Raw genomic sequence first — 275645 nt, 5'->3', positions numbered from 1 at the left:
AAATACCCGGCCGGCCCGGGCAGGCCGAGGCGGGGGCTGACGGCCTGGGTTCGAAGCCCAGCGCTGCCCCTGCCCACTGGGCCTTTTTTCTCTTTCTTTTGGTCGGTCGTGGAGCTTGAACTCGGGGCCTGGGCGCTGCCCCTGCGCTCCAGCCACAGCGCCACTTCCGGTTTTCCGGTGGTGTATCGGAGATCAGAGTCTCGCGGACTGTTGTGCGGGCTGGCGGATCCTCGGATCTCAGCCTCCTGGAATGACAGGCGCGAACCCCGGCGCTCTGCGGTTCTTGGTGTTGGTTTTGGGGTCTCAATCCCGACCCCCCTCCCGCCACCCGATGAACCCTCCCGGGTCCTGCGTCCCCCCACCTTCCTGTGCGGGGAGCTGGTCGGTTCTACAGTCAGTCCACGACCCTCGTCACGGGGCGGGAGCTGGGACCCCGGCCCTCCGCGCCTGCTCCCCGTGACCGCGCGTGGGGGGCACGAAGAGCGGGGCACGGCGCCGAGAAGGGAGGTGCGAGGGTGCGGGTGCGGGTCTCTGCGCCCGGGCGTGGAGGGCGCGTGCGCGGCGACCCCCCAGAGCCCAGGGGCCCCGCCCCCCCCACCCGGCCGACCTCGCTCTAACCTTGACGGCATTCCGGGCCCGGCCACGGCGGCCCTGACTTCAGCGGAAAGGCACGGGGCCGGGGGGGGGGGGGGGGGCGGGGGCGCGGCGCCCTCACCTAGCGCCGGGGCCGCGGTTATTTTTAGCGCCCCGAGGTATTTATTGTCGGGCGGCGCGGCCAGGTGCCCGGCAGCGCGGTCGGCACCATGGTGAGCCCGCGGTCCCCACGGCCGCGCCCCGGCCCCGGCCGCACCGCAGCCGCACCGCACCCGGCCCCGCCGCGCCCCGGCCCCCGCCGCGCCCCGGCCCCCGCCTCCCCGGCCGCACCGCGCCCCGGCCCGGCACAGCTGGCGGCACGGCCGGGGCTCGAACGCGGGGCCTGCGCCGACCCCAGCTCTTCACTCAAGGCCGCAGCGCCGCGCGCAGCTTTTGGGGTTCACCGGGGCGAGTCCCCGGCTCCCGCCCGCCGGCTGCGGCAGGGACCTCGGGCTGGCGGCGGGGACGGAGGGGACGGCGGACGGCGGGCGGATGGCGGGCGGCGGACGGCGGGTGGACGGCGGGCGGACGGCGGGGACGGTGGGTGGACGGAGGGGACGGCAGGCGGCGGGGACGGAGTGGACGGCGGGCGGGCGGCGGGGACTGCGGGGACGGAGGGGACGGCGGGCGGCGGGGACGGCGGGGACGGCGGGTGGACGGAGGGGACGGCGGGGACGGCGGGTGGACGGAGGGGACGGCGGGCGGCGGGGACGGAGGGGACGGCGGGGACGGCGGGTGGACGGAGGGGACGGCGGGTGGACGGAGGGGACGGCGGGCGGCGGGGACGGAGGGGACGGCGGGTGGACGGAGGGGACGGCGGGCGGCGGGGACGGAGGGGACGGCGGGCGGCGGGGGCGGCGGGGACGGAGGGGACGGCGGGGACGGCGGGTGGACGGAGGGGACGGCGGGCGGCGGGGACGGAGGGGACGGCGGGGACGGCGGGTGGACGGAGGGAACGGCGGGCGGCGGGGACGGAGGGGACGGCGGGTGGACGGAGGGGACGGCGGGCGGCGGGGGACGGAGGGAACGGCGGGCGGCGGGTGGACGGAGGGGACGGCGGGCGGCGGGGGCGGCGGGGACGGAGGGGACGGCGGGGCGGGCGGCGGGGACGGCGGGGACGGCGGGGCGGGCGGCGGGGACGGGGGGGGGACGGAGGGGGCGGCGGGGACGGGGGGGGACGGAGGGAGCGGCGGGGACGGCGGGCGGGCGGGCGGGCGGCGGGGACGGCGGGCGGGCGGGCGGGCGGCGGGGACGGCGGGCGGGCGGGCGGGCGGCGGGGACGGCGGGCGGGCGGGCGGGCGGCGGGGACGGGGGGGGGGGGACAGAGGGGGCGGCGGGGACGGCGGGCGGAGGTCCGACCCCCCCCACGCCGCCTCGCGGCGGAGCCGCTGCAAACCGGGGCCCACGGGGGCGGCGGGGGGCCTGGGCCCCCATCTCCAGGCCTCGGCCGCGCCCCACGACCGCTTCTTCCCCAGGCCCCAAAGAAAGCCAAGAAGAGAGCAGAGGGCGCCAACTCCAACGTCTTCTCCATGTTCGAGCAGACGCAGATCCAGGAGTTCAAGGAGGTGGGGAGGGGGCGGGCGGGCACGGGGAGGGGGCGGGCGGGCACGGGGAGGGGACGGGCGGGCACGGGGAGGGGGGCAGGCGGGGGCGGGCAGGGGGGCGGGGATGGGTCAGGCGGGCACGGGGAGGGGGCGGGGGCGGGGAGGGGGCAGGCGGGCACGGGGAGGGGGGCAGGCGGGCACGGGGAGGGGGGCAGGAGGGGGCGGGCAGGGGGGCGGGGATGGGGCAGGTGGGCACGGGGAGGGGGCGGGGGCGGGGAGGGGACAGGCGGGCACGGGGAGGGGGGCAGGGGTGGGGGGGCAGACGGGCACGAGGAGGGGGGCAGCGGGTGGGAGGGGGGCAGGCGGTCACAGGGGGGGCAGGGGCGGGGAGGGGGGCAGGGTTGGGAGGGGGGCAGGGAGGGGACAGGCGGGCAGGGGGAGGGGGGCGGGGGCGAGGAGGGGGCAGGCTGGCACGGGGAGGGGGGCAGGGGTGGGGGGGAAGACGGGCACGAGGAGGGGGGCAGGGGGCGGGAGGGGGGGCAGGCGGGCACAGAGGAGGCAGGGGCGGGGAGGGGGGCAGGGATGGGAGGGGGCAGGGGAGGGGGCAGGTGGGCACAGGGAGGGGGCATTGGCAGGAGGGGGACAGGCGGGCACGGGGTGGGGGTGGGAGGGGGGCAGGGGCAGGAGGGGGCAGGCGGGCACGGGGGAGGGGGGCGGGGAGGGGGGGGCAGGGGCGGGAAGGGGCAGGCGGGCACGGGGGGGGGGGGGGCAGGGGGGGGGACTTTCCCTGGCTTCTCGGCCACCCCACTGTGTCTCCCGGCCAGGGTGCCAGGGGCAGAGATTATAGGCGTGAGCCACTATACTGCTTCCAATATCCCACCGTGCTCTGGAAGAGTCCAGAACAGCCCAGTCTGGGTCCTCGGCCCCCAGGCCCGGGGCTAGACGGTGACATGCCCCCCCCCCCCCCACACACACACAGGCCTTCACCATCATGGACCAGAACCGGGACGGCTTCATCGACAAGAACGACCTGAGGGACACGTTCGCCGCCCTGGGTGGGTCCCGACTGTCCTTGTGTGTGTGGGGGGGGGGCTGTGGGGGGGGGGGGCTGCGCGGGGGCAGAGCTGGGTCCCAGCCACCTCCCTCCCCTCCCCCCCTCCCCTGCGGCAGGCCGCGTGAACGTGCGGAGCGAGGAGATAGACGACATGATCAAGGAGGCGCCCGGCCCCATCAACTTCACCGTGTTCCTCACCATGTTCGGGGAGAAGCTCAAGGGTGAGGGGGGGCTGGGGGCATGGCCGCGGGCTGAGGCCTCTGCGCCTTGGGGAGCCCTGGCCCTCCCACACTCGTGACCCCCCTCCCATCCAGGGGCAGACCCCGAGGAGACCATCCTCAACGCGTTCAAGGTGTTCGACCCCGAGGGCAAGGGGGTGCTGAAGGCCGACTAGTGAGTAGCTGGGGGACTGGGAGCCCCACTGTCCCACCCCTACACGGATTGCAGCCCCCTCTCTTCCCCCCAGTGTCCGGGAGATGCTGACCACGCAGGCCGAGAGGTTCTCCAAGGAGGAGGTATGAGGCCGGTGCCCGCCAGGGCTCACACACGAGGAAACTGAGGCTAGGAAGTCAAGTCAGGGGTTGACAGGACGGGGGTGGTGGGGAGGCCCCGAAGTCCCCCTGGGCGCCGCGGCAGGGGCCGCAGGGCCAGGGAGTGCCCTGGGAATGCCCCCGGTGTCCGTGGAAAACACCCCCGTGGCCCGCACGGGCTCAGGTAAAAGCCGCCCCCACCTCCCACCAGACCTATGACTGCACGTGCTCCACTTGCCGTGCCTCAGTTTCCCCGTGTCCAGGCAGAGTCCTTGGAGGCTTCTACAAGCCAGGAGAGGGAGGGAGGGAGGGAGGGGTGGGTGCCCGCAACAGGCCAAGCCACCCACCCGCCCCCCCGCCCCCCCGGGCCTGGGCCACAGCCCCCTGCGCCTCCCTCCGCAGATCGACCAGATGTTCGCCGCCTTCCCCCCCGACGTGACAGGCAACCTGGACTACAAGAACCTGGTCCACATCATCACCCACGGCGAGGAGAAGGACTGAGCCCGGGCACCCCTAAACCCCCCTACACCCCCCCACCCTGTGACCCAGCCCCCACCCGCCGCCTGCATCCTCACCCTGTGCGGGGCTGATGCAAATAAACAAGGTCCGTGCGTGCGTGCGTGGCCGCCTTCACGCTGCTTCCTGTGCGGCTCACAGGCCGGCGCCGGCGCAGAGTCCGGAGGACTCTTCACTAGTGAGAGACCCTTGCTGCCACGCGGGGCGCTTTCCAACAAGGGCCCCACTTAACAGGACGGCTGGCTTCCTCGTAGTTTTCATCTCCCCCTTCTGGGGCTCGGGGTGAGGAGGGGACCCTCGCGCAAATGCTGCACTCACTAAGCAAACACTGAACCCCTGAAGCACAATTTAGGGAAAGCGGGTGCTGTATGTGCGCGTGTGTGTGCGTGTGTGAAGCTGGGTCAGGCCTTGGCTCCACTCTGACCAGAGCCGGCTACAGCGGCAAGATCCCAAGGAAAGCAAGGGCTAGCCTGCGGGTTGGGGGTGCTGCACCATCTGGGCTCCCCAGTTCTGCCTGCGCTCAGGGGGCGCCGCCCTTCTGTCCATGGGGGGGAGGGGCGCCTTGGCGTCAGAGATGCCCCCGGCCCCCAGGACAGCGCCACTCGCCCTTGTGCAGGAGCTGGGAAGGCGATGCCCCAAAGAGCAAGCAGGGAGGGGGCAGGGTCAGAGGACCCCAAACCCAAGGTTGGGGCACAGCCAAGGCCCAGGAGGGGAGGAGGGGAAGAGCCGGTGCCAGAGCACCCTCCCCCCCCAGCCCCCCCGCTCCGCCATGGCCAGCTGCTCCCGCGTGACTGCACACACGGAGCGCGTGAAAACACCGTGGGGTGGGTGCAGGTGGCTCACGCCTGGCATCCCAGCAACTCAGGAGGCTGAGATCTGAGGATCACGGTTCAAAGCCAGCCGGGCAGGAAAGCTGGCGAAACTCTTATCTTCAAAGACCCAGCAAAAAGCCAGAGGTGGTGCTGTGGCTCAAGTGGTAGAGCGCCCGCTTTGAATACAAAGGCTCAGGGACAGCTCCCAGGCCCGAGGGCACAGGAAGGAGGAGAAGAACGGGGTGGGTGGACCGAGTGTTTATTCCCAGCCTCAGAGGCCCCCCTTCTTGGCCTTGTCGTGGTCCCGCGTGTCCCGCCGGGCCTCGCGGCTGCTGCTGCTGTCCCGCATGCTGCCGCTGCTCTCCAGCACCAGCTGCCGCAGCGCACTGTGCTCCAGTGGCCGATCCGCTGCGGGGCAGGGTGGGCCGGGATGGCGCAAGTGAGCACCGGAGCTGGGCCTCCCCGGCACAGGCTGCCCAGCCGCATCTGCCAGGGCCTGGCCTACCAGGTTGGCCGGCCCTGGGTCTGGACACTGTGATGCTCCCACAGAGCACATTTGACCCGGGCGTCCTTTTTAGTGGCTGCATAATACTCCACCAGGTACATTGCATGGGTGAAGGTGACTATTATGGCCCACCATGAGGGGGCATCCTGTCTCTTGTCCCTGGCTGGGGCCCTTTGCTGCCTCTCTGACCCCTGAAAAGCTTTTTGGAAGGATCTCTTTCAAGCTACAAGTGGCCACATCTGACTCCCTCCCCTGAAAAGAGCAGGCCTTGAACCTCAGGGTCACGACTGAACAGCTTCCATTCTGGGCTTAGGGGTCACAAGCAGGGCGAGGCTCAGGCTGGGCACCCAGAGGAGCAGGAGGAGGGCTCACAGAACGGAGGAAGAGAGGCTCCAGGGCCTGGGGTGACAGCTTGGCTTGCTTGCTCACGGCTGGCTCTCTACCACTTGAGCCATGCCCCCAGTCTGGTGTTTTGCTGAAGTTCATTGGAGATAAGAGCCTCTCAGACTGTTTTTTTGGCCCAGGATTGGCATTGAACTGCGATCCTCCAGATCTCCGCCTCCCGAGTAGCTGGGATGCCAGGTTGCGCCACCGCACCTGTCATCTGACTTGCTCACGAGGGGGAGAGGGAGTTTCACACACCCCCGGGGACCTGTGCCCCCCATCATCAGTCCCCAGGCCACCACCACCCCCAGCCAGAGACTGTGCTGGAGGACACTGCCTGCACAGCAAGAGGGGAAACTGAGGCCCGGTGTGCTGCGGGATCGAGACCCAGCAGCCCACCTGGGTGGCAAGGAGGAGCAGCTCACCTTCGTCCAGCTTGTCTATGAGGGGGTCGAAGCCCATCGCCGGGGGGGTCACCTTCACGGGCTCGGGGGGCTTGAGCAGTGCCGAGCCACCCCAGAAGGGGTTCACGAAGCCCCCGGGGACGTCCGCCCTCGGGGCGTACTTCGCCCGCCGCTGTGCCTCGAGCAGCAGCAGCTCATTGGTTCTCTTCTCTATCATGGCTGTGGGAAGAGCAGCCCGCTGGGGAGAAGCAACACGGGCGGGGGACGCGCGGGGACGCACAGGCCCACGCACCATCCCCCCCCAGGCCTTGGCCTACAAGATCCCCACGCTTCTCCCTCCACCACTGCCAGGCGCCACCTGTGCTGTCTATTTTTCTAAAGCTTTCTGGGGTTTTTGGTCAGTATCAGCATTTGAACTCAGGGCCTCTTGCTTGTCCAACTTGCTGACACAACTGACACTCTACCACCTGAGCCACACCTGCAGCCCAGCTTTTTACTGCTTAGTTGGAAAGGGGAGTCTCGGGGACTTTGTCTGCCTGGGCTGGCTACAAGCCATAAATAACACTCGGTTGTCTCAGTGTCCTGGGTAGCCGGGATTATAGGCGTGAGCTACTGTGCTCAGATTTGAACCCAGGCCTTTCCCCCTGCCCCCGCCCTTCCCCCCCCTCCATTCCGGTGGCTGGCAGTGGGGTGCCGGGCTTGGAGGGGCTCACCTAAGTACTTGGGGAGGTTGAGGTCGGAGATGGTGCCCATCTCGCCCAGGTGGCCCTGGATCTCGGTGTTGTCGCAGCCAATCCTCTGGAAGAGCTTCTCCAGGGAGCCCTTGAGTTGGCTCAGCATGCCGCTCAGCTCCCCTTGCCGGGCCTCGCACAGTTCCGCCTTCTCCGTGGCCACCTTCACCTTCTCCTGCGGGTCACGGGTCCTGCCAGGTCAGCCAGGGGGAGGGGGGTCCCCACCAGGGGCTCCAGCACCCCAAGCTGCAGGAACACTCAATGCCTTTTACTTGGGAAGCAGGTCCCCCATGGGGGCCCTGGGGAGTGGGGTGCAGGGTGGGAAGAAAAAGGGATTCTCCTGCGTTGAGGCGTGCTTCAAACAGTACACACAATGACCCGGGTTCAAACCCAGAACCACCGGGGGGGAGAGCGCTTGCTGAGCATGCATGAAGCCCTGGGTTTGATTCCCCAGTGCCACATGAACAGAAAACGCTGGAAGTGTCGCTGTGGCTCAAGTGGTAGAGTGTGAGCCTTGAGCAAAAGAAGCTCAGGGACAGCGCCCAGGCCCTGAGTTCAGGCCCCAGGACTGGCGATCATCATCATCATCATCATCATAATCTGGAAGTGGAGCAGCAGCTCACGTGCTAGAGCACCAGCACTGAGTGGAAAAGCTCAGGGACAGCACCTAGGCCATGAGTTCAAGCCGCAGGCCTGGCGCACACATCACAGAAATACAAAGCAAAGACAAAGTCCACCGAGTATTTGTGGCACTTGGAAGGAAGCCCCACCCCATGGCAGTGCTGAGCCCCAGGGGTCCCCAGGCCTCAGGTCCCCCCCTGAGTCCTCCACCCCAACCCAGGGCAGCTGCCCCAGCACGGAGATGGGGGCAGGGAGAGGGGCCCCTGCGAGCTGAGCCCGTGAGGCCTGTGGGAAATTCCAGCTCCTGACCAGCTGGCTGTGGTGTTCTGCTGCTCCCTTGTGGCCAGATAGAGGTGGCACTGCATCCCCACTGTGATGCAGTAGAGGCTGTGGGCAGGGGATGGGGCAGCCAGACCCACAGACAGGCAGACAGACGGGTTGGTGGGCAGACAGGCAGGCAGACAGGCGGGCAGACAGACAGACAGGCAGGCAGGCAGACATGCAAATAGACAGGTAGGCAGGCAGACAGACAGACAGGTGGGCAGAAAGGCAGACAGGCAGGCAGGCAGGTGGGCAGACAGGCAGACAGATAAGAAAGCAGGCAGGCAAGCAGGCAGACAGGCAGATAGGTAGACAGGCAGGCAGGCAGACATGTAAACAGACAGGTAGGCAGGCAGACAGACAGACAGACAGACAGGCAGGCAGAAAGGCAGACAGACAGGCAGGCAGGTAGACAGACAGGCAGACAGATAAGAAAGCAGGCAGGCAAGCAGGCAGACAGGCAGATAGGTAGACAGGCAGGCAGGCAGACATGCAAATAGACAGGTATGCAGGCAGACAGACAGACAGACAGGTGGGCAGAAAGGCAGACAGGCAGGCAGGCAGACAGATAGACAGGCATACAGACAGGCAGGCAGGCAGACAGACAGACAGGCAGGCAGGCAGGCAGGCAGGCAGACATGCAAACAGTAGTCAGGCAGACAGGCAGGCAGGCAGACAGGCACACAGACAGGCAGACAGGTAGACAGACAAGCAGGCAGACAGACAGGCAGGCAGACAGGTAGACAGACAGATAGGCAGGCAGGCAGGCAGACAGGCACACAGACAGGCAGACAGGCAGGCAGGCAGACAGACAGGCAGGCAGACAGGCAGGCAGGCAGGCAGGCAGGCAGATGGGAGGGCGGGCAGACAGACAGGCAGACATACAGACAGACAAGACAGGCAGACAGGCAGGCAGACAGATGGGCACGCAGGCAGACAGGTAGACAGACAGGCAGGCAGACAGACAGACAGGCAGACAGACAGGCAGGCAGGCAGGCAGGCAAGCAGGCAGACAGGCAGGCAGACAGGTAGACAGACAAGCAGGCAGACAGACAGGCAGGCAGACAGGTAGACAGACAGATAGGCAGGCAGGCAGGCAGACAGGCACACAGACAGGCAGACAGGCAGGCAGGCAGACAGACAGGCAGGCAGACAGGCAGGCAGGCAGGCAGGCAGGCAGATGGGAGGGCAGGCAGACAGACAGGCAGACATACAGGCAGACAAGACAGACAGGCAGGCAGACAGATGGGCAGGCAGACAGACAGGCAGACATACAGACAGACAAGACAGACAGGCAGGCAGGCAGACAGATGGGCACGCAGGCAGACAGGTAGACAGACAGGCAGGCAGACAGACAGACAGGCAGGCAGGCAAGCAGGCAGACAGGCAGGCAGACAGGTAGACAGACAAGCAGGCAGACAGGTAGACGGACAGGCAGGCAGACAGGCAGGCAGATAGGCAGACAGACAGGCAGGCAGGCGGGTGGGCAGACAGGCAGGCAGACAGACAGACAGGCAAACAGGCAGACAGACAGACAGACAGACAGGCCGGCAGGCAGGCGGACAGACAGAGAGACCCAGCTCACCTCCATCTGCTTCAGCGCCAGCTGGCTGTCATCCTGGTCTATCTGCTGCTGAGACCGCAGTTGGATGATGGCGTCCTACCCGGGAGAGAATCTCAGGGTGAGAAACAGAGTGCTCCTTCCCCATCCCCCAACACCCCACCTGACACTCTGCCCGCCAGACCCTCCCCCACACCCTACCTGACACCTGGCCTGACAGACACCCTGCCTACACCTCACCAACTGACAACCCCTGACACCCCCTGCGGCCCCAGGGCCCTTTTGAGCAGCTCCAGGACCCTGGTCCCTGCTGGCCCATGGAGCTCCCGCGCTTCTTAATGAAAAGGGGGTGCTGGCACAGTGCGTGGCGACTGTCTAGAATGAGACGGTTGGCAGGACTTTCTAACCTTCTGCCTGCTCTAAGATTGGGTACTGCTCAGTCTGGGGACCTGCTGTGTCCTCGCCCCAACTCCTGTGGCCCCTGCCACCATGAGGCCTGGTGGAGTCTGGTCTTCCCGCCTTCCAGGTCCACACATCCTGCAATGCTACACATGGCCACCAGAGGGCAGCGGCTCAGCGCCTTGGCCTGAGGTGGCCAAGGGGACCTGGGAAAGAATCAAACTCAGGAGTTTGGGGTGAACTTGGAGCCCTTCTCCTCCAGAGAACCTCATGGCCCACGAGGAACATGAGATGCTGTTGGGTCTGATGTTCTGTGGGAGGACACGAGGTCTGATTTTCCCGTGGAACACCTGATGTCTCAATACTTGTGAATACTAAGGTAAAGCCAGTGTTAGAACCCTGCAGGCTTTTTTTTTTTTTTTTGGGTCCGGTCATGGGGCTTGAACTCTGGGCCTGGGCGCTGTCCCTCAGCTCTTCAGCTCAAGGCTAGCGCTCTACCACTTGAGCCACAGCGCCACTTCCGCCTTTTTTCTTTTTGCTTATGTGGTACTGAGGAATCGAACCCAGGGCCTCAGGCATGCAAGGCAAGCGCTCTACCACTGAGCCACCTTCCCAGCCCATCCCTGCAGGCTTTTAATTAATTAGTTTTTGCCTGTCCTGGGACTTGAACTCAGGGCCTGGGCACTGATCCTGGGCTTCTTTTGCTCAAGGCTAGCACTCTACCATTTGAGCCACAGCGCCACTTCCAGCTTTTTCTGTGTATGTGGTGCTGAGGAATCAAACCCAGGGCTTCATGCATGCTAGGCAAGTGCTCTACCACTGAGCCACATGCCTAGTCCAGGCTTTTAAATTGCAAACAATCCTTTCAAACCTGAGCCCTACTCTGAGCAGAGAGACTCGACGCCTCGTACCCCATTCCACCCCACCCCTCCTCCGTCTGCTGGTGCCTGTCAAGGATATCGGCCAGCCAGGAGCCATAGAACACAGAGGGGGCCCGACACGGGGAGGCCATGGTGAGACCTTGGGGAGAAAATGCTGTAATGAAGACTTCCCTGCTCCCCGGTGGCCTTGGCCCTGCAGACCAGACATTCTTATGGGGTGATCTTAGTACCCCAAGTTCAAAGATTAATCCTGGGGTCCTCAGCTTAGAGACAGACGCTGTCAATTTTAATAAATAGTTTTTCCAACTCCCTGGTTAACCAGGGGCAGGAGGAGCCTGGCATCTGGGCCTCTGTTTTGGGGCCTCTGTTTCATGTGTGTGCGGAGCTGTCCTCTCCACTGCACTTTGCAATGCCCTTGGGCCTCAGGAATGCCCTGGCGTCTCTGTGGCGGGGACTGACATTGCCCCTCAGGATCAGCGGTGCCCTGAGACCAGATTACCCCAAATGAGGCCCTGCAGTGTGCAGGCTACCTCGATGGGACCCGCGCCCCCCAGGAACCGGACTGCTCCCCTCGAGTGATGACGGCCATGACAACATCTCAGGGACCCCACCAACCAGAGCGAGGTGACCAGCCAGGCCGTCCTGTGCCTGGGACCCTCCAACTCTGCACACCTTTGCCCCGGCCCCTACTTCCCCTCTACTGTGTGCCGTGAAGATGGCGGAGGGTGACCTGGGGTGCCACCTTCCAAAGCCTCCAGCTCTCTCTGCCATACTTCCTTCCTATCACTCTCCCCAGGCTGCGTTTAGCCTGGCAGTGGAGGCCACTGGGAACCTCAAATGTCCTCATGGTGGACACAGGCTGCAGGGCTCAGGGAGGGGAGGTCAGTGGAAGGTCCAGGTCAGTCCTGTCTGGGAGCTCGTTTCCTGGCACCCCCTCTGTGGCCCTGGGCACTGGGCGTGCACAGGAGATGCGCCCAGGTGCCTGTTCTGCAGGCAGTGAAGAGCAGCGGGAGGGTCCCTGGAAGCCAGGCCCAAATCATTACCCAATCCACTGCTGCCCACCCACCTTGCCCTTATTGGATCCCATGTTGTGGACTCCAGCACAAACGGCCAATAGATGTCAGCTTCCATATTTGGTCCAGCCTATGGGGAGCTGCCTTGTGTTTGGCTTCTGCTGAAACACAGCCAATGGGAGGCACAGTCTGGAGACTGGCAGGTGGGAGAAGGCAGTACTTACTTTCCACCTGGCCTATTGCTATTGCTTGTTGCCCATCAATGGTTTTTCTCTAAATCTACCTGTTAGTTCTGTCATTCTGTGGGCCATGTCCAGGCCTTCCTACTATGCCTGTCACCTTCAGTGAGAGACGCCACTCCTTCCCTGGCTCTTGGCATTCACATTGGCCTTCCTGCTACTTATTAAAATGAGCTCACTGTACTTATGGAAGTAAACTTAAACATCCTGTGTTCTAGCTGTGCCTGTCTGCACACAGGAGATGGGGGACTGAGGTGACATCTGTGTGCGGTAAACAGGAAAGCCAGGACCGTGCAGGGGCGGGTGGGGCGGGGAGGGGTTCCACTGAGGTCTCAGTGGCCACAAGACCCAGGCGAATATGGGAGGGCTGATGCATGGCACTAAGGACTGTTTACGTCCTGGGGAGACTAAGGAGTTACGTCGAGAAATTATGGGCTGCACAAAGGCTAGCAGGTTTGTTTCTTGCAGTACTTGTGAGGACCCTTGCACTGCTCTCACGCACCAGGAGGACGGCCGCCAGGGAGCAGACATGGAGGCTTCACGTGCTTCTCTTGTACATTTCTCATCTTGTGGTGGCTCTCCCCCTTACCACCCTTTCAAAATACAAACAGCAATCCTTGGGCCCACCTGGATCTGCTGCGTCTTCTTCTGCACCATCTCCATGTCGTTGTTGAGCTCCGTGAGGTAAGTGAACCGAGCGAAGTTCTTCTCCTCCTTGGCCACGAAGTCCTCGATGAGCTGGTTGAGGTCGCCATTCGAGGTGAACTTGAGCAGGCGCAGGTGCGCCACCTCGTAGCTCTCGAAGCTCTCGCCCTTGCTCTGCTTGCCGTGCTTCTTGATCTTGAGAGCTGGGAAGGTCAGAGAGCGGCGTGGACGTGGACAGGGTGGACTGGGGGGCACAGGCGGGGCATGGGCGGGGCAAAGAGGCGGGTGCCCCCTGCTGCCTGATGGCCCAGCCTGGGCTGAAGCTGGATTTTCCCAGATCAAGTTTTCTGCTTTACCAAGACCCAACTCCACAGCTCCTGTGTGCCAGGCACCGGGCTGGGCTCGGTAGGCACCAGATCTCTGCCCGCAGAGGACCCAGGACAAGGACAGAAAGGAGGAAATCTTCCTCTCACCATGGTGGCCCGAAGGCACGCTGGGTGCTGGGGTGTGGCCTTAGCTGTGTGGCTGTGGTTGGGGACAGTGGTCAGGACAGGGCAGTGCGCACAGCTGAGGAAGGTGAAGGGCACACAGTTCTGGAGAAGGCCCAGCGCTCGGCCAGTTCAAGGCATCCCAACCAGAAAGTTCTCCTTGTTCTCTCTCTAGCCTAGAAACCTGAGGTCTCCCAGGTTCTTCTAAACCCAGTCTCATTCTCTTTGACTTGACCACCACAGGGCCATCAGAAGGAACGTTCTAGGTCCTTCCAGGCATAGCCATGGAACCCCCTTTATGTGTGTCACGGGTTCTCAGCACCACTCTGGGCTCCATGGGATGCCCATCTTGTGGCCTATAGGCCATACGGAAACCACAAGTGACGAACACTGACAACAGGCGGAGGAGGCTGAGGGGTGGCTGGCAGGCGGAAGGGCGGGTGGACCTATGGTTGAGCCGGTGGATGAGTGAGTGGGTGGATGGTTAGGTGGACTGACAAAGGGTCCAAAAGCTAGAAAAGCTTTGGTTGTTTCTTTGTTAATTTTTGTGGGGAAAACATAAGGTTTCTCAGAAACACTTGTAGCGATGCAGTCCCAAGTGAGAAGACAAGAAAAGGAGAAAGAAACCCAAAGAATCAGTGCTGGTGGCTCAAGCCTATGATCCTAGCTACTCAGGAGGCTGAGATCTGAGGATCATGGTTCAAATCCAGCCCGGGCAGAAAAGTCTGAGGGATTCTTTTTTTGTTTTTTTGTTGGTTTTTTTTTTTTGGGTCCGGTCGTGGGGTCTGAACTCTGGGCTTGGGCGCTGTCCCTCAGCTCTTCAGCTCAAGGCTAGTGCTCTACTACTTGAGCCACAGCGCCACTTCCAGCTTTTTTCTTTTTTCTTATGTGGTGCTGAGGAATTGAACCCAGGGTCTCAAGCATGCAAGGCAAGCGCTCTACCACTGAGCCACCTTCCCAGCCCAGTCTGAGGGATTCTTATCTCCAGTAAACCACCAGAAAACCAGAAATGGAGTTGTGGCTCAAGTGGTAGAGCACTAGCTTTGAGTGAAATAAACTCAGGGACAGCACAACAGGTCCCATGTTCAAGCCCCATAACCAACCAAAAACAAACAAAAATAAAATCTTCATAGATGTCTGAAGTGTGGCTCAGTGGTAGAATGGATAAAATGCAAAGCATGCACAAGGTTTGTTATTTTTGGTGTCTGTGGGGCTTGAACTCAAAGCCTGGGCACTGTGCCTAAGCTTTTTTGCTAGAGGCTGGTGCTCTACCCAGAGCTCCACTTCTGGTTTTTACAGCTCCACTTCTGTTTTTTTTTTTTTTTTTGGTGGCAAATTAGAGATAAGAGTCTCACGGATTTTCCTGCCTGGGCTGGCTTTGAACCACGATCCTCAGATCTCAGCCTCCTGAGTGGCTAGGATGACAGGCATGAGCCTCCAGAGCCAACCTCACCTTGGATTTTATCAGCTACCTTGGGTATTATTTGCTGATGGGAGGATCAGGGGAAGGAGGGGGTACCTTCCTCCTGTTTGGCCTGCTCCTCGAATTCAGAGCGGTCGTTGAGCTTGAAGAGCAGGAATGACTTGAGCTTGCTCTCGTGGTCGTACACGCGCTCCAGCTCTCGGATCTCCAGGTTGTACTGTGAGATGTCCTTCTGCTGGCGCTCCTTCATGGCGGTCGTCCGTGCCATCGCCTCCACCCTGCGGGGTCAGGCCTGTCCCGAAGTGTCCTCCCCTTCCTCTCTCCCTCTCCCAGCCAGTCAGGGGACTTCCTGCCTGGCCCGGCCATCCATTTTTAAGTATCAGAAGAAATACTGAACAACTAGAGCTGTGAGCTCCAGATTGCCCTGAGGGGGATTTTCCTATCCCCACTCTACCACCGTCATTACCACCAGGACTGCCAGTGACACCATCAGCAACATCTCCACCTCCACCACCACCATCGTCATCATCAGCACCACCATCATCATCGCCACCACCACTATAGTAACAGCATCACTACATCACCACCACCACCATCACTATCATCATCATCACTACCACCAGCACCATCACTATAGTAACAGCATCACTACACTACCATCACCATCATCACCATCACTATTGGAATCCCTACATCACCACCACCAGCATCACCACCAGCACCACCACCAGCACCACCACCACCGGTGCTAGTCACATGCTCCTATTTGGTGAGTCTTCCCACCGTGTGAAGAATGCCTATACTCCTGGAAGCCACAGTCGAACCCAGCCACGCATGGCGCTGCCGCTCGCTCTCTTCGGGGCAGACTAAGAAACCCCGGGGGCGGCAGCGCCTCCGCTGCACATCTGCCACTCACCGCGGCTCAGTGGCCATAGCAACTCTAAAGTGGGGTTCACCAAAATCTCTCGGGCAGTGGCAGGGTTGGGAGCCCGGAGTTGCTAGCTGCCCCAGGCTCCAGGCAGCAGTACAGGGGCTCCGGCTCCTAGCCAGCCCCCCCACCGCACCCCCACCATGCCCAGCCACGCTTCCCCTCCTACCCTCCTCCCTGCCTTCCCCCCCAGCCCACCTCTGTCTGTACGCCTGCGCAGATTGCTCGATGGCCATGTTCATGGTCTTCTTCTGTGTGAGCAAGCGCTTGTGCAGCTGCTGGTAGACGTTGTCATAGGCCGCCTTCTCAAAGCGAAGCGTGTCAATCTCCTCCCGGATCCTGGTGTTGGCGCTCATCATCTTGTCAAAGTGAACTGTGACCTGCAGAGAGGGCCCGTCCTGGGGTATGGTCCGCGGATGGGGGGCCATGTGATGGCCCGCAGCCTCGGGGTGACACTCCAAGGGCCTCCTGGGAGACAGTGTCCCTAGGGAGGCAAAACATCACCTCCTAGTAAGAGCGACTACCCCAGATTAAAGAAATGTAAAGTGGGCACTGGTGGCTCCCTCCTGTGATCCCAGCTACCGGGGAGGCTGAGAGATCAGAGGATCACAATTTGAAGCCAGCTGGGCAGAAAGGGTCTAAGAGACTCATCTCCAGTTAACCAGCAAAAAGCCAGAAGTAGAGCTATGGTTCAAATGATAAAGTGCCAACCTTGAGCAACAAAGCTACACAAGAGTGCAAGGTGCTGAGTTCAAGCCCCAGTACTGCCACAAGAGAAAGAGAGAGAAAAAGCAAGTCAGGAAGGAAAGAAGGGAGGGAAGGAGGGAGGGACTTAAGAGACCTAACAATTACATGAATTTTTATATAGATGTTGATTAAATCAACACTGGGTACCAGTGGCTCACACCTGTGATTCTAGCTACTCAGGAGGCCGAGATCTGAGGATCATGGTTCAAAGACAGACCAAGCAGGAAAGTCCCTAAGATTCTTTTTTGTTGTTGTTGTTGGTTTTTTGTCAGTCGTGGGGCTTGGGCTCTGTAGCTCAGCTCTTCAGCTCAAGGCGAGTGCTCTACCACTTGAGCCACAGCACTACTTCCGGTTTTCTGCTGGCTTATTGAAGATAAGTTTCACGGACTTTCCTACTACGGCTGGCTTTGAACCGCGATCCTCAGATCTCAGCCTCCTGAGTAGCTAGGATTACAGGCATGGGCCACTGGCACCCGGTCCATGAGATTCTTTTTTTTTTTTGCTTATGTGGTACTGAGGAATCGAACCCAGGGCCTCAGGTATTCAAGGCAAGCACTCTACCACTGAGCCACCTTCCCAGCCCTCCATGAGATTTTTTTTTTTTTTTGGTCCGGTCGTGGGGCCTGAACTCTGAGTCTGGGCGCTGTCCCTCAGCTCTTCAGCTCAAGGCTAGCACTCTACCACTTGAGCCACAGAGCCACTTCCGGCTTTTTCTTCTTGCTTATGTGGTGCTGAGGAATCGAACCCAGGGCCTCATGCATGCAAGGCAAGCGCTCTACCACTGAGCCACCTTCCCAGCCCCATCCATGAGATTTTTTGGGGGGGTGGGGGTCTGGTCGTGGAGCCTGAACTCTGGGCCTGGGCACTGTCCCTCAGCTGAAGAATCGAACTCAGGGCCTCAGGCATGCAAGGCAAGCGCTCTACCACTGAGCCACCTTCCCAGCCCCCCATCCATGAGATTCTTATATCCAGTTAACCACCAGAAAACCAGAAGTGGTGGTATGGGTCAAAGTGATAGAGTGCTAGCTAGCCTTAAGCAAGAAAAGCTTAGGCACAGTGCCCAGGCCCTAAATTCAAGCCCCATGACCAAAAAAAAAAAAATGTTTGATCAGAGAAACATCTGTAAAGATTGGGTGTTTTGTAATATTAAGGAAATACTCATTTCATTTGCTGCAATACTGGCATGAGGCTTATAAAAAAAGTGTTCAAAGGATGAACCTGTAGAATTTAGAGGTAAAATTGCATAATCCCTTATGTTAATTACTTTAATTAAGGTAAGTAATTTATCTTAAAATACTTCAGGGTAAAAGAGTCATGAAGCAATTAAAGTGAGATGTTAACGATCATTAAACCCAAGTGACAGGTACGTGGGTGTTTATTATTTTATTCCCCCTCTTTTTCTTAATACATTTCTTGGTTTCTTTGGTGTGTGTGTGTGTGTGTGTGTGTGTGTGTGTGTGTGTGTGTGTGTGTGTGTGTGTGTGTGTGTACTAGTCCTGGAACCTGAACTTCAGGCCTGGGCACTGTCTTAGCTTCTTTGGCTTAAGGCTAGTGTCCTACCACTTGAACCACACCTCCACTTGTGGCTTCTAGCTGGTTAGCTGGAGATTAGAATCTCACAGACGGGCTGGGAAGGTGGCTCAGTGTTAGAGCGCTTTGCCTTGCATGCCTGAGGCCCTGGGTTCGATTCCCCAGCACCACATAAGTAAAAAAAGAAAAAAGCCGGAAGTGGGGCTGTGGCTCAAGTGGTAGAGCACTAGCCTTGAGCTGAAGAGCTGAGTGACAGCGCCCAGGCCCAGAGTTCAGGCCACATGACCGGGCCCAAAAAAAAAAAAAAGAATCTCACAGACTCTGGCGGTGAACTGGGCTGGCTTCCAATCATGATCCTCAGATTTGGGTCTCCTGAGTAGCTGGGATTACAAGTGTGAGCCACGCCCCCAGTGCTTTCACGTTTTCCTGATGGGTTTGTGGATTGGTCCAGCCATGTGGAACAACAGCCCAGAGGCTGCGGGAGAGACAGACAGGGCCAAGTAGCTCCAGCCAGGCCTGGTGGTCAGGGTGTGAGGGAAGCGAGGGCTTTCTTCAGTGAGCCAGTGACAAGACCCTCTAAATCATCCACTTTCCCTCTCGCTGGCTTCTGTCCCCAGAGCTGCAGGTTTCCCAGCCTGAGGACTACGACTGCACCTGCCCCTCCGTTCCTTCTCCCTTCTTGCTTTTCCAGGGGCAGCCACCTCTCCCTCTCTTTTAGTCCACAGTTTGGCAGCGCTGTCCTGCCCTGGTGGAAGAACCAGTCAAGAGTGGTAATGTGACTCAGGTCCATTCTCCCATCCAATGATTGGTTCAGGGCTGAGCACGGCACCCAGGATGGTCCAATAGGAACCTGCCCTGGGACATGACAGGAGGCAGCTGGGGAAGGAATGCTGCCATCCAACTCCTATTGGCATCTGTTGGCGTGGAAGTGGGCGGGGCGGATAGCAGATTCTAAAAGGCTTCCTGGCCTGGGTGTCCACCATTAGCTGTCATTCAAGGAAGGGAGTGAGCTCTGTCAGTGGCCTGTCAGGCACTATTCTTTGCTCTGAGCACAGGGGAGGGGGCTGCAGAACACTCCTCACATACGTACGAAATTCAGACGCATTTCCAAAACTTGGATCTGTTTTTGCAGTTTCTGGGGGCTATTAGACTCTTGTATTTTCATGAAGATCTGTTTTTGGTTTGTGATTTTCTTTTCCATCTGAACAATCTAAAAGGGGGAGAGGGAGGGAGCGCAATTGTGTCCATATTTGCAAGGGTACAAATTTTACAGTTCACTCACCGAAGGGTCCCTGTCGGGGGAGTTTGCCTCAGCTCTTGGATGCCTGCCCCATTCCTCTCACTCTTTGCCACTCTGGGGTAAAGTGAAGCCACTGAGACTTTTGGCTCACGCCTAGGCATGTAAATTTGCCTTACCTCTGGCATAAATGTTCACACCTAAAGTCCTAACTACTCAGGAGGGTGAGATCTGAGCATCAGAGTTCAGAGCCAGACTCCGATCTCCAATTAACCAACAAAAAGAGCTAGAAGTAGTGGTGTGGCTCAAGTGGTAAAGCACCAGTCATGAACAACAACAAAGTCAATCAAGAGCCTGAGGCCCTGAGTTCAAGCCCCAGAATTGTTGTGTGTGCACACACACCTCTTAAAGCAGAGGCATTAGCTGTAACTTCAGTGTTTCTGCCCCTAGTCAGCCTGGTCCCAGAAAGAGAGAATCAACAAGGGCCCCTAACCAGAGCCAGGAAAGATGTAGCTTTAAGCCTCAGAAACTCGGGAAGGGGTGATGTTTGCTACTCACCTTCACTAGCTGATGCACCCATCTGTGCTGAGCTAGGAAGCAGCCTGGGGACCATGGGGTGTTAACGGAGCTGGCTAATCGCACTGCAGCCCAGAGGATGCAGGGAGGTGTCAACAACACCCAGAGTGCACCTGGAGGGCTCTCCCTGGGGAATCGGGCAGGCACTGCCGGCCTGGGGCATTCTGGGTGCCCTGGTCCTGACCTAGGGCGAACCCCCTGGGACATGCACCTTGTCGTCCAGTTCAGCCAGCAGCATCTTCATGGAGCTGATCAGGGTCTCATAGTCCTGCTTGGTCTGCATCAGGAAGCGCAGCTCCACGTAGTTTTTCTGGTTTAGGTGGACATTTTTCGAGGACTTGAGGAGACTCAGCACCAGCATGAGTTCCTCGTGTTCTGCTTTCAGACTCTGGATTTCCTTCCTGAGGGAGGGAGGGCTTAGTCAGCCTCTATATGCACCCTAAAATGATGCCTGCGGAGGCTCCCGTGCATTAGGAGTCTGAGATGAGAGCTACCCTGGGCCCCAAGTCCCAATCTCCCCAGGGGAAACTCTGGGCCGCACCTGTGAGAGAACGCGCCGTCTGCAGACAGGGGCCGGGACTGCCCGGCCTCAGCCCCTCCACGGCCCCTCGGCGTGTCTGCAGACAGGGGCCCGGACTGCCCGGCCTCAGCCCCTCCACGGCCCCTCGGCGTGTCTGCAGACAGGGGCCCGGACTGCCCGGCCTCAGCCCCTCCACGGCCCCTCGGCGTGTCTGCAGACAGGGGCCGGGACTGCCCGGCCTCAGCCCCTCCACAGCCCCTCGGCGTGTCTGCAGACAGGGGCCGGGACTGCCCGGCCTCAGCCCCTCCACGGCCCCTCGGCGCTCTGCTCACCGCACGCGCAAGCAGGCCCTCTCCAGTAACGAGCAAACGTGCCGGGTGGGATTTTCAGGTTTGCCTCCACACATCACTTCAACGGCATCCCAATTTCTTCCCCCTCCCCGCTTCCAGCCCTGGGTGTTGAACTCTGGCCTGGGCGCCGTCCCTCAGCTCTTCAGCTCAAGGCGAGCGCTCTACCACTTGAGCCACAGCGCCACTTCCGGCTTTTTCTGTCGTGCTGAGGAATCGAACCCAGGGCTTCGTGCATGCCAGGCAAGCACTCGACCGCTGAGCCACGTTCCTGGCCCCAGGACACCCCAATTTCAAGGGTTCTCAAAGGACACGCGGGCCCTGGGCGTCTCCAGCCTCCCGCGGGAATTCCCCGCTCTCCGGCGGGACCTGGCGGCGAACAGCCACGCCCACTCCATCACTAGGGCCCGCCCCGCCTGCAGCCGCAGCTGATTGGACCAGGAATAGACCCCTAAGCCAATCAGAGCCTCCTCCTCCGGGGAATTTGGGGTTGGGATGCAGTCGAGGCAAACTGTGGGGCTGGAGACGATCCTTGAACAGCTCACGAGGGGAGAGGCGCGAGAACCAGACAGGGCCTTACCAGAGACCCGCGGGCCCCGCCTGGGTCCTGGAGTAGCCTCCCCCCTCCCAAGTGGGCTTGTCGGGAAACAAGTCCTGGGGGGGGGAACGCCACGGCCCACCATCCTCCGTGAGAGGCCCTCACGGCTGGCTGCCCCCCCCCGTCACTCACGGCTGGCTGGCCCCCCCATCACTCACGGCTGGCTGCCCCCCCCCGTCACTCACGGCTGGCTGGCCCCCCCATCACTCACGGCTGGCTGCGCCCCTCCCCAGGTCACTCACGGCTGGATGCCCTCCCCCCCCCCCCGTCACCCACGGCTGGCTGGGCCCTCCCCTCTCCCCCCTCCTGCCCTCCCCACTGCCCCCGATCACTCACTGCTGACTGGCCACCTTCTGCTGGCTGCGGAAGTTGAAGGACTTTCGGCTCTGCACCATCTTCCGAAACTGCTGCCGCACCTTGCGGAGCTCCGTCTCGGCCATCTGCTCGCGCGCCCTCTCTGAGGGCTCCCCAGGGCCCTTCCACTCCTTCCTCCTGTACTTCTTAGACTGTGAGACGCGGGGGCCAAGGGTCAGGGGGCCGGGCAGGCCGCGTGGGGGGCGGGGGCAGCCGGACCCACCCTCCTCTGCCCGATGTCAGAAGTTGGGCCTCCCTCCCTGCCTCCCCTACAGTGGGCACAGGGAAGGGGCGTTCTCCGAAGGCCTGGGTTCGAGTCCAAGCGCTACCACTTGGTGAGTCTTTGAACATCACAATGCCTCCAGTCTATAAGATAACGCTCCGGGCGCGACAGGAGAGCAGAACGTGGGGACACTGTGCGGCCTGTCCCCAGGGCTGCCGCCACCTACCAGCATCATCGCCGGGGACTCGGGCTCTCCTTCCTCTCAGACACCGGACCCAGGGAGGCTGAAGCGGGTCGCGCCTCTGTCCCCCTCTGTCCCTCTGTCCTAATATCCTGTCCACAGAGGCAAAAGAGGGAGACTTTTGGGGCCACGCTGCGGGTGGCCAGGTCCCAGGGCGTCGCCCGATCCCAGGTGCACACAGCCCCTGGCTCTGCAGCAGATGGCGGGGTGCGGGAGGAGCCCCCACCCCCTCAAAGCCGCGTCTGTCGGGAACTTGTTCCTCTTCCAAGTTATTCTCAGGACTTGGGCAGCTGGGCAGGCATGCCATTTGCCCTGCTCCTCCCGAGCTCCCAAGGAAAGAGGGTAAGATGAGGGGACGCCCCCGGGGGGAAGACACGCGGCACCCGCACCCGCCAGCGGGAAGCATAGGTGTGCTGGGCGGGTGGGCACAGGATGGCGGAGGACAAGGCCCAAGGCGCCCGCAGAGCCCTGAATTTCCTGCGATAAGTCCCGCCCCTCAATCTGTCACTCAAGCCCGACCACACTCTACCCATTTCCTGATTGGAGCATAGGACTCTGGGTGAGCCAATCAGAATGCCAGTGTTCTGCCTAATCTGCATATGTTATTTTATTTTATCTCTCAGCCAGTAGTGGGGCTCGAACTCAGGGCCTAGGCGCCATCCCTGAGCTTTTTCCTCTCAAGGCTGGTGCTCTACCACTTGAGCCACAGCTGCACTTCTGGCTTTTAGGTGGTTCATTGGAAATAAGAGTCTCACAGGCTTGCCCAGGCTGGCTTTGAACCTCGATCCTTAGATTCCTGAGTGGCTGGGATGCCAGGCCTGAGCCGCCGGCGCCCGGCCTGATGGTATTCTTTATGGCACTTTCATCACACAGTTTGTTCATAGCGATTAAAAGCAACTTCCAGAATCGATGGCCTAAACACAATTCCCGAGCAGGCCAAGAGCACTGGCCGGGGACCTCTGACCCCCGTGCGGCCCCCAGTTCCTGGCCCATTAAAGGGCTGTACATCTCATGTAACGGAATGTGTCTGTGGAGGACACCTCTGCAGGCCGGGGGAATGCGGCCTGCGAGAATGGCGGCCCCTTCCCCTGGACTTCGGGCTCAGAAGTAATTATCCGGGACGGGAAACACCCCTCCCCTGTCAATTCAACAGGATCCGCTGTCCTGTGGACAGGCGGGCTGCCTAGGGGTGGCTTCCTCTCCGAGCTTCTGCTTAATGACGGAACGGAGCTAAGTTCTCAGAGCAGCCCTGCGGGCGCAGAGACCCGCACTCGGCTTCCAACCCCGGGGTTAGGAGAAGACGATGGACACCGAGCCCGGGATCGCCCCGCTGCGCCTCTGCCCGCGCCCAGCAGAGGGCGCCGCGGCGCCCGCTCCCCGCCGCCGCTCACCGGGCGCCGCCGCTCCCTCGCGGGTCTGGCTCGCGGCGCGCACGGCCCGCGCCCCTGGAACGCGCACGCGCCTTTGTGACTGCACAGCCCCCACCCCGCGTTCCCGCCGGAGCCCCGCCTCTGCGGCCCGGGGGACCCCCACCCGACCCCGGGGGACTCTCCCACCCGGCCCCGGGGGACTCTCCCACCCGGCCCCGGGGGACCCCCACCCGGCCCCGGGGGACTCCCACCCGGCCCCGGGTGCCACCTCCTCCCGGCTGTTCTGCAGATCTCCCCGCAGCTAGCCCTACCATCCTCCCCAGAGAAAGACGGACGGAAGGACAGACAGACAGCACATGGGGGGGGGGGCCCCAAACCAGTGCCGGGAACTGGGTGCCAGGCAGTCGTGGGCCTGGCCATCTCCAGGCCTCGAGGAGAAAGCGGGGTGCCCAGTGCCCACTCACAGGGACCTCAGCCCTGCAGACTGCAGTGTCTCACAGGCGGCTCAGTGTGTACCCCAATCCCAAAGGTGAATCTTGGGGTCCTCACCCCAGGGACAGGTGCTGGCTGTATTTGTGTTGTGCCTGTCTTGGGGTTTGAACTCAGGGTCTGGGCACTGTCTCTGAGCTTTTTTGCTCAAGGCTGGCCCTGTACCATTTGAGCCACAGCTCTATGTATGGCTTTTTGATGATTCACTAGAGTTGAGTCTCACAGAGCCGGGCGCCTGTGGCTCACACCTGTAATCCTAGCTACACAGGAGGCTGAGATCTGAGGATCAATGGTTCAAAGCCAGCCTGTTCAGGAAAGTCCATGAGACTTATTTCCAATGAACCACCAAAAAACCAGACATGGAACTGTGGCTCTTGGGAAAAGAGTGCCAGCCTTGAGTGGCAATGCTAAAGAACACCATGAGCCCAGGCTCTGAGTTCAAGCCCCAGTACCTGCACCCAAAAGTAAATAATCATATTCACTGGGGATTTGCATAGGACATGCATGGCATCTGAGTTGCTCTCACCCCACTTCCTTCTCTCCCAGCCCTGTGTGCCAGAATCCATGGTACAGGCCGAGGCACAGGCTGCCTTTGCTTCTGGCTTCCTGTAGGGTTTGACAATGGGAGGGACTAACAGGATACCAGGTGGGAGTTGTCCTTCTTCCACTGTGTCTGATGGTCTCCTCTCCCCAGAGCTGCGGCTTCTGTCGCTGGGGTCTCTCTCCCAGCACCAGCCTTCCGTCACTCCCCTCCCCCTCCAGGCTGGTTCTCTGTGCCTCAACCTCCCTTTCCTGTCCCCTCAGCCCTGCGCATGCTCCGACGCTTCTCTAAGCTCTTGACCCCTTGGGCTGCCACTTGGAGTCAGGGCTCTGTCCCGCCCTGGGCCAGCGGCTCGCAGCCAGCACTCACTCCAATTTGGCGTGGGGAGCGAAGCCAGGGGTGGGCTGGCGTGACCCCAGCCACACGTCAGACTGGTACAGGAGAAGAGCGGCCTGCAGGGGGCACCCCAGACCAAGGAGAGGGGCTGCCCTCCCCGCCTGCCTGGCAGCTTGCAGGCTGTGGAGAGGGGCCTGGTTCGCCCCAGAAGAGAAGCATAAGGAGGCTGGCGAGGGTGAAGGCATGCGGGCACGGGCACGCGCACAAGGTGGGGTGCTACCAACCCGGGGAACGCCCCAAGACCAGCACCCAGGGTGTGTGTGTGTGGCAGTCCTGGGGACTGAACTCAGGTCCCTGAGCTTTTGTTGCTCAAGGCTAGCGCTCTACCACTTGAGCCTCAGCTCCCTTTTTGGCCTTTTGGGGTTAATTGGAGTCAGAGTCCCATAGACTTTCTTGCCTGGGCTCCTTTGAATGGCAATCTTGGGAACTCAGCCCCCTGAGTAGCTAGAATTAGAGTTGGGGGTCAGTCTCCACTTTGTAAAGAGGAAAAATGCAAGCACCCAGCTCAGGACCCCTGACTGTTGCTAAGGCATAGCAGTTACACCCCTTGCAGCCAAGCAAGGACCCCATTTTACTTTGGTTTTATTTGGTTTTGTTTTGCCAGTCATGGGGCTTGAACTCAGGGCCTGGGCGCTGTCCCTGAGCTCCTTTTGCTTAAGGCTAGCACTCTACCACTTGAGCCACAGTATCATTTCAGGTTTTTTTCTGTGTATGTGATACTAAGGATTTGAACCCAGGACTTCATGCAAGCTGGGCAAGCACTCTGCCACTAAGCCACAGTCCCAGCCCAGCACCTTCCTTTGGAACATGCAGGGCTGTTTCCACCTCACTTGTGGACTTTCACCCCACCCAGCAAGAGCAGGTGCCCATTTCTTCCCAGGAACAGTCGCTGGTCTTGTGATGGCCTTTGACCCACGGAATGCTGAAGGGGCGGAGCTTCGTGACTGCAAGGTGGGTCTGAGCAGCCAGCATGCGGTTCATGGGGCTCAGCTGAGTGAACAGCCCCAAGGAAGGTCATATGGAACAGAAAACTGACCTGGCCACTGGCCATTAACAGGAATAAGAGAAAAGTTACAAATGACTTATTTTTAGCCCCTAAGTTGTAGCCATTTTTTTCTTCAAGACCCTGTGAGTGTTGCTGGTAATTATTATTTGGAATAATCTAATTACAAGTGCCATTTTCAGGTCTTTCCCAGGACATGTGGGCTTGGCCATCTGCACACACAGCCACCAACCAGGCCTAACCATGCTCACGAGCACTCACATGACATGCACACACACACACACACACACACACACACACACACACACACACACACACACACAGAGTCACTTCTAGAGAGATCGACAAGCCAAAGTATTGTTGGGCTTGTTCCCCATCACAGTGTCCTGGCTTCTGGGGCTGGGAGCGGAGGGAGTGCAGACCTGGGGTGCCAGCCAGTACCCCAGGCAGTACCCCCCTGCAGGCAACAGGGAAACACAGCACACCCCCCCCCCCCTTTGCAAACACAAGCCTCTGGCTCTGTGAGTCGCCCGGCATCAGGTCCCATGGTCCCCATTTTGAGGAGGCCTGCGTTCCCCAGGACGCCCAGCCCTGTCCACTGAATTTCCTTCTCTTTTGGGCCCCTGGGCATCCAGGCCAGGGTCCCCGAGTTCAACCTCTGAGTCTGGGAAGCGATCCCCTCCTCAGACCAGCTTAGCCCAATCCGCCTGCAGCCGGGGATGAGGGCACCGTGCAGGCTCAGGTGATCGGCCTTAGCTGGCCTGCTCCCCTCCGTGACCCCGAAATCCTCTCCTGAGATTCTGGCTGGATGGTCAGGCAGGGGTGCCCTGCGGGAGTGCCTTCCTTTCCTGGCACCTCAGCACTCCAACACGGGGGATGCCCAGCCCCACCCCACCCTGAATCTGGGTCACTCTAAAGCACCTCTGAATGCCACACGATTTAATCTCCCACAAAATAAAAGCTGATCAAATCAACGCTCATCCAATTAAAGAGCTGGAGAGCTGCTAGAATGTTCTGTTGGATTTTCCTTCTGTTTCTGGTCAGCAAACCCCAGTTCTCTTGGGCAGGCCACCCCTGGCCCTCCATCTACGCTGTCTGCAGCCAGCCTCCGACAGGGCGGAGCTCGGCTCACCCAGCTCCTGTCCATCTGGTTGTCATCAATTGGAAAAAAAATACTTAATTTAGCTGGGTGTCAGTGGCTCACGCCTGTAATCCTAGCCTTTCCACCTCGGCCTTTCCCATGATCAGTTCAACAGCACTTCCTATCTCTGGATTGCTGAGATGTTTTTCCTGCCCTCCTCCTCTTCCTCTTCCTTCTCTTCACCCTCCCTCCCTCCTCTTCCTCCTCCTTCTCTTCTCTCAACCTCCTCAAGAAATTAGTGATGAGAGAGTTGAGTCAAGGCACAGGCAGGCACAAGCCACCTGCAGGCGACAGTGCAAAAGTCCTGTGATAGCTACCCAAGGATGCCCGGGCAGAGCGGGAGGGAAGGCTTCCAGCTGGTGGCAGAGTGGCCATGCTGGCGGAAAGACAGCCTTGCTGGGAAAGAGACAGACAAACAAGCCGAATGTGGGTCCCCCAAGAAGTGGAGGACAAGAGAGGGCTTTCTGATGCAGCCTGGGGGTGTGGAGGGGGCAAGGCAGAGGGGCAGGTGGGGGGGACAGGTGGAGGGGGACAGGTGGAGGGGACCAGGGGGCAGAGTCTGGAGAGGCCGTCAGCAGCCCCCAGCATGGCCAAGGTTGCACTGCTGGCAAATGGCAGAGCCAGAATTAAAACCCAAGCCACACTGCTGGATGGCTGCCGGTGGCCAGGTATTAAGACGGCCTTGTTGACTGGGGACCCCTCCCCTCAAACACTGACGGGTCACAGCTTGCGTCATGGGGTGGGGCCTGGTTCCGTGGCTTCCATGGCTTTCCTGCCGGCCTTGGCGCACTCTGGCTGGGTCAGGGTTAAGCAAACAAACTCGGAATTCCAGTCCCCAGCCTGGCAGAGGGATGGAGTCACAGAAGCGAAAGGCCACAGGCGCCCCAAGACTCAGCCAGGTGAGGAAGAGCTCGGTCAGATTGACTTCTGACCAAATCAGACCCTTACAGGGACAAAAAAAAGCCCAAGTCAAAATTCCCCATCACGCCAGGCCGGACAATCCATTCTCCACCTAGCTGAAAGTGCCACCCTTGGCACTCCTGCCGCCAGTAACTACAGCCTAATTATTTTCAGTCCTTTCCTTGTTCAGACCCATGCAAGCTGGACCCCAAATCCAGTCCCTCACACGACCTCCATACCCTCCACAGGAAGGGTAGTGCCCCTCGCTGGCAATAAACAGTCCTAGCCTGCTGAGAACGGAGTCCCATCTATTCCTTTCCCGTTCTCCTCCCTTTCCCAACAGCTGAGACCAAGCAGCCAGAGCAGAAAGTCCCTGAGACTTATTTCCAATTAATCACCAAAGCCATGGAAGGAGATGTTGAGAGTTGGCCCTTCCCTCCCTTCCCATCCCTCCCCTCCCCTTCCATTTCCTGGCCACCATGAGATGAGCAGCTTCCTCCACCAGGAGCTTTCCCACAGGCCTGCAAACCAACCAACCAACCAAGCACTCTTAAAACTGAGCCAAAACAAACTTTCCATCTTTTTAAGTTCCTCTCTGTCATTTTGGGACATTCACAGTCAATGGACCGACCCAGAAGAGTGCATTTTACCAGGTGGATTGCCCGCGTGGACCAGAGGGGCTCCACGCTGTGGAGGAATGCGGGGCGGGGGGGGGGGGAGGGGGAACCACCCCATCTGAGGGACGGGGAGCTAGGATAGTTATCGTCCCTGAGGGGGGCTTCCTGGCACTTCTGATTCACCCCCGCACTTACTGAGCAGGCCTGGGGGGCAGAGCCTGCCCAGGGGCCAGCAGCAGGGACAGGCGGATGGGAAGGGAGGGAGGGAAGGGAGGGAATTTTATTCTTGGGCTGGGGGTGGGGTGGCACAGAAATCTGAGCCGCACACACTGACTGGCACAGAAAGCCAGCTGCAGCCTCTGACTCCCCGCTCCGCCCCCTCCCCCCAGCCATTTGCCTCACATCCCGGCTTTGCCTCCACATCTGTGAGCTGTGAGCGGGGATTAATTATAGGACTTCTTGTGAGGTCACGTCAGTGATTCACAGCAAAGGCTTAGGACAGAATTGGGCACAAATAAGCCTGCCTTCCACCCCGCTCCGAGCCTTCTGCAGCAAACTGATGATAGTCGAGAGTCAGCAAAGCAGGAGCACTTAATAGTTCAGAAAAGGAGCTGCGTGTCTGCGGCTCACACCTGAGACCCTGCTGCTCAGGAGGCTGAGATCTAAGGATCACGGTTTGAAGCCAGCCTGAGCAAGAAAGTCTATTAGATTCTTTTTTATTTTTTACCAGTCCTGGGACTCAAACTCAGAGCCTCTGCACTGTCCCTGAGCTTCTTTTGCTCAAGGCTAGCACTCTGCCACTTGAGCCAAAGCAGCACTTCAGGTTTGTTCTGTGTATGTGGTACTAAGGAATTGAACTCAGGACTTCTTGCATGCTAGGCAAGCACTCTACCACTAAGCCACATTCTCAGCCCCATTAGACTCTTAATTAGCCACCAAAAGGCCAAAAGTGGAGCTGTGGCTTGAACAGCAGAGTGCTAGCCTTGAGCAGAAACTCTAAGGGAGAGTGCCTAGGCCCTGAGTTCAAGTCCCAGGACCAGCACAAATTAAAAAAAAATTTTTTTTGGTCAGTTGTGGGGCTTGAATTCTGTGCTTGGGTGTTGTCCCTGCGCTCTTCAGCTCAAGGCAAGCACTCTACTGCTTGAGACACAGTGCCATTTCCAGTTTTCTAGTGTTCTATTGGAGATGAGAGTCTCATGGACTTTTCTGCATGGGCTGGCTTTGAACCGCGATCCTCAGATCTCAGCCTCCTGTGTAGCTAGGATTACAGGCGTGAGCCAGTGGCGCCCGGCACAAATAAAAACATTAAAAAAAAAGTTAATAATAATAATAATAGTAACTTTAGCCCTGTATCCTGACCCAAATCCCTGCTTTGTCCTCAGCAGGAGCTGCAGAGCTGCAAACTTGTCTGCAGAGTGCATGGAGCAAGCTCCTCTGCAAATACAAAGGAAGCAGGGAAGCAGAGGGAAAAGCTAGGGAGCCTTGATCTGACACCCCCGGGGTTCACCCACCTGCACTGAGCTGCCTGCCCACCCGAGAACTGCTTCAGTGTAAAAATACCCGGGGTGCGGGAACCTTGCTGCCAGATCCACTTCCCTGTCACACGCCCTCCGCCCTCCTCCTCCTCCTCCTCCTCCTCCTCCTCCTCCTCCTCCTCCTCCTCGCAGGGCATTAGTGACTCTGCGCTGTGCTGTCCAGAGGCCCCCGGAAGTCCCTGTACTTTACCAAGAATATCAGACCAGTGCTGGTGGCTCACGTCTGTCATCCTAGCTACTCAGGAGGCTGAGATCTGAGGATCGCAGTTCAACGCCAGCCCAGGCAGAAAAGTCTGTAAGACCCTTATCTCTAATGAACCTCCAGAAAGCCAAAAGCAGAGCTGTGTTTCCTCCAGTGGCAGAGCATCAGCCTTGAGTGGAAAAGCTCAGGAACAGTGCACAGACCTTTAGCTCAAGTCCCAATACTGGCACAAAATAAAATAGAGAAAGGAGCTTCCCCAGGCTGTCCCTTTTCAGGCGACCGCTGTTCACAAACACTGTTGAACCAGTCCTCACCTCACTCACAAGACGGCCCTTCGTTTTTGTTTTGTTTTTTATTTTTAATTATATATTTTCTTCATATATATTTATTTTTATCTTTATTTTGGTTGGTTGTGGGGCTTGAACTCTGGGCCTGGATGCTGTCCCTCAGCTCTTCAGCTCAAGGCGAGCACTCTACCCAGGCTGGTCCCTCTTTAAAGGGTGGGCTCCCTCCCCCCTTCCCTCCCCTGCCCTCCCCCCTTCCCTCCCCTCCCCTCTCCTCCACCGCACTGGGTGTCCTTCTATTCCCAGCAGACCTGCCCACTTCCTGGCCGGCCCTTCCCCTAAGCAGCTGGCCCTTTATATCCTGGAGGACACATTGCTTTTGGGCTGAAGACACCAGGGCAGAACTGCCAAAGCATTTTCAGAAATAATTTTCTGATGCAACTGAAGGACTCAGAGAAAACAGGCCAAAAAAATTGCCATCAAGTTCAACTGCCATCCACAGACTGGTGTCTCTACCCTCCAACCGCCTGAGGAGGTAAGACTTGATTTCCCTCAGGACGCCCCTCCTGCTACCACTGCTGCATTTGGCCAAGAAGATGTTACTTTCACATCCCCTGATCAAGGGGTCATGTGACTTGGCCTGACCAACCGGAACCTTGTAGGCCTCCGGCCACAAGGATTGACAACCAATAAGTCTGGCCTGAGGATCTTGTTCCATCTACTGGAGAGGAGAGGCTGCCATCCTCTCTTGCTGGTCCTGGGTTGTCGGCATGGGAAGAGTGCTGTGATGCTAGGTTGTAGGAGCTGAGGGCTCTGACACCCAGGCTCACTCAAGAGCTGGGACACAGCCAGGGACCGGTGGCTCACGCCTGTGATCCTAGCTACTCAGGAGGCTGAGATCTGAGGATCACAGTTCAAAGCCAGACCCGGTAGGAAAGTCCATGAGACCCTTATCTCCAATAAACCACTAGGAAACTGGAAGTGGCGCTGTGGCTCAAGTGGTAGAGCGCTCACCTTGAGCTGAAGAGCTGAGGGACAGCGCCCAGGCCCAGAGTTCAAGACCCACGACCAACAACAACAAGAGCTGGGACACTAGCAGGCACTGCCTGCTGCTGGGAGCTGAGGATCACAACAGTGGCCAAGTACCCCAGGGCTTACTGTGCCGCTGCTGGTTACAGCCTGTGTAACGTAGTCCCTGACTTCCAGAGCCTAAAGCAACAGACCCCTGGCTCTCAGCTTCCAGCTGTGTGCCTCTGGCTGTGCCAGCAGCCTCTCTCCTGCAGCACCCAAAAGCCCAGGACTTCTAACCCTGGTAGAGTTTCTCCTCTACCAGTAATTCCTGTCTGGGGAGAGCAGATGGGCCCTGGACAGCTGATTGGTAGTTGTGGGCGCAAGCAAGGAGATTTGTTTTAAATATTTATTTCCCTTGGTGATACCATGATGCTTACTTTGAGCTTTGGAATCTAAAAATCAATCAAGGGCCATCCATAGGTAGTGTGCAGTGGCTTAGACTTCTAATCCCAGCTTCTTGGAGGCAGAGATCAAGAGGATTGTGGTTGAAGACCAGCTCAGGCAAGACTAGCTCAACAAATCCTGAGCCTCTCATGAACGAGCCACCCACCGGCGCTCACTGTTACCAGGACCGCGCCTTCACAGACCCTCTTGGTGCACACAGTTGTGCCCACCATGGTAGAAGCACAATAGCTGGGGCACAGAGACGCTCACCTGTAACCCCCCAAAACACAGGTAAGCACACGTTAGGAGTGTCATAGCCCCAGGCCAGCCCAGACGAACACTGAGAACTTACACGGAAAATAATTGAAGCAAAAGAGGCTGGGGACAGGGCTCGGGGTAGAGCGCCTGCGCAGCAAGCTCACCTCCCAAGGTGAGTGGCAAAGGCTTTCTATGCCCAACATGGCAATGGACGTTTTCCTGAAGAAAAGGGCTGGCTGGTGCGGACAACATGGTTTCTGGGGACTCCAGTTTCTGTGCCCAGTGGCTGATGGGCAGCTGGTGTTGAGGGCAGCGTTGGGGGTTTTTCCACAGCACTGGCTGGCAGCCTGGACTTAGGGCTGTTTCATACCTAAGAAACAGCCAGTGGAGGGGAGAGCCATCAGGGGATGAACTTGGTTTTCTGTTTTGTTTGCTTGTTGTGAGGCTTGAACTCAGGTCCTGGGTGCTGTCCCTGAGCTCTTCAGCTCAAGGTGAGCACTCTACCACTTTGAGCCACAGCCCCACTTCCAGTTTTCTGGTGGTTAATTGGAGATAAGTCTTTCTTGCCCTGGCTGGCTTCAAACTATGATCCTTAGATCTCAGCCTCCTGAGTGGCTAGGATTACAGGCGTGTGAGCCACCAAAGCCTAGCTTCTCTGTTTTTAATTATCTCAAATTTTATGTTTTTTGTTTTTTGGTTTTTTTTGCCAGTCATGGGACCTGAACTCTGGGCCTGGGTGCTGTTCTTCAACTCTTCAGCTCAAGGCTAGCTCTCTACCATTTGAGCCACAGCGCCACTTCTGGCTTTTTCTGCTTATGTGGTGCTGAGGAATCGAACCCAGGGCCTCATGCATGCAAGGCAAGCACTCTACCACTGAGCCACCTTCCCAGCCCCAAATTTTATGCTTTTTAAAATAAACTTTGAGCATAAAAATGATAGACAATTCTCAAATTAGGAATCACCAAATGCCTACCAAAGGGTGAACAGATCCTTACCTCTCTATAGAAAAACACTACCCAGAAATAAAAAGAAAGCCAGGCACTGGTGGTTCACGCCTATAATCCTAGCTACTCAGGAGGCTGAGATCTGAGGATCACATTCAAAACCAGACCAAGTAGGAAAGCCCATGAGACTCTTTTTTTTTTTTTTTTTTTTTTGGGGTCCGGTCGTGGGGCCTGAACTCTGGGCCTGGGCACTGTCCCTCAGCTCTTCAGCTCAAGGCTAGCACTCTACCACTTGAGCCACAGCGCCACTTCTGGCTTTTTGCTTATGTGGTGCTGAGGAATCGAACCCAGGGCTTCATGCATGCAAGGCAAGTGCTCTACCACTGAGCCACTTTCCCAGCCCCAGCCCATGAGACTCTTATCTCCAATAAACCACTCAGAAAACCAGAAGTGCTGCTGTGGCTCAAGAGGTAGAGCTCTCGCCTTGAAGAGTGCGGGGACAGCGCACAAGCCCAGAGTTCAAGCCCCACAACTGACAAAAAAAAAAAAAAAAAGCAGCCGGTGCAATGACTCATGCCTATGATCCTAGCCATGTTGGAGGCAGAGAGTACAGGGAAATTTGAGGCCAGCCTGGGTGAAAACTCCTTGAGATCCTCATCTCAACCAATAAAAGTTGGGTGTGGTGACAGACACCTGTCATCCCCACTCTAGCAGGAAGCCAGCTAAGAAGGTCATAGTCCTGGCCTGCCCAGCCATAAACCACAAGACCTTATTCATAAAATACGTATAGCCAGGTGCTGGGGGCTCACAATTGTAATCCTAGCTACTTGGGAATCTGAGATCTGAAGACTGTGGTTTGAAGCCAGCCCAGGCAGGAAAGTCCATGAGACTCTTATCTCCAATTAACCATACACACACACACACACACACAAGTTGATGTGTGGACCAAATGGTAGAATGCCAGCCTTGAGCAAAAAAGCTAAGGGATGGTGCACAAAACCTGAGTTCAAGTCCCAGCACTGATACATAAATACACACACACACACACACACAGAGACACAGACACACGCCAATAGAAAGTTAGTTCTTTCCTTCTGCATTTCCTGGTTGGTTCCCTCTGTGGGTCAGACCCCTCTTGGCTGATCCCCACAGATGGACTATGGAGGGGAGAGCTGTCCAGGGGACAGAGGTTGTCCTGCCTCTCAGCTCCATCTGACATCCTTCTCTGGCTCTGGTGAAACGGACAGAGCTCAACATGCCCTCCATGTGGCGCACAGAGAAGCAGGCAACTGTGCGGATGGAGACTTGTGGGCCGTCCTCTGGGACGTGGGCCCTGGATGGAGCAGGTGCAGGGCTGAGCTTCAAGCTCTATGGAGTTCTCGCTCTGGCCCTGTAACATATGAGCTGTGGAGCTGTGTGATCTTCAGCAAGCACACCAACCTCTCTGTGTCAATCTTCATCTGGGAAGTATATCGGGGGAGGGGGGGAGAGGAGCAGCACCTAATTCCTAGGATTATTTTAGTGTTTCATGAGATCATTCTTGGCACACACTAAGCAAACGAGCACAGAGTATTTTTGTTTGCATCTCTGCTTATTGTTTGTCTGGCCCACTGGGTGATGTCACGAGAGAGAGGCCCCCATCTGCCCCCCACCTAGAGCAATGCTGGGCACAGAGAGGTGTTGAGTGACTGCTCTCCATTCTCCTGCCCCAAACGCCATCGTCCCTGGGAGGAGCCCAGGGTGACAGCCATCCTGACCTCACAGACAAAGTGTACAGCGCCACCAGCCTCCCCCCCCCCCCCCCCCCCCCCCCCGCTTCCGCCCAACATCAACTGGGCTCCGACTATGTGGACAAACACTTGAAAGACTCTGGTGGGTGGAGCCACAGCACCTGCAGGTGAACAAGGTAGAAGAACATGCTGAACCCCGTTGAGTAAGCCTTGAATCTCTACATGGGCCTGTGCCAGCAGCCTGGTGGCAGGGATTAGGACACGTGTACCCCAAGGCTGCAGCCTTCGCCCCCGGAAGGCAAACAAAGTGCGCCTGAAGACAGATGCCCAGGCCGGGCATCCGCCTGGCTGGCACATAGGGAAAGGGGCTCCGTGCGGCTGTCGGGCCTTGAGAAAGACAAACCAGAAGCTCCGGCTGCATTTCCACATATAGCTGTCACATGCAGCCACCAAGGTGGGTGGCACTCTTTGTTTTGGGAGGGGAGCTAGAGAAAGGTGCATATGGGGAAAATGGGAAGCCAGAGAGGCATGGGCCAATATTTCTTGGGGAGGCTGTGGAACCCATGCAGGGAATCTGCACATTTCTGGCTTGGGTCTGAGCTTCATGTGCATGCGTGCGGCCTGACAGAGGAGTTGGGGTAGGCGGTAGGGCTGTATAAGCAATTTTTTTTTTTGGTCGGTCATGGGGCTTGAACTCTGGGCCTAGGCGCTGTCCCTCAGCTCTTCAGCTCAAGGCTAGCATTCTACCACTTGAGCTATCCGGACTGGCTTTGAACCTTGATCCTCAGATCTCAGCCTCCTGAGTAGCTAGGATTATAGGTGTGAGCCACCTGTGCTCATGGCAAATATTTCAAGACTCAGGAGTCTGAATAAAGAAAAAGGGCATTAGTAGGGGAGGGTGGTTCACGCCTGTAATCCTAGCTGCTCAGGATCTGAGGATCTCGGTTCAAAGCCAGCCTGTGCAGGAAAGTTGGTGAGACTCCTATCTCCAATAAGCCACACAGAAAACCGGAAGTGGTGCTGTAGCTCAAGTGGTAGAGCGCTCGCCTTGAGCTGAAGAGCTGAGGGACGTGAAAAGCTGAGGGACAGCGTCCCGGCCCAGAGTTCAAGCCCCATGACTGACAGAAGAAAAAAAGAAAGAAAGAAAAAGGGTATTCAGATGAACTTAACAGATCAACAGGATTTACTCAGGATGAAAACTTGGGAAAGGCACCGTCTCCTTCAGCGGGGGTGAAAAGGACATAGCTAGGGATCCAGATGGAGCAAATGGAGGCCAGGGGTGGTTTGTTACACATGGAGAATGAGAACAGGGGAAAGAGGAAAGGGCTCTTTCTGCAAAAATGGAGGCTGAGTCAGGAAAGCAATCTTGTTTGTTTTTTTTTGGTCGGTCGTGGAGCTTGAACTCTGGGCTTGGGCGTTGTCCCTCAGCTCTTCAGCTCAAGGTGAGGGCTCTACCGCTTGAGCCACAGTGCCACTTCCAATTTTCTAGTGGTTTATTGGAGATAAGAGTTTCACGGGGTTGGGATGGTGGCTCAGTGGTAGAGCGCTTGCCTTGCATGCCTGAGACCCTGGGTTTGATTCCTCAGCACCACATAAGTAAAAAGAAAAAAAGCCAGAAGTGACGCTATAGCTCAAGTGGTAGAGCGCTAGCCTTGAGCTAAAGAGCTGAGGGACAGCGCCCAGGCCCAGAGTTCGGGCCGGAAGACTGGACCCCTCTCCCTCCAAAAAAAAAAAAAGTCTCACGGACTTTCCTGCTCAAGCTGAACCATGATCCTCAGATCTCAGCCTCCTGAGTAGCTAGGATTACAGGTGTGAGCCACCGGTGCCCCACTAGCAATCTTCTTGAGACACAGTATAGGGATTTTTTTTTTTTTTCGGTCAGTCGTGGGGCTTAAACTCTGGGCTTGGGCACTGTCCCTGAGCGATTCAGCTCAAGGCAAGCACTCTACCACTTGAGCCATAGCACCACTTCTGGTTTTCCAGTGGTTTATTGGAGATAAGAGTCTCTCAGACTTTCCTGCCTGGGCTGGCTTTGAACTGTCATCCTCAGATCTCAGTCTCCTGAGTAGCTAGGATTACAGGCGTGAGCCACCGGTGCCCGGATAGGATAGGGATTTTTTTGTTTGTTTTGTTGGTCCTGGGACTTGAACTCAGGGCCTGAGCACTGTCCCCTGAGCTAGCACTCTATCACTTGACCCATGGCACCAACGCTGGCCTTTTCTGTTTATGTGGTGCTGAGGAATTGAACCCAGGGCTTCACGCATGCTAGGCAAGCACTCTACCACTAAGCCATATTCCCAGCCCAGGATTATTATTATGATGATGACTATGGTTATTTAATCCATTGTGAGTTTGAACTCAGGGCCTAAGCACTGGCCCTGAGCTTTTTCACCCAGAGCTAGAGCTCTACCACTTTGAGCCACAGCTCCACTTCCAGTTTTCTGGTGGTCAATAGAAGAGCCTCACACTTTCCTGCTGGGGCTGGCTTTGATCCATGATCCTCAGATCTTAGCCTCCTGAGTAGCTAGGATTACAGGCATGAGCCTCCAGTGCCCAGCCAAGATAGGTTGTTTTAGTTGTTTTTTGAAACAGCATCTGTGTGGGGCTGGGAAGGTGGCTCAGTGGTAGAGCGCTTGCCTTGCATGCCTGAGGCCCTGGGTTTGATTCCTCAGCACCACATAAGCAAAAAGAAAAAAGGCGGAAGTGGCGCTGTGGCTCATGTGGTAGAGCCCTAGCCTTGAGCTGAAGAGCTGAGGGACAGTGCCCAGGCCCAGAGTTCAGGTCCCACGACCGGACCCGAAAAACAAAAACAAAAAAACAAAACAAAACCCCCCCAAAAAACAGCATCTGTGTTCAACCTAGATGTTGCCCTCTGTCACAGGCTCTCTTTTAAGAGTCACAGGCTATCTCTTTTAAAGCCACAGGGAGTAGATGTCAGGGGGAAGTGAGTATCTTTAGTTCCAATGATTGCCCATCAGGTTGGGGGGGGGGGGAAATCAGAGGATTATATAACTCCCCAAGTTCATGGAGAATAACCCCAAAATACGGATGACCTGGGGAAGGGGGGATTCCTCCCTCCAAAGTCAAGTCAAGAAGAGCTCACAGACAAAAATAATAGTAAAACACCAAAACCACACTCCCACCGTTCCGGTATTTTGGCTCATCTGTGTGTGTGTGTTTGGGGGGGAAGGTCCTCTTTCCCCTCCTAAGTCGTCAATTTAATCTTGCTCGCCAGTCCCCAGTCCCAGCAGAACTGCATCGAAACGAGGCCCTCTACCTGCCTCAGTTCCTCTCCGTCCCCAGCCCAGATCTATCGTCAGCGATTAAATTCCCGGACCTCCGGAGCCCCTGGAGGGCTCCCGCGTGGCCAGGTCTGCAAACCCGGGACTTCCGCGGACGGCACGCGGCGGAGGCTGCGGGTCCCAGGGCCGCACGGCCGCGCAGCCGCGCCGGCTGCGTGGGCCGACTCCCGCCGGCAACTTCGCAACTCTCGCTCGGGCCGGCGGCCTATTTGCTCCACTCGCTTGGCGGAAGGATCCCGCGCGCGGACGTGATGACGCCCCAGAGCCCCCGCCCCTTCCGCGCAGGGCCCCGCCCTCCGTCGAACTCAGGCCCCGCCCCCTCCCGCGCGCCTTTCGGCCCATAAAGAAGTCCCGGCCCGGCCGCCGCACTCCCCCGCGCGCATCCGTGCGCCGCCCGAGGCTGGCTGAGGGGTCGGCGGCCATTTTGTTCTTCTCGTGGTTCCAGTAGGGATCGAAGGAGGAAGCAGTGAGCGGGGCGGCTGGGGGGGGAACCCGCCGCGGCTGCTGCCACCGCCGCCACCACCGCCCCTGTGCTCGTGGCGTGGCGGAGGAGGCGTGAGTCCCGGGCGCGAGCCGGCGGCGGCGGCGCCGCTGCTGCGGGAGGGCCGGCGGCGGGAAGGCGATGGCGGATATCGACAAACTCAACATCGACAGCATCATCCAACGGCTGCTGGAAGGTGAGGGGCGGGGCGGGGGCTCGCGGGCGGGGGCGGGGGCGGTTGGGCCGCGGGGGCCGCGCGCCCGCCGCCGCCGCCGCCGTCGGGGCTCCGCTCATTCATTGCACGGGGCCGCGTCCTCCCCGCCGGCCCCGGCATTTGAAATCTCCTCTCCCGCCCTCCGCGCCGCCCCGCGGCCCCGCCGGCCCCGGGCTGGGCGGGCGGCCCGCTGCAGCCCCCGCCGCCCGGCGCGGCCCCTCGGGGTTCCGGCCCCGCCGCCTCCGTGTTTACGTTCGCGGCGGGTCGGGGACCCGTTTCCGGGCGACGAACGACGGCGTGTCCGCGGGAGCTGAACCCGGATCCTGCCGGGTCCCCGTCCCGCCGGCTCCCCGGTGCCGGGCTCTGCGTCCAGCGCTCGTGGCGCCGAGCCGGCCGGGTCCGGCGCGCCGCGCCCCGCAGCCCGGCGACGCGGTGCTGGTCCCGTGTAAGCCAGTCCGGTCTCAGGGCCCAAGGTCACACACCGGGTGACCCGCGGGCGCGAAAGCCGCCGGCCGGGAGCGCCCGCGCCGCCCCGTGTGGAAGGAAGGAACCGAGGGGCCCAGGGGCCGAGGCGATGAGCCGAGAGCGAGCGCTTGGCGGGGCAGCGGGCTCGGAGGAGAGTCTGGACGGGCGGCTCCGGGCTCGAGCGGGCTCCCGAGGCCTTCGGAAAGTGGGGGCGGCAGCCCCGGTCCGGACTTGGGCGCCTGGCGGGTATCCCTCCTGGACACAGCCCGTGAGCCGTCGTCATCGGAAGTAAGTCATTCCAGTGAAACTGAACGAGCGCGTCCTTTCCTCAGTTTCCCCCACTTAGACTGCCCCGAAGGGCCCCCCCCCCACTGCCAGTGAGGACCCCTGGGGCGCTCGTACAAAAATACCGCGGCTGCCTGCTGGGGTGGGAAGCCTGCGCTTCGCTCGGGGCCTGCTCGTTTTAGTTAATACTGGGCTTCGTCCGGGCAGCATCGCTCTGAGACTGACTCAAGCAGCTTGCCTGAGAGGAGACTGTGATTTAAACGCTGTGGTTCTAAAGTTAATTTGTTAACTTCATTAAATATGTTTGTTCTCTAAGTGTGCGTGCGTGCACAGGGCAGGAGAGGCTACACTAGAATCGGCCCGTTTCCCAGCGGGAACCTGAGGACCTGGGACTTAGACAGGGGACATAACAGCTCTCAGGTCACCAAGTCTTCTTAACTTGAGTTTCCTCTGCTGTATCACATCGCAGCTTTTGTTATTTTTAATCCTTACAATTGTGCTGAGAAGTCGACCTGCTAAACTTGGCGTGTCCATCATTTCCTACGGTTCCTCCTCACATGTGCTTGAACACCAGTCTTTTGTGTTTCATTTGGCACTGAAGTGGATGAATGAAGCCGCACTCTTACATCTTTGGGATGAGGCTCGCCACATGATACATGAACTCAGATCCTTTTTTAATGTGTTATAAGATTGTTCTTTTAAGCTTGAGGGCTGTGTGAGCCAGTTGCGGGGCTGCAGGCCAGTTGTGCATGGGCAGCTCCGAGGTGCGTTTTCTTGGGGAAGGCAGCACCCTGGCCCACCCAGGCAGGGACCGCGCCACCTTCATGTTTCATTCAGGCTCTGCTCCCTAATGACAAAAACTCCACGTATAGGTGTGAGCTGCACCGTGAAAGTGAGGAGATGTAGGCAAAAGTAAAGTTGGGCCGTCAGTGGTGTGAGCACCTGGAAATGTCTCAGCGAGTGGGGTCGGCTGCTTCATCTGTGCGGGGAGACGGCCACCGCAAGCCGTGTGGCCCTCTGAGAAGTTGCTGTGACCTGTGCAGCTGCCTCACCTGTGCCACTTTGCCCGCGGGTGATGAAGGCTGCTTTTGAAGGCGGTGTTGAGGAAGTCTGGCTTTCCAAAATGGTTTTGGCATTGTATTGGGCATGTTTGTGTCGAGTTTTGGAAAGCAGCAGTCCCTGCTGAGGACGCGGCCGAAGTCTGGAGTCTCTGGTTTATGCTACTGTCCCATCCAACAGTGTCACCCTGAAGCTGCGTGGCGACTTGCCTGTCAGTGCTGGGAGCAGGGCTGAAATGCTCACAGCATGCATTTGTGTCTGGGGAGAGGCACAAGAGTGAGACCCGCCGTCCTCAGACGTGGAATCAACATGGCCAATACTCAGCTGCCCAGCGGCAGGAGTCAGTGAAGAGGTTCTGTGACCTGTGATGACCTAGCCTGCAAAAGGCACCTGTAGAAGCTTCCATCTGGCGAGGGCTTCCTCATCCTTGTTACACAGCCCCGTGAACAGTGTGAAATGCTTCATAGATGAAACCCAAATGCCTTCCTCAAGACAGAAAAGGAAAGCCCGGCCCCAGTGGCTCAAGCTGAAGTCCTAGCTGCTCTGGAGGCTGAGATTTGAGGATCATGCATGGTTCCAGGCTTCCAAGCAGTCAGTGCAGGAATCTGTGAGACTTTTTTGTTTTTTTGTCAGTCATGAGGTTTGAACTCTGGGCCTGGTGCCGTCCCTCAGTTCTTTAGCTCAAGGCGAGTGCTCTGCCTCTTGAGCCATAGCGCCACTTCAGGTTTTCTGGTGGTTAGATAAGAGTCTCACAGACTTTCCTGCTCAGACTGGCTTTGAACCTTGATCCTCAGATCTCAGCCTCCTGAGTAGCTAGGATGACAGATGTGAGCCACCAGTGCCTGGCTTCCGTGACACTCTTATCTCCAACAAACTACTCAGAAAAAGCCAGAGCCCGGCGCTGGTGGCTCATGCCTGTAATCCTAGCTACTCAGGAGGCTGAGATCTGAGGATCTTGGTTCAAAGCCAGCCCAGGCAGGAGAGACCGTGAGACTCCTATCTCCAATAAACCACCAGAAAACCGGAAGTGGCGCTGTAGCTCAAGTAGTAGAGCGCTCGCCTTGAGCTGAAGAGCTGAGGGACAGCGCCCAGGCCCAGAGTTCAAGCCCCACGACCGACCAAAAAAAACAAAAACAAAGAAAAAGCCAGAATTGGTGCCGTGGCTCAAGTGGAAGAGCGCTAATCTTGGGCACAAAGAGGCCTGTCAGGAACAGAGCCCAGGATCTTAGTTCAAGCTCCAGGACTCACACCCCCCCCCCCCCCCCCCAAAAAAAAAAAAAAAGCAAGGGAGAGGAAAGATTACATTTCCTTGGAGCTGGAATTGTAGAGAAAAATTTAGGTAGCAGGGGATCAAAGCTCTGGCAAGCATGAAGGAAAGATGATTGATGGATGTCTTGATTCGTCTGACATCCCTCTTCTGGAAAGATTCGCTGTCACCTTCTCAAGGCTGGAAAACTGCGCGCAGGGTCAGAGGATGAGTGCACTTCAACATTTTATCAAAACGGTGTTTGTGGGGAATTAATTAAGCATCTTTCTATGAGCTGACTTCACCCGCAGGCGTAGCGCATCAAGCGCTTGCTGAGAGCACTGGCAGTGTTGGGCATCTGCACGCTGATCGCTGCCTTTGAGGATGTCGTGAGGGCCGCGCTCTACCTGGCACCAGCACTGCACTCAGGTGCTGTGGCGTACCTGAGTGGCGTACCACAACCACCTGCTGTGGCTGTGGTGGAAGGCTGTGTACTGGGCTGAAGAAACCAAATAAGCCTGAATTTGGGGCTCCCGCTCTGACTTAGGCTATCCCCTTCCTAGCGCTTTTGCTGGTTAATTGGAGGTATGAGTCTTAAGAGTCTCATGGGTTTTGTTTTTTTTTCTGGCCAGTCCTGGGCCTTGAACTCAGGGCTGGGCTCTGTCCTTGAGCTTCTTTGGGCTCAAGGCCTAGTGCTCTACCACTTGAGTCACAGCACCACTTCCAGCTTTTTCTGTTTATGTGACATTGAGGAATTGAACCCAGGGTTTCATGCATGCCAGGCCAGCACTCTGCCACTACGCCACATTCCCAGCCCCGGGAAGATTTAATGTTGTAGATGTTAAATGAATTCTTTAGGTGTAATGTGGCTTATTCAGATTACCACCGAATTAGGTAGTGGATTTTTTGTTTTTTTGTTTCTGGTGGTGCTAGGATTTGAACTTAGGCCTCAAGCTTACTGAGACTTAGAGTCTACCTCCATGAGCCACGCTTCCAGCCCAGCATCTTACTGGTTTTGGAGAGGGAGTGTTGGAGCATTTTCTGCCCAGGCTGCCTTCAAACCCTGGTCCTGTGGCTCTCAGCCTCCTGAGTAGCTAGGATTATAGGTGTGAGCCACCAGTGCTCTGCTTAATAGGATTATTTTAAAGTAAAATCTGATTTATTTTTATACTGGTTGTGCCATTCGTATGTTCTAGAACTTCATTTTAATTTAGCTGGAGCTTTTTTGTTTTGTTTTGTTTTTGTTTTTGTTTTTTTTTGGGGGGGGGTTGGGGTCTGGTCGTGGGACCTGAACTCTGGGCCTGGGCACTGTCCCTCAGCTCTTCAGCTCAAGGCTAGTGCTCTACCACTTGAGCCACAGTGCCACTTCCGGCTTTTTTCTTTTTGCTTATGTGGTGCTGAGGAATCGAACCCAGGGCCTCAGGCATGCAAGGCAAGCGCTCTACCACTGAGCCACCTTCCCAGCCCCCAGCTGGAGCTTTTTTGTGTGTGCATGTAGTGCCTGTAATGTGACCTTCCAATGATGAAGGGCTTTTATGTGACCAGGAAAACGCTTCTTATCCTTAACATCAGAGTCACTTGAACTTTCTTTGGTAGCTGTCCTCTCCTCTCTCGATGTTAGGCCTTATGAGACAGTTACTGTTGGGTTGCACGTGATCACTACTAAAGTCTTTGTGTGTTTTGGAGAGGTGGTGTGGGTATCTGTACGATGTACTGGTGTTGCTGCTTGGCCAGAGTGCAGACCAAATATACACATCCGGAACATGCTTTGCTGTCAGCGGCCATGGTGCATTTTTCCAAATCTGTTCTAAGCCGATAAGAAATATCTCACTAAGCCAGGTGCCGCAGGTGGCTTACACCTGTAATCCTAGCTACTCTGGAGGCTGAGATCTGAAGATCACTGTTGAAAGCCAGCCTGGGCAGGAAAGTCCCTGAGAGACTCTTATCTCCAATAAACCACCAGAAAACCGGAGGTGGCGCTGTGGCTCAAGTGGCAGAGTGCATGCCTTGAGCTGAAGAGCTGAGGGACAGTGCTCAGGCCCAGAGTTCAATCCCCACAACCAACCAAATAAAAGAAAAAAAAGAAATATCTAACTAAAAAGTAGGTCTGTGCTATTTGAGTTTATCCACCACTCGCACACACACGGCCACATCCACCATTCCACACAGGCCTGCTCCCAGACTTCTGGGAGACACTGCGTTGCGCACTGGACATTTGGGATGTGCTGGCGTTCAGTTACTGGTATGGTTTATGTTCGTTATCGGGACTGCTACTTAAAAAAGAGTCATGGATGACAATCTTGATTTTTCCCACCTGTGTCTACTGTGGTGCACAAAACATGGTGCTAGCGTAGTCGCTGAGGTGAGTGGGTTTACACTTGTGTGAAGAGCTGTACTGGCACCTGTCTCTGCAGCTCACAGCCGCACAAAGTGCAGACGCCCCCGTCTTGGTTGGGTTTCAGCGGTGTTGAAGGCATTGTCCGTAGGGCGGGGTGCAGTCAGTTGTGGGTAGAAATGACATTTCTAACAGCTGCCAAGGCCTGTGTGTCCTGAATACTGCCTATTCCCCGCTCGCTCCCCGCATTCCCCCCCTCACTCCCGGGGAGGAGAGGGGAGGAGAGGGGAAGGGGAAGGGGAGTTGTGAGGTGGGATCTGCTGGCCACACCTGTGGCTGGGTTACTCTTAATGCTTCCATGTTGAAAGGATGGACGAGGCTTCTGTGCCTCGGTCACTTCGCTTAGGGAGCAGGACTGCTGGGTTTTGTGGTGTTTTCGGACAAATCCCAAGGCTGGAGCCATGCCTGGCCGCCTGGGAGGCTCTGACTTTGGCCTCCAGCCTCCCTGATGGGAGGGAAGTGCCTGGCGGTGAGAAGGCCATGCTGAGCCCTTAGCACCGGTTCAAGAAGTATTGCCGATGAACTTGTCAGGAGAATGGCGCTGTTGTTTGGGGGTTTGGGGTTTTTCGTGTTGCTAGTTCTGGGTTTGAACTCAGGATTACATGCTTGTGCAACAGTTACTCTGCCACTTGAACCATGCCTCCAGCTTGGCTTTTTACTAGTTATTTTGTGAAGATGGAGTCCTGTGGACTTTTTTCTGCCTAGCTTGGCCTTGAACCACTGTCCTCCAGATCTCAGCCTCCTGATTAGCCAGGCTGATTAGCTTGAGTGGCTGACACCCAGGTAGGAATAGGATTTTATTTTTTTATTATTATTATTATTTTTTTTTTTTTGTCGGTCATGGGGCTTGAACTGTGGGCCTGGGGGCTGGCCCTCAGCTCTTCAGCTCAAGGTGAGTGCTCTACCACTTGAGCCACAGCACCACTTCAGGTTTTCTGGTGGTTAATTGGAGATGAATCTCACAGACTTTCCTGCCTGGACTGGCTTTGAACTGTGATCCTCAGATCTCAGCCTTCAGAGTAGCTAGGATTACAGGGGTGAGCCACTGGCGCCCAGCTAGGAATAGGATTTTTGTTAGAAAAAAACTCTGGCCAGGGGCTGGGAAGGTGGCTCAGTGGTAGAACACTTGCCTTGCATGCCTGAGGCCCTGGGTTCCATTCCTCAGCACCACATAAGCAAAAAAAAAAAAAAAAAAGCTGGAAGTGGTGCTGTGGCTCAAGTGGTAGAGCGCTAGCCTTGAGCTGAAGAGCTGAGGGACAGCACCCAGGCCCAGAGTTCAGGCCCCACGACCGGACCCAAAAAAAAAAATGACAAAAACAAAACTCTGGCCAGAGCTGGGTACCAGTGACTCGCCTGTTATCCTGCCTACTCAGTAGGAGGCTGAGATCTGAGGATCACAGTTCAAAGTTAGCCTAGGCAGAAAGGTCTGTGAGACTCTTGCCTCTAATAAACTATTCAGAAAAAGCCAGAAGTGGCGTTGTGGCTTAGGTGGTAGAGTACTAGACTTGAGCACAGAGAGGCTCAGGGACAGCACCCAGGCCCTGAGTTCAAGCCCTCAGACCGGGAAGAACAACAAAAACACCTTTGGCATGCCAGTACATGCCTATAATCTCAACCTTTGGAGGCTGAGACAGGAGGATTTTGAGATCCGGATACATCTAGGCATCATAGCAAGATCTTGTCTCAAGAAGAAACAGCATAGTTAATTATCCAACTATGTCTGTTTAATCTGATGACATTGATTTACTACAATAGCATTCATAGGCATAGGACAGTAAGCTCACCGTCTATATAGGTATAAACCCAGTGTTACAAAAACACTTTCTGAGAGGACTTAAGAATAGGTACCTGGTTTACAGGTAGAAAACCCTGCTGAAGCCGGGCGCTGGTGGCTCACGCCTGTAATTCTAGCTACTCAGGAGGCTGAGATCTGAGGATCGAGGTTCAAAGCCAGACCGGGCAGGAGAAACCGTGAGACTCCTATCACCAATAAACCACCAGAAAACCGGAAGTGGCGCGTAGCTCAAGTGGTAGAGCTCTCGCCTTGAGCTGAAGAGCTGAGGGACAGCGCCCAGGCCCAGAGTTCAAGCCCCACGACCGACCAAAAAAAAAAAAAAAGAAAGAAAAGAAAAAGAAAGAAAACCCTGCTGAAGAGGATTCAGACTGAAACCAGAAGCTTTTAGGAGGGCCTTCTACCCAAGAATGAATTTCCCTACTGGGCAGTCTGCCTAGGTTTCTAGCTAGCGTGTGGAATTGCCAGTGTTGGGGTTTCCTGGCCAGTGGAGCGGGTCCCCCCATCCTTCCCCGGGCGAGCTTGTGTAGTGCCAGTGTGCGCCTGTGTTTTCTGACCAAAGATTTTGTGGTTGGTCAGTTGCTGTTGCATTTGGAATGTTGTGGAACGTGTGCATCTGTTTCATATTCCAGATTATCATTGCATTGTTTCTGTTTCATAATGTTTTGATAAGAAAAAAACTGTTCATCTTTTGGCCTGGCTATGTATTTTTGGGTCAAAAGTAGTGAATTGCCTGAAGTTACATAGAACCAATCTAAAAACCTGGGCATCTGGGTCTTGTCTCATTCTGTGCCTCGAGTTACAAGTGATGCTGGGCGTTGAGTGGCTCCGGGTATCTGTGGCCACACAGATCCTAGCTATTCAGGAGGCTGAGAGGATGGCGGTTCAAAGCCAGCCTGGGCAGGAAAGTCCGTGAGACTTATCTCCAATGATAAACCAGAAATCTTTAAGTGGTGCTGTGGCTCAAGTGGTAGAGCACTAGCCTTGAGCTGAAGAGCTGAGGGACAGCGCCCAGGCCCAGAGTTCAAGCTCTAGGACTAGTGAAAGAAAAAGAAGAAAGCTCCCACTATGTGAATGCCACCCCGCTTGTGACCCTTGAGAAGACAAGGGTGAGGGCAGAAGGCGCCTGGGCTGAGCCGCAGCCCCGCCCCCCGCTGCCTCTTCTTTGCTCAGCTGGGCTAATTGACGCATTTCTCTCCTGCAGTGAGAGGGTCCAAGCCAGGTAAGAATGTCCAGCTGCAGGAGAATGAAATCAGAGGACTGTGCTTGAAGTCCCGCGAGATCTTTCTCAGTCAGCCTATCCTACTAGAACTTGAAGCACCACTCAAAATATGTGGTAAGTTTTGACAGACTGAACTATCTTTGGTTGTGTGGCTGACAGGCCAATAAGTATGTGGGGCTCTTCATTCACCAGCAGAATCATTCCCGTGGATTGATGATCTCGGAACGCCTGAAAGCTAACTTACACAGCAGCTTTAGAGTAAACGCCTCTACTGACCCCGCTGTGGTGTTGAGATTTTAAGTAATTATTTTACTGGAGAGCTAAGATCGGAATATATTGAGGATTATGTTGAAGTTTAAACCTACCCTGGTGTTACACATGAGTGAAAGCTAGCACTTGACACTTGGTACTCCTGTGTCCTCACATATCTGTGGAGTTGAAGCAGGTTCCGCTCTGTATAGACTGCAGAACCTGAACTGGCCTGGAGCGATGCTGCGCACTCGCAGCCTCTTGCCCGGTGCGTTAGACACATCCTTGAAAGGGGAACTGCCAGCCGGGTACCACGGAGGCCACGTTTTCAATCTGTGGGGCGAGGGTGTGTGCCCCAGCTCCTGGGGGTGGAGCTGCGAGGAAGAACGAGCAAAGTGTAGGCCCACACTGCTTCCCAGCGTGGATGCCTAGCACATGGGCTGGCTTCAGGACACCGTTGCTGCTTTTATTATGCTCAGCTGTGTGGAGTGGCATAGGATTGGAGCGTACTTCATGTTGGCTGTGAAATTATTAGAGGTCATTGCCATTGTGACAGTGAACCGAGCTGTAAGCGTGGGAGCACTGTCTCACGGGGTCTCACCTCTCTCTAGGTGACATCCACGGGCAATACTATGATTTGCTTCGACTTTTTGAATATGGGGGCTTCCCACCAGAAAGCAACTATCTCTTTCTGGGGGACTACGTGGACAGGGGGAAGCAGTCCCTGGAGACGATCTGCCTCTTACTGGCCTACAAGATCAAGTACCCCGAGAACTTCTTTCTTCTCAGAGGCAACCACGAGTGCGCCAGCATCAATAGAATTTATGGGTTTTATGATGAATGTAAGTATTCCCTGTGTCCAAGGGAAGTGTGTGTGGATGTGTGGGTGTATGGGCGTGCGTGCGCGAGTGTGCTCTTGCTATGTTTGTGACAGTGTTTAGATGCAGTTAGAAGTTCATGTCTTTCCTTTATTGACTTGCTTTTTTCTCCAGGGTTGCCTTTGCTGAGACGCAGTGCAGGTGCTACTCTGGTGGTGGTGATTGAGAGGTGGCTTTGTGGAGGTCTGCAAAGTGCCGACTCACACAGAACTCACTTACACAGAGTCTGAGAACTTACCTAGACACTGCGGTTCTTAACAGCTTTACACAGAGATTTCACATAGCCCCGGTGTGCGCTCTGCGTCCACCGTGCTTTTCCTAAAGGAATGTGCTTCCAATACCTGTCAGTGGCCTGGCTTCTGGCACATTGATACTAAGGAGGAAAGGCATTTACTTTCCTAAAACATGCTGAGTAAAGAAAGAAAAATGATTTTTAAAATTAATTTTTAAATTACAGTTAATCCGTGGCCCCATTTTGGATGTCAAGATAAGTGTACTCTGCTAGCCCCTTGACTGGAGAACAGCGGATGTGCGTGTGCGCCGAGTGTGTGCGCCGAGTGTGTGCGGTGTTGAGTGGTCTGTGTCTGCTGGTGCTCACTGCCTGGCCAGAAGCTCCCAGCTTAGGGCGGACCCAGTGGGCATGAGCTCTCTGTTTCCTCGGGAGAAAACGGCAGCGCATAATTACCTTAGAAATAGGAAGCTTTAGGTCCGTGCTAGATTTTAGACAGATTTGGTGCTACCAAACAATTGGAATCTGATGCTAATTCCTAATCATCTTAGTGAGAATTCTGATTATACATGTGTGGGACATTTGAAAATATTTCATGTGAAGATGGGAATCAGACATCTCTGCCTCCCAAGCACCCACCTTCAGTCCCCTCCAGGAGATTTTGAAGAAGACATAGTTTTGTTGACTTGAAAGATAATCAAAATCTTGCTTTTGGCTGGGAAGTTGGCTCAGTGGTAAAGCGCTTGCCTTGGCGTGCTTGAGGCCCTGGGTTCGATTACTCAGCACCCATAAGCAAAAAAACAGTCCAGAAGTGGTGCTGTGGCTCAAGTGGTAGAGAACTAGCCTTGAGCTGAAGAGCTGAGGGGCAGTGCCCAGACTCAGAGTTCAGGCCCACGACCGGACCCAAAATAAAAACCCAAACAAAATCTTGCTTTTAGAGCAACTTGTAGAATGTGAAACTGCCGAAGAGACACTTCTAACCATCCTAAATGTTCACAGGTAAAAGAAGATACAACATTAAACTATGGAAGACTTTCACAGACTGTTTTAACTGCTTGCCAATAGCAGCCATCGTGGATGAGAAAATATTCTGCTGTCATGGGGGTATGTGGCTGGCTGTCATCAGAAGTCTTCCTGATGGTGGGGCTGGCGTCTGGGAGCGCCGGGGGTGACTGCCTTCGTCAGCACTGTGTATAGCCCGACCATCCAGATAGAGGTCTGGAGGAAACACATTTGTGGCAAGGAACTGTAGACAGTGACAGTGTGATTTGAAAATAGAGCAGAAAGTGCTCTTAAATATAAAACAAGCCATGCTTAACCTGCTGAGCCATAGATCCTTTTGAATACTGCAAGTGTAACTCGTCCTTTGATCTGTTTTTGATCCTCTGACTTGGGAGTCTGAGTTTCTTTGCTTTGCTTGGTGTGTGAGGCCATTAAAATAGTGTCAGAGAAGATTCAAAGAGCCAGCCCAAGATGGTGCTTTAATGAAGGCCAGCTAGGGCTGGCCAGGTGGCTCAGTGTAGAGTGCTCGCCTAGCATGCATGAAGCCCTGGGTTCTATTCCTCAGTACCACAGGAAAATGCCAGAAGTGGTGCTGTAGCTAGAGTGCTATCCTTGAGCACAGAGAGAGGCTCAGGGATAGAGCCCAGGCCTTGAGTTCAAGCTCCAGGACTGGAGCCACATGCTGGCTGGTCAGAGCGCGGTGGTCTGTGTGCACCCTGCACTGCACCTAGGGTGTGCATTGCGGCCTGACCTGGGGGACGGGGTCAATGCCCCTGCCCACTTGGTTTAATCACTGTACCGTGATGCTGAATACCAAAGCCCCTGTCCCTGTGTATTTCATGTATGGCAAGATCTGTCGTGTGTTGCTTTAACCCAGGCCAGCCTCGCCATAGGTGTCGGTGTCTGTCCGAGGGAGCTGTGAAGGGCCACCGGGCTGCTCCTTCAGTGTTTCCCTTCTTCCGCAGGTTTATCACCAGATCTTCAATCTATGGAGCAGATTCGGCGAATTATGCGACCAACTGATGTGCCTGATCAAGGTCTTCTTTGTGATCTTTTGTGGTCTGACCCCGATAAAGATGTCTTAGGCTGGGGTGAAAATGACAGAGGCGTGTCCTTCACGTTTGGTGCAGAAGTGGTTGCCAAATTCCTCCATAAGCATGATTTGGACCTTATTTGTAGAGCCCATCAGGTATTGGTTTTGAATTTTGCGTGTTCACCTTCGCGCGTGTGTGAGCCCGACCCTCCCTGTGGTGTGGTGGGTAGGTATTGCTTCCTCAGCAGAAGTCGGTCTCTGCAGCGACCTGCAGGGCAGCGGCAGCGGGAGCTGGCAGCCGGCGAGGGCTTTGCTCGGCCAAAAGTGCGTCTGCTCACGCTGAAAAACCTTTCTCTCCAAGGTGGTTGAAGACGGATATGAATTTTTTGCGAAGAGGCAGTTGGTCACTCTGTTCTCTGCACCAAATTACTGTGGAGAGTTTGACAATGCGGGGGCCATGATGAGCGTGGATGAGACGCTGATGTGTTCCTTCCAGGTAGGCGCCAGCCCCTCCCCGCGGCCCAGCCCGCTCTTGTCCTCAACCACCTTTCTATTTTCTTTCTTTTTTTTTTTTTTTGGTCCGGTCGTGGGGCCTGAACTCTGGGCCTGGGCGCTGTCCCTCAGCTCTTCAGCTGAAGGCTAGTGCGCTACCACTTGAGCCACAGCGCCACTTCCGGCTTTTTTCTTTTTGCTTATGTGGTGCTGGGGAATCGAACCCAGGGCCTCAGGCATGCAAGGCAAGTGTTCTACCACTGAGCCACCTTCCCAGCCCCTCAACCACCTTTCTAGACCTTTCTCCCAGGGTTGAATTTAACTTGCCAATTTATTAAACAAGTAAAAGTTCCTTGTACTTAGGACTTTGTTCCCTCTATCTAAAACCATGCTGTGACTGTAATGTTGAGCTGAAATTAAAGAGCTGCTTGTGTGTGCCAGCCATGCGTGTGGGCCTGCGTGCCTGGAGTGCTGTGTGCTAAAGTGGTGCCATCAGCTTCTCTCCAAGCCGTGTGGGGTTCCCTGGCCATGTTGTCCACCTCCACAGGGCAAAAACATTAGCTCTGCCCACATCTGCTTGGGAGGAACATGGTGGGGCGGCCGCTGAGAGCCCGCAGCAGCTACCAGTTGAGTGGACTGGACCCATTGGACCCATTCTGCTAGCATGAGCTTACCTAGGGTGCTCATAGCTCCGGGCAGTGCAAGGACCCCACATGCGCCACACTCCCTGTTGGTCCTGGGGACTGCTGTTCCGAAGGACTGCCCACTTGGGTGAGGAGCAGCACTCTGTGTGTGTGTGTGTGTGTGTGTGTGTGTGTGTGTGTGTGTGCGTGTGTGTGTGTGTGTGTGTGTGTGTGTGTGTGTACACACATACATATGCAGGTGTACACGTGCATTTGTCCCATTGCTGTTAGCACCCAGATGTCCCATGTGGGCTTGGCCTGCCGGTGGAGCTGCTGGAAACGGCCAGAACCTTTCTAAGCAAAAGATTTGAGTGAGAATGTAAAACCTTCAAGATTGGGAGTCGAGCATATTTCCTAAAATGCCTTTGTCATCTTCCACAGATTTTAAAGCCTGCAGAGAAAAAGAAGCCGAATGCCACGAGACCTGTCACGCCACCCCGCGGTATGATCACAAAGCAAGCAAAGAAATAGTGTCGCCCTGCCACGCGGTCAGGACTTGTACCATAGAGTTATAGATAGCCTTCATTTTTCAGACCGCGCGTGCGTGCCGGTCAGCCTGCTCAGATAGACCTGTGCTGTGGGCCCTCCCCTCTTCGACTTAAGGATGGCATTTGCTGGTTATAACAGCAAATGAAAGAAAAATGATTTTGTTTTTAAATACCCTATTCCTTTTGCAAACAACGTTAATGATGGTGTTAAAGCTGTACACCCCAGGACAGTTTATCCTGTCGGAGGAGTAAGTGTACAATTGATTTTTTTTAATTCAGTGCAAACCATGAAATAGTGTAAATGCTCGTTTTCTTTAGGATATAAAGAGCCCTAGGGTGCTCTGAGTCTGTACATGTTACTGTCATGAAATGCATACTGTTGATATAAACCACTGTGAACATTTTTTTATTTTCAGATTTTGTTTGAAAGGGATTGCTTTCTCTCCTTGTCTTGTCCTGTGCACCGGAGTCCCCTAGCTCTGACAGTAGGAGTGCCCTGCACCTCCAGCCCCTCTGCTAGGGTGTGCGTTACTAAAGCACAGCCCTCCTGTACTCCTCTTGACAACTGAAGCCATTCTTTAAATGCCTGGGACTCGGAAAGCCAAAGCCTCCGCCCCTCAGCACGGGGCGTGCGGGAGGAGGGAGCGCCCGCAGCCGCCCCCCCGCCCGGGCCCAGAGAGGCTTTGGGTTTTGAATAGCAGTTAGTAATAGAGTACTGTTTAAGCTATTAATGATTAAAGTTAATAACATTTTGTACGATTTCCATATAGTCTATTCATTAAGTAATCTTTTTACAGTTGGATCAGGCCTGAACCCGTCCATTCAGAAAGCTTCAAATTATAGAAACAATACTGTTCTATACGAGTGACCGATTATGCTTTCTTTGGCCTACATTCTTTATCCTTCGGTGAAGTTGAGGCTTGTCAGTCAGAACAAAGGAACTAACTTGCTGTCCACCAGTTTATACAGAACTCACAGTGTCTATGACTTTTTTAAACTAAGATCTGTTAAAAAGAAATCTGTTTCAACAGATGACCATGTACAATACCATGTGATAAAAATTGAGACTTATTAAATGGCGAACTTGTTAAATCTTCTCAGTCAGTGTCTGTTTATCAGCACAATACACACAGGACCACTGCTGATGGCGCATTGAATAGATTTTAATGAATAAATCGCTCTGGAAACCACAGCTCCATTGGCTTTGTCTTCCTTTCAGTCATCTGTTTTCCAAGGGTAGGTCACGCCAGTGGGTGGCACTGTTCTTGCCACCAAACATGGGTGTCCAGGCTGCTGCCCTGCCAGCTGACCTGTCTGGGTCCGCTTGAACTTGGGGGCCTAAAGGCGTCTGCAGCCTCGCCAGCTCCGCTCCGAGCAGTGCTTTGTCTTTATCGCTGGTGTGGGGACACATGTGTCAGTGGATGAGTTCGGTTGGAAACAGTTCTGTTGTGGCGTGGGGAGAGGACTTGCCCGGGAAGCCGGGGCCACTGTGAAAGGCGGAGGGATGCACGTGGACCTGGAGCTGTGGCGTTGAGACGGCGTGGGTGGTGTGGGTGTCGCGCAGCGCGCTGAGCTGTCCTGAGCGGTAGCAGTGTTTCTGGCGTTCCACAGTTCCCGTGTGCTGGAATCAGTGTGCCCGGCTTAGGATGTGCCAGTCCTGAGTGTGATGCCCAGCTGCAGATTTCTTTACAGAGATGAGTCACGTGGAATGAGAGTGTGTTGATGGCTCCAGGACTTAGCCGGCTCCACACCCTTCTCATTTCACCCTGGTCTCCTGTGCCTCCAACCTGGGTTTCCCACCCGAAACGTGCATGAAGTATGTGTGCAGAGCGCCCCCCCACACACACCGCCACAGCAGACACGACAGGAGGAAGGTGTGGCCGTGCAGCTGGGGGGCTTCAAGTCTGTTGGCACAATCGGTAAAGGAGGAGACGACTGGATGACTGCAGCCTCCCTCGCCACATCCGCCAGCCTGAGCCCTGTCCACGGAGTGTGGGCGTGCTGTCATGGCACCAGCGACTCCAGGGGCACGCTCACGGAGTGGATCAAGTCCAGGGCTGGGCTAGCCAGCGGGTACCAAGCTAGACTGATGGGCACAGGAGCCGCCACTGGCTTCTGTGGGCTCTGCACGAGGTGCAGGTGGCTGGAGCACGAGCGTGCGCGCACCTGGGGAGACTGGTGCAGGGCAGAGACCCGCGCGACCGGAAGCTAGCCATGGACAGGACAAGCCCGAGGTGCGGGGACGGGGGAGCGTTGAGCTCACCTGGGCGAGTGAGGACTTCAGCAAGATCGCAGTGGGTCTGGAGGCAGCGTGGCCCATCTCACCTCCAGGAAGAGCCCAAAACCCGCCCTGCGCCGCACTCATTATAAAGCTCACAAAAAAGCCTTCAATTCTGCAAGTGCGGTGTAGATCTGACACCACCGCAGACCAAGATCCCATGCGCTCCTGCCCCAGGCTCTGAGCTGGGGCTGGTGTGCCCGTGATCGGCCGCTGCCAGGCTGCTCTGAGTGTGATGAGCACGCAGGACTTGTGCACAGCCTGTGACACCAAGGTGTGTTGGCAACAGGCAAGCCAGGAGCAACAGGAGAGCCGAGCCCACGTGAGGAATGCCTGGCCCGGACACCAGCAGAGCCCATGGCAGCCCGCACAGTGCCTGGGCAGGGGCCACGCTGCTGCCTTCTACGGTCCTGTGAGCACAGTCTTGAGTGGGGTTAGCAGCAGATGCCTGCACACCTCCACTGCTCTACAGGAAGCCTCACAAAGCTCAGCAAGGGTCAGGTGGTTCGATAAGAATTTAAAAGGTAAGCTGGGCGCTGGTGACTCACCTGGAATCCCAGCTACTCAGGATGTGAGATCTGGCGGTTGTGGTTCAAAGCCAGCCAGGGCAGGAAAGTTGGTGAGACTCATCTCCAATGAACCACTCAAAAAAAGCTGAAAGTGGCACATACGGCTCAAGTGGTAGAGTGCCAGCTCTGAGCACAAAGGCTCAGGACAGAGCCCAGGCCCTGAGTTCAAGCTCCAGCACTGGTGCATGCACACACACACACTCATACCAGACATAAACCAACCATTGGAAGCAAATCCATGGGAAGATCAAGTACCTCTGAAAACCGCATGTTGAGTTACTGCACAGATCACGGGATAAGGAGCAACACACGTTCATCTTTACTGGGCTCGGGGATAGAGCAGTCAAAAGCCAGCAAACTGCACCAACCTCAGGTAAAGTGAGCATCTACTCGGTGCTGCAAGGGGCCGTGCCCCACCAGAGCAATGAAACCACTGGGGTAAAAAAAGGAAGATCCCCGTCCAGTGTCTGAGGAGTCAGACACCCTTTCTCTAACAGGCCTGGCTCTTTGCAAATGCTAACTTCAAAACTCACATAGCTGAGATTGCTAAGGTACAATCAAGAGACAATTCTAAATTGCCATTTTCAAATGCACCCAATTAGCACATCAGCAAATGCCGGGAGAGGACCCGCCCGCTCCCCAGCTGCTTGGGGATGGGGGGCAAGACGCCAGCCAGCCATCATGTTCCCGGACAGTCTGGCCTTGCCAGTTAAGCCTGGCACTTGTGGCAGGAGTGGCAGAGCCGCGGGTGGGATAAAGGACGTTCCTGCTGAGCCTGGCAGGAGAGCATTTGCCATCTGCCAAGGATTCACTTGCCAGCCCGACCCGAGAGCCTTGAGTCAGATCCCTAACCTACTGTAAGTTACGAAGGTGAAATTGCTTCTTGCCAAGTTGGTTTCATTTTGTTTTTTAAGACCTCACTGAGTAGTCCAGACTGGCCTCAAACTCATGATCCTCCTCCCTCAGCCTCCAGAGTGCTGAGATTACAGGGGTACACTGCTGCTTGCCTCCATAAACTCCATCTAGCTTCCTTCTATATGATTATCCTAACACACACACACACACAACCCTGGCTGGGGTCAGTGTTTATTTAAATCAAAGCCTCAAGCATTTATGTAGTTTATGTATTTAGAGAGCAAAGGGTTGAGCGGACGTGGTGCCATCCTCACCTCAGACAATCCTGCCACACTTTCTTGCCAGGTGGCGCCTTTGAAACGAGCAGGGGAGCAGAGAGCAGGGGGCTGCTTGCGCCCTGCTAGCCTCCGTGCCCTATGGAGCCCGGCTGCTGCTTGGGTGCAGGGGGGAGGGGTCCCCTCCTGCTCCTGGCCTCTCCCGACTGGGGCGCCTTGGCCAAGCTCAGGTAGCTGAGAAAGGCACCCTGTGTCCCTGACTCAGTGCCCCGTGGGGTTTTCGTTCCTCACTCCCCCTGGTCCCCAGTGGCCTGTTCCCGGTGTTTCCGCTTCTGGAAGGCAGTGCGCGTGTGTGCGCAGGTATGTGCTTTTATCAGTAACACGGCAGCTCTAGCAGGTGTATTGAGCCAAGCCTGTGTCTTCCTGGACCTTCCCACCCCGTCAGTTTACGCTACCTAAATCTGTCCGTCTGTCTGCGCCTAGGCCGCTTTGCCTGTGCACACGGTGCCATCACTGAGATGACACATTTTGCAGCCACAGAGATGGGGTGGGGCGGGGCGGGGCAAGTCTCAGGCTCACCTCCAGAAGCGTGGTGAGGGTGTTGGGGGAGAAGCAGCAGGGATTAAGTGGGGGGGTCGCGTGAGTTAGGGTTGAGTCAGTGGTGTGCACATGTGCGTGGAGCGGTGGGCAGCAGCAGCGTGATCGGGTACGACCGCGCCTGCCACACCCCCTCCCACTGGTCTGGTCTGGCCATCCTCTCACGTCACACTGGCCGGGAGTGTGCCGTGTGCTGGCAGCCACCCCCAACAGTGCCACACGAAGGGACACCCTGGCCAGGGTCAGCCACTGGTGGCCAGGACGTCCACTCCGAGTTGGGACTCGGGGGCATCCTTGGGCCAGGCACTACTTAGCTGGGTGCTGGTGGCTCATACCTATGACCCTAGCTACCTAGGAGGCTGAGGCCTGGAGGATGGCAATTGGAGGCCAGCCTGGGCAGACAAGTCTGTGAGACGCCAGCTCCAGGTAACACCTCCTCAGGCCTAGAACCCTAGAGCCAGGTGTTCCAGGCCCGCCTCTGCTGGCCTGGTTGGGTTTGTGTGACGCACACACCAGAGGAAACAAAAGACTCCGCTGTCTCCCAGGGGGACGGGGGCGGCCTCACAGGAAGCCATCAGGCTGCCCCTTGGGGGCTCTTGTCAGAGGGGATGCTGAGGAGTGTGCTCCTCCCACAGCTTGGCTTTGGGGCCCTGCCCCCCCCTGCTCTTCCCAGCCCAGGAGACAGCCTCCATTCTGCTTCCTAGGGTGCCTCCTAGCAGGGATGGCAGGGATGGGCCTCACTGCTCCTTCCTCCCTCCTGAGGCCTCCTTCCTGAAACAGAGGCCCCTCCACGTGGAAGAGCAGTGATGGGAGGGAGCAAGGGCCCTTGCTTGTGGGGCCCGTGGGCTTGGTGCCTCCGGCTCAGCTGCTGCTTTTCTCCCTCCATCCCTGTCTCACCCTGTGACAAAGGCCAGTGAGGCCTCAGTTGTCCGTCGCCCCATCAGGCCCCGTGTCCACCTCAGATCCAAAGGGAGGGAAGAGACAGTCACCATGCTGAGCACAGGCCAAGCCAGCGTGGGTAAGTGGGGCGGGGCTGGGGGTCCTTCGGCCAATCTTAGGGGGTCAGTATGGGTCAGCTGAGGACGGCCGCCTGCCCCATCCTGACAGTGGCAGCGGGGTCTAGGCCGCACGTTCAGCCTTGTGCCTCTCTGGGAGGCCCGGCCAGCTCTGGCCAGGCTCGCCTAGAGCAAGCCACTGTCATTCCCATGAGTGGCCAGCAGGTGGAATGAGGCGCTGCTGCTGCTGCTGCTGCTAACAGCCTGGGTGCGACTCAGACCCACAGGCCGGCACGATCGCCTGGTCCCCTGCCCAGCCACCCACCATGCCTGAGACTCGAGACCTTCCTGACTCCATCCCCGCCCCCCTCCCCGTTCTCTTCCCCATGCATTCTGAGCCCTTCCTGACCCACTGGGCACTGAGGACACCCAGTTCCTGACTCAAACCTGCTGTTACTAGACCTGTCCAAGCCAATGGCTCCAGCCACGTGTTCCTACAATCTGGGCAGACCTTGTCCACCCTGCTCCGCAGAGGACACGGCCATCCACGGCCGCCCCCCTCATCTTCTGTCTTCTAAGAAGAACTTGCGTTCTCAGTCTTTTCCTCCTGCTCCCCACAGACAGCCAGGCCACCCTTGCACCTCGCCTTGCACCTCTGCCTTCCTGCCACCCACCCCAACCCCAGATGCTACACTTGTCCTGTCCCATCAGAGGATCCCCGCAGATCTGTGGATGAACAGGGGGCATGTCTGTATTGTGGAATACCGCTCAGCCCTGAAGAAGGAAGCCCTGCCACCCGCTACAACACAGTGCACCACAGCGTCCTATTGCTGAGTGAGACAGCGCGTGCTACGGAACAGGCAAAGCCCCGCTGATTCTCAGGTCTCAGCCTCCCGAGAAAAAAAAGCAAAGAGTGCAGGTCACCCCGAAATGCGCTTCTGGATTAAGGACGGCTGCACGTGGCTCCTGGAGAATCCAACTCCCAAGCGGCAGCTCAGACAGGGCCCGAGCGCCTCTGGGTCCCCCACCCTGCCTGCCTGCCTGTCCGTCTGTCTGTCTGCCTGCCTCCCTGTCTGTCTGTCTGTCTAAGCTGTCTGTCTGTCTATCTGGCTGTCTGTCTGCCTGTCTGTCTGTCTGTCTCTCTGTCTGCCTGTCTGTCTGCCTGCCTCCCTGTCTCTCTGTCTGTCTGCCTGCCTCCCTGTCTGTCTCTGTCTGTCTGCCTGTCTGTCTGCCTGCCTCCCTGTCTGTCTGTCTGCCTGCCTCCCTGTCTGTCTCTGTCTGTCTGCCTGTCTGTCTGCCTGCCTCCCTGTCTGTCTCTGTCTGTCTGTCTGCCTGCCTCCCTGTCTGTCTCTGTCTGTCTGTCTGCCTGTCTGTCTGCCTGCCTCCCTGTCTGTGGTCTGTCTGTCTGGGCGGGCTCTGCCCTGGAGCTCCGCAGGAGGGGTCGGGGTGGGGTCTGGTCGGCGGTCGGGGTCGGAGCTGGGGTGTGAGGGCGGGGTCTGGGCGGGGGTCCGGGTCAGAGGTGGGAGGTCAGGTTGCTCTGGGGGCCCTGAGGGCGGGACATGGCTCCGGAAGTGGGCGGGCGGCGCGGTGGGCGCGGACGGAGGAAGTGCGGCCCCCACCCCGCCGGTCCCGTGATTCGCGGCCCGGGCGGACCTCAGACCTCGCCTCCGCCGCGCTCCGGCCCGCGCCGCCCCGACGTCCGCACGCACGGCGGCCCCGCGGTGAGCGCCCGGCCCGCGGCGGGACCCGAGGGCCGCGTCCCGGCCCCGCGGGCGGAGGAGGGAGGGAGGGGGGGGAGAGGGGAGGGGAGAGGGGAGGGGAGGGGGGAGGGGAGGGGAGGGGGGAGGGGCCGCCCTGCCGCAGGGGCCCGCGGGCCCGGCGTCCCCAGCCCGCACCCGAGCCCCGCGCGGCCCGGGCCCACGGCGGCCCCCGGCCCAGACTTCCGCCGTGGCCCCGCGCCCGCCCCGCCGTGGCCCCGCGCCCGCCCGCCCTCGCGGTTCGTTTCCCGCGGGGCCTCGGCCGCGCGACCACACCCCCGGCTGCTTTTCGGGCGGGGTCTCGCGTGTCCGTCCAGCGACCGCGTCGGACCAAGTCCTCCACCGGCCGCCCAGGCGGGGTGACCGGCGGCCCAGGCGGGGTGACCGGCGCCCTCCAGGCGGGGTGACCGGCGCCCTCCAGGCGGGGTGACCGGCGCCCTCCAGGCGGGGTGACCGGCGGCCCAGGCGGGGTGAACGGCTCCTTCGAGGAGGGGTGACCGGCGCCCTCCAGGCGGGGTGACCGGCGGCCCAGGCGGGGTGACCGGCCGCCCAGGCGGGGTGACCGGCGCCCTCCAGGCGGGGTGACCGGCGCCCTCCAGGCGGGGTGACCGGCGGCCCAGGCGGGGTGACCGGCTCCGTCCAGGCGGGGTGACCGGCGGCCCAGGCGGGGTGACCGGCTCCCTCCAGGCGGGGTGACCGGCGGCCCAGGCGGGGTGACCGGCGCCCTCCAGGCGGGGTGACCGGCTCCCTCCAGGCGGGGTGACCGGCGGCCCAGGCGGGGTGACCGGCTCCCTCCAGGCGGGGTGACCGGCGGCCCAGGCGGGGTGACCGGCGCCCTCCAGGCGGGGTGACCGGCTCCTTCGAGGCGGGGTGACCGGCGGCCCAGGCGGGGTGACCGGCGCAGGGACCTGGCCCGGCGCGCCCGCCCGCCTCCGCTTGCCCAACAGCGCTTTCTCCATCCAAACGGGCCTCAGCCTCGCCCTTCCTCCCTGCTCCCGCCGTCCCCGGTTCCCCAAAGTCGGCCTCGGCCACAGAACCACTTGGCGTTACCTGGCCTCCCCAGCCACGATCCGTCCAGCCTGCCCTCTGCCCCCTGCCCTCTGCCCCCTCCCCCGTGCCCCCTGCCCTCTGCCCCTGTGCACTCTGCCCCATGCCCCCTGCCCCCGTGTCCCCTGCCCTCTGTCCCTGCAGCTCTGCCCATTCTGGGCAGGTCATACACATTTCAGCCATGCAGTGGATGGCATACTCAGCTTTGTGTTTCCAAGGCCCACTCCCGTGCAGCATGTGAGGGGAGCTTCTCTCTTTACTGGCTGGCTAACATCCCAAGGTGTCTGTGACACTGAGTCCATCCATGGTGTGCATCCGGGTCTTTCTGCCCTGGAGCCATTGTGGGGTGCTGGCCGCGTCCTATCCCCAGTCACCACAAAGCAGCGCCACAACTGAACAGGTGCTTGTCCGAGTTCCCACTTCCAATCCCTGTGTGGTGTGTGTGTCAAGACTTGTGTGTAAACCAAGCACCAGTGGCTCACGCCTGTAATCCTAGCTACTCAGGAGGCTGAGATCTGAGGATCACAGTTCAAAGCCAGCCCAGGCAGGAAAGTCCGTGAAACTCTTATCTCCAATAAACCACCAGAAAACCAGAAGTGGCGCTGAGGCTCAAGCGGTAGAGCGCTTGTCTTGAGCTGAAGAGCTGAGGGACAGCATCCAAAGCCCAGAGTTCAAGCCCCACGACCAACAACAAAAAAAAAAAGACTTGTGTGTACGCCACACGTTTTTTAGCTTTATGCAGATCTGAAAGAAAACTAATCTGTAAGAAGATTGCAGCTAGGCACAGTGGCTCATATCTATAATCCTAGCTATACAGAGACTGAGATCCGAAGGATCAAGGTTCCAAGCCAGCCTGGGGCAAAATGTTCATGAGACATCACCCCTTCAGAACCAGTAAGTTAGGTCTCGTGGTGTGTACCTGTAATCCCAGCCTAGCAGAAGGCCCGAATAGGAGGATCACAGCTCCAGGCTGAGCTGAGCAGAAAGTGAGAATGGAGTCTCAAAAATTGGCCGAGCAGGAAGTGGTGCTGTGGCTCAAGTGGTGGAGCACTCGCCTTGAGCTGGACAGTGCCCAGGCCCACAGTTCAAGCCCCATCACCGACAAAAAATAGGGCTTGGGATGTGGTTCAGGTGGTAGAGAGCCTGTCTGGCAAATGCAGAGAGTACTCGACCCGGAGGGCAGAGCGTCACACTGACGGCCATGTCTCCTCCCGCAGGTGCAGGGACGACGGCAGCATGCAGGCCCAGGACAAGAAGGTAAAGGGCCGTGGGAGACAGCGAGCCTCTCCCCAGGTCGAGCGGCCGTGCCGTCCTGGGGTCACGAGGTACAGCCCTGTCGTGGGCTTTGCAGAGTCTGTAGGGAGCTGGGATGCTGCCAGCCCAGCTTTGTAGGCCAGATTACGGCCCCAGCCTCAGTTTCCCTGTGTGGAAGCCCGTGAAGAGCGCTGAGTGCCAGGCTGGGCCACCGGCGGGGGCCGCGCAGGACGCGGGCACGGGGGGTTGCGCCGTGGCGGCGCAGTCGGGAAGAGGCAGAGGAAGGAATGCAGCTCGGGCACGTGTCCCAGCGTCGTGCACGTGTCCCAGCGTCGGGCACGTGTCCCAGCGTCGGGCACGTGTCCCAGCGTCGGGCACGTGTCCCAGCGTCGTGAGGCCTGTGGCGTCCGTGCTCCCCAGCCGCTGGCCGCTGTGTCCTCTCCCGGACTCAGTTTACCGGGAGGCCCCAGGTGCAGCCGTGGTATTCTGCCATCAGGCCTGGTCGGGGAGGGGTTCACTGGGGCAGTGGAGGCAGGAGGGAAAGGGGTGCAGAGTGGCCCCCCTATTCTCCTGGCTGGAGCATCACTGAAACATTGGTCCAGGGCACTGAGGCCCAGGGCCACCGTTCCCAGCCGCTGCTTTGTCTTTGTCGCCTGCAGCTGTGCACCTCTGCGTCATGAACTCAGGAACTTCTCTGAGTGTCAATGTCGGCCACAGGGAAAGAGGCACATGCGCCCTCCACCTCCCAAGTGAGCTTCCAAACCCAGCCCATAGGTGGGTCCCAAAGCCCACCTTTTAGGAAATGAAATAGAAGAAGCCAAGCATGGTTGTTCATGCCTGTAAGCCCAGCTACTCAGGAAGCAGAAACAAAAGGATCGTAGTCTAAGCCAACCCTGGGGACAAAGTGACAGGCTCAACCTGAAGAAGACTTAACGGGCTGAGAGTGGCTCAGTTGTCTGCCTAGCAAGCTCAAGGTGCTGAGTCCAAACCCCAGTTCCACCAAAAGGAGCACGTTGTGGCTCTGGTCTGTCCTCCTAGCTACTCAGGAGGCGGAGATCTTGAGGATCATGGTTCAAAGCCAGCCCATGTGGGAAGGCCTGGAAACTTATCTCCAATGAACCACCAAAAAACCAGAAGTGGTGCTGTGGCTCAAGTGATAGAGTATAAGAGCTCAGGGACAATGCCTAGGCCCCGAATTCAAACTCCATGACTCCCTGGCTGTGTGATTCTGGGTAAGTCTCTTGGCTTCCCTGTTCCCCGATTCCCAGTCTGTAAATGGTGCACCCATTGATTGGCAGATGCACCTGCCAATCAAGGCCCCTGAACCTACAGGAAATGGGGAGGAGGCTGGGCTCTGGGGAGCCATCACCTAGCATGGGTTGTTTTCTGTGGGCTTCAAACTTCCTCCCCACTCTGGAGAAGGAAAAGCCTCTACGCTTATTTAAAGACTTCCCTGATCTTAAAAATAGACATTCCTCAGAACACTGAGACCGAATGGGGTGCGGTCAGGTGAGCTGCACTGCGGGGCGTGGGGGGGGTTCTGCTTTCTGCTGTGGCTGCTTTCCACCACCACTCCTCTCCTGGGTTCAGAAGTTACGGTGTAAACGGGACCCCCACCCTCTTCAGGAATGGGGTGATGGAGTCACAGAGAAGTGGCAGAGGGGGCATGGCCAGCTTGCTGGAGCTCGGGGCTGGGGGAGGCAGGTGACAGAGGGAGTTACATAGTCCAGGCAGAGAACCGTGCGTGCAAAGGCCCTGTGGCCTGAGCTTCTCCCCCAAGAGTCTGCCCAGCACTCTGGTGCAGTCACAGTCACTGCTGCCCAGGAGCGCAGTAGGCCACTCCTCAGCACGGCCTGCTTGGCGGGGGCTGAACTCGGGCTTCAGGCGCATTCCCATCATGCCCTGGTGGGAAGAGCTTGCCAGGCCCAGCCTTGGCATCGACACCAGGGTTTATGCTGACCTTCTGGAGGTGCTGGGTCCCAGGCTAACCAGGTGTTCAAAACCAGCTCCCAGGGGACCGAGGGAGACCGGAGGGGCGTCAGGCCGAGTGTCTTCAAAAGAACCTTTATCCTGTAGATGTTGTTGAGCCTTGAACCCGGGGACTCCCTGCTCTGCAGATGACGGCCTCAGCCTTCTTGCCCCTCCAGGCCTGGGCCTGCCTGCTGGGCAGCACCTGTGTGCTCAGCCCGCGCGCTCCCGTCCCTCGGGGCTCACCCTCCTGGGTGGGGTTTGTTGGGGCACTGGAGTTTGAACCCAGAGCTTTGCACTTCCTTGGCAGCCCTAGCCGTGTGTGTGTGTGTGTGTGTGTGTGTAGAGGGTGTGAGGTACAGGGGCTTGAACTTAGGGCCTGGCCGCTGTCCCTGAGCTTTCTGGTTCAAGGCTGGGGCTCTACCACTTGAGCCACAGCTCCTCTCCACAGTTTTTGGTGTTCACTGGAGAAAAGCATCTTGTGGGCTTTCCTGCAGAGTGGCTGGGGTGATGGGCGTGCTCCCGGAGCCAGCCCTTTTTGCTTTAGTAATTTTTCAGATAGGGTCTCGAGCTTTTGCCCAGGCTGGCATTGAACTCTGACCTCCTCCACTTCCTGAACCGCCATGAGGCAGGCGCATGCGCGGTGCCTGGCCCCGTCTTGGGCTTTGACACGGACAGGGAGATGAGCAGCGGTGAGAAAGCCTCAGGGCCACGGAGGAGGGGAAAGGAGTGTGTCCTTCTCGAGCGGTCGCTCTGGGCCAGGCCTGGGTGGCACTCTGTGCGCCCCTGTGACTCAGTTTCCCCAGTGTAGACGGGCCAGGGTGGTGAAGCCGCTGAGCGAGGCCCACATTTCGTGGGTGGGGTCTAAGCCTCGCTCTGTAACTTTGCTGCTCTGGCCGACACGGACCTGACTTACATCAGCATGGTGTTCTGCGCTGTGGCGCTATAAATACTTCCATCCCGGATGACGGCCAAGTTGCATCTTGAGTGGTGACAAGTTTCCAGAAAGAGCGTTTTCCTCCCCGTGAGACGCTGTGGTTTCTGCACAGCACCTGCGGGCTCCCTGTGCCCAGGGGTGGCTTCCCCGGGGAAGTTGGCCCCGGGAGGGGGGCTGGAAGTTTCCAGACCCCAGGGCGGATGGGTGTGTGGCAGGCCAGGCCCTCTGGAGGCTGCCAGCCGAGGTCAGTGCCTGGAGCCAGCCCCGGTGGAGAGCCCATGAGACTCACCTCAGTGAGCGGCTGAAACAAAGCCGGCCGGGCGCCGTGGCCGGGCGGTGGAGCGCCGGCCTCCAGCCCAGCTTTCTGCATCTTGCTTTTGCCAAGCCGGGCCTTGTGCCTGAGGGCGACGGAATCATCGAGAAGGATGGGGGTGTTTGAGCAATCTGCCCCCGTGAGCAGGTCTGGGGAGGACGTGGGGGAGAAAGTTCCTGAGAGGGATCGTGTGGCGGGGACATCCGGGGGCCGTGCGAGGGCAGGGCCTTCGGCGCGTGGAGGCCAGGGCTGGAGTCGGGGCCCGCGCGTGGAGGCCGAGGCTGGAGGCCGGGCCCGCGCGTGGAGGCCGAGTGGGGCTGGAGGCTGGGCTCGCGCGTGGAGGCCAAGGCTGGAGGCCGGGCCCGCGCGTGGAGGCCGAGTGGGGCTGGAGGCTGGAGGCCGGGCCGCGCGTGGATGCCGAGTGGGGCTGGAGACTGGAGGCCAGGCCCGCGCGTGGAGGCTGAGTGGGGCTGGAGGCCGGGCCGCGCGTGGAGGCCGTGCTGGAGCCCGGGAGGAGGGGCGGGAAGGGGGCGGGCCGGAGCCGGCGGGGCCCAGCGCCGTCCTCCCCGGGGCGCCCCGTCCTCCGGCCCCGCCGCCGGCGCTGAGCCCCGCCCCGCCCCGCAGGCCGCCCGCGCCCGCGCCCCGCGCCCCGCCATGGGCCGCCTCCTGCGCCACTTCACCGTGGTCGGCGACGACTACCGCGCCTGGAACGTCAACTACCAGCGGTGGGAGAACGAGGCCGAGGAGGAGGAGCCGCCGGAGCCGGAGCCGGGCCCGGGCCCCGCGGAGGAGGGCTGCGCCGCGGCCCCCGAGCCCGGCCCCGCGCCCGCGCCCGCGGCGCCCCGGGACCTGAGGAGCGCCCTGCGCAGGCTCTTCACCTCGCACCTGAGGAGCGCCCTGCGCAGGCTCTTCATCTCGCACCGGTTCCAGGTAGGAGAGCAGCGCGGCCGCCCCTGCGCCTGCCCGCCGCTCCGGGAGGCAGATGGGGGCGGGGGACGGCCCGTCCGGGGGGAATGGGTAAATAAAACGTGGCCTGTTCGTTCAGTGGAATATTACTCGGCCATGAAAAGGAAGGAGTCACGGACTTGCACTGTATGTGGATGCCCTCGAGGCCGACAGCAAGGTTGCACACGGCGACCGCACTCACGGGACGGGCACAGCGGGCAGACACGCCGCAGATGGCGGCTGCCCATAAACTAGAGGAGGGGTGACAGTGGATCTGGGGTTCCCATTTGGGGTGCTGGAACTAGATAGTGGTGGTAGTCATGCGACTGAGGGTGCTGAAGGCCGCTGAACTTGGTGTAATTTAAAAATGGTCACAGTGGCAATTTTTAGGTTATGCAAATTCCCAGACAGTCGTGTGGTAGTGAAAGGCTGCTTGCTGGAGGCGGAAGGCGCTCGCTCGCGTCTGCTCCACGAAAGAAGCCCCCAGCAGCCTGCCTTAGGGGCTCCGCCCATTCTTTGCCCGATTTTTGTTGTTGTTGGTTGTGAAACTTGAACTGAGCCTGGGCACTGTCCCTGAGCTCTTCAGCTCAAGGTGAGTACTCTACCAGTTGAGCCATAGTGCCACTTCTGGTTTTCTGGTGGTTCATTGGAGATAAAGAGTCACAAACCCCTGCCTGGGCTGGCTTTGAACCGTGGTCCTCAGATTGCAACCTCTTGAGTTACTAGAATGACAGGCGTGAGCCACTGGCACCTGGCTTGCCTGCTGGGTTTTGCCTGTGGCTGTGGGGGGCTTCGTGGGGTGAGCAGCGCGTGCACACCCCAGGGAATGAGCAGGTGCTGGGAGCAAGTTGGGGTGTGGGGAGTGGGAGGCCTTGGGGGAGCACTTGCAGGACACAGTTGCAGGCACCCCGCGTGTTCAGATCCCTTCTAGAAGCAGTGGACAGCACCTCTCTCACTGACTTCTGGGGTAAAATGGAAAGAAAAAAAAATGTTCCCCACACTTGGGTGGCTTTAAAAATGGAGTCAGGTGCCAGAGGCTCCCACCTGCAATCCCAGCTGTCAGAACGCCCAGCTCTGAGAATTCAGGTTTAGTTACTCTTCAGTTAACCAGCAAAAAGCTGGAAGTAGAGCTGTGGCTCAAGTGATAGAGCACCATCCTTGAACAAAAAAGGTCAGGACAACATCAAGGCCTTGAGTTCAAGCCTCAGTACTGGCACAGACACACAAAAGAAAAAGCAAACAAACCACTTTTTAAGAAGCACATACTTTTTGCCACTGAGAAGGTGGCCTTTGGGTGACGGTACAGGGAGGGGGAGAATGGAAAGGAGCAGTGTAGCAATATGGGGGGTATGGGGGGCAGTAAGGGACTGGGCAGGATGCTCTGAGCTCAGGCTCCTGGCTGGTCTCTGTGGCAGGTGGTGGTCATCTGCCTGGTGATCCTGGATGCACTCCTGGTGCTTGCCGAACTCATCCTGGACCTGAAGATTATCCAGCCTGACAAGAACAACTATGCGGCCCAGGTAAGGCCGCGCAGCCCTGGTGGATGGCTGCCCATGGGGTGGCTTCTACTCCCTGCATGCAGGCCACCCCCACCCCCAGAGCAGCAGGTCCTCACTGGGGACTCAGAGGTCAGAACAATCCAGTGTGTGTCACGGTACATCTGTTGTGTTTTCACGTTCAAATTGCCCCATTTAGCCACTGTGGGACTTGCCAGCTGTGAGGAAAGGGTTCCTCAGCTAGGAACTGGATGGGGCCTGGCACTGGTGGCTCCCGCCTGTAATCCTGGCTACTCAGGAGGCTGAGATCTGAGGATTGCAGTTCAAAGACAGGCAGGAAGGTCCCTGACATGCTTATTTCTGGAAGTGGTGGCATGGCTCAAGTGGTAGAGTACTAGCCTCGAGAGAAAAGAGTTCAAGCCCCAGGACCGGCGCGCACACACACATGCACATGCACATGCACACACACACACACACACACACTGGATGGGGGCTCTTCCCTAGTTCCCTCCCACCTAGGTTGGCACCCATTCCGGGGTTCAGGAGCTGTGACACCTGAGGGATGCCCCCACCACTTGATGGGTACTCTGTCTCCCCAGAATTAGCGGGGGTGACGGCTCCCAGTTCTTTGGAACAAGGGCTGGGTGGTGCGCCCGTAGCTGGTGGCCGGCTCGCCGTCGGCTGTGCACGGCAGCGGGGGCTCGGGTGACTGTTTCCGTCCTCAGGTGTTCCACTACATGAGCATTGCCATCCTGTTCGTCTTTATGGTGGAGGTTTTCCTGAAGATCTTCGTCTTCCACCTGGAGTTCTTCCACCACAAGTTTGAGATCCTGGACGCCATCGTGGTGGTAGTGTCGTTTGTCCTGGACATTGTCCTTCTGTTTCGGGAACACGAGTTCGAGGCCCTGGGCCTGCTGATCCTGCTGCGGCTGTGGCGTGTGGCCCGGATCATCAATGGTGCGTCCCATGCGCGTGGGCTGCGGGTGGGACAGGGCACGGCTGGTCACCCGGGGTTCCCAAGTCTGTGGGACTCGGAGGGGCACCCTTGGCAGATGGCCGCCGCAGCACTGTGCTCGGGACCTTCACCGCAGCCGTTCCCATGGTCGCTGCCGCAGCGCAGCCTGTGCCTGCGGTCTTAGGTGGTGTGGAGGCTGGAGCAGGAGCGCCCAGACCAGGCTGCGCTGAGGCCCTCGGTTCTATCCACAGTAAAGGGGGGAAAGAAACACTTCTGGAAAGGTCCAGAAGCTCTCAGGCTTTTCCTGGCGCGGCTCTGTTTTGAATTTGGGGGTCCGAGCTGGGTGGAAGTCTGAGGGTAGTGCTTCAAAGCATCCGGGCAGCCAAGTCTGTGAGACTCTTCCACGGACCGCCAGAAGGCCGGAAGCGCGCTGCGGCTCACGTGGCAGCGCGGGAACCTTGCGTGAACAACTCCGGGCAGCGCGGTCCCGAGCTCCCGCCCAGGTCCTGCGCGCGCGCGCATGCGCACGCGCGGAAGCCGTGTCGTGGCCCTCCCCGCAGGGATCATCATCTCGGTGAAGACGCGCTCGGAGCGGCAGCTCCTGCGGCTGAAGCAGATGAACGTCCAGCTGGCCGCCAAGATCCAGCACCTGGAGTTCAGCTGCACGGAGAAGGTGAGGAGCCGCCGGGGCGCCGGGGATGGCGGCGGGGCTGACCCCGGGACCCGGAGCCGACCCCAGCCTGACCCCGGGACCCGGAGCCGACCCCGGCCTGACCCCGGGACGCGGGGCCGACCCCGGCCTGACCCCGGCCTGCCCTGCCGCAGGAGCGCGAGATCGAGAGGCTGCACGGGCTGCTGCGCGGGCACGGGCTGCTGCCGGGCGAGGCCTAGGCCTCGGGGAGGGCGGGAGGCCCGGCCCCGCCTCACCGCCGCGGACCGCGGGGCACGACGTCCGCCCGTCCACTCCGTCCTCGGTTCCCGCGGGCGGCGGGCCGGGCGCCCTCTGCAAGGAGAAGCAGCCGCTTGGCGAAAAGCCCTCCATTCCCGCTTTGTAAGGAGCTGGTGTTGGGGCGCCGGCCCTGGGGGGTGAGGCCCAGCGGCACCCCGGCTTCCAGCCGCTCCGCCCTCCGCCTTTCCCCCTTCACTGCGGTCCACGCTGCGCCCTCAACCTGCCCGCGCCCCCCCCTCCCCGCACCCCGGCCCCCCATCCCCGCGCCCGGCCCTCCATCCCTGCGCACCCCCATCCCCATCCCGCGCCCGGACCTCCCCGTAGCCCCCCCCCCCCCCCCCCCCCGGCTGTGCAGAGCCGTCCTGCAGTAGGTGCTTCGCTTCAGGAAGATTCTGCGTCCAGTGGGGGGCAGGGAGGAAGGACTGCCCCCAACCCCCCCCACGCACTCACCTCACCCGAAGGGGAAGAAGAAGCCGGGGGGCAGCCGGGCGTGGATGGCAGGCGGCGCCCGGAGCCCGGCCTCGGCCGGAGCGGACACGTCCACGAACCGGACCGCGCTGGACAAGAGCACTGCGCCGTCCCTGCCCATGCGGACCTGCGGCCGGGGGCGCGGGCGGGCCAGCGGGAGAGGTCAGCCCCCCTCTGCAGGGGCGTCCCCTCCTGCCCAGGGGCGTTCTCCCCGCGGGGCGCCCCAGTGTGGGCGCTCAACGCCTTTACCAAGTAATACATCTGCCAGTGCTACTGGGCTCTGAGCTGGTTGTTGCCGGGGCTGCGGGGCTGCGGGGCTGCGGGGAGGGGCGCGCTCACCTCGGGAAGCGGGGCAGAGAGGAGGCTGGCGGTGACGTTCACGACCCTGGCCTGCGGGTTCCCCAGGCTCCCGAGCTTGGTCCACTCCACCTCCACGCGCAGAGCCACGGGCAGCTGGCAGGGCCCCTGCATGCGACCCCAAACCATGAGCACGGCAGCCACTCGGGGTTGAGCCCTAGAACCCCAGACCACCGTCCCCACAGCCACTTAGCGTTGCCCGGGAGAGGGCACCCACCCGAACTGAGACCAAGACAGCTCTGATGGAGTTTCTCTGAGTCTACTGGAGATAAGTCTCATGGAAGCCCTGGGTTTTATTCCTCAGTATCACATAAGCAGAAAAAGCTAGACGTGGCACTGGGGCTCAAGTGGTAAAGCGCTAGCCTTGAGCAAAAGAAGCGCAGGGACAGTGCCTAGTCTCACAGACTTTCCTGTCGGGCTGGCTTTGAACCATGATCCTTAGACCTCAGCCTCCTGAGTAGCTAGGATGACAGGCGTGAGCCACTGCTACAAGCATGGATTAAGCACTCCTCATTTATCTCATTTTATCAGTTGGCCATGTAGAACTGACATCCAGGTATTCAGCTGTGTCCATACCTGGTCAAAGATACCAGCAAAGCATCTGCACCAAGCATGCATGCCACAGTGGACAGCTGCACACTGCCGCTGCCCCAGGACCCAAAAGGCTTGGTCAGCCCCAAAGGAGGCCTCCAGACTTTGTTGCCTTCTGAGTCTACTCAGGTGGCAGTGCTGGCTGTTGGGGGGGGAAGGGGAGGGGTATGATGGCGGGGTAGATGGATGGGTTCCATGCCCAGGCACTTCCCTGGATGCTTAAAACTTCCACAATGAAAACAAAAACAAAACCTTTCTCTGGAGGCAGGCATTGGTGGCTCACACCTACAATCCCAGCTACTCAGGAGGCTGAGAACTGAGGATTGCAGTTTAGAACCACCCTGGGAAGAAAAGTCCACGAGACTCCAGTTAACCAGCTAAAAGACAAATGGAGATGTGGGTCAAGTGGTAGAGCATTAGCCTTGAGTAAAAAAAAATATGTGTGTGTGTATATTAAAGGATAATGCCTAGGACCTGAGTTCAAGCCCCAGTACCAGCACGCACGCACGCGCCAGCGCGCGCGCGCACACACACACACACATTTCTAAATACATGCCTTAGGGCACAAGAAAGTGGCAGGCCTGCTGTGTGCCCCCAAAGCGCTGGTGGAACCCTGAGCTGGGAGTGGCCCTCGGAGCACAGCTGAAGTCCACCTGGAAGCCACAAGGCTGGGGGCGCTGGCCCCCTGCGGAAGCCTAGGGCGAGTCCAGCGGCCTCCCCCATCGTCCATCCAGGCAGGTGAGGGTGACAGGTCAGTGCCCAGCTCCCAGGAGATGGAAGAGCAATGTGTGCGCAGCTGCAGAGCACACTGGAGCATGCTGGGCCCCTTGGGGAGCTGCGCCCCCTCCTCACCCCAAGCCCAGGCTATAAATACAACGTGGATAATGAGAGGCCTCCACGAAGCTGACAGGCAGAAGCCGGCGATGAGCGGCGGGAGCGATAAAGTGGGAGCGGGCGCCTTGGGGCCTGGACGGGCCGCCCACACTTTGACTGCTAAGACAAAAGAAAATTGGGGGGCGGAGAGTGCCACGTGACCAGGAACCTATTTGTAGGGTATCAGCCTCCGTTCCTCTTTGGGGACTTGGAACTGAAAGCTCATATGGGCCTGTGCACTGCGCAGGCGGATGGCTCCATCTTTACTGCCCCAGCATGAGATGCCTGGGGGAGGCCTAGCTTGGATTTGGGGTGTCTCAGGCAGCAGCACATTTGCACAGACATAATGGTCCTGGCTGCCCTTCTTTCTCCCTACCTTCCCTCTGGATGAGTGGGTGACGAAGTGGACAGGCACCCAATCTAGGATGTCCTGGGGCCGTGAGTTTCCAAAGGAGGCCACGTAGTCAGGGAAGGCCTGGCCCCTCAGCAGTGCCCCAACCTTCTGTGCAGCCAGCTCACACGGGACGGCGCTGCTCAGCCTTCAGGAAGGGAAAGGCCAACTGAAGCAGCAGAGGCCTGCATCCACCCACCCCACCCGCCCAGTGTTGTGCCTCTCCCTCTCTCCCTGTCCAGGAGGGAGAGGCCCCCCTGCACGAGGGGGGTGGTAGATGAGCCACAATCGCGTTTCTCAAACCACACTCCACTGTGAGACATGCTCTGTTCAGAGTGCCGTGGATGGAAGTTGGGGAAACACTGCCTCTCCGCAACCCCGCCCCTCCTCCTGAAGGACTCTGGCACAGTAAAGGCTCTGAGAATCTTCCGGAATCACTCAGAAAACCCAAATATCAGGGAGCAGCATTATGTGGAAGTCACTTAAAGATAGGGAAAACCAGGCACCAGTGGCTCACGCCTGTAATCCCAGTTACTCAGAAGGCTGAGGTCTGAGGATATTGGCTCCAAGCCAGCCCAGGCAGGAAAGTCCATGAGACTCTTACCTCCAGTGAACCACCAAGAATCCAAAGTGGAGCCATGGCTCACATGGTACAGAGCCAGCCTTGAGCAGAAAAGGCTAAGGGACAGCACCAAGGCCCTGAGTTTAGGCCCCAGTAATGGCAAATAAAATAAACGAGAGAAAGATTTGAGGAAAATTTCCATCGGGCCACAAGAATGGCAAGTGATCGCTCTGGAATGGGCCCACAGGGGGAAGAACTGGTTTTATCCAGCTGTGCAGAATTATTTGCCAATTTATATCACATACATGATTGATAATAAAAAAAACAAAAGCAGCCAGGCACCAATGGCTCATGCCTGTAATCCTAGCTACTCAGAAGGCAGATCTAAGGATCGTGGTTCAAAGCCAGGCAGGGCAGTAAAGTCTGTGAGACTCCAATAAACCACTCAAAAGAAAAAAAAAAGCCAGAAGGGGCCCTGTGGCCCAAGTGGTAGAGTGCTAGCCTTGAGCCAAAGAAGCTCAGGGGCAGTGCCCAGGCCAGAGTTCAAGCCCCAGGACTGGCCAAAAAAAAAAAAGCACAGGTCCCATTCAGGCTTCCTTTCACTGCTTACCCTACCGTGTAAGGGAGAGAGAAACGGAGGAAGGACTTCAGCACATTAAGTGCTAGGCAAGCTTACACGGGAGCACAGAGCCGTGAGCTCTCAGCTGCCATGTGTGTAGGAGCGTGGTGTGGTCATTTGCTATTGATGGTTAATGGTGACCACTGATGCGTGGCGGAGGCACAGCATGGCAAATACAGGGGACAGGGGCCTTCTTCTGTGGTGCCCACCAACAGGTCCCCATGGGAACAGGTGGCTCACCTCAGTCGGCAGCCGGACTGCACGTCATACCCGAACAGCACCGGGGTCCGGGGGCCCGGGCGCGCAAAGCAGTCTTGCTCAGGTGTGCTCTGCAGGATGGTGAGCTGTCGGTATCTATTGAGGGTCTGCACAATCCCAGACATTCAGGCACAGTTAAGGCCGTGCCCAGCGCTCCAGCAACCTGGTACTCAAGTCAGCCCACCTGTCAGTCCTGAGGCATCACCAGACCCACCACAAGACCGGCCATGAGCTAAGAGGGTCGCAGACTTTCCTGCCTGGGCTGGCTTGGAATGGCATCCTCAGATATCAGCCTCCTGAGTAGCTAGGATTACAGGGGGGAGGCACTGGCACTCACTTGGCCTTCTTCCTGAGGAAATTCTTCAGAAAGTGGCCCTTCCGCTGGGCATCAGTGCCTCACGCCTGTGATCCTAGCTGCTCAGAAGGCTGAGATCCAGGGATCATGGTTCAAAGCCAGCCCAGGCAGGAAAGTTTGTGAGACTCTAATCTCCAATAAACCACCAGAAAACTGGAAGTGGCACTGTGGCTCAAAATGGTAGAGTGCCAGCTTTGAGCAGCTCAGGGACAGCACCCAGGCCCTGAATTCAAGCCCCATGATCCCCCCTCCAAAAAAAGTGGCCCTTCAGAGCTAAGTCTAAATCCCCCCTCCAAAAAAAAAATCATCAATTTTCTTAGGAGTTTCATTTGCAATATGGAGGCAAATATGCCCAAACGCAACTTTTCTGTCTTAAGATTTTAGTTCTAACTACTGCCATTTTCTTGGGCTGTGCAAGCACCAGTCTCCTCCAGTCCCCTCCCTTTTGCCACACACATGTGCACACACAAACCTTAGAGGAAGCTCTGGCCATGTCGGGTCTCTCCTTCCCACAGGCCGTCCACAGAGCCCCAAGAGGAAGAGAATCACCTTCCTTCCCAGACCAAAAAAAGGATATCCCCCGTGAGGCCGAAAGCCAGCCAGCAGCGGGAGCCCCGCCACGTAGCCCGGGTTTCCGCTGACAGGAACTGGCTTTGTGTGTTGCTGCAGAGAAATACAGAAAGCCCCCCATGAGCACGCACTGCAGCTGGCAGGGGAACTCGCGCTGCGTTCACAGTCACGCTGGGGACGGTGACCAGCACAGGGTTTCTTTCCCTGGGCGTGTGAGGTCCACCACAGAGCTGGACAAACAGGTGGAAAGGGAAAGGCTTGAGGCCCACATTGCTCCCTTCCCATCACCCCCCCTCCCCCGCCCTGCTCCACACGCCAGCCTCCTGTTCTGTGAGGTTCCCTTTGTGCTGGACCCAGCGCCGCACGGGGTGATGCTTCTAAATGACTTTGTCTCACTAAGAAATTATGATTTGGGGTTGGGAAGGTGGCTCAGTGGTAAAGTGTTTGCCTCGCATGCAGAAGGCCCTGGGTTCCATTCCTCAGCACCACATAAGCAGAAAAAGCTGGAAATGGTGTGGCTCAAGTGGTAGAGCGCTAGCCTTGAGCTGAAGAGTGCAGGGACAGCGCCCAGGCCCAGAGTTCAAGCCCCACAGCCGACCAAAAAAAAAAACCGACTTGGTGTTAGTACTGAAACAAACTGAGGGTCTGGGCTCAGGCCTTTACTTTGCTCAAAGCTGGTGCTTTACACGTAAGCCATACCTCCAATTCAGACTTTTTAGTGGTTAACTGGAGATAAGTTTCCTGTCCAGTCTGGCTTTGAGCCTCAATCCTCAGATCTCAGCTCCTGAGTAGAGTAGCTGGGATTAGACGCAGGAGCACCAGCACCCAGATAAATAACGTTATGCTCTTATTTACACAGCTGTGAAATACTTGAATGGAGCTGAGCCAACTCACCTGGAGAAAGTGAATTTCAAACTTCTGCTGCACATCAGCCACCGCGCCGCTGAGGGAGCCCAGGAGGAAGGCAACGCCCGCAGACGATATGACCCCTGCGTCTGTGTACGTGAGGCTGTACTTGACCTAAACAGAGCAAAAGGATGCCCCAAAGGTGCCCACACCTGCTATATTACAACCCAAAGAAGCCCCTGGGCTGCCACTTTTCTCTGCTGACTCTGCAGTGACCCCCACAGCCCCACCCCAGAGATGGGGTCACCTGAGCCTCTCGGTGCCCGAGTTATGCATTAATTCCACATTGGCTCCTGCGCTCAGTGTTTGTACAAACACAGCAGCGGCAGCTACAAAACCACAACACATTTGTGGAGGCTGCAGAGGGGCCCAGTGGGACAGGCCAACACCCCGAGAGGGGCCGGGCCCCTGTGACAGGCACCCCACTCCCCACAGGTCCAGAGCTTGCCATAACCACGGGAGCCGGCAGAGCAAGTGGGGAGCGGACCTCAAGAACAACGTTAATGCAGATTCCGCCCTGGCCAGTAAGGAGAGCCGGCTGCAGCACTGCCGTGTCCTCCAGCCGCTGCAGCGTGTGATTCTGAGAACGGATGGTGATGGACTGAATGGTGATGGGGACCTGCAAGGGGACAACAGTGAAGAGAAAGCTGGGCAGGGAGCTGGCGGCTCATACCTGTAACCCTGGCTACATGGGAGGCTGAGAACTGGAGGATCACTGTTCAAGGCCAGCCTGACAAGAAAGCAAGACCTCCTTTCCACTCCACAGCCAAGTGCAGTGGTGACCAATCTGGTAGCTACACCAGGCTGGATCAGGAGGATCGCCTGTCATCTCTCCCACCATTCTCTCCCCGCTCTCATTTACATTCCTACCCAGAGGTATCCATCACAGAACGTTCCTGTAGACTCTACTTACAAAAGCACACTGACTTGTGCCTCAGATACCCAACTATCTTCGCAGAGCCGGTAAACTAGATACGCTGAGTGCACGTTCGGGGCCTATGCAGCAGAAAACGTCGGTGCCCCGCACAGCAGGTGAGCGGGTGTAGGGACACTGCTGTTCACGACGCGGAACAGCCCCCTCGCTCCTCACTAGGGAGCGTGTGGCAGGGGCGTGCGCACGTCTTGCAGCATGTGTGACAAAATGAGCACAGATCGTTCCGGGCTGGGAGGTGCCGCTAGCATCACTCGGATGGAAGGAAATCTGCTGAACCCGAGCTCTAGCCGACGTGATGACAAAACTCGGCCCATGTTGTGCCTGCTGCTAGCTCCTACGCTTGTCTGCATGGAGCCCCAAGCTGCCCGTCACACACGGGCTGCTCTGTGCCAGATCCCTGTCCTGCTGTACTCAGGGGCAGAGATCTACGAATAGTAGTTCAAAGCCAGCCCAGCCAGACATCTGTGAGACTCCATCTCCCAACATAGCCAGCAAAAAGCTAGGCTTCAGGCATGGCTCAAGGTGAGGTGCTGAGTTCAAACATTAGTATCAGCAAAGGGAGCAAGGAAGGAAGAAGGGAGGAAGGAAGGGAGGGAGGAAGGAAGGAAAAAGGGAGGGTGGGAGGGAGGAAGGAAGGAAGGAGATAGGAGGGAAGAAGGAAGAAGGGAGGAAGGGAGAAGGAAAGAAGGGAGGAAGGGAGGGAAGGAAGGAAAGAAGACGGAAGGGAGGAAGAAGGAAAGAGGCAGTACTTACGTGTGTTGCTGAGTAAGGCACCTAGGAATAAAAGGAACAACAAATTTGATAAGGACAACAAAGAGACCACTTCCACAGCCCTGCCCGCTGGTTCAAGGTCGCAGTCACAGGCCTTGGCTCCGGTCACTATTCCCTGCGGCACCAAGCACTAGCCTGGGGTAGAACGGATGCAGGTCCCACCCTTCTGGTCACTGTGGCCGCCCCAAAGCCCCCAGCCTCCAGCTAGTTTCCTGCTATGCGTCCAACCCATGCTGTGCTTCCGCCTGCCGTGCAGTGCAGCAGGGTTCTCCCCTGGGAGGGGCGCGCTCTCCCCCCACCTCCTGGCCACCTCCAGCCTCAGCTTCAGGGGGAGGGCGGGAGACAGGTCTGGGCCAGTGTGGTACCCAGATGCCCACACGCCTTCAGGACAGCCCAGAAGTCAAATGGCCTGTAGGGCTCACAGGCCTCGTGGCCTTGTCCAGCCGGCGCCGGTGGCCCACGCTGTAACCTGGCTGCTCAGGAGGCTGACGTGGGAGGAGGGAGGATCCAGCTTCACAGCCACCCTGGGCAAAAAAGTTTGTAAGACTCATTGCCGGTTAACCAGCAAACAGCCGGAAGTGGAGCTGTGGCGAGTGGGGCTGGCTCGCTTACTGTGACCCAACGCCATTAGGAGATGGAGCCGGACTCAGCAGCTCCAGACTCAGCAGCTCCTTCCTGCTCTCCCCGCCGCCCGGCTCCTCAGCCAGCCAGAGACCAAGGGCTCCGCCGAGAGACGGCTTCTCACCCCAACATGGCGGCTGTCACCATGAGGCTTTCATGACTTGTCTGATTCACAGACAGACGCTACTGCGTGTCACTATCAATGAATGAAAGAACACATGATCTAGCTGTACAGACAAAAATTATTCCCAAAATTGCTTTCATAATCGTTAGAACCTAGTGCTGGGAAGAGACAGTTAAACTTCAAGGTTGGTCACTGAAATGATTCTGTGCTTATCTTATTTTGAATTATACAACAAACCAGTTCCACTCACCCCCAAAATCACAGGGCTGCTGTAGTGAGCCATGCTCAGGGCCTCGGTTTCTCCACACTGCTCCACACGCACCCTGCGGGTGCACGCAACAGCCTTGTTCATCAGAAACCCTGGAGATCATAACATTCCCGGCCGGGCGAGGACACAGAAGAAAGCGTCAACCCCCATCGGAAACCGAAACAGCTGGAACGCAGCAATGCTGTCTAACACAGGGCTGCAAAGCTCTATTTCAACTAGGTAATGCATGTGCCAAATTCACAAGAGGCCCAGAGGACCCTGGATGCTCCAGTCCGGCCCCCAGCCCCTCCCCCAGGGGTGCCAGCATAGAGTTGCTGGGACATCTTTCAGAAATAGTCTGTGTGAGCAAAAGAAAAGATGCACATAAAATGTTTACGTTATGGCCTGGAGCTGTGGCTCACATCGTAATCCTAGCTACTCAGGAGACTGAGATTTCAGAATTATGGTGTGAAGCCAGGCAGGACAGGAAAGCCCATGAGACTCTTAGCTCCAATTAATCACATAAAAGCCAAAAGTAGAGATGTGGCTCAAATGGTAGAATGAGAGCCTTGAGCCAAGCAAGAACACAAAGTTCTGAGTTCAAGCCCCAGTACTGGCGCACACACACATACACACATTCCAAAGTCCTCAAGTGTGGCTGGGCTTAGAGGCCTGAACTTGGAGGCCTCTGCTGGCCCGAAGGTTCTGTGCCCAAAGTCATAGCCTGTTTGGCTACAACTACTGCCACCAGCAAAGCGTCAGAGGGAAAAAGAACAGGGCGCCTCCTACCTGCAGGATTGCCGTCAGTGCACAGAGATGACGTGAGAGGCGAAGGAAGCCGCAGAAACGAAGGCGAAGACGCATGTGAAATCTGCACGGGATCCCCATACTACAAACACAATGAACACACGTATGAAGTGTGCACTGAGCCCCGTACTACAAACACAACCACCTGCACTGGTTACAGTGTTTTCAGTCTTTCCGTCACCGTTGACTTGCATGCCCACGAGGGGCCACACAGCATGGCCCTGGTATCACTGTGTGGCCAAAGCTAGTCTTCAACTCCTGGACTCAACTCTTAATCCTCCTGCTTCAGCCTCCCAAGTGTTAGGATTAAAGATGCAACAGTGCTGATTTCACCCCCTTTTTTTTTTTTTTGGTAGGTCATGGGGCTTGAACTCTGGGCCTGGGCACTGTCCCTCAGCTCTTCAGCTCAAGGCTAGTGCTCCACCACTTGAGCCACAGTTCCACTTCCATTTTTTCTGGTGATTTATTGGGCTTTGCTGCCCAGGCTGGCTGCATTCTTCAGATCTCAGCCTCCCACATAGCTAGGATTATAGGCGTGAGCCACCTGCGCCCAGCTCTTATTCTTTTTCTCTCTTTTTTTTTTTTGTGCCAGTCCTGGGACTTGAACTCTGGACCTGGCACTGTCCCTAAGCTTTGGTGCTCAAGATTAATGATCTACCACAGCTCCACTTCCAGTTTTCTGTAGTTAACTGGAGTCTCACAGACATTCTTGCCTGGACTGGCTTCAAACCACAATCCTCAGGTCTTAGCCTCCTGAGTAGCTAGGATTATAGGGATTATAAGCATGAGCCACTGGTGCCCAGATGAATTCTGTTATCTTTTAAGGTTGATAGAGCAGAATTCTGCAGAGATGAAAACAAAGCTTACCACAGTGGCAATGAGCTGAAATCAATCCTACGTCCAGAATTTAAACATTCAGCTTTAATTTCCATCATCTTTAACTCAAAGGCACAAATACTACTTTTTTTAGAGCACAATACCAAGTCTCTGTATCCAGGGAGGCAGTCCTGGGTTACGCATTGACAGTTACAAGAGCACAGGGACACAGTTCAGGCTCACCTTATAGTTTGCAGTGTTTGCAGCTTCCCAATTGGTTGTAAGAGAAACATCTGATTCCATATTGGACATGAAACCACTAGGTGTCTTCATGGATCTGTCAAAAGTGTTTTCATTGGGCACTTCCGGATCAGTAAAGGACAGTGCGGGTTTATCTGTTATTAGGGAAAAATATTTTACATCAGCATAAACATGGATATTCGATATGAATCCTGTCATGGTCTAGAAGCTGGAGTGTTAAGCAGGAAGAATCTTTTTGCATATTTCCTGCACCCAGGATTTCCCGAGCCTTGATAAATAAACAGACTTCCTGCTTCTGACTGTGGGGCAGGAATGGTTCCTGACGCCTACATGGAAATGGCAGAACCACGCCAGCCACGCCAAGAAGAGCCCTTCATCTACTCCAGTCTCCACAGAGACTGAATCTGCAATGGAGTCTGCTGCTGCCTCTTGGGAGCAGAGGGGAGGCTCCCCGATGGCCATGGAGAGAGGGGGAACGAGGACAGGCCTGCTGGCTGGGCTGGTGGTATGGCAGAGAACGGGGCAATCACTGGTCAGCTGTGTCACTGCAGGTAACAGAGCAGAGTGTAATGCCTGTTCTCAATCACAACAACACAATAGACAGACACTGAAGGAAGATGATGAAATTTAGCCAAGTGCTGGTGGCTCATGTCTGTAATCCTAGCTACCAGGAGGTTGAGATCTGAGCATAGGGGTCCAAAACCAGCTTAGGCAGACAAATCCAAGAGATTCTTATCTCCAATTAATCACCAAAAAGCTGAACTGGAGGTATGGCTCAAGGGATAGAACACCAGCTTTGAGCAAAAAGGCTAAGGGATGGCAACTAGGCCCCAAACTCAAGCCTTAAAACTGGCATGCATGCACGCACACGCACGCACGCACGCATGCCCCCCCCCCACGCATACACACACCCTGATGAAACCATAAAGGCGTCTCTGATCTTTGACATGTTGAGGACATCTCACACTCAGATTTACTGGAACTAAATACTCAGATAAAAATAAAGATCCTGCTTTCATGCAAATAATCTTAGTAAAAAGAAAAAGAAAAAGGAAATAGAAACCACAGGTACTCTTCTAACATAGACCTGATTTTCAACCATTACACAAGAGGAAATAACCTAAAACTCACATGTATACATGTAAATCTGGATTCCTGTGCAGGTTACAGTTGAAATGCCTTGGAAATCAAGTATAAGAAAGAACTCAGCCAGGCACCAGGTGGTTCATGCCTGTAATCCTAGCTACTCAGGAGGCTGAGATCTGAGGATCGCAGTTCAAAGCCAGCCCAGGCAGGAAAGTCTGTGGAACTCTTATCTCCAATAAACCACAAGAAAACAGGAAGTGACATTGTAGCTCAAGTGGTAGAGCTCTCACCTTGAGCTGAAGAGCTCAAGGGCAGTGCCCAGGCCCAGAGTTCAAGCCCAGGACTGGCAAAAAAAAAGAAAAGAAAACTTTATAAGGATTCACAAAGTAGACTGGCATTAAATACTTACAGTTTGTAATATGAATGCAGAAAATGGATGGATTGATCTGGTCAACAAGTTTAAACACCCTCTGCGGAGGGTTTGCTGTGAAATTCAGTGAGTAGACGGCTGCTTTTTGACTGCAAAACTGGTGATCGCCCCTGAAAGTTACAAAGAATAATAGCATTAAATTCCAAAGCAGAAGCACACAGTCTTAGCATGATGATTTAAAGCCTGTCATGTGCTTGCATATGAACTGTTAGCCGCTACAATGTTTAGCAGTTGAAGCTTTTTTTTCCTCTACCAGAAAATAGTCATCACAATCATTTTTTTTTCTTGGATCATTTGTGGGGTTGAACTTTGGGTCTGGGCGCTGTCCCCCAGCTCTTCAGCTCAAGGTGAGCGCTCTACCACTTAAGTCATAGCACCACTTCTGGTTTTCTGGTGGTTTATTGGAGATTAGAGTCTCTTGGACTTTCTTGCCCAGGCTGGCTTTGAACTGTGATCCTCAGATCTCAGCCTCCTGAGTAGCTAGGATTACAGGTAGGAGCCACCAGCACCCAACTTCATCATCATTTTTAAGGAAATCTTGTTCCAACGTATAAGTTTGATGCAAGTGAACCTGGAAACTCCATACCAATGATAAGAAACTCCTTTAGTGCTTCAATTGGCCAGGTAGCTATTCAGGAGACTGAGATCTGAGGATTGAGGTTCAAAACCAGCCTGGGCAATAAAGTCCCCAAGACTCCAACTCACCACCAAAAAAGCCAGAAGTGGGGCTGTGACCCAAATGCTAGAGGGCTGCTCTTGAGCACAAAATCTCCGGGACAGTGCTCAGAATTCAAGCCCCAGGACAGGCTCGCGCGTGCACACATGCATACACACAGACATTGTTTATAAGAATGGATCAAAAATTTCTGGTCTTGCCGGGCGCCAGTGGCTCATGCCTGTAATCCTAGCTACTCAGGAGGCTGAGATCTGAGGATTGTGGTTCAAAAGCAGCCCAGGCAGGAAAGTCCATGAAACTCTTTTCCCCAATAAATCACCAGAAAACTCGAAGTGGCACTGTAGTTCCAGTGGTAGAGCGCTCACCTTGAGCTGAAGAGCTGAGGGACAAGGCTCAGGTCGAGTTCAAGGCCCACGACTGACCAAAAAAACCCAAAACCTGGTCTTTAAATAAAGCCATCTATCTTCAGAGGATTGTGAGAGTCCAAGTGAGATGATCTAGAAGATTTATGGCTTAAAAATGTACCATACAGCCAGGCACAGACGGTTAATGCCTGTAAATTCTAGCTACTCAGGAGGCTGAGATCTGAGGATTCTGGTTGAAAGCCAGCAGGCAGGAAAGTCTGTGTGACTCTTATCTCCAATTAAGTCCCAGAAAAAGAGAAGTGGAGCTATGGCTCAAAGTGGTAGAGTGCTAGCTTTGAGCAGAATAGCTCAGGGATAACACTCAGGCCTTGAGTTCAAGCCCCAGGACTAAAGAAAGAGAGAGAGAGAAAGAAAGAGGGAGGGAGGGAGGGAGGAAAGAAGGAAGGAAGGAAGGAAGGAAGGAAGGAAGGAAGGAAGAAAGGAAGGGAAAAGAAGTATACTGTACAAGCCTGGCACTGATGGGTCATGTCTATAATCATAGCTACTCAGGAGGCTGAGATCTAAGGATTGCAGTTTGAAGCCAGCTGGAGTGGGAAAGTCCATGAGACTCTGATCTCCAGTTAACCATTAAAAAGCTGGAAGTAGGGGGCTGGGAAAGTGGCTCAGTGGTAGAGTGCTTGCCTTGCATGCATGAGGCCCTGGGTTCGATTCCTCAGCATCACATAAGCAGAAAAAGCTGGAAGTGGTGCTGTGGCTCAAATGGTAGAGCACTAGCCTTGAGCTGAAGAGCTGAGGGATAGTGCCCAGGCCCAGAGTTCAGGCACCATGACTGGCAAAAAAAAAAAAAAGATGGAAATGTAGCTGGGCACCGGTGGCTCATGCCTGTAATCCTAGCTACTCAGGAGGCTGAGATCTGAAGATCGAGGCTCAAAGGCTGCCTGGGCAGGAAAGTCCGTGAGACTCTTATCTCCAATAAACCACTAGAAAACCAGAAGTGCTGCTGTGGCTCAAGTGGTAGAGCATCCACCTTGAGCCGAAGAGCACAGGGACAGCGCCCAAGCCCAGAGTTCAAGCCCGACAGACAAAAAAAAAAGCTGGAAGTGGAGATGTGGTGCAAGTAGTAAAGCATCAGTGCTTCGTGCACATGTGCGCGCACGCACACACACACACACAGGTTGTACACTTACGTGATGACTGGAACTGAGCAAGAAGAGAAGACACTGAAATCCGTGGAGCTGCAGTCGGGATCACAGCAGCAGTTGATGTCACACTGGGCTGGGGACAAGTCACAGACGCACAGAGAGGCAACTGCAGGAAGAGTAGGTCAATCAGCAGGGGGGGACTGCCCCCTACCTACGCCAGGTGTCTTAGGAAAGGGGCACTGTACTGTGCTGTGCTTGTGGGGAAATCTGCCAAGTGGAAAGGAGTTCGTTTGAACCCTTCATCTCCCAGGTCTCCCAAAGTGGCTCTTCGTTTGACTTGTTTGGAAGTTCTGTTTGGGGTCTAGCTCCACTTTGGTAAAACTGAATAAGAAACCTGAATCACCATACTTGTCAGATGATGCTGATGACTACACCGGTTTAAGTACTGGCATACCTATTCTCACCTGCTGGACCCATGGCTCAGGGGCTTAACATCGCTCTGGTGATTTACAAGAAAGCATGGAAGAGAAGCAGAAATCTCCCCACTTAACAACTGTGACATACTAACGATGACCACTGGGAGGTTTTCATTACGTGTGTGTGTGTGTGTGTGTGTGTGTGTGTAGTGTGTGTGTGTGTGTGTGTGTGTGTGTACCCGGGGCTTGAACTCAGGGCCTAGGCTAATGCTCTACCGTTTGAGTCACAACTCCACTTCCAGCAGTTTCGGTGTTTCAATGGAAGAGTTGCATGGACTTTCCTGCCCCGAGTGGATTTGAACCCCGATCCTCAGAACTCAGCTTTCGGAGCAGCCCGGGGGTTCACTTCCACCGCTACCCAGAAACTTCCACTGCATTTCCTCGGCGGGATTCCTTATTTCTGGCCTGAGCACGAACGCAGGCTCTCCTCCCCCGCCCTCCACGCCGGATCCGGATCTCCAGGAACTGGCTCTCGGTACGCACCGTCCGTGACCGGGGCGGGCCTGGGACCCGAGGGGAGCCGCGGCGCCCGGGGGGACGCCAGGGTCGCCGGCGACGGAGAAGCTCCGGGAGTGGCTGGGGCCGCCGCGGTGGAGTTGAGGCCCTCGGTGGTGGCCGCCGGCGTGGCCGCGGCCTGCGCGCTCACCGCGGCCGCGCAGCCCAGGAGCGCCAGCACGAGCGCGGGGAGGCCTGGCGGCGCCATGGCGCTGCGGAGCCGGGGCCGCTCGTGCCGCCCGCGCCACCGCCGGCGCGTTGCCCCGGCAACCGCGACAACCCCGCGCGAGGCGACACGGGAAGCGGGTCCGTCAGGCAGCGGGCGTTGCTGGGAGAGGGGCGGGGCGAGGGAAGGGGCGTGGCTTGCGTCCAGGGCCGCAGACCGAGTTGGTGGGTCTCAGCGAACTGCAGCGCTCCATTCAAAAACGTCATTCCTGCCGGCCCGGCGCCTCACGCCTGAGATCCTAGCTACTCTGGAGGCTGAGATCTGAGGATCGCGGTTCGAAGCCTTCTCAGGTCGGAAAGTCAGACTTTTTTTTTTTTTTTTTTTTTGCCTGTCCTGGGGCTTGAACTCGGCTGGACAGTCCCTGAGCCTCCAGGCGAGCGCTCTACCATTTGAGCCACAGCGCCACTCCCGGTTTCCTCATGGTTCATTGGAGATAAGTCTCATGGACTTTCTTGCCCGAGCTGGCTTTGAACCGTGATCCTCAGATCTCAGCCTCCTGAGTAGCTAGGATGACAGGCGTGAGCCACCGGTGTCTGGCCACAGTTAACTCTTATGCAGACCAAAATCTTTGGCAAAAAATGGGCAAATCTTTTCTTTTCTTTCTTTTTTTTTTTTTTTTTTGTCGGTCATGGGGCTTGAACTCTGGGCCTGGGCGCTGTCCCTCAGCTCTTCAGCTCAAGGCGAGCGCTCTACCACTTGAGCCACAGCACTACTTCCGGTTTTCTGGTAGTTTATTGGAGATAGGAGTCTCACGGTTTCTTCTGCCCGGGCTGCCTTTGAACCGCGATCCTCAGATCTCAGCCTCCTGAGTAGCTAGGATTACAGGTGAGAGCCACCAGCGCCCGGCTTGTGCAAATCTTTTCTATTCCATGAGTTGCCCTTCACGAAGTTGTTTGTTTGCTTTGATGGATGGAAGTTTTTAGGAATTCTTTTTTTATTGCAATAGTTTTAGCATCCTAACCAAGAAATCATTGCTAAATAAAACAGCCTGAAGCTGGTCCTTTATGTTTTCTTCTAGAAGGGTAATAGTTTTAGCTTTCCCATTTAGATCTTTAATCTATTTTGGGTTAATGTTGCTGTGTTGTTGTTGTTTTTTTTTTTTGGGGGGGGGGGATCCGGTCGTGGGGCCTGAACTCTGGGCCTGGGCGCTGTCCCTCAGCTCTTCAGCTCAAGGCTAGCGCTCTACCACTGATCCACCTTCCCAGCCCCTTCTGTGTGCTTTCTAAGACCCATAAGACCCAATTCATTCTTCTGCGCGTCCTTCTCCAGTGGCATTTGCTAGAGGACCTCTGTTCCCAATTATGCAGTTGTAGTAACACAGTCCATTGCCCTTAGTCATGGGTGCAGGGAGTTTTTCTCTGTTCCTTTCCTGACTCGTATTCCAAATTGTAGTAAATTGTTCACCCATTCACATCCACTGGGTGAAGGGATTTTTCCCAGGCTTTCTCTATTTTCAGTGGTTACAAATAAAAACCACAATATCCATTCACATAAAGATTTGTGTGAACATATGTTTTCCTTTCTCTTGGGCTCATACTTAGGAGGAGTGAGATTTCTGGGTTAGACAGTCAGCGTGAATTTAAATTTAGAAGAAACTGCCCACATTTTTTGTTTTCTTTTTCTTTTCCAAGTGACTATCCAATTTTGCATTGCTATCAGCAGTGTAAGAATTTCAGCAGCTACTGCACCTCTGAGCAATCATGATAGCCAATTTTGTTTGCTTTTTTTTCTTTTGCATCAATGCTGGGACTTGGACTCGGGGCTGGTGCTCTACTCCTTGAGCCACTTCTGGATTTTTGCTGGTTAGAGACAAAAAGTCACATGGATTTGTCAGCCTAGCTAGCTTTGAACCACCACCCTCAGATTTCAGCCTCTTGAGTAGTTATAGGATTACAGGCATGAGCTACTGGCTCTGTTTTTAGCTAGTCTAATACATCTCTAGTAGTATTTCATTGTGGGTTAGTTAGGTTTGTTTTTTGTTTTGTTTTGTTTTGTTCTTTGGGTCCGGTCGTGGGGCCTGAACTCTGGGCCTGGGCGCTGTCCCTCAGCTCTTCAGCTCAAGGCTAGCATTCTACCACTTGAGCCACAGCGCCACCTCCAGCTTTTTTCTTTTTGCTTATGTGGCGCTGAGGAATCGACCCCAGGGCCTCAGGCATGCAAGGCAAGCACTCTACCACTGAGCCACCTTCCCAGCCCCTGTTTGTGTGTGTGTGTGTGGCTCCAGTCCTGGGGTTTGAACTCATGGCCCAGGCGCTGTCCCTGAACCTTTTTTTTTTTTCTCAAGACTAGTAGTCTACCCATTTGAGCCACAGCTCCATCTCCAGCTCTTTTGGTGCTTAACTGGAGATAAGAGTCTCACAGACTTTCCTACCTAGGCTGGCTTTGAATATCAATCCTCAAGTCTCAGCCTCCTGAGTAGTGAGGATTACTGGCATGAGCCACTGTCACCTGGCTGTGGAACTATTCCAAACAAACAAACTTTTTTTGGTGGAAAAAGCACGTATTCTACAAGCAGTGTTTGGGCTCAGACTCCATAGTAACTGTGTGACCTTGAACATGGCTTCTAGTGCCCAGGCCCCCAAATGCAATGCAGCCTCTGCAAACGGGGCAGAAGATGACACAAGGTATTTCCTACATTGCCAAAAGGCTTTAAAACATTATTGGGAAAAATACGATTGGAGTAAGAACCCAGGCTCCTCTCTGTGAAAGGGCAGGATGATACTGATGGACTCAAAAAAAAAAAAAAGACTCTGTACGGTATTCTCACAATTTAAAAAAAAAAAAAATGCTAAAAAGAAAACTAACTTCATCTTGCCTGAAAGTGGGACATTTTCCAAAGATTTTCAGGTTGCACTCTTGCAATTCCACTTTGTACCTGTAGGTGACAGTCTCTGTCACCAAAACTTGAGTCTTCTCCCAGGGCTGACCTTGAATGGGAGAAAACTTCCTTGGTCTGAATGAGCATTCACCAGGTGCCAGGGGACAGCATTGATCAGATGATAACGCCAACAATGAGCAACAGCTCTATAACTAGAACGTCATTCCCTCCCAAGAAAACTCCCCAATGAAGGTGTGTTAGGAGGTGGAGCCCGGATGGGAGTCCTCACTCCCAAGTCCAATGCCCTATTCTGTGAGAAAAACCAGCAGGTTGCCATAAACCAGTGGGTTTGCGCCTGGCTAATCTCAGCCACTCAGGAGGCTGAGATCTGAGGATCTGAGGCCAGCTGGAGCAGAAAACAGAAAAGTCTGTGGGACTCTTATCTCCAATAAACCAGCAAAAATTTGGAAGTGGCGATGTGACTCAAGTGGAAGAGTGCCAGCTTTGAGTATAAAATCTCAGGAACAACATCTAGGTCCAGAATTCAAGCCTTACCTCTCCCTCCCCCCCCACAATAATTAATAAAATGGCAGATTTGGCCCATTAATCACATTATTTCAGCCAGAAAAATGCATGTGCACTTGCCTTGCTATTTACTATTGATTAAAGACTCAGATTCTTTTTCTTGGGGGTGCGGGGGAGTCAGTTGTGGGGCTTGAACTCTATCCCTGAGCTCTTCAGCTTAAGGCAAGCAATCTACCACTTGAGCCACAGCTCTATTTTCTACTTTTTTAGTAATTAATTGGAGTTAAGAGTCTCACAGATTTTTCTGCCCAGGCTGGCTTTGAACTGTGATCCTCAGGTCTCAGCCTCTTGAGTAGCTAGGATGACAGGTGTGAGCTATTGGGGTCAGGGCTTACAATTCTTACTGCCCTGTTGGAGATTAACCAGTTTGTATCTAACCAAGTTTCCTACTTTCTCAAAATGTTCTCTCAGTCTGTCTCACTATCTTACTGTTTATTTCTGTCAAGATGAATAAATGTTTATTATGTATTCTTTCTATATTTGAATGAGTCACCGGTTAGCTTTTGACATTCCGGTTTGCTCTATTTTGTTGTTCTCTAGTAATTAACAGTAGCACCTATGAACTAACAAAAGAGCCTGTGTTATAGAGAATGTTTAAAACAGAAAACATTCAGGGCCAGGTGCCAGTGGCTCATTGTGGAGGTTCATTACAATACCTACAATCCTAGCCTTGAGCAGAAAAGCTCAGGGGTAATGCCCAGACCCTGAGTTCAAGTCCTAGTACTGGCATGCATACACATACACACACACACACACACACACACACATACACACACACACACAGATAAATTTATTGTTCTATTTAAGTAAGTTAGGGAGCTAATTTCTTTCTTATTTTTGTCAGTCATGGGGCTTGAACCCAAGGCCTATCTCTGAGCTCCTTTGCTCAAGATTTTAGCACTCTGAGCCACAGCTCCACTTTTTTCCCCATTTTCTGATGCTTAATTAGAGATGAGTGTCACAGACTTTCCTGCCCAGGCTGGCTTTTGAATAGGAATCCTCAGCTCTCAGCCTCCTGAATAGCTAGAATTATAAGCATGAGCTACAGGCACCAGAGGCAGTGAGACTCTTCTCTCCAGTTAGCCACCAGAAAAGCAGAAATGGCCCTGTGGCTCAAAGTGGTGGAGCATTAGCCTTGAGCAAAAGAGCTCAGTGACAGCACCTCAGCCCTGAGTTCAAGCCTCATGACCAACAGCAACAATAAAAAAAAAAAAAACCCAAAACAAAAAAACACTTGTCTTCCTCCAGTTCAAGCAGCTGGTCTTCCTCTATTTGTCTCTTTTCTGGTAGTATGACCAAGCATGTATTTTTTTTGTTGGTGGTTGTGGTCCTGGGGCTTGAACTGTGGGTCTGAGCTCTGTCCCTCAGCTCTTCAGCTCAAGGCTAGCGCTCTACCACTTGAACTACAGCACCACTTCCGATTTTCTGGTGGTTTATTGGAGATAGGAGTCTCATGGTCTTTCCTCCCAGGGCTAGTTTTGAACTGTGATCCTCAGCTCTCAGCCTCCTGAGTAGCTAGGATTAGAGGCGTGAGCCTTGGGCACCCGGCTTCCTTGACTTCTTGAACAGACCAATTTTCCCTCCTTCTTAGTTTAAGCTGTTCCTGCCTACACTCAAAAGCATGACTGCTATACCATAAGGCCACTGTTCTCTTTGTTTTCTTGAATAAAACCATACTCCAGTCTGTGGGTGAAAGTCAGAGACTAGGCCTCCCAGGTCCACTGCTAGGGTCAGAGCTTCTGCAATAAACAAACTACAGTCAACCTGCTAGGCAACAAGCAGAACCTCCTGCCCACCAGCCTGCAGCTCTTAGAGCCCAAGCTCTGCCCTCGGTCAGGGAAGCCTCCTCCCCTGGGTGGAACCAACAGGCTTTCTCCTCAACAATCTAATCCCGTGTTCCAGCTGCCAGCTGAGGTCAAAACTGTGCTCTGGCAGGCTAGGTCAAGGCCAAGGCCAGCCCAGAGGCCCTGGCCCCCAGGCCTTTGCCAGTTAAAATCCTGCCCAACAATTCCAGCTATCACAAATTACCCAGATTAAGAATCCACTTGACCTACAGTTACCTGGAGGCCCTGGATCCTGACTGCAATAAAAATTTGATCTCCACGTGTTCTTTTAGCTCCCCCAAACATCGATCTTTGTGTCTGAGTTTTCTGAAGAGGATATTGTAATGACCCTTTTAGAATTTAATCAGCGTCATAATGGAATTATGTTCTTTGTCTCCCCAAACATTTTGTGTGTTGGTGCCAGTATTGGGGTTTAAACTCAGGGCCTTATCTTTTTTTTTTTTTTTTTTTGCTTGAGATTGGCTGTTCTACCACTTGAGCCACAGCTCTACTTTTGGCTTTTTGGTGGTTTGTTGGAAATCAGAGTCTCATGGACTTTTCTGCTTAGGCTGGCTTCAAATGGAGATCTTGCTAGTTCACCTTCTTGAGTAGCTAGGTTGACAGGTGTGTCCTGACCTTTCCAGGACTCTAAGCCCACTCTGAAGTGGAGGCAGGAGGCAGGCAGCCAGAATGTATGGGACAAGTATTATTTATGAGGTTGATGGGAGACCCTGGCTAAACTAAACTGTGCCCACAGTTTCCCCTCTAGAGCAAGCTGACTTCTACCACCCAAGGCTGGGTCACTCAAAACTCCACGGGGACATGCCCCCACAATGGGGAAGGAATTGTGTGTGTCCAACAGTTAGGAAGAACTTAACAAGTGCAGAAAAGGCCCCTGGGACTGGTAGCTCATGCCTGTAACCCTAGTTACTCAAGAGGCTGAGATTCGATGGTCATGGTTAAAGCCAGTCCACACAGGACAGTCTGAGAATCATCGTCAATTAACCACCAAGAAATCAGACATGGAGCAGTGGCTCAAGAGGTAAGAGCATCAGCCTTGAGCAAAAAAGCTCAGGGACAATGTCCAGACTCTTTTTTTTGGGGGGGTGGGTGGTCTGGTTGTGGGGCCTTAACTCTGGGCTTGGGCGCTGTCCCTCAGCTCTTCAGCTCAAGGCTAGCGCTCTACCACTTGAGCCACAGTGCCGCTTCCGGCTTTTTTCTTTTTGCTTATGTGGTGCTGAGGAATTGAACCCAGGGCCTTTTGCATGCAAGGCAAGCGCTCTACCACTGAGCCACCTTCCCAGCCCCAGACTCTTAAGTTCAAGCCCCAGTACCAGCACAAGGGGAAGGGGTGTCATGGGCAACATCTTCGACATTCTTTCCAAAGCCCACCAGTCACACAAGTCACCCACATCTCAAGGACAGTTGGAATAAAGAAGTCAGACCTGTTTCCTTCTGTAGTTTTGTGCAGAAAAGCAGAGGATTTGTTCCCTTCCATCAGTTGCCCTTGGTTAGGAAATTGGTTCTGGATTCAATAAAGGTAGCCATGGTGCCTGGGTCACATGATATATTGGCTAGGAGTTATTGCTTTGCAAGTCAAAACCAAGCTTAGACGCTGCGGAGCGGGGAGGGGGGGGGAAGGAGGGGGAGGGGGAGATGCAGGGGCTGGGAGCAACCTCCGCTCAGGCAAAACTGGACTGGGAGTCTCGGCATTGTCTCCAGCCTTGTGTCTTACCAACTCCAGGCTCTGCTTCCATCCCTCTTGGCTTTATTCTCAGGCTGCTTCTATAGCCAAGAAGTAGCAAAAAAAAAAAAAAGCCACCAGTACTAAGCTTGCATCCACCAGCGTAGATCCCTGGTGATGAGCCTTTCTTTCTCATTGTTAACTTTTAGTGACATCTCATACTTGAAGTTAATTGGTCTGGCTCGGGTCATGTGCTTTCTCTTTGGACCAATAAAGTTCAAGCAAGAGAATACAGTGCTGTGACAGGTCAGTCCTGGCTTCTGTGTCCACTCTTGGAGATTTTGGTTCATTTTCATCCCAACTTCATGACCCTATATTGGATTATTCCTCAAGGAAAATCAGAATATTACAATGAGAGACACAAGAAAGCCAGTCCCAGCGGGTGCTGGTGGCTCACCCCTGTAATCCTAGCTACTCAGGAAGCTGAGATCTGAGGATTGCGGTTCAAAGCCAGCCCAGGCAGGAAAGTCCATGAGACTCTTTTTTTTTTTGGTCGGTCGTGGGGCTTGAACTCGGCCTGGGCGCTGTCCCTCAGCTCTTCAGCTCAAGGCAAGCACTCTACCACTTGAGCTACAGCGCCACTTCCAGTTTTCTAGTGGTTTATTCGAGATAGGAGTCTCACAGTCTCTCCTGCCCGGGCTGGCTTTGAACCGTGATCCTCAGATTTCAGCCTCCTGAGTAGCTAGGATTACAGGCGTGAGCCACCAGCGCCCGGCCATGAGACTCTTATCTCCAATAAACCACTAGAAAACCAAAAGTGGTGCTGTGCTGTGGCTCCAAGTGGTAGAGTCCTAGCCTTGAGCTGAAGAGCTCAGGGACAGCGTCTAGGCCCAGAGTTCATGGGTCATGACCGACAAAAGAAAAAAAGAAAAAGAAAGAAAGTGAGTCTTAGCAGAGGAAAATGTAACTTCCATACTTGGTTCTAAGCAAGATGAATGGACTGGAAAGACTGGCCTGTGGCCAGTTGTGGCTAGTTCCTCTAAAGGCTTCCAAGGGCAGCCTTAGAGTCTTGGGACTTTGTTCTAGTTCACCAGTTCAATCCAGTTCCACCTTCTGATTTGAACTTCATTGTTTTGAGATATAGACCATGCTGGTCTCAAACTCCCAATCTTCCTGCCTCAGCCTCCCTAAATTCTGAGATTAAAGTTGTGTGGCCATCTTGTCCTACTGGTATGAACTTTGTGTGTGTGCATGTGTGTGCCCTTGCTGGTACTAAAGCTTGAACTCCATCCTAGAGCTCTTGCTGGCCTTTCTGGCTCACAGCTGGTGCTCTACCACTTGAGATATGCCTCAAGGCTTTGGTTTTTTTTTTGTGTCAGTCCTGGGGCTTGAACTTAGGGCCTGGGCACTGTCCCTGAACTTTATTACTCAAGACTAGTGCTCTAATACTTAGGCTATAGCTCTATTTCCATCTTATTATAGATTAATTGGGGATACAAGTCTCATCGACTTTTCCTTTCATGGCTTCAAACCATGATCCTCAGATCTCAGCCTCTAGAGTAGCTAGGATTACAGGTGTGAGCCAGTTAATGCTTCCTTGGAAGATGGGTATCCCTTGATGATTGGTGTAGACAAGTTTGTAGAGGGTCAGAAAGTCAAAGGAGATTATTGTAGTTTACTTGGTTAATTTGTGAAGGTACACATTATTAACCTTTTAAATACTTTCTTCTCAAATAAATCATATTGCTAAAATATTTTTTTTAAAGAGGGCTGGGAAGGTGACTCAGTGGTAGAGTGCATGCTTTGCATGCATGAGGCTCTGGGTTCGATTCCTCAGCACCACATAAGCAGAAAAAGCTGCAAGTGGCACTGTGGCTCAAGTGGAAGAGTGCTAGCCTTGAGCTGAAAGCTACAGGACAGCGTCCAGGCCCAGAGTTCAAGCTCCTGTGACTGACCAAAAAAAAAAAAAGATGGGGTCTGGGAATGTGGCTTAGTAGAAGAGCGCTTGCCTAGCATGTGTGAAACCCTGCGTTCCATTCCGTAGTACCACATACACAGGAAAAGTCAACTGTGGTGCTGTGGCTCAAGCGGTAGAGTAGAGTGCTAGCCTTGAGCAAAAAGAAGCTCAGAACAGAGCCCAGGCCCTGATTAAGCCCCAAGACTGGCAAGAAAAAAAAGAAGATGGGTATCCCTTTTCCAGAAGCCTCTGGCTTCCCACAACTGCCTCCCGTTCATAACACACTTCTCCCCGTACTTCTGCACTTCACCTGCGGTCACACCTTTCTTCCCTGGAGCTAATTTTAACCTCCTCCTGTTCCTACCAAGCTTGGCCGTTAGCTGGGGGGTTATGGGCTGTTTCAGATCTAACAAGCATTTCATTAATATTTGTTCACTTGCCTAACACCTCCACACCCCAGTGATTCTCATCTGGGAGCTTTGCCCCCCACAGGGTGTATGGCAATCCCTGGAGACATTTTCCATTCTCTTAATTAGGAGTGAGAGGGGGGCTACTGATATCTAGTAGGTGGAGATGAGGGGTGCTGCTGATTAGTACCTCCCCCTCAGCGCCCAGGACAGCCCTTCACAGCAAACTATCCTGCCCCAGGTGTTTCTAGCGTGGTTGGAGAAATCTATAAACAAATGAATGCGGGCGCTGCAGCCCACTATCTCAGGAGGCTGAGGTGTGAGGATAGAAGTGTGAAGCCAGCCCAGGCAGGAAAAGTCCATGGAACGTTTATCTTCAATTCACCAGTTAAAAAGCCAGAAATGGAGGTGTGGCTCAAATGGCACAACACCAGCCTTGAGTGAAAAAGCTAAGTGACAGAACCCAGGCCTTGAGTTCAAGCCACACTGCTAGCACAAAAATAAGCAAAAGACAAAACTAAAAAACAAAAACACACACAACCAACCCAAACCACAACAAATGAGTGCTCCATTGGCTAGAGTTAGCAAAAGGAAATCTGAAGAGACCTGTATACCAGTTTGGCAGGAAGTCCTCTTTAGAAAACTCATGCCTTTCTTTCTTCCCTGCTCCCCTGGCCCCCCCACCCTCCCCTGCGGTCTTTTTTTAGGAGCTGAGGTTATAGCAACTCCTATTCAAAGCTCTTTCTGAGTACCACAGGGGTGCCCAGGGAACAGATGGTATTTGCACACTTGCTTGCCTCTGGGAGTAGCGACTGACCTCCTAGGAATCCTTGAAGTGCTAGGAATGTAACTCTATTAAGGAAGAGAACGCCGCCTCGAAGTCCAGCAAAATGTCAACTGCGAGTTGTGCCCCCAGGGGCGGGCATGGGGGTGCTTTTCACGGAAGTCTCTCCTGGCTTCATGGCTGGCCACACTTCGGAGGTCAACAATGCAAGGGGACCCCAAACGCTCTTCTCTTTAAAAGAAAAGGAAAAAAAAGGAACTTTGAGAAAATATTTTGCACACCACCTGAACAGAAGGGACATTCCCGCCAGCTCAGGACAGAGAATCACCTGTGGGAGGGCCGCCCCTCACGGTGATGCTCGCCCAGGGCTTGGGGTCTTGCTTGGCTTTTTCACTCAAAGCTGGTGCTCTACCACATGAGCCACTCCTTCTCTTCTGGCTTTTTTTTTTGCTGGTTAATGGGACATACGAGTCTCTGGGATTTATCTGCCCCAGCTGGCTTTGAACCTTGATCTTTAGAACTCAGCCTTTCAAGCAGTTAGGATTACAGGCGACAGATCCGGTCATAACTGGTTCTTGTAACCAACCTGGAACTAGTGTCCCTGTGAATGAGAGAAAAGGTTGGTCTGGAGGAGCCTGGGAAGTCCAGGAATAGGGGTTGACATACTGTTTTTAAAAAAGCTTGTCCTCAGGGTAGCATGACCTGGCAGGCTGGCTAGGACTTGGTAGTGATGTGCTGGCTTCAAAGAACAACCTTTAAGAGCAGTTGGCAGAATGGACTTGGTACACAGGATTCCAAGAGGGGCGCCAACCTAGGATCCCAAGAGACTGCTCTTAAAAAAAAAAAAAAAAAGGTAGCAGGGCGCTGGTGGCTCACGTTTGTCATCCTAGCCACTCAGGAGGCTGAGATCTGAGGATCACAGTTCAAACCCAGCCCGGGCAGGAAAGTCTGTGAGACTGAGCACTGTCCCTGAGCTTCTTTTGCTCAAGGGTAGTACTCTACTTCTTGAGCCCTAGCACCACTCGGGGCTTTTTCTGTTTATGTGGTACTGAGGAATCCAATCCAAGCACTCTACCACTAAGCCACCTTCCCAGCCATCTATGTGTTTTTGACAAAGTGCCGCCCACTGTGCGAAGTTTATTCAGTTTAGTTTTGATGAAAACCTTTGAGGGCAGAGGTATGTAGAGTGCTTGGCATACTCTAATGCAAAAGCGTTTATTGCCAGCAATAATTAGGATAACTGAATCAAGTGTGTTGAGTAGCTGGCTGGCAGGACTTTAGGTACATGCAGAAAATATTTAGAAAGGAATATTTAAAGGACCAGATGGGAATCCCAAAGTAATTACAACCCTATCAAAGTGAACTGGAAAAAGACCAACGTTCCTGGTGGCAGATACATATTTATGCTTCAATTAAACAAAAAAATTCCAAATTGGTTTACTTGCCCCAAAGCTTGACCTTTCTATTATTGTGTCTGAACTGAACTCATTCAATGATTTTATAATTCAGTACATTTTTCTTTTGTTATTTCTGGTCCCTGTTCTAATTCTTTCTTTTATCCAACAGCTATAAATTCTCGTCTAGCGTGCCAAGCATTGAATTAGATACTGCCAATATATCTGCAAATGGTCATTGCCATGGGGGGCCATAGACTCCAGAGAGGTACTGCCAATATATCTGCAAATGGTCATTGCCATGGGGGGCCATAGACTCCAGAGAGGTACTGCCAATATATCTGCAAATGGTCATTGCCATGGGGGGCCATAGACTCCAGAGAGGTACTGCCAATATATCTGCAAATGGTCATTGCCGTGGGGGGCCATAGACTCCAGAGAGGTACTGCCAATATATCTGCAAATGGTCATTGCCATGGGGGGCCATAGACTCCAGAGAGGTGTTTACTCTTTCATTCATTGAAGGAAATATTGACTGTGTGCGCACATGCCCTGCACACAGCACTGAAAAGCCTGGGATCCTCAGACTGTGGAACTACATGCTAATGGGGCAAAGGTTGTGAGGCTGCTGAGCGCCTGGCTGGAGGTCAACTAGCACAAAGGACACAGTGTCAAATGAGATACAAAAGGTATGCAGGACCTAGATTCCTCCCTCTCCCCTCCCTCCCGTGAAGAATATGGCTCTGAATGTCTACATTCATGCACTCATACAAACACATTGTATTTAGTGAGCTCATTTAGTAGGTGACAAGCCCCATTACCTTTAACTGTTCTTCAACCTAAATAACTTTGGAGGGAAATTGCTTAGAATAGTCAAGGTCTGGAGAGAGGCTACGTGCTATCTTTGGTGAAGCTGGGCTAAGAGCTTACAAGAAAAACCACAAAAACTACTTCATTTTGTTATTATTATTGTTGTTGTTATTATTATTATTTTTGTCGTTGTGTTGTGGGGCTTGAACTCTGGACCTGAGCTCTGTCCCTCAGCTCTTCAGCTCAAGGTGAGCTCTCTACCACTTGAGCTACAGTGTCATTTCTGGTTTTCTAGTGGTTTATTGGAGATAAGAGTCTCACAGACTTTCGTGCCTGGGCTGTCTTTGAACCATGATCTTCAGATCTAAGCCTCCTGAGTAGCTCGGATTACAGATGTGAGCTACTGGTGCCTGGTTAGTATTTATTATTTTTTGCTCAAGAGCTGACCTTTCTCTTTCTCTGTGTGTGTGTGTGTGTGTGTGTGCGTGTGCACACGCGCGTGTGCACACACGCTCGTATTTGCTGGTACAAGGGCTTGAACTCAGGCCTCAGGTATTGACTCAAGGCTGATGCTCTACCTCTTGAGCCATACCTCCACTTCTGGCTTTGTGCTAGTTAAATGGAGATAAGAGTCTCAAGGACTTTTCTGCTCAGGTTGGCTTGGAAACTGGATCCTCATGTCGCACCTCTTGAGTAGCTAGGGTTACAGGTGTGAGCCAGAAGCCAAGTGTCAACCTCTTTTTTTTTTTTTTTTGTGCCAGTCCTGGGGCTTGAACTCAGGATCTGGGCACTGTCCCTGAGCATTTTTTGCTCAAGGCTAGCCACTCTATCATATGCGCCCAGCTTAGTTCCAGCCTTTTCTGTTTATGTGATACTGAGGAATCTAACCTAGGGCTTCATGCATGCTATCACTAAGCCACATTCCCAGCCCCACATTTTAACCTCTTGAAGAGGTGGCAGCTGTCAAAGGAGGAAGGGGTTTCATGTTTTCAAGTCTTTAGGGTTCTTCATGTCCTCTTCATACAGGCCAGGTGAAGACACACTTGTCCTAGGCAGGCTATCTAGAAGGTTAAGATTTAGGACATGGAACCTTTATTCCCTATTTAACAATGTTTGAAATGCATACACATATGCTATGTCCACAGTGGTCCTGCCTCTATCGCAGTTAGGGACATATAACATATTTTTCCTCAATTCTTCCTAAAACACAAGGCAAAATTCCCTCCAAACAGACTCATGCTCTGAACTCTTCCAGAACATTACTTGTGGAGTAGTCATTATATTTATGTACTGCTGTTTCTCAAGGGGTATATTGTAGGATAATATATGACCAAAATCATGGTTGGTTTGAGGGTTTTGTTTAAAGTGATGCTGCCTTTACGTACAAGATCCTGTTATTTCTTTGTTTTTGTTTTTGTCCGCGACAAGGAACGAAATTCAGTATCTGACCCTTTCGCTCTTTAGCTAGCGCTCTACCACCTGAACCATGCCTCCAACCCCCAAGATACCGTTAAAGACTGGGGGAGGGGTCAAGTGGTAAAGGGCCTGCCTGGGAAACCACAAGGCCCTGAGTTCAAACCCCAGCACCATAAATAAAGGAATAAATGAGTGAATAAAGTGGATAAAATAAACGAGTAATAAAACCAAACCTCCAGCCAATCCACCTGTAATTCTCCTTAGCTAAACCTTAGTCCCTCATGGGGGAGTCCTAAATCCTGGCTCCTAGGCAGTCCATTCCACAGAGACTACAACCCCCAGAAGGCAGAGCACACACACACGCTCTGCGCATGCTCGACCTCAATGAAAGCATAGGGCAGCGAGCCCGAGGGGGCGGGGCTTGGTTCTGAGCCTCGAATCGGGGGCGGGGCGGAAGGCGGGGCTAGTGAGGGGCGGTGCTGCCGGCGCGGCCCGGAACACGCTAGTGGAGCGGAAGATGGCGGCAGCAGCGGCAGCTGCAGCCGGGACCCCACTCGGGCTGAGGCGGAGAAGCCGCCGGCTCTGACCTCGCTCTGGCTCCGGTGCGCGCAGTGGAGCGTGTGCGAGGCCCCGCGCGTCGGGCAGGGGCGGCGGCGGCTACTGCGCGCCGCCCTGAGGAGCGCCCCGGCGGCGGCGCGGCGGCGGCGGCGGCTGAGGAGAGAGCCGGCTCCGGGCCTCCGCGTCCTCCCGCTGCCCGGGGCCCCCGCCTCCTCGGGGGGGCGGCGGCGGCGATGTTCTCGGTCCTCTCGTACGGGCGACTGGTGGCCCGCGCCGTGCTCGGCGGCCTCTCGCAGACCGACCCCAGGGCCGGCGGCGGCGGCGGCGGCGGCGGCGACTACGGGCTGGTGACGGCGGGCTGCGGCTTCGGCAAGGACTTCCGTAAGGGCCTCCTGAAGAAGGGCGCGTGCTACGGGGACGACGCGTGCTTCGTGGCCCGGCACCGCTCGGCCGACGTCCTCGGTGAGTGTCCGCCCGGGGCCGGCGCCCCAGCCCGGGGCCCGCCTCCTGGGGACTCCCTGCGCGGGGCTCCCCGCTCCCTCGCGGTGGGCGGCGGCGGAGCCCGGGCGCTGGCGGGCGGGCAGCGCTTTACTAGCGAGCGGGCGCCGTGCCGAGCGCCCGAGGCGGTGCCTTTTCTGCTGGGACTCCCCCCTCTCCCGGTCGCGGAGCTTGGGGGGAAACTGAGGCGCGGAGCTGTCGAACCAAGTGCTCAAGGTCACCGCTAGGGAACGCGACCCGTCCGTCCCCTGCGCGGAGCCGCACTTGCTCACTTGGCAGCGACGGCCCCGGGCGACCTCGGCGACACCTGCCGGCTCCTACCCGCGCTCGGGTTTCCTCCCGCCTCCCTCCTCTCGCTGCGCGCCCGGGGATCCCGGCTGCTCTGCGTGCTCCTGACGCCACGGCCTGGCGCCAGCTGCGGGATCCCGAGCCGCTGAGCGGCCGGCTGCGCGAGCCCCCTGACCGTCCTGCCTTGATCGCGACCAGATTTTCACCCTTTTTTTGAAGAGTCTCGCAGTGGGGTGGGGGTGGGGGGACTCACTGGCCTGGTGTCAGAATCCTCACAGTGCGTTCTTTCAAACTGATCTTGTCCAACTTGAGGTCACTTAGGGTGGCAGGCAGTCTCCTTGACCCAAAATAGAATGTCCGAACCTGTTAGGAGCGGGCAGCCAAGACAGCTTTGAGAAGTGGTCACAGCCTTTTCAGAAAGGTCACAGGTGTCCCCTGAGGCCTGTTCATTCTGCGTACACATTTGTAGGATTTTCGGGGTGGAGGGGAGCCTCAGGAAGGGATCAGTAGAATTTACAAGCCATCATCTTTCACCTAGTGTTTGGCTCTGCGTGTCAGGGGAGTGCTGTGGAATGATAAGCCATTAAAGCTCTCTTAGCAAATCACTTCCTTTGAAATTGAAGGACATGCTGTCATTGAATTTAGGTTCAAATGCTACTTTTTGGTTTCACTTCTCAAGTGATGTTGCATTTTTGTTTACTTTAAATTCCATAGGCTAAAGCAAAGTTGGGCATTAGAATAAGTGGTGCTGTCAGGTTTTTTTTTTTTGTAATCAGTTTTTAATCTGAATTCAGAGTGATCGCTGATGTAGCTTTGGTTTTGCACAGAAATGAACAATTTGTAAGTTTAAGTTGCATGCACTGCTGGCTAGTGTGTGGATCTTGTACATCTATAAGTCTGTAAAGGATCTTCTCTACTGTAGGTTTGTTCTGAAGTGAGATCTTGCTTTTTTTCCCAGGCTAACCTCCACCTTCTGGGCTGAAGTGATCCTCCTTCCCCCACCTTCAGGGAAGTGCTGGAATGCTGGGAGTTAGAGAAGAGCCAGGTCTTCTAATTATTCATCTTACCCACTCTATTACCCACATATTTTATTTTTTGGTCGTGAGGCTTGAACTCTGGGCCTGGACATGGTCCCTCAGCTCTTCAGCTCAAGGCTAGTGCCCTATCACTTGATCCACAGTGCCTTTACAAAGTTAAAGGAAGTTTTGGTCAAACCCATTCTAAAAGAACTAGGGGGTGTGTGTGTGGGAAAGATGTATACACAGGCTTAATTTGAGGTTCAGCTTTGTCCCTTAGTTCTGTGACTCATGGTGGTGGTAGGTGGAGGCTTTCTAGTCTCCTTTTCCTTATCTAGCCCAGAGGATAAGAAGAGTGCCTACTGCTAGTTCTTCAAGAGTACAGCTTCGTGTGTGTCTGTGTCTGTGTGTCTGTGTATCTGTGTGCGTGTCGTTGTCGGTCGTGAGCTTGAACTCTGGCCTGGGCACAGCCCTTCAGCTCAAGGCTAGCACTCTACCACCTGAGCACAATGCCACTTCTGGTTTTCTGGTGGTTCATTGGCGATAAAGAGTATCATGGACTTTCCTGCCTGGGCTGGCTGTGAATCGTGATCCTCAGAGCTCAGCCTCCTGAGTAACTAGGATTACAGGTGTGAGCCACTGGCTCTCAGCTGTGTGTGAGACTCTTATCTCCAATTAACCACTCAGAAACCAGAAGTAGAGCTGTGGCTCTAAGAGGTAGAGCTGGTAGAGCACTAGCCTTGAGCCCCTAGGCCCTGAGTTTAAGCTCCATAACTGACCAAAAAGGAAAAAAAAGAGATCGTTGTCCTAGAACTCCCAGAAAATGTGCAGAGGTAAAGGTGTGCGCGGGCTTTTGGAGACTTCACTGACTGTACCCACAGGCCATCTACGGGTCCGTGTTTGGCTGTCTCAGCTCTGTGCTTTTCCTAAAAGGAATACTACCAGGCACAGTGACACAGATGGTTGCTTTTGTCACCAGGGAGTGATGGTCAGCCAGATTTGACAAAAATCACACACACATGCGTGGCCACATGCAAACACACAAGGTGTGTGTGGGAACAATGAGGTACAGGTTCTCCAGGCTTGTCATGTTGTGGAGGAGCTCTTCCGGAAAGTCATCTTGAAAGTCACCTGAAACAACTTCCTAAGTAGCTTCATTTGATCTTGGCTACTGTGTGAGCCTGTTCATGTGATGGTGACTTCTATTTTATTGACTCCATCCCAGGTGGTGGATGAGACAGATTCTATCTTGCTGTGATGTAATGAATCTTTAAGACTGCCTTTTATTCTAGAGGCTGGAGTTATAAACTGAATTGTAAGCCGGGCGCTGGTGGCTCACGCCTGTAATCCTAGCTACTCAGGAGGCTGAGATCTGAGGATCGCGGTTCAAAGCCAGCCCGGGCAGGAGAGACCGTGAGACTCCTATCTCCAATAAACCACCAGAAAACCGGAAGTGGCGCTGTAGCTCAAGTGGTAGAGCGCTCGCCTTGAGCTGAAGAGCTGAGGGACAGCGCCCAGGCCCAGAGTTCAAGCCTCACTACTGACAAAAAAAAAAAAAATAAACTGAATTGTATTTTTTTAAAAGTCTTATGGCTACAAGTTTTTAGAATTTAGACATTATTTATTTATTTATTTATTGGGTCCGGTCATGGGGGCTGAACTCTGGGCCTGGGCGCTGTCCCTCAGCTCTTCAACTCAAGGCTAGCATTCCAGCACTTGAGCCACAGCGCCACTTCCGGCTTTTTTTTTTTCTTTTTGCTTATGTGGTGCTGAGGAATCGAACCCAGGGCCTCAGGCATGCAAGGCAAGCGCTCTACCACTGAGCCACCTTCCCACCCCTAAACTGAATTGTATTAAAAGACTATGTTGATTACTCAAGAGGCTGAGACCTGGAGCATTGTTTCAAAGCCAGACTGGACAAAAGTTCCATGAGATTCCTTTTGCAATTAAACAGCAGAAGGTAGGGCTAGAAGCATGGCTCAAGTGGTAGAGCACCAGCTGAGAAGGAAGTTGAGCAAGTATGAGACCCAAAAGGCTGTGTTGAATAATTGTAAAACTAGAATTGAGCTTCTGTGCTTTTTGAATCTTCTAACTTTATAGATACTTCATTTTCTTTGCCATATTTATTGCATCTAGATTATTCACTGTGGTCACTCAGGACTTGTTAGGAATGGAAACTATTTGTTTAGTGTGAGAAAGAAAGTACTATTTTGTGGGGCTAGGAAGGTGGCTCAGTGGTAGAGTGCTTGCCTTGCATGCCTGAGGCCCTGGGTTCGATTCCTCAGCACCACATAAGCAGAAAAAGCTGCAAGTGGCATTGTCTCTCAAGTGGTAAAGTGCTAGCCTTATGCTGAATAGCTGAGGGACAGCACCTAGGCCCAGAGTTCAGGCCCCATGATCAACCAAAAAAAAAAAAAAAGAGAGAAGAAAATACTATTTCGTTTCCTTAATTTAGAGTCATCCATCCTATTAGTCATGCAGTGACTAAAGTATTTGGTGCTTTATAACATTTTTGTAGTCCCCCCTGGATTTCTTTTAGGAAAAACTAACTATGGTGGGTGTGGTGATACATAGGCACCACTCCTATCCCCTGGAAAGTTGGCAAAGGTGCTTTCTTTACTGGGTCTAACAGGAGTAAACCAGTGCCGGCATGAACCTTGCACATTTTTCTTGTTCCTTCTCTGTAGTTAATCCTAAGTTCTCTTATTACTCTATATGATACGGCTTCCTAGGTTACAAAATATGATAGCTGCCACAGCCCTAAGCTACTTAACAATGAGATCATAGGCTGGTGAGAATTGTAAGACTTAGACAACTTGGAATCCTGTTCTTTTACACCACTGTTGAGAAAACAGGCCTACAGAGTGTCAGATGACTTTAAAGTTAGTCCCCTGGCTGTTGACCAAACTGAGAGTAGCACTTGGTCTCACCATCTCCTTGGACCATGCTATTACACTTGTGGTTGGATTTTCTTGACAAGATAGGTAGAGTCTAAACTAGTCTGTCTCTAGCTACTGTTTGTCCTTCAAATCTGCCCACTTAGGGGTGTGTATGTGTGTTTTTAACTTTTTATGCACTCTGACTCATAGCTAAAATGCAACAAAAACTCCTCAGCATGCTAAGCCACAGTTTACACAAACCATTTATTTGAAAATGGCAGCATGGCCTGTGCCATGTAAATTTTGCATTCTGAATATTGAGTTAAAAAGCAATGCTTACAAAGCAGTGGGGTATTTAAGTGTGGCTTAAGTTGGAATCCAAATATGAAAATGAAACAATTTTGTACTCCAGCCTTTTGGAACTTTTTGTTTTTTACTGTGGTCAGGATTCTGAGGTATTATTGTGCGTCTTACCAATCTTAAGAATAACCTTAAGGTAACACTATGCAGATCTAAATTTTATTTAGGAAGTGAATGGGTTAGTTGAATTTGGAGTTTACAAGCAGTTGTGATTGTTTTGATATCCCTGATAGAAGCTCAGTGTCTGAGTGTGGGTTGTTTGTTCTTTTTGTAAAAGCAGTGTGTTGGGAGAGTGTGTGCTTGCTACTTTTAGCCTTTTAGAAGACATCTCTTTGGAATTCCAGCTAGACTTCAAGTCATGTCAGGAAACCAGTCTCATTATTAAATAGTCACATTTTCTTAAATTGCTGCCTGATTTACTTAATAGCAAGTGTGACCTTGAGTGATTAAAAAAAACTGAACTGTGTAATACACATGCCCTAACATTCATCCTTTTACAAAGTATAATTCAGTATTTTGTACATTGACAAGGTTGTGCAACCTCAACTACTACCTAATTTCAGAACATTTTCATCCCCTCAGGATATTCTGCTGCTACTCTCCCATTTCCTTCTCTCCCAATCCCTTGTATAGAAGGTAGATTCTGTCTCTGAATTTTCCCTATTCTGGCCATTTCCTAGAAGTGTAGTTATGCTACTATCACTTTCGCTTAGCATGCTTCTGAAGTTTGAAGTTTGCTTTGGTACATGTGTCATACTTCATCTTTTTTTTTTTTTTTTTTGGTAGGTCGTGGGGCTTGAATTCTGGGCTTGGGTGCTGATCCTGCGCTCTTCAGCCCAAGGCGCATGCTCTACCTCTTGAGCCACAGTGCCACTTCTGGTTTTTGTAGTTTATTGGAGATAAGAGTCTTACGGACTTTCCTGCTGGGGCTGGCTTTAAACTGTAATCCTCAGATCTCAGCCTCCTCCTGAGTAGCTAGGATTACAGGTGTGAGCCACCGTGCCTGGCACTTTATCCTTTTTTAAGGCTAAATAACATTCCATTGAATACATATATCATATTTTGTTGGTCCATTCCTTTGGTGGTGGTCATTTTGGCTGTTGGCAATAATGCTTTACACATTGGTATTTAAGCTTTTGTGTGGACATGTGTTTTTAATTTTTTTTCAGGTATATACCTAATGGTAAAATTGCTGGATTATATTGTAACTATTTAACTTTGGGAGATACTTAGGCTCCCCCTCTCCCCATCCTGTGAGTGTTGGAACTCGGGTCAGGAGGCCTGAGCCCTGTTCCTTGTTTTTTTTCCCCTCAAGTCTGGAACTCTATCACTTGAGCTATAGCTCCCTTTCCAGCTTTTTGATAGTTAAATGGAGATAAGAATCTCACATAATTTTGTTCTCTGGGCTAGCCTTGAACCTGAATGCTCAGATCTCATCCACCTGAGTAGCTAGGATTATAGTCATCTGAGCCTTGGCATCTGGTGATACTTACTTTCAATAAAGAATTATTTTATATAGGGGAAAATACTGTTTAAATGGTAGCAACCGGATCTGTAAGATCAGTAGTTGAAATGTTCCCGATTTCATAAAGCTTTCTAGGAAGAATGTGGAATGTTGAGGAAGAGGGAGCTGTCCAGAACTAACAGGCAGGCTTTATTAAGTTGTCTGGGGCTTTTCTGAATGCTCTGGCATTCTGTTGTAAGACTGGGTCGATGGATAGACATATACTGCTTACTGTTACAACTCCTGCTCAGAAATACTTTTCTCATTTTGGGTATATAGATAGCTGTATTGTACTTTGTTTTCAAAGTCATGTCCTCATTTGTTGTAGTTACAGGAGACATTTTCAAATATATTTTATTTATTTATTTAATTATTATTATTATTATTATTTTGGTCAGTCGTGGGGTCTGAACTCTGGGCCTGGGCGCTGTCCCTCAGCTCTTCAGCTCAAAGCCAGTGCTCTACTACAAGAGCCACAGTGCCACTTCCGGCCTTTTCTGCTTATGTGGTACTGAGGAATCGAACCCATGTCCTCATGCATGTGAGGCAAGCACTCTGTCACTGAGCCACCTTCCCAACTCCCCTGCAAAGATATTTTAAATCATAAAGAAGGAGGGTACAGTTGGAAGCTAGTTGTGGAGGGTTTTCTTGTAGGGGAGGGCTGGGTGGGAGGAGGCCATTCCTGAACTTTAGCATGGCTTTGTCAACTGGGCAGTACATAACTTGAATGGTTGCAACAGAGTCCAAGTGGAGTTTGTACTAGTGTGTGGCACCAGGAACTCTACACCATGTCCTTTGGATAGATCAAACACTTATGTCGAGTTCAGACTCAATGTCAAGTTCATTTTATGTACTGTTCTCATATCTTTTAGAGAAGCCTTACCTGGGGCCCATTCACATTTTTCAGGAAAATACTTTGGGAAAGCTAACAGTCTTTTTTTTTTTCCCCACTGGTCATGGAGCCTGAACTCTGGGTCTGGGCATTGTCCCTCAGCTCTTCAGCTCAAGGCTAGAGCTCTACCACTGGAACCACAGCGCCCCTTCTGGCTTTTTCTGCTTATGTGGTGCTGAGGAATCGAACCCAGGGCCTCATGCATGCGAGGCAAGCTCTCTACCACTGAGCCGCCGCCTTCCCAGCCCTGCTAACAGTCTTTTATATCTAAAGAAATTTGATTAGTCAGTTGAAAATAGAATGCCTTATGACTTGGAAAATAAGAGTTGACTTCAGGTTTCTTTTTAAGAAGTGGTGCCCTGGGCTGGGAAGGTGGCTCAGTGGTAGAGCGCTCGCCTTGCATGCTCAAAGCCCTGGGTTCGATTCCTCAGCACCACATAAGCAAAAAGAAAAAAGCCGGAAGTGGCGCTGTAGCTCAAGTGGTAGAGCGCTCGCCTTGAGCTGAAGAGCTGAGGGACAGCGCCCAGCCCAGAGTTCAGACCCCACGACTGGACCCAAAAAAAAAAAAAAAAAAAAGACGTGGTGCCCTGGATCCTAAGCGGCGTTTTTTGTTGCTGTTGTGTTCTTGTTGTTTCATCATTAGCAGTTAAATTTGTTAAAAAATTTTCTTGTTTGGAGTTGTTATACATTTTTAAAACTCTTGAGTTTTTCCTTTCTTTTCTTTCTTTTTTTGTCGCTCATAGGGCCTGAACTCTGGGTCTGGGCGCTTGTCCCTCAGCTCTTCAGCTCAAGGCTAGCACTCTACCACTTGAGCCACAGCGCCACTTCCGGCGTTTTCTGCTTATGTGGTGCTGAGGAATTGAACCCAGGGCCTTATGCGTGCATGGCAAGCGCTCTACCACTGAGCCACCTTCCCAGCCCTCTTGAGTTTTTCTGTCTCCCTAATACCCAAAATCATTTGTATATTACTTTGTAAATTCACAAAATCATAATTCTAGATTTTTTTTCACAGATGCCACCCTACTACAGAGGTCATTAAGCTGATAATACCACATTCCTATTCATTTGAATTTGTTAGTCTTTGGTTTAGTTCTTTAAATTTAGTTTAAAATTCTTTTTAGCTGGGTGCCAGTGGTTCACATCTGTAGTTCTAGCTATGGAGGCTGAGATCTGAGGATCACCGTTTAAAAGCCAGTTGGAGCAGGAAAATCCATGATACTTTCATCTCCAATTAACTACTCGAAAACCAGAAGTGGCTCCATCAAAGTGCTAGAGCCCTTGAGCAGAAGAGCTCAGGGACAGTACTCAGGCCCCGAGTTCAAGCCCCAAGACTGACCAAAAAATAAGTATTCTTAAGATGGAAAGATACATGAAGTACATTCTATAAGATTAGGAGTGGAAGCCGGGTGCTGGTGGCTCACGCCTGTGATCCTAGCTACTGAAGAGGCTGAGATCTGAGGATCATGGTTCAAAGCCAGCCCGGGCAGGAAAGTCATTGAGACTCCTATTTCCAATAAACCACTAGAAAACCGGAAGTGGCGCTTTGGCTCAAGTGGTAGAGCGCTCGCCTTGAGCTGAAGAGCGCAGGAACAGCGCCTAAGTCCAGAGTTCAAGCTCCACGACGGACAAAACAAACAAACCAACAAGAACAGATTAGGAGGGGCTGGGAAGGTGGCTTAGTGGTAGAGCGCTTGCCTTGCATGCATGAGGCCCTGGGTTTGAATCCTCAGCACCACATAAGCAAAAAGAAAAAAGCTGGAAGTGGCGCTGTGGCTCAAGTGGCAGAGTGCTAGCCTTAAGCTGAAGAGCTGAGGGACAGCACACAGGCCCAGAGTTCAGGCCCCACGACCGGACCCCAAAAAAAAACCACAAAACAGATTAGGAGTGGATTAAGGAGAGAAGACAGGCACTTTTTATTCTTTTTTTTTTTTTTTTTCTGGCAGTTCTGGGGCTTGAACTCAGGGCCTGGGCACTATCCCTGAGCCCCTTTTGCTCAAGGCTAACACTCTACCACTTGAGCCACAGTGTCACTGTGATTAACCGGAAATAATAGTCTCATGGACTTTCCTGTCCAAGCTGGCTTTGAACCATGATCCTCAGATCTCAACCTCCTGAGTAACTAGGATTACAGGCGTAAGCCACCGGCACCTGGCATATCATGGGTCTCATTCTTTTTTTTTCCTCTTCTTTTTAAGGAGTGACAGTGCTCTTTTAAGCAGTTGTGTAGTATCTAACACAGAACTCTAGTCCAGATATTACAAAAATGCCTTCCTTCCTATAAGAGTGCCAGCATTTTTTTTGGTTGATGTTTTTGTTTTTGTTGGTCATGGGGCTTGAACTTGGCCTGGGCGCTGTCCCTGAGCTCTTCAGCTCAAGGCTAGGGTTCTACCACTTGAGCTACAGCACTACTTCTGGTTTTCTGGAAGTTAACTAGAGATAAGAGTTTCATGGACTTTCCTGCCTGGGCTGGCTTTGAACCTCGATCCTTATATCTCAGTCTCCTGAGTAGCTAGGATTATAGGTGTGAGCCACCAGTGCCTGGTGCCCAGCACTTTTTACTCAGGCTAGTTCTAGCACTTTCTGCACTGGTTTTTCTTTTATTCATTAACAGACTATTTTGAAAAGAAAGGAACTGATCTTTTTTTTTTTTTTTCACTGCTGATACTGTACATTTCGATCTTTGAAGGCTATCATTATCTCGCAGGTTTTTTAGACTACTCAGAATTTGTGCTACCATTTCAGGTGGTACAAAGGTAGCTTGCTGAGAGTGCTTCTCTTTTAACTGCATGGTTTGAATAGTAGTCTTTCTTGGGTAAGAAAATAAATTTAAGCTCTTTATAGGAGCTAGAGAACTGTAAGGTCTCTGGCTTTGACCACTAATTGGTAATACCGTCTCTGTTTTTTGTAAAGTGAGAAAGCCTAACAGGAAAGCCTATGGATGTAGTGGGTCTAGAAATCTGTCTCAATCCTTCCTTTCTTTCCTTCTTTCCTTCCTTTCTTTCCTTCTTTCCTTCCTTTCTTTCCTTCTTTCCTTTCCTTCCTTCCTTTCCTTTCCTTTCCTTCCTTCCTTCCTTTCCTTCTCTTTCTTTCTTTCTTCCTTTCTTTTTTGGTGGGGGTGCAGTCCTGAGCCTTGAACTCTGGGCCTGGGCACTGTTCCTGAGCTCCTTTTTTTTTTTTTTTTTTTGTCGGTCATGGGACTTGAGCTCTGGGCTTAGGTGCTGTCCCTGCGCTCTTCAGCTCAAGGCGAGTGCTCTACCACTTGAGCCACAGTGCCACTTCCAGTTTTCGAGTGGTTTTATTAGAGATAAGAGTCTCTCGGGTTGGCTTTGAACCATGATCCTCAGATCTCAGCCTCCTCAGTAGCTAGGATGACAGGCGTGAGCCACCAGCAACCTGCTCCTGAGCTCCTTTTGCTCAAAGCTAGCATGCTACTACTTGAGCCACAGCACCACTTCCAGATTTCTGGTGGTTTATTGGAGATAAAAGTCACAAGGACTCTCCTCCCCACCCCTTTGAAAGTGATGCTTACATCTCAGCCTCCTGAGTAGCTGGATTACAGGAAGGAGCCACTGGCGCCCACTGTCTCTTGGTTCTTGAGCTACTGATTTGATCTTGTTTTCTTGTTAATGTATGTTGCTTTCAATGAACAAAGAATCAATGGTCTGCCAAAGAAGTCTTCCAATGATAAGGTAGTATTTTATAAATACACCTATCTGTGCATAGTAATTTATTCACATATTTATTGGATCTGTATAAAGTGGGTACAGTAATCTGCAATTATCTTACTGTTTTATCAAGATTTCAAATTTAAGATGATTGACCTGACATTTTTATTAGTGGCTTAAAGATGAAAAACGTGGGGCTGAGAAGGTGGCTCAGTGGTAGAGCACTTGCTTTGCATGCATGAGGCCCTGAGTTCAATTCCTCAGCACCACATAAGCAAAAAGAAAAAAACGGGAAGTGGCGCTGTGGCTCAAGTGGTAGAGCGCTAGCCCTGAGCTGAAGAGCTGAGGGACAGTGCCCAGGCCCAGAGTTCAGGCCCCATGACCGGACCCCCCCCCCAAAAAAAAAAAAAAAAAAAAGATGAAAAACATCCTCAATTGGTTAGTAGTGTTAAACTGAGGTAAAGAGCTGGGGGAAGTATTTTTGCTTTCTGAGCCATTGGAGTAACTCTGCAAATATTCCTGTAGTCATGTAGTAAGAACTAGGGATAAGGTGGGAAGCTGGAAATGGAGCTCTTCAAAACTAGTTGGTATAGTACATAAAACATGCTTTGTAAAAAGTGAAGTATACCCTTTTTTCATCAGAAGTTGGTGAAATGGGATCCTTTTTTTGCAGTGTGATTTAGATTCTTAGATCTGGAAAAAGGAACTTGGGAGAATTTGTCCTGCCACTCTTTTTCAGCGAAGGAAATTAAAGCTTAGAGAGTTAATTGGGCCAGGGCTGGGAATGCAGCTCAGTGGTAGAGTGCTTGCCTAGCATGCATGAAGCCCTGGGTTCTATTCTTCAGTACCACATAACAGAAAAAGCTGGAAGTGGTGCTGTGCTTCATGTGGTATAGTACTAGCCTTGAGCAAAAGAAGCTCAGGGACAGTACCAAGGCTCTGAGTTCAAGCCCCAAGACAAGCAAAAAGAAGAAAAAATGTTAATTGGGCCAGAGTCTTGGATGAGTGAGCAGTGACCAAAAAAGCCAGAGTGCTATTTCCCTCCACTCCTTTACAGTGTCTGTCCTCAGCCTCCATTCTCCACAGTATAGGAGAAAGTAAGCTCCCCCTACTACCTGTGCCACACGGCTTGGTTTGGTGGGCTGGGTTCTGTAGTGATAGTCTGCACACTACAGCATTTGTGTTCTCACTTTTCAGTACTCTCAACTCTCTGCTTGCTGGTTGTGTCCTGTTAGTCCCTGTCAGGTGCTGTGGAGAGGACCAAGATAAAGAGAGAAAGGGCAGCTCTCCAGTGACCTTAGGAGGTGGGGAAGGCAGTGAGATTCCCAGCGCAGTTAGGAGAAATGTGTGGAAGCCCAGGGAAGGGCCTGGGAGGTGAGCTGGGATTTCAGTCAGGTGAGGTAACTGAGCAGAGTGGGGCACTCTCAGGTAAGGGATCAGAAGCTCCCCAAACCACAGATGTCTTGTGTCAGGATACCAGGGCACTATTGAGAGCTAACTTAAAAAAAGGTTGAGCTAAGAGCTGAGGTACAGCGCTCAGGCCCAGAGTTCAGGCCCTGTGACTGACCAAAAAAAAAAGAGAGTTTGAGCTGGGCACCTGTGGCTCATGCTTGTAATTCTAACTAGCCAGGACGCTGAGATCTGAAGTTCACCATTTAAAGCTAGCCCAGGCAGGAAAGTCCATGAGACTTATCTCCAGTTAACCAGTAAAAAAATGCCAGAAGTGGAGATGCTGCTCAAGCTGTAGAGTTCTAGCCTTGAGCTAGAGAAGCTCAGGGACAACGCCCAGGCTTGGGGTTCAAGCCCCAGGATTGGCAAGAAAAGAAAAAGAAAAGTGCAGTGTTGGGGAGTCCTGTGGTTTTTAGTTTTATTTTGTTTCTTGGTAGGAAGATATGTGAAGTGTTTGCTTTTGTTTTTATGTGGTGGCTTTGAAGAGGCAGCCATTAAATGGTAGAACTCAAAATGGTTCACATTTCAGAAGGGTGCAATCTCCCTTTCACCTTGGCCTCTAGCTGCAAGGCCCCTCCCCCAGGAGAACAGACAAACAGAACTATTGGTTTCTTGTGTACCGTCTAGATTATATTAACATAGATAAGCAGTAAGGGTGGCCTACACATGGGAGGGCCTTACTAGGGGGGTACTCTGGATGTAGCATTGTTGTAAAACCAAGTGGGGCATGGAGTGGGGTGTAAGGAGAGAGCAGGTGTTGGTGGAGATGGTCAGATGGTGAAATAGTCTGAGCCAGAGAGGGTTCATTTTAGCTGGGGCAGTGGAAGTCATTGCGTTTCAGGACAGAATCAAGCAATGGGACTTAGTGAGCACCGGACATAGCTCATCAAAGAGGAGGAGGGATGGGAGCTGGTTTTGAGAGTTCGGACCTGCAAGAGATTCTAGTCCTGAAGTGTATGTGGTGGGCTGCTGACTGGACTGGGAAATGCAAGAGGACAGATCAAGTTTGAGAACTAAGATGAGACTGCTTGATACAAGAGGCATTTTCAAGGCAGGGTTACTCGCCTCTGTAGCACTTGCATCTGGCTGGCTGTATTAAGTTCTGGGTGCTGGGCCTGGGTACTTAACTAATTACCTGTGCCTGTCCTGGGTATGCTCGCTGGGGAAGGAGCTCCACCGGTCAGTCCAGTGGGCAGCAGGGGTGGACAACTGCTGTGCCACGTACTAGGCCAGCCACTGGGGTGGAAAGACTTAGAGGTACAGGGATTATTGTAGTGGTCAAACCAAATGAAACTGTATACTTTATATATTACTGATTTTTTGAAGATTGTCCTTTTCTAGGGAGAAATCTTTCTTACCTGACAGTAGTCAGTTTGCACAGAAGAGAAGTTGTGAAATGAGATTACTTCACACTTACTTCTGGGGGGTGCGGTGAAACAAGGTATTTCTTCAAAGTGAGGTGAAGCTTCATATGCTTATTTCTCAGTACTTGAAAATGCTACTGTTGAATATTTAATGAGCTATTGAATAGTGGTGGATGTGATTGCAGAAGCTGAATGGTTTACTCTTTCATGTGTTATCTGAGAGTGGGCTCTGTCCCTCAGTTGTGACCACAGACCAATGTGTGTGGAGCTGGCAGTCTACAAACTCAAGACTGCTGCCAGCTACACTGACCTGTGGCTGGTACTTGGTGTTTCTTTCTTTTTTTTTTTTTTTTTGGGGGTCCGGTCGTGGGGCCTGAACTCTGGGCCTGGGCGCTGTCCCTCAGCTCTTCAGCTCAAGGCTAGCGCTCTACCACTTGAGCCACAGTGCCACTTCCGGCTTTTTTTTTTCTTTTTGCTTATATGGTGCTGAGGAATCGAACCCAGGGCCTCAGGCTTGCAAGGCAAGAGCTCTACCACTGAGCCACCTTCCCAGCCCCATTGGTGTTTCTTTTTTTTTTTTTTTCTCCCCAGTTGTGGGGCTTGAACTCAAGGCCGGTGCACTGTCCCTAAGCTTTTTGCTCAAAGCTAGTACTACTTTACCACTTTGAGCCACAGTTCCACTTGCAGTTTTCTGGTGGTTAATTGGAGATTAGAGTCTCATGGACTTTCCTGCCAGGGCTAGCTTTGAACTGCAGTCCTCAGATCTCAGCCTCCTGAGTAGCTAGGATTACAGACATGAGCCACCAACACCTGGCTAGTTCATGTTACCTCCCTCCCTCCCTCCCTCCCTCCCTCCCTCCCTCCCTCCCTTCCTTCCTTCCTTCCTTCCTTCCTTCCTTCCTTCCTTCCTTCCTTCCTTCCTTCCTTCCTGTCTTTCTTTCTCTTTCTCCCTCCCTCCCTCCCTCCCTCTCTCTTTCTCTCTCCCTCTCTCTCTTTCCCTCCCTCCCTCCCTCCCTCTCTCTCTCTCTCTTTCTTTCTTTCTTTGGTTGAACTCTGGGCCTGGGTGCTGTCTCTCAGCTCTTCAGCTCAAGGTGAGTGCTAAACTACTTGAGCCACAGCACTACTTCTAGTTTTCTAGTGGTTAATTGGAGATAAGAGTGTCACAGACTTTCTTGCCCAGGATGGTTTTGAACCGTGATCCTAAGATCTCAGCCTCCTAATTGGTTAGGATTACAGGCATGAGCCACTGGTGCCAGGCTAGTTTGTGTTTCTTTCTTTTTTTTTTTTTTGGGTCCGGTCGTGGGGCCTGAACTCTGGGCCTGGGTGCTGTCCCTCAGCTTTTCAGCTCAAGGCTAGCGCTCTACCACTTGAGCCACAATGCCACTTCCGGCTTTTTTCTTTTTTCTTATGTGGTGCTGAGGAATCGAACCCAGGGCCTCAGGCATGCAAGGCAAGCGCTCTACCACTGGGCCATCTTCCCAGCCCTAGTTTGTGTTTCTTAAGACTAGTTAACTCACTTGCTGAAGATCTGCTTTCGTAGAGTACTGGTGCAGGCACTTGGAACAGGGTATACTGTTCCAAGCCAGTGCTATGAGCTTGGAGATGACTCTCCTGAGGAATGAAGATCTGGAGGCTCAGAGGCCACCAAGAACGCCTCCTCTCTGTGTTGAGATCTAGAACTTACCCTTGCACTGGTTCTGACATTTCAGAATTTCATACTGTTTTGGTTTTTTTTTTTGGTCGGTCGTGGGGCTTGAACTCTGGGCCTGGCGCTGTCCTTCAGCTTTTCGGCTCAAGGTTAGTGCCCTACCATTTAAGCCACAGCTCCACTTCGGGCTTTTTCTGTTTATGTGGTGTTGAGGAATCGAATCCAGGGCTTCATGCATCTGAGGCAAGCACTCTTCTACTGAGCCACCTTCCCAGCCCCCTGAGGGGTTTTTCTGTAGAGTCTAAATACTACACAGGTACTAGCCATACCTAAGGAACAAAAGCCCCTTAATTAAGACGTAAAAAAAAAAAAAAAAAAGCCTCACTAAGTTGTGTTGACTTTAGCTTTAGTGGTGGAAGACATTGCCTTTCCTGGGAGTTCCCAATACCTATGTTCTGGTGGCTTTGTGCTGATTAATGGTGACAGTTTGCTGTAGGAGTGTCTCAGGCAGGCTTTTACATGGAGGTCAGATTCCTCAGTGTGGAGCTGCAACAAATCTTTGTGACTTGGACTTTCTATCCCTACCCCTCCACATACACCATACACTTTTTTTTTTTTTTTATAACTTTGAGAGATTTCTTGGAGGAAAAAAGTGAACAGAGCTAGATTAAAAGTGTGAAGCCCTGTGCCAGTGGCCCTTGCCTGTAATCCTAGCTATTCAGGAGGCTGAGATCTGGGGATTGTGGTTCAAACCTGCTCAGGCAGGAAAGTCTATGAGACTCTTATCTCCAGTTAATCACCCCCCCCCCCCAAAAAAAAAAAGCCGAAAGCAGAGCTGTGGGTTAAGTGGTAACTAGCCTTTAGTGAAAAAGCTCAGGGATAGAGCTCAGGCCCTGAGTTCAAGTCCAGGATTGACTGGTTTAGGAAGCTGGGTACAAGTGGCTCACGTTTGTAATCCTGGTTACTCAGGAGGTTGAGATCTGAGGATTGTAGTTCAAAGCCTCAAAGCTAACATGGACAGGAAAGTATATAAGACTCTTTTCTCTGCTAAGCTACCAAAAAAGCTGAAAGTGGAGCTGTGACTCAAATGGTAGAGCATTAGCCTTGAGAAAAAGAAGCTTTGAGACAGCACACAGGTCCTGAGTTCAAGTTCTAGGACACACAGACACACAGACACACACACACACACACACACACACACACACTCTAGGACACACAGACACACACACACACACACACACACACACACACACACACACACACACACACACGAGATTTGGGAGTGGCCAAGTAAGAATTCATTAAAGAAAACAAAACAAAAACAGCTGGTGGCAGGTAGCTCACACCTGTAATCCTAGCTACTCAGGAGGCTGAGATCTGAGGATCACAGGTAGAAGCCAGCCCCAGCAGGAAAGTACAAGAGTTTTTTTTTTGTTTTTTTTTTGTCCTGGAATTTGAACCTCAGGGCCTGGGTGCTGTCCCTGAGCTTTTTCACTAAAGACTAGTACTCTGGGAAGGTGGCTCAGTGGTAGAGTGCTTGCTTTGCATGCATGAGACCCTGGGTTCGATTCCTCAGCACCACATAAGTAGAAAAGGCCAGAAGTGGTGCTGTAGTTCAAGTGGTAGAGTGTTAGCCTTGAGCTGAAGAGCTGAGGGATAGTGCACAGGCCCAGAATTCAGGCCCCATGACCGACAAAAAAAAAGAAAAGAAAAGAAAAGAAAGACTAGTACTCTGCTTCAGTTTCTGGTGGTTAATTGAAATTTTCCTGCCTGGGCTGGCTTTGAACCACAATTCTCAGATCTCAGCTTCCTGAGAAGGTAGAATTACAGGTGTGAGCCACAGGAGCCCAGCCCAAGAAATTCTCAAAACCTCCAATTAACCAGCAAAAATGTCAGACTAAAGATGTGGCTCAGGTGATAGAGTGCACCAGCAGGAAGAAAAAAAAAAAAAAAAGCCAAGTGAGAGTGTGAGCTCCTGTGTTTAAACCCAGGCACAAACAAACCCACCCAGAATGGGAAGAAAATACCCAGAGTGCCTTCCTCATCAGCATGCTTCCTACATCTCAGGTACTTTGAATCTTTTCAGACACTTTTCTGAGTACTTTTCTGATTCCTTCAGGTAGAGATAGTGTGCTTTTGTTTTTATTGGTTTACATTTATTTTGTTTTATTGCAGTCATTTATCTTACCTCTCTCCAGATCCCCTCCTCAGCCACAGTTCTTAGCACTTGATTTCAGGTTCTCATGCACAGGAACTCAGCTCCCACTCAGTGCACATCCTGATACAGTGAATGTTCAATAAAATAGTTGAATAGCTTCCAATATTCAATGTCATTATAGTGTATTTTTAACTGGATTTATATAATGTTTTACCCTCCCATAGAAGTAACCTGTTTGCTTTCTTTGTGCGTACATGTGTGTGTGAACATGTGTGCGCACACATACACACACACTTACGTGTGCATTATATGTGCACACGCACACCTACCAGTACTGGGGCTTACACTCAGGGTCTCTTCCTCTTGCTTAGCTTTTTTACTCAATGCTTATACTCTACCAGTTGAGCCACAGCTTCACTTCTGGCTTTTTGCTGTTTAGTTGGAGACAAGAGTCTACTGGATTTGTCTGTCCAGGCTTCACATCGCAATCCTCAGATCTCAGCTGCTTGAATAGCAAGAATAACAGAAGGCATGGAACACAAAAAGAAAATTACTCTTTGAAAATTACTCTTGGGGCTGGGAAGGTGGCTCAGTGGTAGAGCACTTGCCTTGCATGCATGAGGCCCTGGGTTCGATTCCTCAGCACCACATAAGCAAAAAGAAAAAAAGCCAGAAGTGGCGCTGTGGCTCAAGTGGTAGAGTGGAAGCCTTGAGCTGAAAAGCTGAGGGACAGTGCCCAGGCCCAGAGTTCAGGCCCCACAACCGGACCCAAAAAAACAAAACAAAACAAATTACTCTTTGCTGTGCCACTCAAAGATTATATTTAACCGAACAATATGTAGAGTAAAAAATACAGTGTTCAGAAATCAAGAAACAGGTCTTCACTTGGCAGGCGTATGCAAAGGAACTGTTCTCATTTAAAGGAGGAAGAACAAGTATGCTTGCCAGCACTGCATGTGACTCCTGACCTTTCCCAGAGCGTGTAGTTTAGTCAAAGCCAGCTCTTATTTTTATAGAGGGGTAAAGAAAGCAGGAGGTAAGTAGTAACCTCTTTGGTCTTAGGTCAAGGATATATGGCTTGCAAAGTGGTGGCACTCATTGGCTCCTCTGAGCCTCAAAGTCTAATACACAAAGACACACACATACCAGAAAGCTGGTTTAAATGAGTTATCTTCATAAAGCTTTTTTTTGTTTTGTTTTTGGTTGGTCATGGGGCTTGAACTCTGGGCTTGGGCACTGTCCCTGTGCTCTTTAGCTCAAGGGGAGTGCTCTACCACTTGAGCCACAGTGCCACTTCCAGTTTTCTAGTGGTTTATTAGAGATAAGAGTCTCAGCCAGGCGCTGGTGGCTCACGCCTGTAATCTTAGCTACTCAGGAGGCTGAGATCTGAGGATCGTGGTTCAAAGCCAGCCTGGGCAGGAAAGACAGTGAGACTCCTATCTCCAATAAACCACCAGAAAACCGGAAGTGGCGCTGTAGCTCAAGTGGTAGAGCGCTCGCCTTCAGCTGAAGAGCTGAGGGACAGTTCCCAGGCCCAGAGTTCAAGCCCCATGACTGACAAAAAAAAAAAAAAAAAAAGAATCTCACGTACTTTCCTGCCTGGGCTGGCTTTGAGCCATGATCCTCAGATCTTAGCCTCCTGAGTAGCTAGGATTACAGGCGTGAGCCACTGGCACCTGGCTCATAAAGCATTTTTAACACCAGAAGCTAACAGAAGCCCTGGTTTTATTAGAGGACCTTAATTCTGTAATACCCTTACTGTCCTGCCTGTGTTGTCCTGATTTATAATAGAAGCAGATGATATTTGAAGTTTCTTTCCCTTCACACTCTTTGTTTCCTAACTTCCATTTCAGCAACTTTCCATTCCTTTTTAAGACAAAGCAACTGCCCAGAGTAGTCTGGAAATAATCTTCTCAAGTTAACGAAGAGCTCTGGATTATAGGTAGAAGCACGTGTATTTGTGTGTGTGTAAGCTCTTTAATTTGACTAGTAATTTCATACTTACTAGGCTACTAGTCAATTCTAACCTATTAAAGACCATTTTTTCCTGTTTTGTCAGGTGCTCTGAGCAGTTCCATTTCTTTAACAGAATCTGAGTTTTGCTTCTAGGTTCCATTTTCACACTTTGTTACAAGGTTGAATCTTTGTTTCTTCTCATCCTTTCAGGCTTTATTCCAGTTAGCTGTTTTGCTTAAATCTAGAGATCTTGATGTAAGTTTGGCCTCTGAAGAACTAAGAGAAGCAGGTTTCCTTATGATTACTGCAGAGTGGTTGCTTTGGAGAAGCTTCTTGCAGAGGGAATCAGGGCTGGTTGTTGAAGCAGGTGGAACATTATAATGTATGATTTCACCTCTGGAGAGCTGAAGACAGTCAAAGCACACTGTACTTCTTCACAGTAACTTCACTGATGATTTTTTTTCCCAGCAGTTCTGTGTTTTGTTCCTGTTGGGGTAATTATTTGCAAATACAACATTTCACAGTTCTGAATCACAGGGGAGTGTTCTTAAATGCCCTAATCATTTCAGAAATGTTGATGTCAATGTGATCTGTTTGGTTGGATGGAAGGTTGACTTTATCCTCAGACCTCATTTTTCTCTAGTCACAATCTTCTGTTGTGAGGCCTTTAGACAACAGTTGCTCTGAGAACATTCGGTTGTCGGCAACAAAGTGCCCAATTGGATTCTCACTGGCTACACTCTGCCCGCCTACTCGGTGACCTGGCCACATTCTCACTCATTCTCTGGAGTTTTAGTTCACTGTCAGGCACTGATCCTAGCAACAGACTGTGTTTGTCACTGACAGAAACCATCCTGTAGAACCAGCTTCATTGGAGTGTGTACTCTGTATGAATGCAGAAAGATCATGACAGATCCAAGTAAGGGGATTTCAGGGAATGTTGAAGATTCTGCCATAGTCTGTGTTGGGTGCATTTTCAAGTAAAAAAAAAATTGGTAGCTGTTTTTCCTGGGTGCTTATATTATTGTGGAAATTTAGTATTCACTACATCTCATATAAAAAAGACAAATCATAAATGATCATTTTCCACTTTATATAACTGTATTTCCACTTTAGTGGTAAAAACCAGTTGAATTTTATGTGTGCTGTCCTAGGCAATAGATTGGTTTTATAATAGTTTGATTTGGGGCTGGGAAGGTGGCTCAGTGGGTAAAGCGCTTGCCTTGCATGCGTGAGGCCCCGGGTTCGATTCCTCAGCAGCACATAAGCAAAAACAAAAAAGCCAGAAGTGGCGCTGTGGCTCAAGTGGTAGAGCACTGGCCTTGAGCTGAAGAGCTGAGGGACAGCGCCCAGGCCCAGAGTTCAGGCCCAAAGACCGGACCCAAATAAATAAATAAATAAAATAGTTTGATTCATATCATCCCTACTCATTAACCTTGATCACTTTCTTTTTTTTTTTCCTTTTTTTTTGGGGGGGGGGTGGGGAGTCCGGTCATGGGGCCTGAACTCTGGGCCTGGGCGCTGTCACTCAGCTCTTCAGCTCAAGGCTAGCGCTCTACCACTTAAACCACAGCACCACTTCCGGCTTTTTCTGCCTATGTGGTGCTGAGGAATCGAACCCAGGGCCTCATGCATGTAAGGCAAGCGCTCTACCACTGAGCCACTTTCCCAGCCCCAACCTTGATCACTTTCTGTTGTCTGTATCAGTACTGACTTGTAGCAGTATACCGTAAGCTACTTGTGTCATCTTTTTTTTAATTTTTTTTTTATTTTTCTTTGGTCAGTTGTGGGCTTCAACTCTGGGCTGGCTTGGGCGCTGTCCCAGTGCTCTTCAGCTCAAGGCGAGCACTGCCGCTTGAGCCACAGTGCCACTTCCAGTTTTCTAGTGGTTTTTATTGAAGATAAGAGTCTCACGGACTTTCCTGCCCGGTCTGGCTTTGAACCGTGATCCTCAGATCTCAGTCTCCTGAGTAGCTAGGATTACAGGCGTGAGCCACCAGTGCCCGGCTTACTTGTGTAATCTTAAATTTCTTAGTAGCTACATTAAGTAGAATGGGCCAGGTCTTGATACATGCTTATAGTCCTAGTTACTCTGGAGCCTGGAATTTTCAGCCTAGGCAACATAGCAATACCTTCTCCCCACCAAAAGCAAGATGAAATCAGAGTACTCTGTTTTAATTAGTATATACTTAGCTTCTTAATCCTGAAAATCTAAAATATTTCAGTATTTTACTAAGATACTGTCCAATTTTTTGTTGGTGGTGCAGTGTTTGGAATACACTCAACAGCAGGCACACATGATCATGCTCAGTGAAGTTAGCTAGGGCTCTAGTGGATAGTGTAGATCTGTAGCATCAAATCTGAGTTCCTGAACTGGCATTCATTCATTCCAAGCCCTGCCCATAACTTTACTTTGCACTTTCCGATGCCTCCCTTTTCCCAAGCCCCAGCCCCACTTAGTTGTTTCCATTCCTTCTCCCGTTCCCCTTTGTGCCTGTGGAAATTGGAGGAACCCCCTAGGGCCTAACTCCAGAGCCTGTACCCTCCCTTGGCAGCCCTTAGGGAGCCTGTAGGTGGGTTCCCTGTGAGTAATCAGGCACTGCCTGCCAGTGGGAGAGAGGCTCAGGCAGGCGGGCTCTCTTCCATCCAGCCATTTGCTGCATTCCTAGCACAGCAGTGCTCACAGAGCACACATGTGCTGGTGGCCTCCATTTGTCCTGAGGAATATTCTTGTCCTTTGCTGTTGGGTAGGTGCTGTACTGATGTCCTTGGGATCTTAAGCGATCTCTCCAGCAGTTTTCTTTGCCTTTGAAATGTGTGTGTGTGTATGCGTACTTGAACAGACAAGGCACTATCTCTGAGCTGCTTTTACTCAAGGCTACCACCTTGGAGTACTTGTACCACAGCTCCACTTCTGGCTTGTGGGGAGTAGTTTACTGGAAAGGTTCATCCCTGCCTGGGCTGGCTTTGAACTGTGATCCTCAGATCTCAGCCTTCTTAGATTACAAGCGTTATCTACCAGCACCTGGGATCTGAAATACATATTGAATAAAATTTCTTTCATATCTGGATCAATTCCATTGTTGTAAAAGTATTTGTGTTCTTTTTTTTGGTTGTAGGGCTTGAACTCTGGGCCTGGGCGCTGTCTCTGCGCTCTTCAGCTCAAGGCGAGAGTTCTACCACTTGAGCCACAGTGCCACTTCCAGTTTTCTAGTGGTTTATTGGAGATAAGAGTCTCACGGACTTTCCCCGGGCTGGCTTTGAACCGTGATCCTCAGATCTCAACCTCCTGAGTAAGTTAGGATTACAGGTGTGAGCCACCGGTGCCTGGCTATTTGTGTTCTTTATAGTCTGAAGCTTTGGCTTCTGGAAGAGAGGATGCACTAATTTCTGAATAGAAACAACTGGGATGCAGCTGGGCACTGGTGGCTCACGTAATCCTAGCTATTCAGGAGGCTGAGATCTGAGAATTGTGGTGCAAAGCCAGCCTGGGCAGGAAAGTCCATGAGACTCTTATTTCAGAAAAAGCCAGAAGTGGTGCTGTGGCATAAGTGGTAGAATGTTAGCCTTGAACACAAAGAGGTCAGTGCCCAGGCCCTGAATGCTAGCTCCAGGACCAGCAAAAAAAGAAAAGAGCCGGGTGCCCATGGCTCACGCCTATAATTCAAGCTACTCATGAGGCTGAGATCTGAGGATCACGGTTCAAAGCCAGCCTTGGCAGGAAGTCTGTGAGACATCTTTAACCACCGGAAAACTGGAAGTGGCACTGTGGCTCAAGTGGTAGAATGCTAGCCTTGAGCTGGAGAGCTGAGAGATGGCACCCAGGTCCAGAGTTTAAGCCCCACCACCAACCAAAAAAGAAAAAGAAATAACTTGAATAAAACTTGATTTCCAATTAAAAAAAAAAAAAAGGAACTAGATTTCAGATGTACTTGTGGTATGGGTTACTCTGGTTTTAGCCTGATTCTGAACCTATGTCTCTTCCCATTAGATAACTTGTTCTCTCTAAGAAAATGGCAGAACAAAAGAAGAACTTTTCCACCACAACCTTATTGGGAAGTTTAATGCTTCTTTAAAAGTACTCTTTGAATTTATCTTTCCTCTAAAGAGATTTGACTGGTGGAGTTTCTTCTGGGATCTTCTACCCTTGTAAAATGCAAACAGGTGCCTGAAAGGTTGTGCTCTATTCTGGGAAGAATCTGATTAATGTTGAAAGCTGTGTGGGGCAGACTCAGCCTGCTGACAGATGATTAGCGGGTGCCAGGAGCTGACTGTAAACACTATCTGTGTTTAATGGTTTTCTTTGTGAAGGACATGCATAGATGAAACCATATTGTATTTAAAGTTAATTGTGGCTCTTGGACTAGAGAAAATTCTTTCCTTGAGCAGGCAGTAGTGAAAAGAATGAATGAATCATCAGATGATGTGGCAATGACTGTAATGGTAGTCTACTTTAACATAAATTGTTTCATTTAAATTTGCAGTGAAAGGGGCTGGGAAGGTGGCTCAGTGGTAGAGCGCTTGCCTTGCATGCATGAGGCCCTGGGTTCTATTCCTCAGCACCACATAAACAGAAAAAGCCGGAAGTGGTGCTGTAGCTCAAGTGGTAGAGTTCTAGCTTTGAGCTGAAGAGCTGAGGGACAGTGTCCAGGTCCAGAGTTCCCAGTGTTTAGGCCCTAGGACCGGGGCGGGGGTGGGGGGCAGGGGTGGAGGGCGCGGGGAGGAAGATAAGTGAAAGTGTAACCCCTATGAAATAAGAATTCCTCAAAAGAACTTCCTAGTAAACTATTGTAAATTTTTGTAATAGTTTCTCACAACTACTTTAAAAGAGGCTGCAGTGCAGTCGCTGTTCTGGTGAGGAGGTGTCCTCAGTGTTCTCTTCCCCTCACCTCCACTGTCCTCTCTAAGGTGTCAGAGATGGCCCTATCTACAGGCTACACCGAAGCTGATCACCTACCCAGCCTACTGCTTCTGCTTTTTCTCTCCATGCAGAGGGCAGAGAATCTTTTTTCTTTTTTACTTTGTCATTGTTACTGTTATTTAAACTGTGTTGTGAAAGTTTTCAAATAAATATCAAAGTGGAGAAGATGAGCATTGCTCACATTCAACTTCAACAATGATCCATTCATGGCCAGGCTTGTCTCATCTCCTCCCGCCCCTACTTACTTTGAAACAAATCCCAGGCTTCATATCATTTAATGAGCTAGTTTGGAATTGCCCCAAAGAGAGATCTTGCTTACTGGTTGGTCACATAGTGCCCCAGTGATAGTAAGTCTTTAATCATCATACTTGTCTGCCTATGCTACTTCCTCTCTCAGAACCTATTTGCTTTTGTTAGATAACGGCTGTCACTAGGAAAAAAAATCTGTGTCCATTTCATGTTAAATCAAAGATGTAGATAGATGTACAGAAATGCAAATGCTTATATAAGGAGAGAGTTTCATGCTCAGGAAGTCTTTGAGATTATTTAGCTCCTGCACAGGATGCAGCTAAGTGGTTGAGTGTTTGCCCAGCATGTACAAGCCCCTAGTTACCCACACTAAACTCACCATCCTCTCTCCCCACATCCAGAACACATGCTAATGATAAAGGTAAAATTCAAAGGATACAGACTGGTGTGAACTGTCTACTTGTTGATTGCTTTGCTTTTAGTCTCTTATTTCCATAGCAACTATTGTACATATTGTTTATAGATATTTCCAGAAGGGCCATCTAAAGTCTTAATAATACTATAAATGTTAGACATTTCCCTCTGTTACTTTAAAGTTAGTAGGCAGAAATGGACTTGCCTGGGGCTGGGAAGGTGGCCCAGTGGTAGAGTGCTTGCCTCGCATGTATGAGGCCCTGGGTTCGATTCCTCAGCTCCACATAAAAACAGAAAGAAAAAAAAGCCAGAAGTGGCACTGTGGCTCAAGTGGTAGAGCGCTAGCCTTGAGCAAAAGCAGCTTAGGGACAGTACCTAGGCTCTGAGTTCAAGCCTAGGGTGAGGAAAAAAGAAAAGGACTTGCCGTTGGAAGAGAGAGAATGAGCCTGTGCATTGCATGGGGTGGGCACAGAGAGTATGTGATGTTGACTTCCATACTTCACTGACTTTCTTGAGTACTGGTGTCCTCTTCATAAAGGGGGAGCTAGCTCAGCAGCAGCTCTGTGGACCTGTGAAAATCTCCACCAGTGCTGGTTGATAGAAACAGCCTAAGCTGAGCCATAGTTGCCATTCTACCTCCTAGTACTCACATCAAGTAATAGAAGAATGGTAAAGTTTAATTTTAATAATGGATTCTCTTTAGTATATTATATCCAGAATACTACTTCAGTCTACAGTGAGAACTTGGACTTTTTTCACAGCAAGTATTTTATATTTGGGGCAGGGCTTACCTGCCATTCCAGGTGCTCCAAAGCCACTTGTGGCCTTTGCTGCTGTAGTAGAGAGCATCGCTGCACAGGTTAAAATTCTGAAGCCTCAAAGAGGAAAGGACCAGTTTGGTTCTTTTCAGATATTGGCCAATATCTGATGTTAGAAATTTCCTGCTTTGGCTGGGAAGGTGGCTCAGTGGTAGAGCGCCTGCCTTGCATGCTCAAGGCCCTGGATTCGATTCCTCAGCACCACATAAGCAAAAAGAAAAAGCCGGAAGTGGTGCTGTGGTTCAAGTGGTAGAGCGCTAGCCTTGAGCTGAAGAGCTGAGGGACAGCGCCCAGGCCCAGAGTTCAGGCCCTATGACAGGACCCCCCCAAAAAAAACAAAACAAAAAAACAAAACAAAATAAATTTCCTGTTTTGGCAGTTTCATTCTTGTTGCTGGCAATCAAACCTAGGCTGTCATGTATGCTAAACATGCTGTCCTACTGAATCACCATCTCCAGGTCTGCTTCTGCTGTTCTCATGTGTTATCACTTATTTCAGCACTTTAAAGGAAAAAAATCAGTTTTGTCCTCTCTCATAAAATTCTTCTTTTTCTGTGCCAGTCCTGGGGCCTGAACTCTGGGCCCTCAGCTTTTGTGCTCAAAGCTAATAATACTCTACTACTTGACCCACAGCTCCACTTCTGGCCTTTTTTGTGGAGATGAGAGTCTCACAGACTTTCCTGTCTGGGCTGGCTTCTAACCACACTCAGATCTCAGCTCCTGAGTAGCTAGGATTACAGATGCGAACCCAGATTCTTTTTTTTTAGAGGTGATATATAGCAGGGTTACCTTTACATACATCAGGTGATAAGTACATTGCCTTCCTTTTGCTTATTATCATCTGTTCCCTCATTCTCTCCTATTCCCTCCCTTCCATCCCTGCCTTACGAGTTGCTTGGTTCACTTTCATCAAACTCCAGTATAGCCGGTGGGCTCTGATGCTGCACTTTTTCACCCATTTTCCACTGATTCTGTGCCTTTCCCCCACCTTCCCTAAGATGTGCATGTGTATACACCGTATATGAAGTAAACAATACAGAGTCATCTAAAAATGAAAAGACAAATTAAGAAAAGGTCTTTTATTTCCTTATCTTTGGAGTTCATTTCAGTATGTATATGAAATATATATATATATAAAGAGGTGCTTGGGTATTACAACTTGGTGATTTTTCTCCTAAGACTCTCTTTTTCTGGTCTCACCTATATGGGCCTAGAATCCTGTATAATTTGTCATATCCTGTTGGTTTTAAATATAACTTCTGCGTATCAGGGAGAATGTGTACCATTTGTCTCTCTGATCTTTGCTTACCTCACTCAACATGATTTGTTCTAGTTCCATCTTTTGCCCTGCAAATACTATTATTTTATCCTTTCTAGTGGCTGTGTAAAATTGTATATAGGTGCCACATTTTTTTGATCCATTCATCTATTTTGGGATGTCTGTTAACCCAGATTTTTATATACAAAATGATACTCCTGCTGAAACGGAACTCTTTCATAGTTGGTTGGCAGTGCCATCCTGTGGTAGCACAAATGTTTATCCATGAATAAGTGAGTGACCAAATTGTAAGCAAGATAATTTGACTTTGAAATGTTAATGTGTATTGAATTCAATTTGAGCATTTTTTAGGGTGACTTTCAGATGATGATGATGCACTAGCATGTAGTTAACTTCCTAAGACGTTGTTATGGTGCTCTTGTCCTTTCCTTAGGGGTTGCGGATGGCGTTGGTGGGTGGAGAGACTATGGAGTGGACCCATCTCAGTTCTCAGGGACTTTAATGCGAACGTGTGAGCGTTTGGTGAAGGAAGGCCGGTTTGTGCCGAGTAATCCCATTGGAATTCTCACCACAAGCTACTGTGAGTTGCTGCAAAATAAAGAACCTTTGCTTGGTAAGTAAATAATGTTGTTTCCTCTTAAAGGAGCTACTAATCGGTTAAAAACAAAGCCAAGAAATTGACCTGGCATTGTAGTGTTTTTTTTTTCTTTCTTTTTTTTTTTTTGTTAGTTGTGGGACTTGAACTCAGGGCCTGAGCACTGCTCCTAACCTCTTCAGCTCAAGACGAGTGCTCTACCACAGCACCACTTCCAGTTTTCTGGTGGTTTTGGAGATGAGAGTCTCATGGAGGCTTTCCTGCCCAGACTGGCTTTGAATCACGATTCTCAGATCTTAGCCTCCTAAGTAGCTACGATTACAGGCATGAGCCACCAGCACCCGGCTTAGTGTAGTATTTTTCTAAGGCTCTTCCTATAACTGAACAGTTTGGTGAAGGAGTTGTGAGCTCTCCCTCAGGCAGGGGCTGATGCCCGCATGTCTGCAAGCCTTCCCCTTTCCGCTTTATTTGGGACAACCAGTTGGAAAGAGTTGTCCTGCTGTTTTATACTTTAAAAGCTTTGTTTTTTCTGATGTTTTTTACCCTACCTCTGCTGACTTTGTCATTCTCCTTGTGTAACTTGGAGATAGAAATAAATTTAAAGCCATGTTAGTGGCTTACTTACATTGAATATTGTGATTACTTTTTTCCTCCTAAAACACATTGAATAGCCATTTCATTGCCATGTGTGATGTATACTTAACCCACATATCTGTGTACCACTTGGTAACTTAAATTCAAGCAAGTTTTACTGAACTTCAGTTAGCTATAACTGTAAATAATAACTTTACAAGAATCGGTGGTCTTTTTTTTTTTTTTTTTTGGTCGGTCATGGGGCTTGAACTCTGGGCCTGGGTGCTGTCCCTCAGCTCTTCAGCTCAAGGCTAGCTCTCTACCACTTGAGCCACAGCACCATTTCTGGCTTTTTCTGCTTGTGTGGTGCTGAGAAATCGAACGCAGGGCCTCATGCATGCAAGGTAAGCACCCTACCACTGAGCCACCTTCCCAACCCTGGTGGTCATTTTTTTAAGCTAGCAATGGCCAAAAAGTCTACAAAGCAAATGTAATTTTAAGAGCCAGCCAGTAATTGTTGATGCATTTCTCCAGACATCCAAGTGCATTGTAAATTCTTGGTCCTCACAAGGTTGTCCCTCTGCTGCACCAAGGGCTTGTAGAAGGAGCTCTGGGATAAAAAATATTTCCAGCCCGGCGCCAGTTGTTCATGCCTATAATCCTAGCTACTTAGGAGGCTGAGATCTGAGGATCACGGTTCAAGGACAGCCTGCACAGAAAAGTCCGCGAGACTCTTATCTCCAATAAACCACTAGAAAACTGGAAGTGGCTCTGTGGCTCAAGCAGTAGAGTGCTTGCCTTGAGCTGAAGAGTTCAGGGACAGCGCCCAAGCCCAGAGTTCAAGCCCCACGATCACAAAAAAATAAAATAAATTCCATTTTAACATGGGGGATTTGCCTGGGTGCCTGACGGGTGGGTCAGCCATCTGAATATCACTCCGTTCTCAATGCAGCTTGGTGCAGAAGCCATTTGCCCTCCCCCCCATCTCTGCAGAAGGAAGAATCTAGATCTTAGCAGCCTGCGGGCTTTCTTCCTATGTGTTGACCCTGCCCAGGTCATAGCTGATGTTTATGGGTGTGCAAAGTAGAAATAATACTACTCAGTGTAGGAAAGAAACTCAAAATGCAGCCTGTTGGTCTTTGAAGTTACATGATGAAGATGTGTGCAGAGGCACCTGCCTCCATTGTGTATCGCTATCTGGTTCCTTCCTAGGTAGCAGCACCGCGTGCATTGTGGTGCTGGACAGGAGTAGCCACCGCTTACACACAGCCAACCTGGGGGATTCCGGCTTCCTAGTGGTTAGGGGTGGTGAAGTTGTGCACCGGTCTGATGAGCAGCAGCATTACTTCAACACTCCATTCCAGCTCTCAATTGCTCCCCCAGAGGCCGAGGGAGTCGTCCTGAGTGACAGGTAATTTCCCTGGTCCCTTCCACTACCCCCTTGAGTACAGATAATCTCCCTGGCTTCTCCCACTCTCCCTATTCCCCCCCCTCCTCCGTGAGTGACAAGTACTTTCTGGCCCCTCCTACTTCCCCCTTGAGTGACAGGTACTTTTCTGAGTCCCTTACACTTCCCCCTGAATATAGTGAGACAAGTATTTCCATCTCATCAAGAAGACCTTTCGATGGGTCTGTGAAAGATACTTTGAGACATTATAGCCACATAGTATTATTTTTTATGTGTGTGTGCTGGTACTAGGGCTTGAACTCAAGGCCTTGTTCTCTGGCTCTGCATTTTCGCTTGCTCACAGCTAGCATTCTATTTCTTGAGTCATACCTCTCGTCCAGTATTTTTCTAGTTACTAGGAGATGGAGAACCCCAGACTTTTTGTGCAGGCTGGCTTTGAACCTTGATCCTTCAGATCTTAACTTCCTGAATAGCTAGGATTACAGTTTTGAGCCACTGTAGCACTTATCCACATTGAATTCTGATAGACACCTAGTAACTTGACAGGAGGGTAAAATACTGTTTCACAATCACGGTATATCAGTTTTTCAGCCATCAGCACATGGGGCATGCAGTATGCTTGTTAAATTTTTCTGGGGAGATGAGTCATTATTCTGCATGCCTCTGCTTGGACAGGTTTTACATACATTGTAAGAGAAGCTAACAATAGTAACTTCCCTGTTCTCAGGTCATTTTCTTATGGACAGTCAATACAACTTCAGAGAGTGGAGTCAAAAGTGGTCTTGTCCTAGCCAGATACAGTGGCTCACATTTACAATGCTAGCTACTTAGGAGACTTAAGAATGGAAGGCCAGCCAGGGCACAAGGCTTGTGAGACATTATCTTAGCCAATAGTGGGGCACAGTGGCTGGCGTGCACCTGTTATCCCCATTACACAAGTAGTGTACATAGGAAGAACATGGTCCAAGCTAGCTGGAGAAAAAAGGGAGATGCTATCTCAGAAACAATCAGTACAGCCAAGTTCCCATGGTTCAAAGCCAACCTGGGCAGGAAAGTGCATGAGTCTCTTATTTCCAATTAACCACCAAAAAGCCAGAAGTGGAGCTATGGCCCAAGTGGTACTGTTAGCCTTAAACAAAAAACTCAGCAACAGCAGCATAGGCTCTGAATTCAAGCCTGAGTATAAGAAAAGAAGAAAAGCAGAGCAAAAAGAGCTAGATGTGTGACTTAAGCAGTAGAGCTATCTACCTAAGCAAGTGCAAAACCACGAGTTCAAGCCCTAGTATTGCAAGATGTGAGAAGGGAGGAGAGGTAGTAGGAGGGAAAACATCTGAAGCAGGAAAGGCAGGAGCCATGGCCCAAAAAGTAGATCACTTGCCTAGTCAGCATGAGGTCTTGAGTTCAAATCCCTGTACACCCCCACACACGAAAAAAAAAAAAAAAAGAATAAAAAAGAAGCGGTCTTGTCCTTCATCAGGACTGTGAGAGTGTCTGGAGATGTTTCCTGATCCTGTGACATTTTCTCTAAGTTCAGTTTTGTTTTTTGTTGTTTTTTTTTTTTGGGTCCGGTCGTGGGGCCTGAACTCTGGGCCTGGAAGCTGTCCCTCAGCTCTTCAGCTCAAGGCTAGCGCTCTACCACTTGAGCCACAGCGCCACTCTGGCTTTTTTCTTTTTGCTTATGTGGTGCTGAGGAATCGAACCCAGGGCCTCAGGCAGGCAAGGCAAGCACTCTACCACTGAGCCATCTTCCCAGCCCTGTTTTTGTTTTTTGTGTGTGTGCGTGCGCACGCTGATCTTTCAAAGTGTGAAGCAGAGTCTTCTAAAACAAGTTGAAATTCTTTGAATTCACATTCCCAGTTTTGTATCTTTGATCAGAATAGAGCTGAGATGGTTTCAAATTTCACTACCTCTAATAACCTTACAGGATCTGTCATGAACACCGGCAACCCATTAATGGCCTTCTGTTAAAAAAAAAAATAGACAACTTCTAACAAGTGCCATTTGAAGACTTACTTTTTTTGTTGGTCGTGGGGCCTAAACTCTGGGCCTGGGTGCTGTCCCTCAGCTCTTCAGCTCAAGGCTAGTGTTCTACCACTTGAACCACAGCACCACTTCTGGCCTTTTCTGCTTATGTGGTGTTGAGGAATCGAACCCAGGTCCTCATGCATGTGAGGCAAGCAATATACCACTATACTGCCTTCCCAGCCCCACAAATGCCATTTTGTTGTTTCTATTTACTAAATCTTCTTAAGCCAGGTAAAGATTGTTTCTGCCATCTTTGTCTCCAGGATGAACATACAGTATAATTGGGTATTCTGCATGGGGAATAATACACAATGTGCAGTGGTTCGTGTCTGTAATTTCAATACTTGGGCCACTGAGGATTGTGAGTTTGAGGCCATTCTGAGCTATACAGAGAGACCTTATCTCAAAAATTAAACAAAAAATCTGCTTGCTGCTGACTCCTAGAGAGAGGGAAGCACTTTTTATTTAGACTGACTGCTATAATCAGAAGAACGTTTGATTGTATATTTTGTTTTTCAGTATTAGCCATGTCAGATAACAGTTCTAGAGAACAGTACTCTAATTTCCTTCATTTGCTGCTTCCTGATATTAGCTTCTTTTTTTGGGTGCTGGTCCTGGGCTTGAATTCAGGGTCTGGGTGCTGTCCCTGATTGTTTGTGCTTTTTTTTCTCAGGGCTAGTGCTCTACCACTTGAGCCACAGCTCCACTTCTGGCTTTTTGGTGAAGATAATAAAGAGTTTCACGGACTTTCCTGCCCAGGCTGGCTTCTAACTGCAGTCCTCAGATCTCAGCCTCCTGAGTAGCTAGGATGACAGGCATGAGCCACCAGTTCCTGGCTTGCTTTACCTTTAAGTGTGAGAGCCCTGCCTTGTCCACAATGCACACTGTTGAACAAGGTTAGGCCACACTGAACTGCCCTGCCAGCAAGGTGGAGGTGGCCTTCCCTGGAGTCCAGAGCCTGCTTGCCTGCCCACCAGCATGTGATTGCAGCTTGCCTTTCAGTGCAGTACCCTTTCCAGCAGAGCAGCACAGGGTGTTCAGTCAAAATGGGCAGAGCTGCAGCTGGCAGAACACCAAGCTCAGGGATGGGGGCGGGGATTAGCAGAGGAAGAACTGGCCAATAGGAGCACATCCTCCCTTCTGGGGAAAGAAAAACCTCAGCATAATCAAGTGCCAGTGCCAACCTGATCATTAATCTATGCTCTAGAACCTGACAGCAGACCACAGTGTCCTGCAGAAGGGCTCAACCTGACTCCTGCTCTTCCTCCAGCCTGGGTGTCCCTGCCTGTCCGACACTCTGGTCTGTAGCAGCACTTCCCAGCTTAGAGGCATGACTTCTATAGCTGTGTCTACAGTTAAGAGTTAAGATGAGTGCAGGTTTGTCATTACAAAGGCACGGTGCTTAATGTGTGCCATAGCTTCCCTGTGCCATGAAGGTGAGCAGGTTTTGCTCAAGGCTTTGTGTGTCCCCAGGCGCAGCCCACTTTGCTTACTTGGTGTTTTGTCTTCACATAATTCCTGACCTGTGACTTACACAGTGTTGGATTCTGTCAAGCTTGGGGTGCTTTGGTTCTGAACCCTTTTCTGTGAGTCAGCATGTAAGGTTTTTTTTTTTTCCTGGCCATTATCCCTAATTACAGATTACAGGTGAAAGCAGACTAGCTACCCCCCTCCCCACCTTCCTAGTCTCCGGAGGTCCCAGTGGTAGCAGTCCTTGAGTGTCTTGGTTTCATTTCTGCATTTAGGAATATTTGCTCTTTGAGCCCCTCCATTTTGGAGGGGCAAATACTGGGTTTTGTTATTAGTCAGCTAATCATCTGACAGATATTTCTTAAAGGTTTATGACCAGGCACACTCACAATTATATGACAATGTAGTTATTAGTGACTTTGCAGGTCAGTAGAGGGGACCTTACCAGAGGGCTGGCTCCTCCTGGTGAGGTGAGGTCCCACACCTTGCCTTTGCTGTACTGCTGTAACCCTGAAGAGTGGGGCTGATGCCTGGCAGAGAGCTGCCTTCTGGGTTTTAAAGGCCCTTAGAAGATTCAGGTGGGGGTGGGTTGCTTGCTTGCTTGCTTGCTCGCTCGCTCGCTCGCTCGCTCACTTGCTCGCGCACACGTGCCTGGGGCATGAACTCAGAACGTGGGCACTGTCCCTGAGTTTTTCTGTTTAAGGCTAGTGCTCTACCACTTGAGCCACAGTTCCATTTCCAACTTTCTGGTAGTTGATTGGAGATAAGAGTTTCACAGACTTTGCTGCTCAGGCTGGCTTCAAGCCAGGATCCTCAGATCTCAGCTTCTTGAGTAGCTGGGATTATAGGCATGAGCCACCAGCAACTGGGTAGACTTAGTTTTACCTGGTGATTTCATTTAAGCTTTTGAAACATGTATAATAGTCTTCAGTTAATTTTTCTGAAGGTTAGGAATTTGAGTGCCTCTGATAGCATGTAGAGATCCTTATTACATTATGAAAATGACTTCCTTGTTTTTGCCACAGCCCAGATGCTGCTGATAGCACATCATTCGATGTCCAGTTAGGAGACATTATCCTGACGGCAACAGATGGACTCTTTGACAACATGCCTGATTATATGATCCTCCAGGAGCTAAAGAAGTTAAAGGTAATCCACTCAAGGTTAGCCCTCTCAAGAATAGCCCCTCTCTGGGCATTGGGTTTTACTGAATCAGTTCTTTGTCTTTGTGTAGTTTTGGAAAGTACTGCTTTGTGAACTTTAGGTAAACAATAGCCATAATATTCCAAGCAATTGTAATGGAAATGTCCCTAAGAGAACTGGAGGGGAAAGTGGCTTTTCACTTGAGTCTTTAGCAGGGTGTCTAAGTAGGAAGAGTGCAGAAGCCATTTCTTGTATTTTAATGGTGTTGGCTTCTTTCTCCTTTTATTCTTTTTGTCTACTCTTTTTCTTTTATATTCCCTGGACACCCAGCAGGTGCTGAGGCTGAATGACAGCAAGTAGCAAGGCTGAGGAACCCCAGTGGTTGGAGCCACAGCAGAAGGGCAGCTGAGACTCATATAGAGCAGAGCCACAGGCGGTGGAAGCCAGACCTTTCAGAGTCCTAGCTTTATGAAAGTGCTGACTCTGGGAAAACAAATCTTTCTCCACCTCTTCTGATCCTTCTTAGCTGCCCAAGGAGTCCTTTCCATACTTGTGAAATGGAGAGTAAGGTCTGGTCTCAGGGCTGTGCTGTTTGGTGCTCCCTGCGGTGGCAGGTGATAAGCAGAAGCTGTGTAGGCCCCACCCATGTGGAGTTCACAATTGCCTAGAGGGGAACCCTTACTGGGGAGATGAATGGATGAATTAATGTGATTGGAGACCATAAGGGAAGGGACTAGAAAGTAGAGGGGACTGGCCCTTATGATTGCTCAGGGAGGCCTCCTTGAGGAGGGGACATTGAAGCCGAGACCTAGTAATACTTAGACCAAAAGGATTTAGAACTTGTTTCAGAGCTGAACCGCATTTCATTTCCCACCTCCAGTTTGTAGCTGAAGAGGTTGAAGTGTCAAGAAAAAGGACATAGCCAGAGCAGAATCTTTGCTCACGGTATAAAGCCCTAAAAGTGCCTTCTGTAGGATACCCAGCAACTCTTAAGAAGTTGGGGCACACCCTCAGCAGGGGGCTTGAGAAGTCACTTGTCCCTCCACCCCATTTTAGCAAGGATGACTGAAGCATGTCAAGTGAGAAAGTAAAAAATCAAAATTCAGGGGCTGGGAAGGTGGCTCAGTGGTAAGAATGCTTGCCTTGCATTCATGAGGCCCTGGGCTCAATTCCTCAGCACCACATAAGCAGGGGGAAAAAAAAGCCGGAAATGGCACTGTGTCTCAAGTGGTAGAGCGCTAACCTTGAGCTGAAGAGCTGAGGGATAGCGCCCAGACCCAGAGTTCAGGCCCCACAACCGACCAAAAAAAAAAAAAAAAAAAATCAAAATTCAGACTTCAGGAAGTGCTGTGCTTAGTGGTAGAACGCCAACTGGAGCAAAACAGTCAAGTGAGAGTGCAAGGCCCTGAGTTCAGGCCCCACGACTGACAAAAAAAACCCACCCACAAAGCATGAAGATTTCAAGGCCAAAGACTACCACAGCAGATAACCTCCCATTCGGGGTGGGCAGGCAGTAGGAGAGAGGGCCTGGTGCTATCTATCACATCTTCTCTAAAGTGAGACTTAAGTGGCAGAAAATGTGCTTTGGACTGGAGGCCTGGCTCAAGTGGTCAACACTTGTGTGGCAAGTACAAGGCCTTCAGTTTAAATCCTAGTTCAAAGTAAAGCAAATAATGTAGAGATAAATGTTTCTGTGCAGTCCACCTGCGTGCAGAGGTCACACAAGGCATTCTGGTGAAAGTAACTCTGTGTCCTTTCATCTTAGAATTCGAATTATGAGAGTATACAGCAGACTGCGAGGAGCATTGCTGAGCAAGCGCACGAGCTAGCCTATGACCCAAATTACATGTCACCTTTTGCACAGTTTGCATGTGACAATGGGTTGAATGTGAGAGGTAAGCATTCCGTGGCTGAGTCTAGGAACTAAGTTGGGACTTGGTGGTGTCTGGGCTGAACATGATGCCTCTCCAGCCCTGATTGCCTTTGAGCAAGGCCAGCGGGGAGAGAGCTCGCAGCCCCTTGTGGCTTCCTGTGGCTCCGCAGGGTATGGCATCATTTGCCTGCCCAGTTGCCCCAGCAGACTTTGAAAGTGTGAGGCTGCCCTGAGCAGCCCTCCTGTCTCCTGTGCCCCTGTATGTAGCTGTGCACACTGCGGGACAGTCAGGGCCGAGCTCATGCTTCAACGCGGCCATGCAAGGTGTGTGCAGCCCTGGTCAGCTGGAGTCACCTCATGTATCCTCTCTGAACACACAGGCAGAGAGGCAGCCCTTTCCATAGACTGCCTGCTCTAAGGTAGCAGGAAAGCTTCAATTAAATCACCCATCTATTGTCTTTATCATGCTTATTTTTTCTTCTTTTCTGATGGGGAATATTGGTGCACCAACCCTGCTGAAATACAAGCACTTGCATTACTATTCCTGGGACTTACGGTATTTTTCTTTGTCTTTATCATTTATTTATTTATCTATTTATTTATTTATTTAGCCAGTCCTGGGGGCTTGAACTCAGAGCCTGGGCACTGTCCCAGAGCTGCTTTTGATCAAGGCAAGCCCTCTACCACATGAGCCACAGCATTACTTCTGGCTTTTTCTGCATGCTAGGCAAGCCACATTCCTGGCCCCAAAAGTTTGTTTCCCAGATGACAGATTTCAAAATAAACAAATGTGAATAATTCTCAATAGTGTCTATTTTTAGCAGGAATTGACCTTTTTTTAAAAATTCTTCAACCCAACGTCTTTTTTCATGGAGTTGGCATTTCTGCTGGGCTTCTTTGGAAGCATGCCGATAGGTTCTCATTGGTGTTTCAGGTGGGAAGCCAGATGACATCACCGTCCTCCTGTCTATCGTGGCTGAGTATACAGACTGACCGGCCAAGCTGTGACTCCTGTCCTTCCTGTCGCCGCCTCACTTTCCCCAGCCTTGTGCGCTGATCCTGCTGGCGGGAGACCGCAGTGGCCTGTGATGCAAGTGTGACGCAAGCCTGGTCCATTTGCCCCAGCGCCTGAGGTCTTTGTTGAGAACCACTATTGTCGTTCACTTGCTGTGCCGTGGGCAGCAGCTGCAGGGAGCAAATGGGAAGGGGGCCTCCGCCTCTTATGGAGGGAGGAGTTCCAAACCTCTTGCTTTTCGAAAGCAGTTAAATGAGTAATGTTGGCAAAGTGGGTTCAAAATTACAGTGTGTTAAAGGAATTTTAAGTCTTACACCATTCATATGTAATGATAAGTCTACTAGGAGCATACACTGTGTGTCACCTGAGTGCGGCAGGCCTCACTTTGTCCTGGTCGTTGGGTATGGCTTGGTGTTTTCACCTGGAGTTTAGAACCCTGCTCTGAAACAGCTCTGGGTTGCTATATCGCAAATTGGAAGAAAATTTAAATTTTAGGTCTGTAGTTACAAATACTCCATGCTTTTTAAAAGATGCTTAATTGTATTCCTGTGGTTTAAGTTTTGGCATTTTTTTGGTTAGTCCAAATCACAGGCTGGTGGTGGCCCAGGGGAGACTCCGTACCTGAATTTTTAAATGGAAATAGTACTCAAGATTATGAAACCTCTCAAGGCCTACAAGTTTAATGTTGTAGTTGAAATCCACATGCGTACCCTCACAGCCCCCGTCTGTGAGGGTGCCCAGGCCTCGTGGGCTGAGACAGCAGCCAGAGCTCCAGCTACACACTGGCTCTGGGGGGCTGTGGTGCTGTGGAGGGTGCTCGGCCTCCCCGGGAGCCTGGCTTCCTCAGCGCATGCGCCTTGCCCCTTGAGCCCACAGGAAAGCTCCTGGCGATAACCTGACCTGTGCTGTTACCCTGGGCAAAAGGGAGGGTTTCTGAATCAAGCTTAATGTTTACAGTTTCCGAAGAGCCATTTTGCCGTGTATAGTCCCCTCCAAACCACCGCTGGTTTCCCTTACCTGCAAGCGCAAACTTATTTTTAAAAGGTTGTGTACAAGTGGACAGTTGTATGTAAAGATATATTTTTGGGTCCGTTTTTTTCCCCCTTCATTAACTTGGTGGTAGAAAAATATATATACTTAGAATCCTTAAATTAAAGCCATGTTTTATATATGTCAGGTAAGGCTGGTGTACAGATGCGAACGCAGCGAGGCCTGCCGAGAGTGTGGAGGAAGCCGCTGGCATTAGAGCTTAGCTTGAGGTTACCTCAGTGTGTTTTAAAAGATTTTGTTTGTGAATTTGTACTGTATATTTGAGTAACTGTCAAGCTTTTGTTTTATTTAAATTGTTGAACATGTACCATGTACATGTCATTACTATATTTCAATGCATCATGCTTGTAACAGGCATTTCATTATAAGAATGAGTTATTCATTTGTAAGCCGTTCAGTAATTTATCTACTATTCCTAAATTGGCATAATGTTAGATATCTATTTTGAATCACCTTTACATGTCAGAATGCCTTAACTACCCTAACTTGACAGAACAGAATCTTTGGTGAGGAGGTGGGGAGGGTTGGAGACTGCTTTCATCAGACAGGCCTCCGTGGCAAGTGGTAGGGTATTTATTTTGCACAAACTATTTGCAGTCTCTGTGTTTCAAAGGAAAAGAAAGTTGCATCCAGAGGGGTTTGTGAAAAGGAATAGCTTCACACTAGGACTGGTGACTTCACCTCTTTTGTTTGGGTTTGTAATTATTTTTGCTCAGATGTATGTAGCCTTACGATCTGGATATGTTTTACATTAATTTTCCAATGCTGACATTTAGTTTCTGGTAAGAGAGAGCTGGTCAAGTTACTGGCTTTTCTCTGCTCTCATTTTACCCATCAAACAATCTTTGTAAAGCTAGATTAGTGGTGTTTTACACAACTTATTTAATCAACTTATTTTCTGAGCAATGATTGTTAGAAATCGACAGTGTGGTTCCAGTGACACTGAAAAACAGGGGCAAAGAACTGGGTTTCCCAGTGGACTTGACTTTGGACCTGGCCTGTGGGTTAGTGAGGGGGAATTCTCTCCATAGCCCTGTCCTTATTGTTAAGCACTTACTGTGACTGCCCCGGGCCAGCAGAGTGAGTGTCCTCCAAGGCGCCGAGGCCCTGGCCAGCCCTGGTGGCTCCAAGTCACCCACCCAGGCTTCAGCCGTGCGGCCCAGCAGGGTCACTTGGCCCCATTAATTCTGCACCTATGTGTGTTTGTTGTTTTAAATCAAGCCGTGTAGACACACGCATTTGCCTCATGTACTGGACTTTTATAACAAAAGAGAAAATTTGGATTTCTAATTCACAAATGGCAAATTATACATCCCTCTTTGGACGCACCAAAGACCCGTAAAGTTTATAGCTTTCCATCTATATTTATAAAGCAATACTGTACTATACAAATCAATATTTTTATCACATGCTTGAAATTTTTATTTTGTTCTGTTTTAAAATGTGCACTCTGAACATATCAGAAACTTATTTCTTCCTGTGAACTTAAGCTGCCTGCGCACAACAAAAAAGAAAAAAAAAAAAGAATTACCAAATGGAGAGAAGGTGGGGAGAGTGGACAGGCTCTTAATTAAAACACTGAAAGGAGAAAGGAAGTGGGGGAGAGCAAGTAGTTTGTCCTGAGTCACTGAACTCATGCCTGTGGTGTGAGACTGGCGGTAATGAATAAGCAGCTATTCCCTGTGTGTGTCTGGGGCTGGGCTGTGCCTAGATGAGAAACTCGGTTCCGACCTCTCCTGCAGCTGCCCTTCTTCAGGCAGTGTAGCCTGCAGAGGCATCACTGCAGCACCGCCTGCCAGCCTGCCACATCGGTTATAAGGCAGGACCGTGTGTGGTCACTGGAGAACCTAGCACCAGCTCCCGGGTCCTTGTCACCCTATACCAGCTTTCGCTGATGGAGCTGCTGCATTCAGTTTCTCTGGAAACCGAGTCACATTTTTGCATTTAACAAATTTTACAATACCACAGAAAACAAAACCTGCTTAGTAAACAAAATATGAAGCAGAAAACATTTGGAGTCTGTTGTTGTTTTTTTTTTTTAATTCAGTCGGTTGCAAAATTGAACTTCTCAATTAAAACCAGTGTCCACGTGAAAATGTAACTTCGCAGGTAGTGCATGGCAAGATGCCTAGGTAGGAAGTGAGCAAAGTTGAGTCTGTGTGTACTAACAAGCTGCTTTTTTTCTGTTAAGACTATCATTATTTGTCTTACCCAAGAGGCAGTTACCTGAATTGGATGTCTGAAATATAACTTATGCAGGAATAGTTCTGTAAATACATTTAAATAAACTGTAAAGATATTTAATAAATATAGTATTTATACTAATGTGTGTAGTTGGTTTTTCTTTTGTTTCATACTTTGAGTTTGTTGTTGTTCCAGGCTGGCCTGAAATTCAGTAGTCTTGTCCTGTTTCAGCCTCCCAAGTGCTGGAATTACAGGTGGGTGCCACCATGCCTAATTGAATATGACTATGTGTGAAAGACCAGCTCTTGACACTGAGTTTGTTGGTCATTTCCAAGTTTTTGGGTTTTTTTTGGGGGGGGGCCTGGGTGCTGTCCCTGAGCCTCTTTGTACTCTAGGCTAGTGCACCATTTCCAGCTTTTTTAATTAGTTTATTGGAGATAAGATTTTCATGGGGACTTTGTTGGTGGTGGTTGGGGGGCTTGAACTCTGGGCCTAGGTGCTGTCCCTGAGCTCTTCAGCTAAGGCAAGTACTCTACCACTTGAGCCCCACAGCACCACTTCCTGTTTTCTGGTGGCTCATTGGAGATAAGAGTCTCACGGACTTTTCCTGCCTGGGCCATACTCAGATCTCAGCCTCCTGAATAGCTAGAATTACAGGCGCGAGCTACAGGTGCCCATCTCTCATGGGGACTTTTCTACCTGGGCTGCCTTTGAACTGCAATCCTCAGATCTCAGTCACCTAAGTAGCTAGGATTACAGACATGTGCCACACGCGCCCAGCTCCAGGTTTCTTTTCCTGACAGTGAGCCCACACTTCTCAGCTATCATCCTCTGTCTTCTACTTGGAACTGCCTTTTCTCAACAGGTGATTTCCTATGACTGGCAAGCTTCCTCAGAAAATGATCAGCATGTGACATGGAACAGTTTTCCCAGCTCAGGAAGGCTCTGTGCCTTCAAAGGTACACAGTGCAGCTTGTTTGCATACACCCAAAAATTTTAAAAATCTGGTATCTTTAAACTTAGCTCTGTAAGGGCTGGAGTGGCTCTGTGGCACAGTGTTTGGTGTGTACAAGGCCCAGAGTTTCCAGCATAAGAATATGTAAAAATAGCCCCGGGTAGGGCACCTCATAGGGATAAACATGCTGTTCCTACCAGGACAGCGCTAGGCCTGGCTTGCTTGGTGATGCACCAGAAACTGGAGCAGTAAGTGCTTAGCCGTCATCTGCATTGGTTGAATATCAGAAATTTGGTGTCAGCCGGGTACTGGTGACTCATGCCTGTCATCCTAGCTACTCAGGAAGCTGAGAACTAAGGATTGCAGGTCACATCCAGCCTAGGTAGTAAAGTTTGTAACTATTTCCCCCCTCCCCCCCACCCCCCTCCAATCCTGGGACTTGAACTCTAGATTCATGGACTTTCCTGCCTGGGCTGGCTTTGAACCTTGATCTTCAGCTTCTAGCCTCTTGAGTAGCTAGGATTACAGGCATGAACTCTGTGAGATGTTATATTCAGTTAACCAGAAAACTAGAAATGGTGCTGTGGCTTAAAGTGGTAGAGCACTAGCCTTGAGCAAAAGAGCTCAGGGACAGCGCCCAGGCCCTGAGTTTAAGCCCTGTGACTGACCAAAATAAGGAAAAGAAATTTGGTGTCATCAGAGTAAGCATGATACCCCGAAATGCTCAGCCTGCGATGTGAGGGGGTGGAGTTGAAGGTATGTGGGCATTGCCAGTTTCCACAAAAGTCCTGCTAACAAGAGCCGGGCGCTGGTGGCTCACGCCTGTAATCCTAGCTACTCAGGAGGCTGAGATCTGAGGATCGCAGTTCAAAGCCAGCCCAGGCAGGAGAGACCGTGAGACTCCTATCTCCAGTAAACCACCACAAAACCGGAAGTGGCGCTGTAGCTCAAGTGATAGAGTGCTCGCCTTGAGCTGAAGAGCTGAGGGACAGCGCCCAGGCCCAGAGTTCAAGCCCCACGACCGACCAAAAAAAAAAAAAAATCCTGCTAACAGCCATTTTCATTCATGGAGGGACATCTTGGATGCGCTTGAGTTTTATTGGGTTACTGTGGGCAGTATGACTCATTACTAAGCTGTAAGAGCCAAATTCACTGAGCTTTCACTTTAAACTGTTCACAGTTCTAAAGCACACCAGGTCCAAGTCACCTTTTCAATTCTCACAGGATCTAAAGTAGGACTGCTTGCCAGTGAACATTTCCTATGGTTTGACAGTTTTCCAGAAACTCAGCAGTCACATCAGTAAGGTGCGAGGCTTGTCTGCCAGGGTACAGTGAACTACAAGCAGGCTTAGGGAGGGGAAGGGCACACGCTCTAAGACATTACATAACGTTGCCTTTGTGCCAGGTATGTTAGTCTGTTGGTGCTGGTAAGAAGCTAGTTTTGTGTGTGTGTGTGTGTGCGTGTGTGTGTGTGTGTGTGTGTGCGCGCGTGCACGCGTGTGCATACGTGCATGCATGTGTGTGTGTGCACACAAACACACGCTCCAGAGGCTTGACCTCAGGGCCTGGGTGCTGTCCCTGAGCTTTTGTGCTCTTGGCTAGTGCTCTGTCACTTGAGCTACACCTCCATTTCAGGTATTTTGGGTGGATATTTGGACACATAAGTCTCAGGTTTTGTGTTTTATGTTTTTTGTTTTGCCAGTCCTGGGGCCTGGCACTGTCCCTGAGCTTCTCTTGAGCCACAGCACTACTTCCAGCTTTTTCTATGTATGTAGTACTGAGTCATGGAATCCAGGGCTTCATGCCTGCTAGGCAAGCACTCTACCACTAAGCCACATTCCCAACCGTAAGTCTCAAGTTTGTCTGCCCAGGCTGGTTTTGAACCACCATTTTCAGATCTCATCCTCCTGAGTAGCTAGGATTATGGGCATGAGCCATTGGCACCAGGCTTCCTTATTTTTTTTAGTGGTACCATGAGGCTAATTCTTACAATTCCAACAGGTTCCATTCTCAGATTTTCATATATACATACCATCTACCTTGACCCTATCCCTCCTCATTCATCCTCCTGGTTGGAGCTAAGGGGTTTTTTGTTTTTGTTGTTTTTGCTCGTACTGGCTTGAACTCAGGGCTTAGGCACTGAGCTTTTTTTGCTCAAAGTAGCTCTCTACCACTTGAGCCACAACCCTGATTTCAACTTTTTTGGTATTTATTGGAGATAAGAATCTTATTTTCGCCAGGTGCTGGTGGCTCATGCCTGTAATCCTAGCTACTCAGGAGGCTGAGATCTGAGGATCGCGGTTCAAAGCCAGCCAGAGCAGGAAAGTCCGTGACACTCTTATCTCCAATAAACCACCAGAAAACTGGAAGTGGCACTGTAGCTCAAGTGGTAGAGTGCTAGCTTTGAGCTGTAGAGCTGAGGGACAGCGCCCAGGCCCAGAGTTCAAGCCCCACAACCGACCAAAAAAAAAAAAAAGTCGTATTTTCCTGCCCGGGCTGGCTTCACACTGATCCTCAGATCTCAGCCTCTTAGGTAGGATTACAGCAAAAGCTACTGGTGCCTGGCTATAGCTCTTTCCCCCCCTCACCCCCCCCTTCCCCCAGTTGTGGGGCTTAAACTCTGGGCCTGGGTGCTGTCCCTCAACTCTTCGGCTCAAGATGAGTGCTTTATCACTTGAGCCACAGCACCACTTCTGGTTTTCTGGTGGTTAATTATAGTTAAGAGTCTCATGGGCTTTCCTGCCTGGGCTGGCTTTGAACTGCAATCCTCAGATCTCAGCCTCCTAAGTAGCTACGATTACAGGTGAGAGCCACCAGAGCCGGCCCTTTATTAAAGAAGCAAAGAACTGAGACTCTTGTCTCCCTCAAGTGGAGGCTGCTCTGTGCCAGCAAACACAGAAGTATTGGCATTTTCTCTGGATACTTTCTATATCCAACTTCAGAATAGAAGTCATAATGATAGAAGAACAATTGAAGGGCTGGGATGTAGCTCAGTGGCAAAGCGCTTGCCTAGCAAGTGCAACGTCCTGGGTTTGATCCAAAAAGTACCAAAAAAGAAAAGACAAAAAAAAAAAAAGAAATACAGTTAAAAAAAAAAAAACCCAAACAGAAGAACAATTGAAGGTCAGGAAAGAACTTTACAGTAACTTCAAAGGTAGTTATATTTTATTCTTGATCCTTTTTCCCAATTCCAGGGTTATTTTAAAGTCTCAAAACAATGCATTAAAAAGTCATGTCATCACGTGAGGAAAAATGGGCTAAGTTTTTGCCAATTCTGAAAGCAGCAAAACCTGAGTGCTCCCAGCAAGTATGGCAGATACTGAGTGTATGCTGCGCCTGGCGCCTGCGCAGAAAGCACACGTCCCTGCAGTGCTGGACAGGGAACCCTGTCGCCTTCCACATCACCTCCGGAGACCTGCCTGCTACACAACGAAGAAGTATGATGTGCTTTGTTCTGCACCGAAAACTTAAGCCTCTTGAGCAGTGTTCTCTAGATTCCGCCATTGTACGGGACAATGGCCTTCTTCCTTCAGGCTGCCAGTGGTGCAACTCGAGCTTCCTCGTGGGCGGCCTCAACCCTGCTAAAGGTTAGATGTCACTAGTGTTCCGGTCACTGTCCTTTGCTACTGCCAGACTATGGGAAGAGTGATTGGTGTGTTCTTGTTGATTGGAAGAAACTGCTCCAAAGAACATGGAAGAAAACCAGAGGGAGAAAGAACTGCACTGTTTGTTCTGAAGTGAAAGCTCGCTCAGGAAGGACTGGGTGTAGGTGACATCTGGCTGTAGGGGGTGGGTGGGGGACATCCAGATGTTCTGCCTCACCAGAAATCGGCAAAGTGAGCACGGACTGAATACATAAGACTCCAAAGGAAGGAGAAGCAAGTGCTCAGAGTACTGTGGTCGGAGCGGCCAGCTCCGCGGCAGTGTAGACAAATCCAGTCTGTAGAATAAAACGTCAGCCAAGAGCATGTGACAGAAATAGCCAAATGAGAAGCAAATGGTAGAGAAGAGCAGTCTTAAAGTGGAGGTTCACCTAATAAACAGCAGCACGTAACAAAAATCAGCTCTTGGCATGTGGTGGCATGATAATGACAGCATCCGTGGATGCTAAGTCATTAGGCAGAGAAGTGGGGCAAAGTGGGGCACACTGAGTCCTGAAGCCTCTCCCAGAGGCTCAGCAGCTGCTGGGAGCAAACAAGTCACTTCTGCAGGGAAAGTTGGCAGCCACATCACCAGTCGTCAACATCAGCACGTTTTGTTCTCATCCCAAATGCTCGGTCGAGACCTAACCGTGAGGAAACATCAGAAAAGCCCAAATTCAGACACCATGGCACAATAGAGGGAGGGAGAAGACTCAGAAAACAAATGGCCCAGGTTTGAGGAGATGCAGCAGGTCTACGATGCGGACCTGTGGGCAAGCTGGGTGATGGTGTGTGAGATTTGCTTGTGCTATTGACAAGTAAGTCTAAATTTATCTTATGGTTGGGGTGGGTTGTGCAGGTCTGTGGTGGACACAAAGGTCCTGGGTTCCATCCCCAGAACTGAAAAAAATGTATGTGTGAATGTCCATGTGGAAGAGTTAACCATAGAGGAATTTGTGAAGTAATTGTTCATCTCTTACTATTTGTGTTTTCTGACTTTTCTTCAATGAAATAACTATTTTTGTGTGTAAATGTGGCCCTGGGGTGGGTACCCAGGGCCTTGTGCATGGCAGGCAAATGTTATACCATAGAGCCACATCCTCCCATCCCCCAGGAAATAATCATGTGCTCTTTGTTGTTGGCCATGGGGCTTGAACTCTGGGCCTGGCCACTGTCCTTCAGCTCTTCAGCTCAAGGCGAGCGTTCTACCACTTGAGCCACAGCGCCACTTCTGGTTTTCTGGTGGTTTATTGGAGATAAGAGTCTCATGGACTTTCCTGTGGCACTGTGGCTCAAGTAGCAGAGTGCTACCCTTGAGCAAACGAAACTCAAGGACAGTGCCCAGGCCCAGAGTTCAAGTCCCAGGACTGGCCAAGAAACAAAACAGCAAAAACCAGTGCTGGAGGTGTGGCTCAGGTTAATGCTGGCCTAGCAAGTAGAAGGACTGGGAACTCAGAAAGGGGCTGTCAGTGGTAGACACATGCTTAATTGCTAGAGGCTCTGGCTCCAGTCCTCATGGCCAAGAAAAACAAACAAATGAGTGGTCAGGACACTGGGGTGATGGGGGTGGAAAACGCTCCACCCTGACGGGTCATGTCAGTATTTCTCTTACCCTCCTGAACACTGGGCTGGATTCCCTGTCTGGGTGCTCCTCACTGGGTGCTCTCTTCTTCAGAGGACTGCTGTGGTTTTCCTGGGCACCACTCTCCGGGGGAGACTCAGCGGGACACAGCCTTTTCCGTGAAATTTTCCTTGAGATGCTCTCTGCAGCCTGGCTGCTTCTACTCTGACCCAGGGTCAGCCTTGCCCGTGCTGGACTGGACCTGAGGGTCAGTGAGAGAGTGGTTATTACTACCGGTGGAGACACGTGACATCCTAACTTAGGACATGCATCCAAACAACAGAGCTGCTTGTTGAAAATTACAATTCATGTCTGTGATTATTTTTGAATCTTTCAATAAAATAACCCAGTTATAGGAGATAGTGTAATAATGCGGTAACAGGACTGAATAAGAAAAAAATAAACCACTAGCCATGTATATGATATAATTTTTTTTTTTTTTTTTTTTTTGTCGGTCGTGGGGCTTGAACTCTAGGCCTGGGCGCTGTCCCTCAGCTCTTCAGCTCAAGGCGAGCGCTCTACCACTTGAGCTACAGCGCCACTTCCGGTTTTCTGGTGGTTTATTGGAGATAGGAGTCTCACGGTCTCTCCTGCCCGGGCTGGCTTTGAACCGCGATCCTCAGATCTCAGCCTCCTGAGTAGCTAGGATTACAGGCGTGAGCCACCAGCGCCCGGCTATGATATAATTTTTGAGGTAATGAAAACCCATGTTTCTGAGTCATAATGGATAATACAAACATGTCCATAATGTACTTTGTGGGAGGAAAAAGGATACAAAAGACATATGATGTTGTTTAAAATATAAATATACAGGACTGAAGGTTTAACTCAGTGATAGAGGAATTGGCTAGCATGTGCAAGGCCCTAGCTTCCATCTCCAGCACTGCAACACACACACACACACAGACACACACACACACGTCATGAGTATGCATAGGCATATGTATATGCAAACAAAGTCTGAATGAAAATTCAGTGAGGGGCTGGGAAGGTGGCTCAGTGGTAGAGCACTTGCCTTGCATGCTCGAGGCCCTGGGTTCTATTCCTCAGCACCACATAAGAAAAAAGCCGGAAGTGGCGCTGTGGCTCAAGTGGTAGAGCGCTAGCCTTGAGCTGAAGAGCTGAGGGACAGTGCCCAGGCCCACAGTTCAGGCCCCAAGACCGGACCCAAAAAAAAAAAAAATTCAGTGAGCCAAAATGTTAATAGTGGCTGTCTCGAGAAGGTGCTTTTTTTTTTTTTTTTTGTACTTTTTCTGTATTTTCTTTCTTTTTTTTTTTTTTGTCAGTCGTGGCGCTTGAACTCTGGGCTTGGGTGCTATCTCTGTGCTCTTCAGCTCAAGGTGAGCGCTCCATGGCTTGAGTCACAGCAGAACCTCCCGTTTTCTGGTGGTTTATTGCAGATAAGAGTCTCAGGGAGGGGCTGGGAAGATGGCTCGGTGGTAAAGCGCTGACCTTGCATGCATGAGGCCCTGGGTTCGATTCCTCAGCACCACATAAGCAAAAAGAAAAGCCAGAAGTGGCGCTGTAGCTCAAGTGGTAGAGCACTAGCCTTGAGCTGAAGAGCTGAGGGATAGTGCCCAGGCCCAGAGTTCAGGCCCCACGACCGGACCCAAAAAAAAAAAAAAAAAAAGGCTCAGGGACTTTCCTGCCTGGGCTGGCTTAGAACCATGATCCCCTGAGTAGCTAGGATTTACAGGTGTAAGTCACTATTGCCCGGCTTAGATTTTCTGTATTTTCTGTAACTTTGAAATTAGCTTACAACGAAGCATGCCTCCCCAAAAACAGTTACAAAGGAAAAGAATAGGAGAGAGAAGCCGGGCATCTGCACAGCACTCCCTACTCTTCCCCCCATCCCCTCCCCCCTGTGAGAAGGGGGCACAGGAGTGAATATGCTTTCTGGGACAGCTAATCCTTTACCACCCTTAAAAGCCAACAGGACATGTGTTTTGAGTGATAATGAAGATACATGAGACCATCCTGTTCAATTCTGATCAGATGAGAAAGTCTCCCATGCTATGGTTCAGCCTCCCAGCTGCTCTTCAGATTCTCAGGTAATGCTCCTTCCTCAGTTGTTTTCTTTTTCTTTTTTTTTTTGTGCCAGTCCTGGAGCTTGAACTCAGGGCCTGGGCACTGTCCCTGAGCTTTTGCTCGGGGCTAGTACTTTACCACTTGAGCCACAGCACCACTTCTGCCTTTTTCTGTTTATGTGATACTAAGGAATCGAACACAGGGCTTCATGCATGCTAGGCAAGCACTCTACCGCTAGGCTACATTCCTAGCCTCCTCAGTTGTTTTCTAAGTAAAGGCCATGCAGCTCTTTCAGCCAATCACATAGAGGAATGGAGCCTCACCTTTCTCCTTCCTGGGGCAGGCACAGGGACAGAGGGGAGGGCGGTCTGCTTGGGTCATCAGCCAAGGTAGCCAAGTAGAAGTGAGCTTCGCATAGCATATCATTAATACTTAGTGCCACTGGCCTAAAGGGACAAAGTCAGTAAAAATGGTATTTATTTTCTGATGGACATTTGAAACACAGTATAAAATGATAAATAATTCTGGAGTAAAAAGAAACAATACAAGTATATGTTTCTGCCTGGTGCTGGTGGCTCAAGCCTAAAACCTAGCTACTCAGGAGGCTGAGATCTGAGGATCATGTTTAAAAACCAGCCTGGGCAAGAAAGTCTATGAGACTCTTAACTCCAATTAACCACCAAAAAGCCAGAAGTACAGTTGTGGCACAAGTGTTAGAGCACTAGCTTTGAGCAAAAGAGCCCAGGCCCTGAGTTCAAGCCCCAGGGCCAGCAAACACACATAAAAATGTTATCTTGGGCTGGGGAGTATGAATCAAATGGTACACCTCTTGCCTGTCAAGTGTGAGGTCCTGACTTAAAACCCCAGCACTAACCCCCCCCCCCCACTAAAAGTCATCTTCCACAATTTTGAGTATTATTAGTAAAGTTCAGAACATTCCTGGCTGGGAAACTGGCTCAGTGGTAGAGTGTTTGCCTCACATGCATGAGGCTCTGGGTTCAATTCCTCAGTACCACATACGCAGAAAAAAGCCAGAAGTGGTGCTGTGGCTCAAGTGGTAGGGCGCTAGCCTTTAGCTGAAGAGCTGAGGGACAGCACCCAGGCCCAAAGTTCAGCCTCCAAAACTGATACATAAAAAGGAAGAAAAAACGAAAAAGCTGGAAGTGGCACTATGGTTCAAGTGGTAGAACGCTAGCCTTAAGCAAAGGGAGCTTGGAGGACAGTGCCTAGGCCCCTAAGTTCAAGCCCCAGGACTGGGAAAAGAAAATACTGCCAGATACCAGTGGCTTATGCTTGTGATCCTAGCTATTCAGGAGGCTGAGATCTGAGGATTGCTGTTCAAAGCCAGCCCAGGCAGAAGAGTCCTGTGAGACTCTTTTATCTCTGAGCATCAAAAAACAAACAAACAAAAAAAAAAAACAGGATATGGCCAGGTACTGGCGGCTCTCCCCTGTAATTCCAGCTATTCAGGAGGCTGAGATCTGAGGATCACAGTTCAAAGCCAGCCTAGACAGGAAAGTCCACGAGATTCTTATCTCCAATGAACTACTTGGAAAAAGGCTGAAGTGGCGCTGTAGGTCAAGTGGTAGAGTGCTAGTCTTGAGCACAGAGAGGCTCAGGAACTGCCTAGGCCCTGAATTCAAACCCCAGGACCAAGCAAAAAGAAAAAGCAAGAAGTGGAGCTGTGGCTCAAGTAGTAAAGCCTAACCTTGAGCACAAACCTCAGGGACAGTACCAACACCTCAGGACTCTAGCACAAAAATGAGTAAGAAATTCCTGAGATGTTTTAAAAATTAATTTTGATCCAGAGGATTGTTACCTATATGAAACAAAAGAAATAATCAGTTCCTAAGACCTACTTCCCAGGAAAATCAAAATGTATGGCGACGGGACCACGCACAGCTTCACAGAGTGTCAGGAAGCCCTGAAGGAAGGAAATAAGAAAAGTTGAAATTTTTTCCCAAAAATATTACTACCAGGCACTGGTGCTTATAATCCTAGCTACTCAGGAGGCTGAGATCTGAGGATCACAGTTTGAAGCCTTCCCCGGAAGAAATTCCTTGTAGGCCTCTTTTTTTTTTTCCCCAAATGAACAAATGCATTTATTTATATATTTACACAAACACAGTCATAGGAGCAGCGGGGACCTTGTAAGACTCTTATTTCCAATTAACCACTCAAAAACTGGAAGTGGAACTGTGGCTCATAGTAGGAAAGCACAGGCCCTGAGTTCAAGTACCATGACTGACAGGAAAAAAAAATCAGTGAAATTTTAAATTTGAATTTCACACAAATATTTTCTTACCTTCAAATCTTTGAGACAAAACGTTACTTCAGTATCTAGTCCAATCTGAAAGAAGTCAAACTCGTCTCTGTCCACACACATCGAGCTGCGCACGGAACTGTTCATGTCTGTTTAATGTTAGAGGAAAATAAAAAAATTTAGTCCTAAAAGTCTTTTTTTTTTTTGGTTGGTTGTGGGGCTTGAACTCTGAGCTTGGGCTCTGTCCCTGTGCTCTTCAGTTCAAGGTGAATGCTCTACTGCTTGAGCCACAGTACCACTTCTGGTTTTCTAGTAGTTTATTGGAGATAAAGAGTCTCACGGATTTTCCTGCCTGGGCTGGCTTTGAACCATGATCCTCAGATCTCAGCCTCTTGAATAGCTAGGATTATAGGCGTGAGTCACTGGCGCCCGGCTGTCCTAAAAATATTAAGTTTTAATATAAGAATATAACCACAGTAGCCACAGATTCACTGAGAAGGTGGAGGTCCATGTCTGTGTCCCCTCCTCTTTGCTGTGACAAATAAAATATAGCAGTGCTGGAAGTTTAACATCAGGATTGGAAGCTGGGCTGGGAGGAGGATGGAGTTGGAGGGCTAAGAAGACAGTGAGTGCTAAATGTGGTCACGTGGTGTATTTGCACGCATGGACTGCTGGGCACTCGGTTCTCCTTTCTGCTAAACACAGAGGACAGCAGAAGATAAGAGACGAACATGACAACTTTTTAAATTTTTGTTGTTGTTGTTGGTCGTGAGGCCTGAACTCTGGGCCTGGGCACTGTCCCTCAGCTCTTCAGCTCAAGGCTAGCATCCTACCACTTGAGCCACAGCACCACTTCCTACTTTTTCTGCTTATGTGGTGCAGAGGTATTGAACCTAGGGCCTCATGCATGCAAGACAAGCACTCTACCACTGAGCCACCTTCCTAGCCCAGACATTGCAACCTTAACAAAGTATATTTTCCTTAGTCATCATTTCCTTCATTTAAAAACCTAAAATTCAAAACCAAATATTGAATTACAAATTATGTTACTATTTGTGTTAAAATTCCTGGATCTCTTAGAGCTTTTTCTAATCTTTTCACGTCTTCCTGCTTCTTAGGCAGGAATGATACTACAATACGCTGTGTGCTGTGTGGCTAGCAATGACCCCAGCACACCAGGACACACATATTATCCTTACCTGTGGCTTGCTCATTAGAACTCCTGAGGCAAAAATCCACTGATGTGACAGCGAGGGTAACTTCCTCTAGATTTGATGGGAAAAGAACAACCGTCTCAGCCAGTAATCTGTAAAGTACAGTGAACTCTATTAGCATTGTTGGCTGAGCATGGTGATGCAGGCCTGTAATACCAGCACTAGGAAGGCTGAGGTAGGAAGATCCTTTGAAGTCCATTTCTAGAACTGTATGTGGTGGCTATAGCATGGCCTCCCCGACATCCCCACCTCCTTGTATTCATGTCCCATCGCCTCCTCCTCCTCCAGCGTGGGCTGGCTCTAAGGGTTCACTTCTAAGTCAGAAGGCTGGAGTGTGAAACAGGTTTGCAGCTGGGAGACTCGTGTTTCCTTTCTCTTCCTCTTTGCTCAGATCATCAGCTGCCATCTGTGAGACACACAGGCACCCCACAGGCGCAGCTCCATTTGGAGCTCAGAAGTGGATTCTGTGAAGGCCCCAGGGGAGTGGTCAGGTGAGGCGCACGGTGCTGGCACTGTCCTCCGCCTCCCGAGACCTTGAGCCAGGAACACACAGCTAAATAAGGATTATTACTAAAGGGCCGTACTTAGCTCTTTCTCCTTTATTTTTTTGTCAGTCATGGGTCTTGACCCCGGGAACTGGGTGCTATCCCTGAGCTGGGTTTTCTCTCAGGGCTAGCATTCTACCACTTGAGCCAAGGCACCATTCTAGCTTATTTTTTTTGGTAGTTACCTGGAGACAGGAGTCTCATGGACTTTGCTGCCACTGCTGGCTTTGCACAAAGATCCCCAGATCTTAGCCTCCTGAGTAGCTAGGATTACAGGTATGAACCACTGGCATCTGGCTAAATGTGAAGTATGAGGTAGTAATTTACGGTCAAGGTTTTCCTCTGTGGCTAGAAGGGAATATAGAAAGCTGAAGGTGGGATATTTTTAGAGCTTTCTTGGCCATTATATTATCACTACCTTTAGGCAGTTATTATCTACTATTATCTTACTCAAGGTTTCCTTAAAGTGATATCTCTCTAAGTCAAGTTTTAGTGTTACAAAAAGCTTTAGGGGCTAGGCATGACAGCACACTCCTGTAAGCCCAGCAACTGGGGAGGAAGGCATTAGTTAGGAGAATTAACCACCAGAAAACTGGAAGTGGTGCTGTGGCTCAAGTGGTAGAGCGCTAGCCTTGAGCTGAAGAGCCCAAGGACAGCACTCAGGTCCCAAGAGAGTTTAAGCCCCACTACTGACAAAAAACAAAACACAATAATTTAAAAATAACAAGTTATAACTGATTGAAAAGCTCTAGGGCATTAATTCGTCCCTCTGTAACCACACTATATTCAGAAAAAGGGAAAAAACACTGGAAACTGATTACCTTGGCTGAATCACTAGTATATTAGTACACATGTTCTTTTCGAGAAGAACTTGGATAGGCCGGCTTTCTTCAAAGCGCAGGTTATGGGTTTTTTTAATACCTTAAAAAAAATAAAGCATCCTTTTAACTATTGTAAAGGCAAAATAGATTTTAAGTCTTTAAGTTTCACAGCCAAGTTAAAACAATAATTGGAACATGTTGTACACGTGTGAAAGTGTAACAACGAAATCCTCCTCTGAGCCGGGTGCCAGTGGCTCCCACCTGTCATCCTAGCTACTTAGGAGGCTGAGATCTGAGGATCTTGGTTCAAAGCCAGCCCAGGCAGGAAAATCCATGAGACTCTTATCTCCAATTAACCACTGGAAAATCAGAATTGGTGTGTGGTTCAAAGTTGTAGAGTGCTACCGGAGTGGAAAAGCTCAGGAACAGCACGCAGACCCAAAGGTCAAACCCCATGACCAACCAGAAAAAATAAAAAAAGAAATCCTCCTCTGTATAAGTAATGTAAGCTAGTTGTTGTTGTTTTAGGCAACTTAAAACAATAAGTAACATTTATTGTGTGGCAAAGAACTAGTTTGAAGCAGCACTCTTTAATGAAGTATGCTATCGTCCCCTAGTGGTCACAAGGTGACATGCCATGCAGCTTGACCACACTAAACTGGAATTCCTTTAGATAGGTGGGCTTTGACATTGTAAACCAGTGCCACTCACTACCAAGGCTCCACCACCCTCCAACCATAGTACCTTTTTGTGCAGGACTTTCAGAGTTAGACCCTCACATCTGGCCTGTGAATTTTTTTCCCTTGGTGAGGTACGAAAACATGCTAAGTACCCAAGTACTCCCCCAAATGCTCAGAACCTGAATATTTCAGATTTGGGAGTTCTTTGGCATTTGCACAGACCTTACAAGTGGAACACCCCTGATTTGGAAATCACATTTTGTCATCTTTTGGATTTTCAAATTAGGCATGCTCAGTCTACAATGTGCCACAAATTGTAGCCTGCATCCTATAATCATTCTCTGCCCCTCACCATGTTGTGCAGGATGGGGAGAAACTAAGTCTTAGAAGCTAAAACCACAGTGAGACATAGTGACTTTTCAAGACTAACAGCGTGTGATTTTGCTGTTATATGAACGAGAAATATGTTAAATCATTGGAAGGAGAAATATGTTAAATCATTGATATTTATAGGCAAAAAAATCAGGATAAAAATGCATACTGAGATAATGTTTCTTTTCTTTTTTTTTTTTTTTTTGGTCCGGTCATGGGGCCTGAACTCTGGGCTTGGGCACTGTCCCTCAGCTCTTCAGCTCAAGACTAGCGCTCTACCACTTGAGCCACAGCGCCACTTCCAGCTTTTTTCTTTTTGCTTATGTGGTGCTGAGGAATAGAACCCAGGGCCTCGAGCATGCAAGGCAAGCGCTTTACCACTGAGCCAACTTCCCAGCCCTGAGATAATGTTATTAAGAGCTAGGTGCTGGTGGCTTATGCCTGTAATCCTAGCTACTCAGGAGGTTGATCTGAGGATTGTGGTTCAAAGCCAGCCTGGGAAGGAAAATCTATGAGATTCTTATTACTCAGGAACAGCACCCAGGTCCTGAGTTCAAGTCCCAGGACCAAACAATTACCACAAAGATAAGCTTAAGATAAAATTAAGAAATATTAGATAACTCTGGGGATACACACCTGTCATCCTAGCTTCTTAGATGGTATAAGCAGAGGATGGAGCACTGAGGCCCTATCCTAGATAGATAGATAGATAGATAGATAGATAGATAGATAGATAGATGATAGATAGATAGCAAAAATGTTGAAGATGTGGCTCAATAGGTAGAATTTCTGCCCAGGAAGCCCAAGACCTGGAGCTCAAAACCCAGAACAGCTGGGGAAGAAAAAATATATAAATTGTAACATTATGAGGCATCTTTTGTTTGTTTCCTTGTTTTTTTTTTAATTAAAAAAATAAAAAGAAATGCCTAATACCAATCATCATACAGGAACAGGGATAGACAAGGGAATACCTTTACTCGCCCAAGCAATGATGCTACAGCAGAGGTCTTGAGAGTAAGTTTCAATATTCTCAAACTAAAACCAGTTCAGAAGAAACAACATTTTATTTTTATTTTTTTTTGGGGGGGGGTCCGGTCATAGTGCCTGAACTCTGGGCCTGGGCGCTGTCCCTCAGCTCTTCAGCTCAAGGCTAGCGCTCTACCACTTGAGCCACAGCACCACTTCTGGCTTTTTTCTTTTTTTTGCTTATGTGGTGCTGAGGAATCGAACCCAGGGCCTCATGCATGCAAGGCAAATGCTCTACCACTGAGCCACCTTCCCAGCCCTTTTATTTTTTGTTGGTCATGGGGTTTGAACTCTGGGCCTGGGCGCTGTCCCTCACCTCTTCAGCAAAAGGTGAGTGCTCTAACACTTAAGCCACAGCACCACTTCCGGTTTTCTGGTGGTTTATTGAAGAGTCTTAGGGACTTTCCTGCCTGGGCTGGCTTTGAACCGAGATCCTCGGATCTCAACCTCCTGAGTAGCTAGGATTATAGGCGTGAGCCACTGGCACCCGGCAGAAACAGCATTTTAAACCATTCAGTTATACCTACTGTGCTTGCAGAAGAGCTGAATAATAAATCTGCACTTCCCAGATTTTGTGAACATTTTGCACTTCTCAACATTCCTCTCAAGGAAATTCAGACATTTAAAGATGGGCAGAAGAGACTGTAAAAGAAACACATGACAACTATTAAACAGGTACCTGATATAGCTGCTTATCTTCTTAAACCCAACTTGGTTATGTGTATTCATAAATGAGCTGAGGGATCTGCATGCCAATGTGTAGTGTTGAGCAGATGGATTTTTGTCATGTATGAAAGAAAAACATGAAGATTTACCTGCATTGTGAACTTGAAATTTAAAGTCAGTGGAATGTCATCATGATTCATTGTCCCTGACGTTGACCATTGATATTGTTCAAAAAACACAGGTGAGAAGAGGGCATATCCATAGGCTGAACAAGAAGAATTAATAGATCGCAGCACGAGCTGGAAAAATAAGTGAGCTGTTTGGAACAAAACCAACTTCAAGTTCCATTATGTAAGGCTGCGAAGGTGGCTTAGTGGTCGAGTGCTTGCCTAGCATGCATGAATCCCTGGGTTCCATTCCTCAGTACCACATACACAGAAAAGGCTAGAAGTGGTGCTGTGGCACAAGTGGTAGCCTTGAGCTAAAGAAGTTCAGGGACAGTGCCCAGGCCCTGAATTCAAGCCCCAGGACTGGCAGTAACAACAAATTTAAATTCCAGATGGGTGTGGTGGCTCACACCTGTAATCCTAGCTACTAAGGAGGCTGAGATCTGAGGATCGCAGTTCAAAGCCAGCCCAGGCAGGAAAGTTATCTCCAATGAACCACCAGAAAACGGGAAGTGGCACTGTGGCTCAGTGGTAGAGTGCTTACCTAGCATGCATGAAACCCTGGGTTAAATTCCTCAGTACCACATAAACAGAAAAAGCTGGAAGTGGCGCTGTGGCTCAAGTGGTAGAGTGCTAGCCTTGAGCAAGAAAAGCTCAGGGACAGTGCCCAGGCCCTGAGTTCAAGACCCAGGACAGGCAAAAAAAAAAAAAAAAGAAGCATAAACCGTTAGCTATGGACTGTACCACACAGTGTGTATTTACACATTTACATATACATATTATATTGAATATATATTCCATCTAAAATTTTACATGGTGAACATGTAAAATTATAATTCCTAAAGGGGCCTTAACTTTTTAAAAAATTTTTTTTGGTCAGTCGTGGGGCTTGAACTCTGGGCTTAGGTGCTGTCCCTGTGCTTTTCAGCTCAAGGCGAGTGATCGATTGCTTGAGCCACAGCACCACTGGGGCCTTAACTTTAACACATGTAGTGGCAGAAGGCACTAGAAAAGGGAATCACACTGGACACTGTAGCTCACACTAGCTAATCGGGAGGCTGAGATCAAGAGGATCATAGTTAAAAGGCCAGCCTGAGCATGCAAGACCCCAACCAGTAGCTAGGGGTCATGATGACTTAGCTAATAGAAAGATGTGATTGAAAGGATCAAAGTTTCAGGCAGCTCAGGTGAAAAAACTTTGCTACGTTTCATCTCAAAAAAAAAGCTGGCGGGGCTGGGAAGGTGGCTCAGTGGTAGAGCGCTTGCCTTGCATGCCTGAGGCCCTGGGTTCAATTCCTCAGCACCATATAAGCAAAAAGAAAAAAGCCGGAAGTGGCACTGTCGCTCAAGTAGTAGCCTTGAGCTAGCCTTGAGCTGAAGAGCTGAGGGTCAGCGCCCAGGCCCAGAGTTCAGGACCGACGACCAGACCCCCCCCCCCCCCCCCCGCCAAAAAAAATAAAAATCTGGCATGATGACACATACCTGTCAGCCCAGCTATGATGGAAAACAGAGAATAGGAGAACTGTGGTCCAGGTGCAGGCCTGAGCAGGGGGAACCTACTTCAAACTAACCAGTGTCAAAAAGGGTGCTGAACTGGGCACATGCCTATAATCATAGCTACTCAGGAGGCTGAGATCTGAGGATCAAGGTTCAGAGCCAGCTCAGGCAGGAAAGTCCATTAGACTCTTACCTCCAATGAACCACCAGAAAATGGAAGTGGCGCTGTGGCTCAAGTGGTAGAGCGCTCACCTTGAGCTGAAGAGCTGAGGGACAGTGCCCAGGCCCAGAGTTCAAGCCCCACGACTGACCAAAAAGAAAAAAAAAAAAGGTGCTGAGACTGTGCTGGTGACTCACACCTGTAATCCTAGCTACTTAGGAGGCAGAGATCTGAGGATCACGGTTCAAAGCCAGCCAGGAGGGCTGGGAAGGTGGCTCAGTGGTAGAGTGCTTGCATATATGAGGCCCTGGGTTTGATTCCTCAGCACCACATAAGCAGAAAAGCCAGAAGTGGCACTACGGCTCAAGTGGTAGAGCCTTTAGCTGAAGAGCTGAGGGACAGCACCCGGGCCCAGAGTTCAGGCCCTACAACCGACAAAACAACAAAAAACAAACAAAAAACTAAAAACAAAAAACAAAGCCAGCCAGGACAAGAAAGCCTAGGAGACTCTTGTCTTCAGTTAACCCAGACAACTGGAAGTGGTGCTGTGGCTCAAAGTGGTAGAGCACTTGTCTTAAGGGGAGATCATTTGATCATTTGCTTTTTTTTTTTTTTTGCCAGTCCTGGGGCTTGAACTCTGGGCCTGGGCACTGTACCTGAGCTGCTTTTGCTCAAGGCTAGTGCTCTATCACTTGAGCCAAAGCACCAATTCTGGCTTTTTGTGTTTCTGTGGCAGTGAGGAATGGAACCCAGGTCTTCATGCATGCTAAGCAAGCACTCCACCACTAAACCACATTCCCAGCCCATAGTCTTGAAAGGAAAAGCTTAAGGATTGCATCCAGTCCCTGACTTCAAACCTCAGCACCAACAAAGAAAAAATAAATGGTGTTGAGGTGTAGCTCACCAGTAGAGCACCTGAACATCAAGCCCAAGGTCCTAAGTTCAAACCCAAACCCCAGTACCATACACACAAACAAAGGAGTTATAGCCAACTTAGGTCTCACACCTTCTCTAAGGTAAGAAAGCATTACTTAGTTCCAACCAACTAATTCCTTGAGACAAACCCAGAGTGGCTCACACCTATAAACCTAGCTACTCAACCTAGCTGAGACATGAGGATCTTGGTTTGAAGCCAGCCAGTGCAGGAAAGTCCTTGAGATTCTTCTCTCCAATAAATTATCAAAAAGCCAAAAGTGGAGCTGTGGTTCAAGTGGTAGCGCACCAGCCTTAAAAAAAAAAAAGAAGCTTAAGGATAGATCCCAGGCTCTGAGTTCAAACCTAGGGATTGGCACAAAACAAAACAAAAGCCCAGAATTGTCAGGTCTTTTGATTTTTTTAAACAGAAGCAAAAACGGAGACTTTTATGTGGATTCTCCCTAAATTTTTCTTTTATTCTGGCCTTGGGTCTTAAACTCTTGGTCCAAGCACTATCCCTAAGCTCCTTTTGCTCAAGGCTAGCACTCTACCACTTGAGCCACAGCACCACTTCCAGTTTTCTAGTGGTTTATTGGAGATAAGAGTCTCACAGGCCAGGTGCCAGTGGCTCACACCTGTAATCCTAGCTACTCAGGAGGCTGAGATCTGAGGATCACGGTTCAAAGCCAGCCTGGGCAGGAAAGTTCGTGATACTCTTATCTCCAATAAACCACTCAGAAAACTGGAAATGGCGCTGTGGCTCAATCGGTAGAGTGCTTGCCTTGAGCTGAAAAGCTGAGGGACAGAGCCCAAGCCCAATGTTCAAGCCCCACGACCAACCAAAAAAAAAAAAAAAAGAGAGTCTCACAGCTTTTCCTGCCTGGGCTGACTTTGAAGTGCGATCCTCAGATCTCAGCCTCCTGAGTAGCTAGGATTACAGGTGTGAGCCACAGGTGTCTGGCCTCAACATCACTTCTTGCTTTAACACAATGCCTATAGCTTGATGCTTTTACTTACACCTTGTTTGGATGGGTCAAGCCACAGCTCGTTACTCAGCCGTGCTAGGGCTTGGATTGTCTTCCCAAAGACTATGGAGAAAAAAGAAAGTGCTGCTTATGGTTTTTCTCAGCATGCAGAACACAAGATACATTGGTAAAGAAAACTGGGATGAACTGTAATCTCTGAAAACTACAGCTGATTTTATAATTTAGAAAAAAACTGGGTCAATTTAATGGTATTTTCTCTTGACTCTTCAATTGAACCATTTGTCTCTGTCCTTGGGTCAAATTCCTGAAAAAGGAAATGGAGGAGTTTTTAGGATTGTAGATACTACAGCTCATCATCCAGCAAGTGGTTATTTGGGAAATTGCTGACATCTGTTCTACCCAAACTTTACTACCTATTTTTGAAATGCATACACAGGTTCAGTATGATTCTACCATTCACCCTGAACCCTATAAACTATAACATTTGGCTTCTCTTTAGCATCCAGTATGCTCAGGTTAACCATGATGACCTCAATTTACGCTGTGTCAAGTTCTACTAGGACAACTATAAAGCTAAATGCAAGACCATGAGGGGAGTTGACTTGCTATATGTAGCTAATGTGTCTGGCAGTCTACCCAGACACATTAGCACAACTTCCTGTTAACTAATAGAATGTGTTGATTTTTGTCAAACCAAAAAGCAAGTGACTATATCTGGCATTTGTTCAACTGATATATACACACATGTAATTATACATTACATAGCAGTATACACTAATGTCACATTGCTTTAAGAACTACAATGCGCTGGTGGCTCACGCCTGTCATCCCAGCTACTCAGGAGGCTGAGATCTGAGGATCATGGTTCGAAGCCAGCCCAGGCAGGAAAGTCGGTGAGACTCTTTTCTTCCACGGATCACCCCAAAGCCGGAAGTAGAGCTGTGGCTCCTGTGGCAGAGCGCTCGCCTTGAGCAACGGAGCCAGGACAGCCGCGTTCAAGCCCCACAACCGACAAACAGCAACAACAAATCTACGTAAATAACACAGAAGGACTTGGGCCTCGTGCTCGGGCTGCGGCGCCGGCGGGGCCCGGGGCGCGCGGCCTCAAGCCGGAACCGCTTCGTGGACTTCAGGCTTTCCCCCTTCTACGCGAGAAGCACCTTTCAGCTGACCGCCGTTCATCGTGCACTTCAGCATGGCCGCCGGCGCTACACTGCAGGCCGCGCGGCGAGCACGCACTCCGATACCCGGATGTGGCCCGCTCCTTTCGAGCTAGGCAATCGCTCCACTCCCCTTCTAGAGCTTTCCAAGGCGCAGCCGGCTCGAAAGGGCCTAGGAGGGCCTCCGTAGAATTCTTCTTCTTCTCATTGGTCGTTACGGGGGTGGGCGGTCCTCCGTAGAATTCGCTTGCAGACCTCCCTTGTCATTGGTCGTGAGACGAGGGGGCGGGCCCCCGTAGAGTTCTCCTGACCACCTCGCTTCTCATTGGTCGCGGTGGGGGGGGCGGGACCGGGAAGTCAGGGGAAGAGGGCTGCGGTGCTGGCGGTGAGCGAGCGGAGCGGCGTGACAGGATGGTGAGCGCGGCCGCTTCGGTGGCGGGGGCCCGGCGCTCGGCCGCGGTGCTGCGGTGTCGGGCTCCGCGGGGAGACTCAGGAGAAGAGGTCGGGCGAGGCCCGAGGCGCTGGCGGGCCTGGCAGAGGCGCCGGCCTGGTGCAGGCCTCCGAGTGGGGCTAGGAAAGAGGCGTGGCCACGTCTGGGCGCGGCGGCCTCGCCCGAGCCCGGGAGCCGGCGCCCCGGGTGCCGGCGCAGGCGGGGTCCCGCCCGCAGGTCCCGGCGTCGTCGGAGCCCCCCCCCCCCCCCCCCGCCCCGGCTCCCCTCAGCTGCTCTTCGGGTCACAAGATGCGCGCGCCGAGCTGGGAAGGCCTCTGGGCCCCGGCCCCGAGCGGCCCCCTCGGCTTCCAGACGCTTCCCTGCGTCTGTCCCGCATAAGGCGCCCCCCGCGCGTCGGGCCGCGGTAGTTGTCGGCGCCCCCCCCCCCACCCCGCGGCGGCGGCCGGCGTCCGGGCGGGAAGGCGGGAGGGCGCGGGCGCTCCCCGCCGGCGGGCGCCGTCTCCCCGGGGCGCCTCACATCCCGGCGAGGCGCGGGCCCGGCGCGGGCGGCGGGGGTGGCTTCGGAGCGCTCCTCAGCAGCTCGTCACCTTGCCCCCAGCCTCCCCCGGGCTCCTGCGGGGGGCGGTTCTCACCGCGGGATCCAGCTGCTCCTAGGCGCCCCTCACGCTGCTCTTCGGGGGCCCGTGTCGTGGTCGTGGAATTCTCCCTTTATCTTCACTCCTGCTTGGGCCTTTGCTTCCGGACATGTAATCTGTGGTATGGTCATGTTGACACACGAAATCCGAAGGGAGACGGAGCCGTTACAGGCCGTGATTGCACGTTCCTGGGTCCGAAGTGGTTTGTGGAGGCTGGGGCGGGCGGGAGGGCGGTTTAGCGTCACTTCTCACGTGAAAGGACACTTGGCACAATTTTAGCATTAGCCTTTTTTTTTTTTGGCAAAGGAGACATTCAACATTTTATAGTGTCCATAGTCTAGGGCAAGCGCATGTAGATGCGGGAAAGGTGTTAGCCTATTGAATTTGTTAGTATTTATCACCTATTTGTCTATACTAGGTATTTTCAACACTTGATATTGAATTCATGGTACTATATTACATTTTCTACAAAAAAATAATTTAGTTTTTCAGTACTAGAACTTTGAACACAAATGTATTAAAATCAGCATACTTGGATAATTATTAGACCTACCCCCAAAATGAAAAGAAAATATTAGCCTTTGAAATATTCCTGAGGAATTTTTCAAATTGTCTTATAAGTATTACTTTATATAATCTTAGAAATAATCTAAGCAGAATGGGAAACAAAAGAGACAGGTGAATGCCAGTGGCTCATGCCTGTAATCCTTACTCAGGAGAGTGGGATCTGAGCATCATGATTAGAAGCCAGTCCTGGCAGGAAAGTCCATGAGACAGTTACTTCCAATTCACCAAGAAAGCTGCAAGTGGAGCTTTGGCTCAAGTGGTAGGTAGGGCCTTACCCCCTACCCCCCAAAAAAGGGACGTCGGTGTGGAGGGCAAGATTAGGAAAATCGAAGATTGACAAAACAAATTTATAAAAACTGTGTTGGTGTGGTCTTTTAAAAATACAGTAAATGCTTCTTTTTGTTTATCTGTTTTGAGCAGAGCTGATTTTTTTTAACATTTTCTTTCATAACATTCAAATTATTTAACAATTTTTGGCATCTTCATTTGGTATGGGTCTTTGTTTCTTTTTGTTGCTTTCTTTTAACATTGGTCATATTTCACTCCCCTTTTTTTTTTCATTCCCCTGTCTGCAATCAACTTCTGCATTCCACTAAGGCTGGGCACAGAGTAAGTTTCTCCTCTTCCCTGCTACTAACAATGGTGTTGGGTGGCTGATGACTGCCTAGGTTCTCTTCCCTTCAAGAGCTAGCAAATAAGAAATTCCCACGCTTCATTTGATTTATTTATTAATACGAATTTAACAAGACTGCCATCCCTAGCATCTTTTGCTGTCTTAAAGGACTCTGTAATCTGTGTCTAACCTTATAGATCAATGTGTGCAGTTTGGGCAAGGAGATTCCTTAATTTATGCTGTGTCACACTAGCTCCCTTAAAATCTTGATCACTAAAAGGAAATCAGAAGATTCTTCCCTACCAACACCTTTAATTCATGTGAAGTGATTTCTGTGGTCTTTCACAGTTACGACTACAGGTTTCAGAAGCCCTGGGTACACTTGGGGTTAGTGCATGGTACTTGGTAGAATTTAGGTAATCAGTTATTAAATGCCATGCATCACTGGTGTTCTCTTTGAAACATCCCAATGGAATGGCTCGTTCATTTTTAGTCCCAAATATTCTCAACCTCTTATAGATATATACCCTTCCATGTACTTGGGACTCTTTTCAATGCAGAAATCTATTTTTACCTTTTTCTCAAATGCCAGCTTTCCACAATAACTGCACTTCAATCCATATCTGAAGAGAATCTCTGTAGAGTGAAGATTGCTCTTTGTATGCCAAGGTACTTTTTTTTTTTTTTTTTTTGGTCGGTGGTAGGGCTTGAACTCTGGGCCTGGGCGCTGTCCCTCAGCTCTCAGCTCAAGGCTAGAGCCCTACCACTTGAGCCACAGCGCCACTTCTGGCTTTTTTCTGCTTGTGTGGTGCTCAGGAATCGAACCCAGGGCCTCATGCATGCGAGGCAAGCACTCTACCACTGAGCCAACTTCCCAGCCCACCAAGGTACTTTTTTTTTTTTTTTTTGGGTCCGGTCATGGGGCCTGAACTCTGGGCCTGGGCGCTGTCCCTCAGCTCTCAGCTCAAGGCTAGAGCCCTACCACTTGAGCCACAGCGCCACTTCTGGCTTTTTTCTTTTTGCTTATGTGGTGCTGGGGAATCAAACCCAGGGCCTCAGGCATGCAAGGCAAGCACTCTACCACTGAGCCACCTTCCCAGTCCCCCAAGGTACTTTTCTATCACCACTGAACATGTATACTTCATAGTGGTTTTTAGTTTTACAGATGTCTTGCCTACTGATATCTGCACTGAACAGTCAATATATTTTTGAAGAATTATCCATTGAAACTGCTCTTGTATAGATTAAAAAAAGTGTACCAATTTGTAACTTCATGTTACATCAGTTATTGTGTCCTGATAAAGTTTTTCTTTGCAGTTTTTATTTTTGTTGCCAAATAACTTGAGCTTTATTTTAGCAATTGCTTTAATTTTATCTATATCATTTTTGGTGAATATTATTTTACAAAGCCTAGTGGTAGAATTATTTTGAGCTTTTTTTTTTTTTTACAGGGCCGAGATTTGAACGCAGGTTCTTGTGTTTAGTATGTAAGCACTAACCATTACATTAGGTTATACCTCCAGCCCTGTAGTGGCAAAAGTATTTTTTTTTGGTCGGTTGTGAAGCTTGAACTCTGGGCCTGGGTTCTGTCTCTGAGCTCTTCAGCTCAAGGCTAGCACTCTCCCACTTGAGCCACAGTGCCCACTTCCGTCCTTTTCTGTTTATGTGGTGCTGAAGAAACGAACCCAGAGCCTTGAGCACTCTACCACTGAGCCACCTTCCCAGCCCTTAGCTGATTATTTTAGAGATAGGCTCTTACACACTGCCAGGCTGGCCTTGAACTGCAATCATCTGGATCGCAGCCTCCTGAGTAGCTAGAATTACACGTGTGAGCCAATGACACTTGGCCCTATTAGATGTTTAATATTAAAATCATGTCTTTAAAGCAGTTAAATAGCATGTTTGTTCAGGAGTGGTATGTCTGTATGGGAAAAATCCTGTATAAAATGCAGGTACTGAGAGCATGAACAAGTTAATTCTGCTGCCCTTTGGAGACCAGATATTATTTTTAAATGGCTCTTTTAACTTTATTCTGTTAAATTTGTTATTTGTAAAATCCTAAAGTTTTTTTTTGGATTCTTTATATTTGAGCTGATTTTGTGTAGTCATGCTGAACTTCCTCTTGCGGGACACATCACTTATTTAGCTGACTTTTCTTTTTTGTTTGAATGCTTTAATGAAGACTTCTTTTTTTGGGGGGGGCGGGGGTCCGGTTGTGGGGCCTGAACTCTGGGCCTGGGCGCTGTCACTCAGCTCTTCAGCTCAAGGCTAGCGCTCTACCAGTTTGAATGTTTTAATATACATAAAGATTGTGAAAATGTTATTTTATAACTCTGAACTATTGAGGGAATATAGGTAGTTTAATCCAGGTAATAAAAATACCAATGAGCCAGGTGCTAGTGGCTCATACCTGTAATTCTATTCAGGAGGCTGAGATCTGAGGATCACAGTTCAAAGCCAGCCCAGGCAGAAAAGTCCATGAGACTCTTTCTTATCTCCAATAAGCCACCAAAAATCCAAGTGGCACTGTGGCTCAAGTGGTAGAGCGTTCACCTTGAGCTGAAGAGCTGAGGGACAGCACCCAGGCCTAGAATTCAAGTCCCAGGACTGGCAGACCAAAAAAAAAAAAAAAAAAAAAGATGGGGCTTTCTGATCAAAGATTATAATCCAAAAGCTCATATTTATCTATTGAAACTAACACATAGGCTTTTTTTTTTTTTTTTTTGTCGGTCGTGGGGCTTGAACTCTGGGCCTGGGCGCTGTCCCTCAGCTCTTCAGCTCAAGGCTAGCGCTCTACTACTTGATGTACAGTGCCACTTCCGGTTTTCTGGTGGTTTATTGGAGATAAGAGTTTCATGGTCTTTCCTGTGTGGGCTGGCTTTCAACCACGATCCTCAGATCTCAGCCTCCTGAGTGCCTAGGTTACAGGCATGAGCCACCGTCACCCGGCTAACATAGGCTTTTAAAGCCCTTTAGTGTATGGTTAATCATTTGAAGTAAAAAAATGGTAATTGTGGCTATTGTTCTCCCAATAGTTGTTAGTCTAGTAAGCAAACATTGCAGAATTGACTTTTTTTCACTGCATGTTTAGTGATTCTCCTTAATAACATTTTTTACAATTATGTAAGCTTTGCAACGGCAGAAATAGGAATTTACATTTCAGCCTTCAAAAAAGCCAGCTTCCATAGGGTTCAGTACTATACTTTTCATTTTATGATTTTGTTTTTTTTTTCAGTATAATTTCTAGATCTCTAAATCAGTTTAGAATGCTTGATTCTATTCTTGGTTGATAGAATGATTATCGAGCATGTTCAACTATTTATATCCAAAATAAGACTGATTTGGAACAGAGCACATTATGTATTTGTTTAAATGGTAATGAAAGGAACTGTTTGATCACTTCTGGGTTCTGGAAGGTATCTCTTAGAATTTTAGGGAATCATGGGGGACGGTTGGTTTGACATCATGTTTAATGCTATGCCTTATTTCACCTTGCCACTTCAAAGTTGGTGTTGGTGTTAGGAGATCTGCATATCCCACACCGGTGTAACAGTTTGCCGGCTAAGTTCAAAAAACTCCTGGTACCCGGGAAGATACAGCACATTCTCTGCACTGGAAACCTTTGCACCAAAGAGAGTTATGACTATCTCAAGACTCTGGCTGGTGATGTCCATATCGTGAGGGGAGACTTCGATGAGGTGATGTGTCTCCTGTACCCCCACCCCCACCCCCTTCTCCCTTCTCCTTTCCCATTTCCCCTTTCCTGATTCTTATGTATACAGACTTTATCCTTTAGGCCAAAGTCTACCAACTGCTAAGGTCTTTTTCTGTTTTCATTTTGTTCTCTCTTTGAAAAAGTTTTCTAAAGGCCTGGGGATATATCTCAGTGATAGAGCACAAGGCCTCCAGCACCACAGAGAGAGAAGAAAATGTTGGTATTTTTGAAGAATATCAAAGGTTTATTTAGTAAAGTAGGACAAAGCAGGGAGAAAGGAACAATCTCTTAACAGCAAGGGGAAGAGATCTAAAAAAAATTCCCTAGATCTAAGGCCCAAAGACTAGACGGGCTTGTATTGGGATTCAGAATTTTAGCTTTTCATCATTTCTTTTTAACTTTTGGTGCGCTTGGGTTTCTGTATACCAAACCAAAGGACGGACACACACACACACACACTCTCTCTCTCTCTCTCTCTCTCTCTCTCTCTCTCTCTCTCTCTCTCTCTCTCTCTCACTTACACTGTGGTCATGTCTGTGTTGGGTAAAGACAACTTAATTAGCAAGAGTTAGGCTTAATTTAATTCACTGTATTTATGAACCCTGAAGCCGTGCCACCAGAGTTTGGACCTTAGTTTGGCCACTCACTGGATGTCAAGTGGCAGCCATAAAATGGGGAGCCTGGTTATCAAAGACCGGGGCACAATCTGAACTCTCTAGATTATTTTTTTTTGTTTTTGTTTTTTTTTTTTTTGGGTCCGGTCGTGGGGCTTGAACTCTGGGCCTGGGCGCTGTCTCTCAGCTCTTCAGCTCAAGGCTAGCGCTCTACCACTTGAGTCACAGCGCCACTTCCGGCTTTCTTATGTGGTGCCTCATGCATGCAAGGCAAGCGCTCTACCACTGAGCCACCTTCCCAGCCCATGAACTCTCTAGATTATAGGTAAGAAATCCCTAAGTTTAGGGGAATATTCTCTAACCCATGCCCCGAAAGAATCTATAACCTATAAAAATATACCTACTAAAGGGAAGGTAAAGTCCAGTTTACACTGAATAAATTGTTGTAAGCCTAGTCTTTGAGAAAGAGAAGAAATCAAAGATTTATAAATGAGCGTGTTATGAGGTACTCTTTTAAGACATCTGAATGAGTTTGAATATTTAAACAACTTCTTAACATTATTAGTTCTAAAATATTTCTTGGTGTCTGTTTCTTACATTAGAATCTGAATTACCCGGAACAGAAAGTTGTGACTGTGGGACAGTTCAAAATCGGTTTGATCCACGGACATCAGGTCATTCCGTGGGGAGACATGGCCAGCCTGGCCCTGCTGCAGAGGCAGTTCGATGTGGACATTCTTATCTCAGGACACACTCACAAATTTGAAGCATTTGAGCATGAAAATAAATTCTACATTAACCCAGGTTCTGCCACTGGGGCATATAATGCCTTGGAAACGTAAGTAGTGTGCTGTAAAATTAACAGTTGCCTATGTGATAGTTTATAAAAGAAATGTAGCCAGGTGCTGGTGGCTCTCATCTATAATCCTAGCTACTGGAGAGGCTGAGATCTGGAGGATCTTAGTTCAAAGCTAGCAATATCAGAAAAGTCTGCAAGAGACCATTTCCAATTAACCAGCAAAAGGAGAGTTCAAGGTATGGTGCAAGTGATAGAGTGCCAGCTGTAACCAAGAAAGCCGAGCAAGAAAGCGAGGCCCTGAGTTCAAGCCCTGGTACCAACACACACACACACATAGACACACACCAAAACATTTTTTAAAAGCCACCTTTAAAATAATTCTTTTGGTTGGGCTGGGAAGGTGGCTCAGGGGTACGAGTGCTTGCCTTGCATGCATGAGGTCCTGGGTTCAATTCCTCAGCACCACATAAGCAGAAAAAGCCGGAAGTGGCGCTGTGGTTCAAGTGGTAGAGTGCTAGCCTTGAATTGAAGAGCTGAGGGACAGCACCCAGGCCTAGTTCAAGCCCCACAACCGGCAACAACAACAACAACAAATAATTCTTTTGGTAATTGTAATTGTTTTGTTGTTTTTTGGACATGTTGGGGATTGAACTCGGGGCCTTGCTTGGCTAGGCGGGTGCTCTGCTAGAACCAAGTTCCAGTCCATTTGCATTGGTTATTTTCAAGGTGTGGTTTCCTGCTATGCTTGGGCTGGCCTGGGCTGAACTCCTACTTGCCCTCCCCGCCATCACCAGGGACCACAGCCTCATACCGACGCATAGCATCATCATGCTTTGCAGCTGGGTTGACAGGCATGTGACCCAGCCATTGGTGAGATGGAGTCTCACTAACTTTTATACCTGGGCTGGCCTCAAACCTTGATCCCCCATCTCTTGCTCCCAAGAAGCTAGGATTATAGGCTTGAACCACTCACTGGTACTTGTTCTTTTTAAACATGCAAGCAACCATCAACATTTCTTCTTGAATTCAAGTTAAATTGAGGTTTATAGTTCTATTGCTATTTAGTACAAAACACTGATACTATGTCTTTCCTTCCAGAAATATTATTCCATCGTTTGTGTTGATGGACATCCAGGCTTCCACAGTGGTCACATATGTCTATCAGCTAATTGGAGATGACGTGAAAGTAGAAAGAATTGAATACAAAAAATCTTAAAACTAGTCTGTCTTGATTTTTTCATTACCCTATTACCCTGTTCAAATCAAGCAATTAAACATTTAAGAATCACATAACTGTATCCCTTTTATATTTAGCAGTAAAATGTAATACATCTTCTGTTACTACTTCCTCTAATCTTCTTAGAAACTGTAGTTAGTTTGCAGTATAGACTTTCTATTTTAAAAAGTCCACCTTACAGTAAATGGTTGTGTGTTAAGAAAAAGTTATTCTTGTAAATATCTTCAAAGTTGGCATTTGGACCTTATTTTACAACCAGTGCATGAACAGAAAGAATATAGACTTTCTGTGTACATTTTTCTCTTCTCCAGTAATAAATGTTTACTTTTCATGAATACTTTCTTGATAGACTGTTTAATTTTAAAACACAAGAGACCCAGTGACACTGCGTGACACTGACAGTGGAGAGGCAGGTGCGAGGCTCACTCAGCTTTCTCTGCATTGGTAATACTGTTGGACTCCCATCTTCCTTCCTAAGCGATGTTTCATATTCCCATATTACAGCAGTGGCTCTTCAAACTGTTGCTGCTCCTATTTTTCAAGGTTCAAAAAAAAAACCCACTAAAGTTATAAAGGAAGCATACTAGATTGAACAGGTAGTGTAAGGAATCCTCTCATTAGCCAGGCGCTGGTGGCTCACAGTTGGCATCGCAGCTACTCAGGAGGCTGAGATGTGAGGATCTCATTCAAAGCCAGCCTGGGCAGGAAAATCTGTGAAACTTTTTTTTTTTTTTTGCCAGGGGTTTAAACTCAGGGCCTGGGTACTGTCCTTAATCTTTTGCTCAAGGCTAGCACTCTACCACTTGAGCCACAGAGTCACTTCCGGCTTTTTCTGTGTATGTGGTACTGAGGACTTGAACCCAGGGCTTCATGCATCTTAGGTAAGCACTCTACCACTGAGCCATATTTCCAGCCCCTTTGAAGCTTATCTCCAACTACCAGAAAACTGGAAGTGGTGCTGTGGCTTAAAGTAGTACAAAGCTAGCCTTGAGCAAAAAAGCTCAGAGACAGTGCCCAGGCCCTGAGTTTAAGCCCCACAAATGACCCAAAAAAACCCAAAATCCTTCGTTAGAACCATTCCCAACTGTATCAGTTTTTTTTTTTTTTCCAGTCATGGGGCCTGAACTCTGGGCCTGAGCGCTGTCCCTTAGCTTTTTAGCTGTAGATTAGCGCTCTATCACTTGAGCCTCAGCCCCACTTCCGGCTTTTTCTGCCTGTGTGGTGCTGAGGAATTGAATTGAGGGCCTAATGCATGCAAGGCACGCACTCTACCACTGAGCCATCTTCCCAGCCCCCAACTGTATCAAGTTTGAGAGTATGGTAACTTTTATAAGATACAGAAAAATCTGTTTGTAAACTATTCAAGTAGTATTTCTTGAGCACCTACTTTCTAAGTCAGGGTGTTTACCCCTGAATGCTCTTCTATTTCTGGACATGCTAGTTTTTCTTAGCCCAGTTAAGAAAATCCTTGTAGCCAGGCACCAGTGGCTCATCCTAGCTGCTCAGGAGGCTGAGAGCTGAGGATTACGGTTCAAAGCCAGCAGGGGCAGGAAGTCTGTGAGAACCTTACCTCCAATGAACCACCAGAAAACCAGAGGTGGCGCTGTAGGCTCAAGTAATGGAGTGCTTGCTTCGAACTAACTGCTGAGGGACAGCGCCCAGGCCCAGTTTAAGCCACACAACTGACAAAAGGAAGTCAGTTTTATGTGACAAGAAAACTTTAATTGTACATAGCAGAAGTATAAGCATGTATTTCAGGTAAATTTTATTACACAAATATCATTTGCACACAAGTTGCTAAAACAAAATTAACGGCTTAATGGTGCAAAATGCAATTCTAAACATGGAGAGCATGCGTCAGCCCTTGCGCCCACCCGCCTTTGGCACTGTGCTGCAGCTGTTCACCCAGCACACAGGACTGTCAGGCCAGCATCAGATGCTCTTCCTGTTCTTCGATCGACATAGATTGCATACACTTATTTAGTAGGTCTTCCTCCTTTTTTTCTTCATTCATGTAGGATTCAGAGTCATTTGAAGAAACTGAAGGAAAAATCAGAGTTTATAATAGCTGTTTTGGAAATGAAGTTCTAAGTGCAACTTGGAAGATGACCTTTTTGTTTTGGTTGGTCATGGGGCTTGAATCGGCCTGGGCACTGTCCCTTAGCCCTTTCACTCAAAAGTAGTACTCTACCACTTAGAGTCACAGCGCCACTTCTGGTTTTCTGGTGGTTTATTGGAGATAAGAGTTCTCATGACTTTCCTGTCTGGACTGACTTCAAACCCTAATCCTCAGATCTCAGCCTCCTAAGTAGCTAGGATTACAAGTGTGAACCACCAGAGCCCTGGCTGACATAATTTATTAATAAACCTTTATTTAGTGAAAACAAATGGCCTTCAGGGCTCAGCCTGTAGCTACTTCCTTGTCTTAAATCTTTTGCTCATTAAGAGTTATAGTACTGGGGCTGGGGTTGGAGGTGTTGCTCAGTTGGTAGAGCACTAACCAATGAGCAAAAAGAGTCCCTGTCTCTGACAGAAGAGTTACAGTACTGTACTCTCCACACTAGAGTGCTGTGAGGAACAAGCACTGTGCCCCAGGGAGTTTCAAGATCTGGCTCAAGTTGAAGTGGTCAGGTTTTCCTGAGTATCTTCATTTTCCTTTAGGTCTTCTCTTGGAGACCATAGCAACTTTTCCTGTGTGAGTTGTGCTAACAGTTTGTTTTAAAGCCAGACCTTCTCCCCCTGCCCTTTCCCTTATTCTTGGCTGGGCATGAAAGTGCCCGTTTACTGCGAGGCTGAGCGGGGTCAGCATACAGTGACGGATGTCAGCTCAGAGGGCCCGCCTTCCCTGCTTCCCACCATGGCAGTAGCTAGGAAGTGTAGTAGTAGTAATAGTATTTTGGTACTACGGGGACTCACACACACGTATAAGTTCCACACTTACTTGGCTGCATGTACAGTTTGCCTGATCTTCTGAAAATCTTCATTGACTTACATCTTGTTTTAGACACATGTCCATTTTTTAACCTTAAAGTAAGGTTAAAAATAAGGTTAACAACGGGAAATAACAAAGTGAGTGAACCACTGCCTAATGCATGTGGTCACGCTGTGGCTCAGGTGGTAGAGCACCAGCCTTGAGCAAAAGAGCTCAGGGACAGCACCCAGGCCTGAGTTCAAGCTCCATGACTGAAAACAATAAATAAATAAAAATAAAGTAGAATATTTCTCTCTGCAGAAACATTATATGCATTTCTCTTCGTGGAAGTGTTTGCGTAATTTTAAATTTGTATAGAAACACTGAAAGGGAAGCCCATATCTCTAGCTGATTCAAAGAAGACATTCCAATGAGCTTGGTAAAAAAAAAGTAAGACCCCTTTTTCAAGTCGTGGGGCTTGAACTCTGGGCTTGGGCACTGTCCCTGCGCTCTCCGCTTGAGCCACAGTGGCACTTCCAGTTTCCCAGTGGTTTATTGGAGATAAGAGTCTCACAGACTTTCCTGCCCGGGCTGGCTTTGAACCGGGATCTTCAGATCTCAGCCTCCTCAGCTAGGAATACAGGCGTGAGCCACCGGCGCCCGGCAGTAAGACCCTTTTGTGCAACCTGTCTACTCTGTTCTCAGCCGAGCCTAGTGAACACAATTTTTACTATCACTTAGCAGTCCTTCAGATAGAACAGGGAGTTGTGAGAAACAGATGCTCATGTAACTGTAACCCCTCTGTACATCACTTATAGTAATAAAAACATTAAAACAACAACAACAACAAACCCCTCTTTGTTCCTCGGGGAGCGCCAAAGGGAATGCTGTAGGCTCCCTTGGGGTGCAGCCTGGGTGCAGGACAAGCCCTTCGCCAGCTGATGGCGCCCTGTGGTGGCAGTGGAAGGCTGTTTCTGTGAGCAGCGGCAGCAGGGCGCGCCTGGGAGACAAAGCATCAGTCAGGACATCTCTCGCAGGAGAGGCGGGGCTGGGGAAGCCCGAGTGCACCTGCCTGGCTCCTGCGAGCTGTGATGAATCACTTGCATGTACTGCCTTTTCATCAGCATCCGCAGATAGCTGGAGTTGCAGATCTTCGCGATGCTGTAGAGGTAACGCTTCTGGCTCACAGTGAGGTATGGATGCTAAAGACAAAAGGATATTTATTACTAACGCTGTAAAACATGGGGATGCGGCTATCTTTCTCACCTGAAAGGGTGATGTGGAGAGCTGTATGTTTTATTGAGCCAACTGTATTAACTTAGCCCAAAAGGGAATGAAATGTCCATCAAGAGTGCAGGTGAGGGGCTGGGAAGGTGGCTCAGTGGTAGAGCGCTTGCCTTGCATGCAGGAGGCCCTGGGTTCAATTCCTCAGCACCACATAAGCAGAAATAGCCGGAAATGGTGCTGTGACTCAAGTGGTAGAGCACTACTAGCCTTGAGCTGAAGAGCTGAGAGACAGTGCCCAGGCACAGAGTTCAGACACCACGACTGACCAAAAAAAAAAAAAAAAGTACAGCTGAGGGCTGGGAAGGTGGCTCAGTGGTGGAGTGATCGCCTTGAGCTGAAGAGCTGAGGGGCAGCGCCCAAGCCCAGGGTTCAAGCCCCATGACGAACCAAAAAAAAAAGGCTGGGAAGGTGGCTTAGTGGTAGAGCGCTTGCCTTGCATGCCTGAGGCTCTGGGTTCAATTCCTCAGCACCATATAAGAAAAAAGCCGAAAGTGTTGCTGTGGCTCAAGTGGTAGAGCGCTAGCCTTGAGCTGAAGAGCTGAGGGACAGCGCCCAGGCCCAGAGTTCAGGCCCCACGACTGGACCCCCCCCCCCCCCCCCCAAAAAAAAAAGTGCAACTGAGAGCTGGGAATGTGGCTTAGTGGTAGAGTGCTTGCCTTCAAAGCCAGCCCTGGCAGGAAAGTCCTTGAGACTCATCTCTAATAAACCGCTAGAAAACTGGAAGTGGCGCTGTGGCTCAAGTGGTAGAGTGCTCGCCTTGAGCTGAAGAGCTGAGGGACAGCACCCTCAACAGACAAAAAAGAAAAACAGAAAAAGCTGGAAATGGCACTATGGCTCAAGTGGTAGTGAGCAAAAGCTCAGGGACAGCGCCCAGGCCCTGAGTTCAAGACCCAGAACTGGCAAAAAAAAAATAAAGTGCAGCTTATGCTTGTAATCCTCGCTCCTCAGGAGGAGATCTGAGAGATCTGAGTATCAAGGTTCAGGCAGTAAAGTCCAAGAGACTCATCTCCAAAACCATCAGAAAACCAGAAGTGGTTCAAGGTAGAAGAGTGCTAGCTTTGAGTAAAAAGAACTCAGGGAGTGTGCTCAAGTCCCAAGTTTAAGCCCCACAACCAACAAAAAATGCTGGATTGGAGCTGTGGCTCAAGTAGTAGAACATTAACCATGAGGAAAAACTGAGCAAGAGGACGCTGAGGGAGTGAGCCGGGCTCTGGTGGCTCATGCCTGTAATCCTAGCTAACTCAGGAGGTTGAGATCTGAGGATTGCAGTTCAAAGCCACTGTGGGTTCACTTCCTGGCTCAGCGGCAGGGGGTCTGCTTAGCATGCATGTGCCCCCCCCAACAAAAAACAACCAAGCCCCCCCCCCCCCCCCCCCCCCCCGTCACCCTACCTTTAGGAAGCAGGTGTCCACCAGCGCCTTGGGGACGTGAATGGTCTGCAGGAGGGGCGTCCGCCGTAACTCGTGCAGCGTGGCCATGTGTGAGCTCATCTTGTGTCTATCTTTAATTCTATCTGCAGCCAAGGATGTGATGTGAATTTCAGAGGACTAGCTAGGACTGCACCCTTGAGCCACTGTCACCTGGCCATACCAGCCTTTTAAAAATTGGTTTTGTTTGAGACAGGATCTGCAGAGCCTGGGCTGGCTCATGATGAAGGGTACTATTGCCCTAGCATCCCTACTGCTGAGATTACAGACGTGCATCACTACACCTAGCCTTTTTGCACTAAGAATTTTGGCATGGAATTTAAATTAGCCAACCTTCCCTGTAACACACTATGAAAACGACCATGTGGTCAGGCGCTGGTGCTCTCACTTGTAACCCTAGCTAGTTGGGAGGCTGAGATCTATACACCAGGTGAGTCTATACACCAAAGTTCCAGATGGCATGGGCTTGTCATTCCAGGCACCATGGGAAAACAAACATAGATGTGTGGAGGTCCAGGAGTGAGCCTGCGTAGGAAGTGAGACCCTAGCTCAAAAATAACCAAAAACCAGGTGCAGTGGCTCACACCTGTAACCTAACTACTCAGAAGGCTGAGATCTGAGGGAGAAGCCAGGGCAGGAAAGGGAAAATTCGTGACACTCTCCTCTCCAATTAACCAGCAAAAAGCTGACAGTGACGCTGTGGTTCAAATGGTGTAGCATTAGCTTTGAGCAAAAAAGTTCAGGGGTGGAGTCCATGCCCCAAGGCTAGAGGTGTCATTTGGGGGCAGGGAGAGGGGGGGTGCCTTTCTAGCAAGATCTGAAGATTGCAATTAAATGCTGGCCTGAGCAAGTCCATGAGACTTTTATTTCCAATTACCCACCACATGGCCAGAAGTGTAGCCAAATCAAGCCTTGCACAAAAAAAAGCTTCAGGACAGCACCTAGTCCCTAAACTCCAGCCCCAGGCCCTACATTGTGTAAGTAGAAGCAAACTAGCTTCCTTGAACTACTATGTACAGGTCTGATCTGCACTTACCAGTACTTTTGGCATTCTGGTAATATGAATGTTCAGTTGATCTGTTAAAAAAAAAAAGGATATAAATATGTAAAGACTGACAGCTTTATGGGCATTCAAGAACACACTTCACAGGACAAAGGAATGGCTTGCATACACTTTAACTTTCCATGTTTCCACGTGACACAATGTCTCAGAAAGTTCTCCTGTAATTTTGCTTACATCCTAAAGGCACCACTACACTTTCTTTGGAGTTACCTGAAATTTTTATCTTACTAAAAAGGACTTACTTTAAACCATGTTTGGTCATTTATCGCTTCTTAATTTCCACAATGAACCCAATGACCTATTGGGGCTGGTGAAGTGACTCAAGCCTGTCACCAAGCACTCAGGAGGTGGCTGAGGCAAGAGGACTGTGAATGCAAGGCCACCCTGGGCTACACAGCTACACGCTATTTCACCAGCTACGAAAAAGAATCAGCTCCTCTGGGCTCCTGCTGCATCCACGTTATTATTTTCCTGTTCTCTTTAATAAAGTATTGAGACATTTAAAAAAAACAACAACACGACCCCTTGAAAGAGTGGTTCATTCACGGTGTAAAATGTTTCCGGTTTCATACAAGAACCCATCAAACCAAGAGCCAGCTTTTAGCCACGGCCAGAGGCTCAGCGGCGGTCATCCTAGCGACTCGGGAGGCTGAGATCTGAGGATCGCCGTTAAAAGGCTGGTCGGGGCAAGACCGACCAGGAATGAGACCTTTATCTCCACTTAGCCCCAAACAACAAGCAGTGGAGCTGGATCCGGTGACAGGTGGTGGGCGCCTGCCTTGAACCAAACAGCTCAGGACCGGCGCCCGGTGCCCGGACTCCAGCGCCACGACCAGCACAAAGGTAACACCACCAACACCAGAGTTCTTCTAATTCATTCCGTGGCCGCCATCCAGGGGTTCGACAAAGCGGGCCCCGGCCCGCCCCGGCCGCTGTGAAGACCTGAGGAAGACCCACACGCCCGCCTAACCCGGGGAAACTGAGGCAGGGGACGGGGCGTTCAAGGCCAGCCCGGGAAGCTCCGCTTAGATCCTGTCTTGACAACCAGCCAACAAACGCAGACGTGAGGGCCGCCGCGGCCGCTGGCATCGGAACCCACCCGAAGCCCGGCCGGGAGACCCCGGGCGCGTCCCCCCGCCCCGTCCCCGCCGTCCGGCCGCGGGGGCCCCCGCCGGGTCCGCGGCGCCCTCCGGGGCCCGAGCGCCACGGGGCCCGGCCCCGGCCCCGGCCCCGGCCCCGGCCCCGGCCCGCCTCCGCCACCCGCCAACGCGAAGGGCCCCGCCCCGGGCCGGGCTCCGCGCACACGCGGGCGGCCGCGCCTCACCGGCGGCCGCCACCCTCGGCCTCGGCCCCGAGGGGCGCCTCAGCCTGGCCCGGCATCGCCTTGCACCCGGTGCCCGGCGCGGGGCTGGAGCGCCGGGGACGCCGGGAGCGTGCGGAGGGCCGGGCGGCGGACCCCGGTGCGCAAGGCGGGGGGCGCGCGGCGGGAACGCGCGGCGGGAACGCGGGCGAGTGGACCTGCCCGGAGACCACGTGCTCCACCCCCAACGACCCTCGGCACCGCAAAGCCAAACCTGAGGAGCTACGAAACCCGGGCGCCCGGGCGCGCAGCGAACCGTTAGCCGTTGTCACCCAGGCAACCAGAGCGTTGGTGCGCCAACCGCCCTTGGCCTTCGACAGCTTCGGCGCATACGCGGACCCGCCCTCTCCGCTCACACTCGTTTCGCCCGCTAGCGAGAGTCCCGGGATTTGACCCGCGGAACGCCCTGTAGTTAGGGGCGTGACAGAACGGAACGCGGAAGTGAAGGATGGATTATGATTGGTCCCCACTTCGAGTTCCCGGAAGTCAGAGGGCGTCGCGCGAAGGCTGAAGGCGTCGGGCGCTGACGGGAGCCGACGGGGACCCCGGGACCCGCCATGCCTCGGTACGCGCAGCTCGTCATGGGCCCCGCCGGCAGCGGGAAGGTGAGGAGCGCCAAGTCGCCGCTGTGGGGAGGCCGGGGCGCCGGCGCTGCGGCGGGGCAGCGGGCCTGTGAAGCCGGGGCGCGGACGACCCCCTGTGCCCCCCGCGCTTCAGGGCCCGTTCTGCTTTTGCTCGGGACTAACGGTAGTTGCTAAAGTTCCTTGAGTACTTAGGCGCCCGTGTGTTTTCTTTAAAAAAAAAAAAAAAAATTGAAGGGCTGGGAAGGTGGCTCAGTGGTAGAGCGCTGGCCTTGCATGCCTGAGGCCCGGGTTCGATTCCCCAGCACCACATAAGCAGAAAAAGCCAGACGCTGTGGCTCAAGTGGTAGAGCGCTAGCCTTGAGCTGAAGAGCTGAGGGACAGCGCCCAGACCCAGAGTTCAAGCCCCACGCCCGGACCCCCCCCCCCCAAAAAAAGGTGTTTATTTCATTTTAAAATATTTTAAGTTGCTATTAAGAAGGTGATGTGCAGAGGGGCGACACGTCAGGTAAAGGGCACACGTCTTGTTTTTTTTTTTTGTTGGTCCTGGGGCTTGAACTCTGGGCTTGGGCGCTGTCCCTGCAAAGAGCACATGTCTTTTTGGACAATGTCACCCCTTCCCTCACCCTCTCCTAGTTCCCTGGTTTATTTTCATAGCAGCCCTTGAGATTGTCTTTTTTTAGGAGTAAAAGGAAAAACACCTCCAGCCTGAGGCTCATGCCTATTACAGGCATAAAATGCTGGGATTACCCTGCCTGTGAGGGTCAGAGGTGAGAAGGATCGGGAGTTCTAGGCCAGCCTGGGCTACAAGTTGAGCTGGTGTTTGACAGTTGAAGCTCCTGAGTGGCTGTTGTCCCAGCTACTCAAAGTGCCTGGGATCTGAGGATCACAGCTCAAAACTAGCCTGGCTAGAAATGAGCTGCGGCCTGAAACTGGAGGTGTGGCCCAAATGGTGGGGCACCATCTTTGAGGAGACAATGAAGGAAAAAGCTAAGGGACAGTTCCCAGGCCCTGAGTTCAATGCTTAGGACTGGCACACATAAATTTAGGATTGTGCTAGGCACTGGAGGCTCACATCTGTAATCCTAGCTACTCAGGAGGCTAAGATATGAGGATCGAGGTTCAAAGCCGGCCCCGGCAAGAAATTCCCCATGAGACTCTTTATCTCCAACTAATCACCAGAAAACTGAAAGTGGCCCTGTGGCTCAAGTGGTAGAACGTTTGGCTTGAGCTGAAAAGCTCAGGGAAAGTGCCCAGGCCCAGAGTTCAAGCCCCACAATCGACCAAAAAAAAAAAAAAATAAGGATTGTGATTGTTATTGTTACATTATACTGCAGTGTGTGTGTGTGTGTGTGTGTGTGTGTGTGTGTGTGTGTGCGCGTGCATATTTGCTGGTCTCACAGAATCCTGTCCAGGCTGGCTTCAAATTGAAATTCTCAGATTAGGCATATAAAATACAGTATAAATGGTGAAGAAATTGCCCAGATATCAGAGGGAGAAAGAGTCCAGAAGCATGTTACTTCAGTCTTTATCACAGCCTGAGCCATTGACTTGGTCCCTAAGGGATATGAAGGTCAGTGGCCTGGCCTGCTCTTACTCTTATTCCTGTGACTTTGCAGAGCACCTACTGTTCCACTATGGTGCAGCACTGTGAAGCCCTCAGCCGGTCTGTCCAGGTGGTCAACCTAGACCCAGCGGCCGAGCACTTCAACTACCCTGTGATGGCTGGTGAGTCCTGGCGGGGCCTCCCCTCCTTTGGGAATAGTAGGTAGGGGGAGAAGGGAGTGCAGGCTGCCCATCCTGGAAGCTGGAAACATAATTATTGTAGCTGGGCACCAGTAGCTCATGTCTGTCAGCTAGTTCTTCAGGAGGCTTAGATCTGAGGAGAGTGGTTTGAAGCTAGCCAGGACAGACAAACTCTAGAGACTCATGTTTAAGTCACCAGCAAAAAGCCAGAAGTGAAGATGTGCCTCAAGTGGTACAGTGCCAGCCTTGAGCAAAAACGCTAAGGGACAGTGCCCAGTCCCTTTGTTCAAGCCCCAGAACCAACACACACACACAGCAGCTATTACAGTCTGATGCCCCTGGTGAATACATTGATTGTTGTTTGGTGGTCTGTTTGTGATGATGTGTGCCAGTGGTTTTTTGTTTTATAGTATTAAGCCTTGAACTCAGGAACCCTATTGTCTTAGGAAAGCACTTAACCACTTGGGCCACGTCCAGCGCCACTCCAGTTTTGTGGTGTTTATTAGAGATAAGAGTTTCACGGACTCTCCTGCCGGGGCTTGCTTTGAACTGTGATCCTCAGATCTCAGCCTCCTGAGTAGCTAGGATTACAGGCATGAGCCACCGGTGCCCGGCTCAGACCATTTTCTTTTTTTCTTTTTTTTTTTTTGGGTCTGGTCATGGGCCTGAACTCTGGGCCTGGGCACTGTCCCTCAGCTCTTCACCTCAAGACTAGCACTGTACCACTTGAGCCACAGCACCACTACCGGCTTTTTTTTTTTCCTGCTTATGTGGTGCTGAGGAATTGAATGCAGGGCCTCATGCATGCAAGGCAAGCACTCTACCACTGAACCACTTTCCTAGCCCCTCAGACCATTTTCTTAAATTGTCACTACCACGGTTTGAATTCAGCCTCTTCCTTGATTAAAGCTAGCCCTCTGTAGGTTGAGTCTCGCCTCCATCTCTGTTTTTTGATGGTTATGGTTATTTTATAGCTAATGGCTTATGGACTTTTCTGCCCAAGCTGGCTTCAAACTTTGATCCTTTGGACCTGAGACTCCCTGAGTAGCAAGGATTACAAGCATAAGCCCCTTGTGCCCAGCTGTATTATTTTTGTTGGTGATGGTGGTAGTTATGGCCCTTGAACTTGGGGCTTGAGTACTGCGCCTGGGCTTTTTTATACTCTACCACTTTGAGCCACAGCTCCACTACTGGTTTGCTGGTGGTTAATTGGAGATAGAGTATCACATGCTTTCCTGCCTGGGCTGGCTTTATTTGATCCTTAGATGTCAGCCTCCTAAGTAGCTAGGATTATGGGCATGAACCTACAGCACCTAGCACATATATTTTGTTTTTGAGATAGGGTCTTGCTAACTTTGCTTGGGCTAGTCTTTTAAATCAGTGATCTTCCTTCCTTTGCCTTGCAAATACCTGGAATTATAGGCAGAAACCACTATGCCCAAATCCATTTTTTTTCCTTTTTTTTTTTTTTTTTTGTTGTTATTGGTTGTGGGACTTGAACTCTGGGCCTGGGTGCTGTCCCTGAGCTCTTCAGCTCAAGGTGAGCACTCTACCACTTAAGCCACAGCACCACTTCCGGTTTTCTGGTGGTTAATTGGAGATGAGAGTCTCATGGACTTTGCTTGCCCAGGCTGGCTCAACAGCAATCCCCAGATCTCAGCCTCCTGAGTAGCTTTTTCCATTTATGTGGTACTGAGGAATGGAATCCAGGGCTTCACACATGTGAGGCAAGTACTCTACCACTAAGCCACATTCCCAGCCCCAGGATTATAATTTTCAAGAGGACACTCTTCTGTTCTTTCCAGACATCCGGGAGCTGATTGAAGTGGATGATGTTATGGAGGATGCATCGCTGAGGTTTGGTCCCAACGGAGGACTGGTGTTCTGCATGGAGTACTTTGCCAATAATTTTGACTGGCTGGAGGACTGTCTCGGCCATGTGGAGGATGACTACATCCTTTTTGACTGTCCAGGTAAGTCAGCAGTTTGTGTTACCTTTGAAGCTGTAGTTATGTTCTTTGTGTAGCTCTGACTGCACAGCAGCAAGGTGCCATGTCTTGTGCATTTTTTTTTTTTTTTTTTGTCGGTCGTGGGGCTTGAACTCTGGGCCTGGGCGCTGTCCCTCAGCTCTTCAGCTCAAGGCGAGCGCTCTACCACTTGAGCTACAGCGCCACTTCCGGTTTTCTGGTGGTTTATTGGAGATAGGAGTCTCACGGTCTTTCCTGCCCGGGCTGGCTTTGAACCGCAATCCTCAGATCTCAGCCTCCTGAGTAGCTAGGATTACAGGCGTGAGCCACCAGCGCCCGGCTAAAGTAATTTTTTTTTTTTTTTTTTTGTCGGTCGTGGGGCTTGAACTCTGGGCCTGGGCGCTGTCCCTCAGCTCTGCAGCTCAAGGCGAGCGCTCTACCACTTGAGCTACAGCGCCACTTCCGTGTCTTGTGCATTTGAACTTGGTAGATTACGAGGTAGCTGTGGTCTCTGCCTTTCTAGGACTCACAGTCCAGGGGTTTGTGAGACACCAGAAACAAAATCACCCCAGTGGTCCCTGAATCCCTCAGTAACTGAGAGTGTCGCATGCAGGGGAGAGGGAGATCTCTGGTCTTGTGGCCTCTAAGCTACAGGGTAGAGGTGAAGGTGAGGGGCAGTGCTTCAGGCTGGGGCTCTCACGCCAAGGCCTCATAAGCTTAGTACGGTTTTGTGGCCTTCATTTGTTTTCTTTTTTTTTTTTTTAATTGGTCATGGGGCTTGAACTCAGGGTCTGGATGCTGTCCCTGAGCTTTTCTGCTCAAGGCTATTGCTCTACTACCTTAAGCCATTCAAGCTCCACTTGGGAGTTTCTGGTGGTTAATTGGAGGTAACCATCTCATGGACTTTCTTGCCCAGGCTGTCTTTGAGCCATGGTCCTCAGCTCTCAGCCTCCTAAGTAGCTAGGATTTAGATTTCCTCTTTTCACCTTGGATGGGAGGACTTAGGTATAGTTGATGACTTAACCTGTTTCCTGTGTTCTTTCTGCAGGTCAGATTGAGCTGTACACGCATCTGCCTGTGATGAAGCAGCTAGTCCAGCAGCTGGAGCAGTGGGAGTTCCGAGTCTGTGGAGTTTTTCTTGTCGATTCCCAGTTCATGGTGGAGTCATTCAAGGTGGGGGGATAAGTGTGCTGGCGATTGCTTGGTCATGGGTACCGTACAGAGATGGCATCCTTCTCCAACTGCTGTGATTCCTGGCATTGCACACACCAGTCTGGAGCTATTTAGTATCCTTTTCTTCATTACTACATTATTATGTATTTTTAACTCACTAATAGATATTTTTAGCTCAAAAATAAGAAATGAAATACAGATTTTGGAGAGTTACTTGCTTAAAAAAAAACTGATACAAGCCAGGCTCATGCCTGTAATCATAGCTACTCAAGAGGTTGAGATCTGAGGGTTGCATTTCAAAGCCAGCCTGGGCAAGAAAGTTCGTGAGACTCGTAATGTCTAATTAAGCATCAGAAAACTGAAGTGGCTGAAAGTGGTAGAGCGCTAGCCTTGAACAAAAGGAGCTCAGGGACAGCACCCAGGCCCTGAGTTCAAGCCCCAAGACCGACAGAAAAATAAAGGTCTATTTGGAATTTCTGTTTAAACTGGAATTTGTGGTTAGCACAGATGGAAGTCCACATCTTTTATTCTTCCCTCACCTGGGAGTCCATGTGAGCTGTGGTTCTCTAGGTCTTTGGTCACAGGAGCATTTCTTACTCCAGCATTGCCGTCAGGGTGGGGTAGAGGCCGCTCTTGTGACTGAGGCAACCATTGATCCCGTCTGTGCCTCTTTCAGTTCATCTCTGGCGTCCTGGCGGCCCTGAGTGCCATGATCTCTCTGGAAATTCCTCAAGTGAACATCATGACCAAAATGGACCTGCTGAGCAAGAAAGCGAAGAAGGAAATTGAGAAGTGAGTTTCCTGTCCTGTGGCTGTCAGGTCTCAGCCCTCTGTCTGCCGAGTTCTGACCTTCCCTGCTGTAACCCCGGCCTCCTGATTAGTATTCATTTATTCTTTACTTTGACAGGTTTCTGGATCCTGATATGTATTCTTTATTACAAGATTCCACAAGTGGCTTAAGAAGCAAAAAATTTAAAAAACTGACTAATGCTATTTGTGGACTGGTAAGCTTTTTATTATTATTTTTTTTTTTTTTTGGGTCCGGTCGTGGGGCCTGAACTCTGGGCCTGGGCACTGTCCCTCAGCTCTTCAGCTCAAGGCTAGCACTCTACCACTTGAGCCACAGCGCCACCTCCGGCTTTTTTCTTTTTGCTTATGTGGTGCTGAGGAATCGAACCCAGGGCCTCAGGCATGCAAGGCAAGCGCTCTACCACTGAGCCACCTTCCCAGCCTCTGGTAAGCTTTTTAAAGTGTATTTAATCTTGAGAAGATTTTTGCTGGTCATGGGGTTTGAGCTCAGGGCCTGGGTGCTGTCCCTGAGTCCTTTTGCTCAAAGCTAGTGTTATACCACTTTAAGCCACAGCACCACTTCTGGTTTCCTGGTGGTTAATTGGAGATCTCATGGATTTTCTTGCTGGGCTGGCTTCAAATCATGATCCTCAGATCTCAGCCTCCTGAGTAGCTAAGGTTAGAGGTTATATATAGAGCCACCAGCAGCCAGCTATTTTTTTTGGGGGGGGGGGGGGGGTCGGTCGTGGGGCTTGAACTCTGGGTTTGAGCACTGTCCCTGCACTCTTCAGCTCAGGGCGAGGGCTCTATCTCTTGAGCCACAGCGCCACTTCCTGTTCTCCAGTGGTTTATTGGAGATAAGAGCCTCACGGACTTTGCTGCCTGGGCTGGCTTTGAACCGTGATCCTCAGATCTCAGCCTCCTAAGCAGCTAAGATTATAGGTGTGAGCCACCGGTGACAGCCAGCTAATTTTGAGGAGTTTTTGGCCTGGTTGAGAATTGGACTGCATCTAGTCAGTGGCCCTATTCCTGGAAAGCATGGTCCAGCCCCACACCTGCAAAAAAAGAAGGGTCTATTGAGGTGGCCACTTAATTCAATTTAGGAGATATGGAGAGCCCAATAAATCAGTATACCTTACTTCAAGCTATTGGTCAGTTGAGAGCTGGATATAGTAGTACATACTTGTAAACCCAGCAGTTGGGAAGCCAAGTTAGGATTGCAGGCCCTAGGCTACCCTGGTCGTGAGAGCCTGACCCAAATAAAAAGCTAGAGGTAGGCTGGGAAGGTGGCTCAGTGGTAGAGTGCTTGCCTTGCATGCATGAGGGCCTGGGTTCTATTCCTCAGCACCCCATAAGCAGAAAAAGCTGGAAGTGGTGCTGTGGCTCAAGTGGTAGAGCACTAGCCTTAGCTGAAGAGCTGAGGATCAGCGCCCAGGCCCAGAGTTCAGGCCCTATGACTGACTGATAGAGAGTCTGTCTAGCAAAGGCCAGGACTCAAACAGCACCACCAAAAGAAAAAGATGATGAAAAAGGTGACATTGATCAAGATGCATAATACTCAGGCTGACACGTTGATTTGAAACCTTTTTGTAAAACTACTTAAAGATAGTTAAAAGCAAAAACAAGGGCTGGGAATGTGTGCCTAGCATGCATGAAGCCCTGGGTTCGATTCCACAGTACCACATAACCAGAAAAAGCCAGAAGTGGAGCTGCTCAAATGGTAGAGTGCTAGCCTTGAGAAAAGCAGCTCAGGGACAGTGTCCAGGCCCTGAGTTCAGGCCCCAGAACTGCCAAAAGAAAAAGAAAAAACAAAAATTGGCTTCCACCGTTATTCCCAGTAGATGTGGGGTTCAGATGGACATGCGTGGCCCAGTATGTGGTTAAGCAGTGAGCCAGTGTGAGCACAGGGCAGTCAGCAAGGGTTTGCCTGCCTCTGCCTTTGCCTCTGCCACCACTCCTCCCTTTGTACCCAGGCGCAAATGTTGTAGTCGGGAGTGCAGATGGCTAGAAGCCTCTGCTGTGAATTGAAAATAACGCATTTTTCTTGAAATCCTCACCACAGATTGACGACTACAGCATGGTGCGGTTTTTACCATATGATCACTCAGATGAGGAGAGCATGAACATTGTGTTACAGAATATCGATTTTGCCATTCAGTATGGAGAGGACCTGGAATTTAAAGAACCAAAGGTGATTTCTCACTTGAGCTGTTTTTCCTGGCTTGGGGAACATAATTGCCAGTAACCTCCTACGAACCTAGGCAACTCCTGGAGTTAGGATCTTTGTCTTGAGAATGGTGGTGCTCCCTGGGCTTTCTGGGTAATCTTCCAACTCCCACGTGTGTTCAGCGATTTGTATGGATTTTACTTCACCTATTGGAGCAGCCTATCGTCTTCTTTGTGCTTGCTGGGAGATGTGTGAAAGGAGGTGGACAAGGTATAGTTGAACTTGGAGGAGACTAATAGCAGCTGGCAGGAGAGCGCTGCCACAGCATGGGACAGAGAGCCACTGAATGTAATCCATTATTTTTTGGGTGACATAGGAGCACACTAGATTTGCCAAAGGTCTGAGTTGTTTTCTTTAAGACAAGCACTAGCTAGTAGCCCAGGCTGCTTGGGATCTTCTTCCTTCAGCCTCCCAAGTGGCTGGGATTATAGGCGTGCCCAACCACCCCTACCTGGAAAAATTCTATTATACTTTTTCTTATCATTAATATTGCCTATAGCAGCTGGGTGCTAGTAGTTCTTGTCTGTAATCCTAGCTACTCAGAAGACTGATATCTGAGGATGGTGGGTTGAAGCCAGCCTGGCAGAAAAACCCAAGAAACTTTTTTATCTCTAAATTTACCAGCAAAAATCTGACGTGGAGGTGTGGCTTAAGTAGTAGAGCACCAGCTTTCAGTGGAAAACAAAGCTAAGGGACAGTATGTAGGCCCTAAGTTTGAGCTCCAATACTGGCACCCAAAAAAAAAAAAAAAGATTGCCTGAGATCAACACCTGAAGCTCACCCTCCATACAGAGTAAACGATGCACACTATGACTGAGAAGAAATGAATGCATTTTCTGTTTTGTGTTTCCTTTGTGCCAGGAACAAGAAGCTGAGTCTTCCTCTATGTTTGATGAATATTTCCAGGAACGCCAGCAGGAATGAAGAGTAACTCACTATGAATGTGTGACAGCAGGCAGCCACGTTGGCAGCACTGGCTGTACTGTGCTCCCATAGGAAGCTGCTGCTTTTAATTAAATAGGTGCACTGGCTTATTATCAGGAGCACTGGCTCTTTATCAGGAGCACATTTGATTAGAGCTCCAAGTTCCTCTGGAGCTGCTCTTGTTTGAAGTGGTATCTTCTAACCTGGTACTGGTGGCTCATGCCTGTAATCCCAGCTACTCAGGTGGCTGAGAGCTGAGGATTACAGTTTGAAATCAGCAAGAAAGTCCACGAGATTTTTATCTTCAATTAACCACCAAAATGCTGGAACTGGTGCTGAGGCTCAAGTGGTAGAGTGCTAGCCTTGAGCACAAAAAAACTTGGACAGTGGCCAGACCCTGAGTTCAAGCCCCAGTACTGGCACCAAAAGGGGGGTGGTGGTGGCATCTTCTAGCTGTTCACTGATAGTTCAGTTATACAGAAGGCTGAGATCTGAGGAACTAGGTTCAAAGCCAGTTCAGGCAGAAAGGCTCTCTAGACTCTATTTCCAATTAACCAGTAAAATATTGAGCTGGAGGCATAGTTCTGAGCAAGCAAGTCAAATAAGCATAAGGCTGTTCAAACACTGGTACCAGCAAATAAACATATACATATATGTGTGTATATGTATGCATGTACATATGTGTGTATATATATATATATAGTATAATTTAAAAAGTAAATGTAACAGATATGTGTGCACATACAGGAAAAAAATTAAAAGCTAAAGCCACATGCTGGTGGCTCATGCTTATAATCCTAATTGCTCAGGAGGCTGAGATCTGAGGTCCATGGTTCAAAGCCATCATGGTCAGGAAATTTTTTGAGACTCTACAATAAACTTTCAAAATGTTGGAAGTGGGATTGTGGCTCGAGTGGCTCAAGTTCAGGGCTAGCTCCTGAGGGCGAGAGTCAGCCTGGCCCAAACGCCCGAGACTCTTACCTCCAGGAAACCAGCAAAAAGCCCAAAGTGGAGCTGTGGTTCAAGCGCTTGGGCCCCAGCCTTGAGCGAGAAAGCCAAGCGAGAGCACGGCCCCGGGGTTGAGGCTCCAGTGCAGAAAGAGGCCATTGCTTAATTACTGGGACTGCGAACCGCAAGCCTTCCTAGCTTCGCGTGCATACTACGCATGCGCAGCGCGCAGAGCCTCTGCTAACTGCGCTGGCGCCCCCTGGCGCTCTGTTAGTCCCGCGCGGGATGCTGAAGCCACGGCCGGCGACTGCCAGGCCGGAAGCCCCGCCTCCGCCTGGCCTCGCCCCTTCCGTTTCACTTCCGCCCTCTCCGCCCAGCCCTGCAGGCCGGAAGCGCGGTGGTCCATTCAGGTCCTTTTCTGCTCCGAAAGCCGAGTGCCGCGGAGATGCCGGTGAGGACTCGGGCCAGGGATGCGGGCGGAGGCGGCGGGGCCCGGGGTGGGGCGGGGGGCGCGCGCGCGCAGGCGGAAGAGGGCCGAGGCCGCAGAGGGAGCGGCGGCCTGGGGCGAGGGACCCGAGGGGGTCGGGGCGGCCCGGCGCCGGGCGGGGGCCGTGGCCCGGGCTGGGGAGGTGGGGGCGGCCGGCCGTTTTCTCCCCCTCCCCCGTGTCCCCCTGCCCAGACCCCCGGGACAGCTGGGCTCCCGGGGCCTCCCCGGAGCCCTGAGGGCGGAGACTAGGCGTTTGCGTTTGCAGCTCAAGCCCAGGGCCCAGCTTCCCCTTGCGCGGCCAGCGCTTCCCCTCCGCCCGGGCCCTGTCACACGCCGCCTCCGGGGCCCCGCCGCCCCTGCCGTCGGCCGCCCCGCGCCCGGTGCGCCCGGTGGGGGTCAGGGCGGCGGGGGCTCCGCCTCGCCTGCGGAAGAAGCGGTGGCTCGGTGGCCGACGGTGTGTGACGAACGCCGCTGAGCATCTGCCTGCCGAGCACACGGCAGAGGAGGCCTGTGTGCGCGCGCCCGCGCCCGCCGTGCCCGGCCTGGGGCTTGAACTCGGTCTGGCACTGTCTCTGTACGTCCCTTGCTCAAGGCTAGTCCTCTACCATTTTTTTTTTTTAATTGTGAAAATACCGTACAGAGGGGTTACACACGAGCAAGGTAATGAGTGCATTGCGTATCACGCATTGTTGCCTCCTCCTTTGTTTCCCCTTCCCATCTCTTCCCATCTCCCCCCTCCCCGCCCCCCCATTTGAGTCCCAACTCCACTTTGGGCTTTCTGGTGGTTTAATTGGAGATCGTAGCTTCACGGACTTTCCTGATAATGCTGGCTTTGAACCACCCTCCTTAGATCTCAGCTTCCTGAGTAGCTAGGATTACAAGCCTGAGCCACCGGTGTCCAGCTAAAGGCTATCCTTAGGGAGCTTAGATTCTATCTGGTGGCTGATGCCTGGAAGCCTAGCTACTCAGGAAGCTGAGATCTGAGGATAGCAGAAAGCAGCGGAGGCCAGTCAACGCAACGATTTCGTCTCCAAAATAAGCAGCAAAAAGGTGGATTGGGGGCTGGAAATGGGGCTTATTGGGAGAGTGCTTGCCTAGCATGCCTAGCCCTGCAGTTCCACATTAAACAGAAAAAGCTGGAAGTGGCACTGTGGATCAAATGGTAGAGTGCTAGCCTGAGCAAAATAAGCTCAGGGACAGTGCCCAGGCCCTGAGTTCAAGACCGAGGACTGGTTAAAAAAAGGGGGGGGGGCTGGGAACGTGGCTCAGTGGTAGAGCGCTTGCCTTGCATGCATGAGGCCCTGGGTTCGATTCCTCCGCACCACACAAGCAAACAGAAAAAAGCCGGAAGTGGTGCTGTGGCTCAAGTGGTAGAGCACTCGCCTTGAGCTGAAGAGCTGAGGGACAGCGCCCAGGCCCAGAGTTCAGGCCCCACGACCGGACCCCCCTCCCCCCCCCAAAAAAAATAGCCAGGCACCAGTGGCTCACCCTATAATCCTAGCTGCTCAGGAGGCTGAGATCTGAGGATCATGGTTCAAAGCCAGTCTAGGCAGGAAAGTCCGTGAGACACTTATCTCCAATAAACCGGAAGTGGTGCTGTGGCTCAAGCGGTAGAGTGCTTGCCTTGAGCTGAAGAGCACAAGGACAGCACCCAAGCCTAGAGTTCAAGCCCTAAAACCGACCAAAAAAAAAAAAAAAAGAAATAGCAGTTGACATACAAATTGCTTTCGTAAATACGATGTTTCCCTTCATCTGGCTCGTGCCTAACCTACTGAAAGCAGTATATATCGCTACAGATTTGAAAACAAGCTAAGGGAAAAAGTGATGTCTTGGTTAAAGACATAAAGCCAGGAAGTGAAGAACTGAAAAGTTCATTCTTGGAATCTGATTGTAGCTTGAGGGGAGGTATCCTGACTCAGGTGATCTTTGCCTGTTTCTGTGGTGAAACCTCTTCCTTTCCCCACCCCCCGCTAGATGTGGGTTTGGAAGCAATGACTTCTCCCTTCCCACTAGAGAAGGGAGAAGTAAAGATAGAAAACACATAAATAATCTTAAGGCAAGGTGTTGTGCCTCATGACTTTAATCCTAGCTATTCCACAGAGGCTAAGAGCTAAAGGATTACAATCCAAGGCCACCCTAGACAGAAAGTGCAATAGACTCCAAAATAACAAAAAGCAGAGCTGGAGGTATGGCTCAAATGGTAGAACACCAACCAAATGAACAAGCAAGCAAGCTGAGCAAGAGCAAGGCCTTGAGTTCTAACCCCACTACCAAAAACCCCCCAAAAAACATAAAACAAATATTAACTTTAAGAATCTAGTAAAAAATAAAATACAGGTGCCAGTGGCTCATGCTTGTAATTGTAAAAAAAATACAGTTTTGAAAAATTGAGAAGTGGTCAGTATTTTTTATTTATTTTTTGTTGATTGTGAGACTTGAACTCAGGGTCTGGGTGCTGTTCCTGAGCGCTTCTGCTCAAGCCTAGTGCTCCACTTCCAGTTTTCTGGTGATCAGTTGGAGATAAGAGTCTCACAGGGACTTTTCAGCCCAGTCTGGTTTGGAACTGTGATCCTCAGTCCTCAGCTTCCTGAGTAGTTAGTATTATGGGTATGAGCCACCAGTGCCTGGTGGACTTATCTTTATTTTTATTTATTTTTTAATTTTTTTGTCAGTGGTGGGGCTTGAACTCTGGGCCTGGGCGCTGTCCCTCAGCTCTTCAGCTCAAGGCCAGTGTTATACCACTTGAGCCACAGTCCCACTTCTGGCTTTCTGGTGGTGGAGATAAGAGTCTTTCAGACTTTTGAAATGAGATCCTCTGATCTCAGCTTCTTGAGTAGCTAGGATTACAGCTTTGAGCCACAGTGCCACTTTTGGCTTTTTCTGTTCATGCAGTGCTGAAGAATCGAACCCAGAGCCTCATGCATACAAGGCAAGCACTCTACCACTGAGCCTACTTCCCAGCCCCATAATTTAAAATTTTGATACTGGACATGTTTAATAACCAGATTGCAAAATCCAAATTTAACTGTTGAGTTTGTGTGTGTGTGTGTGTGTGTGTGTGTGTGTGTGTGTGTGTGTGAGAGAGAGAGAGAGAGAGAGAGAGAGAGAGAGAGAGAGAGGGAGAGGGAGGAAAGGAGGGAGGGAGGGAGGGGTGGATACTTAAGTTTGAACTAAAGACCTCACATTGTTAGGCTCTGGATCATGATCCTCCTATTTCTGCTGGGATGGCAAGTATAAGCTGTCATGCTCAGCTGTTGGTTGAGATGAGGTCTTGATAACTTTTTGCTCTGGCTGACCTCCAGTTGCAATCCTCCTAATCTCCACTTCCTGAGTGGCTGGGATTACAGGGATGAGCTACTGCTTCTGGCCAGTCATTGGTTTTTGTGATCTCTTAATAGCCAGGTCTTCTGGATCACTGTGACCTCCCTTTCCCCCTCCCCTTCCTCTAGCTAATCTTGGGCAAGTTGCTTTTTTTTTTTTTTTCTTTTGGGGGAACGCTGTGTAGTTGTGTGACACAGTGATACCTACTGTCTCTCTTCTGCTTCTGCTCTTTCTGGCTTGCCCACAGGCCTACCATTCTTCTCTCATGGACCCAGACACCAAGCTCATTGGCAACATGGCGCTGCTGCCTATCCGAAGTCAGTTCAAAGGACCTGCCCCTCGTGAGAGTAAGTACGAGCCAGTATCGTCAAGATGGGGTTATCAAATCAGGGCACTTCGCAGCTCAGTCCTGTCTTGTATTGTTCCTGGAGTCCTGGGACAGTGAGACTTAAGAAACCATCGCGAGGGTTCAGGGGGACCTGGGGGCTCTTCCTCAGGACACGATTTCTCTCCAGCCAGCTTCTTTCAGTGTTGTGTGTATGCCAGGCACTTTTCTGGGTTTGGAATCCTTTGCCTCCTGTCGTTGTGTTTAGAGAAACTAGCTGGGTTTTATAAATACTTGAATCCTTGGTGGATGCTTCCTTTTCTAAGAAAATAGATTGCAGGCAACACAGAAGAAGGGTGGAATGGAACTCTTCAGCGGGTGAATAACTGGAGTTGAAGACAGCTGACCTGCAGAGAGACAAGCAGCTGAGCTCCAGGTTTTTCATTTCTGCTATGTGACAGGGACAGCCCGGCCCGGCCCGGCCCGGCCCAGCCCAGCCTGGCCAGCTCTCTGGACGGCCTTCATGAACAAGAAATAGAAATAACTGTCTTGGCGTGCTGGAGCCAGCTGCCGGATATCAAACCCTGGGATTTTGACCTTACAAAAATGCAAAACAGCGAACAAAAATTTGCCAGAGCACTTGTGCCATGAGATCTGTCTCTGTCATGCAGTGTTTCTGGGTTTTCTCAGCCTTGCCGAACAGCTTGTTCAAGTATATTTAAGTCAGAGTTTTCACACACAAAAAAAGATACACATCTGAACCTGATGTGTCCCTAAATGACCAAGAGTTCTCTTGAAACTACAGCATATCAGTTCACATAAAATTATATTGAATTCGTTTAGAGATTTTTTTTCCTTTTCTTTTTCTTTTTTTTTTTGTCGGTTGTGGGGACTGAGCTCTGGGCCTAGGCACTGTTCCTCAGCTCTTCAGCTCAAGGCTAGTGCTCTAACACTTCTGGCTTTTTCTGCTTATGTGGTGCTGAGGACTTGAACCCAGGGCCTCATGCATGCAAGGCAAGCACTCTTCCACCAAGCCACCTTCCCAGCTCCGATTTTTTCTTTTTTAAAACACTCATTAAAATTAACCTAGCTCAGTCTGTTTTATAAAAGCATCAAGAGGTCTTTAATGAGAATTACTAAATGATAATATTGTTTCTAGCTGGGCGCTTGTGGCTCATGCCCGTAATCCTAGCTACTCACAAGGCTGAGATCTAAGGATCACAATTTGAAGCCAGGTTGGACAGAAAAATCTGTGAGATCATCATCTCCAGGTTAGCCACCAGAAAACCAAAAATGGAGCTGTGGCTCAAAGTGATAGGGCATTAGCCTTAAACGAAAAATCTCAGAGACAGCGCCCTGGCCCTAAGTTTAAGCTCTATGACTGACCTCCCCCCCCCCCCCCCAAAAAAAAAAGTTTCTTGGTTTAAGGTGCAGGTCGATTTTTTTAATTTGAACTAATCTTTCTAATAAGCGTGGATAATTTTTACAAAAACAAGCTGAAAATATAGCACATACTTTTTTTTTTGCCAGTCCTGGGGCTTGAACTTAGGGCCTAGGCACTGTTTCTGAGCCAAGGCTAGCACTCTACCACTTAAGTCAGTGTGCCACTTCCAGCTTTTTCTGTTTATGTGGTACTAAGGAATCAAACCCAGGGTTTTGTGCATGCTAGGCAAGGACTCTACCACTAAGCCACATTCCCAGCCTAACTTATTTTTCATAGAAGTAGTTTTCAAAGACTATATTTCAGTGTCCTCATTTTAGCTAACTCCCAAACTCTTGACAGTCAGTCCTGGGTGGATTTTATTTATAGCTTTTGTAGAGTTCAGGATTTACATTTGGTTAACATCTGCCTTTCTTCTCCTCCCTTATGTCCTGCTCAGCAAAAGACACAGACATCGTGGATGAAGCCATCTATTACTTTAAGGCCAACGTCTTCTTCAAAAACTATGAAATTAAAGTAAGTTACAGAGCTTATAATATTTAACTTTGGCTGGGAAGTTGGCTCAGTGGTAGAGTGCTTGCCTCACATTCATGAGGCCCTGGGTTTGATCCCTCAACACCACCTAAGCAGAAAAAAGCCGCAAGTCGCACTATGGCTCAAGTGGTAGGGTGCTAGCCTTGAGCTGAAGAGCTGAGGGACAACCCCCAGACCCAGAGTTCAGCACCTACAACTAACAAAAAAAAAAGAAGAAAAAAATCATTTAACTTTGTTTTCACATGGAGATAATATCCACTTTAGTCAGAATAAATAAACCAGAAAAAGTGCCTAAATGTTAAGACTGCATAAGCATTAGATTTTTTTCATTCCCCTTGGATGTCTTTACCAAAAGTTGGCCAAATGTGTCATGGTCTCTATTTGTAAGTAAAGTTTTATTGGAACACAGCCCCACACAGTTGTTGATAACGTTGTCTATAGCTGCTCTCTCTCAGTAACAGCTACTAGAGAGTTGTGGCCGAGACCTTGTGGCCCACCAGAGCCACCATTTATTTCCTGTCAACTTCTGGTCCAGATAGGTTTTCATGTGTCCAACAGTGACGGAGCCCTACTATGAGTCCATCCCGTGCTAGGGTAAGACTAGTCCCCGGAGCCCTACATGCAGGGTATGCATTTCATCCCATGCATTGGTGGCACAAGTCTGAGGGGTAGAGGCAGCACCCTGGCCCTCCCCTGAGCCTCCTTTTCTCCCCTTTGCTCTCAGCCCCATGAGGGGGTCATAAAAGGAGGAGCTGGGGAAGCAAAGGTTTTCCTGCTAGGAGCAGCTACAACGAGTGCAAGGCCGTCTTCCTGTAATCGTGAGCATGGAACACCTACTGTGGATTGCTTGACTGACTTTCTGCAGTCCAATGGGATCTAGAACCTTCATCTGTGGGCTAGATGCACCCTGAGGGGTGGAGGACTTGGGCCAGGTGTCGCACCTCCTTTGTCGTGTCCACTGGCCTTCCTCCTGTGGGCAGGCTCCTCAGCCCTCTCACGTGACCGGTGTCCCAGGTCCTCTTCCGTTTCCTTTAGATTTCGTTAGATGTTAGACTTGGAGCATTGTTGCAGAGCACTCCAGGTGCGGAGTAATTGCTCCTCCTGTTGAGTAAAGAGCAGATCCAGCCAAAGGGCTTTTTATTACTAGCTGGCCGTCAGGCCTTGGGTTTCCAGGCAGCTTTCTTCATTCTCCCGCTGCCCAGGGAGAGGCCCAGGCACAGGACAGCCGCACAACATCAGGGAAGCTGGGGGGCTAGCTAGCGGAGGCTGGGGAGGATTGCATGGTGGGCAGTGCTCCCTGACCCTGGGCTGGGCTGGGCTGGGCTAGGCTGGGCAGGGCAGGGCTGGGCAAGGCTGGGGAGGACAGGGCTGGGCTGGGCAGCACAGCACAGGGCAGGGCAGGGCTGGGCTGAGCTGAGTGGTTCCAGTACATAATCAAAAGGCAACAGATGAATGAATCCTGTATTCACCTGGACTGTTTTTTTTCCTTTCTCCCTGCAGAATGAAGCTGATAGAACCTTGATATATATAACTCTCTACATTTCTGAGTGTCTAAAGAAACTCCAAAAGGTAATTAAACATCAAGGATCACACGTCAGGAAAGCTGCTGGGATTGGTCCGAGACCATTGGTGCCAGGAGAAGTGTTTCCTTTACTTCGAATTTGGTCTCCTGGAAATCCGGATGGAGAGAGAGAGAGAGAGAGAGAGAGTGTGTGTGTGTGTGTACGCGTGTCCCAGGCTTGGGGCTTGAACTCGGGGCCTGGGCGCTATCCTTGAGTTTTTTTCACTTAAGGCCAGCATTCTGCCACTTGAGCCGGGGCTCCACTTTGGCTTTTGTGGTGATGAATTGGAGATGAGAGTCTCATGGACTTTGTCTCATCCCATGGCTGGGACCGCAGCTCCCTCTGTGACCTCACGGGACAGTTGACTGACATGAAGGAAGAAAGAAAGGACAGGGTGTTGGAAGGCTCAGCATCTGTTTTTTTCTTTTTCTGTTTTGTATATAATTTTTATTATAAAGATACTGTACAGAGGGGTTCCAGTTATGAGTAATGAGCACACTTCCTCTCCAGCATTGTTACCTCCTCCTTTGTTTTCCCCTACCATCCCTTCCCTCCCTTAACATGTTTTTTTCACTTTAAAGTCTACATTTACTTCGGTCTTTAATGTAGACAGTAGTTCAGAGCTATTCAGAACCATTCTTGGCTTTTCTTCTTGCAGAAATCATATTGTTTTCACCTTGCTCTAGACTTGGAGATGTTTTAAAATTTGTTGACTCACATTACTATTTCAAGATTTAGTTCAGCTGGGCACCGGTGGCTCACGCCTGTAATCCTAGCTACTCAGGAGGCTGAGATCTGAGGATCGCAGTTCCAAGCCAGCCCAGACAGGAAAGTCTGTGAGACTCTTATCTCCAATAAACCACCAGAAAACCGGAAGTGGCGCTGTGGCTCAAGGGGTAGAGCACTCGCCTTGAGCTGAAGAGCGCAGGGACAGCGCCCAGGTCCCAAGTTCAAGCCCTATGACTGACAAAAAAAATTAAGAAACCCCACATACGTCATCAGTTCTGTTTTTAATGTTTCTTACTGATTTTCACCATAATTGGTCTCTCTTGCAATTCCATTGTATTGTTTATTTGAACATTGCTCGACCATGGGTTTTCCAGGTTACACAAGGGTTCGGACGCTGCGTTCGGAAGTACGGTTATAGCTTGGATGCTGCCGTCCTTCGCCCTGGAGATTGAGTTCTCACGTGGTGTCTTGTTTTCAGTGCAACTCCAGAAGCCAGGGCGAGAAGGAGATGTACACGCTGGGAATCACCAACTTCCCCATCCCCGGCGAGCCTGGGTTTCCCCTCAATGCCATTTACGCCAAGCCTGCGACCAAACAGGAGGATGGTGAGGGCGGGGTCACTGTGCTCGCTGCGACTGGGTGGGGGCGCAGACTGGAAGGAGACTGTTGGGGGGAACCGTGTGGGCCAGTCGTGTGCTGGGCTTTCCCAGGGGTGCTTGCCAGCAAGCAAGACCCTCAGAGCCTTTGAGCCAAAGATAATGTAGACGGGAAACCCCTGGCACCCTGCTCTTTCCATCTCCTGCGTGGACGTGCATAGACGCCGGGCACGCAGCCCGTTCTCAAAGCAGCGTGTTCCTCTGTTGTAGAAGTGATGCGGGCCTACCTCCAGCAGCTTCGCCAAGAGACGGGACTGCGGCTCTGTGAGAAAGTGTTTGACCCCCAGAACGATAAGCCCAGCAAGGTGAGGTTCCTCTTTTGTGCTGTGAACTTGGGAAATCTTGTGCCTCATTACCCACAATGAGCCTGTCCCAGGACTTTGGGTTTCTGTAGGTCAGCATTGCTGACCTGGGGTGACCTCGGAGCGGGACGCACTGAACAGTGAAGTGTGTCTGAGGAGGCCATTTTAAATTAGGCAGGGGAGCTGTGCACCGTAGCTCACACCTGTAATCCTAGTTGCTCAGGAGGCTGAGATCTCAGGATCATGGTTCGAAGCCAGCCGGAGCAGGAAATTCCATGAGACTTTTTTTTGTTGTTGTTGGTAGTGGGGCTTGATCTCTGTACCTGAGTGCTATCCCTGAGCTCTTCAGCGCCACTTCTGGTTTTCTGGTGGTTAATTGGAGATAAGAGTCTCATGGACTTTCCTGCCCTGGCTGGCTTTGAGCCTCAATCCTCATATCTCAACCTCCTGAGTAGCTAGGATTATAGGTGTGGTATGTCGGTACTCAGCTCAGTAGACTCTTATCTTCTATAAATCACAGAAAAAGCCAGACATGGCAGCTGTGGCTCAAGTGGTAGATTGCTAGCCTTGTGTAAAAGAAGCTCAGAGACATTGCCAAGGCCCTGAATTGAAGCCTAAGGACTGGCAAAAAAATAAAAATGAGGTAGGAGAGAGCGAGATAATAGGTTTTTAGTGTGTGATATCTTGGGTATGTGGTCAGACTAGTAGTAGCCACAGGGACTGCTATTATGTACTGGGAGGGTTTTGTTGTAGTTTGTGTGCCAATAGTGGAGCTAGGATTACAGGTGTGAGCCACTAGCTTCTGGCTTGGTGATTTTTGTTTTGGTGCCACTGGGGATGGAACCTCAGGCTCATCAGACATCTTACACCTGTGAGTCTAGGCGAGTTGATAACAGCTTCTGGACTAACACTAAACGCTTGTGAGTTCCGACCTTCCCTTGAAATTGCATTGTGATTTGACTTTGGCATCTGTTTTGTCCCTCCCTCACCCACAGTGGTGGACTTGCTTTGTGAAGAGACAGTTCATGAACAAGAGCCTTTCAGGACCTGGGCAGTGAGGGCCCTGGCCACGAGGTCCCTTCGCTTTGATTCCTTTGTGCTTGGCTTTGTGTGGAAGAGAGGAGAGAGCATGGCTGTCCTTGGAAAACGTCCTGATCGAATATCCTGGGGGAAGGAGAGAGGGTGGGATCTCTGGGGTGACTGGCCATTTTCTATAGGTTTAAGCTGATGTTTAATAATAAGTGCTAATAAAGACATTTTTTAACATTTCACATCAGAAAAACTTGTTTTTGGCTGGCCCTGGGTTTTGGAACTCTGGACCTGGGCACTGTCCCTCAGTTCTTCAGCCCAAGGCTAGCGCTCTATCACTTGAGCCACAGCACCACTTCCAGCTTTTTCTGCTTATGTGCTGCTGAGGAATCAAACCCAGGGCCTCATGCTGAGATCTGAGGATTGCAGTTCAAAGCCAGCCCAGGCAGGAAAGTCTGTGACACTCTTATCTCCAATGAACCACCAGAAAATGGGAAGTGGCACTGTGGCTCTAGTGGTAGAGCACTAGCCTGGAGCTGAAGAGCTCCGGGTCAGCGCCCGCGCCCAGAGTTCAAACCCCACAACTGATCAAAGGAAAAAAAAGTCTCATGGACTTTCCTGCCCAGGCTAGCTTTGAACCCCATCCTCAGATCTCAACTAGGATCTTAGCTAGTATTACAGGCGTTGGGATTCTTCATATATTCATAGAGCCAGTCCCTAATCTGGTATGTGATTTTCAAGCTTCCTTCATTTTATGGGCTTAATTGTCCATGTACTGTTCTAAAAAAAAGTTTTCTTATGCAAACTTGGGTGTGTTTTGTTTTTAAAATTTAATTGAAATTCTTATCTTGGGGTTTGAGTTGAAAGTCTGTTGTGGACTCATAGACCTGAGAAAAAGGGAAAGGAAGGAAGACAAGGGAGCCAAGGTGACTCATTTCCAGATTAAAGGTTTGTTTTCTGACTCCCCACCCCACCACTTCAAATTGTGAACCCCTTTGATAGAACAAGTCACCCTATGGTTTGTTCCCCTAATGACCAGCAGGGGGAGCGTGGGTGCTAGAAACAGCTGCAGACAATGTGGATAAATGGAGACAGCCGGTTGCCTTCTGTGTCATACATGTAATTCAGATATGTTTGTTTATTATTAGTTATGGGGCTTGAACTCAGGGCCTGGGTGCTGTCCCTGAGTTCCTTTACTCAAGGGAGTGCTCTATCACTTTGAGCCACAGCTCCACTTAGGGTTTTGGAGTGGTCAGATGGAGGTAAGACTCTCACAGGGACTTTTCTGCCCTGCTGGCTTTGAACTGTGATCCTCAGTTTTCAGCTTCCTGAGTAGCTAGGATTACATGTGTGAGCCACTGGTGTCAGGTTCATGCATTTTTTTCTTTCTTTATATTTTTCTTTTTTTAAAAAAATTTAATGTTTTTTTTTTATTGTGAAAATACCATACAGAGAGATTACAATTACATGAGCAAGGTAATAAGTACATTGTTGCCCCCTCCTTTTTCCCCTACCATCCCTGCCCTCCCATCTCCACGACTACGCTCCCTCCACCCCGCATTTCCTGATATGGAGGACATTCCTATTTTGATATGGGGTTAGAGTGCAGTGATAGAATACACGTTCAGTATGCATGAGCCCTGGTTCAATCCTTACTACTACACAATAAAAAATAAAAACTTCTCTTGATAGCTGGGGTCGGGAGGGAAAAACGGAGACAGCAAGAGAAGGGGTAACACTGTCCAACAATAAATGTATTCATTATCTGACTTGCATAACTAACTCCTCTGTACATCATCTTTTTAATAACAATTAAAAAAATGATCAATAGAGCTGGGTGCTGGTATCTAGGTACTTAGGAAGCTGAGATCTGAGAATCATGGTTTGAAGCCAACCTGGATAGAAAAGTCTGTGAGACTCAGCCACCTTCCCAGCCCTGAAGATCTTTTTTTAAAGAAGTACATAATGCGGCTGAGAAGGTGGCTCAGTGGTAGAGCGCTTGCCTTGCATGCATGAGGCCATGGGTTTGATTCCTCAGCACCACATAAGCAAAAAGAAAAAAGCCGGAAGTGGTGCTGTGGCTCAAGTGGTGGAGTGCTAGCCTTGAGCTGAAGAGCTGAGGGACAGCGCCCAGGCCCAGAGTTCAGACGCAACGACCAGACCTCAAAAAAAAAAGAAGTACATAAACATTGAAGCTACATCCAGAAAGTGACACAAACTAATAGCACCAAAAGCCATTTGGTTTGCTTCCTTGGGTTTTGTTTATAGATGTGCAGAAGACAATTCCATTTAGAGGGGGTAATTTAAGGGCCGCATCTGCTCTGTGTTAACGTTGAGATAAACCATTCATTGTAATTTTCCACTTTGCTTTAACTCTGCAACAGCAGTTTTCAGGTAAGCAGGCAGTGTGCTGACCATCTGATACTTTTTAATCCTATTTAACCCTTAGAAAAACCTCAGGTTACAGGCACAAGACTATCCACTTTTTGCCACGTGCCAGTGGCTCACGCCTATAATCCTAGCTTCTCAGAGGCTGAGATCTGAGGAGTCAGGTAGAAAAATATGTGAGACAGTGCGCTTTAAAAGATAGCAAATACAGATGTTAAAACAAACAAAAAAAATCTGTGAGACTCATCTCTAGTTAGCCACCAAAAAAAGGCAGAAGTAGGTAGGATCTGTGGCTCACGTGATAGGGCACCAATCTTGAACAAAAAAAAACTCGGAGAATTTCCAGGCCTTGAGTTCAAGCCCCAGAATGGGCACAAAAATAAAAATCTTTACAGATGGCAGTTTATCTGGGATGAGCATATCCCTGTTGCAGGGGAGTTAAATGGTGAAATTTGTTCCCTTCAGGTGTTAAGACATTTCTTGTCAGAAATTTCTACCAAGCAGACACTCATGGGATATTAAGTAATGTTTCCCTTGGAGCAATTTGTATGTTGTTGTGTTTCCTCCTCCCCTACAAGAAAGACAGATCTAAGAAAGCTATGTAGCACATCTGGGAGAGATTTTCCTCTTGGGAGGGTGTGGGATGTTTGGAGAGGAGGTGGTGCAGAGCACTGACATTTATAAATCGCTCTTCTAATGTTTTTCCTCAACCCTCAAGAGATCCACTTCCTTCTGCATCTATGACCGGGCTTACCAAGAGTTCGTGGCCAATAAAAGATCATCCCTCCCAGCTCCAAAATTCTCATTTTTGTTGTTTGTTTTGTGCTGGTCCTGGGGGCTTGGCCTGGGTGCTGTTCCTATGCTTTTGTGCTCAGGGTGAGCACTCTACCACTTGAGCCACAGCTCCATTTCGTGCTTTTTGGTTGTTAATTGGAGAGGAGAGTCTTATGGACTTTTGTGCCCAGGCTGGCTTTGAACGGTGGTCTTCAGATCTCAGCCTCCTGAGTAGCTAGGATTACAGGCGTGAGCCACCAGTGCCCAGCTCCAAGTTGTCATTTTAGAAGATGGTTCTACAAAGAAGAAAAAACTTTAGCCACGCGCAGAAATCTCTTGTGTATTCCAAGTGTGTTATATATGCCCTTGTTGGTATAACATCAATGTCAGGTGCAGGTGGCTCCCACCTGTAATCCTAGCTACTCAGGAGGCTGAGACCTGAGAATGACATGAAGCCAGCACAGACAGGAAGGTCATGAGACTCTTACCTCCACTTAACCACCAAAAAGCCAGAAGCGGAGCCAGTAGTAGAACAGCAGCCTTGGTCAGAAGAGCTAAGGGACGACACCCAGCCGGTTCCTTGAGGCTCTTTGGCGCTTAACTGAAGCTAAGCGTCTTAGGCTTGTTTTGCACGGGCTGGCTTTGAACCGCCAGCCTCAGATCAGCCTCTGGGTAGCTGGGATGGCAGGCGTGAGCCACCGGCGCCCGGCTGAAGCTCTTTATAAGCGTGACCCTGGGGGACGGGCTGGCGGGACGTGCCTGCGCACGCGTGGGCCCAGCCTCCGCTCGCGTTGCTCTGGCCACGAATTCCACAGGGAAGCCACGCCTCCCGCCTGCGCGCCTAGTCAGACGAGGGCGTCCCATCGAGATCGCTGTTGGCACAGGTGGAAGTACCAAGGTCAGAACACTACTTAAAAAAGCGGGGGAGGCGTGCCAGCCAGCAGACCCCGGCGGCCGCGGGCGAGGGGGCGTGGCGCCTCCCGCCCGGCGCGCATGCGCGAGCGGCCAACCGACAGGTCTGTCCTCGGCGCCTGATGAAAATGTTTAATATCAGCTGTCGAAATTCTCCCGCCCCTCAGTGGTATCTGTCTTTATTACTAAGAAATTCTACGTATCTCATGCTGGTGCGAAGTTCTCTCAGCCCGGCCCGCTCCTCACGTCAAGTCCCCCACGGAGACGCCTTTTTCCCCGAGGTAGGCGCTCAGGCAAGCTGGCGGCGCGCAGACGCAATTTCCGCTCAGCGCAGGCACTGCGGTAGTCACCCGCGCCCTCGGGGGCGGTGCCACGTGTGGACCCGATGGGCCCCGGCGCCGCCGCCATTGCGGGGTCTTCCCTGAGGCTCCGCTACCGGCCTTCCGCGCTGCCGTCGCCGCCGAGGCCCGCGCCCGCCGCGCACCATGAGCGTGATCGACCACGTGCGGGACATGGCGGCCGCGGGGCTGCACTCCAACGTGCGGCTCCTCAGCAGCTTGCTGCTCACAATGAGTAACAACAACCCGTGAGTGGAGGCGGGAGCGGGGTGGGGCGGCGGGAGGCCGAGGCCTGGGCCCGGAGGCGGGGCGGGGCCGCGGCCGCGGGGCGAGGACGTGGCGGGCCGCGCGCCCTGCCCGCGGGGCGGGGGCCGGGGCCGGGGCCGGGGTCGGGGCGGGGGCCGGGGCCGGGGCCGGGGTCGGGGTCGGGGCCGGGGCCGGGGTCGGGGTCGGGGCCGGGGCCGGGGCCGGGGCGGGGGCCGGGGCGGGGGCCGGGGCGGGGGCCGGGGCCGGGGCCGGGGCGGGGGCCGGGGCGGGGGCCGGGGTCGGGGTCGGGGCCGGGGCCGGGGCCGGGGTCGGGGTCGGGGCCGGGGTCGGGGTCGGGGCCGGGGCCGGGGCGGGGGCCGGGGCGGGGGCCGGGGCGGGGGCCGGGGCGGCGGCCGGGGCGGGGGCCGGGGCGGCGGCCGGGGCGGGGGCCGGGGCGGGGGCCGGGGTCGGGGTCGGGGCGGGGGCCGGGGCCGGGGCCGGGGCCGGGGCCGGGGCGGGGGCCGGGGCGGGGGCCGGGGTCGGGGTCGGGGCGGGGGCCGGGGCGGGGGCCGGGGCCGGGGCGGGGGCCGGGGCGGGGGGCCGGGGTCGGGGCGGGGGCCGGGGCGGGGGTCGGGGCGGGGGCCGGGGCCGGGGGCGGGGGCCGGGGCGGGGGCCGGGGCCGGGGGCGGGGTCGGGGCGGGGGCCGGGGCCGGGGCGGGGGCCGGGCAGGGGCCGGGGCCGGGGGCGGGGGCCGGGGGCGGGGGGCGGGGTCGGGGCCGGGGCCGGGGTCGGGGCGGGGGCCGGGGCCGGGGTCGGGGGGCGGGGGCCTGGCCGGGGCCGGGGCCGGGGCGGGGCAGGGGGCGGGGGCGGGGGCCGGGTCGGGGGCCGCGGCCGGGGCGGGGCCGCGGGGCGAGGCCGCGGGGCGAGGACGTGGCGGGCCGCGCGCCCTGCCCGCGGGGCGGGGGCCGGGGCGGGGGCGGGGACGGGGCCGGGGACGGGGGCTCAGGCCCAGGCCCAGGCCCACGCCCACCCTCCCGCCCCCCGCCGCGGAGGCTGCATCTCCGGTGTCCACGTTCTGTGGCTGGTCGCCCGCACTGAGCTCCAGCTGCGATCCTCAGATTGCGGCCTCCCGCTTGGCTAGGATTGGGGCGTGAGCCGCAGGGGCTCGTCCGCCACCCTCCGTCTTTGTACTTGCTGCTTCGAATCCTCCCTTGAGCGCAGCCTTCCGGTTCAGGCTTCAGCTGAGCTCTTCTCTCAGCCCGTTGACCAGGAAGACTCTAAAAGGATTACCACTGCCTTGCTTTCCTACAGCAGAGTGTGTGTGTGTGTGTACATTGGTGCCTGTACTGAGGCTTAGAACTCAGTCCTCGAACTGTCGATAGCCTCTCTCTCTCTCCCTCCTTCCCTCTCACTCTCTCCCCCTCTCTCCCCCCTCCCCACTGCCTCTTCCTCCTTCTCTCTCTCCTTCTCTCCCTTCCTCTCCCTCCTACTCCCTCTCACTCCCTCTCTCTCCTTTGCCAGTCGTGGGGCCTGAACTCTGGGCCTGGGCACTGTCCTTCAGCTCTTCAGCTCAAGGATAGGCACTACCACTTGAGCTATAGCACCACTTCTGGCTTTTTCTGCTTATGTGGTCCTGAGGACTCAAACTCAGGGTCTCATGCATGCAAGGCAGGCACTCTACAACTGAACCACCTTCCCAGTCCTCCATAGTTTCTTGACTGGTGCTCTACTCCTTGAACCAGAATCTTACCGGTTGGATTCTTATTGGTTAAGGATTCTCAGATCTCAGCCTCCTGAGTAGCTAGAATTACAGGTGTGAGCCACCAACTGGAGACAGGTCTGTGTGACCAGTACTCATGTCCTAAGGACATTCTTACAGCCTAAGGGAGATGAGGTACTGTCACGAGTTTGTACATGTGGAAGTGGAGACCCTGTGTCCTTAGGACCCTTGGTCCTCTGACTTGGAAGAGACTCCATTCCATCCCACCACAGCTGGCTGGCATTGCTGTGAATCTCTGCCCCCAACTAGTGTTGGCAGCTCTGGAGCAGCTTAGGTCAGGAGAGGTTGGTGACTTGACAGCAGTGCAGCTATTACTCCCCATTTCATTCCCACTCGTGTGCGTTGGACCTCACTTTAGTAAAGGAGAGATGCTGTGCACCCCGGGTGCAGTGTGAGGAGCCTGGTCGCTGTTGGCAGGCACTGTTTATTTGCGAGCTCTCTCCTGCTACCAAGTCAAAGCGTGTTTTCCGTTATTGGGGAGGGACGTGCTAGTCATCATTCTTGCCGTTTCAAGATGTTACAGCATGGTTTGAAGCCGATTGATGACTGCCTAGACTAACTGTAGCTGGCCCAGGCTGCTCCGTGTGAGTTTAGTTGGCAGCTTCTTAGCCTCAGGAGGTGTTGAGCCACTGGCTCTGCTGTGTTTGTGTTGGGGTGCTGGGTCTCAAACCCAGGACTGCAGACATATAGGCACTGGTCCACGGAGCCAAACCCCCAGCAGTTAGTTCCCTTTTTGAAACTTTATATCCAGCATTTATTCAGCCTGCCTTTCTCTCTTTTTTTCTTTTTAAATCTCCTTCCCCTTCCCTCTCTTCTAGTCTTTTTTTCCTGTTGTGCTGGGAATCAAATGAATGCACAAAGATGCATTCTAGCATATACTTCGCCACTGGCCTTTTTACTTATGTGGGGAGGAAGTAAAGTTTCCTTCCTAGGCCTTCAACCTTTCTTTGGGTTAAGTCTGGGCTTGCTCTCCTTTGTCAGTATTATACCCTTAAAACTTGAAGTCAGGTGCTGGTGGCTGATGCCTATAGGTAACTCAGGAGGTTGAAATCTAAGGATTATAGTTTGAAGCCACCCGGGGCAGGAAAGTCCATGAGTCTCTGGTCTCCAATTAACTACCAGAAAGCCAGAAGTGGAGCTGTGGCTCAAGTGGTGGAACATTAGCCTTGAGTGAAAAACTCAGAGACAGCGCCCAGGCCGAGTTCAATCTAGCACTAGGACCAGGACCAAAAAAACCCCAAACAGAAAAAAAACTCAAACTTGATACTGACATTAAAGAGTGTAAATGGGTGGATAACAGACTTGGATTAAAAAGTAGGAGAAAGGGTATGTTAGGTTTTCTCTATATTATCAGATTTGATTTATAGGTATCATCATTGCTAATGAATTAAAAAAGTTCCCCTGTTGCCACTGTATTTGATTGTGGTACCCTGGTATCGCATATACGTTTATCTGATTGGGGAAGGGAAGTGGAACAGCAGAATGGTGAGACAAAGGACAAGGGGGAACCAATGCAACAGATAGTCACAGACAATATGTTGGAAATGGGGGGGGAAGTAGGAGAAAAATGAGGGAAGGGGTAACAAGGTTGACAAGAAATGTACTTATGGGCTGGGAATGTGGCTTGGTGGTAGATTGCTTACCTAGCATGCATGAAACCATGGGTGTGATTGCTTAGTACCACATAAACAGAAAAAGCCAGAAGTGGCACTAGGGCTCTAGTGATAGAGTGCTAGCCTTGAGCAAAAAAAGAAGCTCAGGGACAGTGCCCAGGCCCTGAGTTCAAGCTCCAGGACTGGCACAAAAACAAAACAAAGAAATGTACTTATTACTTTGCTTATGTAACTGTAACCCCTCTGTATATCACCTTGGTAATAAAAAAGGGAAAAAATAAAACATTTGATTGTGTAGATGTGTTGACCTCATATTTGCATGGAGTGGTAGTTAAGTCATGCTGACTTTCTTTGTGTGCCAGGCTTCTGTGAACACTAAGATGTGAGTACACTTTCTTTGTTTCTAGAGAGTTACTCTCTCCATCTCAGAAGTTCCAGCTCTTGGTATACCATGCAGATTCTCTCTTTCATGACAAAGAATATCGGAATGCTGTGAGCAAGTATACCATGGCTTTGCAGCAGAAGAAAGCGCTAAGTAAAACTTCAAAAGTGAGGCCTTCAACCGGAAATTCAGCATCTACGCCACAAAGCCAGGTAATCAAAAATAGAATTAGGACTTTTTTTTTTTGCTGGTCATGGGGCCTGAACTCTGGGCCTTGGTGCTGTCCCTCAGCTTTTCAGCTCAAGGCTAGCGCTCTACCACTTGAGCCACAGCGCCACTTCTAGCTTTTTCTGCTTATGTGGTACTGCGGAATGGAATACAGGGCCTCATGCATGCAAGCACTCTACCACTGAGCCACCTTCCTAGCCCCTATGACTTCTTTTAATAGAGAGAGACTAAAGTAATTTTGTGTTCAGTGCTGGTTGGTCTTTTTTTTTTTTTTTCTTTTGGTCCGTCGTGGGGCTGTGCTTGCTAGGCAGATGCTCTGCCATTAGCCATGCTCCCATCAGATTTTTGTTGGTTATTTTGGAGATGGAGTCTCTCATACTTTGCTGTGTGAGCTTGAACCACCATCTTCCTGATGTCAGTCTCCTGGGTGAGTAGAATTAACCATCTAATCCTGCCGATGCTTATGCTCAGGCTGGCTTTGAACTGCAGCCCCTCAATCTCTGCCTCCCCCCAGGTAACTGGGGTTATAGTCTTGAGCTACTGCACTTGGCTTTGAGATCATATTTAGTAATAACATTTGTTTTCATATCTCTTAGTGTCTTCCATCTGAGATTGAAGTAAAATACAAAATGGCTGAATGTTATACAATGCTGAAACAAGATAAAGATGCCATTGCCATACTTGACGGGATCCCTTCCCGACAGAGAACCCCCAAAGTAAGTTGTTTGTTACATGTTTTCTTCCTCCTCCGCCCACTCAGGCCTGCTTGTGTTTGGGAGACACATTAGGAAGTCTGAGCATTGTGTCGCACATCCTCACGTTGTTCCCTACTGATGGAGAGGTGGTTGGCCAGTGCTGTAAGAGCTGCCTTCGCTGTTGCTTGCTGTAGGGAATAATGGTCTACAAAACACTCATTTAATAATGGGATAATTGTTATACATAATCAGGACTACACGGTCACTTTGGACTTGCTCTTGTATAGAGAAGGGCTGTGCTGGTGCTGGCGGCACATTACATACAGTACAGGGTGTGCATCTTACCGGAACCAGATGTGGGGTCTTCAGTTTGTGCCTACAACATCTCTAAAAATGAGGATATTGGTAAATTCTTTTTTGTGAAACTAAAGTTCATGTATGTAAAAATACCTCTTGTGGGCTGGGAAGGTGGCTCAGTGGTAGAGTGCTTGCCTCGCATGCATGAGGCCCTGGGTTCCATTCCTCAGCACCACATACGCAGAAAAAAGCCAGAAAGTGGTGTTGTGGCTCAGGTGGTAGAGCACTAGCCTTGAGCTGAAGAGCTGAGGGACAGCGCCCAGGCCCAGAGTTCCGCCACAGCTGACACAACTGAGAAAAAACAACTGACAAAAAGACAAAACAAAAAAAACCTCTTGTTTCCTTCTGTGCTGGAGATAGAATCCATTGCATTCTAGGCAAGCATTTTTTTTTGTGTGTGGGGGGGGCAGGATTGGTCCTGGGGCTTGAACTCTGGATCTGGATGCTGTCCCTGAGCTCTTCAACAAGACAAGCACTCTACCACTTGAGCCACAGCGCCATTTCCAGTTTTCTGGTTGTTTATTGGAAATAAGAGTCTCATGGACTTAACTGCCCAGGCTGGCTTTGAACTGTGACCCTCTTTAGTCTCCTGAGAAGCTAGGATTACAGTTGTGAGCCACTGGCACCTAGCTAGGCAAGCATTCTGCCACTGAACTACACTCTAAAAATGAAAGTACTTTAAAAAATACTAGTTGATGGGCTGGGAAGGTGGCTCAGCGGTAGAGTGCTTGCCTTGCATGCTCGAGGCCCTGGGTTTGATTCCTCAGCACCACATAAGCAAAAAGAAAAAAGCCGGAAGTGGCACTGTGGCTCAAGTGGTAGAGCGCTAGCATTGAGCTGAAGAGCTGAGGGACAGCGCCCAGGCCCAGAGTTCAGGCCCCACGACCGGACCCAAAAAAAAAAAAAATACTAGTAGGGAGAACAGTGAGAGGCCCGCGTCTGCGCGCAGCCGTGTTTAGTGTGTGCCACACTCTCATGGCACCTGCTCTCCTTGTTCTATTGAAGAAACGTTATCTACCTTGAGCTTGACAATGAGGTATTTTGTACACCCACGTGACCTTTAAGAATCTAAGCAGTGGGGACCTAGTTCATTTTAGTTAGGACTTGATCCAAGTGTTCCTAAACTAATGGGTAACTAGACTTAAGGGAATATGTTTAAGTAGGTACTGGTATTAAGGAGTTAGTTATTTTCTGTGTTGTTTAAGGGAGTTTTTGTTTGCTTTTTGCTAGGGATTGAACCCAGGTTCTTCACCATACTGGGTTTAAACTCTGCCACTGAACTCTAATTCCAGCCCTGTTTTCTGTGTTTGGAGACTTAAGATAGTTCCTACATGTAGCGGAGAATGTAATTTCTACATTATTTGGCACTTGTAGATTTTCTCACGTGAGCTTTTAGGAAGCATTACTTTAAGATAGCTTTATTTAGCTTCATATTTAGGTTGTGCTAAAACTCCTGTATCCATCTGCATTTATTGGATTTCAATAGTGTGGCTGTTCTTGGATCAGTGTCTCCTCTGAAGGTGAGTTTGAGTTGATTATAGCATTACTTTTGGCAGGTCAGAGTTTTGAGTGTTAAAAAGGCTGGATTCCAGCCATGGGTCTAGTTGTCTAATGAAGGCCGTCGTTTTACCCTTGGCCATAGCCATTCCCTTTGATGAGGGGAAATATGACCCTTCCTAACCAACTGTTTGCGAGTTCACCTTCTTATGCCTCAATATTAATTGAGTTTAACAGAAATCCACTTGAATACTTCCCAAGTAGATCATCTTAATTGGAACTCTAGAACGTTCTCCACATGAATAGCATCTTGGTCCCAACACTGCTGAACATTCAGTTAGAGGAGAGAGGATAACGTGCTTTCCCTCTCGGGGATGGGAGGACTGGAACAACAAAGATAGCAGTAATTCCTTGGTTTGAAGAATGGATACATTTCCCAGCAATAAAAACCAGCATTTTCCCGGTGAGCTGTTTTCTTTGTAGGTATGTGTGTTTTCCTGTTTTGTTTGTGCTCATGCAGATAAATATGATGCTGGCAAACTTGTACAAGAAGGCTGGCCAGGAGCGCCCTTCGGTCACCAGCTACAAGGAGGTCCTGCGCCAGTGCCCGCTGGCCTTGGATGCCATTCTAGGTAAAGGCCATGTTGTTTGGTTCCACTGTTTTTTGTGCTTAATTGGTTGTGAAGCTGGAACTTGGGGCCTGGGTGCTGTCCCTGAGCTCAAGGCTAGCACTCTACCACTTTGAGCCATGGTTCCACTTCTGATTTTCTGGGGGTTAATTGGGGATGAGTCTCACGGCCTTTCCTGCCAGGGCTGGGTTTGAACTGTGACCCTCAGATCTCAGCCTCCTGAACAGCTAGGATGACAGATGTGAGCTACTGGTGCCCAGCTTCCACTGTGTATTGTTGAAGGCGCCACTTCTCAGTCATGGCTTAGAATACAGTTTTGTTCTGGTCCTGGGGCTTGAACCCAGGGCCTCAGTCCTGTCCCTCAGTTTTTTTTGCTCAAGGCTAGCACTCTGCCACTTGGGGCACGCTTGGGGCTTTTTAAGTTTCTTGCTGGGCTGGAGATAGGGCTCTAGTGTTCAAACACCACCTGCCTAGCAAGTGTGAAGCCCTGAGTTCAAACTTGAGTAGTGCTTTAGAAAAGGTCCCTGCATTCACACATTCGCTCAAGAAAATCTTGTACTGTGGTCTTGCAGGGTTGGGGTGTAGCTCAGTGGTAGTGCATGCTTAGCGTACTCAAGGCCCTGGTTTCAGTCCCTAGCACCAAAAATGACGCGTGGCTTTCCCTCCTCTGCTGCTCAGCATGAGGATGGGGTCGCTGGGAGCCTGCGCTGTGGGCCAGTGCTCTACCTCACCGCCGCTGTCTGCTTTTTGTTGGGCTCTAGGTCTGCTGTCCTTGTCTGTCAAAGGGGCAGAGGTGGCGTCCATGACCATGAATGTGATCCAGACGGTGCCTAACCTGGACTGGCTGTCTGTGTGGATCAAAGCCTATGCCTTTGTGCACACTGGCGACAACTCAAGAGCGATCAATACCATCTGGTGAGCGCCCCGGCCGGAGCCCAGTGAGCCTAGGCCCTTCTTGTCCAGGCGTGCGTGCGTGCATGCATGTGTGTACACGTACGTGTGTACGTACGAACGAACGTATACATGTGTGTGCAAGCATGCATGTGTATTAGGCGGCATGGGTATTGGTGAGGAGAGTGGGAGGGCCTGGTGTTGCAGCCAGGTTGTCTTTGGGCTTTGATTGTCTTAATGTAACAATCACAAATGTAATGTCTCTCTTGGAAAGCTGTGTGGATGTAAGGCTGCACTAAGTTCAGCTCTGTGCAGTCAGCTGCAAAAAGCAGACTGCCATGATGGGTCCTGCACGCCGGGAAGCAGAGCTTCGTGGTCTCCCCAGAAGCCATGCTGCTTACAGCGCCTGGCCTAGGTTGTATTCTTGAGACAGTGTGCCGGTGAGAGAATGAGTTTGGTCTGGTGTGATGCGGTCCTCCAGTTGAATAGGAAGTGGCTACAAATGGCATTACATTTTTTTTTTTTATATGGAACCTTCACGAATCTGGAACCTTCGCCCTTGCGCAGGCAGGGGCCTTGCTGATCTTCTCTGTGGCATTGCAATTTTAGTGGATGTGCTGCAGAAACGAGCACTTGGGCTGCATTGAACACCATGGCTGTTGTCCTCTGAGAAACTACCAGAAAGCTCTTTTCTGGCTAGTGAGCCACATCTACTTCATTGTGTGTTTTCTTTCCTGTCCTGTCCGACTTAAAACCATAAGCAAATCGAATATATACAGTTTGTTTAAATTTATCATTGAAAAAGTCATGCAGAAAACAGTATGGGTATGCCCCAGATTTAGAACAGTTTTGAAGGTTTGCAATATGTCTTTCTAGTTCACTGGAGAAAAAGTCTTTATTGCGGGATAACGTGGACCTGCTGGGAAGCTTAGCGGACCTGTACTTCAGAGCTGGAGACAGCAAAAACTCTGTCCTGAAGTTCGAGCAGGCTCAGATGTTAGATCCTTATCTGATAAAAGGTGAGTCGCCCTGGAAGCAGGGTGAGCATGGCTCTAGAGGGTAGATCAATGGAGGTCACTAGAAAAAGTGTCAGTTTGTGTGTGTGTGAGTATGCTGGAGCTTGGAATTGCACACTTGACCTGTCACTCAGCTTTCTTTACTCGTAGCTGGTGCTGGACCACTTTTGGCCACGCCTCCAGGTTGATATTTTGCTGGTGGAAATCAGAATCTCCTGGATTGTCTGCCTGGGTTAATTTCAAGCCACGATCCTTAGATTTTACCCTTTTGATCAGCTAGGATTACAGGTGTGAGTCACCAGTGCCTGGCTCTGATAGCGTTTGTCAAGAAAGATTTTTCTAAGATTTATCACAATAGTCTTCTGATGCATGTCTCTAACACTTCTGAGTAGTATTTTTTTCTCGAATTCAAGTTTCATCTCACAGGCCATTATTTGGATTTTTTTCTTTTTTGGAGGGGGCGGGGTATCGTAGCTTGGGAATTCCGAGTTTGCCATGTGCCTGCCGGAGGATGTGGATGGCACCTTAGACCCTGGGTGTCCTTTTGGGGCATGTGGTTTGCCTGTCTCCCTAGTGTGATAAAAGGATGCAAAGGGAGTAAGGGAACAGGTGTTGAAGAAAGTGAAATGAAGCAGAAATTAGGAGCAGATTGGAAAGAGGTTTCACCTTGGATGGGAAGGCCTGGGCACCAGCGCTCTGTGGCCGTGGCCCTGCGTGCCCGTGCGCGTGCTCGCAGCTGTGGGAAGGAAGACCCAAAAAGCAGGCCGCACATACGAGTCAGATGTAGGGCGCTGGAGGGGGCTGGGAAGGTGGCTCAGTGGTAGAGCGCTTGCCTTGCATGCATGAGGCCCTGGGTTCGATTCCTCAGCACCACATAAGCAAAAAGAAAAAAGCCGGAAGTGGCGCTGTGGCTCAAGTGGTAGAGCGCTCGGCTTGAGCTGAAGAGCTGAGGGACAGCGCCCAGGCCCAGAGTTCAGGCCCCACGACCGGACCCAAAAAAAAAAAACAGAAACTTAAAAAAAAAAAAAAGATGTCGGGCGCTGGAAGTGCTGGTCTGGTGGCAGCTGTCGGCTTGGAGCCGGCGCCTGCACCCACCAAGGGATGTCCTTTTTGATGCTTCATGCTTCTGAGAAGTGTTGCTATGTAGTTTAGGCTGGCCTCAAACTCAAGACCTCCTGCCTCCACCTTCGCCTGCAGAGATCCCAGGGGTGCCCCAGCACCAGCGCCCTGGCTTTCCGTGGTCGCTTTGTGGGAGAGTGGGAGGTCTGCTGGCGAGAGGGCTGGCCACGGGCCCTGGAGCCTTGGAGTGGGACATGTCCCCTCCTCGCCTTTACTGAGGTCCCAGGACTTGATGCCCTGGTTAAAGTGCATCTTGTCCCCTGTCCTTTCAGGGATGGATGTGTATGGCTACCTGCTGGCGCGAGAAGGGCGGCTGGAAGATGTGGAGAATCTCGGCTGCCGCCTTTTCAATATCTCTGACCAGCACGCAGAGCCCTGGGTGGTGTCTGGGTACGGCTGTGTCCCTTGCCGTCTGTCTTCGCGTGCTCTCTGTCAGCTGGAGGTGGGACTCTCGGGTCAGAGAGTAGTCACACCTGCCGTGGGGGTGGCGTGTTCCCTGCTCTCTGTGCTTCCTTAGAGGAGGGCCCGTGGGAGGGGGAAGGCGTGACACGCGCACTGGCCTTGTGCTCTGCACAAGGGGCCAGAGCTGCTGCCCGCTGACCACGGCGCTGGCTCGGCAGAGCATTTGCCTGTTTTGCAAGAAGTCCTTCCCTTGCCACCCCAGGCCTCAAAACAGCTGCAGCCCATGCTGGTGCTCACTTAGTTTTAGGTGTACAAATAGTTCTTCAGTGTCTCTCGGCTTGTAACTTACATCTAGATTGTCAGGTGCTTTTCCTTATTTTTTTCTTCTCCTGTGTCAAGATCCTCACCCCACCCTGTTTTGTTTTTTTTGGGGGTGGCCCGGTCGTGGGACCTGAACTCTGGGCCTGGGTGCTGTCCCTCAGCTCTTCAGCTCAAGGCTAGCGCTCTACCACTTGAGCCACAGCGCCACTTCTGGCTTTTTTTTTTTTTCCTGATAATGTGGTGCTGAGGAATCGAACCCAGGGCCTCAGGCATGCAAGCCAAGCGCTCTACCACTGAGCCACCTTCCCAGCCCCACCCTGTTTTTTTTTTTGGGGGGGGTGTCTGGCATGGGGCTTGAACTCTGGGCCTGGGCTCTGTCCCTGCACTCTTCAGCTCAAGGCGAGCGCTCTGCCACTTGAGCCACAGCGCCGCTTCTGGTTTTCTGGTGGTTTATTGGAGATAAGAGTCTCCCAGACTTTCCTGCTGGGCCTAGCTTTGAACCATGATCCTCAGATCTCAGCCTCCTGAGTAGCTAGGATTACAGACATGAGCCACCGGCACCGGCCACCCCCTTTTTAAATCATTTATCGTTAATAACCACGCAATAAGCACGGCTTGTAACAAAGCTTGCCAAAGCTTGCGTGGAGGGCCTTCTCTGTTCTGTGGATGTGTTTTCTTCATTTTGAGATAGGGTCTCAAAATGAGATCCTGAGTAGTCTAGACGGGCCTAGAACTTGCAGTGCCTGCATCCTTGGTGCTGGGATTGCAGACCTGCATTGCCACCTAGCTCCAGCGCCTTTACAGCCGCTCCCACATGACATGTGAGTTCTCTCAGGTCTCCCCTCAGGTGACATGTGATTTCCCGATGTTTTCTCAGGTGACACGTGGTTTCTCTATGATCTCCTTGCAGGTGACACGTGGTTTCTCTATGATCTCCTTGCAGGTGACACGTGGTGATCTGGTGGGTTCTGTTTTTTTCTCCCCCAGGTGCCACAGCTTCTATAGCAAACGCTACTCCCGGGCACTGTACTTGGGCGCCAAGGCCATTCAGCTGAACAGTAACAGTGTGCAGGCTCTGCTGCTGAAGGGAGCGGCGCTCCGGAACATGGGCAGAGTCCAGGAGGCAATCATCCACTTCCGGGAGGCCATACGGCTTGCACCCTGCCGCTTGGACTGCTATGAAGGTGAGGCGGGCAGTGTGTGTTTCCTTTTGGGGGGAGGTGGGGGCGGCCGCTGGGCCCGCACAGCTCTGCCGTGTGCCTCCGCAGCACGGATGGACACGGGCGCCACGCTGCCTGGCCCTGGCGTGGCTGGCCATCAGCATCCTCTCACCTTCTCAGGCTGAGATGGCAGGCATGCACACACCAGCAGCCTTGGTAGTTTTGAGGCTCTCAGGTGATGCTGTTGGTGAGGAAGATGGAGAACGCTGTGTGTGGCACTTTGCATCCATTCTAGCTTTCCCTGGTGTTTCCACCTCATACTTCTCAGAATCTATTTTTCTCATCTTTTTTTTCCCCCTGGGTTTTGATGAGGGGTCTCTGAGGCAGATTTCTTGGCCCCCTGTTTCCCCTCAGATGTAGCCCAGGACTGATGAGAACTTTGAGGGTCACTTAGTGATGCTTTTACTCCTCACTGTCGCCTCGCTTTGGGCAGAGCTGGGGTTCTCCGAGCGGCTCTGTAGCCACGAGTCAGGCCTGGCAGGCCGGGCTGTCCCCTCGAGCGCCAGCATGGCCGCTGCCCCGGCGCCGCTCTGCCGCCCACGTCATAGATCCACATGAACCAACCCAGGAAGCCCACAGGGAGCTGAGTGCCCCACGCCGTGCGACTCAGACGCCACAGTACGCCTCATGAGTGCCGTTCCTTTACAGTGTTTTCTAGAGGAATTGACAGGTAACCCCAGGAGGGGCTGGGAAGGTGGCTCAGTGGTAGAGCGCTTGCCTTGCATGCCTTAGGCCCTGGGTTCGATTCCTCAGCACCACATAAGCAGGAAAAAAAAAGCAGGAAGTGGCACTGTGGCTCAAGTGATAGAGCGCTAGCCTTGAGCTGAAGAGCTGAGGGACGGCGCCCAGGCCCAGAGTTCAGGCCCCACAACTGACAAAAGAGTGAAGTTGGGCACCGTTGGTCACACTTGTAGTCCTGACTACTCAGGAGGCCAAGAGCTGAGGATCTTGGTTCAAGGCCAGCCCAGGCAGAAACTATAAAACTGCTGGTATGTCTAATTAACCACCAGAAAGCCAGAAGCAGAGCTGTGGTTCAAGTGGTAGAGCTCAGGGACAGCATCCAGGCCCCAAGTTCAGGCCCTAGGTAGGTCTAGCACCTTCCCTACCTCCTCTGCTCCTCTCCCCTCCCCCCCCCAACAAAAAGCCTGGGATGGTAGGTACTGAGGGGAGGAGTGTGCTGGAGAAGCTGCCAGAAGCGCCTGAAGGTTAGGCCTCTGGTGTTTTTGTTTGATGCGTGCCAGAAAGTTCTCCTCTGGTCTGTCTTTTCGCCCACAGAGCGTATCGCTGCGCTCCTCCAGCCCAGGCCAGCGAGCAGCCGCTCAGCCGGCCACGGCCGCTTGGAGGTCCTCGGTTTCCTTGGAATCCCCTGGCTTCTGGGAGCCAGGGGCTGTGGCTAGCTGGCGCTGCTCTTGGGCATGGCCGGCTTCCTTGCCAGCCGCAGGTGCATTGACAGCGCGCTCGGGAGGCTGTGCCCCTCGCCGTGCGGGAGCGCCGGCTCCCGCCTGATCGCCATGGTGCTGCCTGGCCAGCCCTTCCTCCCCCGCTGAGCCGGATGTTCGCTGCCTGGGGAGAGCGGCCCGCGAGTGGGCTTCTTGGTGCTGTTTTTCAGGTCTCATCGAATGTTACCTCGCCTCTAACAGTATCCGAGAGGCCATGGTGATGGCTAACAATGTGTACAAAACTCTGGGTGCAAACGCGCAGACGCTAACGCTGCTCGCCAGCGTGTGTCTAGAGGACCCAGTGACGCAGGAGAAAGCCAAGACGCTGCTAGATAAAGCGCTGAGCCAGAGGCCCGACTATATCAAGGCCGTGGTGAAGAAGGCGGAGCTGCTGAGTGAGTGTCTCCATCCGCCCCAGGTCCCCCGAGTCCCATGTGGGCTCTGCGCTCCCCTCCGCTGTCTGCAGATGTGGCACGTCGTCCTAAAACGAGCCCACACGGTCTGCTCAGCTCACTTTCAATCCGTTTCTTTGTTGTCCTGAGCTAGTGTGGGCTGAACATAACTAATTGGCTTCAGTTTAAACTGTTTGGAGTTATGTCCCTTGTAGCTAGCCTTCCATTGGGTGTTGGCTTTTTTGGTTTTTATTTTTTTTGTCAGTCATGGGGCCTGAACTCTGGGCCTTGGCACTGTCCCTCAGCTCTTCAGCTCGAGGCTAGCGCTCTACCACTTGAGCCACAGCACCACTTCGGGTTTTCTGGTGGTTCATTGGAGATAAGTCTCACAGACATTCCTGCCCTGGCTGGCTTTGAACTGTGATCCTGATTGTAGGTGTGAGCCACCAGCACCCAGCTTTGCATTGTTCTTTCCATCCATCTTATGCATGTGTTTATAGGTGTCGCAGGCAATACGCACTGCTTTTGGGGCTTGAACTCAGGGCCTGGGTGCTGTCCCTTGCTTAGGTTTTCTGCTCAAGGCTGGCACTATACTTACTACTTGAGCAGCAGCTCTATTTAGGGCTTTTTGGTGGTTCATTGGAGATAGGACTTTTAATGGACTTTCCAACCCTGGGCTGGCTTCCAATTTCAATCCTCAGATTTTAGCCTCCTGTGAAGCTTGGATTATATATCTGTTAAGTTAGAAGGAAAATAAGCTTATATTAGGTGCCACTGGCTCAGGACTACAATACTAGCTAATCAGAAGCTTTCATCTGAGGATTGTGGTTCAAAGCCAGCCCAGTCATGAAAGTCCAGAGATCCTTATCTCCAACGAACCACTGAAGAGCTGAAGTTAGAGCGAGCTTCATGTGGTAAAGCACCAGTCTTGAGTGAAAAGGTACTGAGTTCAAGCCCCAGCACCAAGAAAACAAAAACAGAAAAGTTTAGTTTGGCTCTGGCCCGCGCCTTCCTTTGGCGATGGTGCAGTCGGTGAGCGGTCCTGGTGTGCGGTCGTGGTGGGGAGTCCCCGCAGGTGCTCCGGGTGTGGCGGCCCCGCGCATCAGGCCCGCGGCCTGGGTTTTCAGGTGGATTCTGGTGGAGATGGGAGGAGAGGGGAGGCCTGGCGCGGCTGGACGGGAGCCCGGCTTCTCCCCAGGCCGGGAGCAGAAGTACGAGGACGGCATCGGCCTGCTGAGGAGCGCGCTGGCCAACCAGAGCGACTGCGTGCTGCACCGCCTGCTCGGCGACTTCCTGGTGGCCGTCAACGAGTACCAGGAGGCCATGGACCAGTACAGCATCGCGCTCAGGTGGGCCTCTGGAAGGAGGACCAAGGCATGGCGGCTCAGCGCGTCCGGGCCGAGCGGACGCCACGGCCGCGGAGGAGCCGGCGGGTGCGCGGCACTGCCGTGTGCGCGTCCGACCCCGCGGCCGGGGCTCCGCGTGCGTTGCCTCTGCGGGTGAGCTGCGCTGCGTGAGCCCCGGCGCCCGCACCCACCCCGCGCCTGCGCCCTGGGAGCGGCCATGCCGCACCCGCCCCGCATTTTTTAGAAAGGATTCCCATCGTGTCCGCCGGGGAAGGGGAACAAGCTCGGGGAAGAGCCCGAGAGCGCGCTGGACGCGGCGGGCGGCGCGGCCCCGACACCGGGGAGCCGGCCGGCGGGACTCCCCGGCTCGAGAGCCGCCCGCGCGGGGCCGGGGCTCAGGCCGCTCGTGTTGTCTCGTAGTTTGGACCCCAACGACCAGAAGTCTCTGGAGGGGATGCAGAAGATGGAGAAGGAGGAGAGCCCCACGGACGCCACGCAGGAGGAGGACGTGGACGACATGGAAGGGAGCGGGGAGGACGGGGAGCTGGAGGGCAGCGACAGCGAGGCGGCGCAGTGGGCCGACCAGGAGCAGTGGTTCGGCATGCAGTGAGGCCCGGCTGCGCCGCCCGCGCAAAGCCAGGGGCCGCGGGCGGACGGACGGACGGACCACGCCCGGAGAAGCCGACGAGGTGCGAGCACGCACGAGGTGCAAGCACGCGGGGCACCGGGCGGCTGGCCAGGAAAAGGCGTGCGCGCCTGGCCCGCGCAGGGCCCTGCGTCCGGTGGTGACGGCCGGCCGCGGCTTCGGCCCGAGGTCGCTGCGGGTCCGTGTCCCCGGCCTCATGCCGTAAAGGGGCCGGGCTCGTGGGCGGCGCCTGTAACCCCAGCCACTCAGGAAGGCGGATCAACGGCAATAAAGGAGGCCGTGTCCAGCTGCCCCGCCGCTGCCCACGTGAGGCCGTGCGGGCGGACCGGGAGGGCGCTGGGGGCGGCCGCGGCCGCGGAGCCGGTGAAAAGCCGGCCGGAGGCGTGGCTCAGGCGGAGTGCTGCCGGCTGAGAGCTGAGCCAGCTTTGCCGCCTGAGGCCAGGCCCGGCTGCCGCCAGCGGCCAGCCCAGGCGGGAACGTCCGCGAGACTCAGTCCAGGGGAAGACCAGGCTTGAGCGAGGAAGCTCGGGCATCGCGGACCTGCGAGGGACGGACGGGAAGACAGCCCCAGCCCAGCGCGCAAGAGCGGACGCGCCCAGCTGCGAGTTCGAGACCCAGGACCGGCAACTACAGTGCGGCCTCCCCAAGCCCCCTGGCCGTCGCCCGTGGCCTTTCCTGCGTGTCCATGGTTTTATCCATGACACGGGATCTGCCGTGCGCGGGCCCCGGCTCCGGGGCGTGGCAGCCCCGCCCTCCCCGGTCGCCCGTGGGGCCTCGGCGCCCATCGACCGGCTGCAGCCGGGGACGGCCGGCGCCGGGAGTCAGGAAGGCACGTGCGGGACGATGGAGGCTCGCATTTTATTAGGATAAACGCATCACAAGGCATCGCACCCACGTGTCTACTTCTGCTTCCATTAAATAAGTGGCGCTGAGTGCGGTGAGGAGGCTGCGGGAGCTGGAGGCTGCGGGGGCGCTGCGTCTGCTGCTCACGGCGGGAACAAGCGGGCTGTACAGGGCGAAGGCCGTGCGCGACGGGTTGGGGCGGGGCGGCGGCGCGGCATGCAGCCGGCGGGCGCCAGGCATTGGCGGGGCCGCGGCGGGCTCGGCTTCGGGACCTTCCTCTCCTTGCAGCAGAGAACCGAACTCGTCCGCAGGGGCGCCGACTCACGAAGCCACAGTGCGCATGTGCATCGCTACGGGCCGCCGCCCGCACCACGGCTGGGAGCGTCTAGTTTCCCCAACGTCAGTCAGGCCGGCGTGGCGCTCAGCGCGCATGCGCACCCGAGCCCCCCGACATTTCCGCAAACGCTCAAGCAGCGGTTACTCCAGTATGGCTGCGAAGGAGAGAGAGGGGAGGTCAGCTCGGGAGCAGAGCAGGGAGGCCGAGCCCAGCCGTCACGACTGTCCCGGGGTGCTGGGTGCCCCTCTGTATCCGGCCTAGCAGTGTAGAGGTGCGGCAGGAGGAGCGGTGCGAGCAGCGTGATGCCAGCGCGGGACCCGGATCGCCTTCCCCCTCCGTCCCCGCTTCTCCCCGCCCAGGCCCGGCTCCTGCAGGCCCGAGCCCTGCCGCCTCCAGGGCTGGCTCGGCGGCCCAAGGGTCCCCCCCCCCCCCCCGTGCCGGGCGCATGCGCGCCCCGGGGACGCAGCAGCCCCGCACTCTCCTCCACCCCCGCACCTCCTGCCAGCTGGGAAACCAACTGGCTCCTGGCCCCCGGCCCAGCACCTGGGCAGGGCGGGCGGCCCCGGCCGGTCGCCGACACCTGACAGCTGAGCGGCCGGCCAGAGGAAGCCAAGCCCGCCTGTGACCTGACTAGCTTCCAACTTAGGGCCTGGGCCTGTGTCCCCCAACGTTCGCTCATGGGAGCTCGGGGCCTGGGCCTGTCCAGTCTCCTGAGTAGCTAGGACTACAGGCGCGAGCCGCCGACCCCGGCTCAGCTTCAGCATGCCACTAGGATCTTTTGGGCTGGGGGGCCGAGGGCCCTGGGGGCCGCCTGGGGGAGGGTCACTTCACCCCGGGGAAATACTCACGTGGTCGGCGATGTTGGGAGGCATTGGAGGAAAACACCACAGTTAGGATGTTAGCGGCTCACACGGCTGTGAGACTGAGCTCGAACATGCGCAAACGTTTATCAGGGTCACGGTGGTCGTTAGTGCCACATTCAAATAAAAATAGCTCTATACAGTATGTTCATTTGTCATGTGCTATTTACAGATTTTACAAAACGCACACGCACGCGCACACACACACACACACTTGCCCCTATGATCCTTAGATCAGGCTACATATATAGGCCAGCAGAAGCTTCCAGGAAACGCACGATCACACAGATGAAATTTGTCTCTAAATAACCCCCCACGACTGCAGCAGGACGGGAACAAGGCTCTGCGCCGAGCACCTCGAAAGGCTGGCCGGCCTCAGAGCTAGTCCAAGGAAGCCCCTCAAGAACAAGACAGTTACTTTTTTTTTTCTGTCCATTTAAAACGTTTTATTTTTCTTTTTTAACTAGATTGTGAAGTGCCATGGAATAGGCATGTTGGCAAAACAATGTCTGTTACAATAAAATACATTAGACGTTTAAATAAATAACCTTAAAAACTAGGCGAAGGGACAGAAACCCAGTCAATTGAATGTGGAGCAATGTTTTCTGCACAAGCGAGAGCAGGCATACCTCTCGTGAAGACGGGCGTAAACAGAACCATCAAACCTACAGAAGCCGAGCGGGCCAGGGGTGGGCTGGGGGTGATCGGAGGCGGGGTGCAGGAAGTGGCAAACCAAAAAATACTGACTGAGGTAGCAGGACTCTGCTCGGTGCAGAAAAATTGGCTTATGATAAAAAAATTAGACTGTGATACCAAATTAAATCCAGATAATCATGCAAGACACAATACATGCTATTTAGTTTTTTAAAAACCACACACATTCACTTCCTAATGTCTGCTGCCAATTAATTTGCTGACAATGTCTGCTGGCTCAACTATTTTTATACAAGGATGAGTATTAAACAGAACACTGTACATGCTTTTTCATCTACAAAAAAATATCTGCATAAAATAGTGTTAGTTCTCTGTACATGTCCATGGACACTTGAATTATGTGTATAAAAAAGGAAAATCTTGTCCCACTGGAGTCAGAAAAAAAAAAAGGCAAAACAAAATATAGAGTATGAAACCTCCTTCACCAGCCAGTATGTTCATGTGAAAATTCAGCAGAAATAGACAGTTGCTTTAAACAATAAAAAAATTAATTGATTAAGTTAAACATCTGTACGTAGGGCTGTCAGTCAAGACCAGAACATATCACTAAAGTTAGTGTCTGTGCTATACACCCAGACCACCAGGGGCGCTATGAGCAGCACAAAGGGCCAGGAAATCCCCTCCGTGCATGCCGAGAGTGAGCAGGATTTGGTGGCAGGCTGCACACACTCTTTACCAGGTTCCAGGTAGTTGCGGGCCACAAACTTGAGCGTCTCGTCTAGGAGAATCACAGGCAAGGAGATTTTCAGCACCATCAGCCACTGGGTGAGATTCAGCGGTGTGATCTGGAAGATAAGCTGAGGCCACAGGCCGGGGAGGTTTTGAGGCCTGCCCTGCAGGAGGCTCCTCAGCCCCACTGGGTGCCCGCAACCCTTGCTGGACCCTTGCTGCCTGTGCACTCACCGGCAGGGGCTCCACGTAGAGGATCAGGAAGTGGAGCGACATGGACAAGCAGATGGAGCCCACCAGCCAGATGTTCTCCCAAGGGGGCATCCTCAGCAGGGACTGGTTTTCAGACAAGCTGGAGGGGAGGGGGGGAGTGACTCATTCCACAGGCTGCAGAGGCAGTCAGGGCTAAGCTATACCTTTCGTCCAGGTGATACTGGGGCTTGAACTCAGGGCCTCATCCTTTGCTAAGGAGACACTCTGAGTCATTCCACCAACCCTAATTTTTGCTTGTTAGTTATTTAGTTGTCGGGCTTGAACTTGGCTTGGGTGCTGTTTCTGAACACTTGCTGAAGGCAAGCACTTTACCATTTTGAGCCACAGCTCCACTTTTGGTTGTCTGGTGGTTAATTGGAGGTAACATGATCCTCAGATGTCAGTCAACCTCCGGATTAGCTAGGATTACAGGCAGGAGCCACCAGCGCCTGGCACTTGTTATTTTTTGTCTTTTTTCCTGTGGTCACCTGCCTGGCTCAATCCACCCCCCACCCCCGCTAGGCTTCGTATGGAGGTCAGGCACAGGGACACACCACCCAGCACTCCAGCTCCAGGTTACACTGCCAACACTGCTGCCACCTGGCCTCACCAGTGACCTGATTCTAGGGACCAGAGTTCCACTGGTGGCAAAATTAAGGAATGTTCAGATGTAGGACAAACTGCCAGTTTTACACCTAAGGCTTCAAGACAACAGGTGCGGCTCAGCTCAAAGCTGCGCGTGGTGCCCCAGGTGCCCAGCTAGTTACAAGTTCCCACTTGTTCTGTCCCCGTGGGACTGGTGTCTACCAGTTATGTTTCTTCTAGGGAAGAGGAAGCACGCCCATCACCACTTCGTGGAGGGGGAGGCGGCGCAGGCGTTCTAATCAGCGGCTCATCTCCTCTCCTATGAGCCGCAGCCAGTGGCTGGAGCTCTTGCCACACTCACCTGTTGAGGGCGTTGCACATCTCTATGGTAACCAGCACAGAGAGCGCCATCGTCATTGGGTACGGGGACTCAAAGATTGCACAGTCCACTCCTTCAAAGTCTGGGTTGTCGTCTTTGCACTGCAGGAAGTGGCTCTGCAAGAGAGTCCCACCCACTCACTCTTCCGCCAGTGCCCTGAGCCCAGCGCCCCGCAGAGCGGAGCAGTCACGGCTTTCCTGGCAAGTTCTCCCCAGAAGCCCTAGGACCCAGAATCCTCCCCACTGTGTTATCTGTGCCTTCAGGTGATCTGACAGATGCTCAAACCACAGCAAGACAAGGGGTGGCTACGTACCAGCTGGTAGAAGGACACCCGTGGGCCACCATCAGCAGCAATAAACCACCAAGCAGCAGCACCCACAGTGGCAGCACCCACGTAACCTGCAAAGGACGCACATGATGCTTAGTGACGTGACACGGGACAAAAAGGTCACTGAGGCTAAGGCTGCTTCTAGCAGCTGTGCCCAGCACTGGGAGTGGTAGGGCCAGAGAGGAGAGGCCACTGCCCCCACCTCGGCCTCTCCAGGGAGATGTGCGTGACCACTGTGCACGCTTTGAAGCTGCAGGTGTGTGGCATCATGGACAGCCATAGTGTTGGGGATCGGTTACACTGTTAGGCCAGCTGCTACAACCCATACAGACATTAATGTTGGGGTGCAGCACAGAGCAGCACCGCTGGGCTGAGATCTGGGGATCAAAGCCAGATTCTTATACTCCAGTTATCAGCAACAACGAAAGTTCAGATTGAGAGAATACGATGCTAACCACTGCCCAGAGTCAAAGACGTAAGGATAAATGCCACCACTTCCAGAAAGCAACAGCAGAGGGCACTGCCCTGAGAAGCTGCAGAGCTGCAGGCACTCAGGGCCCTTCTCTAGACTATCTCATGCCACTGTTTGAGTTCACCATCGCCAGCCACTGTGTTCAACCCCGGGCCTAGTGGAATCCCGGGGCTTGGCATGGCCTCACCTCGCTAACCCATGAGATGGGGAACAGAAGCAGCCCTGGTTCGGGGATGAGGTGTCCACATAGACTGATGGAATGGGATTGAGCTTTACACTGTGGCGATCATTACTCAAAGATGAAGACAGGAAGCCAAGTCTTCATCCTCGGGCTCCTCTGTGCGAAGGAGAATATGGGAATAGGGGAATATGAAAAGCTGATGCCGGACAAGAATAACTGAAGCTTTGTTGTGGTTGTTCTGCTCTGGGGCTTGAACTGAGTTCTGTCCCTGAGCGTGTTTTGCTCAAGGCTAGTGCTCTACCACTTGAGCCACAGCTCCACTTCCAGCTTGTTGGTGGTAAATTGGAGATAAGAGTCTCAAAGACTGTCAAAGCCAGCCGAGGCTTTGAACTATGACCCTCAGATCTCAGCCTCCTGAGTAGCTGGCTTACAGGTGTGAGCCGCCAAACACGGGGCCTGAGCAGCTTTTAGCATAGAGTATGTACTTGGCTGAACTACAAGAGGGCACAGCACACCTCTGAGTTCTGCTACCCTCCTGAAAGATGCGTGCGCTATACTCACAGCCAATAGCCAGGTAACGGAAGAAGAGCCAGCCACTGATCAGCGGCTCCTTAGGGTTCCGGGGCGGCTTGTTCATGATGTCCAGGTCAGGAGGGTTGAACCCCAACGCAGTAGCAGGCAGACCATCTGTCACCAGGTTGACCCAGAGCAGCTGGACAGGGATCAAAGCCTCGGGGAACCCTAGAGCTGCTGTCAGGAAAATGCTTTGTGCCCAAGGAAGAACGAAAAAAAAACAAAAAAAGACCCAATGATTAGAAGAAGGGTTTAGATGCCACGGCTCTGCGCCCCCCCCCCCCCCCCTTGCTGGATATGGGGAGAAGGAAGACGCGCTGTGGGGAAGCCCTGTGCAGCCAGAGGATTGTGTTTCCCACACACCCCAACACAACCCCCCAAAGCTGCTGGAGAGCCAGGGGGTCAGCAGTCCCTGCAGTGGCCACCATGATGCAAGACAGGGCCTACCAGACCACCTCGCCCACGTTGGAGGAGATGAGGTAGCGGATGAACTGCTTCATGTTGTTGTAGATGGCTCGCCCTTCCTCCACCGCCGCCACGATGGTGGAGAAGTTGTCGTCCGCCAGGACCATCTCAGAGGCCGTTTTAGCCACTGCAGTGCCGGAGCCCATGGCAATGCCGATCTCTGACTTCTTCAGAGCAGGGGCATCGTTCACTCCATCGCCAGTCTGAAAGGGAAGGAAAGGCGTGGCCACTTCATAGCTGCCTGGCGCAGGCACATGGCTAGGCTAGCCTGGGAGGGAGTCGGGAGACAGGGGGGGGGGAAGGCCCCGCGGTGGGGAACGGGGAGATGGCTTTACATAATTTATTCTCATAAGTTGGCATATTTTGCCTGGGAACTGTAAGATGGCAAACAAACTTCCCAGAGAGACTGCAGGAAGTGGAGCCCAGAGAATTAAAGTTCGTAATTTTCACCTCAGCCCCAAACTTGCGTGGCATTGGACATGTAGCCACAGGATAAAGATCAGTGTGAAGCACATGTGCAAAGCACCCAAGTTGCCACAGGCCGCTTATGCCACTCACTCAAAAACACACCCAAGCAGCACACAGTGTCTACGGACCAAAAACATCACCTCACTGTCTGGCTCGAGTCAAGGACTGACTCACTGCGATTCCAGGTGCGCACCACCATGCCCGGCCCTCACATCTATTTACAGAATCCTAGCTTCAGAAGGGCAGCTGCCCCTAAGACACACCAATAAAACCAAGGACGGAAGGGAAGGAGGGAGGGAGGGTAGAAAGGGAGGGAGGAATAGAGGGAGGGAAGGAGGGAAGGAAGGCAGGCAGGCAGGTCTGTCCCTACAAAGGCTTTGGACACAGCTGTCACTCCTGGGCAAGGACTCTAGAGAACACGAGAGGATTCAGCTGTGGTTCCGGGTAAGCTGCTGGCCACTCACCATAGCGGTGATCTCATCGAAAGACTGGAGAAACTCCACGATCTTGGACTTGTGTGAGGGCTCGACCCGGGCGAAGCAGCGGGCGTTCAAGCAGGCGTCTCTCTGGGCCGAAGGACTGAGCTCATCAAACTCCCGGCCTGTGAAAGCCTTGGACGTCACATCCTCATCCTGCCCGAAGATGCCAATGCGGCGACAGATGGCCACGGCTGTCCCCTTGTTGTCCCCTGTGATCATGATGACCCGGATGCCTGCTTGGCGGCAGAGCTTCACCGAGGAGGCCACTTCGATCCTGGGTGGGTCCAGCATGCCCACGCAGCCCACGAACGTCAGGTTGGTCTACAGTAAGAGCGCCACTATGAGTCCCACGCGGGGCCTTCTTCTGCCCCTCCCATGCCCTCGTGTGGGAAATGTCAGCTACTGTCTAGGGCAGAGGCGTGTTATCTGTTCTGGGGGAGGGGGCGCGGTGCTGGGGATTGAACTCGGGGCCTTACAAAGGCCAGGCAAGTGCTCTACTACTGACCTCCACCACTAGCCCTGGCTTTCTGAAATGGGGTTGCTACACAGGCCAGCTTGAGTCAAACTGGTGATTCTCCTCCACCTAGCTCCCAAGTGCTCGGCCTCCAGCCATGAGTTACCATTCCTAGCTTTTCTTTTTTGTGGTGCTAAGGGTTGAACCTAGGGCCTCGCACATGCTCAGTAAACACTATACCTCTGGGCTACACCCTGGCCTCTTATTTTCTACTGAAAAAGGGGGTGGGGGGGCGCAAAAAGCAAATACACCACGTAATCCCATGTTTCTTCAAATTTTTCTAACCCTATTCTGAAAAGAATAAATTCTGACAGGTGCAGTGGCTCTTGCCTGTAATTCTAGCTACTCAACTAGCTTTTCAGGAAGCTGAGATCTGAAGATTGCAATTAGAAGCTAGCCTAGACAAGGAAAGTCTGTGAGACTCTCACCACCAACCTTCAGTATCTTCTAAACATCCCATTAAAGAAAAACAATTATGCCTAACGTGAGCAGTACAGAATTGAAGCCTGGCTGGCTCTACCGCGCTGACGGCACGAGGTACACTAGGTGATCATTAACTGTCTGAGCAGCGACTCAATGGCAGGGTGAGGGCCCCGGGCGCGCCCCAGCCCTGGGCAGGCTTGCTGGGCGGCGGCTGCGGGGGCGGAGCCTTCTACCTCGTATTTGATGAAGCTGGCGGAGTCCTCCAGGTGCATCTCCTCTCTCCTCAGCGGGTTGTCGTGAGTGGCCAGGGCCAGGCAGCGCAGCGTGTCACTGCCACTGCCCCACTCCCGAATGACGGACATGATCTTCTGCTTGACTCCCGGGGTCAAGGGGACCTTCGTACTCCCAACTCGGATGTGGGTGCACCTGTCGATGACTCCCTCGGGCGCACCCTGGAGACAGGACAGTCAGTGAGCCACTGAGCTGGCTCGGTGCCTCAGCCCCCAAGCACGCGGCCTGCACTGCACCCCACACTTGCCTTCACAAACATCTTGCTCATGGAGGTCCGGCTTGGTTTATTTGGGGTACAGTAGACTGACATCGACTTTCTATCACGTGAGAACTCCAAAGTAAATTCCTTTTTCATCAGCTGTTTAATGACCTGTGAGGAGAACACAGAAGGACTGTGCAGGGCATTCCCGCTTGTTCAATGAGCCTGGGGACCGTGGGGACAGCAGTGTCAACCGTCAATCCCTGCTTGTGTCAAACAGGTCCTCAGCGCAGAGGGCAGAGTCAAGTGCAAAAATGACCTATGCTGAGTGCCATGGGAGAAAAATCAGACAAGGGAGGGGATAGAAAGTGCTGATAAACACACAGTAAGAGGGAGCAATGTTCAAGTCAACACCAAAAGCCATGGAAGCCAGGCAGCCAGCGATGGGCAGCGCCCCACGCAGCAGGAGCGTGGCCTGAGGCTGGACGCGGCGTGTGAGGCCGGAAAGGTCTTGAAGGTGATCACAGGGAGACTCGACATCAATGGGGCTTCAAACTCTTGGCTGCTAAGAATTTTTTTAAGGCTGAGTGTGGTGGCACATGCCTGAAAAACAAGCAATGAGCCAGGTGCCTAGTGGCTTACATCTATAATCCTTGCTACTTAGGAGGCTGAGATCAAAGGATGGAGGTTTTTCAAAGTGAACTCAGAAAAGCTCATGACATTCCAAAATGCAGAGCTGAAGGCCTGGTTCAAGTGGTAGACAGCTTGCCTAGCAAACCTAAGAAGCCTCAAGTTTGATCCCCAGTACTAAGAAAGCAAAACAAAACATATTGTTTGAAAGGAGGCAAGGCCCACCGTTTAGTAGAGTGAAAGCACGGGGCAGGGGAGGGGGGAGGGGAGGGGGGAGAAGAGGAGGGGAGGACGAGAGACAGGACAGGACAGGCCTCCCTGGTGGCAGTGCACAGTAGGACGCTGTTCCCTATTCTGGCAGCAGCTGTCACGCCTCTGCGTAGAGGCAGTATTTGTATTTAAACTCACGAAACTAGAGTAAGCACAGGAGGAACTGGAAACAAAAATGGCCGCAGGCAGGCAAGGCCTCCACATTTTGATGGGACACAAAAGATCTGGCAGACACTGGCAGGGAGGCTGAGGAGGAGGAGCAAGTCCGGTCCTTCCTCGTGTTCTCATTCCCCACCACAGTTGAGGTCTGTGCGGTCCTGGCGGACCAGCCCACAGAGCATGAGCACAGGCTCTGAGTGACCATTCTGTCGGCCTGAAGATAAGGCCTTCTATCCCTAATTTTACATGAGATGGGGTTTCACCAAGCGCTTTTTCTGCATCTAGCCAGTTTTAGATCTGGTTGGTGTGGTGAGTTACGCTGATCCCCCCCGCGGGGCACGCAGTACTGAGGAATGGTACACGTGAATGAGGCGTCCCGCGTGCACTCAGCTATGCTGGGGCAGGGCTGCCCAAGCTGCCTGCCCATCACACACGCGCTTGGGTTTAGTTTCAATCACTCATGGACCAACGACAACTCTACAAAGACTGGACGTGCTTGGGTGCTCGGGGCAGGGGAGCGCTATCCTGTGCAAGGGAAAGGAAAAACAAAGCCATTTCCAGAGTTTGGCTGGGGCCAGCCTCAGAGGGCAAAGCCCTTGCTACAGCCTCGGCTTCCCGAGTAGCCAGTGCCTGGCTGATGGACAGAAAGCTGTCTCTTCACCTCGGTCTGTCCTTGGAACCTCTGACTTTTCCTTCCTGATTACGTATGAGAGCTACCCTGCCTGGCCTAGGTGCAATGTCTTGCAAGTGACTAAGTGCAGGGGAAGAGCAGACCACGCTCAGATACTGACCGAGTTGCAGGCATTTGCGCGTTCTATTTTGGAAAGACCTTTCAGCTCAGTATCAAATACGTTCATCTTCTCTACAAGGCACGTGAGGGCAGTCTCTGTAGCTTCTCCAACTTTCTCATACACACCCTTCGCCTGTATTGTTTAAAGGCATACAAATAGAAAACAAGGAAGGAAACAGGTAAATTTCTCTTCAATGTATTTTTTCTCCCACAAAAGGACACTGTCCTCTGCTGGGCGCTTACTGTCCGGGCAGCTTTTGTCTTACTGCAGCAGATAACCCCGCAAAACCACACTCAAAGCTTAGGCGCCGGCACCTCATTCGGACAATTAGCTTTTCCATTCCCCTTAAATATAGGAAGCCACAAATCACAGCCATATTTAACTCAAACATACAAAGCTATGTGATTCAGAAAGCTTTCCAAGGCCATCTGCTTACCATTCTGTCCCTAACAGGACTTTTGCCTTTAAGATAGAAGTAAAACCTCACTATTTTTTTTTTAGTTGGTCAAATTCTTTTTTTTTTTTGGTTGGTCGTGGGGCCTGAACAAGGCTAGCGCTCTACCACCTGAGAGCCACAGCCTCTTCCAGCTTTTTCTGCTTATGTGGTGCTGAGGAATTGAACCCAGAGCCTCCTGCATGCAAGGCAAGCACTCTACCACTGAGCCACCTTCCCAGCCCCTCAAATTCTTCTATTGTCATTAAAACAACCCTCTAGGCTCAGAATGTACCCAGCAATGTCTTAAACCCAAGTCCACATTCCCATTCTTAGGAAGGTTTATTCACTAACAGGATCTACAGGAGTCAACGGATGGAAAGGGGAAATAAAAGCAGGCCGCTGAGCCAGGTCCTGGTGGCTCACGCCTGTAATCCTAGCTACTCAGGAGGCTGAGATCTGAGGATCATGGTTCAAAGCCACCTGGGCAGTCCATGAGACTTTTTTTTTTTTTTTTTGGGGGGGGGGGGGGGGTCGGTCATGGGGCTTGAACTCTGGGCCTGGGCGCTGTCCCTCAGCTCTTCAGCTCAAGGCTAGCACTCTACCACTTGAGCTATAGCATCACTTCCGGTTTTCTGGTGGTTTATTGGAGATAAGAGTTTCACGGGCAGGGACTCTACTGCCCGGGCTGGCTTTGAACCATGACCCTCAGATCTCAGCCTCCTGAGTAGCTAGGATTACAGGTGTGAGCCACGGGCCAGGCTCTGAGACTCTTATCTCCAATAAACCACTAGAAAATTGGAAGTGGTATTGTGGCTCAAGCGGTAGAGCACTCACCTTGAGCTGAAGAGTGCAGGGACAGCGCCCAAGCCCAGAGTTCAAGACCAACAACAACAACAAAAATCAGGCCGCTGGGTTTCACTCTGCCTATACCCTCCAAGAAAGATACTAGGGTCTAGTTCCTCACTACAAAGTCATACTTACCTCATTGTAATCCAAAGCAGAGTCATTGCACAGAGCACAGATCGTCGCCAATTCTACAAGCCCATCATACTGATGACATTTCACTGGTTTATCATCTTTATGCCTATCAAAAGAGAGAATGCATTCTTGGATCACTATTGATTTTTTTCCCCAATAAATAATGAAAGTAGAGGTTTGGGGCAACAGAAGGGCATAGAATCAAAGGAATCTGAGGAGCACCTCAGTAAACGTTGGTATTAGAGTCTATAATTAAGACAGAGAATGCATCTCTGATACCAAGAATCACCAGTGAAAGATCACAAATTCTTAGTCAGTGAAATTCACGGGTATCAGTGAAGAACAATTAGAAATTGCACCTGAAAAGCCAAAAAGAACCTGAATAAAGATGAAAAAGATGGCTGGCTGATCAGCTTTGAATTCTTTTTCAAAGCATGGATGTTATTTGTAATTGCCAGTACTAGCGCTTGAAGTCAAAGACAAGGCGTTGCCTCTTAGCTTTCTCAAGGCTGGAGCTGTCATGTGAAGCACAACTCTACCTCCATGCTTTGCTGGTTAACTGCAGAATAAAAGTCCCCCATTTTCCTGTCTTTCCAGGCTGCTTTGAGCCTTGTGACTAGGATTTACGTGTGTGAGCAACCAACCCCAGGCTAAAGATTGAATTAAAAAAAAAAAAAAAAAATTTGGTCTTCTAATAAAGAGCACTGACTCGAGCCACATTCCAAAGGCCATCTTATCTTTCTGTTTCCAGAGCTTCCAAAGTGCTAGGCAGTGAGTGCTCTAGGACTGAGCTCCAGCTCCAGCTCTCTAGCCCCTCCTCAGCTTTCTACCATGCCTACAAATCCTTATCAACACCAGAATGCCACACAGGTCTTGAGGCCAGCAAGAGTGGTACTCACACTTCTCCAATCGGTGCGTATGTCGATCCGGTTATGGTAAACTCATTCAGGGAACAAGTATCACCTTCAACTTTGTCCAGAATAAACATCTGTGGGGGAACAGACATCATAGTTTAAAGGTATAAAAAAATATTGCTGGAAAAAACATCTTTGTCAGCGTAAGGCAAAACTCCACTTATTTAAGAAAACACACACAAGGCAATGCGGGGAAGCTCAGCGCTACCTGACTGCTGTGACGTGGGGCTGGGCTGCCTCTCCCATCCCACCACAAACTAATGTCTGAGAAACGAGACCATTAATTAACAACGGCACCAGAGACACGGCAGACAGTCCACAGGAACTTTGAGACCTGAAGGACTCTGGGTCAATAGAAGGTCAACTCTAATGAAAGACTCAGGGGCTGGGAAGATGGCTCAGTAGTAGAGCGCTTGCCTTGCTTGCATGCATGCATGCGGCCCTGGGTTCGATTCCTCAGCACCACATAAGCAAAAAGAAAAAAGCTGGAAGTGGCGCTGTGGCACAAGTGGTAGAGTGCTAGCCTTGAGCTGAAGAGCTGAGGTACAGTGCCCAGGCCCAGAGTTCAGGCCCCACGACTGGACCAAAAAAAAAAAAGAAAGAAAGAAAGACTCAGCTTATTAAGTTGTCTTTGTTTTTTTTTTTTTAAACCAGTTCTGGGGCTTGAACTCAGGGCCTGGGCACTATTAGCCAGCACTCTACCACTTGAGCCACTTTTCTGCCTGGGCTAGCTTTGAACCACGATCCTGAGATCTCTCAGCCTTCTATTTTTTTGTTATTTTTGTTGGTTGTAGGGCTTGAACTCTGGACCTGGGCGCTGTCCCTCAGCTCTTCAGCTCAAGACTAGCATTCTACCACTTGAGCCACAGGGCCACTTCCCGTTTTCTGGTGGTTTATTGGAGATAAAAGTCTCATGGCTTTTCTACCAGATCTGGCTCGGAACCTTGATACTCAGATCTCAGCCTGAGTAGCTAGGATGACAGGCGTGAGCCACCGGCGCCTGGCTAGCTCAGCTTATTTATGTGTGTGTGTATGTACATGTGTGTATGTGTGCGCCAGAACTGGGGCTTGGATTCAAGGCCTGGGTTCTGTCAGTGAGCAGTTCTGCTCAAGGCTGGCACTCTACCACTTTGAGCCACAGCTCCACTTCCAGCCTTTCTAGGGGTTGTTAATTGGAGATAAGAGTCTCATGAGCTTTTAGCCCAGGCTGGCTTCAAACCGTGATGCTCAGATCTCAGCCTCCTGAGTAGCTGGAATTATAGATGTGAGCCACCAGTGCCCCACTAAATGGTTTTTTATTTTACCCCAAATGATGGTTCATTAAGCAATCTAGAAAAAGGAAGGCTAAACCTAGAGAATAAAGCAAATCATAAAACAATGATTTGCTTTTAAGGAAGAAATCAATACATTTAATGTGTTTTGCAAATACCAATTATGACTTCGGGTGGGAGTTTAGCTGCTTCCTCAAATGAAGCTGATCTCTTAACTTTCCCATACCGAGAAATAGAGGACCATAGACATGAAGCTCTAGTCTCCCTAATCCTATAGTTCATAAACTACTTCAGAATTGATTAACTGCCTTCAAATACTGCAGCTTAGGTCAGGTGTCTCAGGTAGCCTTCACGTAAGTAGTGAGCCGTAAGTCCAAGTCAAAGCCTTTGGCGGCATGAAGGCCGATCGATGGCTGGGAGGCACACAGGGCACCCCCCAAGGCTCCGAAGCCGTCCTTACCCTGCAGACGGACATCTGGTTGGTGGTGAGTGTGCCTGTCTTATCCGAGCAGATGACAGATGTGCAACCAAGGGTTTCCACAGAAGGGAGGCTTCGAACAATGGCGTTTTTCTTTGCCATTCTGCGTGTGCCAAGAGCCAGGCACGTGGTGATAACGGCGGGCAGCCCCTCTGGGATGGCGGCGACGGCCAGGGCCACTGCAATCTTGAAGTAGTAGATAGCGCCTCGGATCCAGGAGCCCCCGTGAACAGGGTCGTTGAAATGCCCTATGTTTATGATCCACACAGCGATGCAGATGAGGGAGATGACTTTGGAAAGCTGCTCCCCAAACTCGTCTAGTTTCTGCTGAAGGGGTGTTCTCTCCTGTTCGGTCGCCACCATCTCATCCCGGATTTTGCCAATTTCTGTGTTGACCCCAGTTGCCACCACCACTCCCATGGCTTTCCCAGCAGCGATGTTTGTCCCCTAGAGAGCAGAGGACAGTCCTGGCATCAGCATCACCTCCCAATTCCCTGTCTCACAGGAATCTCCCGGCCCTTCCTAGGCTACTATTCAAGCAAGCAGCAGCGTGGCGACAGCACAGCCGCGTTGCACACCACCCAAGCCAACTCTGCACACTGCTCTGTTCTACGCAGGGCCTCCTTATCCCAGCACAGGCCGCTCCCTTTCTGCATCCCCCATCGTCAGAACACTCAAGCCTCACATTCCCCATGTCTGGCTCTAGCGCCAACATCACAACCTTCCCTCCTTTTGTCTGTTGAACAAGCAAGGTTAGCCGGTGGCTATCTTAGGATTCTGCTCTCTAGAAGATGAAGTGGGCATATACTCACCTCACTGTACACTTTAATTCCTAGTGCCAGAATAACAGTTTCATTAATTTCACCATACCGCGAAAGTACTTTACTTTTCTTTTTTTTTTTTGGGTCTAGTTGTGGGGCCTGAACTCTGGGCCAGGGCACTGTCCCTCGGCTCTTCAGCTCAAGGCTAGCACTCTACCACTTGAGCCACAGTGCCACTTCCGGCTTTTTTCTTTTTGTTTATGTGGTGCTGAGGAATCGAACCCAGGGCCTCAGGCATGCAAGGCAAGCGCTCTACCACTGAGCCAACTTCCCAGCCCAGTACTTTACTTTTCATTAAGAGTTCAAGCACGTTTGACCTATTTTTTTTTTCTGCTCCTCAAAAACATGCCAATCAAAACAAAAGACAAGGAAGTCACACATCCACCATTTTGTGTTGTGGCGGGTTCTCCTCTGGCTCTGGAGAGCGAGCCATCCCAGGCCTTGAGAACACTAACACACTCACTGCCACGGAGCCACATCTCCGCTAACGTTCTTGAGCCTGAGCATGAAGAGTGAAATTATCTTTTAAAATTCCAACTGAAAAACATCTGTGGACCTTTACAGACATAGGAATGTCTCCAAATAAAAACACAACGAGGGCTGGGAAGGTGGCTCAGTGGTAGAGCGCTTGCCTTGCATGCTCGAGGCCCTGGGTTCGATTCCTCAGCACCACATAAGCAGAAAGAAAAAAGCCGGAAGTGGCGCTGTGGCTCAAGTGGTAGAGCGCTAGCCTTGAGCTGAAGAGCTGAGGGACAGAGCCTAGGCCCAGAGTCCAGAGTTCAGGCCCCACGACCGGACCAAAAAATAAATAAATAAATAAAAATAAAAATACAACGAGTTGGAGGCTGAGGCCTCAAAAGTAGTATCTACAAGAAAGACACCTGCACACCGATGTTTATCGAAGCTTTGTTCAACAGTCCAATAGTGGAATTAGCCGAGGGACCTAACAACTAAAAGATGAATGGGTGAATCTGTCACATATATACCATGAGATAGTATACTATTACTCAGATGTAAGGAGAAATGAACCGACATTATTTGCAGCAAAGTGGATGGAGCTGAAGACCAAGGCACTTAGCAAGATGAGCCAAGCGCAAAACGCCCTAAACACCCAAGCTGAGATCCAGACTCCATGTTGCGCACAGAGCTCGATTCTACTATGGGGCTGTGTGGGAGGAGGGAAAGTAATATCCAAAGTAAGTATGAAGACAGCACAAGATCTTTCGCTGAAAACCGTTAAACAGGTAGTGAGAGGGCAGCAAATGCACAATAGAAGGGATTATTCTGACTAAAATACATGCAGCACATGTGAAATACTGTGGTGAAATCTCCTGATACAACTCATATTTACTTAAAAAATAAAAGATGACAGGAGAGTGAAATGGGGGTAAATGTAAGGGGAAGGGGAAATGGAGAGGGTTAATGAGGGTATGTCAAAATAGTTTATACACTCCACTCCTCTACACCACACCTGCACACCTACACATGATAAAATACTTACAGAAAAAAGCATGTTCTTCTTATCTTGGTTGACAGCCCGAGGATCAGGGACGGGGTCAGTGTGCTTGATGACTGAAACTGATTCCCCTAGGCAGGTTGTGAGACAGATGGGATAGTTAGGTCTATGGGAAACAGTGAAACCCAGGTACGGTCATCCATAGCAACCTGCAACCTGACAACACTCACCCACACCAACCTATTAACATTCTTGAGAAATACCAACATGAGAAAAGGAAGCAAAATTTCAGTAATAAAAAGTGATATTAAGCCAGGCGCCAGAGGCTCACGCCTGTAATCCTAGCTACTCAGGAGGCTGAGATCTGAGGATCATGGTTCAAAGCCAGTCCAGGCAGGAAAGACTGTCAGACTCTTCAATAAAAACCACTAGAAAACCGGAAGTGGAATCATAGCTCAAGTGGTAGAGCGCTTGCCTTGAGCTGAAGAGCTGAGGGACAGCGCCCAGGCCCAGAGTTCAAGCCCCATGACTGACCAAAAAAAAAAAAAAAAAAAAGTCCTATTATTGCTGGGTGCCAATGCCTCATGCTTGTAACCCTAGCTACTCAAGAGGCTGAGATCTGAGGATGGTGGTTCAAAGCCAGCCCAGGCAGGAAAGTCCGTGAGACTCTTATCTGCAATTAACCACCAGAAAACTGGAAGTGGTGCTGTGGCTCAAGTGGTACAGCACTTGCATTGAACTGAAGAGTTCAAGCCTTATGACCGAGCAAGAAAACAAAACAAAAAAATTGGTACTATAGCAAAGAATGTCAGGATTACAATCAGCATCAAAACTTTCCATTAAAAACCCAGCCCGTCACCGCTATTATATTAACTGCCCTTTAAAACTGGCAATGAGCCAGCTGGTGGCTCACATCTGTAATCCTAGAAACTCAGGAGGCTGAGAGCTGAGGATTATTGTTTGAAGCCAGCCTCGAAGAAAATCTGAGATGTTTCTCCGTTTAATTAAAAAGGAAAAAAGCCAGAAGTGGTGCTGTGGCTCAAGTGGTAGAATGCTAGCCTTGAGCACAAAGAGGCTCAGGAACAGTAGTGCCGAGGCCCTGAAGTTCAAGCCCCAGGACTGGTTTTTTTTTTTTTTTGGGGGGGGGGAGGGGGGAGGAGTGAGGAGCTGGTAGTGAAATATGTGTTGATAGCCTTTTGATTTTCTATTTATCCACTAATTCAGGTTAGCATTGTTTCAAAAGCTAATCTTCTAAAACCCTGACTTCCAGCTCTGATGAACACTCCACCCACACATAAATGGGAAGTGTTACAATTTCAGATATACAAGTGCAAAAGGCAGGTACTCAAGTCACCCTTTCTGGCCAATTTTGTGTTCATTGTACATTTACTGTAGTGTTAGATGCAAGATTAGCATTCATAGCATGAAAAAAAAATTATAGCCTGAAGGCACACATTAAATAATTTACTTTCCTCAAAATAGGGAGTTAATAATCCAGCCTCATTACTGCTGCTAGTGATATAATTAACTTTTTTAACTTTTGAAATGCAAAAACAAGCCAGGCAGGAAGTCTGCCTAAAGTCAGCCTGAGCAGGAAGTCCAAGAAGACTCATATCTCTAGCCAACTAGAAAAAAGCCAGTTAGAGCGGTGACTCAAGTGGAAGAGCACTAGCCTTCGGCAAAAAGGGCAAATGAGGGTCCAGTGCTGGCACCTAAAGGAAAAAGGAGCCTTGTGGGATGAAGCAAGCAGGCGTTCTTCTACCCCACGTGAGGGAGGATGGGCGCGATGCCACACAGGGTAGCAGCTACTACAGCGTGCAACAAGCGGAGCTTGAAGAGAGTTCAGTGACTTCTCAATATGCAATACTTACCTGTGAGAATTGACTGGTCAACTCGTAGAGTTGTAGATTTGATAGAAGTTAATCTTATATCAGCAGGAACTTTGTCACCAACTAATGAGAAGGAAAAGGGTAGCTAAAGTGAACAACTTTGCAGTAACTATCAACTTCGTATACTTCGTTTACTAACATATTTAGGTAACATGTTCTCTAAGATTACAACCTTCAGCTGAGGCAGAGGAAAAGATAAGCTGTTCAAGCAATAAAGTGCTCCCTCCTTTCTTGTCTTCTTTCTTCTTTTTTTGGTAGTCTCTAGACTACGTAGCTCAAGCTGGCCTCAAACTCAAGATGCAACTGACTCTACCTCCAAGTGCTGAGGTTCTGAGGTTTCAAGCATTTATCACCATGACCAGCATATAGCTCTTCTAAGTGACACTGAATAATCTCACTAGATAAGTGAAAAATAAAGCTATTTCAGAAAAAAAAAAAAGGCAAATTATTACAGAAACTACTTTCTAAACATGAAACTAAAAAACAACAATAGACTGAATTAGGGGCTGGGAAGGTGGCTCAAGTGGTAAGTGCTTGCCTCCCATGCATGAGGCCCTGGGTTCGATTCCTTAGCATGACATAAGCAGAAAAAGCCAGAAGTGGGGCTGTGGCTCAAGTGGTATAGCGCTAGCCTTGAGCTGAAGAGCTCAGGCCCAGCGCCCAGGCCCAGAGTTCAGGCCTCACAACCGACCAATAAAAAAAAGACTAAGACTGAATTAGCAAGGATATATGGGAAACAGATTCTTTTTGTTTTCTTGCCAGTCCTAGGACTTGAACTCAGGGCCTGGCCCCTACTGAGGAATGGAAGCCAGATTCATCTATGCATGCTAAGCAAGCACTCTACCACTAAGCTTACACTCCTAGCCCTGGAAACAGATTTTTTTGTTGTTGTTGGTCATGGGGCCTGGGTGCTGTCCCTCAGCTCTTCAGCTCAAGGCTAGCACTCTACCACAGCGCTCTACCACTTGAACCACAGCACCACTTCTGGTTTTCTGGTTTGTTTTTTTTTGTTTGTTTGTTTTCTTGGAGATAAGAGTCTCATGGACTTTCCTGCCCAAACTGGCTTTGAACGTGATCCTCAGATCTCAGCCTCCTTAGTAGCTAGGATTACAGGCGTGAGCCACTGATGCCAGCTGGAAACATTCTTATATAGCACGACCAAAAGGTCTAGAAATTTCCCAGGTTTTTGAAAGTCAGAGGCACAAAAACCCTGGAGACAACTCATTAGATACTCACACAGAGATTAAAGAAAATTGTTGGAACATTGCTAAAAAAGGAAATACTAAGCCTGGAGGCCTGGTTCAAGCGACAGAACATTTGTCTAGCAAGGCCATGAACTCAAACTCCAACGTCAAGCAAGGCGGCTTCCTGTAGATGGTGCAGTGCTGTGACACACTGTCACCAGCCATGAGCAGTCCACTTGGATTCATAGTCCACCTACGCGTCCAGCTTTCCGGTCACATCACCAACGGCATCATTGTTAAGCACAGTATTTTCACTCTACAGATTCTTCTTTAAGGATTTATCTTAGAGACACAGTTTACTGAGTATGTAACTTGGGGGTGGGGCTCAACTGGCGAGCACCTGCCTGCAAGCTTGAGGACCTGACTCAAACCCCACAATGAGGACAAACAACAATATGTCAATCCAGGGGGAGGCTGGCGGCAGCGTGAGGAAGCATTAATAAGCTGGCAACACCGGGCTGCTGACGTGAGACGCAGGCAGAGACTTCCCACCTTACACTGCGCTATCTTTGGAAATTTGGATCATCAAATGAATGAACCAAGCTCTTGCATAACCTGAAGATATTTTAAACAATTTAGCCTTCTTTCCTGGGCTAAAGAGTTCCTTATAATAGATTTTAAAGGATCCACATCTTAGCCCTTTTCCTTGAGGTGCATTAAGTAAAATGCCACAACAAACATTCAAGCAATTAAATAAAGCCAAAGTTCCACCGCAGCCTGAGAAGAGTACTCAGAATATAGTAGGTACTCAGCACTGCTGTGCATAGCACAAACACACAAAACCAACAGACTGAAGCCAGGCGCCAGTGGCTCATGCCTGTAATCCTAGCTACTCAGGAGGCTGAGATCTAAGGATCATGGTTCAAAGCCAGCCAGGTCAGGAAAAGTCCATGAGACTGTTATCTCCAATTAAACACCGGAAAACTGGAAGTGACACTGTGGCTCAAGTGGTAGAGCACTAGCCTTGAGCTGAAGAGCTCAGGGACAGTGGCCAGGCCCAGAGTTTAAGCCCCACAACCACACAAAAAAGAACCCAACTGACGGGGCAGTAAACAATGAGTGTAGGGGCTGAGACTGTATTTAGTGATGGAGTACTTGCAGGCACGTACCACCTAAGGGCCTAACCCCCTAAGTGTAGACAGCTGTCCCATGACACTCTGAAAGGCAACCACCGTTGACTGGGAAGTATGCTCAGACAGCTAAAAATCCTTACAAATCATCCTCCTGGAATTGCAAATGGTGTTTTTCAGTTAATTCAGACTTAGTTTACAAATGAATTGTCACTAGTTATGTATAAAAGAACAAGTAGGGGCTGGGAAGGTGGCTCAGTGGTAGAGCGCTTGCCTTGCAATGCATGAGGCCCTGGGTTCGATTCCCCAGCACCACATAAGCAAAAAGAAAAAAAAAAAGCCGGAAGTGGCGCTGTGGCTCAAGTAGTAGGGCGCTAGCCTTGAGCTGAAGAGCTGAGGGACAGCGCCCAGGCCCAGAGTTCAGGCCCCACAACCGGACCAAAAAAAAAAAAACAAGTAGACACCGGACCAGTTATCTCTTCAATTCAGTTTGTTTTTCTGAACTTCAGAGCTTTAAACTTGAGCGCAGGGAACAACTGTATAGCCTAAAAAGGCAACGTGGGCACAGGCCAGCAGTTTGTCAATACTGTCTCCAGAGACAAAGATCATCCTCGCCTCTGACCGCTGGGACACGTGCAGAAGGTGAAATCCTGCTGGCAATGCTTATGCAACCAACAGCAATGCTCCCACCAAATCAACTGAAGCTTTTCGCTCTGACACAATTCTGCTCTTGCTACATTGCAGGAAGCACAGCCAACAGATGATCAAGACAGTGAAGTAACCAGATCCAAAATGCAGCAGTCTCCAACATTTAAATGTTCCACAAAGATGCAAAGTTAAATGAATCCTTTAAATGTCTACTGTTCTCATAATGAATCTAACTTTACATGTCTCTGGATATTATGAAATATGTACAAAAATACTATGACCCGGGGCTGGGAAGGTGGTTCAGTGGTAGAGTGCTTGCCTTGCATGCCTGAGGCCCTGGGTTCGATTCCTCAGCACCACCTAAGCAGAAAAGAAAAAACCCGGAAGTGGCGCTGTGACTCAAGTGGTAGAGCGCTAGCCTTGAGCTGAAGAGCTGAGGGACAGCGCCCAGACCCAGAGCTCAGGCCCCACGACTGGACCAAAAAAAAACAAAAACAAAAAAAAATACTATGACCCTAAGTGGAACATTTTCAGATGTTCCTTTGATGTCTGAAGGTAACTGACGTTGAGACTTTTTTGTCCTGTGTGGCACTGCAGCCCTTGCACTCAACACCGTCACACTTCTGAACTGTCACTGATGGACATAGTGATTCTATTTTAACAATGCCAGGTATCAGGACTGGAGACATAGCTCAAGTGCTACAGCATTTGCCTACCCAGTGCAAGGCCCAACCCCAAACTCCAGTGAAACAAGTAAACATGCCATGTGAAAGTCCAAGCTAGCTGGGCACTGGTGGCTCATGGCTGCCATCCTAAACAGGAGGCTGAGATCTGAGAATCGTAGTTCGAAGCCAACCTGGGCAGGAAAGTCCGTGAAACTGATCTCCAAAGCTGAAAGTAGAGCTGTGGCTCCAGTTTAAGCCCCAGGAAAAGCACAAAACAAACAAAATCCCACAACCTAATATAAGAAAAAATTACTGAAGATTCAACCTTATTGTATCACAGCTCTGGCCTTTGGTGTTTTGAGAAAGCATCTCAACTTTGTACAGCAGAGGGGCTGGCCTCAAACTTGTGATCTTCCCATCTCTGCCTCCTGGAGACTGGAATAATAGGAAGGAATTACCTACCCAGCTAGGAAAGTAGCACTTTGTGGCAATAAATATCCAAGCTTAAATTTTCTGAATGATTAACAAGTTATCTTCTAGAGTGAGGTGGAATCAATACTATATTTAAAAGCTGCAAGAAAAATATTTATACAATGGTATTATAAAAACCAACTGTTCTTCCCCTAAAGGTCTAGTTAAATGTATGAAGACGCGGGGTCTCTGAAGCACAAAGTGCATTGGCACACATTTAACTGTTCCCCAGAGTGAAGGATGAGGGCCTCCAATGACAAATGCTAGAGGGAAGGGAGAAGGGTGAATGAATGAGTGAATACGAAATTGACTCTGGAAGCCCTTCAAAACTGGCCTTAAATTCTTCTCAACTTTCTTCCACCTCACAACTGCTTTTCTAACTCTAGCCAATTAAACATTCAGGAATTTAAAGCTGACGGGTGGAGGTTTATAACCTACAGATGGTCAGGACCCCATTTGTAAGAGTATACAGTTCAATGAATTTGGAGTGGGGCCTAGGAATTCACATACTTTAAAGGTTTTCCAAATTAACTAGAAAACCAGGAAAAAGCTCCAAACCACAGGGCCTCCGACTCTGGGGGGCTCTTGCCAGGAGTACTGGCCTAAGAATCTATACTAGCAATATTGCAAAGTAGCTTCCTTGAACACACATTAGAAGACAATCTCTTTGCAGAAAAATACTAAAGAAGCATAAATCCAGGGCTGGGAAGGTGGCTCAGTGGTAGAGCGCTTGCCTTCCATGCCTGAGGCCCTGGGTTTGATTCCTCAGCACCACATAAGCAAAAAGAAAAAAGCCGGAAGTGGTGCTGTGGCTCAAGTGGTAGAGCGCTAGCCTTGAGCTGAAGAGCTGAGGGACAGCGCCCAGGCCCAGAGTTCAGACCCCACGACCAAACCCTCCCCCCAAAAAAAAAAAAACAAAAAAGAAGCATAAATCCAAACTGGTTGTTTTTTGTGCCGGTTCTAGGGCTTGAACTCAGGGCCTGGGTACTGTCCAAGCTCTCCTTTGAGCCACAGCTCTACTTCCAGCTTTTTGCTGGTTCAACTCATTCTTATCTCCAATTAACAGACTTTTCTGCTGGCTTGAATCATGATCCTCAGATCTCAGCTTCCAGAGTAGCTAGATATAGGCATGAGCCCTCAGTACCCAGTGCAAACTGGTCCACTAACCCCTCTATACTTTGACTGTTTTCTTAGCTAGAAGAACCTTCACATCACTTTGACCAACCTACGCCATGTTTTATACACAGTTAAGACCAAGAAGTAAAAAGAAGTTATGCCTAAGGAAAGGTCAATTAATAAAATACTTCTATAACATGCCAAGTGACTCTACATTATTCCTTTTTTTTTTTGTTGGTCATGGGGCCTGAACTCTGGGCCTGGGCGCTGTCCCTCAGCTCTTCACTCAAGGCTACAACGTCACTTCCGGTTTTCTGGTGGTTTATAGGAGATAAGAGTCTCACTGACTTTCCTGCATGGGCTGGCTTTGAACCGCGATCCTCAGATCTCAGCCTCCTGAGTAGCTAGGATGACAGGCGTGATCCACTGGCGCCTGGCAACAGGACCATTCCTTTTGTCTGCAGATTGAATATCAGGCTCTCCCATAAAGCAGGGCTCCCAAGATTGTTTGATGTGCGGCACTGAGATTGATTCAAGAGCCCAGTGCACACTAGGCAAGCCCTCAGCCACTGAGCGACACCTCCCCCACAACTTGTGTGCATTTCAGAAGAGGGGAATTTCAGCGCTGCGAGCAAGGCAGTCAGTGCTGCTCCAATGACGGCGTCCCATACGGTTTCCTGGACGGGGCTGCCAGGGCCGAGGGCAGGTGGCAGCGGGAAGATCTTACTCTTGCCAAGGGAATGCTCTCATTTTTAATTCCAGTTTTGGTTTGTTTTTTTGTCTCTTTGGGTTGAGGCAGGTTAAATAAAGAATAATCTGTATTTGAAAGAAACTACCTTCCATTTAACACCTGACTCTTTAAATCCATCCTTCACTTACTACAGTCCGGTTCTTTCCTCTCTACTGTAGAAAATCTGAACAAAACTCTTAGAATATACTTTAAGAACACAGGAAGAGTCGCCTAAAGGAAATTATTGCTCTGCCACACTCTAGAAGTGAATGGAAGTTTTAAACTTCAAAGAGTTTAGAAACCATGGGATTTAAATATACTCATGTTTTGGGCTGGGAAGGTGGCTCGGTAGTAGAGCGCTTGCCTTGCATACATGAGGCCCTGGGTTCGATTCCTTAGCACCACATAAGCAAAAAGGAAAAAGCTGGAAGTGGCGCTGTGGCTCAAGTGGTAGAGCGCTAGCCTTGAGCTGAAGAGCTGAGGGACAGCACCCAGGCCCAGAGTTCAGGCCCCACAACCAGACCAAAAAAAAAAACATAAATATACTCATGTTTTAAAACTAACACTCCTCAGAATTCAGGGCCTGGCACCACGGTTTGGCTTTTTCACTCAAGGCTGGTGTCTTCCTTTGAGTCATATTTCTACTTCCTGGTTTTTGGCGGTCAATTAGAGACAAGAGTCACCGACTTTCCTGTCTGGACTGGCTTTGAATTGTGATCCTCAGATCTCAGCCTCCAGTGCCCATTTTTAAATTATAAAAACAAAACATGTAGCCAAGTGCTAGTGGCTCACACCTGTCATCCTAGCTACTCAGGAGGCTGAGATCTAAGGATCAGGATTCAAAGTCAGCCCAGGCAGTAAAGGCCATGAGACTCTTAATCTCCAATTAAGACACAGACAGACACACACAGACACAGAGACAGACAGACAGACAGACAGACAGACACACACACACACACACACACACACACACACACACACACACACACACACGAGCTATGGCTCAAAGTGGTAGAGAGCTAGCCTTGAGTCAGAGCTTAGGGACAGTGCCCCAAACCATTGTTTTTCTCTCCCTCCCTTCACCCCACCCCCACGCCCCCAGTCACGAGTCTTGAACTCTGGGCCTGGGCACTGTCCCTGAGCTCTTCAGCTCAAAGTGAATGCTCTACAACCAGGAAAAAGCTCCAAACCACAGGGCCTCCGACTCTGGGGGGCTCTTGCCAGGAGCGCCAGCCTAAGAGTCTACACTAGCAATATTGCAAAGTAGCTTCCTTGAACACACATTAGAAGACAATCTCTTTGTGGAAAAATACTAAAGAAGCATAAATCCAAATTGGTTGTTAATCAGAGATAAGAGTCTCACAGACTTTCTAGCCCAGGCTGACTTTGAACTGTGATCCTCAGATCTCAGCCTCCTGAGTAGCTAGGATTATAGGCGTAAGCCACTGGGGCCCCAGACTTCAAGCCATTAATAGTATTTATCACCTTTACATCTTTATGAATAGCACTGATTATAAAATGGGTCATTAAAACAAAACCAGGTCTCTTCCTGTATTAGCACATACAGATCTGTGTCTTTTTTCAATGGCTGCATAGGAATAATCATAGGTAGAGGTGCTGCTTTCCTCTGAGTGTGCTATAGGGCTTCTATAGTTACTAATTCAACTTGCACAACTCGTAAAGAATGGGTGACACCTTCACTCCTGGTTTATAAACAAGGTACCTCTAAGGTCACAGCATTTTACTGCCATACTAGTCTCCACTTCCATGGCCTTCTAATGTTTTTCTAGTAAAATATTGCAAATACTTTTATGCCCCCTTTTACTTCTATAAGACAGATACACAATGGAATTCCCTACAAATGCATTCTACTTCCACCAAATTTATATCCTTGCCATTTCCCCATTACTTTCAAATTCATGGTTGTCCCAGTAATGGCAATGTTGAGTACCTTGCTTACTTTTCAAAAACCTTACTATGGCTAATATGTCACGATTAGGAAAAGTGGTCCTGTGGTTTCTTCTGGTTTTTTTGTTTGTTTTTTGGTTGGTTGTGGGGCCTGAACCCTGGGCCTAGGCACTGTCCCTCAGCTCTTCAGCTCAAGGCGAGTGCTCTACCACTTGAGCCACAGTGCCACTTCTGGTTTTCTGAGTGGCTTATTGAAGAGTTTCATGGACTTTCTTGTCCAGGCTGGCTTTGAACCGCAATCCTCAGATCTCAGCCTCCTGAGTAGCTAGGATTATAGGCGTGAGCCACCGGCGACCGGCTTGGTTTTTTGTTTTTTGTTTTTGGTTGGTCATAGGGCATGAACTCTGGGCCATGTTCCTCAGCTCTTCAGCTCAAGGCTAGCATTCCACCATTTGAGCCACAGCACTACTTCCGGTTTTCTGGTGGTTTATTGGAGACAGGAATCTCACGGACTTTCCTGCCTGGGCTGGTTTTGAACCGTGAGTAGCCAGGATTACAGGCATGAGCCACTGGTGCCCAGCCTGGTTTTTTTAAATTGTTGTTTTCTTCAAATTTTAATCTCACTGGCAAGAACTGAAAGCTGACACTTGACTGGTACTGTGTTACAACTGAGTGGAAGAGAAAGCGGTTACAGGAAGTCAGAAGGTGCCAGCCCATGAAATCAGGTCGGCCTTCCGGGTCAGCTGGTCGGTCAGGGCCCAAGAGCAGGAGAGACTTCCCAGCGTACCTCACCTGTCAGTTCAAAGTCTCAGCTATCCTGCCTGAAGAGATAAAGCTTGTACGTCTCAAAACTGCTTGTAATACACCTACACTATTTTTTTTGTTTTCAACTATTTTACTCTGTTAAGTACAAGTTAACATGAAGAGTTTCCGTTTCTACATTTACAGTAACAAAAACCATCATAAAAGGCTGCGATGTAGCTCAGTGGCAGAGTGCTTGCCTAAATATTAGAACACTTTAAGACGAGTTACCCTATCCCCACCAAAAAAAAAAAAAAAGAAAAAGAAAAAGATCACTTCCTCAGGTACCTAGATACATGTCTTAGACCTGTACCTCTAGCTAGGCCTTATTTCCCCATTCTTCTCACTGAAACAATCTCACCAAAACATGATCAACCGAACACATCTCTTCTATGAACATATAAAAACTGTTTATTCTAACAATGTCTCACCAACACTATGTAAATTGCTTAAATCACATAATTATATTGTTTATTTTTTCTTTGGTGTAGAGCCACACCTCTAGCCCAGCTTTTTTGCTGGTTAATTGGAGATGATAGTCTTGGCAGACCTACCTACCTGGGCTGGCTTCAAAGCATGAACCAACAGCCTCCAAAGTAGTTAGGATTACGGGATTACAGTCAACTGTACTGGGATCCAAATTTCAATTCTTTTTTTTGGCCGGTTGTGGGGCTTGAACTCAGGGCTTGGGCTTTGTCCCTGAGCTTCTTTTGTTGAGCTCAGGGCTAGCGATCTGCCACTTGAGTTACAGCACCATTTCCAGTTTTTGAATGGTTAATCGGAGATAAGAGTCTCATGGGGACTTGGCTTCAAATCATGATACTCAGATCTCAGCCTCCTGAGTAGCTAGGATTACTTACAGGCATGAGCCAACAACACCTGGCTCCAAATTTCAATTTTAAAAACCAAATATCCAGCATTCTAGGAAAAGTCCATAAGACTCTTATCTCCAATTAACCTCCAGAAAAAGAAAGTAGCACTGTGGCTCAAGTGGTAGAGCGCTAGCCTTGAGCTGAAGAGCTGAGGGACAGCGCCCAGGCCCACAGTTCAAGCCCCACAACCAACAAAAACAAACAAATTACAGGCATGAGCCTCGGTGCCTGGCTAGCCTTCAGTATTTTTAAAGGGTTATTTAAAACTAAAGGACCAGGTGCTGAGGGCTCACCTGTAATCCTAGCTATCTAGGAGGCTGAGATCTGAAAATCACCATTCAAAGCCAGCTCACACAGGAAAGTCTGTGAGAGTCTTATATCCAACTAACCACCAGAAAACTGGAAGAAGTACTCAAAGTGGTAAAGTGCTAACCTTGAGCAAAAAGAGCCCCAGGGACAGTGACCAGGCCAAGTTCAAACCCAATGACTAAGCAAACGCAAACACACACACACAGACACCACGCGTGCGGCCGAGTTCAAACCCAATGACTAAGCAAGCAAACACACACACACACACACACACACACACACACACACACACACACACACACACACACACACACACACACACACACACACACACACACACACACACACACACACACACACACACACACACACACACACCATGCGTGCGCGCAAGTGCAGGCCTACACAAGCATTCATCTTCTGGGCAGGAGGAAATCCATAAGACTTTAACCACCAGAAAGCTGGAAGTAGAGCTGCAACTTAAAGTGCTAGAGTGCTAGCCTTGAGCAAAAATGCCCAGAGATCAGTGGTGGCTCATGCCTGTCATCCTAGCTACTCAGGAGGCTGAGATCTGAGGGTTGTGATTCAAAGCCAGCCTGGGCAAGAAAGTCCGTGAGACTCTTATCTCCAATAAACCACTAGAAAACAGGAAGTAGCGCTGTGGCTCAAGTGGTAGAATGCTGGCCTTGAGCTGAAGAGCGCAAGGACAGCACCCAAGCCCAGAGTTCAAGCCCCACAACCAACAACAACAACAACAACAACAACAACAAAAAATGCCCAGAGACAGCACACAGGCCCTGAATTCAGGCCCCACGACTGACCAAAAAAAAAAGAAAAAGTCTCACAGACTTTCCTGCCCAGACTAGCTTTGAACAGTGATCCTAAGATCTCAGCCTCCTGAGTAGCTAGGATTACAGGCGTGAGCCACCAGCGCCTAGCCTAAAACCATAGTCTTATAGAAACTCCAAAGCATATTCAATTTTGTTAAGATTGTGTCATTTCTATCACTTGCATAATCTTAAAATAGAAATCACTCCAGAGCATGGTACAAGACAGGAGACATCTAAGGCTATTTATGTCCTTGTGCTATTCATCAACCCTACGTTACCAAGATACATAAAGTTTGTTTTAAACAATCCTAAAAACAGTGCCTTTGAGAAGTCAATAAATAAGCCCAAGGCATATAGCAACTTCCCAAGATTCCAAAAAACAACTTTTTTGGCTATCATAGCTTGAATCACTTTTATAACATTTGCAGATATTATAAGAATCTAAAAACAGTGATTCTTACTTCTTACAAGACTATACATAGCTTTGCTACTTTTGGTACCAATCAATTCAGAGAAATATTTTGTTGGCATTAAGATAACACTAAACTAATGCAGCTTCAAAATTTATGGGTCACTAGCTTCATATTTCTATTGGCCAAATGAATGTTACTTAGCGCTAGTGCTGTAGCTACTTCTAAGGTTCCCACAAGATTGCTTATACAATCTCTCCTTGAATACATTATAGCTAGTAAAGCAAATTTTAAGATAATAACCTCCTAACTGGGCAATGGTAGCTCACGCTCGTAATCCTAACAATTCAGGAGGCCAAGATCTGAGGACTATGGCTCAAAGCCAGCCCAAGCAAGAAAGTTCATGAGACTCTTTAGTTAACCAGCAAAAACCCGAAAGTGGAGCTGTGGCTCACTTGGCAGCTTTTTTTAACCTGCTTTTTTTTTTTTTTTTTTGGTTGGTCCTGGGGCTTGAACTCTGGGCTTGGGCACTATCCCTGCACTCTTCAGCTCAAGGCAAGTGCTCTACCACTTGAGCCACAGCGCCACTTCCAGCTTTCTAGTAGTTTTAAGAGTCTCACAGACTTTTCCTGCCCGAGCTGGCTTTGAACCTCGATCCTCAGATCTCAGCCTCCTGAGTAGCTAAGATTACAGGTGTGAGCCACCAGCGCCCGGCTCCACCTGCTTCAGATAGATAGATAGGTAGATAGATAGATAGATAGATAGATAGATAGATAGATAGATAGATAGGTAGATAGATAGGTAGATAGATAGGTAGATAGATGATAGATAGATAGATAGGTAGATAGATAAGTAGATAGATAGGTAGATAGATAGGTAGATAGATGATAGATAGATAGATAGGTAGATAGGTAGATAGATAAGTAGATAGATGATAGATGATAGATAGATAAAAATCTGTTCCCTTGCATTTAGTCAAAAGGTTCATTTTTCCAAACTATACCTGACCAGAATCCTACACCAAAGAGACAGAGGTAAGTTAATAGTTTAAGTTAAAGACTTCATAAAAACATGAAATATAGGCTGGGAAGGTGGCTCAGTGGTAGAGTGTTTGCTTTGCATGCACGAAGCCCTGGGTTCCATTCTTCAGCACCACATAAACAGAAATAGCAGGAAGTGGCACTGTAGCTCAAGTGGTAGAGCGCTAGCCTTGAGCTGAAAAGCTGAGGGACAGCGCCCAAGCCCTGAGTTCAAGCCCCATGACCAACAAAAGCAAAGCAAACAAAACCACCATGTCCGTTATCCTTAAAGCTATTGTCCTTGTTTCTTGCCCTCATTTCTTGCCTGGCCTATTAAAAGTCCCTTTTTATCTCTAGCCTTCCCCCTTCTGACCTATTTTCTTTATAACCACCAGAATTCCTTTACATTTTTGCTAGTAAACTGACAGTAAATCCTGAATGAGGTCTATACATTCCTGTTTATATCAATTTCCTGATTTGATCATTTCCCAGCCTTGGCAACAAAGTCTGTGAGACTCTTATCTCCAATTACCCATGAAAAAGCCAGAGCTTTGGCTCTGGCTTGAACTGTGGCTCAAATAGTAGAGCACCAGCCTTGAGCACAAAAGCTCAGGGACAGCAAGCACAGAGGTCCTGAGCTCAAGCCCCAGAACTAGCAAAAAAAAACAAAACAAAAACCAATAACAAAATATATATATATATATACGTATATATATATATATATATATATATGTATGTATGTATATGTATATATATATATATACGTATATATATACGTATATATAGCTTTGAGAAAAGGACTACGTTCAGAAATTTAATAATCCAAAAAGAAGACTCACCAGCAACCTCTACAATGTCACCAGGAACTATGTCTTTGGCTTTAATCCGCTGGACGCTCTTGCGGTCCTGGCGGTACACCTTGCCCATCTCGGGCTCGTACTCCTTCAGGGCTTCTATGGCATTTTCAGCATTCCTCTCCTGTGCAGAAGAAACCAAAGGTTACTAGCAAACACTATCTGCTAGTTTTAACTTTTAAGTTCTAGCCAAAGGACTTCCTTTCATTTAAAAAGGAAACAAAGACAAAAGTACACTAGTAACATTTATACTAATTCACAGTGTAAGGCAATAAATATTTTAAAAGGGTACTTAGGCCAGGTACCTATAATACTAGCTACTCAAGAGGCTGAGATCTGAGGATTGTGGTTTGAAGCCAACCAGGTTGAAAAGTCCATGAGACTCTTATCTCTAACTGCCAAAAAGCTAAAAATGGAGCTGTGGCTCAAAGTGATAGAGCACTAGCCTTGAGCAAAAAAAATGCTCATCCAGACCCTGAATTCAAGCCCGTACCAACACAAAAATTAATTACTTAAATATGAAAAGATAAGCTAGGATGATAGTTACATCTGTAATCTTAGAACTTGGGAGGCTGAGGCAGAAGGATCCAGAGTTTGAGTTGAACCTAGACTATACCACAAGATACTGTCTCAAAAAACAACCTCCCCACACCCCCCAAAAGGGGATAAATTACAAAGTATACACTACAGTCCTTAGCCCTGTCACATCCAGTCACACACACGCACATGAAAATCAGTGCAGCTGGGGCTGGGAAGGTGGCTCAGTGGTAGAGCACTTGCCTTGCATGCCTGAGGCCCTGGGTTCGATTCCTCAGCACCAAATAAGCACAAAGAAAAAAGCCAGAAGTGGTGCTGTGGCTCAAGTGGTAGAGCGCTAGCCTTGAGCTGAAGAGCTGAGGGACAGCACCCAGGCCCAGAGTTCAGGCCCCATGACCGGACCCCCCCCCCCCCAAAAAAAAAATCAGTGCAGCTTCTACTGAGGCTCTCCACAGCACTTAGGTGTGCCGAGCAAACAGTACCTCAACACAAGGGTCATGAGCATTAAGCTTTAGTAAAATGCTTCATGTTCTAGCACACAGTAAATGCTATGGAAGAAGAACTGAAAGTAAGTCATATGGTGTCACAAATTCTAAGAGCTATCATTCTAATGATAAAGACAAGGATATCACAGGAATTCTCTGCAGTACCTCCAGGCACGCATGTATTACTTTCAGCATCAGATACTAACATTATCAATCTTAAGTCAGTTTTTCTTCCCAATTTGGAAATTGGAGATAAGGACTCAAACTTGCCTAAAGCTGAATGACCAAAGCTACCATTCTGAGTGCCTCACTTTTAATGCAAGCAACCCTGCAAAAGTATAGCAGATGTTACATGTGGGGATCTCATGATGAAATTTCCTTTAGTTTATCTCCATCATCTTTCAATGAACAAGTACTAGACCGTTTAACTATAAGGTCAATATTGTAAAGGGCTTCAGTCTAAATGCAAAAGTTATTATTAGAAGAATAAATTATCATCATTGCTGCTCTTCAACTGATGTACAATGTGAAACAAGCTTCAAGATTTTCTCCCCTCTAAGTTTATAAATCATGATAGTTCACTTCTTACCCTTCAAGATCACATCAAGTAGAACCTAATGGGCTGCTCAAGGTTATGGAGGTGTTTCAAGAGTATTCTATTTTGCTCAACTAAAACAAGCACAATCATATTTGAATGAGATAAGCTACATATTTCAGACTCCGAGAAAAAGATCATAATTAAAATCACCCTGATAGGGTTCAATTCCTCAGCACCACATAAGCAGAAAAAGCCAGAAGTGGCACTGTGCCTAAAATGGTAGAGCTGAGGACAAGCCTAGGCCCAGAGTTCAGGCCTCATGACCGACAAAAAAAGAAAAAAAAAAAAATCATGCTTAGCCAGGTGGCAGTGTTTCATGTGTATGATTGTACTCAGGAGGCTGAGATCTGAGGATGGTGGCTGGAAGCCCGCTTAGGCAGGAAAAGTCCATGGGACTCTAACGTCCAAAAAAAAAAACCAAAAACCTGAAGTGTAACTATGGCTCAAGTGGAAGAGTGCTATCCTTGAGCATTTTTTGCAAAGACAGCTCAGAGAAAGTGCCTAGGCATGCATGCACACACACAATCATTTAACACAGAGAATAGGAAACATAATAATAGATTTAAACCAATTACACCAAAAACAGTTTACTTGGAAGAAATATAAATATAGCTCACGTATAACAAAAAGGTAACAAGGTTATAGGTTTTCAAGTTTAAGGCAAGCTGGGGTTATATGCTGAGACCCTATCTTAAAACAAAAACTTTGGAGATAAACTTCAGTGATAGAGAACTCAATATAGCACATTTGAGGCATGCTGAGCTCTCTACCAACACAAAAGGAACAAAATTCTCTCCTTGCTTTTGCTCAGATTGGTCTCAAAAACTCCTGGGTCAGGTGAGCATTCTAAATCAGCATCCTAAGTGCCAACTTCTCTTCCTTTTTCTTTTCCTTGTGGTGCTGGGAATGGAGGGTTCTGTGCGTGCCTCACAAGTGTCATACACATAGCACCATTTATTTCCAGCTTGTCCCATCCATTTTCTTTAGGTACTATTACTATGGAGAAGAAATTGTAAAAACTGTGTATGTATAAGGTATAGTTTGTCATTCATTAGAACATACATGTAGCCTTTCAATAGAATTTTATTTTGCTATCATTATTGGGACTTAAACTTAGGATCTAAGCACTGTCACTTTTTCTCTCAAGGCTGGTGTTCTACCACTTGAGTCACACCTCTACTTCTGGCCTGTTTTTTGGCTGGTTAATTGAGTAAGAATCTCATAGATCAGCCAGGCACTGGTGGCTCACACCTGTAATGCTAGCTATTCAGAAGGCTGAGATCTGAGGCTTGCGGTTCAAAGCCAGCCCAGGCAGGAAAGTCCATGAGAAGATTCTTTTTTGTTTTTTGTTTTGTTTTGGGTCCGGTCGTGGGACCTGAACTCTGGGCCTGGGTGCTGTCCCTCAGCTCTTCAGCTCAAGGCTAGCACTCTACCACTTGAGCCACAGCACCACTTGCGGCTTTTTTCTTTTTGCTTATGTGGTGCTGAGGAATCGAACCCAGGGCCTCATGCATGCAAGGCAAGCGCTCTACCACTAAGCCACCTTCCCAGTCCGTCCATGAGCTTCTTATCTCCAATTAACTACCTGAAAACTGGAAGTAGTGCTGTGTCTCAAGCCTTGAGCTGAAGGACAGCGCTCAGGCCCAGAGTTCCACAATCAAAGGGGGGGGGGGGGGGGGAATCTCTCAAAGACCTTCCTGCCCATGGTGGCTTCCAATCACAATCCTCAGATCTCAGCCTCCTGAGTAGGTAGGATCACAGCTATGAGACAATGGCACTCAACAGATCTATTTTTAACCTACATACTAAGAAAAAAGGTAGTGGAGAGATTAATGCAGCTTCTTCAAAAATCACCTATATAAATTACCACTTACCTGCCACACACCCACAATTGCATTGGCTACTAATATAAGCAGAATCACGAAAGGTTCTACAAAGGCTGTAATGGTTTCTTCACCTTCTTCAAACCAAGCCAAAACCTAGAAGAGAAAATGCCATGCATTACTGTTATGTCGTTAGGCTTAGTGACACTGTTATAACAAAAGTGGTTGGCATTAAAGGAATTATGATAGACAAAACCTCTTTTCTTACATTGTCTAAAAACAAATGGAGGCAAAATGTTATTATATAAACAACCAGCTCATAGTGTTCATAATCACTCTTGGGAGCCCAAACTATGTAGCTTCTTAACAATATACAAGAGAGAAATTTATTTTTTGATGTAGTAATTCTGTTTAAAACCTAAGTATCTAACTCATTTTATATGCGTAACTTCAAAGAAATAAAACTTTAAACTCTTGATTTTACTAAAGTAAAAGGTGAACATCAGTCGTGTTGATTTAATAATCACATGAAATAACACTAATGTGTGTACAAACTCATAATAAAAACCAACATGTAGCTGGGCTCCGGTGGCTCATGCCTGTAATCCTAGCTACTCAGGAGGCTGAAATCTGAGGATAGCGGTTCAAAGCCAGCCTGGGCAGGAAAATCTGTGAGACTCTTATCTCCAAGAAAATACCAGAAAACCGAAAGTGGCGCTGTAGCTCAAATGGTAAAGTGCTAGCCTTGAGCTGAAAAGCAGAGGGACAGCACCCAGGCTCAGAGTTCAAGCCCCAGAGTTCAAGCCCCATGACTGACAAAAAGAAAAACACTATAAAAACAAAAACCACTAATATGATCATTGACTCAAATTTGTAGTATATAGCCATTAATGGCCTATTTTCAGTGATAATACCAAAAGTCAACTCAGAATTACAAGGATATTCCGAGATGATGAATATATTCTGAAGGTTATCAACCATATTGCATCTAGCAACATGGCACTTTAGAGATGACTTAAGTCACAAGGAAGGAGCTGAGGGAGAACTGATGACCCAAGGCCAGCCTGGAGAACAATGCAAGGCCATCTGCACCCCCAGTGACCCCCGCCCCAATCTACAAATTGACAACCACACTATATTTTTAATCAAATCATTATGAAAGTGGCAAGAAGAGAACACAAAGAATCTCAGTAATAATGACAAAGAGCATGGACTTGATGCCAGTGGCTCACACCTGTAATCCCAGCTACTCAGGAGGCTGAGATCTAAGGAATGGGGCTCAAAGCCAGCCTGGGCAGAAAGTCCAGATTCTAATCTCCAATTGGGGGGGGGGGGGAGCTGAAAATGGAGGTGTGGCTCAATAACAGAGCCACCACTATGAGCGAAAAAGCGAAGTTATAGCCTAAGGCCCTGAGTTCAAGCCCCAGTCCTGGCACACAAACACATAAAAAATTTTAAAACCCCAGAGTGATCTCAATGGTTACAAATTTAAGCAGAAAAAGAAAAATGAAAAATGCCAATCACCAGTAGCAACTGCATGGAAACTGCCAATTCTAAAGATTCAATCTGGAAAGTGTGGTTTGCTAAAAAAACATACCCAACATTGCTTTAAAAAGTTAAAACTGTCCATATTTCATTATTTAGTTAAAAAAAAACAGACATGATTTATTTATGACAATAAAGACTACATTTGTACTTAGTCAAATACTAAATAAAGTTAAGCTTTTGCACAACTAGCAAATGATCAAAAATGACAATTACAACAAGGCTTAATATGAATTTTTACAGGGGCTGGGAAGGTGGCTCAGTGGTAGAGCACTTGCCTTGCATGCTCGAGGCCCTGGGTTCTATTCCTCAGCACCAAATAAGCAGAAAGAAAAAAGCCAGAAGTGGCGCTGTGGCTCAAGTGGTAGAGCGCTAGCCTTGAGCTGAAGAGCTGAGGGACAGCGCCCAGGCCCAGAGTTCAGGCTCCACGACCGGACCCAAAAAAAAAAAAAATATGAATTTTACAAGAGAGCAACACTCAATTAACAAATTAAAGCAGGGGAAAAACAAGAGAAGCAGCACCCATGTCACGACATATGTCAATCACCACTGGCAACTGAGGCAGGAAGAAAACCAGAATGAATGTGATACATGCTGCCGCTGGCTTTCAACAGGCCAGTCCCTGCAGTAAGGGCAGGCCTAATGCCAGAATGAAAATTTCTCTAGGAAGACATAAATTTTGGTAGCTGCAGGATCACAGCTGCTGATACTGGCCTTCCAAACATTTGCCAAGGAGAGCATATCAGAAATAAGAAACTTAATTAGCTCTTAGGGGAGAAAAATTGCTCAACTTGAAGAGTGACTAGGGCCTTTCTAAAAGGTCAGTGAGGCATTAACAGCTGTTAGATAAGCTTCGCACCCTGTTAAAGCTGGTATGAATTTCCTCCTCGGCAGCCAAGCCTGGGGGATAAACTTACAGCAACATCCCTTAACCGCTGGAGCAAAAGGACTAAGGCAAGCAGTGTCAAGGAATACCTCCACTTTCCATGCAACGCATATGGCTGGGCATGGTTGCACAGCTCTGATCCCAGCTACTTGGGAGGCAGATAGGGATAAGAGGATGGTGGTCTGAGACCAAGCAAAAAGGTGAGCTCCTATCTGAAAAAAACTAAAGGAAAAAAAAGGAAGAAAAAGTATGATTCAAGCGGCAGAGCACCTGCCTAGCAAACACAAGGCCTGTGAGATCAAATCCCAGTGCTACCAAAAGAAAAAAACATATTTTTCATGAATAGGATTTCAAGTGTCAAAGAATCCTAATTTGTGCTTCTCTTTTAGGTGGCCTTCCTTTAACCGTTATGCTCAGGAAATACAGGCATTTTTTTTTTTTTTGGTCAGTCATGGGGCTTGAACTCTGGGCCCTAGCACAATTCCTCAGCTCTTCAGCTTAGGGCAAGTGCTTTACCACTTGAGCCACAGCGCCACTTCCAGTTTCCTGGTTCACTGGAGAAGTCTCACAAACTTTCCTGCCTGGGCTGGCTTTGAGCCTCGATCCTCAGATTTAGCCTCATGAGTAGCTAGAATTACAGGTATGGGCCACTGGCATCTGGCACATTCTTATACTTACTTGATACATACTAATTTCTGCTTGATGAGAAGCTAGTGGGCCAATCTCATGAAGATGAAAGCATAGTATCCAATCTAGTTAAAACTGACAACCAGGGGCTGGGAAGGCGGCTCAGTGGTAAGAATGCTTGCCTTGCATGCATGAGGCCTTGGGTTCGATTCCTCAGCACCACATAAGCAGAAAAAGCCAGAAGTGGCACTGTGTCTCAAGTGGTAGAGCGCTAACCTTGCGCTGAAGAGCTCAGGGATGGTGCCCAGACCCAGAGTTCAGGCCCCACGACCGACAAAAAAAACAAAAACAAAAAAAACTGACAACCAGTAATTTCTAAATACTTTTTTTTTTCCTTGGGGGGGGGTCAATCATGGGGCCTGAACTCCAGGCCTGGGCTCTGTCCCTCAACTTTTTGTTCAAGACTAGCACTCTAGGGCTGGGAAGGTGGCTCAGTGATAGAGCGCTTGCCTTGCATGCCTGAGGCCCGGGGTTCGATTCCCCAGCACCACATAAGCAAAAAGAAAAAAGCCGGAAGTGGCACTATGGCTCAAGTGGTAGAGCGCTAGCCTTGAGCTGAAGAGCTGAGGGACAGCGCCCAGGCCCAGAGTTCAGGCCCCACGACCGGACCCAAAAAAAAAATTAAAAAAAAAAAAGACTAGCACTCTACCACTTTCAGCCACAGCACCACTTCCAGTTTTCTGATGATTAGAGAGAACAGTCTCACAGACTTTCCTGCCTCTGCTGGCTTTGAACCACGATCCTTAGATCTCAGCCTGTAGAGTATGTAGGATTACAGGCATTAGCCACCAATACCTGACCATTTCTGAATAGTTTAGAGAGTATGCCTCAAAATGATAAATAACCCAGAGAATTATGTGCTACAGCCCCAGGTGAAGATGAACCAATTTAATGAACTGATAAGCAATCCAAAACTGCTGGTGGATCATGCCTGTAATCCTAGCTACTCAGAAGGCTGAGATGTGAGATTACAATTCAAACCAGCCCAAGCAGGAAAGTCCATTAGACTTTTATCTGCAATTAATGACAAAAAAATCCCCAAATGCTAGAGTGCTAGCTTTGGAGCCCAGGGACAGTGCCTAGGCCCAGAGTTCAAGCCCCACGACCAACCAAAAAAAAAAAAAAAAAAAGGGTCTCATGGACTTTCCTGCCCAGGCTGGCTTTGAACTGTGATCCTTAGATCTCAGCCTCTTGAGTAGTAAGGATTACAGGCATAAACCACCTACACCTGGCTTTTCCTTTTTTTTTTTTTCTTGTCGGTCATGGGGCTTGAACTCTGGGTCTGGGCCCTGTCCCTCCAGCTCTTCAGCCTAAGGCAAGCGCTCTACCACTTGAACAATAGCACCACTTCCGGCTTTTTCTGCTTATGTGGTGCTGAGGAATTGAACCCAGGGCCTCATGCATGCTACTAGGCAAGCACTCTACCACTGAGCCACCTTCCCAGCCCTCATCCCATTAAAAAAAAAATGAAAACAGGAGAAAAATTCAACCACTACATAATGTACTATTTCTTTAAAATATTGTTCTGAGAAACCAAAATAAACAGATTCCATTTTTTTTTTTTTTTTGTCGGTCATGGGGCTTGAACTCTGGGTCTGGGCACTGTCCCTCAGCTCTTCAGCTCAAGGCTAGTGCTCTACCACTTGAGCCACAACGCCACTTCCGGCTTTTTTTTCCCTCTTATGTGGTGCTGAGGAATTGAACCCAGGGCCTTTATGCATGCAAGGCAAGCGCTCTACCACTGAGCCACCTTCCCAGCCCGCTTATGTTTTGAAATGCTAACAGAAATAATCTGAACATTTCAGACATTGACAAACACACATGCATAAATTATTAAAATGTGGGCTAAGAAGGTGGCTCAGTGGTAGAGCGCTTGCCTTGCATGCCAGAGGCCCTGGGTTCGATTCCTCACCACCACATAAGCAAAAAAGAAAAAAAGCCAGACGTGGCACTGTGGCTCAAGTGGTAGAGCGCTAGCCTTGAGCTGAAAAGCTGAGGGACAGCACCCAGGCCCAGAGTTCAGGCCCCACCACCAGACCCCCACCCAAAAAAAAAATATATATATATATATTAAAATGTAACGAAGAGCTGGAGAAGTGCCACAGTCCAGAAAGTTTCAGTTGGCTGGAGAGTAGAAAATACCTACACAAATATTCATCAGAAAGAGGATTTTAAGAGCTAGACAAACTAATATGGCCCCAAAGCTGCTAATCTTCAGGTCTTTTCTCAATGTCACCTTCTGCTGGAGGTGAGGATCCATGGACAGAGCACTTCTTAGTCAGCAGAAAGGGCCTGAGTCCAAACCCTAGTGCTATCCAATGCCTCTTCCTCAGAGGACTTAGTAACAACACCCTCGCTTTACTTTCTCCCAATCCCATTATTTTCCAGGTAAGGAAGGGACTTTATCCATTTTGTTCACTGCTGTATGGCCAGTGACAGAGAGGAAGCAGAGCGTGGGCAGTTAGGCAAGTGTATGATGTTGTATTTAAGTTACTAACCTAAACGAATGAAATAGTGAAATAAGTCTTGATTATCAAATTAAGGGATTTCTACCATCCATGTGGAAAAGGAAATGTAAAGTTTAATTCTAATCCACATGAACTTTAAGAAAAAAAACTATCTCATGGGCTACAGCAAAATATTAACTACAGTTAACAGTTTACTACTTGGTTTGATATTTGAAATAACCCCAGCAGTCTGTATCTAAGGATGTATTACATATACTCAACAACTGCTAATTCACTTCTGCAAAACAAACCGATTTCTCCTTGGCCACGTTTTCCCGTTAAGGCAATAGATATGCACTCATCACAAGACTCCGGGTCTTTCCTGAGAGAAGGTGAGGCGTGAAAAGGTCAAGAACAACATCCAAGGGCAAACTTCTCCCATGGGGAAATCTACAAAATTCATTTTTATCCACAACTTTTTAATCAAAGAAGCCCAAGAAAATTAAATGCGGACTACAGAAAATGTACTCCCTAAGCATCCACTCTTTAGCTACTGACCCATATAATAAAAATATAACAGCTCATTTCCTGAGTAATTCCAAGTGGTAGTTACTAAAAACAAACTCAAATTTTAACCCCAAAACAGCTCTACATAGGCTATGTTGTATCTCACACACACACACACAAAAAGCATTTAATCATTTGAAAATGCTTAAACTACAAACTCCTACTTCGAAGTTAAAAAAAAAAAATTAACACACATCACAAATTCTACTCACTAACAAATCACTGACCACTCAAAAGATGCCTATAAAACCCAAATGGCCAACTGCTTTAGCGGCTTCTTTATGCCCCACAGATGGCATTACTTTCATACTGCTTCAAGTTATAACAATTAATCCAGTAAAATTTTAGTTTACCTTTGGCTTGTACACACTAGCTGATTCGCTTCTAAGAGCTCCCTCATGACCTTAGTGAACACCAGTATTTAACTGCCAAAGTTGAGACTATTTCAGAATTATGTAAGCCCAGCATAAATATAAACTCTAAATAAAATATACCCAAATAAATCATTTATTTTGGAAATGCTTTGAAACTACAGTTTATCAAATAGCGCTACTCATTTAACTGGCAAAAGAGTAGTCACTTATTGTTTTTTTTAAACCACGGAAAGACCTCATGTGAAGTACAGAGTAAATGATTCAGTATGCTGAATAGTATGCTGTGACAACATTACTCAATGAAAACCACAGAAAAGGTTCATGGGAACTGAATTATTAATGGCTACACACCACTTAGCCAATATGATAATATTAAGTCTCAAGGCAAGGCACAAGTTATGTACACAAAGGTTACCTCTTGTCATCACTACTTCAAAAAAATGGGCATAACTAAGTGGCACTATGGCTCAAGTGGTAGAGCACTAGATTTGAGCTGAGGAGCTCAGGGAGAGCATGGAGGCTCAGAGTTCAAGCCCCATGACTGACCCCCCCCCTCCCCAAAAGGCATAAAAGTCGTCTTTCCTTCACCTGACATAGATAAATTCCAACTGCTTTGTTCATTTAGTTCTCAAAATAGCATCTCTCTAATATAGTTATTATAAAGACAAGATTGTAAGTCCCTGAGACTTATGCACATCTAACTATACAAAAATAAGACCTTGTAGGCATGTCCATTTTGCTCAATTTGAAAAAAGTTGTGCACTGTGTGATCTCCCTTCCCCCCTTCCTATCAGCTTTTAGTAAGAATTCAAGAGTAGGGAAAGTGGCTTAGTGGTAGAGTTCTTGCCTAGCATGCATGAAGCCCTGGGTTCGAATCCTCAGTACCACGTACACACAAAAAGCTAGAAGTGGTGCTGTGGTTCAAGTGGTAGAGTGCTAGCCTTCAGCAAAAGAAGCGCAGGGACTGGCAAAAAAAGAAAAGAAAAGAAAAGAGGTGAATACAAAAGGAACCCTCATGTTGTTAGATTCAGAACATCAGTGCCCACTCATGACCATTTTTAGGAAAACTACCAAGTCAACTATCCAAGGGAAAAAACGCTATTAAAAAAAAAATTGAATGGAAAAAAAATGTTAATAATCTAAAATATCCCAAGCCATTTTCATCGCCCTTTTTCTGCTGCAGTTCTTGCATTTCATGAGTTTCTTAGCAACCCAGACAGGACTCGAGCATGAAAGCACATACAGAACAAGGGAAAAACTAAGCTGGCTTTTTTTCTTAATATTTAGAAGCAACTACACTGCATTTTGTACACTCACTCCAGGAACCACTCAACCTAGGGGTCCAATTTAGATACATAATATCCCCCTCTCCCCCTTAAAGGTCAGTGACCAAATTTGGTCAACAGTGGTGCCATCACTGCTGTCATCATTCTTGTCACTGTCAGGAACAACTGTCACCTTGCCACTACCAGGCAGGGGAAGCAACTGGAATATTCCTTTTGTACGTTCTATTTACAGACTACAGCACCCAACATCACCTTAGTGTGATCTTACAGCATGATAACAAATGGAAGAACCCCAAACAAAAAGGCCTCCCAATAAAAAATGTTTTGCTACTAAAAGCTGGTAAACCACAAAGATTCCTAAGACCTTGCACACTCAGGAATAAATTTTGTATTATAAACGCCAGGCATCTATTTTTCTGAATTTGTATTTTAAAAATACAAATTTTTGTTTCTAAGCATGGAGCATAGCTCACATCTCTGAATGGTTTTCACTTAATGGGCATTATTTGCTTTCTGGTTTATATATGCAATACTTTTAGCTTTGGGGAGGGGGCAAAGAAAAAATAATAATTTTTCTTTATACTTACAAAAGATATACAGGCTGCCAGCAATAAAATTCTAACTAGTAAGTCTTCAAACTGCTCAATCACAAGTTCCAGCAAGGTTTTTCCTGTTAGAAATAAACGTATTTTGTCAATTGCCACCACAACATGGGCACACAGACTTGCACAGATAACATGTTAAGGTTACTTACCTTCTTCGGCTGGTAACTCTGCAGAACGTAGAATTCATCAGGTCACATGTCAAGAGGGGAAGAAGAAAAAAAAAGACATTTAGCATTATCTTTTAAAAAGGAATCGCCAATATCTTAACTGCTACTGTCTTTGAAAGACACCTTGATATATGCGTGTCCAACACCCCCCTCCCCAAACAGGAAACCTCCAAAGACGATACTTCAAGAAAAATACAGTATCTTCAGTGACCTTAGGTCTGATGGTAAAATATTTCACGGTTCCTGAAACAAGCAGTAGTTTCAGCGAGGTCATCGCTTCTTCCAGATGCGAACCTCGGGTAGGACAAGAACGGCCAGCGTATTTCCCAACCCCAGAGACGCCTCGTAAACCGGCTGGAATCCTGCAATGCCAGCATTTTGGAGAGACCGACGGGAGGATCGAGAGTTCGAGGCCAGCTTGGCTACATAGAGAGTTCGAGGCTAGCCCCTGACTACAAGGACAGACCCTGTCTCAAAAAAACAAAGAGGCGTGGAGGAGGGCGCAGAATACAAAAATCCAATGCAAAACAGAACGAAAGAAATCGGCTGGAAATCAGGAGACTCTCTCGCTGGGCTCAACCCAGCAGCGGGAGACACGTCCTCCTTCCACCGGGGCGGGCGCGCGAGGCCGCCGGCGAGCGGCGCGCGGCGCCCGGGGAAAGGTCAAGGGCTCGAGACCCCGGAGGGGGCGCGGAGGCCGGGCCGGCGCCCCCGCCCGCGGCCCCTCTCCCCCTCGCGGGGCCGGGCACGCGGAACGCCCGCAGCCGTCGGCGGGCGCCGAGCCGAGCCCCACGAGGTGGAGCCCGGTCAGCCATCTTCCCGGCCGCTGCAAGCCCGGCCGGCACCTACCGTTGGAACCCCATCTCTCCTTGAGCTTCTTGACCTGCTCCAGGCTCAGCCCCGTGCTCTCGTTGACGCCGAAGTGGCCCAGCACCTCCTCCACCGTCTTTGTGTGCGCGTTCTCCATGGCTGCGGGGGCCCGGCCGCCCTCGCCTCCCGTCCCCGCGGCCTCCTCGCCTCCGCCTCGCACTCGGGCCGCGGGCTCGTGCCACCCCGGGCGCCCGGGCGCGCTCTGCTCGCCGCCGCCCCGGGCCGCTTCCGCCTGGCCCGGCGCTGAATCACCCGTGGTCCTCCCTCAGACAACCGCCCCGCGCGCGGCCCCGACCCCCGGGGAAGGAAGGGCCTGCTCGGGGCTCAACCGCCGCGGGGCGCAGGCCGCGGCCCGGGCCCCCGCTCCGCACCGTTGAGGTGACTCGCGACCCCGCCCGGGCCGGAGGAGGGGGCGCCGGGAAGACCCCTCGGGGCGGAAGCGAGCGACCGGCGAGGCGGCGGGGAGGAGTGCGGCGCGCCCGCGGGGTCTCTCAGCTCCGCACCCCCGGCAGCGGCGGCGGACACTGCGGCGGCGGAGGAGGAGGCGGCGGCGTCGGGGACGGCTCCGCGGCGGCTGCTCTAATAGCATTTATCGGCCGCTGCCTCCCCTCTCGCCGCCGCCGCGGCATGTGGACGCCGCTCATTGGCCGAGAGCGCCCAGCGCGGCGCGGGCGGTCCGGCCCCGCCCCCTGGCGCGCCCCCGCGCCGCGCGCCCCCGCGCCTGGCCCCGCCCCCCCACGCGCGCCGTCCCAGGAACCCGGATCGAGGCCGCCCGCGCACCCGCGCGCCCGCGCAGCAGAGACCGGCGCCCGCGCTTTGCGCGCTGCGGCCCGGCCGGGGCCGGGCGGGCTGGGCTCCCTGCCGCCGGGTTCCCCGGCCTCGCCGTCCACGGACGTGGGGGCAGCGGGGCTCACGGCGGGCCGCCCCGGGGTCTGCGCGGGGTCCAGTCCACCCCTGGGCTCCCGAGACGCGCGGGCCGTGTCCTTGGCTCGCCCCTCGCCTCGGCCGCTGGTCCGCCTCGGCGCCCTGACCTGTACCCCCGGAGCCCCGCGCGGGAGCCGCGCCCCGCGGCCCGGCGAGGGTGCGCCTTGGGCGGCCGCTGCGCCAGCCGGGCCGAGCGCGGGGGCGCCTGGCGCCGGAGCTGAGGTGCGGCTGCCCGGGAGCGTCCCCGTCCGCGCTGCGGGCCTGCGCGCTCCCGCGGCCCGAACCCCGCTGAGGTCGAGCCACGCTCGAAGGGAACGGCCGCGGGGGAGCAGCCGGACCACGGAGGCAGGACCCCCTCCCCCAAGCTCCGCTGCCCCTCGGGACCCCATCCCTCGGGCCGATGCCGATCACGGGGCGCTGCCGGCCACGTCCGATCTGTCATTATTTCCGAGGAGTGGAGGCTGCCTGGGAGGTTTGATCGATACTTGGAAAAGGCCCAGCAAAGCCGGGCGCGAGAGGAGCGAGGATCTCCGTGCGGGGCGGGGGCGGGGGGGGTCGGCGGGGGCGCCGGGGGAAGCGGTGCCCCGCGCGTCTCGGGCGAGACCCCGGCCCCGCCGACCCCCCCCCCGACCCGGTCCCGCCGACACCCCCCCACCCCCCACCGCCCGCCGCCCCGCGCCCCACACGGCGATCCTCGCTCCTCTCGCGCCCGCCTTTGCTGGGCAGGGATTTGTTCCCTTTCTCAGTCTGGAGGTGGCGGTAAGTTGACTTTGGGACTCCCCTGCGGAGCGCCAGCCCTTCTGATCTGTAAGCGTCTCTTAGAATTCTGGTTCCTGACTTCAGCTCTTCCTTCAGGCCTTCCCACCCTCCCCCCAACCAGATCTCTGCATCCTCGGAGAGGACTACAGTCCGTCCACCTCCAATAACAGTATTCAACACCCCCCCCCCCACCCCAGCACTTATCTCTGAGATGGAGATGGAGATGTATTTGTTTGGCTGTTAATGCCTATCTTTTTTTTTTTTGGTCGGACATGGGGCTTGAACTCTGGGCCTGGGCGCTGTCCCTCAGCTCTTCAGCTCAAGGCGAGCACTCTACCACTTGAGCTACAGCGCCACTTCCGGTTTTCTGGTGGTTTATTGGAGATAGGAGTCTCACGGTCTCTCCTGCCCGGGCTGGCTTTGAACCGCGATCCTCAGATCTCAGCCTCCTGAGTAGCTAGGATTACAGGCGTGAGCCACCAGCGCCCGGCTGTTAATACCTATCTTACACAGCATAGCCCTTGGTATAAGCTCATCAAGTGTTGAACAACTGTCTGCTGTTTGAATGAATGAGAGTCCCTCCAGCCCATCAATCATGCAGGTGGACCTGCAAAGGCTCCACCCACAGGAAGGCCTCAGCAAATTTCTGCTGAATTCCATTTGTGAAAAAACAACAACAACAAAACCTTGGAGGGCCTCTGAACTCATGAAAATGTTGGGTTTAAACACACAAGGTGAAAAACTACAGTGTTCATCACTCCTATTACCGTATTCCACCATCTCCTACACTTCCTGTAAGCGCTTGTACACACTGGAGCCTGCAATACTCAAACCGAAGCCCTGTGATTTTTTTGGGGGGATGGGGGGGGGTCTGGTCGTGGGGCCTGAATTCTGGGCCTGGGCCTGTCCTCAGCGCTTGAGCTCAAGGTTAGCACTCCACCACTTGAGCCACAGCACCACTTCCAGCTTTTTTTTTTACTGCTTATGTGGTGCTGAGGAATCGAACTCAGGGCCTAATGCATGCAAGGCAAGCGCTCTACCACTGAGCCACCTTCCCAGCCCAGCCCTGTGATTTTTTAGCCTAGAATTGTTCCCATGGACATCATTTGTACATCATAGGCCTTTGGTACCTCATCCTGTAGGCCTCTCTAAAACCTCACACCAGGCACTGGTGGCTCACACCTGTAATCCTAGCTACTCAGGAGGCTGAGATCTGAAGATTACTTCAGTTGTAAATGCGGGGCTGTGAAGGTGGTTCAGTGGTACAGTGCTTGCCTCTCATGCATGAAGCCCTGGGTTCCATTCCTCAGTACCACATGAACAGAAAAAGCTGGAAGTGGCTTTGTGGCTCAAGTGGTAGAGCACTCGCCTTGAGCTTAAGAGCTGAGGGACAGCCCCCAGCCCCAGAGTACAAGCCCACAACAACAACAAAAAAAAAACCCTGACAGAAACATCCCCATGGCTGGGGATGTGGCTTGGTGCTAGAATGCTTGCTTAGCATGAATGAAGCCCTAGGTTCGATTCCTCAATACCACATAAACAGAAAAGGCTGGAAGTGGGTGCTGTGGCTCAAGTGGTAGATTGTTAGCCTTGAGCACAGAGAGGCTCAGGCCCCAAAAGCAGCAAAAAAGAAAAAAAGTCTCCCAGAAACATCCCCGTGAGACTTACCTCCAATTAACCACCAGAAAACCCAAAGTGGCGCTGTGGTTCAAGTGGTAGAGCGCTAGCTTTGAGCTGAAGAGCTCAGGGACAGCTGCAAGCCCAGAGTTCAAGCCCCATGACCCACCCAAACAACAAAAACTTACAGGTTGCCAAAACATCATAAACTCAGCTTTCCAAAGACAGAAATATCTGGTTGCTCTTATGTGAAAATAAATTTTATGCATTGTGTCATACTTGCTTCTTTCAACAAAGCTTTAAAAGAACAAGAATAGGTTTTAGAAATACAATCCTTTTCAACAAGGATCGTGGCCATGTTCAATTAATTGGGGCCAAGGAGAGAAAAAAGAGAAACTGTGATTCAGAAAGATGGATGATTGGGTGAAAGGACTTCAAAGACTTGTGTGGCAAGGGCAATAGCAGATACAAGGCCAACCAGCTTTAAAAGCCAGTTGAAGAGGCCCAGCCACTCCCTGATCTCCACAGCCCTCCTGTAAGCCACACAGATGGCAAAAGGCAACCTGTTCCGTGTTTGAACAGCTCTCACCATTAAAGGGGTGAGTCCACCTCCACTCAGCTAACTTGTCTACAAATGTTCTGCTTTAGCCCTCAGGGGCTGCTCTGAATCTGGAAGCGTTGAATCCCTCTCCTGTGTGAAGCCCGTTGAGTATGTCAAGAACTTTAGTGCTCGCCATCTCTTTCCCCAACTACAAAGCACAGCCGGGTCTCTCTGTCATTGTTTCCACTTCTGGGGATGCCCAATACCAGGCATGTGGACGTGGGCTTATGGGGGAATGTCCACTGCCCACCTTTTCTCTGGGTCCTTTCCTCTATACACTGTTGATCTGTGAGAGCAATCAACCCAGATTGAGTCCTTTATATATAAAGTGCATTCATATCAGATCTCTTTACTGTGTACTTAGATTTTTTTTTTTAACCCAGGCACTAAACTCTGCCTATCACTGAATATTTTCATGCTCCTTTTCTATCAGTAGGGTCTGGTCTTCTGGAGTCTACATCTTCAATTCTACCATTCAGAGAGATGGCTATCCACCCCAGAATTGGGTCACACCTAATTTGATAAGCATGACTTCTTTGTCTCTATCCAATAGGATTTCTAGCCATTCATTCCAGATGAAAGATAACCAAATCAGACTTCATTGTACAACTGTTATAGAACACCTTGAGTATAAATGTGTTCCAACTCAAGAAGGCAAAGATCTTGAGACACTGCTGCTTATTTATCCTGATGATATTTTGTTATGCAGTATTGGAACGCATCGCTCTTCCTTTGGTTGAGAACTTGATGTAGCTGTCCTGACTTGAGGATCATTTTGTATGAAAAATACCCACCTGTGTATTAGAACCAATACTCATAATGCACTTTAAGCATCTTACAGTGTTTTGATACCTATGGGTTGCATACATAAGGGACAGAGTTCCACCTGCCATCCCTTGCTTGCTCTGAGATGCACACTTAAGAAGAATGGTAGCTGAGTAGCACACACTATTGAGTTGCATCAACTATGTAGGCCCAGGCTAGCCTCAAATTCATGATCTTCTGGCCTCAGTATTCCAAGTGCTGGGATTACAGACATGCACCACCATGCCTCACTGTTCATAAAATGCCCCATTCTGGTGGTGTTTTCCATGGAAAACTCACTTTGTTAATACACACATTGTGAATACCCCATGCCTGCTAGACTTAACATTTGACAATTTGCCCAACAGAACTTTTTTTTTTTTTTGGTCAGTCATGGGGCTTGAACTCAAGGCTTAGGCCGGCGCTATCTGAGCTATTTCACTCAAGGCTAGCTTCACTCAAGGCTAGCATTCTCACCACTCTAAGCCATAGCACCACTTCCAGTTTTCTAGTGGTTAATTGGAGATGAGAACTTTTCTGCCGGGGCTGTCTTTGAATGGTGATCCTCAGATCTCAGCCTCCTGAGTTGCTAGGATTACAGATAAGAGCCAGCAGCACCTGGCCCAATAGAACCTCTTTTCCAGAACCTTCCTTCTCCTCCCGTTCTCACTTCCCACATTGGCAAGCCTTCTTTTCATGACTGAGTTTTCAGAACACACACTCTTATAAGAGGGATTTCATGGCCATGGCCTCCAAGCCCAGCAGCTTGATCGAATGGTCAGTCGCTGGGGCCAAGCTCTATGCATTCTGTGCCAGGTGGAGGCAGACCTGCTCCTGGTGTCTCCAGCTTACAATTCACAAGTTTTAGGGGTGATTGCAGTGGAAAAAGGCCAAAGGTTTTCCGAGTCACGTGACCACCCCTGGAAGCAGACTGTGGGGCGCCCCCCCCACTCCCTGCGGGGGGTGGGGGGGCGCTCTGTGACCCGGAATGGGGAAGTACTCCCCTGCCATGGTGGCTCTCAAACCTTGGCATTCCTCTGCACCCCCTAGAGCACTGTGAAAACAGATTCTAGCCTGCCTCTGAAATCCTCAGTAGGTCCCCGGTGAGCCCAGGAATCTGCATTCCCACTCCGCGTCTAGCGTGCAGCTGCTCCTTCAACCTCCTCAGGCTGCTGAGTAAGGCTGCCAGGAAAACCCTGGTGCTGAAATCAGTAGGCCTGGGCTCTGCCTGCAGAAGCCCCACCTTCCTTCAGGATCAAGGTCCAAACAGCACCTCACTCTGGAGGCCCTCCTGGGTTATGGTTGACCCTCAGCCCCCCAGAATTCAGGAGCTGCCACTCCTCTTCCTCTGCCATGCCTTCTCACATGCCCCCCACTCCACTCTAAAACCTGGGGCACCCCAGACTTAGGTGAGGCATTCTTCCCTACTACCACCTTTCCTTACGCCCATTGTCTTAAGCCCCGCCCACAGGTTGATGACATACACATTTCCATGTCCAGGCTGATAAATGCAGCTGCCACCTTGCATCTCCAGCCCACGCACGCCCATGCAAGCGTGACAAGGGCGGCAGGTGCCACCTCCTCCCTGAAGGAGGCCACTGGGCTCTTCAGGCCCAAGAAAAGTAGCAAGGTGGGCAGAAGGAAGAGCCAAAGGACAGCTGCATGTAGAAATAGTTTTTTCTTTCTTTCTGTAGGGTTTGTGTATCTCAGCTACCTGTCTTCTCCCATAGGCACACGCTAGGAGAATGAGGATCTATGCACTTAGAAGGCCCACAAAGGTTACTGAATACTTTTTTTCTTTCTAGTCCTGGGACTTGAACTGAGGGTCTAGTTGCTGTCCCTGAGCTTCTTTTGCTCAAGGCTAGCACTCAACCACTTGAGCCATGGCACCACATCCAGCTTTTTTCTATGATTTATTGGAGATAAAAGTCTCACCGACTTTCTTGCCCAGGCTGGCTTCGAACTGCGATCCTCAGATCTCAGCCTCCTGAGTAGCCAGGATGACAGGCGTCAGCCACCGGCGCCTGGCTCTGCATGAGCATTTTTTCTTACACTGAGAACCTTGAGTCCTCACTTTCCTTGTGTCTCTGGTGCCTAACACAGCACCTGGGGTGAGGCAGGGACTCTTACCCAAAGTAACGAAGCCCTCTACTTCCTTTGCAATTATTGCCCTGAAAAAAAAAAGTTACCCTCTTATTAAAAAACATTACTCTCTTAAAAAAAGAAAAGAAACCCATATAAGCAGTGCCAAACAAAGTACTGTGGGATGGCTTTGAAACCCATAGCTCCCGGATGGGATAATGTGGTTTAAATATAGCAGCTATTTTTCCCTCTAGTCGGTCTGTTCTTTGATTTTTTTTTTTTTTTTGGTGGAAACATTTCCAAAGTTCTCCTTTGCTGCTTTCCTCACCAAGCTCCCCAAAGTGCGGTAGACCTCAGCAGTGAGCTGCACCAAATGCAGACATGGCTGTCTGGGAGGCAGGTGCGACTCAATGCAGCCACCCTTGTGGATGACCAGGCTTCTTGACCTGCTGGTGCCAGGCTGGTGTTCCCAGGTAGAGTTTCAGGCTGCTGGGAACCCAAGGATGGACGGAGCATGCTGTAGTCAGGGTACCAAGACAAACTCCTACACAAGATCTTTGTTCCCAGGCTGACCAGCTCCCATTCCAGAGGTCCCATAATAGAAAATGGGACGGGGGCGGGGGGGAGGTGAAGTAGTGGTAGGGCATATTTAGATCACTTATGGTGATCTTACTCTAGCTAGCTACTTGATAGCTCCCCCAAGATCGTGGGGGCTGGCTGCCTGCCCAATCACCCTGTGATCCTCTCCTCTGGGGAGAAGGGGAGGAGGGGAACAGTGCATCCTGGGAGCGGTGTTTCTGGCATGCCTCATCCGCTCCATCTGGGAGGATGTCTCCCAAGCCCCATCTGGCTGCGGAGTCTGCAGGCTGAGGGGCTGTCACCCCCAGCACGCGATCCTTCATGTGCCCCACACGGAGGCAAGGCCCAGCTGCCCCTCACCCCTGCCTCCACCTTCTCTTCTGCAATGCCCTCTGCCTCCTTCTCCCAGTGTGTCTTCACTCCCTCTCAGCCTTCTCCAGAGATGGGCTTGACGGGGAGACTGTGCACAGGGCAGGCCCCGGGAAGCGCCATTCCTCAGTGTCATCTTCCTGAGCCACCCAGAGCAGGTCTTGATCTGGAAACAGATCCCCGCCCTCCGTTGTAAGGTCCGGTCCTGGGTGTTATTAGCTAGAGTCCCCGACGCCCAAAATCGGAGGCTCCCTTCTCTTAGCTGTTTCCATCTTGCACGCCGGCAGAACCACTGTTGGTCCAGCCTTCTTCTCAGGTGCATCTGCTCTACCCTGGTGGGGGATGGGTACAGTACCAGAAAGCAGAGCTTGGCTGGAGATGTTTGCAAACATTAGAAGTTTCTATGACTCATCGGGAGGAGAGCAGAGCCCTCCCTCTTCCTGGAACGCAGCAACCCCATAGCTAACTCCTACCCCTACCTCCCCAAATTAAACAACTCCTGCCCTTATCCCCCAAACTCGGACTTACCCGCAAAGATCTGACATGGCCGTTGGGAGGGGGCATTTTGAATCCTCTGACCTGCTGAGAGACTGAGGCTCCGGGCACAGCAGAGCATTCATGGCATCTTGTGGTGAAGGGGTCTTTTCCAGAAAAGTCTTTGTCTCCCCTTTCTCTTCCCCTTCCCTTCTTACTTAATAGCTTCCTAATATAAAACCCGGGACAGACAATGTGGGGAACACTCCAGCAAGGCTTGATTCCAATGGGACAAGAGAGTTCTAAGAAAAAAATAAACAAAAAACAAGAGTAATTCATTCACATATATGTGTGTGTGTGGCACACACACACACACACACACACACACACACGTGAGATAATGAGGGGCGACAGACGGGCACTGTTTTCCATGCGCGCAATCCGCTCGGGGCTCGCATGTCATCTTGCTCCGTCCGTGCGACAAGCCTGTCTGTCCTTATTCTTCCTTTTTTCTGTAACTGAAACTGGTTCTCATAGAGCTGGTCATGTGCTAGGGTCACACAATTAGAAATCACTGTTCAATAAACGGTGTGGGAACAGAAGACGGGTAACATGGAGAAGAATCCGCTCTTCACGTGAAATGCCATAGTTTTCTTACCAAGACAACTAAGCAGTACCAGAAAAGCTGTAAAAGAACTCAAAGAAGCAACAAAAGCTTTTTGCTGTGGAGGGGAGATACATTTCCAAGCACTTCAGACCTAGCAACATTTTAAATCGGCCTAGTAAACGGTTACAAGACAAAGGGAAGGTACAGTGGGTGGAATTTTGCAGGCATTAGAGGACTCGCGAAAGCTTGAACTCCAAGAGCAGGGCCTCGGACTCCATGACTATAGGATGGACTCGCAGGCTTTTACTTTCTGGTCGCAGATGTGTCCCTTCTCCCCCACAGAGTGGCCATCACTCAGCCCCCTGGGGAGAGGCAGGGACAGCTGTGGTTCCCAGCAGGGTGGGGCTGGGGAAGGGATGGGCAGAGTTTCATCCCAGACCGCTGGGAAGGGAGGCAGCCTCAAGCCAGCACACTGCTAGGACCTGAGCTGGAATTCTGCCAGGCAATAGGATTAACTTCCCAAGCACGGGCCAAAAAGGGCCCAGGATTTTTATTTTTATTCATTTTCCATTACAACTGCACAGCAACCCAAACAAGGACCCAAACAAGGTGAGCGGCCTCCCAGCCCTCCTCCTCTGTGCAGTGCCAGGTCAATCTCCACGCCTTGCTGACCTCATCTCACTCAGGGTTTAAAGTGGAGAATCTGGTTACACACACACACACACACACACACACACACACACACACACACACACACACACACACAGAGGACAGGCCCCATGAATGCCCAGCTAAAGCAGCATGCACCCAAAAAGAGAACTCCAGCAAGGCACACACATGGAGCCCATTGTGCCCATGAGAAACTAGTACAAATCCTTAAAAAGACAGGCCTTGCTCTCCCAGACCCCATAAGGCCCAGGGTCTGGAAGAATATGGCCTTTAGCAACTCATTGTGAATTAGAAAGAAAGTGAGCACCAGCCTTGAGTGAAAAAACCAAATGAGTGTGCAAGGCCCCAAGTTCAAGCCTCAGTGCTGGCACAGAAGGAAAGAAGAATGAAAGAAAGAAAGAAGGGAGAGAGGGAAGTAGGAAGGAGAGAGGGGAGGAAGGAAAAGAAAGAGCAGGGATGGGAAGGTGGCTCAGTGGTAGAGCGCTTGCCTTGGGTGTATGAGGCCCTGGGTTAGATTCCTTAGTACCACATAAGCAGAAAAAGCCAGAAGTGGCGCTGTGGCTCAAATGGTAGAGTGCTAGCCGTGAGCTGAAGAGCTGTGGGACAGCGTCCAGGCCCACAGTTCAAGCCCCAGGACTGACAAAAAAAAAGAAAGAAAGAAAGAGGGAGCAGGGTGGGAAAGGAAGGGAAAGAGTGGTTAGAACAAGATGCAGGCTGCGGAGACTCGTGGGGAAGGACAGGTGTGTGTTTTCTCTTGTGACCAGGCCTGTTCTTCCAGCTGCTGCATGATTCAATGTTATCAAAGATCTTTAAAAAAATCATGTTTTGGCTGAGTGTCAGTGGCTCACACCTGTAATCTTAGCTACTCGGGAGGCTGAGATCTGAGGGTGGTGGTTCAAAGCCAGTCCTGGCAGAAAAGTCTGTGAGACTCTTATCTCCAATTAACCACCAGAAAACCAGAAGTGGCGCTGTGGCTCAAGTGATAGAGCGCTCGCCTTGAGCTGAAGAGCTGAGGGACATCACCCAGGCCCAGAGTTCAAATCCCATGATCAACAAAACACACACACAAAACCCAGAAACAAACCAACAAAAATCACATTTTGTAAACTGTAGAGAAACAAATTCAGAGAACTGCAGCCACTTCGGCAAAGCTATTTTAACTTATGTCTCCATTTCTACATTTGTCGAAAGTTGAGAATGAGTCCTGAGTGAAAACCCCAGTACCAACAAAACACACACAAACACAAATTAAAAACCAACTAAAGCAAAAAGGACTGGAAGCATGGCTCAAGTGGTAGAGCACCTGCCTAACAAGTACAAGGCCATGAGTCTCCCAGCACTACCAACAGGTAATTAATTAATTGAAAGTGAACCATGGGATCCACTTCCTGCTGTCCTGTGTGAGGCGTACCACAGCATAGGAGAGGTGTTACTCACCTCTGTCACCTTGGCACTGAGCTCAAGGCCCAGCTCTCAAAACGTAAGCAGTTAGCTTAATCTCACAAGAACAAACCCATCCATTAACAGTATGGAGGATGCAGAGGCTCCATGCACCTCCCCCACTTTCGATAAGAAACATTTCAGACATAGAGACAAGTCCAATGAAAATAAACTCCACACCCACGCACTCACCAATGAAGACACAGGAATGAGCGGCTCAACTCAGTCTCTGTGAGCTCCTGGGCCTCTTTCCCCTCCCATCCTTCCCAGGGCAGTGAGGATGTTTAGTCTGCACTGGTGTCTTTCATTCTCATGCCTATTTTTGTGTTTTTACTATAGATCTGTAAAATCACAAACAATTCTGTAAACGATCACAATTGCATTTTGCAAATTGTACATAAACCTGACCGATTCTGTGCATATCCTCTATCTTAATTTCCTGGGTTGTTAAAGGTTTCCTCGTATGGATACACATAACCCTAATGGCTTCCTTTGGTTTTGCTTTGTAGTTATATATTGAAAAGAAACGAGTAGAACAACATAGAGAACTGTCCTTGTGCCTGCCCCCCTCAGAATTCTATAAGTAGTGTATGTTTGCATGCATGAGGCCCTGGGTTTGATTCCTCAGCAGCACATAAGCAGAAAAAAAGCCAGAAATGGTGCTATGGCTCCAGTGGTAGAGCACTAGCCTTGAGCTGAAGAGCTGATGGACAGTGCTCAGGTCCAGAGTTCAGGCCCCATGACCAGCCAAAAAACAAAACAAAACAAAAAAAAAAAAGTACTCAGAAAGGGCCGGAAGTGGAGCTATGGCTCAAGTGGTAGAGTGCTAGCCTTGAGTGCAAAGAGGCTCAGGAACAGTGCCCAGGCCCTGAGTTCAAGCCCTGGGACTGGCTAAAAAGAAAAAAGAAAAAAAGAACCAGATAAACTTCACAGGATTTGTCCTCCCAACCCTTTCCCCTATTCTTTACTTGGAATACTTCATATTTATCTCAAAAGCAGAACGGTGTGAATGTCCAAAAACTTGCATATAAACTTGCCCATTGATCCTTCCTCTGAGTTGCCTCCATCATTT

At 50.8% G+C, this 275645-nt stretch overlaps 14 protein-coding genes, 1 long non-coding RNA gene and 1 other non-coding gene across 21 annotated transcripts; 10 read left to right on the top strand and 6 right to left on the bottom strand.

Moving 5' to 3' along the window:
* The first annotated feature begins 624 nt into the window (after positions 1 to 624).
* On the top strand, positions 625 to 4376 carry Myl2 (myosin light chain 2). Of its 2 annotated transcripts, none has more exons than XM_042669022.1 (7): positions 625 to 668; positions 2109 to 2198; positions 3157 to 3232; positions 3348 to 3452; positions 3546 to 3624; positions 3698 to 3746; positions 4164 to 4376. In XM_042669022.1, exons 2-7 carry the CDS (start codon positions 2163 to 2165, stop codon positions 4260 to 4262), a joined length of 444 nt encoding a protein of 147 aa, XP_042524956.1. In that variant the 5' UTR covers positions 625 to 668; positions 2109 to 2162; the 3' UTR covers positions 4263 to 4376. The 2 variants fall into 2 exon arrangements, with proteins under 2 accessions (XP_042524956.1, XP_042524955.1); XM_042669021.1 differs by lacking the exon at positions 625 to 668 and adding an exon at positions 733 to 806.
* Positions 4377 to 5360: 984 nt separating this feature from the next.
* Positions 5361 to 22425, bottom strand: Ccdc63 (coiled-coil domain containing 63). The gene is made up of 11 exons (XM_042668952.1): positions 21991 to 22425; positions 21524 to 21693; positions 19934 to 20123; positions 19000 to 19119; positions 15831 to 16012; positions 14801 to 14982; positions 12776 to 12996; positions 9641 to 9715; positions 7096 to 7288; positions 6404 to 6601; positions 5361 to 5497 (listed from the first exon to the last, which is right to left on the bottom strand). Exons 1-11 carry the CDS (start codon positions 21997 to 21999, stop codon positions 5361 to 5363), a joined length of 1677 nt encoding a protein of 558 aa, XP_042524886.1. The 5' UTR covers positions 22000 to 22425.
* Positions 22426 to 38538: 16113 nt separating this feature from the next.
* Positions 38539 to 53577, top strand: Ppp1cc (protein phosphatase 1 catalytic subunit gamma). 2 transcript variants are annotated; one of them, XM_042668937.1, is made up of 8 exons: positions 38539 to 38849; positions 47314 to 47445; positions 48192 to 48422; positions 49687 to 49791; positions 50655 to 50878; positions 51084 to 51218; positions 52279 to 52339; positions 53183 to 53577. In XM_042668937.1, exons 1-8 carry the CDS (start codon positions 38795 to 38797, stop codon positions 53251 to 53253), a joined length of 1014 nt encoding a protein of 337 aa, XP_042524871.1. In that variant the 5' UTR covers positions 38539 to 38794; the 3' UTR covers positions 53254 to 53577. The 2 variants fall into 2 exon arrangements, with proteins under 2 accessions (XP_042524871.1, XP_042524873.1); XM_042668939.1 differs by having other exon boundaries at positions 52802 to 53577.
* A 6033-nt stretch (positions 53578 to 59610) lies between these two features.
* On the top strand, positions 59611 to 69827 carry Hvcn1 (hydrogen voltage gated channel 1). 2 transcript variants are annotated; one of them, XM_042669044.1, is made up of 7 exons: positions 59611 to 59675; positions 61976 to 62015; positions 65855 to 66160; positions 67591 to 67695; positions 68397 to 68628; positions 69187 to 69299; positions 69452 to 69827. In XM_042669044.1, exons 2-7 carry the CDS (start codon positions 61995 to 61997, stop codon positions 69515 to 69517), a joined length of 843 nt encoding a protein of 280 aa, XP_042524978.1. In that variant the 5' UTR covers positions 59611 to 59675; positions 61976 to 61994; the 3' UTR covers positions 69518 to 69827. The 2 variants fall into 2 exon arrangements, with proteins under 2 accessions (XP_042524978.1, XP_042524980.1); XM_042669046.1 differs by lacking the exons at positions 59611 to 59675; positions 61976 to 62015 and adding an exon at positions 63410 to 63521.
* Positions 69828 to 69906: 79 nt separating this feature from the next.
* Tctn1 (tectonic family member 1) lies at positions 69907 to 84991 on the bottom strand. Its single transcript, XM_042669043.1, has 14 exons — positions 84765 to 84991; positions 83851 to 83971; positions 81602 to 81732; positions 80089 to 80240; positions 79012 to 79111; positions 78226 to 78335; positions 77213 to 77233; positions 76013 to 76144; positions 75514 to 75639; positions 74627 to 74712; positions 73677 to 73817; positions 72241 to 72403; positions 70383 to 70508; positions 69907 to 70170 (listed from the first exon to the last, which is right to left on the bottom strand). The coding sequence occupies exons 1-14, from the start codon at positions 84982 to 84984 to the stop codon at positions 70027 to 70029; spliced, it is 1773 nt and encodes a 590-aa protein (XP_042524977.1). The 5' UTR covers positions 84985 to 84991; the 3' UTR covers positions 69907 to 70026.
* On the top strand, positions 70101 to 76047 carry LOC122098566. The gene is made up of 3 exons (XR_006145746.1): positions 70101 to 70205; positions 75479 to 75618; positions 75961 to 76047. It is a non-coding gene; the product is annotated as an uncharacterized LOC122098566 (long non-coding RNA).
* Positions 84992 to 99184: 14193 nt separating the features above from the next.
* Positions 99185 to 140072, top strand: Pptc7 (protein phosphatase targeting COQ7). Its single transcript, XM_042669015.1, has 6 exons — positions 99185 to 99700; positions 127029 to 127208; positions 128976 to 129174; positions 133692 to 133815; positions 135575 to 135704; positions 136617 to 140072. The coding sequence occupies exons 1-6, from the start codon at positions 99472 to 99474 to the stop codon at positions 136673 to 136675; spliced, it is 921 nt and encodes a 306-aa protein (XP_042524949.1). The 5' UTR covers positions 99185 to 99471; the 3' UTR covers positions 136676 to 140072.
* Positions 140073 to 144039: 3967 nt separating this feature from the next.
* Positions 144040 to 160769, bottom strand: Rad9b (RAD9 checkpoint clamp component B). Its single transcript, XM_042669014.1, has 11 exons — positions 160649 to 160769; positions 159520 to 159590; positions 155913 to 156062; positions 155625 to 155739; positions 153020 to 153119; positions 151639 to 151745; positions 150482 to 150588; positions 150036 to 150100; positions 148500 to 148622; positions 146140 to 146350; positions 144040 to 145171 (listed from the first exon to the last, which is right to left on the bottom strand). Exons 1-11 carry the CDS (start codon positions 160683 to 160685, stop codon positions 145148 to 145150), a joined length of 1110 nt encoding a protein of 369 aa, XP_042524948.1. The 5' UTR covers positions 160686 to 160769; the 3' UTR covers positions 144040 to 145147.
* A 225-nt stretch (positions 160770 to 160994) lies between these two features.
* Positions 160995 to 169611, top strand: Vps29 (VPS29 retromer complex component). Of its 2 annotated transcripts, XM_042669082.1 has the most exons (5): positions 160998 to 161062; positions 162899 to 162910; positions 166421 to 166612; positions 167846 to 168081; positions 169141 to 169611. In XM_042669082.1, the coding sequence occupies exons 1-5, from the start codon at positions 161060 to 161062 to the stop codon at positions 169256 to 169258; spliced, it is 561 nt and encodes a 186-aa protein (XP_042525016.1). In that variant the 5' UTR covers positions 160998 to 161059; the 3' UTR covers positions 169259 to 169611. The 2 variants fall into 2 exon arrangements, with proteins under 2 accessions (XP_042525017.1, XP_042525016.1); XM_042669083.1 differs by lacking the exon at positions 162899 to 162910 and having other exon boundaries at positions 160995 to 161062.
* Positions 169612 to 171027: 1416 nt separating this feature from the next.
* On the bottom strand, positions 171028 to 177886 carry Fam216a (family with sequence similarity 216 member A). The gene is made up of 8 exons (XM_042668951.1): positions 177856 to 177886; positions 177292 to 177733; positions 175941 to 175981; positions 174869 to 174990; positions 173263 to 173392; positions 173043 to 173190; positions 172221 to 172303; positions 171028 to 171319 (listed from the first exon to the last, which is right to left on the bottom strand). The coding sequence occupies exons 1-8, from the start codon at positions 177884 to 177886 to the stop codon at positions 171201 to 171203; spliced, it is 1116 nt and encodes a 371-aa protein (XP_042524885.1). The 3' UTR covers positions 171028 to 171200.
* Gpn3 (GPN-loop GTPase 3) lies at positions 177815 to 186853 on the top strand. The gene is made up of 8 exons (XM_042669029.1): positions 177815 to 177932; positions 179528 to 179636; positions 181460 to 181627; positions 182670 to 182794; positions 183471 to 183586; positions 183702 to 183798; positions 185646 to 185774; positions 186672 to 186853. The coding sequence occupies exons 1-8, from the start codon at positions 177885 to 177887 to the stop codon at positions 186732 to 186734; spliced, it is 855 nt and encodes a 284-aa protein (XP_042524963.1). The 5' UTR covers positions 177815 to 177884; the 3' UTR covers positions 186735 to 186853.
* A 1175-nt stretch (positions 186854 to 188028) lies between these two features.
* Arpc3 (actin related protein 2/3 complex subunit 3) lies at positions 188029 to 202751 on the top strand. 2 transcript variants are annotated; one of them, XM_042669006.1, is made up of 8 exons: positions 188029 to 188133; positions 191738 to 191837; positions 193696 to 193772; positions 195291 to 195359; positions 196560 to 196686; positions 196948 to 197042; positions 198035 to 198113; positions 202739 to 202751. In XM_042669006.1, exons 1-7 carry the CDS (start codon positions 188128 to 188130, stop codon positions 198095 to 198097), a joined length of 537 nt encoding a protein of 178 aa, XP_042524940.1. In that variant the 5' UTR covers positions 188029 to 188127; the 3' UTR covers positions 198098 to 198113; positions 202739 to 202751. The 2 variants fall into 2 exon arrangements, with proteins under 2 accessions (XP_042524940.1, XP_042524939.1); XM_042669005.1 differs by lacking the exon at positions 202739 to 202751 and having other exon boundaries at positions 198035 to 198310.
* On the top strand, positions 202536 to 220884 carry Anapc7 (anaphase promoting complex subunit 7). Its single transcript, XM_042669004.1, has 12 exons — positions 202536 to 202548; positions 202607 to 202728; positions 206527 to 206713; positions 207326 to 207445; positions 209799 to 209910; positions 210669 to 210822; positions 211675 to 211817; positions 213206 to 213323; positions 214644 to 214840; positions 216486 to 216710; positions 217906 to 218056; positions 218474 to 220884. Exons 2-12 carry the CDS (start codon positions 202628 to 202630, stop codon positions 218661 to 218663), a joined length of 1698 nt encoding a protein of 565 aa, XP_042524938.1. The 5' UTR covers positions 202536 to 202548; positions 202607 to 202627; the 3' UTR covers positions 218664 to 220884.
* LOC122098606 lies at positions 211321 to 211431 on the bottom strand. The gene has a single exon (XR_006145751.1). It is a non-coding gene; the product is annotated as a U6 spliceosomal RNA (small nuclear RNA).
* Positions 220885 to 221158: 274 nt separating the features above from the next.
* Atp2a2 (ATPase sarcoplasmic/endoplasmic reticulum Ca2+ transporting 2) lies at positions 221159 to 264231 on the bottom strand. Its single transcript, XM_042669003.1, has 20 exons — positions 263628 to 264231; positions 262761 to 262778; positions 262594 to 262676; positions 254266 to 254370; positions 250757 to 250895; positions 237807 to 237887; positions 235981 to 236066; positions 233641 to 234105; positions 231895 to 231983; positions 230999 to 231101; positions 229582 to 229713; positions 227780 to 227902; positions 227475 to 227693; positions 226290 to 226625; positions 225340 to 225560; positions 224881 to 225083; positions 223652 to 223737; positions 223321 to 223454; positions 222357 to 222474; positions 221159 to 222250 (listed from the first exon to the last, which is right to left on the bottom strand). The coding sequence occupies exons 1-20, from the start codon at positions 263743 to 263745 to the stop codon at positions 221981 to 221983; spliced, it is 3129 nt and encodes a 1042-aa protein (XP_042524937.1). The 5' UTR covers positions 263746 to 264231; the 3' UTR covers positions 221159 to 221980.
* On the top strand, positions 263744 to 270880 carry LOC122098502 (translation initiation factor IF-2-like). The gene is made up of 3 exons (XM_042668950.1): positions 263744 to 263823; positions 263918 to 265044; positions 270768 to 270880. The coding sequence occupies exons 1-3, from the start codon at positions 263744 to 263746 to the stop codon at positions 270878 to 270880; spliced, it is 1320 nt and encodes a 439-aa protein (XP_042524884.1).
* Positions 270881 to 275645: the final 4765 nt, after the last annotated feature.

The sequence above is a fragment of the Dipodomys spectabilis genome, unplaced genomic scaffold (genome assembly GCF_019054845.1).
Source record: "Dipodomys spectabilis isolate Male_0828 unplaced genomic scaffold, ASM1905484v1 ptg000480l, whole genome shotgun sequence".
Classification (NCBI taxonomy): Eukaryota; Metazoa; Chordata; class Mammalia; order Rodentia; family Heteromyidae; genus Dipodomys; species Dipodomys spectabilis.
Note: the sequence above shows the minus strand (reverse complement) of the source record. Positions and strands in the feature narration are given on the sequence as shown.

Coding starts and splice junctions, on each gene's coding strand:
- Arpc3 (XM_042669006.1), top strand. Junction 193,773..195,290: donor TCAAAAACTATGAAATTAAA/GTAAGTTACAGA, acceptor TTCTCCCTGCAG/AATGAAGCTGATAGAACCTT. Junction 195,360..196,559: donor GTCTAAAGAAACTCCAAAAG/GTAATTAAACAT, acceptor TCTTGTTTTCAG/TGCAACTCCAGAAGCCAGGG.
- Tctn1 (XM_042669043.1), bottom strand. CDS start 84,984: ATGGCGCCGCCAGGCCTCCCCGCGCTCGTGCTGGCGCTCCTGGGCTGC. Junction 81,733..83,850: donor TGCTCAGTTCCAGTCATCAC/GTAAGTGTACAA, acceptor TGTAACTTTCAG/GGGCGATCACCAGTTTTGCA. Junction 76,145..77,212: donor TGCCTTACTCAGCAACACAC/GTAAGTACTGCC, acceptor GTCCCCTTGCAG/GTCCCCATCACCATTCAGTC.
- LOC122098502 (XM_042668950.1), top strand. CDS start 263,744: ATGGCTGCGGGGGCCCGGCCGCCCTCGCCTCCCGTCCCCGCGGCCTCC. Junction 263,824..263,917: donor CGCACTCGGGCCGCGGGCTC/GTGCCACCCCGG, acceptor GTCCTCCCTCAG/ACAACCGCCCCGCGCGCGGC. Junction 265,045..270,767: donor GAGTGGAGGCTGCCTGGGAG/GTTTGATCGATA, acceptor TTCCTCACCAAG/CTCCCCAAAGTGCGGTAGAC.
- Ppp1cc (XM_042668937.1), top strand. CDS start 38,795: ATGGCGGATATCGACAAACTCAACATCGACAGCATCATCCAACGGCTG. Junction 47,446..48,191: donor AGCACCACTCAAAATATGTG/GTAAGTTTTGAC, acceptor ACCTCTCTCTAG/GTGACATCCACGGGCAATAC. Junction 52,340..53,182: donor ACCTGTCACGCCACCCCGCG/GTATGATCACAA, acceptor ATCTTTTTACAG/TTGGATCAGGCCTGAACCCG.
- Myl2 (XM_042669021.1), top strand. Junction 3,453..3,545: donor GTTCGGGGAGAAGCTCAAGG/GTGAGGGGGGGC, acceptor CCTCCCATCCAG/GGGCAGACCCCGAGGAGACC. Junction 3,747..4,163: donor AGAGGTTCTCCAAGGAGGAG/GTATGAGGCCGG, acceptor CTCCCTCCGCAG/ATCGACCAGATGTTCGCCGC.
- Atp2a2 (XM_042669003.1), bottom strand. CDS start 263,745: ATGGAGAACGCGCACACAAAGACGGTGGAGGAGGTGCTGGGCCACTTC. Junction 237,888..250,756: donor TGACATTGTAGAGGTTGCTG/GTGAGTCTTCTT, acceptor CCTTCTCATTAG/TTGGTGACAAAGTTCCTGCT. Junction 231,102..231,894: donor TACGCACCGATTGGAGAAGT/GTGAGTACCACT, acceptor CTCTTTTGATAG/GCATAAAGATGATAAACCAG.
- Vps29 (XM_042669082.1), top strand. Junction 166,613..167,845: donor TGAGGGGAGACTTCGATGAG/GTGATGTGTCTC, acceptor TTCTTACATTAG/AATCTGAATTACCCGGAACA. Junction 168,082..169,140: donor GCATATAATGCCTTGGAAAC/GTAAGTAGTGTG, acceptor CTTTCCTTCCAG/AAATATTATTCCATCGTTTG.
- Pptc7 (XM_042669015.1), top strand. CDS start 99,472: ATGTTCTCGGTCCTCTCGTACGGGCGACTGGTGGCCCGCGCCGTGCTC. Junction 133,816..135,574: donor AGGAGCTAAAGAAGTTAAAG/GTAATCCACTCA, acceptor CTTTCATCTTAG/AATTCGAATTATGAGAGTAT. Junction 135,705..136,616: donor CAATGGGTTGAATGTGAGAG/GTAAGCATTCCG, acceptor TTGGTGTTTCAG/GTGGGAAGCCAGATGACATC.
- Hvcn1 (XM_042669044.1), top strand. CDS start 61,995: ATGCAGGCCCAGGACAAGAAG. Junction 62,016..65,854: donor TGCAGGCCCAGGACAAGAAG/GTAAAGGGCCGT, acceptor CCCGCCCCGCAG/GCCGCCCGCGCCCGCGCCCC. Junction 69,300..69,451: donor AGTTCAGCTGCACGGAGAAG/GTGAGGAGCCGC, acceptor GCCCTGCCGCAG/GAGCGCGAGATCGAGAGGCT.
- Rad9b (XM_042669014.1), bottom strand. CDS start 160,685: ATGCTGAAGTGCACGATGAACGGCGGTCAGCTGAAAG. Junction 151,746..153,019: donor ATACTAGTGATTCAGCCAAG/GTAATCAGTTTC, acceptor TGTACTTTACAG/ATTACTGGCTGAGACGGTTG. Junction 148,623..150,035: donor CATTTTGATTTTCCTGGGAA/GTAGGTCTTAGG, acceptor TTGTCCCTTTAG/GCCAGTGGCACTAAGTATTA.
- Fam216a (XM_042668951.1), bottom strand. CDS start 177,886: ATGGCGGGTCCCGGGGTCCCCGTCGGCTCCC. Junction 177,734..177,855: donor CGGGGTCCCCGTCGGCTCCC/GTCAGCGCCCGA, acceptor CCCTAACTACAG/GGCGTTCCGCGGGTCAAATC. Junction 173,191..173,262: donor TCACAGCTCGCAGGAGCCAG/GCAGGTGCACTC, acceptor TTTGTCTCCCAG/GCGCGCCCTGCTGCCGCTGC.
- Anapc7 (XM_042669004.1), top strand. CDS start 202,628: ATGAGCGTGATCGACCACGTGCGGGACATGGCGGCCGCGGGGCTGCAC. Junction 206,714..207,325: donor CATCTACGCCACAAAGCCAG/GTAATCAAAAAT, acceptor CATATCTCTTAG/TGTCTTCCATCTGAGATTGA. Junction 207,446..209,798: donor CCCGACAGAGAACCCCCAAA/GTAAGTTGTTTG, acceptor GTGCTCATGCAG/ATAAATATGATGCTGGCAAA.
- Gpn3 (XM_042669029.1), top strand. CDS start 177,885: ATGCCTCGGTACGCGCAGCTCGTCATGGGCCCCGCCGGCAGCGGGAAG. Junction 182,795..183,470: donor TCATGGTGGAGTCATTCAAG/GTGGGGGGATAA, acceptor TGCCTCTTTCAG/TTCATCTCTGGCGTCCTGGC. Junction 183,799..185,645: donor CTAATGCTATTTGTGGACTG/GTAAGCTTTTTA, acceptor TCCTCACCACAG/ATTGACGACTACAGCATGGT.
- Ccdc63 (XM_042668952.1), bottom strand. Junction 19,120..19,933: donor TGGCTGAACTGGACGACAAG/GTGCATGTCCCA, acceptor TCCCCCTTTTAG/ATTGTTCAGATGGAAAAGAA. Junction 7,289..9,640: donor TGGCGCTGAAGCAGATGGAG/GTGAGCTGGGTC, acceptor CGTGACCCGCAG/GAGAAGGTGAAGGTGGCCAC.